At 43.7% G+C, this 250685-nt stretch overlaps 6 protein-coding genes and 2 pseudogenes across 10 annotated transcripts; 3 read left to right on the forward strand and 5 right to left on the reverse strand.

Annotated features, from left to right (window-relative positions):
* Positions 1 to 14005: 14005 nt before the first annotated feature.
* Positions 14006 to 34070, reverse strand: Tie1 (tyrosine kinase with immunoglobulin like and EGF like domains 1). Of its 2 annotated transcripts, XM_047522619.1 has the most exons (24): positions 33916 to 34070; positions 30504 to 30821; positions 30320 to 30430; positions 28890 to 29045; positions 28599 to 28730; positions 28315 to 28455; positions 27992 to 28120; positions 27036 to 27181; positions 26648 to 26792; positions 24177 to 24335; positions 23874 to 24011; positions 23588 to 23682; positions 23386 to 23509; positions 22522 to 22812; positions 22001 to 22191; positions 19182 to 19392; positions 18913 to 19023; positions 18363 to 18553; positions 17371 to 17484; positions 17185 to 17255; positions 15971 to 16011; positions 15795 to 15891; positions 15615 to 15714; positions 14006 to 14464 (listed from the first exon to the last, which is right to left on the reverse strand). In XM_047522619.1, the coding sequence occupies exons 1-24, from the start codon at positions 33971 to 33973 to the stop codon at positions 14393 to 14395; spliced, it is 3342 nt and encodes a 1113-aa protein (XP_047378575.1). In that variant the 5' UTR covers positions 33974 to 34070; the 3' UTR covers positions 14006 to 14392. The 2 variants fall into 2 exon arrangements, with proteins under 2 accessions (XP_047378575.1, XP_047378565.1); XM_047522609.1 differs by having other exon boundaries at positions 23386 to 23682.
* A 19765-nt stretch (positions 34071 to 53835) lies between these two features.
* On the forward strand, positions 53836 to 57196 carry C1H1orf210 (chromosome 1 C1orf210 homolog). Its single transcript, XM_047564137.1, has 3 exons — positions 53836 to 54013; positions 56034 to 56115; positions 56232 to 57196. The coding sequence occupies exons 1-3, from the start codon at positions 53906 to 53908 to the stop codon at positions 56552 to 56554; spliced, it is 513 nt and encodes a 170-aa protein (XP_047420093.1). The 5' UTR covers positions 53836 to 53905; the 3' UTR covers positions 56555 to 57196.
* Positions 57197 to 66064: 8868 nt separating this feature from the next.
* On the reverse strand, positions 66065 to 69558 carry Tmem125 (transmembrane protein 125). Of its 3 annotated transcripts, none has more exons than XM_047562804.1 (3): positions 69204 to 69558; positions 67710 to 67763; positions 66065 to 67475 (listed from the first exon to the last, which is right to left on the reverse strand). In XM_047562804.1, the coding sequence occupies exon 3, from the start codon at positions 67329 to 67331 to the stop codon at positions 66675 to 66677; it is 657 nt and encodes a 218-aa protein (XP_047418760.1). In that variant the 5' UTR covers positions 67332 to 67475; positions 67710 to 67763; positions 69204 to 69558; the 3' UTR covers positions 66065 to 66674. The 3 variants fall into 3 exon arrangements, with proteins under 3 accessions (XP_047418760.1, XP_047418752.1, XP_047418755.1); XM_047562796.1 differs by having other exon boundaries at positions 67710 to 67855; XM_047562799.1 differs by lacking the exon at positions 69204 to 69558 and adding an exon at positions 68145 to 69160 and having other exon boundaries at positions 67710 to 67855.
* A 6602-nt stretch (positions 69559 to 76160) lies between these two features.
* On the reverse strand, positions 76161 to 137400 carry Cfap57 (cilia and flagella associated protein 57). 2 transcript variants are annotated; one of them, XM_047552581.1, is made up of 23 exons: positions 137299 to 137400; positions 136901 to 137077; positions 131464 to 131780; positions 129419 to 129705; positions 127085 to 127292; positions 124178 to 124330; positions 122762 to 122901; positions 121825 to 121990; positions 121138 to 121251; positions 115770 to 115982; positions 113907 to 114080; positions 110852 to 111013; positions 106794 to 106949; positions 105458 to 105551; positions 104682 to 104872; positions 104002 to 104175; positions 102848 to 103006; positions 100550 to 100693; positions 95437 to 95553; positions 93975 to 94109; positions 93748 to 93891; positions 86340 to 86472; positions 76161 to 76998 (listed from the first exon to the last, which is right to left on the reverse strand). In XM_047552581.1, exons 2-23 carry the CDS (start codon positions 137055 to 137057, stop codon positions 76790 to 76792), a joined length of 3747 nt encoding a protein of 1248 aa, XP_047408537.1. In that variant the 5' UTR covers positions 137058 to 137077; positions 137299 to 137400; the 3' UTR covers positions 76161 to 76789. The 2 variants fall into 2 exon arrangements, with proteins under 2 accessions (XP_047408537.1, XP_047408546.1); XM_047552590.1 differs by having other exon boundaries at positions 136901 to 137074; positions 137299 to 137360.
* A 40-nt stretch (positions 137401 to 137440) lies between these two features.
* On the forward strand, positions 137441 to 144049 carry Ebna1bp2 (EBNA1 binding protein 2). Its single transcript, XM_047552602.1, has 9 exons — positions 137441 to 137699; positions 137784 to 137867; positions 138095 to 138264; positions 138852 to 138975; positions 139745 to 139834; positions 141413 to 141488; positions 141733 to 141826; positions 143569 to 143731; positions 143870 to 144049. The coding sequence occupies exons 1-9, from the start codon at positions 137634 to 137636 to the stop codon at positions 143918 to 143920; spliced, it is 918 nt and encodes a 305-aa protein (XP_047408558.1). The 5' UTR covers positions 137441 to 137633; the 3' UTR covers positions 143921 to 144049.
* A 70672-nt stretch (positions 144050 to 214721) lies between these two features.
* Positions 214722 to 215140, reverse strand: LOC124963743 (ATP synthase F(0) complex subunit C3, mitochondrial-like; annotated as a pseudogene).
* Positions 215141 to 236920: 21780 nt separating this feature from the next.
* LOC124961075 (olfactory receptor 2A12-like) lies at positions 236921 to 237868 on the forward strand. Its single transcript, XM_047519824.1, has one exon. It carries the CDS (start codon positions 236921 to 236923, stop codon positions 237866 to 237868), a length of 948 nt encoding a protein of 315 aa, XP_047375780.1.
* A 4619-nt stretch (positions 237869 to 242487) lies between these two features.
* LOC124958739 (serine/threonine-protein kinase Sgk1-like) lies at positions 242488 to 243800 on the reverse strand (annotated as a pseudogene).
* Positions 243801 to 250685: the final 6885 nt, after the last annotated feature.

Consider the following 250685-nt stretch of genomic DNA (forward strand, 5'->3'; position numbering starts at 1 on the left):
GTGTGTGTCTACTAAGTTAATTATTATAGAAGGGCATATAGTCATCAAGAATGGCAACATTTACTAAGCGCCTAACTAAAATCTATCAACTCAGTTCATCTTCACAATAGTCTTATTATTTCCATTATAAAGACGAGGAAACTGAGGGGCAGAGATGATTTACCTATGATCACATAACTCCTCAGAGATAAGTACACAAGGTCAACCTTCAGAACACAAGTGCTTAACAGCCATGGTATGCTCCTGGAAGGTGTAATTTGTCAAGAAATTACTGTCTGCTTCACAACCATGACAGATGATGGGTATTTACACTTTAATAGGTTTTGGGACTTTATGCATAAATAAACACATTCCCCTGGATCTAGGCATTCCCCCTCCATTGTAGGTGACCTCCACAGAAGCCTCTGGTCACTCTGCTCAAAGTGGTCTGTAGACAGTAGCAACGGCAGGACGGGGAGCTTTTTAAAAATGCAAAATTCTAGGCCCTGCCCCACACCTGCTAACACAGAAACTTCATTCACCAAAATTCCCAGATGATTTGAGTATACATTAAAGTTTGAGAAGAGATGATCTTCAATATTTCCATCTGGCTTGCTCAGAATCAGAGATGTTTGGTCTCCACCCTGGCTTGCGCTGGTCTTCATGTTAGTAGCAGAGTAGTGGGTCTGATCTCTTCATGGAGGCCAAGGCCTCCTGGGCACAGTGGTGGTTCCTATTCTGCTTCTGGGGCAGGGAAGGGTGGGTTGAGGGGGAGGAGTATGCATAGCCATGTTAATTCCTACGTTTAACCCCTTAACCTCAACTGGGGCTTCCATTGCTGGCTCCTGCAGACCAGGTGTCCTCACATCTTTCTGTCTTCCTCCTTCTGAAAGAATTTTACTAGCAAAGAATTTAAGTAGGGGAGGGATGAGGAGAGGGAAGTGCTTCATCCTCCTGTGAAGACTTAGTTTCTCTGGCACCATTTTTTCTGCAAGTTGTCCCTGAGCCAGGATTGTCATAAGCCCTGTTAGCCTTCAGGTTACAAAGACAAATGGTAATGGCTTTGGATGCCTCCCTTTGCCCCAGTCTCCAATCAAGGACTACCTAACCTCTGTAAGATCAAGTAAGAAAGGAAACACAACTTTAATGTTCATGCAGTCCCATGGCTTTGGATGCTAAGTGAATACTGGTGACTTTTCCCCTGGGCTCCAGATTTTGGTGGCCAGCTGCTTACTTGGCTCCTCCACTTGTGTGTCTAATAAATGTCTTAGACGTAAGATAGTCAACCCAGGTGTGGTAATATATGCCTGTAGTCCCAGTTACTCAGGAGGCTGAGGGAGGAATCCGTGAGCCCACAGGTTTAAGACCAGCTTGGGCAACAGAGTAAGACCCCATCTCAAAAAAAAAAAAAAAAAAAAAACAACCACAACGGAAAACTCTTGATTCTGGTTCTCAACCCTGAACCTTTGTTTTCCTAGTCTTACCCGCCCTCTATAAATGACACCTCCATCTACTGAGTTGATCAAACCCCAAAGCTCATTACTCCTCAATACCTATCTTTCTCTTACCTTACATCCAATTAATTAGTGGCTCCTGCCCTTCCTTCCAATGTGCACTGAATCTGAATATTTTTTACCCCTTCCGCTCCCATCTTGGTCCACGTCTGGGTTACCGAAGTAGCTTTCTAACTGGTGTCCCTGCCTCCGCTCTTACATCTTCCATCCATCCTCCGTACAACAGACTGATGTTGAACACACACATCCAGTGTCTTCACTCCCCTCTTAAAAGACTCCAAAGACTTCCCATTGCACTTAGAATAGAATTCGCCCGCCTACTAATGGCATACAAGGCCCTACCTGACCTGGCCCCTGCCTCCTTGAACCTCATCTTTTATCACTTTCTGCTTCTCTGTCCACCAGCCACAATAAACATTGTGTCTCTCATCTTAATCTTCATTGAACTCAAACTTTCTGCAACACTGGGTATTCTTCCCCTTGGGTTCTATAATGTCACGTTCTCTTGGCTGCCTCCTACCTTCTATAACATTCCCTTTCAGTTTATTTCTGTGGTTTCTCTCTCCTAAGTCTTACCATTCCCCAGGTGTTCTTGCTTGGTCCTTTATAGTGTCTGAGTGATCACATGACTTCAGTTTGCTCTGTACACCAGAAACTCCCAAGACCAAATCACTCTCTTGAACTTCGATTCTCAAATTACTTGTTGGACATTTCTCTTTGTTGTTCCACGGGCATTTCAAACTCACTAAGTCCCAAACAGAACTAACTTTCACATCCCTTTTGGATCTTTTTTCCTATGTTCTACGTCTTATATAGGCTACCCAGCCATCTAAGTCTGAAACCTGAGAGTGAGTCTCAAATACTCTTTCTCTCTCCACTCCTGCATCCAAGTCCTTACCAAGTCCTATGACTTACACAGGGAAGCAGCATAATAGTGGTTAAGGGTACAGAGGTCATATGGGGCTTGTCTGTGACTGTCAGAGAGTTGACATTAGGTCTGTTCCTCCTCCATGAAAGGAGACCCAGCTACCTGTCCCTGTCATTTTCTCATTTCCTCCTTCTTCCACACAGCTAGAAAAAAGCTGCCTTTCCCAGTCCTGTTCTTCTTTAGAAAATCAAGCAGGAATTGGGATAAGCCTAAGAAAAAGGAGGCAACATAGGTCTTCCCTTTGGCTAAAGAGTTGAAGGCTCTTTAAGGTTCAGCCCAGCTCATTGGGCCTAGCCTTTTCTTTTGGAATATAAGGCCAAGGTCCTGGCTTTTGAAAGCTGCATTTGATCTCTGGTAGCCATTGTTCGGAGAACTCAAGGGGTTGCTGGATGAGGACTGGCTTAGGCAGTAGAGTGCTATTAAACTGGCTCTCAGAGAGGAGGGTGTCCTGTTTTGTAGGCTTTGCTGCTTTTTGTGGTGTAAATACTTCATAGCCAGTTTCAAGCTGCCAATGTGATGTCACTGACTGGTGAGTTGGGAAGAGAACTGGCTCTTGAGAGCACATACCTACGTCCTTGCCTTTCATCTTTCTGTCATTCCAGGTTTCCCAACACCTGACATTTATCCAATCAGAAAGCCTGAATTCAGGTGGCTCTAGGCACCAGGATTCTCTATCTCTCCATCTCTTTCCCAACATTGCCAAACCTCTCTCTGAGATGATGGTTCTATTTATACCCCAGCAGTGTGTAAGGCACTGTACGTTCCCTCCCTTTGCCATTCTGATAGTCTACAATGGTATCTCCTTACACAATATTTTCTGAGGCTTAAATTTGCTTTTGTTTTTTTTTTTCCCTACTTGAAACTCCTTTCATGGCTCCACATGATCCTTTGGACCAAGACTCCTCCCCAAATGCTGGAACACAGGCCCTTCCCACCTAATCACTTTCTTGAAATTTGAATTCTGGATTACTTGTTGGACATCTTTATTGTTCCATAGGCACTTCAAACTCACCGCGCCCCCAGCAGAACTATTACTTTCATGTATCCTTTTGGAGACTAACTTTCATATACCCTTTCCCTTTCCACCTTTGTGCCTTCCCATTCTTTCTCTTTCATGATGTGCCATTCACTATCACCCCAGGGTCTCATTTTCCCCAGGTACAAAACCTTTCTAACTTAACAGCCTGTTAGACCTTTCTTTGTGATTTCAGACCTGTCTCCAAGTCACTAGTTCGTAGGAGTCATTTCTTACCTTCCTACTATATGTAATGAGAGGGAAAATCTAATTTAAAAAGAAAAATGCAATTTACATACTTTCAGAAGTCCATAGCTTTTTTATGATCAGAAACAACTTGATGGACTTTTTTTTTTTTTTTTTTTTTTTTTTTAATGAGAACTTTGGGCATGATCTTGATAGGAAGCAGAAAGCTAAATTTGCTGAATATAGAATAACTCCAGAGAAAAAGGAGACGGGCCAGTTAGGGAAAGATGGCAACCTAAAGAGGCTAGCTGGAGAGAAAGACTTCTTGAGGAAAATTTCAGAACAGTGATGCTCAATACTCATTTTAAGTTTGTTCCTATCCTGTGAATGTTTTGCTTTCTTCCATCTTGCTCATCCAGTGAAAGATTCCTGTACATAAAGCTTGTATTCATGGTGCTTTAGGAACAAAAGAAAGAGGCAATTACACCTGTGGAGTCCAGAGATGGATGGTGGTCATGGAAAGTGAGCAGCCCAGTAATCAAGAATTAGTAAGAACAAGGATTCAGATTAAGGGATGATGATGAGGCTTAAACCTGGAGGAATCCTAGTAGAAGAGAGGAGGGCAGGTTTTTCCCAGAGGATAAAGAATAGGGATGGAGCCACCCTAATCAGATGTGGAAAAGGCGACCAGAAAGACCTGCAAGCTTCGAGGACGTCTGGGTTGCACACACATTAATCTTTCCTTCTTCTGAGTCCCCACAAAATCTTGCGCCTCTGTTGGGGCATTTTTGTATGACAACAGTCATACAAAACAAACAAACAGTCCCCCACACTAGCTAGATGAGCTCTGAACCCCCAAGAAGGGACTTCAGCTCCTCTGGGGTGAGAACTGGGTGGGAGTGGGCTCCTCCTCTCAACTCCCTCTCTTACTACTATCCTGCCAGCTACCAAAATGTATGGTGCTATCCGCCAGCGCTATGCTTTTGCATTGTCTCCTCTCACCCCACAGTAAGTATTCAGTGCGCATGTCCTCACTTTTCAGAAGAGGAGACTAAGGCTTAGAAGGAGTAAATGAGTTGTCCAAAGTCACTATTCAGTTCTGTTTGACTCTGAAACCTGGTTTCCCCCCCCCCCCCCCAAATATCAAGGCCTATATTATCTAGACTGGTCTTAAATTCCTGGGCTCATGCAATTCTCCTGCCTCAGCCTCCCAAGTAGCTGGGATTGCAGGTGGGTTCCACTGTGCCCAGCTAAAGCTGGTGTTTTTAACCCCTCCCTGCGCACCTCTGACTACGGCTACCTTAGAGCCGTTTCCACTCTTTTGTTCACTTACTTAACATGTACCTGACCCTGGGCCTGATGTGAGTCTTTCTCACAGTGTGAGGTTGAGTCCAAAACAGGCATCTGGGGGGGTGTAATGCTAATCAATGGGAAAAGGACTAGTAAAATAGTTGCAGGGGTTCAATCTGGCTAGTCTTCTGCCTGCCCTGCATGTGATATCCTGACTCCTGAGCTGCCCTTATTTTGGCTGCTGGCCTCTCTCTGATCCCTGAATTCCAAGGCCTGCTGAGGAAAGATGAAAGCCAGTACCACCATTGCCAGCTTCTGCTTTGCCCCAGGAGAGGGCCTGGGGTGAGATAAGAGGATACACAGCCCGTGGGAGGAGCCTGAGCTGCCCAGAGGGCCCTGCAGGAAACCACCCCTTCCTTGGGAGTGAGAAGGGAATGAATGACTCAGGGCTGACTGGTGGGAGTTCCGTTTCTGTGGTCAGGATGGGCAGCCAGGAGGCCCCTCAGACAAAGTGCCCAGCAGGTTTGCCTTTCCTGGATGCCTGTCTAATGAGGCTTTTCCTTTGGTCCTTCCATCGTTTCTCTGGAAACAAGTCTGTGTTGCTGGGCTAGTCTCTTGCTCCAACCCCTGCCCAACCCAGGCCATCTCCCATGGGAACAGGGCAGTAGAGTGAGCAGTGAGAAATGAAGCTAGAACTGGGTGGGGCAGGCGAGCTGGAGAATTTACGACCATGCTGTGTGTCTGCAGTTCCCAGTGGGGCCTTGGGTCCTTATGGTGCCATAGCAGGTATTTGGGACTCTTCTGTTTGGGGATAGTGCCTTTGGGGCTACTGACTTAGCATGCACTATGTGATCAGTGTATTTGTGTTGAACTTGGAAGTGCTGTACCCAAATCTGGCCCTTTCTCATGGTGCCAGAGAAACAGTGCAGTGTTCTGGCTAAGAAAGCAACTCTGGAGCCAGAGGTTTGAAAACCAGCCCTGCCACCCACTAGCTGTCAGACTTTAGCCAAGTTACTTAACCTCTCTGAGCCTTTCCCTTCTATAAAATGTGGGTAATAATAATGGTATCTACCTAATAGGGCTGTTGCAGATTGAATGAATTAATACCTGCAAAGTGCTTGGCATTTAAACACCATGCAAGTGTTAGTTGTTTTTATCCTTTTAGTGGCTGAGAATCCAGTTGTATCAACTGGATTGGCAGGAATCCTAGACTATTTCCTCTGCTTCCATTCCCATGTCCAACCCCTGCCCATTCTTTCTGCCAGGTATCTCTTCAGCTCACCAGCACCACACTGTCATATCACCTGCACTCTTGGAGTAGTCTTGCACTGATTTTCTTGACTTCATTTTTTTCTTCTTTTTAAACCGTTTCATTGAGATGTAATCACATACCATTTAATTCACCCATGTAAGATGCACAGTTCAGTGGTTTTTACTGTATTCACAGATAACGTATAATAACCACAGTTCATTTTGGGATCATTTCTATTACTTCAAAAAGATATCCCGTACCTTTTAGCTCTGACCTTTATCCCCCCAACTTCTTCCCAACCCTAAACAACAACTATTCTAGGACTTTCATATAAATAAAACTCAAATGTGTGTTTGTGTGTGTGTGTTTTTTTCTTAACTATCTTTTGCTCATCCTGGTATTTTTACATGTTCATCCATGGTACAGTGTGTATTAGTACCTCATCACCCCACTCTTTTTTCTTTTTTTTCTGGTACTGAGGACTAAACCCAGGGGTGCTTAACCATGGGGCCATATCACAACCCTTGTTAGTTTTTATTTTGAGACAGGGTCTCACTAAGTTGATAAGAGCCTTACCACATTGCTGAGGCTATCCATTGAACTTGCAGTCCTCCTGCCTAGAAGGCTCCTGAGCATCACTGTGTCCGCCTGTATTTCCTTTTAATGGTTGGATCATATTTCACTGTATAGATATGCCATATTTAATTTATCCATTCATCAATTGAAGGATATTGGGCTGGTTGGTTATTATGAATTATGTTGCTATAAACATCCGTGTACAAGTTTTTGTGTTCATGTTTTCATTTCTCTTGCGTATATACATAGGAGTGTAATTTCTGTTTCTTATGGGAACTCTATGTTTAATTGTTTAAGGAACTGCCAGACTGTTTTCCAATGATGCTGCACAATTTTATATTCCCACCAGTAGTATATGAGAGCTCTGATTTTTCCGTGCCAACACTATGATTTTTTAAAATTATAATTGTTTTTCTTGGTGGGTATGAAGTAGTATTTCACTATGGTTTTGATTTTCACTTCCCGATGACCAAATCTTGTTGAAGTTTTTGTGTTTTTTTTTTTTTTTTTTTTGTCTGTGGTATATCTTATTTGAAACTGTCCATTCAGATCCTTTGCCCTTTTTTAAAAATGGGGTTATCTGCCTCTGTTATTGAGTTGTAAGACTTTCTTATATATTGTTAGTTAGCTTTTTCATTGCTGTGACCAAAATACCTAATGAAAATAACTTTGAGGAGGAAAGATTTATTTTGGCACATGAACATCAGAGCATCACAGTGGATGGCTCAACAGTGGATGGCTCAGCTCATGGCAGCCAGGAAACCTGGGGCGGGTGGGGATGCAGAGGGAGGGGGAGAGAGAGAGAGAGATAGAGAGAGAGAGAGAGAGAGAGAGAGAGAGAGAGAGAGAGAGAGAGAGAGAGAGAGAGAGGGAGAGAGAGAGGAGAGAGAGGAGCGGGTGAGAGAGAGGGAGAGAGAGAAAGACATGAGAAATGAAGGGGCAGGAGACAAGATGAAGTCTTCTAGGGCACAACCCCAGTGACCCACATCCTCCTACCAGGTCCCACCTCCCTATAGTCCATTCATTGACCAATGGATTAATCCACTGCTGAGGTCAGAGCTCTCATGGTCATTACCAAAAGGGTCCATCTCTGAATCTTGCAGTATTGGACACTGTTCTTTCAACACAAGACTTTAGGGGACATTTCAGATCCAAATCCTAATATATATTTTAGATGCAAGTCTCTTATAAGAGAGATAATTTACAAATATTTTCTCCCATTTTGTGGTTATCTTTTCATCTTCTCGATAGTGTCCTTTGATACACAAACATTTCAGTTTTGATGAAGTCTAATTTATTTATTTTTAATTTTATTGCTTGTCTATTTACTGTCCTACCTAAGAATCCATTGCCAAATCTATAGTCATCTGATGTAACCTATGCTTTTTTTCTAAGGATTTTGTAATTTTCTGTTTAATACTTAGATCTTTGATCCACTTTGAGTTAATTTTTATATATTGTCCAACTTTACTCTTTTGCATGTGGACATTCATTTGTCCCAGCATCAATTTGTTGAAGAGACTATTCTTTGTCTATTGAGTGGCCTTGTCAGACACATGAGTTTAGTTCTGGATGCTTAATTCTCTTCCATTTCTAGTACCATCCTGTCTTGATTTTTGTTGTTTTGTTATATGTTTTGAAATCTGGAAGAGTGAGCCTCCCGACTTTTGTTGTTGTTGTTTTTCAGCATTGGGGATTGACCTAGGGGGAACTCTACAAGCGAACTACATCCCCAGTTCTTTTTTATTTTAAGATTTTTGCTAGGTTTTCCAGGTTGGCCTCAAACTTGTGATCCTCCTGCCTCAACTTCCTGAGTTGCTGGGATTACAGGTGTGCACCCTTGTGTTCAGCCCTTGCAACTTTTTCAAGATTGTTTTGATTATTCTGAATCCCTTGCAATTTCATATGGATTTTGGAATCAGTTAGTCACTTTCTATAAAGAAGCCAGCTGATTGTGATAGAGATTGTGTTGGAACTGTAGATCAATTTGGGAAGTGTTGTCATGTACCAATGTTAAGTCTTCCAATTTGTGAACATGAAATACTTTGCTGTGTCTTTAGATTGTCTTTTCCTGTGCTGGAAATTGATCTCAGGGCCTGTGTCACACATGCTAGGGAGGTGCTCTAGCATTGAGCTACAGCCCCAGCACAGAGCCTCTGTGAATAATTTCTTGATTATTAATTCAATTTTTTTCTTTCTTTCTGTTTTAGTCAGCTTTTCACTACTGTGACTAAAAGATCCAACCACAACAATTGTTCAGGAGGAAAAGTTTATTTGGGGCTCACAGTTTCAGAGATCTCAGTCCATAGACAGCCTGCTCTGTTCCTCAGGGCTGGAGCTGAGGCAGAATACTGTAGTGGAAGAGTATAGTAGAGGGAAGCAGGTCACATGATGATCAAGCAGTAGAGAGAGAGACTGTACTCATCAGATACAAAATATATACCCCTTTATCTCATATTAGACAAAGGTGCCAAAAACATACAATGGAGAAAAGACAGTCTCTTCAACAAATGGTGCTGGGACAACTGGAAATCCATATGTAGCAAAATGAATTTAAACCCCTATCTCTGACCCTGCAGAAACTCAACTCAAAATGGATCAAGGACCTAGGAATTAGACCAGAGACCCTGCACCAAATAGAAGAAAACATAGGCCCAAATCTTCATCATGTCAGCTTAGGACCAGACTTCCTTAACAAGACTCCCAAAGTGCAAGGAAAAAAAAAAAAAAAAAGACAAGAATCAATAAATGGGATGAATTCAAACTGAAAAGCTTCTTCTCAGCAAAGGAAACAATGAATAATGTGAAGAGAGAACCTATAGAGTGGGAGAAAATCTTTACCACACACACTTTAGACAGAGCACTAATCTTTGGAATTTATAAAGAACTTAAAAAACTTAACACCAAAAATACAAATAATCCAATCAAATAGGCTAAGGAACTGAGCAGTCACTTCACAGAAGATATACAATTAACAAATAAATATATGAAAAAATGTCCAACATCTAGTAATTAGAGGTGCAAATCAAAACTACCCTAAGATTTCATCCCACTCCAATCAGAATGGTTATTATCAAGAATACGAACAACTATAGGTGTTGGCAAGGATGTGGGGGAAAAGGTGCACTCCTACATTGCTGGTGGGATTGCAAATTGGTGCAGCCACTCTGGAGAGCAGTATGGAGATTCCTTAGAAAACTTGGAATGGAACCACCATTTGATCCAGCTATCCCACTCCTCGGCCTATACCCAAAGGACTTAAAATCAGCATACTACAGTGACACAGTCACATCAATGTTTATAGCAGCTCAATTCACAATATTTAGATTGTGGAACCAACCTAGATGCCCTTCGATAGATGAATGGATAAAGAAACTGTGGTGTGTATATATACACTGGAATATTACTCTGCCATAAAGAAGAATAAAATTATGGCATTTGCAGGTAAATGGATGGAGTTGGAGAATATCATGCTAAGTGAGATAAGTCAATCCCTCCAAAACAAAGGCCAAATGTTTTCTCTGATGAGTGGATGCTGATACGTAACAGGGTGAGGGGGTGGGTGGGGTAAGGGAAGAATGGAAGAACTTTGGATTGTATAGAGGGAAATGAGGGGAGGGAAGCCGGCAGGGGGAAGGAAAGATAGTGGAATGAGACAAACATCATTACCCTATGTACACGTATGATTACAAGAATGGTGTGACTCTACATCGTTTACAATCAGAGAAATGAAAAGCTGTACTCCATTTACGCACAATGAACCAAAATGCATCCTGTTGTCATGTATAACTAAATAGAACAATTATATATATATACACACACACACCACCCCCAAAGGCACGTCCCCGGGGACCCACCTTCTCCAACCACACCCTGCCCGCCTTCAGTTTCCACCCAGTTAATCCCATCAGGGGATTGATTCCACGAGTGTTAAGGTTCTCATAATCCAATCATTTCTCCTCTAAACCTTCTTGCATTATCTCACACATGACACGTGAGCTTTTGGGGGACACCTCACATTCAAACCATTTTGGCATTATGGTGGATTGAACCTAGGGGCACTCTACCACTCTACCAGCACTTTTTAAAATTGTTTGAGAGTCTCACTAAATTGCTGGGACTGGACTTGAACTTGCAATCCTCCTGCCTCAGCATCCTGAATCGAATTCAATTTCTTTAGTTGCTATAAGTCTATTTAGGTTGTCTGTGCTTCTTGAGTCAGATTTGGTAGTTCTTGTCTTCCTAGGAATTCACTCATTTCATCTAAGGTATCTAGTTTATAGACGTGTTCCTCACCTATTCCTCTTTTCGCCATGTAATCCATTCTCCATGGAGTAGCTGGAGATGTTTTTAAAAAACGTAAATCTGATCATGGTACATGCCTGCTTATGGCTCTTCCATGGTTGCTCTTCACTTCTAGGATAAAGACTTATACCCTTTTTTAGAGAATGATTGTTTAAAAATTTTATCGGAACCTTATAATTGTACATAATAGTGGGGTTCATTATGCCATATTTGTACATGTACATAACAAAATCAGTCTCCTTCCCCAGTACCTTCCCTTTCCTGCCCTTCGTCCCTCCCCCATCTGCTTGATTTACTCTTCTGATCTCCCTTCTATTATCATAGTATTATTTTAATTAGTACATTATAATTATAATATACTAATATTATATACATATGGGATTCATTGTGGTGCATTCATAGTGGATATGGCATAACTTGATAGATTTCATTCCCCCATACTTCCTGTGTCCTTCCCTCCTCCATCCCTCTCAATCCCCTGTCTCTACTGAGTATTACAGTGCAATGAAAATACTATTCAGCTATGCTTAAAATTTCCCTTCTTTAAAAACTAATTAATTTTGGGGGTGTCATTACTGAGGATTGAACCACATTCTACCACCGAGTTACATCAGTTATATCCCCTGCCCTTTTTAAAACAAGCTCTTGCTAAATTGCCCAAGCTGGCCTCTAACTTATGATCCTCCTGCCTCGGCCTCCTAAGCAGCTGGGATTACAGGGGTGTGCCACTGAGCCTGGTTTTCCTCAGTTATGGAAAACAGTTGCAAATGCCAGGCTACTTTCTGCTCTGAACCAAAACCTTGGCCCTGCATGTGCATTATGAGGGGACCTGTGGAGAGGCAGGTTTGCTTCTGCACATCCTTGCCAACACCTGCTGTTAGCAGACTTACAATTATTGTTTAAATAATGGATTTGAAATAACTCCAAATGGTCTTAATTTGTATGTCTCTGATTATTCATAAGGTCTTTTATATGTTTATTCATGAGCAGATCTTTTCATAGGTTTTTCTTTTTTATATTAAAAATTTTTATTTTTGATTTCTTTGATTGCTAAGATTCTCAAATAGTTTTCACATTTTTTTTTTTTTTTTTTGCCAAATGTTATTACCACTCTAAGAATCATCTATTATGTCTGGGAATCATCTATTCCCACTCTAAGAATTATCTATTATCACTGTTTTTATAGGTGATTAAATTTTTTGTTTTACTTATTTATTTATTGGTTCTTTTTAGTTTTATGTGACAACAGAATCCATTTTGACATATTGTAAAAGCATGGGATCTGATTGTTCTAATTCAGTCCCCAGTCCCTCCCCTTCTTCTCCCTTCCCCCACTCCTTGTTCCCTTCCCTCTGCGCTACTGGTCTTTCGCCCATTTAAGACCCTCCGGGTCCAGCGTGGCCTGGCCTCTGTCACCTCTCTGGGTGCATGACCCTCAGAGTTGTGTTCTCCCTTTGTTCCAGTCACGTGCAACCATTTGCTGCTCTTGAACACAGCATATGTCATAGGTGCTGTTTCCTATGCCAGAATCTCTTCCTCTGGGAATACCTACTGCCTCTGTGAAGCCCAGATTAAAGTGCCACTTTCTCTGGAAAAGTTTTCCTGACTCCAACTCCTGTTCGAGTGTTGCCCAGGTCCCCTTCCTCTCTTTACAGCACGTGCCACTGTGTTTTATTGCTTTTTTACACATGCGCCACCCACAGGGGCATCCTGGTTTTCCACATCGGTTCCCATCTGGGACAACTTTCAGTGCCCATCCCCTGGGCCACATCCCTGCAGCGAATGCAGATCTGAAGTGGAGTTCCATCGTAGCGAATCCCTTCTCCCCCATCCTATAGAACTTCCCATAAACTCCAATCAGTTTCTGTCCAAATTCATCCCCACGTTCCAGCCATTCAAGTCTGTTTGACTGCAGATTTGACACCCCTAACTGACGTTTACTGAGCTCTTACTAGATACCTGACCCAGCGTTGTGCAATCTGTGAGATCTCAGTTGACACTAACAACCACAAGGTGCTATAATTAACCCCATTGTTTCACTGGAGAAAACAGAAACTCAGAGAGGTGAAATGACTTGACCAAGGCCACACAGATAGTAAGTGGTATAGAAGGGACTGAACACAAGTCTGTGTGATTCTGGGATCTGTGCTCAGCAGGTGCTTTACTGAGCTATATTCCCAGTCCTAGGATCTGTGTTCTTAACCACAGTGCCCCACTGTGCTATGCCTTCCTTGATTTCATGTGATTCACTGAAAAAAAAAAGAAGTGTGAAGTATGACCAGTCTTATTTCTTAAGGACGAATGGGACAGAAATCTGAGGTTGGCCTTCAAAGCATAAGCAAGCCCACAGTATGGGGTGCGGGACTAACTTTTAGAACTGGGAGCAAGAGCCCAGGCAAGGAGCACCTCCCAGAATGCTGAGACCCAGAGGAAGGTGAAGGAGTCCGACCCTGGCTGGCTCAAGTTGGGCGTGGCCTCTGCCTTCCCCCTTCTACACCCACCAGCTGGCCATAAGGTGACTACCAAGCCGGGGAAGGCCGGAGGGATAAGGAAAAGGATAGGAGCACGAGGAACTTGAGATAGGCCAGAATCTGCCTGGTGCTGTCAGTTGGAGCTGAAGCTGGGCTCCAGCCAATCCTGACATGGACTGTGTGTGGGCAGAGTGAGGAATCCCAGGCGGGCAGCTACCCAGAGATACAGGGAGACATGTCAGTGTGGAGGCTGCAGGAGGGAGGAGACCAGGGGAAAACAGACTTGTGTTCAGGACAGAGGTAGGGACCAAAGGGGTTACGTGTCAAATGGGTCCTCCAGAATGGCTCCCAGCACGGAGGGGCAATCTCCACAGGGGCTTGGGCCTCAGGCAGGGCATGTAGAATGGTGCCCCTTTTCCTGGAAAGTCCACTTTCCCTCTCCCCAGCCCCCGCCCTGGGATGGACTGAACAGTAAAAGGTAGACATTGGTGGCGTTTCTCAGAGCATTTATTTCTTCCGAGTAAAAAGGCAGCGGGTAGGGGAGTAGCTGACCAGGGCGTGCGAGTGGAGTGGGTGCTGGCTTGGTGGAGGAGCTGGAGGCGGGGCTTGAGCGGGGGAGCAGCAGAGCATATATGTGAAGCAGCTGAAGAAAAGGAAGGATGTGAAGGGTAGCCATCAGAGCTGCGAAGGATGGGGCCCCATCCCCCTAGGCCCACCACCTCCATTCCCTCTTTCCCCTCTTAAGTTAAAAAAAAAAAAAAAAAAAAAAAAATTCCTTGGGGTGGCTCAGGTGAGAGGCTAGAAGGGTCAGGAGTCGCAGGTTGGGAAGCAGAGTTTGCTCCGGCCAGCAGAGCCAAGTTCTGGTGTGTCCGCGGCTCAGGCCTCCTCAGCTGTGGCGTCAATGCCCGCATAAGTGAAATTCTCAAACAGCGACATGTTCACGTAGGCCTGGGTGCAAAACAAGCTTTAGCGGAGGCCAGAGATGGTGGCGCATCTGACCTCAAGCTCCCTGACTCCTGTGCACTTGGGACCTTTGAACAGACACTGATTTGTGCGGAGGCTCCATTAGGCCCCTTGACCAAGGTTGGGTCCTCACCAGCCCAGAGAAGTGGGGGCAGAAGAGCACTGCTGGGGGTCTTAGGTGAGAGGCAGATACAGTGACTAGAGGGGGCTTTTTCTTCTTCCTTTTTGTTTTGTTTTTCCTTGTTTTTATTGGTGCATTATAATTATACATAATGGCAGGATTCATCGTTACATCTTCATTCATGCACATGATATAACAATATCATTTGGCCAATATGGTTGCCCACTATTTCCCCTTTCTCTCTCCACCTCCCTCCTCCCCATTCCCTTTCCTCTACTTCACTGGTCTTTCCTTGATTTTCTTAAGATCTTAGAGGAGCTCTTTTTCACCTAGTCATTCGATGAATTGCTGATTCATTTATTAATTCATTTGCTCATTCATCTATTCTTAAGGCTATTATTGATTCATTCATTTATATGGTTATTTTATCATTCATTCCTTCTTAAGATAATTATGTAATCATTAATACATATAAACAACTATTTTAAAATTTACTTAGTTTGATATATTTCTTCATTTATATTTATTTGATAATTCATTTATTCATAGTTACTAGAGTCAGGTGATTATTGTATCATCCGCCCACTAATTCCTCTGATTTAGGCCTTTCCTGTGTCATTCATTAACCCATCCATCTTGGGTTAGTGGACCATTCATGCATTCTGCCCTGGCTCTGCCAGGTGAGGAGAGGTGGCTCAGAATCTGGGCTGATGGCCTCCGCAGAGGAGGACAGGCAAGAAGTCTGGGACCAGGGACAGTAGGGAGGACTTTGCTGTTGGGGCTGAACAACAGCAGTCCTGGAAGAGTGCAGAATGGCCTGCGTCTAGCCCAACAAGGGCCTCAAAGGGAGTCTGCATGCAGGGGCCTGGCGATGATGACAGCGCCGGCTGAGGAGTCTGGGTGGCCAGGGGTGGTGGGACAGGGGACACTGGCTGTGCTGGGCTCCCTAGCATCTATGAGAGGGCAGTCCTGTGAGCCTGGTGAGCCCCAGCTCCATCACCCCAGTCTCCTCACCTTCCTGGCTTCCAGCATGCGGCCCAGCTGCAGAGCTATCTGGGCAAAGGGCGGGCGCTCATGGGGACGGTCCCGCCAGCACTGGCGCATCAGCTCGTACCTGCGGGTGGGGCATTTTGAGGAGAGGGTTAGGGCCAGCAGGGTGATGGGGTCACAGAGCTCAAGGGTCAGGTGACTCACACTTCATCATCACAGTTTCGAGGCTGCTCCATTCGGTAGCCCTGAGGCAGCTTCTCGTAGAGCTCGGCGCAGGTCATGCCGCAGTAGGGTGTGCCTCCTGTAGGAGACAGGGCTCCCTCAGTCCAGGGCCCCCCTCATAAGCAGGGATGCTCTGGGGAACAGGGGTGGGGACTCACCGAGGCTCACTATCTCCCAGAGGAGGACTCCAAAGGACCAACTGAAATGAGAAGGAGGTACTTAGTTGCCTTCTAGGCCCTGGGACCCATAGTCTTTACCACTTTAGGATGCATGCCCTGCATGTATCTGCCCTACGATTGCCTGGTCGTGGCCAGTTGCTGTCTCTGCTCACTGAAGCTCCCTCATACCTCCAACCCCTGGCTCAACATAATTATAGCTGACATTTTTATTGAATACTGACTACGATCTAGGCACTGATTTATATATTTAACTCTCACACCAACCCCATGATGCATGCCTATTATTATCATCCCCCGTTTCACAGAAGAGGACACTGAGGCACTGAGCACTTGCCAAGTTCACACAGCTAATAAATGGCAAAGCAGAGATTCAAACCCAGGCAGTCTGGCTCCAAAGTCCTTGTTCTTAACTGCCTCTCACACTACGACAACCTCCATGTAGGTACCATCTGGGAGAGGGAATCCAGGCAGTCTTAAGGTAGAGCAGGAAGTAAGCATATGATGGTCAGAAGGGAGGTTGGTGGGGGCTGGGGAGATAGCTCAGTTGGTAGAGTGCTTGCTTTGTAAGCACAAGACCCTGGGTTCAATCCCCAGCACCCTCCCCCCGCCAAAAAAAAAAAAAAAAAGAAGGGAGGTCAGTGAACAAGCAGGCCAGGCCAAAGGGCTCAGGGCCAAAGCAGAACAACTCAGAAGACAGGATCTGAAATGGCAGGTCAGGTTCAGACTGAGATGGACATCCCTGGAGAGGTAGAGAGGAGTGCCAAGAAGGCCATCTGGGGTTGGGGAGCACTGAGAAGGAGTTGTGAGGGTTGTACTGGTTAGCTCCTCAGGTGACATGCCCCTGCCCTCCTGTGACAGGAAGGTCACACGTCGTGACGCACGTCTTGAGCGTCTACCCCAGGGATTATCCACAGCAGCCCCCAATCTCTCCAAGGCATTGCCCCGTCTGTTACACAAATAGAATCCTCAGCCACCCGTACCCAAGTCCTACGCCTGAAGCACCTCCCAAGACAAAAATTCCTTCCAGCTGGCCTCCTACCTTCCCATCACCATGGTGGCACCCCCGGATGTACGCAAACCCAGCAATGCCCAAGTCATGCCTGACTGTCAGATGTTTCCGAGATGTGACCAGATTATGCCTGCCTGACCTCTGGGCACCAAGCCCTCCTGCCCCTTCTCACCCTCACACTCACACGTCACTCTTGGTGGTATAGACGCTGTAGTTCAGAGACTCGATGGCCATCCAGCGCACGGGGAGACGCCCCTGGGAGAGAATGGGTTTGAGGGGCTGGGTGTGGAGGAAGGGCCTGTCTGGAGGCTTCGGGGGGCCAGGCCATGTCAGGCACAGGCCCTGAGGGGGAGGGTTGACTGAGACTCACCATCGTCTTCTTCACATACACTTCCTCCCCCCGAGAAAGGCCAAAGTCTGCGATTTTGGAGGCCAGGTTCTCTCCAACCAGCACATTTCGGGCGGCCAGGTCCCTGTGGATGAACTGCAGGCAAGGTCAGAAGTCAGCGGGGAGGAGGAGGAGGGTGCCTGGGATAGCAGGGCCAGGGAGGGGCTCCTGAAGGCTCCTCTTCTCCCTGCCCACATATCCCTCCACCTTGTGTCCATTGATGTCCATCTGAGAGAAACGAGCGCAGGTTCTCCTCCCCTCCTCCCTGTGACCCGGGCTTGGCCAAGTTCTGGCGGTATCCCTCTTCCTGAGACAGTGGTGGCCACATTGCATCTTCCCCTCTTTCCACTCTCGTTACCCTCTTTCTCCCACCCTCTCCTCACTGGTGAAGGACTCTGAGTGACCCTCTCCCCTGTGTTCCAGTTTCTCCCCTCGGTCCACCACCTTCCTCAGAGACCTCTCTTCATCAACCCCTCCCCTTACACTGGCCCCTGCCCCTCTGCTTTCAAAGATGCTCAAACTTCACTACCTGTAAAATGCCTTCCCTCAGTCTCACGTCCCCCTCCAGTGACTTTCCCCTCCCCCCGTCCATTCAGGCAGGGTGTTCTCACACTTGGGTCCAGATTCCCCTCTTCACACCTTATGGTGGCTCTCACTCCCTCACCACTAGTCACCATCTTGGGGTGCCAGCTCTCCCCGAGTGCTGGACTGGCATTTACAAGTGCCCACCCCACACTTCCCTGAGGATGTCCCTCAGATGCTCTGAACACAGCACCTTCTCCAGACCCTCTTCTCCCTCGGCTCCCTCCTCACTGTACTTACATTCATCCTCCCTTGGGTCAGGAACGCGGGGTCAGGTCCTTCCTTCTCCCTATTCCTCAGTCCCCACACCCAATTAGCGCCTGCTGATTTTATCTCCGGAGGTTGGCCCGCGGCCTCTCCTCTCCCCTGTCACTCATTGTGCTCACGCGCACCTGCTTCTCGCTCAGGTACTGCATCCCATTGGCAGCATCGCTGGCAAAACGCAGCAGCTGCCGGGAGCTGAGGGTGGAGGCTGTTCCATGTTCTCGGGCAAAAGCTGGGTCAGTCTCTAGAACGCGGCTCTTCCGCAGGAAATCTAGTAGGTTCCCATAGGGGGCATATTCAATGGCGATATACAAGTAACCTGGGAGTTGGGGAGATACAGGGGGGTGATTTAGATGCGGACTACCTAGAGTGGCAGCAGGTGCCCCAGGGTAAGAGCCTACAGCATGCAGGAGAATCAAGAGTGATGTACAGGCTGGGGACATAGCTCAGTTGGTAGAGCGCTTGCCCTGCTTGCACAAGGTCCTGGGTTCAATCCCCAGTCACACACACACACACACACACACACACACACACACACCAAAAAAAAAAAAAAAAAAAAAAAAAAAAAAATTGAAAGAGTAAAGTACAGGTGACCTGCAGCTCCTAGCAAGCACTGATATGGTAGGAACAGTGGCTGATGATGGGGGTAGGAGGATAGGTGATGAGGTGGGGGCTTACCTCGGTTCTCACAGGCCCCCAGGAGGTTGATGATGTTAGGGTGATGCCCCAGTTTGCACAGGACTTCCAGTTCTCCAGCAAAGTCACGATGGTCATTTTCGGAAGCATACTCTGTAAAGAATCCAGTGTCACCCTTGCCAGAAATAACTGGAGAAAGGGCACGGACTGGTGAGGGCTGGGGTCCATTGCTGGAGGGGTCTAGGTGAGGCCTGGGGTCTACAAAACAAGGGAGAGGGCCAGGGTTGAGGTCTAGGGTTACTCTCAGGGACCTTTTAGCATCTTGATGGCTGCATTCATCTTGAGCCCATCCTTCTTGATCATGGCCCGGATGACTTGGCCAAAGTTCCCCTCTCCAATGAGGTCCTCAAAGGTGATGTCCTCCCACTCCAGCACGGGATAATTCAGGGGCTCGGGCTGTGGTTTTGGCCGCCGGGTTAACGTCAAGGTCCCAGAGCTGAACTGCAGGATGGTTTCTTCACCCTTCACAGGGTGGAACAAATGAGCAGCCAGTTCAGGCAAGAGGCATGGGGGCAGAAGGAGGCACAAACAGCATACAAAGAGAAGGTCCAGAGGTTAGAAGAATGGACAGACAGAGGGCACCCTAGTGGTCAGCCAGGGACACATACAAAGGATATACACTAAATCATAGGTGATAGAGCCACAGGTGGGTCATTGGGTGGACAGGTGTCCGAAAAGAGAAATGCAGGGGCTATAGCATGCTGGTCTAGTAGGGCTGGTGTGGGACTCTGGAAGGCAGAAAAGAATTGGAATGAACTGTGGTGGGAAGCAAGGGGCTTCCTGTTATTGTGCTGCTAATCCCACAACTAGGCTTTTTTTTTTTTTTTTTTTTTTTTTTTTTAATTGCCAGAGTGGTCTGGAGAGGATTCCAGCCTTAGGTACATTTACTGAGCACCCACTACATGCAAGGCCCTGATCTACTGAGAGTCAGTGGAGGGGTTTTGTTCTCCATAGTAGCAGGAGAAGAGATTACTCCTGTTCACCCACTTGGTGTCTAGCCATAGCTCTAGAACCAGGTCAGCTCCTGAAGACACTAAGACCCTAACAAAGAGGAATGTTCAGTTCCCTCTGTTGAGTAGGAGGTCTACCTGGGAAGGGTTGATGGCAGGAAAAAGGAGTAGTTAGCTGAAGAGGACCAAGGGAATTGCCAATATGAGACCTGGAAGCAGGATTAAGATAGACCTTGTGGCCAGGTGTGGTGGCGCACACCTGTAGTCCCAAGGGCTCAGGAGGCTGAGGCAGGAGGATCATGAGTTCAAGGCCAAACTCAGCAATTTAGTGAGGCCCTAAGCAACTCAGTGAGACCCTAAATAAAATACAAAATAGGGCTGGGGATGTGGCTCAGTGGTCAAGTGCCTCTAAGTTCAATCCCTGGTACCCCATCCCCACAAAAAAGATAGACCTTGTGGCTGGGTGTTGTAGTGCACACCTGTAATCCTAGTGGTTCAGGAGGCTGAGGCAGGAGGATCACAAGTTCAAAGCCAGCCTCGGCAATTTAGTGAGGCCCTAAGAAACTTGGTGAGATCCTGTCTCTAAATAAAATATTTAAAGGGCTGGGGATGTGGCTCAGTGGTTAAGTGCCTCAGGGCTCAATCCCTGATACCAAAAAAGAGAGAGAGAAAAAAAGATAGACCTTGTGATGGGGGTCCCTAAGTGAGATGAAGCCTAGCTTGATGGGCAGGGACTGAGGACATGGGTCACATGGATTTACATGAAGCATGAATCGTTGCAGGCATATACCAGAATGCAGAGGTACAAAGGTTCACGAGGGCCTGGAGCAGGCCCAGGGCACAGGCACAGGGACAGGCATGCATCAGGAACATGTGCATACATGGGGAGACCGACAAGGGATGCTGACATGTACTTGGACACAGCACATGCATTCGTATCTGTGGGCAGACTTCTTGATATGTATTATGATAATGTGGACATTAAAGGCTGCTTTCTTGCCACCTACTCTCAGCATTTGTGCCCAACACCCTCCCCCACTAGGCAATGATGACTGGCTGTGTGCCCTGACCTCAGAGGGACAGCCCAGACAAAGACACCAATTGAATCCCTGAATGGAATTTTTTAAAGGCATAGTAGACACTAGCCTTGGACACTGGACTTTCTATCACAAGGGTCAGCCCTTGAGAGATAAAAGAGTTTGTTTGCTTTTTTTCGTTGTTGTCTTTTTTTTTTTTTTTGAGATGCCATAACTTGGCTCTAGATATCAAGTGCTCATGCCTGGAGTGCCAAGGGCAGAGTTCAGATATGAAGTGACAACAGTGGGGAGTTTTAGAAGAAACGTGACTGGTGGAATGGGCAGATGTGACAAGATGAGGTGACGCCAGGTCCCAGAAGAGGAGCCAGCACCCCTCCCCCACCCCATCTAAGTGTCAGCTCTGGGGCCAGCAGGATGTAGAATACAGGAGGACCGAAAACCCAGGCAGGTTTTCGGGGAAGCCTGGAAAAGTGGAGGTGACTGCTCCTCTTCTCAAGGGGTGCTGGTGAGGCTGCAGGCCAGACTGAATTCTAGAGGAGTTGAGCCACAGAACATGCTGCCCTCTGCAGGGTACAGGCAAACCAGGAATTTGCAAGGATAAGGCCGGGATGAGGAGCTCACAGCCTGAGAGGCCTGTTGGCAGGAAGCCACAGTAGTGCTGAGGACATCAGTCACAGATGTGTGTAGATGGAGGCTGGCTCCCAAGTTGGGAGGGCCTGCAAGGACAGAGGCTACCAGCATGGACTCCAGGGGTTGAGAGCCACTCCAGGAAGAAGGCAAAGATTGGGCAAGAGAATCTCAAATTGACCACATCCCAGCCTGGAATTGGCCCTGGTGAAATGGACAAAACTGAATTCTTTTGGATATTACTAGGAATATTAAATATTTCCCTCTAAAACAAATGGGCTCATGAGCTGAGTTCAGGTCTAGATAAATAAAAAAGGATTATGTATTGTACCCTTGAGGGTGGCTGAGTGTAGTCTGATGACATAAGCACACGCGCAGACACACGTGTACAGGTAGACAAGAGAGGCATGCACACTGGGGGCAGCACTTGTGCACCTGGGGGTGCGGGTCACTGACCGAGCCTGACTGGTAGGTGAAGGTGCGCCTCCGACGCACGCAGCTCCTGCGGATGCACACCAAGGCTAAGAGGGCAGCCAGGGTGGTGAGGCAGGTGGCAGAGATGGAGCCCACCACAGCCAGGACCAGCTGCTGATCCAGGCCCTCTTCAGCTGCCCGGCTCTCTTGGACTGGGCCTTCACCCTGTAGCCCTGGACACAATGAGGGGCAAATGATGGGGACTCCTGGGTCAAGGAACCCAGAGGTCACCAGAGGGAACCATGGAGGGAGAGTCTGAAGATGCCAGTAACAGGATATGGGGAGGCATTCTGGGGCCAGGGGTGTCACAGAGAGCAAGGGGTGTCACAGAGAGCAATGTGATTACCCAAGTACTAGGACCACAAAATGGGCAAGGCGAGGTTTTGTGTCACTTGTTGGGAGGACGCCAGGAGGCCCCACTCCAAGGTAGCTAATGAGGTGGATGGAGTATGTGCTCAGACCAGTCCCAGGGCCCAGGTGTCCTGTGGGTTCTGCCCTCTCACCGTTGCCAAGAGTAGCTTCTTCTACCATGTTGCTCCAGTCACCAAGACCTTGAACGCTGGCCCGCACACGAAAGAGGTAGCGCGTGCTGGCATTGAGGCCACGGACGATGGTATTTGTCTCCTCAGGCCTGTCCACGTCCATCCACAGTGGGTCTCCTGAGCCTCCAGCCACCTGCACCTCCACGATGTACTTGGATATAGGCCCAGACGGAGCCTCTGGACGCTGCCACGTTAGCCGGATCTCAGAGTCTGAGAGGGCCTGGGCATGGAGATGTCGGGGGGCTGGAGGCCCTGGGAAGAGGGGAGTGGGAAGGCAGGGCTCAGAAAAGACCAGACCATGTGGCTGTGAGGTCAGTGGCATTATTTTTAGCTGTGTGCCCTGCTCTGTGGACTTCATATGGGAGTCACCCTGCCACCTGCCCCCTCTCCCAGCTGGACTCCTCGACATCCCCAGGCCATGTTCACCCACAAGCTTCTGCTTCCCCCTTTTCTCCATTTAGTCCAAGTCTTTCCTGTGTCCCCCACATGCTGTGTTCTCCAAGCCCATGTTCCCCAAAGACCCTAGTTTTCCACGCGAACCACAAACACCAGACCTCCACAAAAGACACCCCACTCTATGGAGGTCCCACCAAAGGGTCTGGAACCAGGAGGAGGATCTCAGCTAAGATCACTTGAGGGTGTTACCACATACTCCTGGTGACCCTGTTCTGGTATCCTGTCCCTTCCCCCTGTCCCTTGTTCTCCCTGGTTCCCGAGATGTGTCCTGAGCTACCTCTGTGTCCACCTCCTGTGTCTTTCCTGTCTCATGTGTCCCTGCATGCCCTAACTCTTCATCCCCCACTTGCCACTCCATTCCAGGCATACCACTGAGAGGCAGAAGCACGTATGCAGGGGGCGATGCAGGGCCAAGGAGGGTGCAGTGATAGAGCCGCACATCCAGCTGGTAGTGGGTGCCAGGCGTGAGTCCAGTCAGGAGGGCAGTGCGGGCCTGGGGGGATGAGACGTTCTCCCGCCGCTCCTGTCCCCGTGCCCCATCCCACAGTCGTAGCAGGAAACCATCACCCACCAGTGGCCCAGGCACCGAGGGTAAGGACCAGCTCACTCGAAGCCGGTCAGGGCCTTCCACATGCCAGTCCTCTAGCCATGGCTGCAACAAGGGCTCTGGGGCCAAAGGTCAGGGGTCAGAACTGTCCAATGGGTCTTCAGGGCTGGGCGGGACAATCCCTAGTGAACAGGTAAGAACCTCCAATGGGAAAGTCAGGGGCCCCTGGATGAACAAAACATGACGGCCCTGAATGAAAGGGTAGTAATCCCAGGAGCAGGGCAGGAAGGGATGACTCTTGGCCTCTCACCGGGACAGTCTGTGGTCATGAGGGTGGTAGGTCCCCAGGTCCCCTCTCCACCTTCCCCTGGACGGCTCAGCTGAACACGGACACTGTATCTTGTCTTTGGCTTCAGATTCATTAATGTCACATTCTCGCTGGGGTCCACTGGGGGTAGGTGTGCCACAGTATTGTTTAGTGCCAACCACTTCCTGAATCCACCTGCTCCCTTCAACCCCAACGTCCACAATCTTCCTTCCCTTTCCATTCTCACCTCGTCCCCTCACTATTACCCAACACCCCTGTCCTTCCCCCAGCTCTCTCCCCACTCACCCACAATGGTGGACCAGTGCATGGTGCTGTCCTGGGGCCGGTAGTACAGGCGGACAGAGGAGATGGGTCCATCCCCAGAGTACGAGACCAGTGGGGAGATCACAAGCTTGCGGCTCTGCTTGGCCAGGAGCCGAGGTGCAGTCAGGGGCACTGGGGGCACTGCCAAGAGACTAGGGGTAAGGCAGTGCCCATGGGGCCTGTCCTGTCCTCAGAAAAAGGGAAACACTGGGCTTTGGGCATCTTTGTTTGGATCTTGGGACCCTCTGGACTTGGGGGGGCAAGTTCAATAGAAGATCAGAGTGGCCAGGGCCCAAGGAGGATAGAATTGAGGTCCCTGGGCAGCTTGAAATACAAGGATTCAGTGACAAGGACATTGGTTTTCAAAAGATGTAAAGCAAGGGAGTGACATGGTCAGCCGGGTTGGGGGAGAGCACCCTGTCCATGAAGTATAGTGCAGACAGAAGGGGCTGGAACACAAGGCGGGGAGACAGCCTGGTGTCACCTGTTCTCTGCCCCTCCCCCCATTATCCACTATTCTTTTTTCACCACTCTCTTAATTAAAACAAGGTACAAGTGATGAAGTCCCTGCTCCACCCTTGATGCTTCATATGCATGACCTTTAATTCTCACAACTACCTTTCTGATGGGGCTCATTACCCCTGAGTCATGAATGAAGAAACTGGGGCTCAGAGACATTGAATAACTTGCCGAAGGACTCACAGCTAGGAGGAGATACAGCCAGGGTTTGAACAAGGTGTGTCTGACCAGGCCACCTCAAATCAATGGATTCCACCCTGAAATAACTTTTATGTTCTTGCTGGGTTTCCTTACTCTGTGGTCACTGCCCTTACTCTGGTCTCAGCTTTCCTCTCCAGATTATTGCATTATATGCCTTAACAGGTTCCCTTGCTTCTTCCAAATATTTATCAGACTGACTTGGGAGGGAGGAAAGAAGGGAGGGAAGGAGGGCTGAAGGGAAGGAAGGAAGACTGGTCAGGGAAGATGTAGGGTTGTGAGCTGAAGGAGCATCAGATGGACGAGCCTGTCAGCAAGAGATGCAGATCTGGGGGAGAAGAGGTCCAGACTGGATACAGACGAGCCCCTGGTGCCTGCACCTCATGCAGAGGATCAGATGTCCAGGAGGTGGCTGGATATAAAATGGGCCCTTGAATTGCACACCGGTTAACTTTCACACCAATTTTAGAACCAGACCTCCACAGAAGATGCCCCACTTCATGGAAGGTCTCACCAAAGGGTCTGGAACCAGAAGGAGGATTGCAGCTACAGAGCACTTGAGGGTATTACCAGAGAAGGGTTGACATCGTGGGACCAGATGTCATTTTAAATAATATCAATTGTTAACATATATTGAGCACACACCCTGTGCAAACTGCTTAAAGCATCATCTGGTTTAATCTTCGTAACAACCCTATCTAGTGTGTGCTAATGTCCCCATTGCACAGGCAGAGAAACTAAGAGAGGTTAAGAAACTTGCTTAAAGTAATGGGAAAAGGAATTTTTAAAATTATTTATTTTATTTGGTACTGGGGATGAATCCAGGAGCACTCTACCACTAAGCTACGTCCTCAGTCCTTTTTACCTTTTTTAATTTCGAGACAGGGTCTCACTAAGTTGCCCAGGCTGTCCTTGAACTTGTGATCCTCTTGCTTCACCTTCTCTAGAAGCTGTGATTACAGGTGTGTGCCACTATACCCAGCAGAACTAGGGACTTACAGAGAGGGGATCTGAACCCAGGGTTCTGGGTCCGAAGCCTTGACTGGAGCAGGTGGTGGGAGGGGATGGTGAGGAAGCCGGAAGCAGAGTGTGGCAGTGAGAAAGAGGAAGGTGAGAGAGAGTGCTCGTGTGGAGGAGGAGTCAGAAGCACAGGAGAGTGGAGTCTGGGGTGGCAGGGGGCAGGGGTGTGGACTGCCCATGCTATGGTGCTGAGAAGGTGCAGGAATACCTAATATGGGGAGGGGCCCTCTTCCCTGAGCAATCCTGGTGGCTGGAAGTTATCCCTTTGTTCACCTGGCAGACTTCTATGCAGGTATCCCCTCGGGGAGCCATGCAGGTCACCCTCGAGCTCCACAGATCCTGTGCTCCCCTGTCCCAGCACCGAGTGCCTATGTAGGGGGACTCGGACACAGGGAGCAGTATCCTAGAGGCAGAGTCAAAGGCACACTGTGTGTGTGATGAGGCGGGGGGCGGGGAGCATGGCTAAGCAGGAGGTAGGACGAGGTTGGAGGGCCTCCCCCATTGCTGGGGTGTGGAACATCTTTTCCAGATGGGACCAGGCTGTGCTCCAGCCTTGACACTGCCCAGCCCTTTGGCTGACCACGAACCCTCTTTGCCTGGTGCTGGCCTCTCAGGTTGGATGCCCTTGCCCTTTCTGCTGGGATCCGCAGTCTGAGAATTAGGTAGTGTCTACTCTGCCCACTATCCATCCTCCATGGCCCTAAGACATTACTGACCTTTGACATTGACCTTAAAACGCCGGCTGTCTTGGCCACCAGATGTGGACACACGACATTCCCAGAACCCGCTGTCCCCAAGGGCCAAGTGGGGTACCTCGAACTCAGCTGTGGTCCTGTCTGGTTCTACAATGGCTTTGGTGGACTAAGAGAGACAAAAAGAGGGGACAAAGAACGTGCACCTATGAGGCATATATGCAAATATGTTTGGACTGTTGATGGGACAGGGGCCCAGTGGCAGCCCCTCACCAATCAGCCTGACCCTGTTAGAGCCATGCCCAGGCTAGTAGGTAGAGGCTGCAGAAAGTTCTGAGGGGATGGGGTTCTGAGGAACCAACTGTGAAGTTGGAGGAACAGGGGACAAAAGGTTGGGGTCACTGGGACTGACCAGGAGTACAGTGCCATCTGGCTTGCGAAGCTCCATGCTACCCCTTACTGGGAAGGGGTTCCCTGCCGCTGCACAGTTGATCCGGGGCATCGTCTCCAAGTTGAATTCCAGTTCTGAGGCCATATTGAGGATCTGGGGGATCCGGTCTGGGGAGAGAGAGGACTCATGTGGCACTCCCATGGGGCAAGCACATGGCCATGACCACCAAAGTGCCCCTTGTCCCTTGCTGTGCATCTCAGTAGAGGCACCACCATCTGCCTACTCACTCAGATTTGAAAGCCAGCAAAGTCCTATATGACCCCTGCAGTGTCCTTGTGCCCCATATTAATCAGCCACAGCAACACCCTTCCTCACATCCTCCAATATCTGCAGGCAGGCCCCTCACTGTCCTCACAGTCAACACACTGTCTGGGCCTCACTGGTGTTTGGTCCCCAACCATGGACTCCTCAGAGTCCACTCTGCCCAGCAGTGAGAGGTCCTTTCTCAAACAAGTGTGACCGCCTTGGGCCCCTTCAACAAGTCTCCCTTGTCCCTATCATACAAAGCGCAAACCTTTGACCTGGTATTCAAAGGCCCCATGATTGGACCCCCTTGGGACAGTCTCCCTGCCCCCGACTTCACTGTCCTGATAGCCAAGCCCGAGTCTCAACCCTCAATCTTTCTCTACCCTCTTTCCTTGTCATCTCTCTTCCGTCCTCCCTGTCCAATCTCAGATCTCACCTCCTCCAGAAGCCTTCCCAGACTCTATCTCATGCTGGTCAGGGGCCTCCTCTGGGCTCCAGTATACTCTGGGCTGTCACCCTTCAAGTTATGGATGGCTGAACCAGACCATGTGGTCTCTTGGGCCATTAACAGGGAAAGGAGGGACAATAGGGCAATTGTCTCCTCTGTGCAGATAATAGGTCAGTGGAGGCTGACTTGTCTTGAGGGGTCTCCAAGAGCTAAAGGCTCATACCTGATTTCTCACAGTGGACTCCATGCCACCCAGAGGGGCAGACACAGCCACTGAACCGGTCACATGTGCCACCATTCTGACACTGGCACTGGAGGCGGCAGTCAGCCCCAAAATGACCAGGGGCACAGGCTGGGAATAGAGGCAGTTTGGTCAGGAGGGATGGGTCAGGGGGTCATGAGGGCACAGATGGGGCATGCATTGTACAATAGGCTGAACGTAGAGGGGACACAGGTCAGGTGACTGCAGGGCTTGGTGTGTAAGCCAGGGTCAGAGTGAAGGGTCCAGGCCAAGCTTGTGGCTATGGAGGGTGGGTTAGTTCATACCTTCCTGGCACTGGTTTCCTTTCCAACCAGATCCACAAGAGCAGCCATAGGGGTCTGGGAGGCAGAAAGTGAGGCCCCGACAGCCTGATGTGCCTGGGCACTGTTCCTGGCAGCTCTGCCCAAAACGGCCCTCTCTGCAAGCTGGAAAGAAGATGTGCAGGCATATGGGCCTCTGTTGGGGGCCAGAGTCCAGGACTGAAGTCGCACCCTCACCCTCCAGGTTCTGGGTCTTATTCTAGTCAGGTATCCTCTCTTGTCTGGGTCCCAGCTCCCTTCCTCCTTACCCTGCTCACAGCGAGTACCCGTGAATCCAGGGGGACACACACATTCGCCGTCATGGTCATGGCAGACACCTCCATGTAGGCAGCCCGGGCATTCCTTGGCACAGCCTGGCCCCCAGTGCCCAGCCTCACAGCCTGGAGGAAAGTATCTTCAGCAACTAACCTTCACCCGCCTACCCATGGCTGCTGAGGACTGGGGTAGCTTTACAGACTTTGGGGATCTCTAGGGCCTATAGGAAGTATAGAGCTTTCAGGCTCCCACAACACCCATGACCTCTGCCCTTTGCTCCTGACCCCGCACGATGAGTCGAAAGAAGGCGCTTCCCAGGGGGCTGGCTTCGAGGTAGGTGGCACTGTAAATGCCGCTTGATGGTGGCTGCACGTTTGGGAGCTGCATCAGGAACTGTCCATCCCGGGCCTCATGCCGGTCCAAGGTATGGAAGTAGGATCCTGGGGGGCATGAATGGGTCAGGGGTCTCAGCACCACCATGCATGGGCTAGTGTCATCTCCCTTTGCCCAGGTCACATCATTGTGCCCCAGCACCAACCACCCAATAAATCCTTAAGTCCTGTTCAGTCCACCTCCTTATCTACCGAGCAGCCCACCTCCGCCTGCACCCACGGCCTCGTCCTGGCCCCGGCCTCCAGTAGTTTCCTATGCAGCTTCTCTGCCTCCAGCCTGGCCCTTCCCACCATCCTGCACTCCACTCAGCAGCCAGCGAGATTCTTCTAGGACAGATTCCTCACCAGTTTGTTTTCGCCAGTTTGGCTCCTGCTGAGCCCTCTAACTCTAAACCTCTCCACACCCTGCCTGCCCTGCCGGACTCTAAACATTCCTGAATTGTTTGTTTCCCTTCTGGAAACATCTGGCATTTCAGACGGTCCAGCCTTTGCTCTTGTCAGTCCTTCCTCCTGGAATGACCTCCCTTCCTTCTTCTCTGGTTCCTGTGTCTTCCCACTTCTTCTGAGTACATTTTAGTAGCTATCTTCTTTGGATTCACACTCTTGCATCTGCTAACAACTGCATAGAGACGCCAGAGATGCAGATCTCCCTGCCTCCTTCCACGTCTCCTGTCAGTTCAGTTGGCCTGCAGCTCAGGGTGCAGACCCCCAGGTCCAGGAAGGATCCTCTTCCCTCAGAAGCCCAGAGATGCCAAGAGTCAGCCAAAGGGTTGTTTGTCTGAGCGCTGAGGCAGGACTCTTTGGAGCCACACAGAAAAACCGTGTCTTTCCATGGGGTAGCCAAAAGACAGAAAGGATCAGGATGGAGGGCAGACCTGGGACTGAGATTCACAGTTGTGCCTGGGCTTTGGCACATCTCTTGTGGACATTAAGGATTTAGGCTGGGCAGGCCTCTGAGAAAGACTAAAGTTTCCTGGTCCTGAGTTGGGCACATTGTTCCCAGTTCTCTTCTTCCCTGTGGGGACTGCTGCTCTCTCCAGGTGGGCTAAGTGACACACCTGCCAGCTCCCAAGGAAGAATCAAGGATGAGTACTTAACACAGTGCTTTAAGAGGTAGCTGGCCACTGGCTCCTGGTCCTCTTAGAAGATGGCTCAGAGCTAGAGTTGAGATGAATTCAAGCGTGTTCAGGGGCCTTGGAGGTTGGCCAGGGGGCAACAGTTCTATCAGGGTGATGGGGAGCAAACTGAGGATTCTGAGGGTGATGGAGGTGCTGGTGCATCGGAACTATGGGTCCATCTGCCCAACCAAATGCCCCTCTCACCATTGCTCTTCCAGATCACATCGGTCTGCTTCTCCTTGTGCACACGTGCAGAAAGCACAGCTGTGTCGCCCTTGTTTACTGTGTGCGTGACCTTGTCTGGGAGCAGGTGGGCTGTGGAGTGGAGGGAGAGTGGGGTCAGCGGTCCAGGGCCGCTCCCGCCCCCACCCCTCAAGGCCAGACTCACCCCCGGGGCTGTTGTGCACATAGATGACACGAGTGCGCCGCGCCCCAGCACCGCCCACGCAGGAGAAGACGCCCACGAGGTCCGAAGGTTTGGAGAAGCCGCGCAGCGTGACCTGGTGTGAGCCATTGCGCGCCAGGTGCAGAGGCTGTCCGGGTGGGAGGGTGCGCACGATGCGGTCGTCCTTCTCCAGCAGCAGGGGCGGGCCCCAGGCATCCGAGCCCCTCCCTGCCCCCGCCTCCCCCGACACACAGGTCAGGAAGAAACGCTGAGGGTCCGTGAGCCGCAGGTTGGCCAGCAGCGTCAAGTCCACAACTGCGCCTGGGCCAGGACAGCAGTGACTCTGTCATAGCCCCAGTGAACCCTTCCTTGCGCCCCCAGAGCCCCCAGCCCCAGTCCCCTGATCTTACTGTTCTACCGCACCCTCTGAAGAGGGTCCCCTCTTTCCACCCGCTCTCTTTCCCTGTCGGGCCCCTCAGACCCTACAGGCACTTCACTTTATCAGGTACTTCCATCCCCCACCTCTCCCCTTCCATGTGCACTGGTCCTTTGCCCTCAAGTCTCTTCATCCTAAAAGAACAAAAACAAAAACACAAGCCCTTCTCTGGCTGGACATCCCCTGTCTTCTCCCTGACGGCTTTCCTTTTCAGCCAGCCTTCAGAAGAAACCATCTCCACTCCCTGTCTCCTTTCCTCACTTTATTCTCTGTTGGGCCCCTTTCCCAACTCCTTTTGAAAACTGGTTCTTCAAGGTTTCCTCAAGTCACTTCTCCCTGCCCCCATCCAGGCCAGGAACATCTTGTAGGGCCCCCTCCTTGTCACCACAGAAATCGAGAAATATTCAAAGTGCCCGGATTTAATTTGGGTGTGAAACAGAAATGAAGTTGGCTTCCTCTGGCTCAGAGACAGAGGGCAGGTTCAGCGCAGGCCTAGGGCCCAGATGGACACAGAAGGGGCTTGGTGTTTGCTTTCCAAAGAGCTCACTGTCTGGTTGGAGGGGCAGGCATGGACATAGCTGTGTGGTGCAGGGTGCCATAACAGGGAGCAGAGAGAGGGGCACCTAACCCAGCCTGGGGGAGGCAGGAGGGTCGGGAGGTTCTTCCTGGGAGATACAGCTTGAGAACTTTCAAAGCTCAGCCCGGGCACAGTGAGTGAGGAGAATGGGGAGGGAGAGAGGTCAGGATGGGGAATGGGCCTTCTAGACAGGGGGATCAGCTAGGGAAAGGCCTGAAAGGAAAAATGTTATGGTGTGGGGATGGGGCTGTCCAAGTTTGATGTGACGAGAACTTAAAACTTGTGGTCACGTGTGGGCAGAGACCTGATAGAGCCAGAGTCCAGGCCAATCCAGGAGAGCCCAGCTCACCTGCCTTAGCTCTGGGACCCGCCCCCACACCCATCTAGGGCCCTTTCTTCTATGTTCTATCTGTTAACTGTCAATTAATTAATTAACTTAAATGCCACTTAGCTTATCATTTAATGTTCTTGGAAAGCCTGACATGAGTAAAATAAATTGGCATTTACTGATCATGTACCAGTTACCAAGCATGCTGAAAAGCTTGCTGGAAAATTCATCCTCCACCGGAAGCCTCCAGTGAAGTTGACATTCTTTCCACTCACAATGGAGGTAATAATAATTTTTATAGAGGCCACTTTGAGCAAGCTCATCCATTGCCTTTAACTGTCACCTCTGAGTCAATAACTCTGGGATGGCCTTTCAGCTCAGAGCTGCATGTCCAAGAGCCTTCCCAAACCTGCTCCTCTCTCCTGCTCCCTGACTCAGCAGACAGCACCTGCCAGCTGAGACAGTAACTATGGCGTCATCTCATACTCCCACTGCCATAACAATTAATGTTTATTGGTTGTCAATTATATACCAGGCACTCTACCGATGTTCTCTCATTTTATCATCCTGTCCTGGGAGGTGGGTGTTATTACCTTTGTTTTATAGCCAGGGAAAAGGCTCTGAGAAGTTAAGAAACTTGCCCAAGGTCACACAATTAGTAACAAGAAGAACCAGGTTGTTTGATTTTAAAATCCACACTATTAAGCTTTGTGCCACATACCCCAGCCAATCACAAAATTCTGCAAATTGCTTCCTAAAAGCTTCTTGACTTTATCCCAATTTCCCAAACCCACCTTTGTTCAGCCCTCATCCCTCAGCCCTCTCCTGGAACATCCCAAGAAATCACACCCCCTCTCTCTCTGCTCAGAAACTCCCCTCTCCATGCTGGGGAGCAAAACCAGAGCCTCATGAGTGCTAAGCAGGTGCTCTACCACTGAGGTGTCACTGCCAGCCCCTTGTAACTGTCTTGCCTATAACTTTCATGGCTCCCCATTTCCTTTAGGACAGTGTGCATACTCCTGAGCCCCTTGCTACTCACATTCTGCCTCTCCAGCTGCTTTCCCTATAGGACCCTTTTCTCCTGTGCAATTCCCTGCCTCTGAGACTTGCATTTGTTCGTCTGACTGCCAGCTTCCTTAGTGAAGCCTTTCCTGACTGTTGTTGTCCAGTACCTAAGGCAGCGTAAGCAGACTCCTCCTTCTCAATGCTGCCCTAGAGCTCCTCATGTCTACCTCTGTTTGGCCCTAATCCCATGTCCTGTGTTCCCCACTATACCATGAATCACTCAAAGGCAGCCTCTGTGTTCTAATCCTCTGACCAGCAGACTGAAGGATCCAGCTGCCACTTATTTAGAAACTCTTACCAAGTGCCAGGCTCTGTGCCAAGCAGGCTGGTCCATCATCTCATTTAAACCCCATAACAACCATAGGAGGTCAGCATTGTAGAATCTCATTGTATAGGTCTGGAGGTTGCCAGCCCCTCAACTAATGGACTATTGTTAGTGTTCAGTAAAAATTTGTCCAGTGATTACTGGAATGAACCCGCACACTGACTCTATGAGCATCCACTGAAGACATCACTGAATCCATAGGCCCTTTTACTCCCACAGGTCCTGAGATCCAACAGTCAATGAATGTTCTCTTTCCCTCCCCAGTCCCAGGATGCACTGATTTTTAGTGCCTGCCTCAGTTTTCCTGACCCTGATCTGGCTTTCTGGTGGATCAAAGTCATGGCAGTGATGAGAGAGTTTCTATTTTCCACCCAATTTTTTTTAATGTGGCAAAATACATGTAACCTAGAACTTACCATTTTAACCATTTGTAAGTATACACTTCAGTGTTATTAAACACATTCATAATATTGTACAAACTTTACCACCAACCGTTTCCATAACTTTTCATATTGTAAGTCAGAAACTCTACCCATTAAACAATAACTCCCATTCCCCTTCCCCAGCCCATGCCAGCCATCATTTTACTGGCTGTTTCTACGACATAATAGAATTTCTTTGGGGAAAATCAGGGCCTTGGGGCCTAGAAATGGGGTAGGGGTGGGGGACTCGTGAAAAACTTACCAACATGAGAAGCCAGGAAGAGAATGGGGAGCAGGAAAGGGGGCTCCAGCCAGACCATACTCCAGAGGCTGACCCAGGCCAGCCAGGACCAGCTGGCCCTGGGGTCAGTTATGGGTCTGAGTGCTCCGCCTATGCCGGTCAGTAGGCCCCAGCATTGAGGAGGAAGAGGAAATGAGGTGGCTCTGGTGGGAGGGGTGGCAGGGGAGAGAGGATGGGAGGACTTATTCTGCTTCCCAGCCTCTAGGCCACCCAGTCTGGTCACCACAAAGCTGGGGATGGGTGTGGCCTAGAAGGCCCTGGAAGGGGGCTCTTGAGATGGCGGTGGGGGAGGGTTATGGTAGAGACAGACCTGGGAATGTTTGGACTGATTTTCCATCCCTTCTCTGCCTTTAATCCTCAGTTTTGCTGGCATACAGGAGGCAGGAAATGGAGGAAGTCAGTGGCTTCCGCCTATTGAGCAGCTTTGGAGGGATGACATTGTTTGGGGGGTCTCCCCTCCTCCCAGCACACACACACACACACACACACGCACGCAGCCCACATGATGCCTCACACATACTCCAGGATGAACACTTACATGGAATCCTAGAGAGGAGTTCTCATGTAGCACAAGGATTTTTGGGATCTGAGAATGAACACACTCAAAATAACACAGGATTCAGGGCCACAAAGAGCCTGTGAGTCTAATCTTGTATATTTCTCTTGTTTTACAGATGGGTAAACTGAGGTCTGCGGTACTTGAGGGCATGCTGAGTTTGGGGCAAGGTTAGAACTGGAACTTCTGACTTGATCCTTGGTTTCTCGGTTCTGGTCACTCCGCAAGGGCACATGTTAAGCAGACCCAGGGGAACACATGGGCAGTGGTTGTGGCATGGCTGCTCTCAGCTGAAGCTGCTGACAGAGGATTCAGCTCATTGTTTGCTTGCTGTCGTTCATTTTGCAGCAAACCCATGTCTATCACTGTGCAGCCAGGGAGATGCATCTACTCTGGAAGGCTGACCACACCTGGGAGCAGTCTCAGTCCCTTGACCAAGGCTTCAGAGCCCTGTGGATCTTGCATCTGCTATACCCTCAGCACACTGGCATCCATGTGCACCTCTAGCCACCACTGACAGTTCCCAGACAGAACATGACCTGCGGGTACACAATGCCCATGGGAAGGTCCTTCCAGGAAACAAAGGGAGGAACCATCAGGTGGCCAGGGCTCACTGGCTAAATCTGTGGCCCCCCCACCTCCCCTGCCTGCCTTGGATGGAAATGGTAGGGGTGGGCTGAGACCTGGTGCCAGCTTAGGTGACATGGAAACCCAAACCCTCCCTCTGGGGCTGGGACATCTTTCCATCCTTTGCTCTGGGTGAAGACTGGATTCTGCTCCATCCCCCATGCTCAAATTCACTTTCCTATGGAAACTGGGTCCCTGCAGATGGAGGAGGGATTTTGACTCCTGGAGTAGCATGAAAAAGGACCAGAGAAAAACCTGCCCACCTCACAGATACTCCCCTTCCTAGGTCTGAGACTGAGATGAGATTTTTCTGCACAGGTACTAGGTAGGAGTAGGAGTCAGAGTGATTGACGCCTTAGACTTTAGCTCATCTTAGTGCCAAAATCTTTGAACTTGGGATGAAAAAGGAGATGGAAAATGCTGGGGGCATTTGTGTGGCAGTACTGTGGGCAGAGTACACTTGTGTAGAACTTTCACTGGTTCTGAGAAAACCCGGTGGGGTTGATGTCATTTTGCAGTTGTAAAAAGAGCACTGGGGAAGCATTTGTTCTAGAAAATGACACAGATATCGGCAGAGGTGTTTTCTGTGAATGGGGGAGTCTGAGACACTGTGACTGGCACGTGCAAAAGCTCTGGGCCCATCTGTCTTCCCCACTTTCAAGCGGGAAACAAAACCTAGTTAATGATCTGTAGATAAATGAAAGGCAAATGTTACAGAGTTTGCATACAAGAATTCATATTATAAAACAATGTCCTATAAGTGTGAAGCTATTTTTTACATGTATTGAGTTTATGTTGCAAGTAATTTAAATAGCTTTAGTTTACACACAGCATGAGCCAAATGAAATATCACAGCACAAACAAATGTTGAGTGGGTTGCATATACATCTGCAGTTACAATAGGAATATTTAAGCTACCATGAATATCTTGAAGTCTCAGTCACTGGAAAATTATAGGCCAAAAATACTTTTTAATGCCGTTCTAAACATTGTTAGATTAACCCACAGCCCAAACAAACTAATTGATAATGTTAGAGCTAAAGTAAAGGTAATTTGTTAAAAAATAACAACAACAACAACAACAACAACAAATCGAGACTTGCGGTGTGACCAGCTCCTCATAAGGCTGATAATTCACTGTTAATAAAGCTACTCTCTTGAAAGTAGTGGGCATTCCAACTATGAGTACCTGGGCAACATGCAGGGTTTTTCCAGGTTGCCAGGGGTCCTGGGTAGCCAGGCTTCCTGGTAGAACCCTGAAGTAGAGCTTTCAGTAAGCTCTATATGCCAGTTTTAGTTCCAAATGCTAAATTTTAATGACTTTCATTTAGAATTAGTTAAGTAGTTGCAGTTGAACCTAAAAAGAAAAGCTAATAAAATTAGTTATCATTTGCCTTTATCAACTGAAAAGAGGGCTTGTGTTTTTGAACCCATCCAAGCCCCGTTAGGTGCTCACGCTCTGCAAGGGGCTGTGGAACTAAGTAGGTCTGTTTGCTTGATGGCAGCAACCGTTCTGAGTGATGGCGAAACTGCTGCATGGTTTTCACAGGCATCCTGTGGGTTTGGGACCGCTGCATTTGGAGTAGTCCTTCTCTAGGACCCTGTTAATGAAAACAAGGTGAGGACAGGGATACAGCTCAAAGAAACCCATTTACTGCATGTGTTTACTGAGCCCCTCCATGTGCCAGAGCCTATGAAGGATGCGTGCCATACCTTGAAATATGACCTAAAAAGGAGGAGAGATCATTTCATGGCCGAAACTTGAAGACTTGAAGTCCAAAGAACAAAGACCAACATACTGTTTTTTGGCAAAGGTATTATTTTACTGGTGTTCTCCTTAGAGATTGAACATATGCCTGCTTGCCTGCCTTTCTTTCTTTCCTCCCTCCCTCCCTCCTTTCTTTCTTCCTCCCTCCCTCCCTCCCTTCTCTTTCTCTCTCTCTCTCTCTCTCTCTCTCTCTCTCTCCCTCCCTCCCCCCTGCCCCCATCTCCTTCCTTCCTTCCTTCCATCCTTCCTGGTCCCAGGGATTGAACCCAGGGTTATTCCACTACCAAAGTGCGCCTCCAGCTCTTTTTTGAGACAGGGTCTCACTCAGATGCCCTGGCTGGCCTCAAACTTGGTGATTCTCCCAGCCTCCCAAGGCTTGGGATTGTAAGTAGATACCATCATGCCCAGCTATTTTGTTTGTTTTGGTGCTGGGGCCCTTGCACATGGTAGGCAAGCTCTCTACCACTGAGCCACATCCTTATCCTTGAGTATATGATTTATCCAAAAACTTGATAATGTCTGGTGCATATTGAGCTTCCTTAGGAGTGGTGTTTCTTTGAGGGGTGTAAATTCCAGAATGACAGCTTCAGAAGCATAGGGAAGTGCCAGAAGGATCTGACGAGGCCATAAGAAGACAAAACTCTGTACTATTTTCATTTCTGAATGTGTTAATGATGTGTTGAAGCCTTTGTCCCTGGCTAATGGCGCTATTGGGAGGTGGTGAGATTTTAGGAGGTGGGGCCTAGTAAGTAGGTTTTTGGGGGTGTGTCCTTAAGGCATACAAAGGGACCCCAATCCCCCCTTGTGCTTTCTGGCTGCCATGAGGTGAGCAGTTTCGCTCCATCTACACTCCCTTTCATGATGTTCTGCTTCACTACTGGCTCAGAAATACTGGAACCAAGTGATCGTGGACTAAAACCTCTGAACTGTTAGCCAAAATAAATCTTCCCTCCTGATAAGTTGCTTATCTCAGGTATTTTGTCATAGCAACAGAAAGTTGACTAACACATCCAGTCTAAGAAAAATGTTAGAATTACAGAAGTTGTCCTTCTGCTTTCCATTTTGAAGGGAAACACCATCTTCCCTACTGACCACTCCATTATAAGACCCCCACCTCCGTTCACCTCCCCACAATGCCCAGCTAAAATATGTGTGTACATCTTCAGTGAGGTTTACATTCTTTCATGGCTTCCTGTATCTCTGCCTTTTGTACATGAATAATCTTCAACTTCCTTGTATTTCCTTTTGGACTGATAACTCCATGTGGGCAGGGAACACAACTGCAAATGATTGACATCACTGCCAACAATTGACTCTCAGTAAATATTTGGTAAAACAAAACAAAACAAAACTGTGTTTGTTGTGTTGTATTATAACAGTGACATGCATGGATCTTCCTTGAGGGGATTTTGTTTCCATGATCCCAGAAAAAGGACCCTTTCCCACTCTGAAGAATCCAGCACTGATTGATAGCCTGAATTTGAAGGGAATTCGTTCCAGATTGAAATTAATGGTGTGAATATTCATGGAGTTGCTCTCTGGTGATTTAGGTTGGGAAGGACATGAAACCAGAGGGGAGGAGTAAAAACCTGGACTTGGAAGTATTTCTCTTGGAAAAGGGTTTCTTCTGCAGGTTTGGGAAGAGTAAGAAACACCTGCTTCAAGGTTGAAACTTGGAGAGGTAGAAGAACCATTTAATGAATGTTCTCAATTTACATTGACCAACATGTGGTCCTGCTATACATTCCTAGCAAGCAACACCTGTCACATACTGCCTTCTTGTGTAAATTCTTCAACACCTGAGCTGGTCTATACAATTCTGCTAATCATGCACTTGGATGTTGCAACAAGTTCAGATTGCTGTAAAAGTTTCTGAATGCTTATTCTCAACTTTCGCCCATGTCTCATTGTAACACTTCTCAGACTAGCACAGGGCCGCATTTTGAGTAGCTCTAGTTTAATGGATAACAGGGAGGGTTGTGGGGGTAGATGACTGAAGTCACAGTTGAGGTCTGAATTTGTTTGGGGAGAATCCTAGCATTTCTGGATTATGAAAGAGTCCCTGGTGGAGCAAGGTAAGTGGCAAGGAAGTGAAGATCACAGGAGATGAAGAAGTCCAATGGGTGTTTGGTAGCCTCCTCTGTAGAGTTATGCTCCTTTTCCCCTTTCCCATTCAGAACACACTGTATCTTTACACAGATGCAGGCATATAAGACTTATGGTGAAGGGGGCTCTGCACTAGGCATTACCTTCCTGACTTGTGTACCATCTGCATGTTGTCTGTGACAACACACCAAGACTCTTAAATTCTCTCAAGATGGACGTCTATCTTTCCTAGAGAGTGATTTGAGGCTTTCTTGAGGGGTGATGGGAAAGACAGTCCTCCTCTAAAATCACAGTAGTGTTAGGGTGGTGGTACTGGCCTTTTTGCCTGGTATGACCAGTGTAAGTCCCACTTGATTCCAGCACTTGGAAGGTCCCAAACCCATAGGAGAGCTCCTGTGTGCATGCTTATTTGGGGATAGAACTGCTTTTCTCCATGTTGGACCATTCCCCACCTACCATCTGATCTCTGTCACTCTCCTGGAGGTGACTGGAGGTTGGGGAGAGAGTAGGGGAAACGGAATAGCAGACCTTGCTGGGGAATGGGTAGAGGCTAGTGGGAGCTTACTATGGAGGGACAAGGGTTGACTGGTTAAGGCCCACCGAGTGTGTACTTCTAATAGTGATCCTGGGAGAAATATCCCTTTCCCTCATGCCAGGTTTAAACAAGGAATTACCGGGCTGGGGAGATAGCTCAGTTGGTAGAGTGCTTGCTTTGCATGCACAAGGCCCTGGGTTCAATCCCCAGCACCGCAAAAAAAAAAAACAAAAACAAAAACAAGGAATTACCTAAACTTTCACCCTGACTCTGGATATGGCTGAGGGTGCCTGGCTGAGCTCCCTCGGTCTTGGACAGCAGAACACTGGGAGAAGAGGCAATGGCTGGCACGGCCCATGCCACAGCCATAGACCCCTGTGCATCTTGTTCTCTTGAACTGGAGGTGCTTTTAAAAAAATTAAATGGACTTTATTTTCAGAACAATTTTAAATTTACAGAAAAATTGAGAAGATAGTGTAGAGAGTTCCAAGGTATCCCGCACCCAGGTACCCATTATTAACATCTTACATTGTAGTGTGGGAAATTCGCCACAATTAATGAACTGATATTATTATTAACTAATAATTATTATTAATAACTGAAGTCAATTGTTCACAAGTTTTCATCAGTTTTCCTGTCTCTTTTCTGTTCCAACGCCCCACTCATAGATATCATGTTACATTTAGTTGTCATGTCTCCTTAGGTTCCTCTTAGCTGTGAATTTCTCAGGATTCCCTAGGAGCACTAGTCAAATGTTTTGTAGGATGACTCTCTACTTGGGATGTTTTCCTCATGATTAGACTTTTGGGAGGAAGATCATAGAGTCAAAGTGCCATTTTTATCCCTTCATATGAAACCCAGTGTTGATGTTGGCCTTGGTCACCTGGCTGAGGTAGTAGTGGTCAGGTTTCTCCACTGTAGAATTACTGTTTTCCCCCCCTCCTTTTCCATACTGTACTTTTGGAAGAAAGTCACTATTATATTCAACCCATACTTAAGGTCTGGGATTTATGCTCCCCTCCCTTGAAGGTAAGGTAACTCCATAAGTTATTTATTTCTTCTGAAAGACAGATTTATCTCTTTTCACCCACTTGTTTATTTAGTTTATTATTTATTTGTATCACAGCAGACTCATAGATATTTATTTCATATTTTGGGTATAATCCAATAGTAGTTTATTTTGTTGCTCAAATTGTTCTAGTTCTGGTAATTAGGAGGACTTCAGTTGGCTCCTTCGTCCCTCTGACACCCCTTCCCCATAAATGTAGTTTGTTGTTCTTGTTTATTCTTTAGCACTTCCTTACTTCTTGGCACTAATAAGATACTCCAGACTCATCTTGCATATTTCCTATCCAAGTCCTAGAATCATCCATCTCTCCCAGGAGCCCTGGTTTCCTTCCTTTGAGAATAGTACTAGAAACTAAAATCTGGGTTTCAGGTGTACTCACTGATACTGGGATGCCATTGCTTCTAGGCTCTCTCAGCTGACAAGTCAATATCTATAAATATTTCTATGTGTGATTATTTGTGTTTATATAAGGATGTCTCCAACTTCAATCCTTTGCCACATGGATCAGGGACAGTGCTTTTTATCTGAGAACCTACCTTCTCCACTCACCGAATACATACAATATTCATGCCTATTGTTTGATTTAACACACACACACACACACACACACACACACACACACTTTCAGAAATAAATCACATACAGGGCCTGGAGGGTATGGCTCAGTGGTGGAGCCAGGGATTAGCGTGAATGGGCCCCTAGGTTTAATCCCCAGTACAAAAAAAAGGAGAAGAAAGTAAGAAGAACTAAGTAAGAACTTATCCATACTTAGAACTAAATTTACCTTATGAAAATGATAAAACATTAGCACACGATTATAAGTGAACTCACCTTGAGTATGAGGTTTCTAAAAGGGCTACTTGAAAGTAGTGTGCTTTCTTCTGGCAAAAATAGCCAGGAAAACTCTGAAAGAGATCGATATATGGGTGCATGTTTTTCCAATATGGTCACATGTCACCATGTTTGGTCACAACAGTATCTCCCTTTCCACATGTTCTTTTCACAATGTAAGCTCAACATTGGTCGTGTGTGTGTGTGTGTGTGCGCGCGCGCGCGCGCGCGTGCGCATGTGTGTGTTGGGAGTGGGTGGGGGCGTATCTCTTGGATTTGGATTTGATTATAACTCACTTGTAATCAAAAGGATGCAGGTAGCATGGTGCTGCATGTCTTCCAAGCTAGGTCAGTGAAGGAGGGGGACCGTCTACTTTGTTCCTGGAGCACTTCGCTGTAACCTGGAGCAGCCAGGTAAATCGTCTGACTTCTCTGAAGCTGCCATGTTGTGAGGAAGCTCAGGATAGCTTATGCAGTGAGACCACATAAAAAAGTCTTGAGGCATGAAGAGAAAGGGAACTTGGTCAACTCCAGCTGCTTCAGCTCCTCTCTTGTCCCCTCCAACACTGTTCCACTTCTATTTACTCTCTGACAATAATGGTTAGATAATACTGGTTCTGGATGAACCAAAACCACCCAGATGAGACTTTCCCAATTCCTGACTCACAGAGACTATGCTTTAAAGGACTAGGTTATGAAACAATTTATTTTACCACAATATTGGCAGAAACAGCAAACATATCTAAAATCTCAATGATTAAAACAATGCAGTGCTGGCACACAAATAGACCAATAGAGCAGAAGAGAAAATCCAGAAATGGAACTAAATACACGCAGGAATTTAGTAAAAAGTAATATCTCAAACCAGTGGGAAAAGTTGGGTTTTTAACAAATGGTGTTGCAATAACTGGGTAACTATGTGTAAAATAAATAATGTTTATATCGCTTATGAAGATTAACTCCTCATGTGTTGAAGATTTAAACATAACAAAATCCACAAAAGAACCAGAAAGAAAACAGGAACAAATTGCTTTATAACTAGGTTAGGTGGACCTTCCTAAAACTGAAAATGAACAGATCTGAAAATAAACTGTTAATCAAAATTACTTCAAATAAAAAAAAATCTAAAAGGTAAAAACTAAGAGGTAATCACAAAAAAATTTGTGATTGACATTGCAGATTAAAAATCAACTAATTAGAAATCAAAACCACCTAAAATCCATACATAAATGGGCAAAGATTTTGAAAAAGATAAATGGTTGTGATTCTAAAGTTTATAGAACAGGGGGCTGGGGATATAGCTCAGTTGGTAGAGTGCTTGCCTCACATAAGGCCCTGGGTTCAATCCCCAGCACTGCAAAATGAAAAAAAAAAAAAAAAATTTATAGAACAGTAAATACAGATGACCTTTTAACATATGAAAATATGCTCAACATCTCCTATGGGAAGTGTAATACAAGATACAACTTCCTAACCTCCATTTTTATTTATCAATTGCAAAAACACTGTCTTGGCAAGGCATGTTGGTATAACTTCCATGGAGAGCATTTTGAGAATATCAGTCAAATGTCGAGCATGTGTTCCCTTTGATTCATGGTTTCATTTTTGGGAATTTTTCCTACAAATATACTTGCACTGCATAAAATGTTATGTTTACTCACTGTAGCATTGTATGTAGTTGGAAACAACCATGTGTCAATCATGGAGACTGGTTAAATAAACTGTGATGTAGCTATAAAATGAAATATTCTGTGGTTGTAAAATTGTTGAAGAAACTCTCCAAGTCTATGCACTGATTTTTAAAGTTCTCCAAGACATGCTAATTAGTAAGTGAAAACAACAACAGGCAGAACAGTGTATGTAGGATGTAAGGTTTTGTCCAAGAAAGAAAAAAAATAAGCATATATATTCATACTATTTGTATTTGCATAAAGAAAATTGAGAAAGATACACCAGAAGTGAATAAAAGTACTTCCGGGGTAAGAGGAATAAGGCAGATGGGAGCAGGGGACTGGGAGTGAGAATTATCACGGTGTATCTTTTATATTTTTTCTGTTCTCTGATCTGTATTACCTATTTGAAAATAAGATAAAATTAACTGAAAGACAATTCAACTTTTCACATTTATTTCCTCCATTTGAAAAAAGGCAAGAAATGCTCCACTTTACATGAGAAAATTCAGGGGCATGGTTATCAGTTGTAGTATTAAGTTCCACTTTGGAAGGAGGAGTGCTCAGCTGGAAACCAAAGCATTACTTTCTTCAATTGTCTTTCATTTTAGAAAGTAAAATCCTATGGATTGGGCCCACTGTTCTCCAAGTGACCCTAAGGTTCCAGAGGGACAGAAAAACCTGATAGTCCAAATTCCACTGGTCTCCCTGAATAGGTGACTCAGACTGCAAACTGATATATTCCTCTTACAACATTCATTTTGGTCTTTTGTGCAGCGTCTTAAACTGCTCTTAGGGTTTTAGAACACACGTGAACATTTGTGGGGACATTCAGGGGACTCTTGCAAATGTCTATGAATTTGACTTAATCGTCTAGGAAGAGGAGGTCCTTAGCCTTCTTGCAGAAATCGGGGTGCAGTTGAGGTCCATTTGGGTGAAATTGCCATACAAATTATGCACACACACACAAAAAACTGGTGAAATTTCTGGTTGGATCAAGAAGCTGTCTGGGGAAGAGACTGAATCTCTTCCCTTTTCAAAACTGGCATCAAGGGCTGGGGATATAGCTCTGGGTTCAATTCCCAGTGCCACCAAAAGAAAACAAAACTGTCATCAAGACCATCTGAATCAGTGTCAGATTGGTCCTCTTCTAAGTAACAGAGACTCCTCCCAAGAAAACCTGCCAGACTGGGGTGGATCACCTGAGTGTCCATGCAATTATTTTTCTAATTAAACAACGTGAGAGTCCCATCTTTGCTTCTTGGATTTAAGCAAAACTATTGTTTATAAACTATGTAGTCAGTAAAGTGAAGTTGAATGCTGCTTTGTTCTGTTCAGTGATTTTAAAAGGAAATGGGTAGTTGCAATATGACTTCCCCCCTCCCAAATTACATTCCTGTCTTCTCCTAAAGCGTGCCCTTGTGTCTTGCCTCCTAGAATATTTTGAAAAGCATTTGAGCTATTCCTTTGTTATGTGCAACCCCCAATGCTGGTGTCTCTGTATATTCTGTCAGTGACTTCACTCTCCTTGCTGTTTGCCGCGATTGCTTTTTGAAGGACCAAGTAAATATTGCCCAGACAACATTATGAAGTTGACTCTCGGTTAAAATAAACAACTTGTTGATCAGATAGTCCTGAGTTCTACCTGTGACTGAAATCAACTTTACCAATAAATAACTTCCTGTGTTGATCAGCAAGAAAGGAAAAAATATATATATATATCTTTTTTTGGGGGAGGGAGGGTTGGTTAGAAAAAAGGAATTTTTAAAGTTTTGTTTAGGTTACTGATTGGTAGCTATGGTACTTTCATTTAACTTCAGCAGTAACTAAAGCCGTATTGTCAATTTAAGAACAACTTTTGCTGCTTTTCCAGGAAATAACCTGAAGTGAGAGGAAGTTTGTCAGCAAATGCTTTTGGAACATTAGGCTGAGGCTGTGCCCTAAAGTTAGCAAGTGAGTGAGTGTGTGTCTGTCTTCATTCTGGTCTGAAAAGATGTGCCAGGTGTTTGTGACAAGCTGTGATGAGGACTGTAGATTACTTGGAATCCATTGTGTTCTTTTCCTTGTTAGAAAAAGAAAGCTTCTAAAAACAAGCCTTTATTTAAAGGAAGCCCAGTTAATTCAACAAGGCTTTGAATGAAGTCCCTTTATACAAACTGCTTGACAAAGGCCATTTGGTTCCGAGGAGTGTTGTGGGGCCAGGAGTTGAAATCAACACCCCACACAGGGTTCAGGCAGTTTGAAGCTTGGGACTTACTTAAAGCATAACAAACTTCTATTGACCTTGGTCAGGATGAAAGTTACCCAGTAACGTAAACAATCTTATGCTAGAGCACCAACAAACCTCAATCCCAATGGCGAAGAGTGACTGAACATTAGCACGTGTGAGGAAAAGGTGAAGGCTGCACCTCCTGACTCTCGGGCTCCTGAGACAGTTTTCATTATTATCCCCATTTCTCAGATGAGGAAACTGATGCACCCTCAGATTTGTTACCTGGTGGAGCTCAGTTTTGACTCCAGACAGTTCCAGCCACAGCCAGAGAGCTCGACTGTGTTCCAGCCCCTTAGACTGTACTGCCTAGGTAAGAAACTCCCTGAAAGTTACTCCCACCGGAAGACTGCTACCTTCTGCAATGCCGCCTCCAAAAAGCGATCTAAGAAAACCCATCTTTATGCACTCCGACAGCATTAGAGAGTTTATTCTAGAAAAAAAAAAAAAAAAAAATGAGCTTAGTGCTGTGCTGTTCTGATGGAATGGGACCCTGTAAAAGGTCAGGGCAGACCAGGAGAGATGGGTTGGCATGGATTTTAAGTTACACCAGGTCACTCTGAAATCCTAGAACCAATAGCACACCCAGTGACAGGGACACAAGTGGCTGATTGTCTTTCTGCCTCAAACAACGGCAAGCCTGCTTAGCGTACAAAGCACATTTTATGAGGGAAAACTGCCGCCATGGCCACGGTCACACCATTCTTTCAGGACCTGCACATGCGGATTGCTCTTTGGTCGTCTGAGGGCAAGAGGTAGTCCACCAGCACTCCCCATGGGGGCACAGGGGCGAGAGAGAGAGGTTGAAGGTAGCGCCCCAACTCCACCCTTTTCTGACCCCCTTTTTCCTGACAGCATAGCGATGCTCTACCTGTCCAGCCCTTGCCCCCACCCTGAGGAGGGGCTACTTTCTGAGCTATTGCAACCACATGCAGGTGAGGGCCTCTCACCCCCAACGGGGAGACGGTCTCCTTTCAGGCTTAAGTGGTGCCTGCCACCAGGTGACTTCTGCCTGGGAGCCACTGCAACACCCCTGGGGTCTCTGGTGGACTTCCAATGCCCAGTCCTTTCCCCTTCCTAACAGGGCAGCTGTAAGAGAGCAGCAACGTGGCAGAGATGACTATTACTACTGCAAAGGGCCCAGGAGGCAGGGCTGGGAGGGGACAATCAGGTGGGCCACTCTGCCCAGCTGGCCTACCGCTTCTGGCCACCTGCATGGACCTGGTGTCCCCAAGGAAAGGAGGTTCCAGGCCTGCTCAGCTGTTCCCTTCGGCCTGGCTACCCCAGAGATATGTCCTTCCCTACATTGCTGTATCGCTACCCTGTGCACGTGTGCTGTCTAGTTATTGTTATATGTCAGCTATGGTAAGGGAAAGCTGGTGACCTGGGGAAGGGTTGTCCGTGAACCTGGATGTTGGGTCAGATGTGGCAACTGTATGAGGTAATTTTACTGGAGTTTCAGGGTGGTGTGCTTGGGGATGTAAGAGGCTTGGTGTAAGCTCATCTTCAGGGCTTCATGGGGCCTGGGGCCCTGGATAGGCTCATCTGTCTTCAGGAAGTGAGAAAGCCCTAGAAGCTGAGGTCTTGGAACAGTGCCCTGGTCTCAGGTCTCCTGGGAGGTTCCGCTGAGGACATATCCTTTGAGCTTATCTCACAAACTAACTTCTTAGTGATAACTGGGTTGGGGGCTTGTTGCCATCAAACATCAAGGCACGTTGGAAGGGGTGAATGAATACTGGGATATGTCCAGGAAGCAGATCGGGAGTGAAAAAAGGTCAGCCTCCTGGGAGGGCGGAAGTCGAAAGGAACTGAGCATGGTGGTGCACCCCTGTAGTGCCAGCAACTCGGGAGGCTGAGGCAGGAGGATCGCAAGTTCAAAACCCACCTCAGCAACTTAGCAAGACCCTGTCTCTAAATAAAATACAAAAACAGACTGGGGATGTGGCTCAGTGGTTAGGTGCCCCTGGGTTCAATTCCCTAGTACCAAAGAAAGAAAGTTGGAAGGAGGAGAAAATGGGGGTTGGGGGATAAGAAAAAAATGGAAGAACTTTGGATTGTGTAGAGGGAAATGAGAGGGGAGAGGGGGCGGGGGACGGAAAGATAGTGGACTGAGACAGACATCGTTACCCTATGTACATGTATGATTACACACACGGTGTGAATCCACATAGTGCACAACCATAGAAATGAAAAGTTGTACCCCATCTGTGTACAATGAATCAAAATGCAGTCTGTAAAAATAAAAAATTAAAAAAAGGAAAGGAGGAGGAAAAGTTCTCTGTCCTCATAAACATGCTTCTAAGTCCCAGGGAGGGGCTTGGAAGAGATTGGAAGCATGGGAAATGGGTGGCTTCCCTCCAGGGACTCATAAAGAAAGTAGCATGGAACATAAGTACCTTAGAACAGAGGACCTTGCACAGAGTGGAAAGGGTTGATCCCAGTTCTGAACCTGAAGCAAGCAAGTGAATTCTAACCATGTATTTATGCAACGAGTTTGACTGAGCATCTATTAGTGCCAGGCCTGTACACATATTCCTGACTGTGTGCACACATACATTTCTTGCTCTCATGGCTTCTCGAAGGGGCTCTGCAACTACCCCAAACCTAAGACCCCTGGGTAAGAAGTTCTGTCTTCTTAAGGGGGGGGTTGGGTCTGATGGAGAAGGTGCCTGGTGGGGATGGGGGTGGGGAATTTAGGGCTCCTCAGACTTTTGCTTGCTCAGCATCTGTTCCCTATTCAGGTGGCAGAACCCCAAGTTTTCTTTGGAGAAATAAAATCACATCTTTGAAGGGAAGAGATTATTATCTGTCTCTCCACATGACTGAGGAACTGAACACCTTGACGGGAGATTTTACTCATCAGAGTGGAGACACAGCTGCTGGAAAGTGACTCTAAGACACTTAGAGTCAGAAGACTGGGTTTGAACGCTAGCTTTGTTATTTATTAATAGACTTTTTAGAATGTTATCCTTAGACCCCTGACCCAGAAGGTTAACCACACGCTTCAGATAAGAGTAGCCCAACATTAGTCTGCCAGCCCCACCGCAGGACCACGCCATGGCTCATTTCCTAGGACTTGTCTTTTCAAGAATTGCATCCCCGGCTGGGTGGTGGCGCACGCCCGTAATCTCAGCAACTCAGGAGGCTGAGGCAGGAGGATAGCAAGTTCCAGACCAGCCTTGGCAATTTAGTGAGACCCTGTCTCAAAAGAAAAAATAAAAAGGGCTGGAGGTGTAGCTCAGTAGTAAAGTGCCCCTAGGTTCAATCCCCAGTACCATGGGAAATAAAAATCAGAACTGCATCTCCTGTGTACCTTCAGTTTCCGTCCGCCACCTCCTATCTTTCCACTTTTGCTCTCCGGGACACCAGCAGTCTCCCTAAAATTCATGGATCCTGCCACCTTTTCTGTGCGCCCCTCTTCATCCCCACCTCCCTCTTTATCCTGACCAGATCCCCTGGTTACAACAACTCCCTGGACTCCAGCAGGCTCCCTTTGTGTGAGTGGGTGTGTGCCCCTCTCTCTCTTTGGCATATTTTCACGACAAATCTCAAATCCTGGCTAAATCTTTCTCTCCATCTTCTCCCCACCCACACTCAAGGTGGCTGGAAAATAAAAACTGCTCAGCCATCCCGGCTGACCGCGCCCCTTGGCCCTGCGGAGGCCCCTGATGCTTCCCCAAGCCAGTTACGTGGCTGGGTCCCTCTCTTCCTCGTCTGGGATGATGAATTCACACCTTCTCTTCTCTGGGCCAATCTCAGTGCCTCCTCCCTGCTTTTCAGATCTCAGCTGAGGCCATCACGTTTTCTTACTCTGGAGAAACAGAAGCCACCAAACTTCCTCAGGTTCCTGCCACGGACCTGCCATATTTCACCTGCACAGGCCGCCTTCCCCTTGTGACTCAGAGGACTCTGCTGCTCCCGTCCAAGGCCAACTCCGGGCACCTGACCCCACCCTCTCGATTTCTCAAGGACTCAGCCTTGCATTGTCCTTTCCGTCTTCCCTCTGCATCCTCAAGTTTCTGTCTTTCCTGGATTCTGGACCAGCCGTATTTGCATGGTCTAATGGTTCTTAGCCTTAAAAAAAGGAAAACAAACAAATAAACAAAACCAAACTCCCCCTTTGATCCCCACCCCTCTCCAGTGTCTGCCCCATTTCTGGCTCCTTTTATAGCAGGATTCCTTGGAGGAGTGGTCTCTTCCTCCACGTCCTCTGCTTGTGTTCTCAAGCTCTCCTCCAACCTGATTTGTCCTCCAAACACCAGTGAGGCTGCTCTTGTCAAGGTCACCAGTGACGTCCACTTTGCCAATGTAAAGGTTGCTTCTCAGCCCGCATGTTAGTTGACACAGCTCCCCAAACCCTGGCTCTTGAAATGCTTTCTTCTCTGGGCAGGATGCCTCCTGCAGCACTGGACGCTTCCCTGCTTCTCCTCCCCACCTGGACCTCTCTTCCTGGCCTCTTCCCCAGCACGCCTCTCTCATCTCCCCCTTGGGGATCTCACCCAGATGCCTGACTTAAAAAATCATCTGCATTTTGCTGGTTCTCATATTCGAGAGTGTGTTCTATCCAGGCTCAGTTATGCTACTCCTCCTTAGTAGCCACTGGGATGTCTCAGGTCCCACTTTCCCTCCAGAGCCCGTCCCTCCCGGAGTCTTCCTCCTTTAGTAAATGACGGTTCCGTCTTCCAGTTGTTCAGACCCAAATTCTTGATTTCTTTCTTTTTTTGCTCCAGCCCCACAGTCAGCAAGTCTTGTCAGCATCACCTTTAAAATGTATCTGCAGCCCGAGGATTTCTCCCCACTGCCATGTCACCTGTCTTCCCCCAGGCGGGCCACATCTGGTTGATGGCAGCAGCCTCCTAGCTTGCCTCTCTGCTTCTGTCCTGGCCTGCTGTGGCCAAACCAGCAGTGGATGAAGCCCACAGGGGCAGGGGACCAACTGTCCCTCCACCCTCCCTCCTGCATGCCACCCCAGCCTCCTTGTTGTTGCATGAACAAGCCAGTCACACTCCCGCTTCTTAGTGTCTTCCTGTCTGTTCCCTCTGCCAGGAATGCTCTTCCCCCAGACTCTGGCATAGTTGCTGCTATCTTACTCTGATCTATCTAGATCCCAGCTCAAATGTTCCCTCTTAAGTGGGTTCCCTCTTTTTCTGACCATCTAAAGTAGCAGCATCTTCTCATGTTCACATGAAGCTATTTGACTTTCTTCATAGCATTCACCATCATCCGCTATAGTCTTATTTGTTTCTTTGTGTCATGTCCACCTTCCCCATCAGAACGAAAGCTTTACAGTGACACCAACTCTGTTCCCAGCAGCTTGCTCAGAGCAGACCATGTGGTTGTCAGGGCTGTCATGGAAGGTTGTAAAGGTTGTTCACTACATCAGAGCTCCTGGTTGAAGAGCCAGTGGATGTTGATATCCAGCCTTCTCTCTGTTCTCCATGTTGTGTGGGCATCTAGCAGGTTGCCTTCTGCTGTTTTACAATGTGTGCTGGACGGGTTGGCTATGAATCTGTCATGGGCATTCAAGAAATATTCTTTCCATAAAGGACTGACAGATGGATGTGTGGACCTTTTGCTTGTTTTCTTCTCCAGGATTTCATGCCAATTGCCTTCTCAGCCTCATTTTCTTCGTCTGTTAAGGGGATAATTAACATCTATCTCTTAGCCTGATTATAAGGATCAAATGAAATAGTCTATTAAGAGGCTGACACAATGTGATGACATTGATGTGATATATCCAGAACAGGCAGATCCATAGAGACGGACAGCAGATTAGTAGTTGCTAGAGGCTGAAGGAAGGGGACAGGGCACAACTACTTACTGGGCAAGGGTATGCTTTTGGCGTGAGGAGAGTGCTTAAGAGCTAGGGCTATGGTTGCCCAGTGCTACGGACATGCTGCTATGAGTGACAGACCTGAAGAAGGGTGAACTTTATATCATGTGAATTCGGTTATGTTATATGAATATCTCCTTTTAAAAAAATGTAGTGCCTGGGACATGACAGGTGTTCTACGGAGATCTGTTGAATCCTATGATTTCTTTTCTTCTTTCTTTTTGCAGGACTGGACCTCCTTTACCACTGAGCTACATCCCCAGTCCTTTTTAATTTTTCTTTTGAGACAGGGTCTTGCTACTTGCCCAGGCTGGTCTTGAACCTGAGACCCTCCTGCCTCAGCCTGAGTTGTAAGGATTACAGGCGTGTGCCAGCAGGTCCTGCTGAATCCTGTGATCTCTTTATTTCAAAAATAAAGTAAAGCCACCTTTCCTGGTGCCTCTTGCCCCATCCGGGATAATATTGACTTTCCTCTCATTCATTTCATAAGTATTTATTTTGCCATTTTGGAGTTGGTGATCTGATGAGAATTAAGACAGACCCAGACCCCATGCCCAGAGTTTACAGGCTTGTGGGAGAAACTAAAAAGAAAATCACAGCACTGGGTGGTCGAGTGGTCAGGGCTGTGAGGAGAAGGACTGTGGGCACAGGGCAGGAGGACTGGAGGAGGGCATGTCACCCAGACTAGGGAGTTTCAAGGAAGGCTTTTAGACAGAGAGGCCGGGCAGCTGGGATCAGCCAGGTGAGGAGGCCTGGTCAGAATAATTCACCAGGTAGAAGATGCAGGTGTGGGGGGAGGGGTTGGAGGTGCAGTAGAGGGAAGAAGGGCCCCAGGAAAAGAACCAGGCACACAAAGCCTGCAGGGGAAGCCGGGGTTGGGGAAGGCGGCGTTGCTGGTGTGGGCTCCAGACCAGGCAGGAGAAGTGGGAAGGGGCAACTGGCAGTGAGCTGGACCTCCATCCCAAGACCCCCAAGCCTGTGCTTTCCAGCACAGTTCCACCTCGTTCCTGTTAAACACGACTCGCAAGATTGTGAGATCTTGGCAAGGAAAGGTGAGCCATTACAGACGCTAGCCAGAAAGGACTTGTCCTGGGACAAGCTGCGCAGCCCCCACCAGGAAGGCCCAGTGCCAGCTGGGAAAATGCCAGCGTACTTTGTTATGAAAATCTAAGGAAGGCAGCCTGATTGTTCACATTGGCCCCACACTGGCCATAGGCAAGACGAGCCGGATCAGGCCCTGTGGGCGGGCAAGGCTTCAGGACAGGGGGACAGTCAGTGTGGAGAAGCCACAGGTGCCTCTGGATTAGTTGGGCCTGCAAGTGGGATGCAGTGGCACTCAAGGTTTTAACAGAACTCAAGAAGGTAAAAATACACTTCTGTTCTCATGGGCCTGTTACTGATTAAACTTCCCTGTCCCTCCTCCCTTTCCGTCCCTGCCCCTTTGTAATTAAATCGAGCAATGTCCTCAATTAACACCCCCTTTGCAACCACCCTCCGCAGCCCCTGCCCCAGCTGCGCCCTGTCTGTCCCCGTGGATTCTGGCACATTCATGCCTAAACCCAGGTAATCCTCCTCCTCCTCTGCCCCCTCCAAAGCCCAACTCGCCTGAGGCACCGTGCTGGTTGTTGGAAACCCAGGACTCCCCAGAGCCTGTCTCCCACCCTGGAGAGCTCCTGCGCTAATCGGGATGCAGCCCAAGGAGAAGTACGTCCAAGCTGGTGGGAGAAATGCTGTGACACAGAGTGTGCTCTGGGCGCCACGGGCAGGCTTACCGGACGCAAGGACTCAGGGAAGGTGACCCCTGAACTGGATCTTGAAGGACAAGGAGGCATCAGGGATGAGGTGCAAGGCAAGAGGGAGTGTGGTGGCAAAATCAGATCTGGTTGTGAAATGAAATTATAAAAACATTATGGTAAGGGTTCAATGCCTGGGGAAGAGGTCAGTTCCCCTCCCCTAACTGCACTAAGAGTCTGACTACTTCCTCCTGAAAAGTAATAGATGCCTGTTTCTTCTTATCTGTTCTGTGAGCATGCTTTATGTTAGAGACCCTGCACAAGGCCTTCAGCTGCACAGATTAGAAATTTTTTTAAAAAAAGAGGAAAAAGCCCCAATGATAGGATGGGTCTAAGATGACGTCAAATAACCTAAATATATTGTGAGAAACTGTGGATCAGGGCTCAGAATTTTGGAGTGCTAATCTCCTCTGGGCCTGCTGGCGTTAAATAAAGTTTGGTTTCTCCTACTTTCTAAGTGCCGTCTTGTGGTTTCCACAACAGGAACAGCCCTGGAGAGGTCCAGAGTCTGGTTGGCAGGGTCACAGGAACCTTGAGATCCAGATGAAGGCCCAAGTCAGGTAAAAACACACACACACACACACACACACACACACACACACACACACACACACAGTCTTGCAGGAAATTTTAGAGTGTCTGGTCCCTCTGGCTTTTCCTGGGAAGGACACCCTCCCCCTTCCTCTGCAGTTCGGGGCCCACCTCCTTCACTGGCCTGCAAAGCTCCCTTCAGCTCTGGACTTTGTACCCGTCACCGGAAATCTACTTGTTTATCAGGGCCACCAGTCTGAGTAGCTGCCTGCTGAGGTCTGCTTCTACGAGGGCCTTCTGGACCTTCCTCTGGGTTAGGGGTGGGGGTGAGCCTGTCCCCATGAAAACTTGGGAAGATGTAGAATGAGCCCACCCTGTGGGAGGTGCTGCTCGCTGCCCAGTGCTGCCCAGCCCTCCTTTACCCTCCCCTTCCCTCCCCTGCTGCTTCCGCCCCGCCCGCCGCCTCCCCAGGTGAGTCAAGTGGCAACTCTGTCCCGCCCACCTGTCCAGGTTCTGCCGGCCCAGCCGGAAGCCACCTCCACGGACTGTGCACAGTTCCTGAAGGTGGGAGCAGAGGGGGAAGACACTGGGGGGCATGGGCGAGGGCACCCAGGCTCTGTCGATTTGCCGGATGCTCCTGGGAGCAGCAAGGAACCTACAGATCAGGGCAGGGGTGTGTCTGTGCAGATCAGAGGGGTGTGTGGTTGTCTGACCTGAGGTGGGAGGGTGACTGTGTGTGTGTGTGTGTGTGTGTCTCCTTGGGAAAAATTCACAGAAACAAGGTGGGGAGGAAAGGAATAGGAGTAAAATCTGAGAAAAGTCTAATTGAATTCAAATCATTTCACTGTAACAAACTCTTATTTGGGGGGACTTGGGGTCTGGGGACGGATACACAGCAGGCAACCAAGAAATGCTTGCAAATGAATGAATGACTATGTGCCTTTCCTGTCTAATGTGTCCTTCCCTCCCTGCCCCAGGCCCCCATTCCCATTCATCTCATGAGCTCTCTGAGCCGCTGAAGCCCAGCTCTGCCCGCACACACCCTGATGCAGGTCAGCCAGCCTCGTCCTTGTTCCCAGAGAGCTGCTTGGCTGGAAATAGCTGGTTCTAACTTGTGACTGCCTGAGCAGGACAGGGCAGGGGCCCCTGGGGGGATCCTTGGAAAACCTCACAGGCACGGTGGTCTTATTTGGCCTTGAGGGATGGAGACTCAAAAAACTGAGGAGAGGGTGGGTGGGTGAGTGAGTGTGTGTGTGAGTGTCTGAGTGTGGACAGGGACCTGTGGCAAAGAGGAAGAAGAGTTTGCCCTGGGGGCCCCGCCCTGCATTGATTGCAAGACCCGGAAAGATGTGCTGGCCATCAGCCCGCAGCCCTGCGCGGCAAGGAGAGCTTTTGAAGGGCTTTTAAGTAGGTGATAGAGTCCATGTGGGCTCTGTGGAGTGGACTGGAAGTGGGGAAAGATCATTTAAGAGGTGACGGCTAAAAGATTATGGCAAGAGGTGCAAGAAGAAGGTGGCTTGGACATAGCAGTGGCCCTTGCGGGAGGGGAGGAGTAGGTCATTCAAGATATTTAAAGGAAGAACTGATGGGGCTTGATGGCAGATTGGACATGAGGGGCGAGGGTGCCACTCGGTTATCCGTATTAAAGAACATGACTGAAAACACACCTACACTAAGGGCTTCCTTCTAGGTACTTCCCTAGCCTGGCTACTCTGTCCAGGGACTCCTCTGATTCAGGTGCTCCACCTGCAGATGCTGCCCAGCCCTAGCTGTCCCTCCCCGGGTACTTCCCGATTTTGGTGTTCTTCCTCAAGCTCTGCTGCAGGTCCAGGTGTGGCTCCCCACACACCTTTGATTCAGGTGTTCCTCCTGCAGGTTCCCTGCCCAGGTGGCTCTCATCTGCAGCCTTTCCTGACTCAGGAGGTCCTTGTTGCGATAGTTAGTCTCAGGCGTGATCTTCCCTCTGGGGACAGTGTGGGCCTCCTGTGGGTAGAGATGAGTGGACAGAGTTTGCTGGAAAGCTGGGGTGTGGTAGCAGGGGTGCAGGGCTACCTGGCTGCATCTGGGGTCCCTCACCTGGGGTGACACTTGCATCCTTCTCATGTGGTTTGCCCTGTGTCTAGGTAGCTCCAAAGAACTGCTCTTGTCCAATCTTTGGAAACCAGGATCAGCCTCTGCCCCCATGTTCGATCTTTAGCCAAATAGCATAGTGGACTGGGCTGTGGTGTCAGAGACCTGGGTTCAAATCCTAGGGCTTTGGTTGAGTTCGTGTCTGGACCTCAGCCTCCTCTTCTACAAGGTGGAGGTAATGTTTACGCCCTTAGGAACGTACAGCCAGTTTCTGCGTACTCAGCTTCTTTGGTTCTATGGACAAGTGATGTGGTGAGTCGTCCAGGCCCCAGCATTTGTGCCATCCCCTAACACAGCTGTGTGAGCTGGAATATGCACCCCCTGCCTGTCCCTGACTCCCACACCTCTTTGTATTTTCCAGGACAGAGGCCCAGGCTGTCCTTCTGGCAGAGGTCGAGGCTCACTGACGTCATCAGGCCCTTCCATGAGCGAGGCAAACCAGAGTGAGTGACAGGGTGCTGGTGAGGAGAGGGTGGGTTCTCTGAGCTGCTGAGATTGGGGGAAGGACCCTGCCCACACTCCTTTCCGTTTTCCCACCTGTCTTGTCCTTTCTCTGCAGCCGGGGTGTGGCTCTCAGAGCTCCCGACAGTGTCAGCCGAAGCCCCTGGACCGGGCACTGGGGGCCGGGCATGGCCTGTGCTGGTAGGGGTTGTGCTGGGGGCTGTGGTTCTCTCTCTGCTCCTTGCACTCGCCGCCAAATTCCACCTCTGCCGCCGCTACCATGCCAGCTACCAACACCGCCCACTGCCCAGAGCAGGACATGGGAGCCGCCTGGAGGCGGGTGAAGATGAGGATGATGATGGTTTCATTGAGGACAATTACATTCAGCCTGCGGCTGGTGAGCTGGAGACCGAGGGGAGCAGGGACCACTTCTCCCTCTGAGCCCCGATCTATGGTTACTCCTTCTTCCCTCCATGCCTGGCAGTTTTAAGGACAACAGATGCTAAATGGGAGCCTCAAACCTCAGGGACAGAGGATTCAACCAACCACGGGTTGAAACTATGTGTGGAAAGATCCAAAAAGTAAGGGGACAAGGACTTAAAGGTTGAGCAGGAGTAACGCAATCCTCCCCTTCCTGACACTGCCCATCAAGTGACAATGATTTTCTCTTGCTCAATATCTTGAAATGACTCCTTGCTGTACCTGGGAAAAGCCTAACAACCATAGGAGTATGGAGAAAAAGGTCCTCTGTGACTGGCCTCCGTGGTCTCTTGGTTTCTTCTGCCTTCCCCAACTTTACTCCCTCCTTAATTAGATGAAGTTTTTGCTCAGGTTGTTCCTAGGCCTGGGTTGCCCTATCCTTCTCTAAGTCCCCTCTGACAGTGATGAAAATCCTAGCCCACAGGCCCCCTGGGCCTGCCTGTCCACCTACTAACATTGCAGATGTGCCCGGATGGTGCATCTGAGCAGGTGAAATCAGTGCCAAGTTTCCTAGTGAATATCTTTCTTATCAATAAAGTGGGTGATCTGGTTGTAATATATTATGTTTTTCACAACAATTAATAAATCTATTTTCATTTTGAATAAGCATAAAAAGTCATCATTCATTTATATTTTTCCTGAAAGGAGCATATCATTCACAGCTGGAAGACACTGCTTAGAGGTTCCCTGCTCTAGGGTACTTTTGGTGAGCATCTTTCTCAATCACACCCTGTGAATTTCTCCATGTTGCCCTGGCCATGTTTTATTTTAGTCTTCAGGACAACTTGTAGCACCCCTCACCATTCTTTCCCCACAGCTAGACGGTGAGTTCTCTCAGTCCCCAGGTTTTATGTCTTATTCTCTAGTCTTGTTACTGGAGTCTTAGGCCATGTCCTGCTACTCATCCCAAAAACCAAATGGAAATATAAGGTGAAAAGCAGGAAAGGAACCTTAGTTAATATGAACATATTGGGAAGGTAAAGTGAGAACAAGCATCTCAGCCCTGTCTTTGAGCGTCTGACAATGAGGTTTTACAGAAAGAGAAAAGAGGGCAAGGATTGGGCATTTGCATGACTGGTGGGTTTGCACAGCTGGCAAAGCAGGCCATCCTGGTCAGGTGTGGTCTGTTCCATCATTATCTCAGGATCCGTCAGTCAGGGCTTGCCTGTAAGAAAGTTGTTGCTGCCTGCGGAGGGGAATAGTTTCCATTCATCACAAGATGTTTATCAATCTGATCTGTTGTTCCTGAAATCCAAAATGCCAAGTTTTTAATCCTGCTTTTAGTTAACTATTGGACATTTGCAGGCAAAAGTGAAGACTCTCAAGTCCTTGTTACAGTTTCAGATTCTCTGATGACATGGATGCTAAATAGATGCAGTCAGATCTTCATATCCACAGGTTCTGCATCTTTGGAGTCAACCAACCATGGGTTGAAACTATTTGTGGAAAGATCCAAAAAGTAAAATTTGCATTTGCCATGTAAGAAGTATTGTGATGAATCCATGGGGAGGAAATAATGGGGCAGGCATTCGGTTAGGTCCTATGGATAGTCTGGGGGTGATTTAAAGTATAAAGGGGGATATGCACAGGTTATATGCGAACGTGATGCTGTTTTATTTAAAGGACTCGAGCACCTGTGGATTTTGGTATTTGCTGAAACCAACCCCCTGTAATACTAGATTCCTAGGGAGAGTTGTATTTTGAATTACTGTGGGTTGAGGAGTGAATGGATGAAAGGTGAAGAAGTAGACTAATGTGGAAGATTTTACCAAGAATCTTGGCAAAGAGGAGGAAAAGGTTAGGGTCATGATTTTGGAGGGGGATTTAAGAGCAAGGAGGGCAGTTTTAAGATGGGATAGACCTGAGTTAAGCTTATCTAATTGCAGACAATAGAAAGGAGTTTGGAGGAGAATCCTGGCTGTTGTGTAGAATCAAAGGATCAACTGATAGGAAAAAGGAAAAGAAAGGTGGGGTAGATCTCATGAAAATCAAAGGGGGATCAGTAGAGGAAAGGGAGGGGTAAATGTTGGGGAGTGATATTGACCAAATTATATTGTGTGCATGTAAGAATGTGTAACAAAAAATACAAAGTGTGGGAAAATAAATAAATGGAGAGACAAACAATGTTCATGGATGATGGTAAGAAAATAAAAAGGGTCAGCTGACTGGGTCCTAGTGACTGGAGCTTAGGCATTGCATTTTGTGCTCTGTCACTTAGGGGCATTGATGAGACTCTCTATGCCTAGGAATCTCAAACCCTTGAATCCAAATTTCAAGTGCTCAGGCAAGAGAATCTGGCCAACTTGGGTCAAGTACTTACCATTGGGCCAATTAGCTATGACTAGGAGGCAGGGTCCTAGAGCACACACATGATATGGGGGGGTCCATCTCTTTTTATCCAAATCATTCCCAGACAAGGGGCAGTTCTCACAAGCCAGGTGGCCACCTTTTCCTGTATCCACTGGTCTTTGAGGGAAGAACCAGCGGAGAAGGAAAGTGTTGGTGTGGTTTACATGGGAGGGGCTTGAGACAGGTAGGAGGTTAAGGAGGACTTGAGTCTAGTGTCTGGGGTGCCCATGGCAACAGTGAAGCCTAAGAGGATTCATTAGGGCTTTGGAAGCTGAGACGCAGAGCTCACAGCCCAGCCTGAGAGCAACCGAGGCTCCTCTGTGGACTTTTGGGTGTGTGTGTTGGTGGGGGAGTAATGTATTCATGATAGAAAGTATCTTGTTGCTGTGCAGAGAGGGAATGAAGGGAGAGACTGAGAAATTAAAAGACCTGGTAATGTGTGGCACGGGGAACAAAGACTCCAGAGATGAGGGGGCATAAGCTGACAGAACTTGTTGATTTGGGAAATGGGGAACAGAAGGTAGCAATACAGTTGCCCTGTTTTCTGGCTCAGCAACTGGGTGCAATGAGGAAAAGTAGGTTGGGGAATTGGTGGTTCAATGTTGGATGCAGGATTTCCAGGGGGAGATACCAGGGACAGCTGGGTTCACAGGGAGAAAAGTTCAGTCTCTGGATGTGGGTTTGCTGAGAGTCAGCACTGTGGTCACTGAGACAGGAGTAGATGAGATGGCCAGGGAGAGGCAGAGTGAAAGGAGGTGTTGTAGACAGAGTGCGGACCATATCTCAGGGATTGTCAGCAGAGGAAGGCCTGACAGGGAGACTGGAAGGAAGCAATTGCTCCTGAGTCCAGAGATGGTTTGATCCTCAAAGGCTTGGGAGAAGCTGAGGCTGCCCTAACCTGAGCCTCACAAGGAAGACCCTGAGCAGTTGGCCTTGGACTGTGGGCATGTCCTTGCCTCTGAGGCAGGTGTTGCTGCAAGTGCAGTTGGGCCTGTCCCATGCACTTGGTTCCTTGATTCCCACCACAGAGGATCTGCCCTGTTTGCAGTTCTGTAGCAGAATAACTCAGCTGTTCCTATTTTCACATACTCTTTGACACCTGAGTCAGTACCCCTAAGGGGTTAAGGAGAAAGTAAGGGTTCTACTGTAGATTAGCAAATGCTTTTCCTGAACCCAACACCCACAAGTGTCTACTAGCCAGGGTCTCTCTTAGAACCTGCTATTGGGTGCCCAGACGGACTGAGCAGGATTCTGGAATCACAGTAATCTTGGACCCTGTTTATCCAGGTCTCACTGGATTCCTTGGGAGAATCTGTTCCCATTGCTTTTCACATGCCTGGCTCCAGGCACAAAGGGGGAGCTTGAACTACATCTGCAGGCTCAGAGGGCCAAAGCTGCTAGAACTGTTGGGAGGCCTGGCACTCACCAATCCAGCTTCCTGGCTGCTTCCAAAAGCAAGACCACACATCCCTTATCTTGTGTGGAAGTCAAAGTCGGTGGGGAGTGGGGGGAAAAAGCCACAGACAAGAAGTGTAAGGACCTCCAGCAGAATTCTAGCACAGTAGCAAAGCGATCTGAGAGCACAGGTTACCTGGATTCAAAATCCCAGCTCTTCCATTTGCATGCTGTGTGATCTTGGCAAGTGACTCAAACCCCGAGTTTCCTAACTTCTCAGTAAAGTGGGGATCATAAACCCTGCTTCACATGTCTGTTAGGAGGACTAAAAGAATTCCATATGTAAAAGAGGACAAGTGCTCTGCCCCAACTCTAGCTATATCCTGACCGGCACCCGCAGGGCAATAACTCCTCACAACTGATAGCCAGGCTTAATCCCAAGGATGGAGCTTGCCAAATCACCTCCCTCCTCACACACTTCCTGCTGGAGACTTGAATTTTTCTGTTTCCTAGAACTCAGATAGGAACAACAAAGGGCAGAACAACAAAGGATTTGGATTGAAACCTCTCACATTATAAAAATAATATTAACATGAGCAACAACAACATTGATGTTGTACCTGTCCTTATAACAGCTCGGCTGGGGAGGTAGCCTTGCTTTCTAAATTAAGATGCTGAGGCTCAAACAAGTTAACTGTGACTTGCCTGTTCACCCAGCAATAACACCATTGTCTCACCTTTTAGTAAGGATAAGACAGACTCTCAGAAGGAATGTCTGAGGTGTTGACTCACCCCCACCTTGCCTGGCTGACTCCCCCACCACTCCCATCCCAGCAAATGGGAGCCAGGAAGTTCCAGGTTGCAGAGAGCAGACTGTGAAGGTAGAACTGGTTTGCCTCATCCCAGCCAAGTCTTTGGCATTTGTGGTCCTCCGGGTTCCTGGGGTGACTTCCAAGGCTATGCCCAGAGGAGTCCCACATCCTGGAGAACAGTCAAGAAGGCATCCCCTGTTCTTATGAAGGATGCTGAGCACCAGGGGGCATGTGCAGGTCCCATGGGCCCTGGAGGAAGTTCCTGTAGGGAAAACTGAGTGTTCTCAGAGGGCCTGAGGCCTCATATGGAATGTGATTGGATACCTGAACTGGACCAGATTTGGCAGTTTCTTGAACATATTCTTCCAGTATCCAGATATTCAGGCAACCTGACTGAGTTTTCCAGTTAAGCCAAAGAAGAATGTTATGATTTGGGTCTAGAATGTCCCGCAAAATCTCATGTTTGAAGACTTGGTCCCTAATGCAGTAATACTCCAAGGTGGGCTTTTTAGGGGATGCTTGGATCATGAAGGCTCTAACCTCATTAATGGATTAATTCATTTGATGGATTAATAACTTGAATGGCCTGCAGAGGGTGGGGTATAGTCAGAGGAAGTAGGTCACTGGGGGTGTGCCCTGGGGGACTCTATCTTGTCCCCCCACCCATGCCCGTCTACCATGATGTTTTTGCCGTGAAGCCAGCTGACCATGAACTGAATCCTATGAAACTGTGCACTCAAACAAATCTTTTTTCCTCTTAGTTGTTTTTCTCAGGTATTTGTCACAGCAGTGGGAAGCTGAATAATACAAGGAACACATGTCAAGTTTCTCTGTCTCTCAGCGCCTCACCTGTCACCTGATGGGAGCTTCTAAGTCCAGACCACCCTTCTCTGCTTGTCCATCAGCATCTTCGTCTTTGAATCCAGGGGTTCTCTATTGCTGAGCTATATTCCCAGTTCTTTTTATTTTATTTCTTATATTGAGACAGGGTCTTGTTAATTGGCCCAGATTGGTCTTGAACTTGTAATTCTGCAGCCTCCTGAGTTATTAGAATTACAGACCTTCTACCATACCCAGCTCATGAGCACCTTCTTGTCTTTTCACCCAGTGCCAGCTTAAATTTCGAGGTTCATTATGCCACTGTCTCTTGCCTGTCCCTCGACTTACTTGCCCATTGTCTTGGCATCGCATCCTCCTGTGAAACTCTCACCTGAGGCCAGCTGCTCCCTGTGCCTGTAACTTGGCCTCAGGTGATGCCCGGTCTCTAGCCTCATGAAGGCTCTCCAAGCTTCCAGGAGTCTTGTTGCTTTCTCGGTCAGATCCTTCCCCCTTCTCCATAGCAGTTCTTTAACACTGCCTTTACTTTGCAGAGAATAACTGTTGGTCAAGGCCTCTCTCGATTTTCTTCTTTCAACCCTATACACTTACCTGCATCCACATTCTTTCTTCTCTCCTATTAAAATGGAGCTGCAAATCCAATCCTCCCCCTGCTCAGGGACTTTGTTCTTATTCTAAGACTGACTTCCCTATCATGTATCTTCACCCCTTCTTTTTACCAACATTTAACCCATCATATCTCTCTTATCTCAAAAAAGTTTTGCTAGCTAGTCACAAAGACTTGTCAGTTCCACCTTCTGAACATTGAATCTGTTCTCTTTGAACTTATCCCAGCAGCTACTCCCCACGCTAAGCCCCAGTATCTCAGAGCAGGACTATGTATTAATTCCCTAACTTTTTCTCACCTTCATTTTTGCCCCTTCCAATGAATTTTCTACACTGCAGGCAGAGTGATCATCTGAAAACACAATTCTGTCCAGGCTGTTCTTCTAGTGGTTTCTTCCTGTTCCTAAGAAACTAGCCCACCTGCTAAAGGAAGCCCTGGCACTGGCCCTTGGCACTCTCTGGCCCTGCCTCTTGCCTCTTCTAGCCTGATCAACCCTCCCTGGCACCTCTAAAGAGTCAAGGTTCTCTGATCTCTGGTTATTCTTTCTAGGATTCTCTCCTGAACCTCTGTTGCTTGGTCAGCTGCGTCTCCTCCCTCAGGGGCAATGGAGACAGTACTTCCTCTGGGCTCTTTGGTCATTTCTTCTTTTCTTCCCAAGACCAAGCAAGGCCCAGTGCCACACAGCAGCCAGCACAGCCTAAATCCTATTCTGGCCACATTACTCCCTTGATTACAGTCACTTCATGCTTTTCAGTGTCCTGAGGACAAAGTTCAAATTCCTCAGTTGGCCTGACAAAGCCATTCCTCTGACAAACAGAAGAGAAGGCTCCCATCACATACTCTCATATCCTGGTGAATTGGGAGGTGGAGTCATCTGCCAAGACCTTTGGGGTTGGGAAGTGAGCTCCAGTTTGTTTAAGAACTGCTCACCACAGGGGCTGGGAAGATAGGTGAGGCAAAGGCTGTGGGGGACAAAGGGCAGGGGCTGAGGAGTGGAGGGGTCTACAGAAGAATGGGTGAGATGGCCACAGAATCTTAACTAAACGACAAGGGAGGTGCAGACAGCAAGGTGCAGGGGTGGGGGGGCTGTTGTCCATGCCAAAAGGAGGGAGCAGCTTGAGGGAGAAAGATGGAGCCAGCAGAGAGGCTAGGAGACGGCTGGTGGCAATGTGGACTGGGTGGGGGTTTAGCTAAGTGATTGGAGCCCAGCTGCTGAAGGCGGGAGTGGTGGCAGGTCTGCATTAGTGATCAAGGGACCTTGGCACAGTTCTCACCATCGCCTGTCTGGCATTAGGCTTGGATGGATAGATGGCCAACTTCCACCACCCCACGTAGGCCCTCTGGGGGCGCAAGCCCTATAGTCTCCATCTGGCATCCTTTCCAGGGGAGCCTGACCTTGGCCTTGTCTGACCTGATGTTCAGTCAGATATTTATGTGGTGTGGCCTGTCCCCACCCCATTTTCTAAGACTCTTTGTTTCTGCTTTCCTTTAGTTTCTTAAAAGAAATATTGGGAGGGTCTAACCTGTCTCAGCTGAAAGGAAAAGAAGGTACTTCTCCCTGTATCATGGGACAGGGGCATGCTGTGGTCCTCCCACCGTCCAGGAGTTGGTATAAGGTAGGTCCCTCTTGAGAAGTAAGGACGAGTGAGGAAGGATTCAGGACCGAGTGCCCGGGGGCCTAACTTCCCTGTCCTTCCCAGCTAAAGGCGGGTCTCCCTGTCCTGGCACACACACTGTCACCTTCCCAAGCCACAGTCCTTCATCCATCCCACAAAGCCACTACCATGTGTCAGGCCCATGCTGGGAACTAGGGATACCGAGGTGAGTAAGACCCAGGAGGAGCTCATCACCTAATTGAGGTGACAGGCACACAAAGAAAGAACTATTGTCTGCAGTCCAGGGCTCTTGGGCGTAGAAAAGGACAAGTGCTAGTTTGCAAAAGAATCAGAGGAGACTCTCCAGAGAACGTGATGCCTGGAGAACCAGGGTCTTGAAGGACAAGAGGGCAAAGAAAACAGAACATACAAAGGCCTGGACAAGTGGGAGAGAACACGATTCAGTTTGTGGAAATAGTTTGATGTGGCTGGTTGGTGGGGGTCTTTGAGGGGAGAGTGAGACCACACGATGTTAGGAAGGGTGTCAGAGATGGGAGCCACAGGAAGATTTTAAGGTTAGATTTCCATCTTAGTTTCAGGATGATCGCTCTGACTTACACGTATGCCAGGGCACGTGGCAGGAGGAGGTGGATTTAAGAAGTGGAAAGAGAAGAGGTAGGGAGCTTAGTAAGGAGGTGGCTGTACAATTCAGGCAAAGACAAAGAGAGTCCCTGCCAGACAGAGTATAGATGTGGATTATCTGGCATGTATCTACGAGGGGAGATCGGAGCAGTTGGTGATTTGTTGTTGGAACTGGGGGAAGAGACAGCGAAGGTACTACCACTGTCTGGGACGCCTCTGAGAGCTCTGACCTGAATGCTGGGTGACCGGTGGTACCTCCAGACGGGATGGAGGAGCTCCTGCAAGAGAGCCGGAAAATCCATTTTGCAATGTGTGGAGCAGGAGGGCTCATGGAACACCCAGTGGAGACCTCTCCGTTCTGCTGGGTGTTCTTCGATGTGCCTGGCTTTCCCTCCTGGGCTGCCCACGTGGCCCGCTCCCCGAGTTGGCAGCCCTCCTGTCCTCGACCATCAGCCCTGTGTTTTTTCCAGGAGGCAGGCTTGCCCCCGCCTGCTGAAAGCAATTTTCTCTCTTGAGAGCCTCTCGTGTAATGTTTCTTAGGAGACAATTCTCCTTCCCTGACGCTCTGGCATCTTCCATCTCACCTGGCACAGCAGGATGTGCAGCAGCAGTAACCAGCACTCCTGCGGGCTGCTTCCAGAGGAGCTGTCTTGCTACCACCTAGGAAACGTCAGCACACCACAGAAGGGCAGGTCCCTTCTAGGGCTGATTCCAAGCAGGAAGTGACTCTTAGCACCCCAGAATTTCAAACACCTCTCCCATGCCCAGGAGCCCAGAAGCAGGCCAACTGTTCATGACTAAATGGATGCAGGCTGTTCTGGTTTCCAAGGTGGGGTAAGGAGATTCAGCCTCCCAGTCACCCTCAGGGAGTCAGTGGAAGGGAGACAGCGTAAAGGAGGTGCAGTCTCCAGAGAAGCCAGCTGAGAACACCCCAATGCTTACGGCCTCCCCTTGAATCAGCAAGTGAACAAACCGAAGGACTCAGGCTCCCCACCCTTTCCCTGGAACCACAAACCCATTATCTTCCCAAACCCAAACATTCATTCCACACTCTTCCTCTCCTTCCCCTTGTTTCCTGAGAGGTGAAGTCACGGACCTGGCCCAGGACACCTCCAAGGTTCCCTTTATGAACTGCGATGGGAGTGAAGAGCTAGCCTTGGGAGGGGTTGGCGCGTGCGCTAGTGGAAGGAGGGTCTCCCAGGTGAGATGGTGAGGTGAAGACAATAATGACAACAGCAGCCACCATTTTATTGCACATCTGTCATGAGCCCAGTCCTTCCATTCATGGCAACACTTAATCCTCATAAACAGTGGCAACGGGAACCTCTAGAAACAGGCCAGAGAGGCTAAGTCGCTTGCTGAATCTCTTAGCTGCTAGGTGCCTGAGGCAGGGGTTGGTGTGTGTGGGGGGTCCTAGTCCGGGCTCATCTCATTCTGGTTCCTTCTGCTTTGCCACCAGTCACTCTTCTTGATGAGCAGTCACTTGTGCAGTCTCTGGGGTGGGCAACAGCCACCCTATGGAAACCCCGATGGGTGTTGCAGGGGTGTTGGAAGCAGGGGTTAAGAATCTTCTGGGATCCCAGACATTTCTCTCCCTAGAGAACTCGGACCCAGATAGGCAGAGTGACAGTCTGTGGACACAGACATGCAGGTCCAAGGAGGCACAGGCTCACCTTCCTGCGTTGTGGAATGTGAGCACACACGGGCTCCTAATCACGTATCACGCACCCAGAGAAGGGCTGATGTGGCCCTGGGACACACGTACACACAGTCACACACATGCATGTCCTGGCACAGTTCTGGAGACACTGAGACAGGTCCTGGGAAGGAGGGTTCTGGCTCCATCAGATGAGGCTGGCGATGCTGGAGGTGGTCTCATGACGCTGGCCAGAAGACAACTGTCCTGAGATGCTGAAGATGCTGCTGTTGCCACTGTGGCCACTATGGGTTGAGGGGGCAGCTGCACGGGTAGCAGGGCAGTGTCCACTCACGCCCACCTGATACAACAGCAAACCCAGCAGCAAGAGCGAGCCCAAGGCAGCCAGTGCAATGCCCACAGACAGCATGGCGGCCAGTGGCCGAGCAGGAGCAGGGGCGGCAGCCAGTCCAGCCAGGGTTAGGCCAGTGACCAGCAGCACAAGGCCACTAAGCAGCACCACTAGGGCATCGGCCCCTCCACCACTGCGCAGCAGGGCCACGTGGTGGGCCTGGCGTATACAGTTCATGTCCTGCACAGCTGAGCTCATCAGCTGCTTCACCAGAACCAGCAGGGCCAGTAGGCAGAGCACAGTGCCCGTTGCTAGGCGCCACTCACCAGAGCGGCTGCTGGTGGAGGACAGCAGGGCCACACCACCTGCCCCACAGCCTGCCACAAGGCCCACAGCTACGCTGAAGCAGAGCAAGGAGCGTCTCGGCTGCTGGGACCACCACAGTTCCACCTGCTCTGCCAGCATGTCAGGGGGCAGCCCCCGGCCCAAAGGGGCTTGAGCTTGTTCAGACATGGCTTAGTCAGGCAGGGTCAGGGCAGAAGGTCAGTGTCAGGGATCAGGGGGTACAGATCATGACCTGGTGCCCCCACCACCTGCTTGGCAGTCGCAGGCCCAAAGTCCTGTTCCTCTCTCAGCCCAGGCTATGGTCACCATCACCTGCAGGGGCAGGATCACAAAGTCACTGCCCATTCACCCGGGTCTCATGGTCTTACCCTCCAGCCTTGGGGAAGACACCTGAGAATCCCCCCCAGTGTCCTCTGGAATCCCCTTTGGGAAATCCCCCTCCCCAGCACTGCCCCTTGGGGAAGCTTCTCTGGAGACCCCAGGAGAGTTCCCTCCCCCCAGGATGCCCCCACACCCCTCCAGGAATCCCCTTGCCCAGCCCCTGACCTCTCTGGCTCTGGCTCTCTCAGTCGCCTGTCCCATCCTGGCTGGCCGAGGGAGCTGGTGCCACAGTGGATGATGGGAGGAACAGACAGAGATAAAGCCTCATTCAGGATCCAGACTCACATGGCCTCAGCTGTCACCGCTGGCTCCTGGGATGGGGGGAGTTGTGGGGAGGGGGGGCTGATGACTTAACTCTTCTCAAACCAGTAGCATGACCCTGGAATTTCTCTCTTAGTGCTGTGTCTCCTCCTTCTCTGTGGGTCCGAATCTGGCCGCTAACACCCTCCTTCCAGTCCCATCCCATCTCACAGCCTGACTGGCAGGAAAAGACTTTGGTCCCCAAATTTCCATCTCCAACCAGGATCTTCCTCCCAAGTCAACTGTCATCTTGATGTCATCTCTGATGCAACAGGTCCCAACCCAAGCTGGTCGTCTTACCCCAAACCTGCTTCTCTTCTGTGTTCCCCACTTCAGGATTGCATCACAGCCTCTCAGCCACCGGAGGCTCATCTCCCTCTGTCACACCCAATCCACGGGTGGGGCTGTCTCTCCATTCAGTTCCTGCAGTAGCCCCACTGGACCTGCCTCTTCAGCCCTGACCCCCCGTGAGCTTTCTGCTGCCCCACTCGTCTCCACTGTGACCCACACCCCACCTGTGTCATCCTCCTCCATGGTTTCCCTCAAGTGCAGAGGAAAAAGGAGGGCTCTGGACTTGAACCCCAGCCCAGGCCTCCCGGCCATGGAAACATGGGGAGGGACCTAACAGTGGTTACTCATTTAACCTGTCCCCTAGGGCACAGCCAGCATGACTCACATAGGCAAAAATAAAGCAGGAAGGGCCCAGTTTGTGATAGAAGACGGAAATAAGCAGGTCCTGTTTCCACGCTGGGTGATGGGTGTGCTTGGTCAGGCAAGGACCTCCGCACCCAGGAGAGGAGATGGGGAGAGTCAGGGGGCCCCATGAGCTCAGCTCTTAGAGCCTGTCTCCTGATCCAAAACGTAAGGATGATGACATTTATCTTAAGGGGTGGTGGGGGAGTCATTTGACCTCTCTCTTACTTTCAGAATTCCAATGGGGCCTAGAGTCTACACAGAGGCTGAAGCCTGCTTTTTGGATAAGTGAACCTGATGTTACCTCTCCGCCTGACAGGACACAGGGCATAGGTCCTGGACCATTCCAGTTAAGATAACGAGGCCCTGCAGGGGCTACACCCTGAGCAAGTAGCCATCCTCCCCAACTCTCTGCTGGGGCTACCCGGCACGTGCAGAGGGCGGGGCAGGTACCAATGCCCCCAAGGGAGATGGGGGAGGGGCCGTGGGCGGGGCGTGGAGTCTGTCCCAGCATTCCCCTGGGGTGTGACTTGCTGGTCTGAAAGAACTGGCACAGGTGTACTGGGTCCGCGGGCGCCAGGCTGGGGGTGGGGTGGAGGTTCTCAGGGCAGGAGCCAGTGGGAGAAGGTGGGGGCGGAGCGGGTGGGGAGACTGTGGGGCACTCACGAGAAGCCTGGACGTGCTGGATCCGATTTGAGCAGGCAGGGTCGGGCAGGTGGGGCGCTCTAGCTCCGTTTCCGGGGAGGCACTTCACCTGCCTAACCTGCACTCAGGTGAGCCTGGAGGGAGGGGGATTAACAGGTGCTGTTTCCAGGGCAGGGCCTAAGCCGATTGGCTGACGTGGCAGTGCTCCTTCTGCTGGGCAGAGGCATTCCTGGGAAGGGAGGGGCTTTTGTCAGCTGCTGGTAGGGCTCGGACACAATTCGCAGCGGGAGGAATGTTGTCCATCTGCCCCAGAGCCTGGGCCCCAACCCAACCCCCACTTTGGAGTTAGCTTAAAGCCTACCCCCAACTCCAACTGCACTTCCAAACCCTACCTAGAACCCCAGCCCCACCCCTGCCGCAGCTCCTTTTCCAAACCCAACCTGTCATCTGGCTTGAAATGTCAGCCCCAACTCCTAACTTCAACCCAGATTCTGGACTTAGATCCTAGACCCCAACCCCACCCTCAGCCCCAACCTTGCCTCCTGAGTCTAGCTCCCCAAAACCCAACTCCAACTGCAAGCCCTGCTGCAGCTTCAAATCCCAGCACCAGCTGATCCCCTAAGCCAGCCCAGGACCTCCATCCTTGACCCTCCCAGGCTGAACTCCCACAAGCCTTTGCTTGTTCTCTTCCAGTCTCAAATGCCTGGCAGAAGTAGGCCTGCTCCACCCAGCCTTTCCTGCTGGGGAGGCCCTGCTGGGGAGGCCTGGAGGAGGAGTAAAAGCCTTTCAAGTGAGAAAGGGAGATCCCAGAATAAACACTTGAGAATAAATGCCATGCCGCCTTTCAGTCAGAATGAGTGTCAGTCAGTTCTGCAGGCTCTGCCCTCCACCCTGCCCTTCTGCGTTTTGAACTCAGAGTTCCCTCCACCTGGAATATTTACCACTCCCCAGACTCAGTCTGGCCAACTCATATTCTTCAGCTGAGCTGTCGCCTCCTCCAGGAAGCCCTCCCCAACCTGCAGGCTGGTGTAGTGCACTCCTGGCCTCCTGCTTCCCCCACAACTGCTCTTAGTACAATGCGCCTAATGCCTTTGTTTACTTTCCTCTTACCCCCCACTAGGTAAGCGGCCCCTAGGGAGTTCAGGGATGGTGCCTGTCTTGCTAACCATTATGACCTAGTAGCCAGCACTCTAGCCTACACATGAGTAGTAATCAATATTTGTTGAATGACTGACTGAATAAATAAAGTGGAGAACTGATAGGTGTAGAGGTTTTGAGCAGGAAGCATGTGAGATGAAACTGGAAGGACAAGTTTGACTCAGGCTTGGTTTGGTACCAGGCCTTTAATGCTACAGGGAGGCATTTGAATTAGGCAGGTTGCCCATGGAGGGTCTGAATGGTGACAGGGATGTGGTTGAGATTCTTTTTCTTGGATTTCTTCTTCTTGGATTAAATATAGGGGTACTCTACCACTGAACTACATGCCCAGCCCTTTTTTATTTTTTGAGACAGAATCTTGCTAAGTTGGTAAGGCTGGCCTCGAACTTGTGATCCTCCAGCCTCAGCCTCCCAAATCACTAGGATAACAAGCATGTGCCACCACACCTGGCAGGGCTCTGCTTCTAGTCAGCTACTTTGGCACCACACACATGGTGCTCTGGAATGTCAAATGGGTGACTGGTTGGAGGGGATGCAGGCTGTCACTCCTCTTCTGAACTAAACCCTTTAAGGCCTCTTCTCTTTCCTTCTGATGTAAATGGAATAGAAAGAAAAACAAAGTCAAAATTACCTTTTCATTATCAGTTTGCACAATAATTGTGCCTTCTCTTTTTTGTGTCCCTCTTTGCCTTGCTCTGTGGAGATGGTTGGGGGCTGTCATAACTCCAGGACAATAATGCATTTGTAGATGCACATCGTGAGTACATATGTAATTAAAACTTTCCTAATAGCATGTGTTGAGAACAAGGTGACATCTGTGCAGCCATGTTGTATGAACAAGCCATTTTGGGAACTGGCCCGTAAAATCCCCCCCAGGAAAGGGTGCGCAGGTGCTACCCTCAAGAGCCAATACAGGACAAACAGGACGTACTGGGCCCGTGGGGTTTATCAAGGCTGTTAAGAGATACCTGTCCGAGAAATGGGCAGCTGCACAGGAACCTTATCTATCAAGGACGGGGTAGGGGGCCTAGCCCCGACTCATCTCCTGCATAGTTCACCCCTTCCCTCTTCCCTTCTTCCTCCAGGACCATTCAGTTCTGGTGGGACCCAATGAGAATCAAATAGATTGGTAGGACCCAACCAAAGAGGACAAATGTTTAGCTGTTCAAATGTTAATCAATAATATACAGGTCTTTGTGTGTGAATGCTTGAAAATCTCTTAAATAGAGTGCTTTCTCACCCCTCGGGGCCGCTCCCCACTCAGCCATTGTAGTGGTCTGAGAGACTGGTTTCGGTCTAAGCTCGAGCTTGCAATAAAACCTTGTTGTGTGTCTTGCATTATCGTGTGTGCACTTTGACTCTCTGGGGATCGGTAGATATTGAACCCCAATACATGTTTCAAAAGAAACAGGTGTAATTAACACATTAAAATGAATGTATTTTAATTCCAAAATATATTTTAATATACAAGTTACAAATGAGCTATTTGACAATCTTCTATTTTGTACAGTCTTAAACATTTAACACACACAGTGCATCTCAGTTCAGACTGGCCACATTTCAAATGCCCAATTGCCACATTTGGCTTGTGGCTATGTCCTCAACGGGTCTAGATATTCTTTTTTCTGAAGAAAAACTCAGGGCAGGCTGACCACTGTGGGCAGGCTGGATGTGGGGGACAATGATGTTTTAGGTGTTCATTTTGCCATTTTGCAAAACATTATAAAGGTGTCCCTTTTAGAATAAAGGGGCTCATGGGAGCAGGGGGCCTGCCGGATTTGCCAGCTGTGGATTCCTCTTACACATATCAGGTGTTTGTTTACCATCCGGGTCCCAAGGAGCGTAGAGTCCAGGCAGACCCACTGTCTAGCAGCTCCAGGCAGAGCTGGGGTAGTAGACCCATGAGATTTAACCTCCTTTTCTTCTCTTGGGAGTTTGAAGCTGGGGAAACATAGTCTAAAAGCTTTCTCAGTTTAAACATTGACCAGGCAAATCTTTGTGCTAGTCCCAGGTCTTGTCAAGTGACTGGGAGTTAAAGTGGACAGACAGGCTCTGCACAAGGATGTTGAACTCTGTCCTCAAAGTAGAGGTTGTGGGGTAGCTCAAATGGGCAGTCACGAAGGTCAGGAGGAGGTGGCAGTGGCAGTGGGTGTGCAATCCACCTGCCCTCAGGTGCCCCAGAAGATGATGGGTGGGGGCACTGGGAGGAGAAGGGAGAACTGGGAGCCATCTCCTGCTTCTGCCGTGTTCCCTCCTCACACTCTGCTCATCCTGGGAGCCAGTGATCCTGTTGAAAGGTAGAGCAGGTAATGTCCCTGCACTGCATGAGTCCCTCTGGTGGCCCACTCAGTCCTTCCATGATCTCTAAGGCCCTCTCTGACCTGTTGCCTCAGAGCCTCTGCACTGGCTGTTCCCTCTGCCTGGAATGCTTTTCTCCCATGTGGCTCCCTCCCTCCCTTCAGGAATGTACTCAAATGTCACCTTCTCTGTACGACTTTCTTGGCCACCCTGAAATTCCAGTCTCCCCCCCGTGTTTCCTACACCCCTACCTTGATTTCTTTGTTTCCCCCTTAGCACTCTTTTGTACACTAGGTATTTTTCTTGTCTATCTGGACTATTGTCTACCTCCCCTTCGGCCAATGGAATGTAAATTTTATGTAAAAATGATCTTTCTTCATTGACTGTTGTATTCTCAGGGCCTGGAGTAGGCCTGGCATATAGTAAGTGTGCAATAACTGTTCATCCAATGAGTCCACGTGCTCATATCTAGTCACTCGGGTGACCAGTGGGGCCTGCTTGGCTGCTGCAGGAGAAGGTGCCTGGCAGACCCACTCCATCAATGGGGGGCTGAAGAGAAGGTGGCCCCAGTGGGGGGAATGCTTCCAGCCTCCCCATGAAGTCAGGAGAGACCAAGTGGAGGGAGATCTGGGATATAACATCCAGAAAACCAGGGCCAGCAAGTCGGCATAGGAACACTGAAGACAGAAAGTAGAAAGCCAAACAAAAGTGCACCTCTGGCTCCAGATTCACTAGCAAGACACTGTGTTCACCAGCGTGCAGTAAAGAACACCCTGCTGACCTGCTGGCCAGGGTGCCAGGTTCTGCTGGGGTGGGACTCTCCCTTGCCCAGAACTTCCTCCTCCTCTTCCCCCTCTCCAGCTGGATAGCAGCCAGGTTTAGGTTAGGCTCAGGTTAGCTCAGCTTGGTTTTCAACTCCTTTTCCTTCTGGCTTAACTCTCTGGGAGTCACATCCAATAACCTTCACCACCTCGTCTGTGGTCTATTGCTCGGGTGCTTCTCCAGAGCAGTGTGGAAGAACATGGGGCCTTGGAGTCCTCAGGGCCGATGGGACTACAGTCCTGGCTCTGCCTCGTGATCACATGCAGTCAATTTACTCTTCCTTGGTTTTGATTTCTTCATTTGTAAACTGAGGTCCATCTTGTAATATACTCAGGGTGTCACTGAGTTGCGTAGCGCCTAAGTTGCCGAGGCTGGCTTTACTCACAGTGCTCCTGCCTCAGCCTTCTGGGCTGCTGGGATTACAGGCACGTGCCCCTGCCCCAGGCTCTGAGGTCCATCTTGTGAGTGAAAGGTGAATGTCCTGACTCTAAGATATTTTTCAGTTGAAACAGCCATCATTTGAATGCCAATACATCCTAGTCACAGTGGGTTTCCTTCTAGTCTACAGTGAATTTCCTCTGCATTTTTCTTCTTTCCAGGTCGGGCTTCCTCCCCCTTAGCTTGGCAAACTGCCCCTATTCCTTAAGTTAGAAGAGCTCTCGCTTCTCTCTCCCCTCTGCCATCATCTTGGTCCAAGCCACTGGACACCCATAACTTCCTTCTAACTGGCCCCGGCCTCCACCATTGGGTCCTCTCAACCCTTACCCCACACAGACACCCAAGTGAATTTTGAATGCAGGTTTAACTCTTGTCCTCGTGGAACTTTCCTTGCAGGAGAGTTTAAAATAACTAAATGTAGTGCAGCCACTCTGGAAAGCAGTGTGGAGACTCCTTAGAAAACTTGGAATGGAACCACCATTTGACCCAGCTATCCCACTCCTTGGCCTATACCCAAAGGACTTAAAATCAGCATATTACAGAGATACAGCCACATCAATGTTCATAGCTGCTCAGTTCACAATAGCCAGATTGTGGAACCAACCTAGATGTCCTTCAATTGATGAATGGATGAAGAAACTGTGGTATATATATACAACGGAATATTACTCAGCCATAAAGAATGATAAAATTATGGCATTTGCAGGCAAATGGATGAAATTGGAGAATATCATGCTAAGTGAGATAAGCCAATCTCAAAAAAACCAAAGGAAGAATGATATCGCTAATAAGTGGATGACACATAATGGGGGGTGGGAGGGGTTAGTGTTAGGGTTAGAGTTAGGGTTAGGGAGGGGGGCAAGAATGGAGGAAGGAAGGACTGTATAGAGGGAAAAGAGGGGTGGGAGGGGTGCGGGGGAAGGGAAAAAATAACAGAATGAATCAACCAACATTACCCTATGTAAATTTATGGTATGCCTTTACGCCATGTACAAACAGAGAAACAACATGTATCCCATTTGTTTACAATAAAAAAAAAACATTAAAAAAATAACTAAATGGACATGGTATTGTGAGGGTTAAGAAGGAAAACAATATGAAGGGTGTAATTTATATGGGAGGGGTCAGGGACTAATTTTCTTTTTTGGTACCAGGGATTTAACCCAGAGCACCTAACCACTGGGCCACATCCCCAGCCCTTTTTATTTTTTAGAACAGGATCTCACCATGATGCTTAGGGCCTCACTAAGTTGCTGAGGCTGACCTCAAACATGTGATCCTCCTGCCTCAACCTCCTGAATCATTAGGATTACAGGCATGTGCCACCATATCTGGCAGGGACTGATTTTCTGAGGAAGTGACATTTAAGCCAAGATCTGGGTAGGTATGGGGGCAAGAGCATTTCAGGTAGAGAAACAGTATGTGCAAAGACCCAGAGGCAAGAAGACCTTGGCCAGTTACAGGAACTGAGAGGAGGCCAGTGTAGCAAAACCCTGGAAAGCCAGCAGTTGAGCAGCAGCTGAGCACTGGCCTCTGGCCTCTCGTTCGTATCTTTCATGTGCTTTTGAGGCCCTGAAAGGCCTGGCTGTCCTCATCCACTTCATATCTCATTTCAAGAGTTTTCTTCTGCTAATATAAAGCCACGATGCAACGTTGGCATAGAGAAGTCTGAGTCCCGGGAGAGCCTGGTTACCTGGTATGACAATATAATGGGCTGTCATCTTTGTTGTTCAACTTTTCCCAGGTATGTCTGAACTTTTTCCTGCTCTTGGATCTGTTCTCCCAGTGGGTGGAGGACGTGCTGGAGGGTGTACTGGTATGGAGGAGATTAGCTGGCTGCTGTGATAGGCGGCAGGGGGAGGGTGGAGGGGTGCCAGACCACTTTGCTTCATGGCCTCGGCCATGTCCCTTCTGTCTGCTGCCCCCACCTTCAGGAGAGCCTTGCCAAACAGGACAGCTAAGTCTCGGCTCTAGCCACGGAAACCAACCCAAGAGCAGCACCGGGGTCAGTAAAGCAGATTGAGAAGGGGTGAAGCCTTGGAGACGACAGGCAGCAGGGGTCAGGAGGGACTGTGGGCTTAGGTAGTTAAATGGGCAGCAGAGGGGCATCTGGCCTCTGTGGGAAGAAGTAGGGGCTCTTGGGTTCTGTTCCTTTACTCTTTAGGGCAGAAAGCAGTATCTTTCCTGGTACCTGTGTGGCTGGGTCTCCCAGGATGGGGCCCAGAGGCACTGCTAGAAGAAACACGCCTCAGAAACGGAGGCACTGGGAAGGGCACTGGGGAAGGATAAGGAGGGCAGGCTCTGCAGCTCCCGCGAGACTGGGGATCCCTGTAACTTCGACATGTTCGTTAGTTGACTCTCATCTTTTCCTTCACCTTTACACATAAAAAAATCCTCGGAAAGCCTCCTTACATTTCACAACGGAGAAGAAAAGGTAGGAGGTTTAATCTGGTCCTGATTTGACTGGCAGTTGAAAGCCAGGAGGGAAGCAACAAGCAGAGCCCCCGAAGATAGGACTAGGCAGCCCTGTCCTCAGACCCAGAGAGGAAGGCAGGTGGCGGGGGGCCAGTCCCAAGCCCACTGCCATGTCCACAGTGCCAGGCAGCCCTGTGTCTGCAGAGACAAGCAGCAGTGGCTTTAGGTGGGCTGCAGCCCCCCAGTCCTGGGGCTCCTCTCTTTCCCTCCCACACCCTGGTCCCTTAACTGAGCAGAAGTTGGCCATGGTTGTAAGAAAACACCTTTATTCTAACTATCCCCAGTTCCCAGGAAAGAGGAAGGGGTTGGTGGGGTCAGTGTTGCAGGGACTTCCCCGACCGACCCCAGCGTGAATCTGGCCTGGGGACAGACATGTGGTACTTCTGGCTCTGACTGGAGATGGCTCACACGAGGGATCACTGGTTTGTCAACTCAGAATCTGAATCAGGGATGGAAGGAAGCCGAATTCCAGCGACGGTGTGGAACCCTGGGACCTGCTCTTGCTCTTGAATCTGGTCTCTGAGACGCCGGATTTCTAGGCGTTGCATTTCGATGATTCTCTCAGTTTCTTCTTGTTCCTTCAGCCTCATGGTGGGACGGATGCTGGGCAAGTCCTTGCTGGGGACTGTAAAGGACAGGGAAGGGCAAATATGGCCTGTTCATTGGACTCCTGGGGCCTCTCCCTTCCCCTCATCCCTCCTCAGATGTTCACTGGGCCCCTGCTGTGGGGATGACACTCAATCCCAGGCGCATGGAGATAAATAAGCCCCTTCACTGTCCAGAGAGACACACTTCCAAATGGTAAGGTGAACACCCAGTGTGACCCCAGCCCCGTCCCTCCCCTGGGCCCCGCTTCCCCCTGTGCTGAGGTCCCAGCAGCGAGGCTGCTCTTTCCCACGCCCCATGCGGCAGGCAGGCTGGCACTCCTCTGGGGACGACGCCAGCTTCCATGCCACCAGGCCTTCTCCTCACACAAGCCCTGGAGCAGACGCCTCTCCACCCCTCCTGTGGGGTCATGCACCCCTGCTCCCTGAGGGCTTCCCGCACCCCCACTCCCAGTCTTCCTCCCTGTTTCAGGTTCTGCCATTGTCTTAGGCAACCTCAGTGTCCCAGGAGTCCATGACTCATCCATTCCCATGTCAGCACCTCTTCTGTGGCTTCCCCTCTCTGCTCACCACCCACGATACTGAATTGTGTGCCTCTTTCACCCGGGCATGCCTCTCTCTGAGCACAGCCTCTCTTCCTGCTGCTCAGGACTCACGCTCTTGGATTCCATTTCTCACGCACCACATGCCTCCTTTTCTACGAGCCCCACTTCCCTGGCTAGTTAGACCCACTGAGTTTCTTCATCTCTTTCCTCCACAGCAGTCTCAGTTTTCTAGTCGATGTCCTTCTGCTTCATGTGACCTGCCCAGTCCAGACCTGAGGTCACCAACCTTTCAGTGTTTCCATGTCTACACCTGGCCTGCTGGGTGTCACTGGGAAAAGCAGCATGTAAGATTGAAATGCTTGGTCTCCAAACATTGAGGGGCTCATGTTCGTAGTCGGCAAACTCTCCCATTCCCCACAGCAGCATGTCTGATTTTTGACCCCCACTTCTTCTCCCTCACTCTTAACAAATGACATGGACACCTGTCTCCAATTTCCTGAATCTGACCATGGTCAAATATCTCTCAGTGGAAAAGGGTTCTCCTTTCCACTGCTCACCCTTCTCCATACATCTGGAGGAAAACTAGAAAAGAACAGATGTTGGAGGCCAAGGAAGAGGGCATTTCAAAGAGGAAGTGATCTGCAGTGGCTAGGGGCCAGCCTTGCCTTGGGCCTCTAATTGGTCTAATGGGGACATCATTCAAAGACACCTGGCTAATCCCATCCTTCCTCCAGAAATCTGGGCCATTCTCTCTCTGCCTTTGTTCCTTGACTACTCTTCTTTTCTGCAACCTTTTGGCCCTCCTCTGTCCCATAATTTTATAATGCATTATATTATACATAATGGTGGGATGTGTAACATATTTGTTTATGTACATGATGTCACAGTGTAATTTGGCTCATATCATTCCCCAGTACTTCCCCTTTCCCTCCCCTCCTTCCTCCCTCTGGTCCCTTTCCTCTACTCTACTGATCTCCCTAGGATTTTCATGAGATCCCTCACCCCAACAACCTTTCTTTTCCTTTTTCCTCTCTACTTTACACATGTGAGAGAAAACATATAACTCTTGACCCGAGTTTGGATTATTTTGCCTAACATAATGTTTTCAAGTTCCATCCATTTTCCCGAGATGACATAATTTCATTCTTCTCTATGGCAGAATAAAACCCCATTGTGTATATATACCATATTTTCTTTATCTTTTCATCCTTTTTTGGGGGAGGGTATCAGGGATTGAACCCAGGGGTACTTAACTACACAAGCCACATTCCCAGTTCCTTTTTAATATTTTATTACAGACAGGGTCTTGCTGAGTTGCTTAGGCCCTCTCTAAGTTTCTGAGGCTGGCTTTGAACTCACCATCCTTCTGCCTCAGCCTCCTGAGCCACTGGGATTACAGGGTGCACCACCGCACCCAGCCTTTCATCCATTTATGAACACCAATCTCTAGGTTCTTGATCTTTTAGTATTTCTTTTTTTCCTTAGGTTTTGCCTGTACATTCTCCCTCTGCTACTGGTTGCTCCTGGAACCATTCTCTCAGTCAAGTGATACCCTGGAGAGCAGGGCTCCTGGGGGAGGTATAGTCCACCCAGGCCTGTGATAAGCCTGCATTCCCCAACTGTGCCTTTTTCTGCTGACCTCTCCCCTGCTCCTTCAGCTACTGGCATAGTCTGCATTCTCCCTCCCTTTAGCTTACACATACAGCTACTTACCCAGTCGCCATCTGGTTTCCTAGTGGGACCTGACCTGTTTATGCAGTCAGTCCTAGAGGTACTCAGTGGAATGAGTTTGGAGATGTCCCAGCACTTGGAATTCTTCTCTCTGCTGGACCAGCATCTCTTTGCCCACACATGCTTCCCCAGGTGTTCAGAGGCCGGGCAGTGGTGTGCACTGTAGGCAGGCTCTTCCCACACATCCAGGGTAGGGGATCAGATGCTGCCGAATAGCAGGATAGCTCAAGGCTGCATGGAGCTGCAGGTTGGTGGCTGACCTCCAGGAGCTGTCATTCTGGAACATGCCCGGCCTGGGTGACATTGCCCCACAAATGTTCCCACAGGTGTAGCTCGGCTCCTGGGGGACCAGCTCACGTGGAAGATGGCCCAGTGGACCCAGCGTGGTGCTTCTGCCTTGCTTCCTGGTCTGTTTCCCTCTGGTCTGTGAGTGTCTCGAGGGCTGTGCTTTTCCTGTTCTTTCCTTCACTCCCACCGTCCTCTTCCCTTTGATAGTGACCCACCTGCTCACATACTGTGGTTCAGTTTTACAGGGGGCCCTCTGATGGCCCTTCTTCCATGAGCTGTGCTGCATGAGCCTCCTGTCCCCCATGGCTGTGTGAAGCCAGTTCTCTCCATGTGACCCACCCCCACGTCTCTCCTCAGATCCCCAAGTCTCCTCCCTTGCTCAGCCCAGAAACTGTCCTCTTCCAGACCTGGTCGGTCTTCCTCTCTGCATCCTGCCCACAAGCTTCCTTGGATAGATTCACATTGGATTTTAATTAATTAATTAAAACATTTTTTGGGGGGTGCTGGGGATCAAACCCAGGACTTTGTATACATGCTAGTCAAACACTCTACTACTGAGCTACATTGGTAGCCCAGATTCTGATTTTAAGTGTTGGAAAATAAGAATGTGGTTGCTAATATGCTAATACACTTGGGTTCAGTTTTACCTTTTTTTTTTTAAAATCCTAGTTACTCTAAAAAGTTTAACATTCATTTTTTAACATAAGAGTCCAAAGTAACTCAGTATCCTTAACCTCTTCTAAAATAACACAAGACTTAGAATGATTTAGCTCTGAGCCCTACTGGCTTTTGTGCTAATGCCCAGTGTTTTAGTTCTACATAATATATATTTTAAATTTTTAGCTATAGATGGACACAATGTCTTTATTTTATTTATTTTTTATGTGGTGCTGAGAATTGGACCCAGTGCCTCACACATGCTAGGCGACTGCTTTACCACTGAGCCACAACCCCAGCCCCTTAGTTCTATATTAATATTTTAATTCACAATTTTGACATTGCTTTTAGTACTTTGTAAAGTTAAATTTTTTTGAGTCTACATAGTCGCCTTCTTTACTCATTGTTTCTTGCAGTGAATACTTTTTCTTCCTAATATATATATTCCTTAGCAATTCCATTAAAGAGGTTTCGTTGGTGACAAATTCTATTTTCGCTTGACAGAAAAATCTTTTCTTTTGGCCCCCTTTTTTTATTTTGCAGTGCTGTGGGTTTGAACCCAGGACTCACAAATGTTGGGTTAAGTCATCTACCATGGAGCTACCTCCCTACCCCTTCTTTTGGCACCATTTTTAAGAAGACAATTTCACTGGTTATATACTCGAGGGGACAGTTGGTACCTGGCTGCACTTTGGAGATACTGTAATACTATTTCTGGCTTTTACTGTTGCTATTGGGATATTTTTTTGTATCCAGTCTATCTCTTCTCTCTGGCTGCTTTTAACATCTTGTTTCTGGTGTTCTGCAGTTTAGATGTAGTTTTCTTTTTAATTATTCTGCTTGGGATCCTTGGGGATTCCTGGATCTGATGATTGGCATCTTTCATCAATTCTGAAAGACTCTCAGCTCTTCCTTATGGTAATGTTGCCTTTCCTTTTTTTTTTTTTTTTCTTTTTTCTTTTTCAAACTTTAATTAGACATAAATTGAATTATTCTGTTCTACTTCTTTGTCTTCTACTATATATTTGTCTCTCTGGGCTGCAATCTGGCAACTCTTTTAGTTCACAAATTCTCTCTTCAGATGTATCTAATCTGTTATTCAATCTGTTCACTGACTTTCTAGTTATAACTATTATAGTTTTCATTTCTGAGAGTATTATTTGCATTTTTAAAAATATGCCTGTACATATTTGGGAGACTCTTGCTTTCTTACCTTTTCAAATTTCTATTTTATTTCTTTATGCATATTAAACATTACCATTTTAATAATTCTACCATCCATGGTCTTTGTTGGCTTTATTCTATTATTTGACACGAAAATTTTTTTAGTTGTAGACACAATTATCTTTTTTAAAAAATTTGTTTTTATGTGGTGCTGAGGATTGAACTCACTACCTCACATGTGCTAAGCAAGTACTCTACCACTGAGCTACAATCCCAGTCCCTATAGTTTGAGATTTTTGTTGCTTTTCATGTATTTAGTGATTTGGAATTGTGAGCTCATGTTCCTTGAAACATTATCTATGGGAAATCATCATCTGGGTTTCAACTGTACTCTTCCAGATAGAATTTGTATTGGCTTTTGCTTGGGACTTGGGGACCTACCAGCATAGAGTTTTTTAAATGAAAATTTCAGCTACAGTTGCTTTGAACCAGAAATTGAGTGTTATGTTCTGAATTTAAAGCTGAGTGTATGGGTTTTTGGTTAGGGATTCTCAAGGAAAGATTTTTTTTCTCAAACTTTTTTCTTTTATTCACCCAAAGCCAAGGCTGTCAGATACTTATTTTACACATCTCCCCATGCAAGGCAGCTCTAGTTGAGTTTCCTAATTCATTCTATATTGTTTAGACTCTCTTTCCTTCTCTTTCTCTCTCTTACCAAGTTGTCCAGGCTAACCTCTAACTTAGGACCTTTCCACCTCAGCCTCCCAAGTAGCTGGTATTACAGGTGTGGAGCCACCACATCTTGCTCTCTTTTTAAAAAAGATATGCCTTCAGAGGGCTGAGAGTGTGGCTCGGTGGTAGAGTGCTTGCTTAGTATGTGTGAGGCCCTGGGTTCAATCCCTGATACTGGGGGCAGAGAGGAGAGAGAGATGTGCCTGTAGTAGAAAACTGGAAGGCAAACATGCTTTTCCTAGTGACATGTTTTCTGAATTTGATAAGTTATTATTTCCACAATATATGGGCATCATTTGGAGTTTATTAGCCCTTCATTGGTTATTACAAATAACAGCACTATCTCCCATAACATGTACTCCATTCCTTAAACTTCAGAGGCAACAATTTCAATTGTGTTAGCTGATTCTTTTGATTTCTACTTCTACATTCTGCTTTGATATGCTTATATAGGCTTATATAGGGCTGAACCCTACCACATGTACATACCACATTTTGTTTATCCATTTATCCATCAATGGACACTTGGGTTGCTTCCATTTGTTGGCAGTTGTCAACTGGTATCTTTGAGTTCCTGATTCTCAATTCTTTTGGGACATATCTAGAGGTGGAACTGCTAGATCATATGGTGATTCTATTTTTAATATTTTGTTGAGTGACTGTCATACTGTTTTCCATAGTGGCTGCACAATTTTATATCCCTACCAGTAGTGTGCAAGGGTCCAATTTCTCCACATCATTACTATACTACTATTTTCTGTTTTTTTTTTTTTTTTTAATATGCTTTTATTCAGTATTGGGGATTGAACCCAGGACCTTATACATGCTAGGCAAGTGCTCTATCACTGAGGTACATCCCTACCCCCACTTTTAAAAAATAATAACCATTCTAGTGAGTGAGAAGTAGCATCTCATTGTGGTTTTCATTTACATTTTTCTCCTGATTAGAGACATAGAGTATCTTTTCATGCTTTTATTTATTTATTTTTTTTTAATTTTTATTGGTTATCTGTATATTTTCTTTGGATAAATATCTATTCAAGTTCTTGGTCCATTTTGTTGCTTTTGAGTTGTAGGAGTTCTTCATATATTCTGGATATTAATCCTTTTTCAGGTGTATGATTTGCAAATATTTTCTCCCATTCTGTAAGTTGCCTTTTCACTCTGTTGACAGTGTTCTTTACTGCATGTGAGCTTTATAATTTTCATGTAGTTCAATTTATCTGTTTTTTGTTTTATTGCCTGTTGCTTTTAGTGACATGTACCAGAGAAATAATTGCCAAATTCAATGTCATGAAGCTTTCCCTCTATGCTTCCATATCAGAGTTGTTTAGATGTAGCTCTTATTTATTTTTACATGAGATCTTGCTATGTTTCCCAGGCTGACCTCAAACTTCTGGGCTAACGTGAGCCTCTCACCTTACTCTCCTGAGTAGCTGGGACTACAGGAGCATGCTACTGTACCTATTGGCTTGTATGTTTAGATCTTGGATCCACTTGGAGTTAATTTTTGTATATGTATATGTTAAGGGTTCACCTCTGTTCTTTGGGATGCAGATATTAGTTTTCTGACACTACTTGTTAAAAAAAACTATCGTTTCCCCATGGAATGGTTTTGTCACTGTTGTTGACAATCATTTGATCATATATATGAGGATTTTTCTTTTTCTTTTTCCCTGAACTCCCATTCTATTCCACTGGTCTGCCTTTATGCGAGTACCACACAGTTTTGATTACTAAAGCTTTGTAGTAAGTTTTAAAATCAGGAAGTGTGAGATCTTCAACTTTGTTCTTCTTTTTAAAGATCGTTTTGGGGCTGGGGATGTAATTCAGCAGTAGGGTACTTGCCTAGCATGCACAAGACCCTGGGTTTGATCCCTGGCACCACAAAATCAAACAAAAAGAGATTGTTTTGGCTATTCAGGGTACCTTAAGATTCCATATGAATTTTAGGATGGATTTTTCTGTTTCTGCAAATGTCATTGAAATTTTGATAGGGATTGCCTTGAGTCTATAGATCACTTTGGGTAGTATTAACATCTTTAACAATATTAAGTCTTCCAGTCCATGAACATGGAAAATCTTTTCATTTATTGGTCTTTTTAAAATTCTTTCAGCAATATTTTGTAGTTTTAAGTCATTCGTCTCCTTAATTAAGTTTATTCCTTAGAGGTTTGTTTTGTTGTTGTTGTTTTTTGCTTTGTTTTGATACCAGGAATTTAACCCAGAGGTGTTTAACCACTGAGCCATATCATCAGTCCTTTTTATATTTTAATTTTGAGACAGTATCTCAGCTAAGTTGCTTAGGATCTTGCTAAGTTGCTGAGGCTGGTCTCGAACTTGCTATCCTCTTGCCTCAGCCTCCCAACTTGCTGGAATTACAGGTATGTGTCACAACACCCAGCAATGGATTTCTTAATTTCCTTTTCAGATTGTTCACTATTAGTATATAAAGAACACAATTGCTTTTTTGTGCATTGATTTTGTATCCTGTAATGGGGATTTCTAATTCTCTACATGTAACCTCTCTCCACCCTGCTTGGAAATTTGGAGGACTTTTTCTTTGTATTCTTGTGTTTTGAGATTTCATGATCATAGACTTGAAGTGAGTCTACTTGTAGCCATTGTACTGGCGTCTAGGAAGGTCTAATGGTTTTTTAGATTTTTCCTCCTGTTTTCAGCCCCACCTTCATCTGTACTTCCAGAGATACCCACTACTGATAATTCCTGAGACTTTTGAGGGCTTTGTAGTTTACAATAGCCCCCTCCCTACCAGGTTTTCCATTTCTGGCTTAGGATTTAGGTTTCTTGGGTCTATGAAATCAGTTACCAGCTTTCAAAATTTTGTGTGTCTTATTTCCTTTTGTGTTCTCTTTTTTCTTATGGTTTTAAAGTACCATTTTAGTTGATTTTAAAGTAGCCATCTTTAGTCAGCAATTCTCATGATTTGGTTCATGATTTGGTTTAGTAACTGAAAAGCAGGTGTGAGGTGTGTCTTTTAGATGTTAGTTGATTGTCATGTGTATGAAAATTTAATATAAATGTTTAAACGAAAGTAATGTTTTGGGGATAAAAACCTCTCTTATTCCAGATAAAACATTCCTATATACCAACTGAACTGGCCAATTTTTTATATAACTTGAGAATGTATACTTTGAGCTGACTTGTCTTGGTGGGCCATGTTTAAAATCAGAGGTTAGACTTAGGCATTCCATGATCATGGAGGACACCTGAGACAAACGAATGCTCCTTGAGTAAAACCTTTCTGCTACCTTCCCCCAGTGGTAATACTGTAAATACCCACCATACCTGAGTCAGCTGACATTTGCAAGACCTAATCTGTGGCCATGGGATGTTTCAGTTCATCCAGGTCTCCTATATATAAACTGTCACAAAACAAAATACTTGAACTATGCTGGATTACTTGTAATAGCTACGCCTCATACTCTTGGATGTGTTGATTGTCCAGATAAGAAGCAGATACCTAAAGAATGTTTCTTTATTGCCTGAAATGCCTATAGTTAGTTCATCCACTATTATGCAGCATTCCTTTCAAAAAGACGCATGTGATAAGTTTCTCATAGAATTTAGTATCAGGCAAAGACTTGTTTCTCTAGGAAAACCTTCCTTTTGCCATACAAGTAGAACTACATAAACAATAGCATTTCCTTATTTTCCCCTTTTATCCTGGCCGTTAGTAATTCAGAGGCACTTGGGGTTATAACTCATTGAGTACTTCTTATGAAATCCTTTCCTCTCTCCCTTTAAATAGCTTCTCACCTTTTTGTCTTCCATTTTAATTATATAGGTCCACAATCCCTTGACCACAATTCTAAAATGCAGAAAGACTTAAAAATGGAATGCTTTTTTAAATTCATGAAGCTTAGGGTGAATATTCATATGTCACTACAGAATACTAATGTATTTGATTTTAGGGCACTATTCCAGAACCCCTTTAGGGACATTACATAACATGTAGCATGCTCTCTCTAAAGCCTGAAAGATTCTCAATTCCAAATTGTAGCTAACTCGGGATTTCAGACAGGGGGCTGTGGACATGTGAGTGTTTGAATGTGGGACAATCCTCACATATCCTTTGAAGAGCAAGCATGTGGCATGGAGAGGTTCCCAGAGGGCCACAGTGAATGTGACCTGATGCAGGAGGAAGCCAAAGAGAGACCTGCTTGTGGTGCCATTGGTCCCTTTATCCCAATGCCCATCTCCCTAGTCACTGATGACATTACCTGTCTCTTTAACTTCTTGTGGTCGGATTTTCTGGGACAGTTTCAGAGCACATTCAAGGTCATAAACTTGAGACCGGGTGAACTTCAGTTCCCTACGGAGCTCATTAATTTCCTTGATTAAGGAAACGTTTTCCTTTAGAAAAGAAGGGACAAGAGTGAATATGGATGAATGAATGACTGATAGACACAAGGCATGCCTCCTGGGATCGAGGGTGGGGAATGGACAGTGTTGGTCTGGACCCAGGTGGACTCTCTGGATCTTCATTGGGGCATGAGTATATTTAGCTTGCTCATTGTTCAGCCTCTCAAGGTAATACCTAACTTACTTTCAGGTGAGCTCAGCACTATTCCCATCCATCTGTGCTCTTTTGAACATCAGCAATGCTTTCCTAAGCACTTTTTATACAACTTTAATGTATCTAAGCATCATAATAACATTATGGCTAGATTCTATTACAATCATACTTTTTTGGGTGGGTATAGGGATTGAATCCAGGGTCTCACACACACTGAGCACACACTACTACTGAACCACATGTCCAGTCTCTATGATCACAATTTTATAGAAGAGAAACCTGAGGCACAGACGTGTGTAACTGGCCTAAATCACACAGTTAGCAAGTGGCAGAGTCAGGAGTCTAAACCCAACAGTCTGCTTGGGCTCTTAAGTACTGAGCTATCCTTTATTCATTTTTTTCCCATTCATTTGTTGAACCTATATTTATGGGGCATCTACTAAGTACCTTGGAATGAAGAAAGAAATAAGACATGGTCCCTGTCCTCAACATCATTCTATTTAGTAACACAGAAAAATAACCAGATAATTAACATCAGTTATATCCATTGGAAGTATCACTGATCTTGTTTATGCCTGACAAATGTCCATCCATCTCTCCACTCACCCACCCATCCATCCATCCATCCATCCATCCATCCATCCAATACATAGTACTGAATACCCATTATGCACTAGTCACCGTGCTGATCCTGGGGTATTTTCAAAGTGACACCTGGCCTCTGCTCTTGAAGAGTTTACAGTTTGGGGGGCAGATATGGGCCCACTTTAGCATGCGGCCACCTTGCTAAGATGGAGGGTGGGGTCACAGAGGAAAGGCACTTAGCCATGCCTGAATGACCAACGGATTGCTAGGAATTGACCCCTGAGCTGAGGCTTAAGGGAATGTCTAAGGAGAGGGTAAAGGGTGTCCCAGAGAACTGGAATAATAGAAGTCAGGACACAGAGGTACACAGGACACAGTTGACGTGGGAGGAACTGTGGCAGTTTTGTGTCACTGTGAAGTGGGACGGGAGTAGAAGGGAGCAGGAACGAAGCTGCTGGAGGCCAGCTACTGGGGTGCTGCATGCAGGTCCAAACAGTCTCTTCTCCTCTCCCCACACCTCAGGCTTCTACCTTCCACTTCACATTTAGCACAGGGTCCCCCAGGTGGCACCAGGAGGAGGCCCAGCCCCATGGGCTTTGCTCTTAGAGCCGCTGGCCTCACTGTTTGGTTTGCTTACCGTACAGCCTCGCTAGGACTGTGAGCAAATCATCCGAGCACCTTATTAAAATGAAGCTGCTGATTCAGTGGGTCTTGAGGATTGGGGGGGCTGAAAGTCTACATTTCTAACCAGCTTCCAAGGGATGTTGCTGCTTGTCTGCAAGCCACACTCTGAGCAGCAAAGCCCTGCAGGCCAAATCTACATGAAATGGGCCTGCTCCAGGAATGAACTTGGGGCACAGTCTCAGGAGTGGGGAGTATGGAGTTAGGGCAGGGCAAGTCTCAAACACCTTCTCACCGAGCTGGGCTAGATAAGCCCTTCTCTGCTACGGGTATGTGTCCACCAAGCCAGGAGGGTGCTGGGACTGCTGAAGACATCCCAAAGATTCCTTCCCTTCAGAGACTCTTCATTTAAAGACAGATCCAGACCTTTAGAGCTTCAGTATATCACTTAATTTCAGTTTCTCTCATTAAAAAAAGACTCCCTCAAAATGCAGTCTGTAAAAATAAAATTAAGGAAAAAAAATAGATTCCCTCCCTCTTGGATGAAGTGCCCAGTCCTCAGTGAACAATCCCCTGTTCTCTGGACCAGGCTTTGTGTCTGTTTTTCTGAGTCGGCAAATTTTCTCCATCTAATGCTTACCCTTTTAACCAATCCAGGCCTTGGTGATGAATTGCCTACATTTCCTTTCCAGAAAAACTCTCTGCTAGTCTCCTCCCCTGGAACTTCCCCATGCCAACTTTATATCATGACATGATTGATTCAGTAGGTATTTATTGGGTGCTAAAACCCTGGATCCTGCCTTGCATGTAAGAGGTGCTCAAAGATGTTTCTGGGATGGATAAGCAAATCAATATCAATGTGGTGCACACCAGGTTGAAATAAGAGAAGCTATTTACTAATAAAGAAATTACAAACCAAGGGTAAGGGTCAGTATAGGAGACTAGAACACAAGGGAGGGTCTTAAAAGAACGATAGGAAAGGACTGGGGAGATAGCTCAGTTGGTAGAGTGCTTGCCTCACATGAACAAGGTCCTGGGGTTTAATCCCTAGCTCCACAAAAAAAAAAAAAAAAAAAAAACGAGCCTTAAGAAAGTCACAGGCAAACTTGCTGACTTGGGGGCTCTCTCTACTCTTCTTAGTTGGTTTTGCTTAGCTTCACTTCTGCTTCATTCAGTAAAGTAATATTGATAATCAGAATGAAGACTAGAAACTTAAAGTACCATTTTTTAATCCTCTCAGGTTACATATTTGGTTATTTCCTTTTCTTGGTCATTTCCTTCTATTTTGTCACTGACTCCTACTGAAGTGGGTCTGAGCTGCACCTTGCACTCACCCAGCTGTGACTGTAACTGGCTCTTGGTCCCTCTCCCCTCTACAACTGTTATGGTCCCAGGGACCCCTTGTCCTAGTTTCTCCCCTCCCCCTGTACCAGCTACAACCCCGCGACTGGGATTTCTGGCTCATGGTATATTTTGGTATGATTCTTTCTGATCTCATGGCCAGCCTTTGACACTTCCATGATCCCTCCTTGTCTAAATAGGCCTTTCTAGGGCATGATTCTGTCCTTATTAGAGTGTGATTGAGGCCCATGACTCAATGAAAACGGAAGCTCTTATTTTGTTTGTCCCTTTCTTCCTTCATTCAAAAACCAAATCATCTACTACCCAGTTCTTGAAAGTTTGATGTGTACTGGTCATTGTGCTGGAAAAGGGAGGTCCCTCTAGGTTCTAATGCAGAGAGATGGTATCTGAGTTAGAAGCAGGGGCCCAACCCAGTGTGAAGAAGGTTCTCAGGGGAAACAGAGGTTGGAGAAAAGAATTCCAGGCCTGGAGCCAAGAGGGAGCAAGCAGAACACAAACACTAAAAGCTTGCTATTAAGAATGAAAACAAGAGTAGTCATAATTGCAAGGGTTGATTGGATCCTCACAACATAGTAAACATTTTACATAATCACCTCATTTCATCCTTACAACAACCTTATAAAGTAGGCATTATCAGACATGTTTTGGATGAGGAAATAAGGTAGAGGATAAAGGGCAGCACTGGGTTTGAAGCTGCCTCTTTGCCTCCAAAGTGCCCTGTTCCTCCATGACTGCTGCTCTTACCTCCCATTTACCTCCATTCCAATATCTTGCGTAGTGTAATGGCCAAGGACATCCCCAATAAGTACAGCTTGGGTTCTTTAAAAAATGTTTCCAAGGGTGGCATATGTTCTGAGGAGTCCAGAGATCACACTGAGGTCAACTGTATGTACATTTGGTAGCTTTGTGAATTAAAAATTACTATACAAGGCTTTTGAGTCCTCTGTTTTGATAGCTCCCTGGTCAGGATGGCTTTCACGAACTCTTCCAAATCTCCAGACCCCCATCTAACTACTCAGCTGCAGGAAAAATCTGACCTGAGACTCATTGAATGCATAGTCTGGGAAATGTGAAAGACTGACTTGGCTAGGGGAAGCTAAGGTCCATATAAATGGAAATTTCTAAACAAAGGGCTATGCTGAGCTGACCAGGACTGCCTTAGGCCTTTGGAACAGCCTGATGACCCTGGCAGATCTTTCAGACAACCTTGATGGGCAGGGCAGGGCAGGGCAGGGCAAGGCAGGAAAGGGAATGTCTATAGCACCCCCTGCTGGCCATCTCAGAGTCAGATACCTTTTGAAAAAGGCAAGCAGCAGATGTATTGCTCCAGTAACTTGGAAGCCTGGCATCCAAGGTGTCTTTCTGAAACCCACAGTTGGTGGGAACACCATCTGTCTCATTGTGCAAAATGAGCCATCTCAGACTCCTTTTCGGCTCTTATTTTCACCTATATCCTGTGTGTAAGACATTTCTATTGGTCATTTCTACTCTAAAATACTTTCTTACATCACAGCTTGCTCCTTTCTAAGCCCTCTCATTTACCCTTAACAACAGTAATCTAATGCATTTCCTTGCCACCTGACTGTCTGCCTGCCTGTGGAGTACCTCCAGTCTGTCCACCCTGCCAATGGAGTCCATCTTTATCAAACAAAGACAACACCCCTGCCTCCTTAAGAAGCCTTGCAGGTCATGAATGTGCTCAGGATGAACCTCATGATCTTGGCACGGTGTGGAAGGCCCTCTTCAGCCTCACCCTAGGCTACCTACCAGGCTACCTACCATTCCAGTGGGCTCTTTCTCTCTGCCCCTAACAAACTGAGGTCTGTGGACTCATGGGTCTAAAATCACCCCTGCCCCTTTCCTTTTTTTTTCCTCAGGCAATTCTCTCTGCCTGCAGAGTTCTTTTCCCTAGTTGATCCCTGACCACCCTCTGTCTGTCCTGAGCTCATCTCAAATGCCCCTTCCCTCAGAAATCTTCCATGGCATAATTGTGCTCTGCTTTTCCCCACGAACCCACTGTACTGGGATATGCCATATGGAGCCGAGATTACTTGAATCTGGTCCAAGTTCCCCATGAGGAGCTTCTTGAGGGTAGGGAATCTTGGAATCTTCCATGGCTCACACAAATCTTGCTGTGTAAGAGGCTCTTGAATGTGACATGAATGAATGTGTGTCCTAGATGTTTGTATTTTGTAGCAACTCTTATTTCCATATCTGCGAGTATACTGAGGAATGCAGTGGGGAGGCCCCAAGCTCCTATCTGAATATACAAATGAGAAAGTGGCCTCATTTTTTGTTATTTTCTAATGAGTAGCTCTCAGATGCCATGTCCATCCCAGCTTTCCTCAGGTGCCAGGGCCTGGCAACTGCAGACACAGTTCCAGCAAACTCCTGACAAACACATGCCAAGGCAGCAGGAGTCCCTAGCCACCAGGCTGGGGGTCTGGAGTCAGTTGTGCTGTCCCCTCACCCACCCCCAGGAGCAGGCACCTGGCCCTTGTTGTGAGGGGTTTCTAGGCTCTCCCACTTGGTTTCTACCTTGCTCCTATATACATTCTTTGCTAGGAAGAAGAGAAGGGAAATGGAATTTTTTTGTGCACTGATTCTGTGCACAGTGCCTAGTGCTTTAATCTCATTCAATCCTCATAGTAACTACCAAGGTGGGTGTTTTCCTCTCCATGTTGTAGATAAGGAGGGCGGCTCCTGGAGAAGTCAAGGAATTTACCCATGACCTCCTGGCCAAAGAGTGTCAGAAGCAGCATAACTCAGATCCACACAGTGACAGCGCCCGTTTGCCTTCCACACCCTGGCTGGGAACATATTCCAAGTTGAGATTTGCTTGCTTAAACCCTGCCATCTGGCCTGGCCCTGGCTCAGTCCTTCTCTAACTTTAAGATCAAATAAGGAAACAAATTTTAGCATCCAGAACAGCAGTTCAAAAGTTTTCCTTTTAAAAAATCTTCCTAACTTTTTGTAAACAGACTCTTACACAGAGCCCCACTGTGATCAGCAAGGGGCCTCTGGTTGAGGGGCTGTGAACTCTGAGCCCTGCCCACAGGACCTCTTTCTTGCTCCCTGTAGTTGTCTGAGTCACTTCTCTGGATTCAGAGGACTGCAAAGCACCTAGGTTTACAATGCTGCTTGGGAAGATGCTCTTCTGGGGACTGACCTTGCAGGAGAGGCTGGGCTGGATTGGGCGGGAGCCCTGCTGTGTCTCCTCTTCTCCCCATCCCCACCCTGGCTCAGGGGAACAAGGGGGAAAGGGGATGAAAAGAGGGCACATGCCTGTCCTGGCAGCCTCATGTGGACTCCTGCACCCTACAGTCAGCCTATGGTCTTCAGTTCCTTTCTCTCTCCTCCTAGGACTGACATTTGCTTTGGGCATCTGCTTGGCATAGATTAAAGGACCCAATCTTCAGAGGACCTCTCAGGCCTGTGTGCCAGTGCAGGCAGAGCACAGATGAGAGTTCAGCGATGACACCAGCCGACAAATGTTCCTCTGTCACTCTGGTCCCACTGCCTACTTTGCTGCATTCCAGCTCTTTGCTGCTCCATGCTCTGGGCACTTGAGGCCCCTTGCAATGACTCTGTGTGGGGCTGCTGGTGCAAGGGCCCTGCCAACTTTCTGGGCCTCTGACTGCTTTTGTGGCCCAGAGTAGGGCAATGGTTTGACAGAGGAGGTGGGGCTGGCTGTAAAATGACCTGAGATCCGTCATGCCTGGCTCTAGTTTCAATCCACCTGCAACTTGTTCCCATTCCAGCATTTTAATTAGGGCATTAAAGAAATGTAAGTATAAAAAGGTATGTGTTTTATAAATGTGATTCCGATGTTCTCTTTTGATATTAATTCACATTACTTGCCTCATATGATACTGATACCCAAACAGAAATCTGGCAGGTGCCTCCTGACGGGCAGTCCTGACAACATGCTTGAGTGAGGGTGGCAGTAATGGGGCCAGGCTCTCTGAGCAGCCCTGTGAAGGATCATGGGGGGGTGGATGTGAAGAACTTAAGTCAGAGTGGGGCCAGCTCAGGTGGGTGCGGTTAGCTCTGAACTAAGAGATAAGGGTAGGGACCTGAGGCACCAGAAAAGTGAGAAGAGGCAGGTGAGACAGGCGTGTCCTAGCAGGAGGGAACAGCAAAATAAAAAGCAGCAAAACAAAATAAGATGAAACAAGAGTTAGAAACAGAGGAGGGAAGAAGGGAGAGAGTGACTTAGGAGAGCTAAAGTAATGTGGACGAAGGTCCCAAGGGACGGGATGCCTGAGAGGAGTGAGGCAGGACACAGGTGTGCTTTGGATAGGGTTGGAACAGGAAAAGGCAAAGGGATGCCTAGGAAGGCTCCTTGGTGGGCTCTTGGCCACGGTCACAGCCAGGACAAGTTCTGAGACAACAGAGGACAGGAGCCAAAAGAGAGCTGTAGGGAAAGCTAGTGGGTTCCCTGGATGCCTGGGAGCCCTGAGGATGGGTGGTCCCGGAGGGACCCTCCACCGCCATCTCCCACAGCTTGGCCTCCCGGGGAGCTGGGGGGTGCGTGCTGGTACCTGCATGATGCGGACGTAGTCGGTGCGGTGCAGCTCGCTCTCCTTGAGCACCTTCTTCTTGATCGTGGCCAGGTTCCTCTCCAGATGCTCCCGCTGGCGGGCGTACTCCTGCTGCAGGTCTGTGTTCAGCCCTGCGATCTCTACCTGATGGGGCCGAGGGGGTTCTCAGCGAGTGGGGAGGCCCCAGAGTGCAGGGCAGGGCAGGGTTGCACGGGGAGGCTGCTCACCTTGTCTGCCCGCTGCACGTACTTCTCAAACAGACCTCGGACCTTCTCCTTCAGCAGCGGGGGCTCCTGGATATACGCCACACAGTTATGAAGGTCTGTCTTAAACCATTTGACCACCGCTTCCAAGTCCCGCTCCTGCAATCAGAGACATTTACTTCTGGCACTGTGGGGCGCTCTCCAGGTAGAGGGGCAGAGACTGCAGATGGAGGCAACAGCACAGAAAGGGGCAAGAGACACCTCTTCTGGGACTTACAGCTGCCTGCCAGGGGACACAGTAGGCATGGAGACCTACACAGGCCTAGTGGCAGCCTATGGCAGCACTGAAACTTTCATGCTGCCTGGCTGGGCATCTGGTCTGAAGAACCTACAATGCCTGGCTCTGGATCCTTGAGAGACCACACACACGGCTTCCTTTATTGGCTCTGGAAGCCCTTCAGAAGCACAGGCCTTAAAAGATGAAAGGAAGCTCACATGTCTCCTCATATTCCTCTAGAGCCAAAATAGATGGTATCATCACTCTCTGGCAAATCCCCAGCCAGGGCTTCCAGAGCTCCCCTTACTAGCTCATCTGGTGCTTACCCCTCCTGACAGGAGCTATGGAAGGGTGTGGAGAAAACCCCACAGGACTGGGCAGGTTGTTCACCTGCATATTTGAACTAGTGCCCCCTCTTCAATCAGGTTTTCTCTGATATCTGAAAACTCTGACCCTGACCTAGAAAGGGTCTCTCCTTTCTTTTCACTCTTCTAACTCTTTGTCAACATTCTATAATATTCTGCCTTGCATTACAATATGCACATGCCACAAATAACCCATCAGCTTCTCCAGCTTGTGAAGGACAGTATTTTAACCAGCTCATATTTGTAGCCCAGCAGCTTCTGGTATTATCTCAGACAAAGTAAATGATTGACGTGGAGGATGGAAATTCAATGTGATTCAGCAAATGTTACCAGGTGGCCTGTGCTGGGGATGAAGGTATAACTACGTCCTGGCCCAGGACCAGAAGACCTTTCTCAGACTGGCTCAGGATGCACTAACAGCTGTGGGTGCAGGATGAATTTCTTAACCTCCTAATTCTTTGGACTGACTGTCCTTGTTTATAACATAAAGAGACTGGTTTGGATGACCTCCGAGATTCTCCTGGCCTCAGCAATCTTTTGGTCATGAAAACCTTTAAACACTGACCACAAATGACCTCACTGAGCATGTTCTTCTCTAGGCCAAACAAGGCAAAAGCTAAGAATGTTCCTCCAGTACTGTCTTCCTACCCCTGATCACTGTTTCCAAGTCGTTTTGTAGTCTCAGCTGAATTCTGAGATCAGGCAGCGCTGTGGGCAAATAAAGAGCATAAAATGGGAAGAGTGTTTTAGCGATAGGTTGGTTGTCTCTGAGAAGCCAGCTGCCCACTGCAGGCAGGTGCCAGATTTCAAGTCCAATCATGCCAGACTCTGAAAATCCTCACACCTTCTGTCTCTCTTTGCGCATCTCCTGATCCGTGGCTTTTAATTTCTGCCACAGCTCTGTGATGTTCAGCTCTAGTTGTGTGTTCTGTTTATGGAAACGCTCCAGCTCAGCTTCCATCTATAGAGAACAAGGGAAAAAAACATCAAGAACAAGAAGGTGAGAATATGAACATTATATTTGAGAACTGAAGTCTTCTGGTGGGTACGTTCCCCAGTACTAGGGCATTATTTTTCAATGTCTTCTGGAACAAAGCTTTTCTTCTTACTCCCTGCCATCCTAAAAGCCCCTACCTCCTTGACCGATGTGGTGACCCAGGGTCATGCATTTCTATGGCATGCTGGGAAGTCTCCCACTTGGCTACCTTCCCTTTCCTTAACTGCTGATCCCTTTCTCTTCTTGAATTCCTTCTAACTTGTTAACTCTCAAGTACTGAAATCTCAACTATAACATGAGGCAGGTTTTCCAGGGAAGCCCCCTCTTCACCTGCTTGGTGAGGTTGTAGTGAATCTCACCCTCAGGGGTCGCAGTCATTTTAAAGCAGAAAGCTTAGACTAAAGCAGAGAGTTTGAGGGACTGGCATGGCACAGAGGTGTCCCCAACTTAAGGCATAAAACAGTAAAGAGGAGGTTAAGACAAGACCTCAGTCTCATATCATTCTCATGAAAAGGTCTTAAAAAATATAACTGAAGGGTATCCCATCTTCAAAGGAAGATCGGGAAGCTACCAGGGACCATCTGAAAGATTTTCTGTTCATGGCTTCATGTTGTTAACTAAAGATGTGTAAATGGTAACTGAAACTTCCCATTAGGACGAGAGGGGCTGTCTGTGAGCTTGCAATGAACTGGTCCCTGCCAGAGCAAAAGGCGATGCTTGATTTGCACCCGAAATTTGGTGGACACCAGGATCTTGTTACTAGGGAGGCTCAGTGATGGGGGGATGTGCTAGTTCATTGGATTTTTTTCATGGTTGGGTGGAGTACCCCCAAATCTATCCCAGGCCCTTTGCTCAGGTCCAAGGCTCTTGACTTTGTGGGTTACCAGAGGCCCTAATGAGCCACATCCATTCTGGACAGGAAAAGGGAACATTTTGTTATTGGGAACATTTTATTACGACAGAATAGCCCTTTTACACAATACCTGGCATAAAGATGGCACTATACATATCTGAGGGAATGAATGGCAGCGTGAAGGGCAAAGGGAAGCCATGTGAACAGTGAGGAGGGGCTGAAGCCACTTGCCTCTGGAAAAGGAGTAATAAGATAAACAGGGAGTGTTAGCGAAGCTATGTAGAGCCACCTTGGACAGGACACACAGCAAGGGTTGTCTCTGCACAGCCAGAGAAAGAATGTGCCCAATAGAAAGGTCTGCCCAGCTGTCATGAGCTTAGGAATATAGAACTTATTAGAGGTGGTTTTTGTCTTCAAGAAGCCTCAGGACCAGAGGGATAGGAGAAGTGAGTCAGAAACGAAGGTGGAATGGGATAAACACATCGGTGGTCAAGGCGGAAAGTGTCCTGTGCATGCACAGAGGAGGTGAGCAGGTGACCCCCAGAAAAGGGATGCTTCAGCTGGCTTTTGTAGGAATAGTAAGTATTAGAGTACAAAAGAGGAGAGAGAATTGCAGGCAGAGAGAAGACCACACACAGAGGACCAGGGGTGTGGGCAGCCTGGTGCATCTTTACCAGTGGTTCCAGGTGGCTGCAGGAGGGAGCAGTGGGGGAAGGACAGGAGGAAGGAGCTGGGAAGGCCACCTGAGCTGGGTCATCCAGGACCAAAGGTAGAGGATCAAATGATGAGAAATTTGGTCTTTATCTTGAAAGATCTGGGACTGCCAAGGTTTTGCCAAGAGTGGCCTGAGCTGCCTGACGCAGAGGTTCCACTGGAAAGAGCAAAACTGGAGCCAGGCAGACCAATCAGGAAGCTGCTGCTGGGGCCCAGGTGAGAGATGATAGTATCCTGGACCAGGCAAATGACAGCTGTAAGAGAGAAAGGGATTTCTCCTGCAGGGCTCCCAAAAGTCATGCCTGAGTGCCTACAGTCATCTGTGGCTCTCTCTCCAATTTTAAGTCAGCAGTGACAAATTGAGTTAGAATGAAAGAGAGATACAGGATGGCATTTTAAAAATCTCTGCTTTTTTCCCCCCCTAAGGCAAAGCCTCAAATTACTGTTTTATAGAAAAAGTATGAAACATGTAAAATTTGAGTATTTGACTGGACTGCCAGAAGGCTAGCTTAGTATTTGGAACAAGCACCCCTTTCCAGGCATGGGAACTCAATCTACTTTTCCATACGTTGTTCATCACACTCAGTAATACTCAAAGTAGTGGGGCAGGGCGAGAGACCGTCTCCTCCTGGCCCCCACAGGACATTTGGCAATGTCTGGAGACATTTTGGGTTGTAACACCCTGGGAAGGGGATGCTACTACACCCAGTGGGGAGAGACCAGGATACTGCCAAATACCCCACAATGCACAGAACAGTCCTACCACAGAGAATCAATAGTGTTGATGTTGAGAAACCGTTACTAGATGAATAAACAAATAATTAGAAACCAAAACAACAAGGTTCCAGAAATCTCTTCCCTAGGAAGAAGATAGGGACCCTGGAGTTGACAGTGAAAAGTTGGAAAAGTGTATGTGAGGGGAGGTACCTGAGCCAAGGAAGGTTATGTGTTCAGTCAGAGATCTCAGCTCTACACATGAGCCAAGGGCTTGAGGCCTCCTTCCTGTGGAAGAGGAACTTCACTGGAGATCTACCGTGGGTGGGCTGAGTAAGTCTGATTCCCTGAGGAAAGTTCCAAGGTCAGAGGCCCCTGGAAGGAACCAGGCCCAGATGTCAGCCCTGGCGACATCTGGCATGGGGTGGGGTTAGGAGGGGCCTTGTTCGAATCATTCCCAAGACACAAGCATATACTCTGCTGAGTATCGATGCCCTGCTTGGCCCCTATTACTGTCTGGGAAAATATGTTGGGGTGGAAAGTAAGCTGAGTTTTAGCAAACTATGGATCTGATCTTAAAGCCAGTGGACAAATATGTCAAATGAGGAGTGAGAAATGGGATTTTCAGGGGTCTGCAGCATACTGACCACCCAGGAGAATGGGGGCTCCAATCTTTCTCTCATCTTCTTGGGTTGCTGCCATAGTCTGAATATTTGTATCCTTCCAAAATTTATATGTTGAAACCTAATCCCAGGGTAATGGTATTAAGTGATGGGGACTTTGGCAGGTGATTAGGTCACAAGAGTTCTTCATTCCCTTGATTGAATCAGTGTCCTTATAGAAGAGACCTGAGGGAGCTTGTCAGCCTCCTTTGCCCCTCTGCACATAGCAGTTGCCCTCCCAGATATCAAATCTGCTGGCCTCTTGATCTTGGACTTCTTAGCCTTTACAACTGTGAGGAATAAATTTGTGTTGTTTTTAAGTTACCTGGTCTAAAGTATTTTGTTAATGAAAGGACTAAGACATCTGCCATTTTTGGCATTCCAGAATGGTAGGAGGCCCTGAGGAGGCAGCTCTGTGGTCAGGTGAGGTCAGAGAGAACAGCCGGCAGCTACTAGGAAGAAAGTCACTGCCACAGTCTCTAGATTCCCCCCACACTCCCTTCCCTGGACTAATCCCCATCTAGTTTCTTTATTGGCCCTTCTAGAGAAAAGGGGTCTCTTCAGTGGACTGACCAGCACCAGCATCATAGCTCCTGGGCCCCCGATTCTAGTGGGATTATCAGTGCTGACCTACAGCATAGTGCCTGTTGTCCTTATTTAGCACAAACACCTAGAGAGCAGGATGCTATTTTGTCTAGACTGGTCAGGGAAGGTTCCCTTGAAGAAGTGACATATCAGCTGAAACCTAAAAGATTCAAAGAAGTCAGTCATGTGACAATCTGGGGGAGGAGCCTTCCAGGCAGAGGGAGCAATCCTTCAGAGGTCTTGAGATGGAAAAAGCTTGACCTGTTACAAGGGATCTGTCAGAAAACTGGTGGATGGAACAGAAAACAGGGACTTGAGATGAGACCAGAGAGCCAGGGCGAGGTCAGGTGGTGCAGGGCTTGTGGGACTTTGGATTTTATTCTGGGTAGGATGGGACACCATTCATTAGGGCATTTGCTCTGACCTCTCCCTGGAGACCAGGCCGAAGCCTGGAGTTGAGACCAGATAAGAAGTGGTGGCGGCTTGGAGGAGGGTGACAGCAGCAGGGGGGGAAGGAACAATGGATTTGAAATGTCTTTTGAAAATTGATTGGATAAACGTTAGTGATGATTTGGATATAGGCTTAAGAGAAGGGACTGAATCAAGAAAGACTTCTGAATTTCTACTTTAAGTAACTGGGTGCATCATAGTACCACTTTCTGAGAAAAAAAAAAATTGGAGAAAGGGTGAGGTTTTAAAAATGAAGAATTAAGAAGAAAAATAAAGATTTCAATTTTAGATCAACCACAGACCCCACCATTAGCTATTTTCTGCCCACTGAGAGGAGCCTGACAGGTAAACAAACATCACACAGGAATGCAATGTGTAGGGATCCAGGGGACAAGGGGGAACACTTAACCTCACTGGATTCTCAGAAACCCTTTCCAACTGATCTTGCTTTTAATCTCTTCCCTCTCTACTTCATCCTGTTTGTTTCCCAGAACATTTTCTTAATTGTGCCCTTCTTGGCTCAAGAGCCTTTGAGGACTTCTCATTTCTTATCAGATTAAGTCCAAACACCATGCCCTGGCCTGGGCCCCACCATTTCCAGTCGAGAAACAACGTTGAACTGGGCGGTTGTGCTTGGTGGTGAGAGGCCACTGGCTGAGCATACACTGCCCTCTGGTGGTTGAAGGCCCAGCACTGGGTCTCTGGGTGAAGGCCTAGGGCTGGCACACCACAGGTGGAGGCAGGCCCCCAAACTAGCCCACACCCTACCCCAGGCCTAATTCTGGAGCATTTGACTTCTACATTACTGGGCCCTCCTCCACTGTGCCAGGGCTTTCCCTGTGGCATTGTCCGTGGAGTGGAGGCTGCACACACCTAGGGAGCAGAGAGGGACTAAGAAGAGTACTTTGATTCCCCTGAGGCTAATGTGGAGTAACAAGGAAGAGCAGGCCTGAAAGGTGAGAGGGTTGCACAGGGCTCTCACCTCCTGAATCTGTTCCTTCATCACCTTGATCTCATTCTCTCGAGGTTCTATTTGCTTCTTCAGCTCTTTTATTTTGTAATCAAGCACAAATTTGAATTTCTCTAGTTCTTGATTCTTCTTTTTTAGATCATAAATTCGTTTCTCCTGGGGGTGAGATGAGTGAGAAGTGAGATATCACAAGGCTCTGGCACATGGAATCCTTTTAGGGCAAAGAATGTAAGTCCTGTGATTCTCCTGATTGAGCAGGCCCAGTCTTCTCTGTTCACTGGGGATACAAAGGTCAACTCTCTCCCCGCAGGCCATAGCACTGACTCCTTAGCCTCTGTGCTTGCCTACTGGGTTAAAGAATTCAGAATCTGCCTTTAGGCCAGGAACCTCACTCAATCACTCATTCACTCTCACTCACTCATATGTAGGTTGTGGGCAGCTACATCTCCCATCCCACACTGTAGTTCTTCTACAATGTGATCTTGATGCTTCTATACCAGCAGATAGAATTAAAGTTCCTCCACTTGCATCTGGCTGCACTTAAGACTTACTTATTTGTCATTCAGCAAATATACGAAGGGATGCTGTGTGGCTTTCAGGACGAGGTCAGAAAGGCTACATGGCTTCTACCTGGCTCTCTTGGGATACTTACCGTGGGCGAGGTCGTCTTCTGTCAGAGCTCCCACCATACTGAGCCCTCCAGGCTGGACGGCACACTTGGGGCTCTGGTAGAAGGACCCAGCTGAGCCCAGCCTCACTGCCATCCCTGCCAAGGTGCAGGGCACGTGGAACATTTGATCTTCTCGCCTCCAGCTGTTTGTATCGCCCCCAGTCTTCCCAGCTGGGTCCCAGACATCAGGGACAGAGACAAGCCATCCCATTACACCCTGTCCAGATTGCAGACCCACAGAATCTGTGAGCATAAGAATGCAGTTGTTGCTCTTAATCACTAAGTTTTCAGGTAATTTGTTGCATCGTAATGGCAATTGGAACATGGGTCTATCCATTCATCAAAAATTTACTGAATGGATATCTTTTGCCAAATATGAGTGTGGCACAATCTGTCCCTCAGGAGAAGACATTAGCTAGGAAGGCAGATGTGTTAACAAACAATTTAAGCTGTGATTGGTGTTGTCAAAGAGGGAGGCACTGAAGGCATCGTATGTACTGAGGGTGTTCAACAAACCCTGCTGGGGCATCAGGTGGTGGTTCACAGGGGAAGTGAGAGGTGGGGCTGGGGGGCTGGGGAGGAAGGCAGGGTCTTGCATAATGGGTTAAAGAGTTCAGATTTTACCTTGTAGTCCAGGACTGGCAAACAGCCTGGGCCAAATTTGGCCTGTTGCCAATTTTGTCAGGTCTTATGGAACACTGCCAAGGTCATTCGTTTGTTTTTTGTTTATGGGTGTTTTCACACATGACCCTGGCCTCTTTCTTGTCATCCCTCCCCCTTGAGAATCTGAAGAGAGCTTTGAGTCTCTCACCCAAAAGTCCACATTCAAAAACAAACATTCATACACAGAAATGGCTTGTAGGTACTATCCCAGTTAATCCTCACAAGACTCCTTGATACAGGTGAGAAATGCAGGCTTAGAGAAGATGCCCAGGATGCAATGCTGGGTAAATGGAAGGGCCTGTGCTGAAACCTACTTACCTAACACTGAAGCCCATGTTCGCCCACAGGACAATTCTGCCTAGCTAAGACAACAGATGCAGAGTGTGTGGAGAGGAGAGTACGGAGTCTGGATTTGCTCAGAAGGATGATATTAAATTTTGCATACTGCGAAATTCTACCCATAGAATGTGTGTCTGTGTTCTGAGCACTTTGTGAGAAAGGCATCTTCAAAAGTGATTCTAGTGCCCTAAGGTACCCAGTAGTCACAGGTAAACCCCAGGGGAGTCCCTCTCTAACCAGGGGGACTAATGTGGGCAATACTGTGGGTGAGCTGCCCCCAATATGCAGATGGATACCTGGAGCTGTGAGGGCAGGGGCCTTGGAGTCCTGTCCCAAGTTCATCCTGTATACACCGTGTGACCTTGGGCAGGATACTCAATCTCTTGGAACTCAGCTTCCCGAGCCATGAACCCTAGGTAGTCATACCCTGCGGTTGTTGGCAGAACTGAGTGTGTCATGTTAACAGTAATTAGCACAGTGCCAAGTACACCACGGGCACCTCGCTGACTGCTTATCCCCAGAGATCAAGTTAAATACATGTGTTTCAAGAAGCAGGGACCTTCTCTGTCCCAAGCCTTGCCCTCATGACTTGGATCCCTCTGGACCATGGCTTGGAAGGACAGAAGATAAGCCTTCACCTTATCTTGAATGGTCTCATCTCTCTCCTGGATCTCTCGTTTGAGGCTTTGGATGTCTTTCTCCAGGGACTTGATAACTCCCTGCAGCTTCACCTGCTCTCCCTTCAGGGTCTCAATGTCGTTGGTTCGCTCTTCGATTTCCTTCTGCAGGCTGCTGAACTGCAGATACAAACAGCAACAGCAAAGACCCCTGAAGTCTTGGAGCTCATCTCCATTCCTCCCAAATGTCTTGATGCAAAGAACTTCTCATCACTGACCAACTGTGAGTTGGACCACCTCTCCTCTGTCAACTGAAAACACGGAGCACACAGCATTTCTGAACTTTGGGGAGTAAGTTTTTGTAGAATTTGAGGGGGCTCAGAAATTTCCCAGGTCAAAAAGATGATGGAATATTCTATCCAATAAAATCCAGGTCCATCCCCTGTATATGAGGATGGCCTGTCTCTGCACAAGAGGCTCCTGATGCCTGCGTGGACTCTGGGTCTTCCATCATCACACTGACCTTAAAAGGTTGGGATTGGTGGCCCACCAAGGTCACAGAGACTGACCCTACCTGATGAGCCATCTTAGCATGTCCAAGACGGGAAGGCAAGACTGTCCCCCAGACTTCCTAGCAGAATGATTTCTAATATGAAGGAACACAAGTTCGCTTTGAACTTGGCTTCTCTGAGGCTAAAGGTTTGGTGAAACTACGACAATTCTACAAGGACCTATAAACTGAATCATTCGTCACTCAACCATAAGTGAACTAAAAATACCTGTTCCCTTTGTAAACAAAGCTCTTCCATCCCATCTCCCTCTCCCACCTGAGCCAAGGACACTTCCAGGCTTAGAAGACCTTATTTCCTTTTCTGATCAATCTTACTTGGAAGTGAAAGCCCAAAGAGAGCCTATCAGTGCACGGGGGAGCTCAACATCCCCGTGAAAAGGAGCGAGGCAGCAAAGCCAGGTGGCTGCCTTTTCAGAGGATGTGGCAGGGTCTGTCTGCCTAAAGATGCACCTGCCAGAGCCCCTTTCCTAACCTGCTCACTGGAGGTGAGGACACTCAGGTGAGAACTCTGCACAGTACCCAGGGCTTTCTGTTCACCTGTCCCAGCTTTCTCTGCAATCCTGCCCTTGCCCATTCCCAGGTCTTTCAGGGAACAGCTCGATACCTTCTTCCTCATAATGCCTGTTTCCCCCTTGAGCCGCAGGTTGGATTCCTTTTCATCCCGAAGTTTTTTCTCGTATTTGGTTTTGATATCTTGGATTTCTCGGTCTTCATCTTCTTCAATCTGCTTCTTGGTCTCTTCAAATTCCCTCAGCTGTTGCCTGACATCCTCCTGGGCCTGGCTCAGAGAGAGGGAGAGAATGCAGTCATGGGAGAAGGGGCTTGTGATGCTGAAGAGCCCGGTCATGGTGAATGGGAAATGAGTGTTATTACAAAAATGGAAACAGAAGCCATGGGTTCCCTGACCTGTCCACTCTCTTCCTGTCTCCCTTCTTTCCATCCAGGTCTCCATCCAGGAGACCTCAGGCTCCATCAATCCATCACTTCAACCATACACTTAGCAACATCCCCACATCCTATTTTGCCTCTGGTCTTGACACTGTCACCCAGGCTTCCTATGTTTCCTTTACGGAACTTGTGACAGCTGTAATTTTATATTTATTCATTAAATTACTTTCTCTTCCATTAGATGTAAGTTCCTTGAGGGTAGAAACCTTGTCTCTCATGCCCACCCCTGCTACATATGGGCGCACAGTAGCTACTCAACAAATAGTTGTGTAAATACAACTGCTTTCCTTAAGCTAACCCATCCTGCCCTTTCTCTATGAAAGGGATGCATAGTACCTCTTCCAAAAGGGTGGTTTTCTCTTGCAGCTTGGCCTCATAAAATTCAGTCAGCTCCTCCAGGGCCTGGCTCTTGGTCTCATCATTATCCCGGAGCTGTTTTTCATACTCTTCCTGCATCCTTTGGGACTTGAGTTGCAGCTCCTGGTATTTCTCATATTCTAGAAGCAACTTTTGGTTGTTGCAACTTTCTGGAGAGAAGCAACAGGGAAGGTATTTAAGGTGGGTGAGCAGAACCAGCCTCAGGGGCATGCAGCAACATAGCGTGCTTTCGCACCCCTTCCATGCAGCCAGAGCAGCTGCCTCTGGCACCAAGATTCTGAGCCTGCAGCCAACTCCATTCCCTCCTGCTCTGGGCAGAAATGTTACTAGGAAGGTGCAGAGGGATGTCTGAAGGTTCAGGGCCACGAAGACTGTCCTAAGTATGCAAAATAGGTATTAGTGCCCTGGTTTTACAGAACAGTAAGCTGAGGCTCAGTCAGGTTAGGTGACTCCCTAGAGCACCCAGCAAATGAGCAGTGAGTCTGGGACCCAGGTCAGTCTACATCTCCTACTGGCGTGCAGGAGGTGTTTAACATGGGGTCACAGAAGAGGTAAACACACAGGAGTGAAAACCAAGGTGAGTGCTGGGTGATGAATGTAACCTGATCATAGTGAGGGACATATTCCCTGGGACTTCTGCTGTGCCTGGGGGACTCCTGGTGTTTGCCCAACCTGCCTCCTTCCACTGCCAAGCAGCCACCCTTGGCCCACCTTTATTCTGCTTATGGGCTCACCCAGGTCTTGCAGTTCCCGGTTCTGTCTGTCTATCAGGTCTTCTATGCGCTCACGGTGACTTATATCCTGCTTTTCTTTTTCTGTTCGTAAAACCTAAACCACAAAGTCACATTTTCTCATTTTTGCAGAACTCTGAAGGCACAAGGAGGATGAGAACTACAAGTGACAGTTTGTTCATTCACAAACAAAAACATTTCTCAAGCCCTTATTTTGTACCGTCGTTCTATGGAAAGACACATGCACTAACACTTCTTCCTTATTTATGTTATATGCTGCTCTGAAAGTTCTGTACTTTCCCTGTTTACATCCTTACTACTAAATGGGTTTGTGAATGATGAGTTTAGTTTCAGACATGTATCAAGTGGATTTTGGGGTGAAAAAGTAAGGATTCATTCAAATCCCCTATTGCCTGCACCTTACTCTCAATGAACTCCTCAGGGTTCATTGTGAGCCTCTAACAAGTGACTTCTCTACTGGAGCAGGCCAGATCCTTGCAGCCTGAGGCACTGCCATCCCAGGACTTAACTTTGGCCTTGGTTTATGTGGGGCAACAAAGAAATGTTTGTTGACTAAATGAATGGAATTATAAATGAATGGATGAGTAAAATCAATAGTCATAATTTTTCAAATTCTCTGACCCACAGAGATAACATAATAGAACCAACATTCTTGAGCAAAAGATTGGGGTTTCAGATAAGGCAGTCAGACAAATTTGTGTAGAACAAAAACAAGACTCAGAGAGTTCTGGCCCAAATCTAATTGCAGATGACTTAGACTAACTTTATTTAACTTTCTGACAGTCTAGAAATCAATATTCGGCTAGTTCTTCCACTATATATATTTTCTTTTTCTTGCTATCTTTTCATTTTGTTTTAAAATAAGTGTTTCCAAGTAATGAATTCTCATTGTAGAGAATTTGAGGACTACAGAAAGGTATAAAGAACAAAATTGAAAGTATCTGTAACCCCAACTTCCAGAGATAGTTACACTAACTTGTTATAGTTGTGTATATTTATTTTACCTAATACCATTCACTATAGAAAGTTTTATAGTCTGCTTTATTCCACTTAGCACCTTGTTATACTCTGATGACTTTTGACATCAGCAATGCTTTAAACCTGAACATTATCCTATATCTTTTTTTTTTTTTTTTTGCAGTACTGGGGATCAAACTCAGGGCCTTGTGATTGCGAGGCAAGCACTCTACCAGCTGAGCTATCTCCCCTGCCCTATCCTATATCTTGTTTTTCGAGTGTAACTTGGGCAATACATGCCAGCCCCATGTTGAGCTAAGTAGAGATTTCTCTGGCTGTTGGTTCAGTCTCTCAAACAGACCTGGTTTTTGGTTTTCAAGGACTCCATTTCCTGGATGAACTTGTCTGTTAGCTCCTTAATCTTCTCATTGTAGTTCATATCCTTTAGTCGAAGTTGATACTCATTCTCCATTTTCAGTTCTTCCACACGAGTCTTCAGCTCCAACATAATCTGAGCCTTTGGGAGGACAGAGAATCAAGAGCTTTCACAGTGGGTAAGTCAGAATATTTAAACCTGTGGACTTGACCTAGGACCTGCAACTCTGCCCGGCTTCAAACTCAACATGTCTTAACTAGAGCTTGTCATCCTTCCCCACAAGATTCACAGGCTAAGAACTAGGAGACATCTGAGCTTCTTCCTTTATTAGTCAGGTTAGGTGACTCCCTAGAACACCCAGCAAATGAGTAGTGAGTCTGGGACCCAGGCCAGTCTATATCTCCTACTGGCATGCAGGAGGTGTTTAACATAAGTTACAGAAGATGTAAATACACAGGAGTAAAAACCATGCTGAGTTCTGGGGGCTGAATGTAACCTGATCATAGATAGGGACATATGTACTCGTGGGCTCCACTGCGTGCTAACAACTCTCACATCTCCTTCAAATTGGCTCCCATGTCACCTGCTTGATAAGGCCCATTTGAACCCTACTATTTAATCCTGCCGCCCTCTTCCCAGTCCCAACACTGCACTCATGACCTCCCCCCTGCCCCCTTATTCTGCTGTACTTTTTGTTACTTCCTCAGATCTTGGCACTTTGTTACGTACTATATAATTTGCTTATTATTTTGTCTTCTCCCCCATGAAAACTTAAGCTCCAAGAAGGCTGGGATCTTTGCTGGTTTTATTTGTTGATGTATCCAAAGTGCCCAGAACAATGCCTAACATAGTATGTACTCAAAAGGTATTTAATTATGATTCCTGTCCCAAGAAACTTATAGTCTAAATAAAAATATAATTACAAATGTGATAAGTGCCCACAGCTGGGTGGTTCTCAGTTCTGTCAGTTGTCCCCTCTGATGCATCCTGAACCCATGCTGGCCTCACTGCTGTTACTTTAACGTAGCTCCTAACTCTTCTGTCTGGCTGACTCCTGTGCCCAGTGTCTTTCCTCCTCCATTGTACTCCCCAATGCCACAGTTTTCTAAACCTACTGTAATATGTACACCTCTCACTTCCTAAGGAGTCCACGTTGATTACGGAGTGGGTGAGGACACAGGTATTTTATTCTTGTTCACCTTGATGACACCCATGTATCCCTATTGTCTTTGCTAGTCTTTCCCCTACTGCCTGAGTGTGACTGGACCACGAGGAGAGTGTTATGTCAGGTTCTGCATGTGGCCAGCATGCTAGTGTGGACCTGGCACATAGGAAATCCTGAGATGAGGGATAAACACAAACTACATGACAAAGTCAGGGAGGTAGGAGCGAGGATGTCTGGTCAGGGCCCTCCTATGACTTGGTGACAGTGGGAGGCAGTGGGAGAGGAGGCTGAGATTGGGCAGGGCCATCAAGGTTCCTGTAGGCCATGTAGGAAATTTGGATTTTATACTAGAGGGCTTCCAAAGGCTCTCAGCTAGCCGGATTAAGCTGTCTTTAATGTTATAAAGGCCTCTTCAAAGACAGTGTGCAGCATGGACCACACTAGAGATGGAATGAAGGCGAGGTAATTAAGTAGGGGATAGTGGCATAGTCCAGGTGAGAGATGGTTAAGGGCTTACACTCTTGTGGGGGAGGGGAGCAGAGAGGAATGGGAAGACTGGCAAGGGATATTTTGGGGAAAGTGGTGCTGACAAGGTGTGGGTGAAGGTGAGAGGATGGTGCATGGTCTTTCCCCAGGAGCTGAGGGTTGGGCTTGGCCTGTCTTATTTCACTGTTTCATTCCCAGAGCTTAGCATAGGACCTGCAATACTGTCAGCACTGACGAATATTCATCAGATGAACAATGACCCCATGGTCTGTCTTGGACTAATGGAATACATTCATAGGTGGGAATGATCCAGTTTTGATATGTGATGTTTGAGGTAATTGCTTATTCCACATTGCTGTAATCTCTCCAAAGCGCAAACCTTGTGAAGACGCTCCCTACCTTACCAGTAGTGGTCCTTATGAAGTTTCCAAAGTCTAAAACGTGCTTAAAAGGCCCTTACGATCTCTCTGATTTTCTCCCCGCCCTCTCTGGCACCCCTCTGTTCTCCAACCATGCCCACCAGCAGCATCTCTCCCCAGAGCACCATCCTCTGCACATAATCATTCCTCTGCGTGGAAGGCCCTTTCCTATTTGTTCTGGAAGGCTTGTGCAGGGCTCACTTCTTCTGGCATCATCTAGCCTGGGTCAGGGTCTTTCCCCTGTGTTTCCACAGCACCGTTCTTCATAACACCCATTCACACTGACATCCCAGCCCTCCTCCCAGGATATAAACTGCAGGACCCATTGTGTCTTTTATCTCTGTGTCAGGACCCCTCTGTTAATATCAGATGGAGAATAAATAAATGAAAAATGTCATGAGGGGATGAATCCTGGGCTGAGAGATCGTTACAAAGAATGTCACAGAATACAAAGGAAAAAAATAGAGCTAGTAATTCTGGGGAAAGAGACTTTTAAGAGCCAGGTGGAGGAAGGGCCAGTAAGGGAGCCAGGGAGGAGCAATCAGAGAGGCTGATGGGCATAAGCAGAGTGGGGTCATGTGGATGCTGAGAGAGAAGGGAGTCAGGAGGAGCAGGACAAACGCCAGGCCTTTTCAGCTGGGAAGAGTGCTGTCAGGCCTAGCTGGGGGCTGTGGGCCTAGCCATCAGCACAGACACCTTCAGGCCTTGGGTTCAGCCTGGTGTCTCCTATTTGGCCTCTTTTTCTACCCTGTGGGTAGAAAACAGAGAAGACAACAGAGAAGGAAGAGAAAGAGACACATTTGCTTGTATAGGGAGGTGGGGCTCTCCCTCTCCCTCTCTTCCCCTTTTGCCTTTCCTGCAGAAAGTTAGAGGGAACTCGAGAAGGCATCTCCAGGAAACACCAGAGGCCTACCATCCGGCGCTGTGGCTGCCTTTGCATTGCTGTTCTGACAGTTCTCGTCTCCATCCCCTATCTGACTGTGAGCTTCCTGACCACAGGGCCCAAGCCTGCCTTTTTCACATGTGCACCCCCAGTGCTTAGCTATTCAATAATACTCTCAGATTCTTGATAAGCAGCAATGAATATATAACGCTTAGATTCTCCATGAAACATCCAGTCAACTTCTCTCAGGGAGTGCAGCACAGAGCTATCAATCACATCTCCAAAACCACACCTTCATGGAATGCTTACTGCATTCACAGGAGGGAACAGTGGCACTGTGATGAGGAAAGTGGGGTCTGGATGAAGACTGGATTAGGATTCTGGTCCTACTGTGTGCCAGCACAGTGACTTTGGACAGAGTACTCAACTTCTCCAAAACTGTTTTGTGAGATTTAAACGAGAAATACTTATGAAATAGTCAGCACAGTGCCTACTTCTTGGCAAATGCTGGTTATTTTTATTCCAATGGTGTTATTGTTTAGAGGTATAGGTAAGAGCTTTAGGAATGTTTCCTACATCCCTCATTTCTTTTATCTTTTAAAAGGAGGCTCTGAGGGCTGGGGAGATAGCTCAGCTGGTAGAGTGCTTGCCTTTCCTGAGTTCTATCCCCAGTACCGCAAAAAAAAAAAAAAAAAAAAAAAAAAAAAGGAGGCTCTGAGTACTAGCAGTGACTATGTTTCACAGAAACAACTGGTATATTTGGTTTGTTGGTTTGGTTTTGTGAATATTTATTGATTGTCTTCTGCTTGCCTAGCATGCACTAGAAACAACTGGTCACACAGGAGAATTGTATGCCATAGTGCCTGCTCTCAAATGGTAGCAAAAGGAAAGCAGGAGCAGAAGAGCAAGGTCAAGATGACCATGCGGTGGAAAGACAGGCAGTGTGGGGGTGGAAACAGGATCAAGTGCTGGTGAGGACAGTCACAGGGTATGGCCAGGCTATGGAAGACCTCCGATGCTGCTCTAAAGAATTGGAATGCAGTCTGGTAAGGATTTTTCCATGTCCCTCTTCATTAGACACAATCCTTACCTTCTCTTCCATGTCTGTTTTAGTCACGAGCACCTCTTCAGCAAAGCCCACCTCCCTTTCTCGCTTGATTCCCCGGCCATCCTTATCGAAAACCTTCCAGGTGAACAGGCAGCCATCCTCAGCAGCAGTCAGTAGGTACTGATCATCAAAGGTGAGTGACATCTGCAGGGAGACAGATCACAGGAAGCTTTCTGGGGCCATAGATGACTAGGGTGACAGTACAAGGCCTCCATCCATGCAACCCAGGAAGAGCCTCACAGCAAGGCAGACCTGGGAAAGAACGAGGCAGGAGCTCTCACAGACTATATTCCCTGTGGATTTGGACTTTTGAGAGAAATATGACCTAGAAGGTATAAAGAACTCTCAAAACGCAACAGTAAAACAACCTGGCAATCCAAAGTGGGCAAAAGATTTGAGGTTATCTCACGGAAGAGGATATACAGATGGCCATGTGTGCACATGAGATGTTCAACATTATTAGTCATCAGAGAAATGCATATTAAGACCATGATGAGAGAGCACCCCACACCTATTAGAACAGCTAGAATAAAATATTGTGGCAATACCATGTACTGACAATGATGTAGAAAAACTGAAATATTGCTGATGGAATGTAAAATGGTACAGCAACTCTGGATAATAGCTTGGCAGTTTCTTAAAAAAATTAAATACCCACTTACCATCAGATTCAGCAATCATACTACTGGGCATTTTTTCCCAGAAAAATGAAAATGAAAGTCCACACAAAAATCTGCACAAGCTTTATTTGTAATAGCCAAACTGGAAAAAAAATCAGAATATCCTACAATGGATGCATGGTTTAACAAATTGTGCTCACTCTGGAATATAACTCAGCAATGAAAAGAATCAACTATTAGTACACAAAACACCTCGTTAGATCGGAAGAGCACTATGCTGAGTAAAGAAGTCACCCTCGGAAGGTCACATAATGTATGATCCATTTATATAAAACTCTCAAAATGACAAAATTATGGAAACAGAAAGAAATGAATGGTTGGTAGGGATTAGGGATGGTGGGGAGGGATTGGCATGACTACAAAAGGATGGCAAGAAGTGGGTCTTAGTGGCGATGGAGCGTTCTGCATCTTGATTGTGGTGGGGTTATATAAATGACCAGGCCCACACCCAGGCGGTGTCCCAGTGCCAGTTTTCTGTTTTTTGTACTAGAATTATGTAAGGTGATCACTGGGGGAAACTGGGTGAAGGCTACACAGGACCTCTGTGCTATCTTCAAAATTTCCTGTGACCCTGTAATTAATTCATAATAAAAAGTTAAGACAAAGGAGTTAACTATGAAAAATGATTTTTCAAAATCAGCAATGTGTCAGAATTTAAAAAAAAAAAGTAATATTCTTTTACTCAGGAGTTCCATCTCTGTCCAGGAATTTAGCCTTGGGAAATCATCAGAGAGGCATATATAAATTTGCAGACTAGGATATTCATTATAGTTCATAATTTAAATGCCCAGCTGAGAGAGAAGAGTTAGTAAGTTATGGATATATATATATATATATATATATATATATATATATATATATGGTGGATGGACTTTTATTTCTAAAAAAAGACATGCATTGCTTATAATAGAAATGATCTTATTCATAAAACTGTATATCTTGAAGAAGGGGAATTATTACAGTAATTTACTTTGGATCTAAGGCCCAGGCTTAGCACAGGAATGTTTCATTTTATAATAAAAATACTTAATAAGAACAATGCCTACAGGGTAAGCTGATATAGAATTTGGGACATATTAAAAACCTCAGGTATTCATGTCATACAGTCTGAAATGAGGGAGATGGGAGGGAAGATGAGACACATTTTCCCAGGGCCTATTTTCAGTCAGGGATTCTGTGTAAATTACTTTTTTTTTTTTTTTTAACTATGACTAACCTTTAATTTGCTAATTTGGGTATGATTTTCTTGGGAATCATTTTTCATGCCAGAGAATTCTTTTTTATCCACTTTTTCATTGTGGCAAAATACATATAACATAAAATTTACCATCTTAACCATGTTTAGGTGTTCAGTTGAGTGTCAATACAAACATTTGTAATACTGTGCATTATCACCACCACCCAAGTCTAACTCTTGTCTTGTAAAACAAAACTCTCTACCCATTCATCCCCACTCTTCCCTCCCCCAGTCCATGGCATTCTAACATCTCTTTATGATTCTGACTGCTCTAAGTATCTTACAAAGTCCGGAATCACACCATATTTGCCCTTTTGTGATTAACTTACCTCATTTAGCACAATGTTCTCAAGTTTTGTACATTTGTAGCATACTACAGAGTTCCCCTCCTTTTTAAGACTGAATATGATTCCATTGTATGTCTGTACCACATTTGGCTTATCCACTCATTGGCTGATGGACACTGGGTTGTTTTCACATTTTAGCTACCTGAACACAGACACTACTTTATGAGAAGGAATGGAAGGACACTTTACAAATGTGTGCTCATATTGTTGTCCCCTGCAGTGGCCTTTTACATTCTTTTTTAATAATACCTTTATATTGTTTATTTATTTTTATGTGTTGCTGAGGATCGAACCCAGGACCTCACGTGTGCTAAAAGCACTTTACACTGAGCCACAACCCCAGCCCTTGGTCTTTTGCATTCTTCAGAGTGGCATTAACTAGTCTCCTGGTCTATGACTCCTTTTAGTCCAGGGCAATCTCTGGAAAGGGAGTAGCTGAGTATCCTCAGCAGTCAATGCTCACAGCACCTGGGAGATGTGATGTGACTGGTGGAACACCTACAGCGGCCATCAAATGACCATTATTATGCATAAGATCATGGTGAACAATGTTGTGCATAAATCTTTAGGTGTAGCTCTGATTATTTCCTAGGATAAATTCCTAGAAGTAGTTTAAACAAGTAGTCAATAGATGCTTACTGAATAGTTGGTGGATGAATAAACAAGAAGAAAGAAGGAATAAGGAGATAGAAAAGACAATGGGAAGTTGCAGAAAGGAAGAAGGTACGTCAGGTAGGATCTGGGGCTGAACCCCTGAGGAGGGTCCCTCTCACCTTGGTGATAGGACCAGCATGAGCCTGATACTCATTGAATTCTTTCTGCAGAGGCAGAGGGTACTTCATGGCACGGATGGTTCCCACTGAGGTGCCCACAAACATCATGCGCCCGGAATGTGAAATGACAATTGCCGTGTAGATGACATCAAATGCTGACATCTCTCGCAGGACCTGGAACACAGACGGCTCTGTTCAACTGAGAGGTTGAGCTGTGTCTCCTGTGTCCTGATATCACTCTCTTCCTTCCCTCTAATAGCACCCTTGGGGTCTGTATTAAAATATTTTTTTTTCCTATTCCTTATCACATCTTGCATGGTGCCCAGCACATAAAAGGCACAAACTAAGTATTTCCCAGTTACTTGACTGATGAGTAACTGGTCGAAGGAGTTAGGAAAAAATACCAATGACCGGAAATCTTTGCATGGCACTTCCTGTGTGCCAAGCACAATTCTGCACCCTTTCCATGTTGTAATTCATTCAGCCTTCACCAGAACCCTGGGGGAGCCACCATTAGTCCTATTTTAAAGATGATGAAATGGATGAGTCAAGAGGTGAAAAACAACTTGCCTCAACTCATAAACCTAGTAAGTACAGTCTCACTGTTCTCTTTCCTTCCTTCCTTCCTTCCTTCCATCCTTCTTTCTTTCTTTCTCTTCTCCTCCTCCTCCTTCTTCCTCCTCCTCCTTCTTCCTCCTCCTCTTCCTCCCCCTCCCCCTCCTCTTCCTCCTCCTCTTCCTTCTTCTTTTTTGGTACTCGGATGGAACCTAAGGAGCTAGACCCCCAGCCCTTTTAATTTTTTTTATTTTGAGATGGGGTCTTGCTAAGTTGTTTAGGTCCTCGCTAGGTTGCAGAGTCCAGTTTCAAACTTGCCATCTTCCTGTCTCAGCCTCCTGAGTTGCTGGGATTACAGGTGTATGCACTATGCAGTCCCTGCTCTTGATGGCTATGCTTTCATGCACCTCAGAGTGAGAACAGGAGATTTATCATAAGTTTATTCAGAAAATATTTATTAATTCCTATTATATGAACACAACTCCATCTTTAGGGAACTCATTCATTTCCTCACTCATTAAAGCACTCATTCCCCCACCCATTTACTGAATGTCTGTTGCAGGCCAGGCAGTGCACCAGCTAGTAGGCATATCAAGGGGAGTGGAATTCCTACCCTGAAGGAGCTTTGTTTTAGTGCAGTGCTGTAGAAGCTGCCACAGAACTGGGACTGTGTTATTAGGTGTACAAAGGAGTCACCATGCACTGAGCTACGTTCTAACCATGGGGAACCTGCCTTAGGTTGGTTTGTTGCTGCAGTAGCTATGTGCCCCCCACCCCCCAGCACCAGTCCTGAGAAGAGCTGAGGAAAAACCAGAGAAGCCAGTGATGATCAACTGCTTCTGGGCTCCTGGAGGAGGACACAGCCACACTTGTGTGAAGTCTCCTTCTGGAGCCCTTCTCTGCCCTTAGTTGTGTGAAGCCAAATGTGGTAATTCTAACATCTGAGAAACTGGGGCTTTCAAAGCTAGAGGCAAGTCCAGGTGACAGCAGCTAACTATAGTTGTGTTTTTACCCCAGCTAACTGCCAACCAAGAACCGGAGTGCGGTGTAGAGACCCTGCTAACCTCCATGCCTGGAGGGCAGAAGAGATGTTACAGACAGCAAGCAAAATGGAAACGGAAAGGGGCCCTACAGTTTAACCTAGTCAGGAAAGGCAGTGGGCAAGAAGTTCAGGAAGTGACAGTAACTGCGCTGACCGACCCCACGAAGCAGCGGCCCTCTTTCTCAGCACACTTTCTGTTTAAACATGGGCTGTTGTCTTTTGCAGATCAGTGCAACAGCCCAGAGGAGGGGCAGGGGCAGACTCACTGAAGAATCTGCAATCTCCTTGAGGGTCTGGTCCGATCCCACAGCAAAAATAATTCTGGAATCAGGGGAGATAGTAACACAGTTGTAGCTGCAGGACTTGAGCACACACTCTGTCTCTCTCTTTCCTGAAGACAGATTCCATTCATATACAGCACCGTCTGTGCCACCAGAAATCAGTTTGCTGTCGTCTGGGTTCCAGACAATTGAGCGAATCTGCAGGTGATGAAGACACACCCAGGTAAGAGTGTTTGCACACACACCACAACATGGCCAAGTGATGAGCTCCTCAGGTGCTCCACTAGACTGAGGCAGGACGGCTCTTCCTGGTAGAGGAAATCACAAAACTTAGCTTCCTGGAAATGTTAACATTCCGTTTTCTATGATGCTTACAAAATACGGAAGATGAAACACATTTCTTTTATACTTTATGAATGCAAAGAATGACTCATCATGGTTTCTTAATGCTATGACCAATTAATTATTGGTATGTTTTAAAAACTTGTAAATTTTGAAATAATTATGTGTGTGTGTGTGTGTGTGTGTGTATTTTCACAAGAAGTTCCAAAAATAGCACAGTGAGAGTGGACTTCCAGAATGGCAGAGTGAGGATCTCAGTTGATCTCCCCAGTGAAATGAGTTAACTGGTAAAAATGATTGAAACAATGAAATAATCTTTTAAAGTCTCTGGAAATGCTCCTGAGGGTAGGTAGCAATGGAGGAACACTCATTCAAGAAAATCTACCCAATCTTGGTAAGAACAGTGTGTGGCATTTGAGTCACGACTGGCTCAGTTTCAGAGATGCCACTGTTGTGCACTCTGGGCAGGAGCTGCCAAGAAGCCAGGACTCCCTTCCCTTCCAGCTCCTATCTTGGGCTACGGTTTCATCCTGGGAAGGGCAGACTGCTGGCATTTCTTATCTCCACCCTAGCCCCATGATAACAAAAGCTCTGTCTCAGGCAGGCATGGCCAAGAAGACCTGGTTTCCCTGCCACCTGCCAGTCCCTACTCCTTGGCAGAAGTTCTACTCCAAGTGCAGCAAAGCAAGAATACCGGTGTCTGACTGCTCATGCCTGTTTGCTCACGGTGTAGGCTCTTCACTAAGAGAGGCAAGCTGAAAAGATCAGGCGCTTCCATTCACCCCACTCCCACTCCACAAGTTCTACTCACAGAGTGGGGGTGTCACTCCTGGAAAAGCAGGTCACTGACATAGCTGTGGTGTGGCGGAATAAGGATTTTGCTAGGGAAAAGTCCGGTGTTCAAAGAGCTCTCCAGTGTTTAAGGAGACTGACTTTGGGACAGACTGCAGCGAAGACTGTATCTATGGGCATGTCTAAAACAATGGAGACCTTGGTGGAGAGTGATTAAGAGGAAGCTAGTAATCACGATATAAGAAAAACAGCAGCAACTGAGTTTCGAAAGAATGAGGGAAAGAGTAGAGGAAAGCTCTTCTGGGATCATAGACAGACAGCTCTGCAGGCTGGAAGGCTCTGTGTGTGTGCTAGGCTGCACACCCTTGGCAGCCACTGGAGCAGAGATAGGAAAACATGAGCATGCTTCTGTGCTCTGGAAGACCCCCCAGCCCCTGGAGGAGCCCCAACAAGCAATGGACAATAAACTCTGACTGTGGGGCATCTCCTAGGAAGCAAGGCTTAAAAATAAACTCACATGCATCCCTGGTAGCCCGGAAGACTGCATACCTGACCATGCCACACCTTTTCAGGGACAGAGTAGACACATCACACCACCAATCTCTGCTGAACATGGAGCAAAACCCATTAACTCCCTGAAACTCCGACAGTAGCTCCCAAGCCTCACACAAATCCAATAGTAAAAGGTAAAAATCTGATTGGTTAAGGAGGTTTATACACAATCCGTGACTTATAAGCAGCTTATGCCACCTGGAGGCAAATCCTAGGCAGTCAGGTTAAAAACCATAAAAAGAAAAAAAAATCTAAGCAGGGATATCAAAGGTTTACACTGCAGGGGAGAAAGACTTCACAGAATTGGTTTAGCCAAGTCACTAAAAAAATAACCAACTGCCACCAACAACTTCCTATGAGGAATAAGAATCTATATCTAATTATTATATATATATATAATATATATAATATCTAATAATTTAGATACCATAGTATCTAAAATAAAGTCAATAAAAACTATGAAACATACAAACAAAAATCCCCAACAGATAGTCTGACCAAAAAGAAAAACAAAAGAAAAATCACGTAGGCAAAAGAAACTGCCTTTGAAGGGGGCCCAGAGGGTGGACTTAAGACAGTCAGGGACCACCGTAGGCACAAAGGACAAATGCACTCCTGGGTCTTAACTCATAGCTTGCTAGCTGTTGAAAGCATGCTGTGTGCTTCCTGCTCTCCCATCTTCACTCATGGCTTGTTAGCTGCTAAGACCATGATCTGTACCTTCCTGCCCCCTCACTAACCCTCAGTCTTATCAACCCCTAAAGACCAGGTATATCATTAAAGCCAGGATAACCTTGCTATGACTCTATGAGCACAAACACCATACAGGATAAAACTGTTGAGGAGTCTCTGAAACAGCATATCCCCAGGGCCCTTACTTGTTACCTGCCATGATTTGTGTCCTCTCCACTCCCACCCATGTGTTCTCCTAACAGTCACAGTAGCTCATCCTGGTTACAGACAGCGAGGTTCATACAGGATGCCACATGGGTTTGCAAGATGTGATTCTGGTGCCAGGATGATGGGCTAAGGACCCCTCCCTCAAGGTTAAGTGTTTTTCCAGGAAAAGAAAAACACCTTTACATATGTACCAGAAGCCAATTAATATTCCTAAACTCTAACCCATCCTCACCACCCTTTGCATGAATGAACTAGCTCTCTCTCTCCCTCTGTCCTGGGAGCTAGCTGGTCACTTTCTTGGTCAGTGCTGTGTCTCCCTTCTGCTTGAGCAAGAAGTCCCAATAAAGAGTCCTGTCCCCGTTAAGTTCTTTATCTGATCTTTCAGATGGACAGCACAAGACCCCACCAAGCTAGTCACAGACCTAGCAGACAAAGACTTCAAAGCAGCTAATACAAATATGTTCAGCAAACTGAAGGAAACCATGCGTAAGTAATTAAAGGAAGGTATGATGACAAGTCTCATCCATTAGGGAATATTAATAAAAAGCCAGAAATTATTTTACAAATTAAATAAATTCTGGAGTTCAAAAGTATAATAATGAAAAGAAAAATTCACCCAAGGGACTTGAGAATAAATTGATTTTTGTTTTAGTTTCAAGGTTCTCACTAAGTTGCCCAAGCTGGCCTTGAACTCTCCATTCTCCTGCCTCAGCCTCCCAAATAGTTGAGATCATAGGTGTGCACCACCATGCCTGGCTTCAAAAGTAGATCTGATGGGCTGGGGATATAGCTCAGTTTGTAGAGTGCTTGCCTTGTAAGCACACAGTCCTGGGTTCAATCCCCAGCACCAGAAAAAAAAAAAAAAAAAGTAGATCTGAGCTGGTAAACCTGAAGATAGATCAATAGAGATTACACAATCTGAAGAACAGATGGAAAAAAAAAAAAAAAAAACTAAAAGAGCCTCAGGGAAATGTGGGTGCCAATTAAATGTACTAACATGTAAAACAGTAGTACCAGGAAGAGAGAGAAAAAGAGGCAGAAAAGACATATGAATAAATATTTAAGGCTGACAACATCCCACATGTGTTGAAAAACATTAACCTACACATCCAAGAAGCGCAATAACTCCAGGTAAAATAAATGCAAAGAAATCTACATTCAGACACATATAGATAGTTAAACTACCAAAAGTCAAAGATAAGAAAATCTTAGAAGATAGAAGAGAAAAAAAATTCATCACAAACAAGTGAACCCCAATAAGATTAACATCTGACTTCTCATCTGAAACAAAGGAGGCCAGAAGGCAGTGGGAGACATTTTCAAAGTACCGAAAGTGAAAAACAAACAAACAAACAAACAAACAAAACCTCCTTACATCTACCAAAAATATATTTCTATATTTTAAACATGAAGGGTAAATAAAGATATTCCCAGATTAAATAAACTGATAAAATTAATTGCTCATAGATCTTTTAAGACATACTAAAGTAAGTTCTTTAGACTGAAAGCAGGCAACCTAACATAGCAATCTAAATTCATACCAAACAAAACAAAACAGGCAATTTCAAAAATAATCAAGACATTGTGTAATTATATGTTACATTTTCTTTATTCTCTAAGCTCACTGAAAGAGCAACTGCAATGAGAAGGTTCATGAAAACATTTACAAATTTATACTTGCTCTCATTTTTCTCTCAGCTTCTTTAAAAGACAAAATCAGGTAATATAAAGCAATAATTAAACACTGTACTGTTGAATTTGTAACAGAGATGAATGTGTATAACAATGATAGAACAATGAGGGCAGTGAATGAACCTTTGTCAGAGCGAAGCTTCCATTTTTACTGGAAATAAGTCAGATAATGTTTGAAGTATTTTTTGAAGCTGGTTTCTCATCTTTAGCCTGTTAAGGTGGTGGATTACATTGACTGATTTTCATATACTGGACTTGCATTCCTAGGATAAACCCCACTTGGTTTTCCAAATTCATTTTCTTATCCTCTTGATCTTTGGCCTCTTCCTCTTTGGGTCTCACATTTAATCTCCTCAAGGACCTATTGATTTTATTTTCTAAATAGCTTTTGGATCTACCCATTTCTTCCTAACATAGCTATCATCACCATGGTCCAAGACACATCATGGAACCATCTAGAACAGCCTCCTCATTGTTTCCATCTGTATCTCCTTGGGTGTATTGTTCATTCTATAGCCCAGGTAAACTTTTAAAATGCAAATTTGGCCCTATCATTCCCTGTCTTAAAAGTCTTCAATGATTTTAAGGAACAAGGAGGTTAAATAAAAAAATCCTTATAAGAACTACATGATTTCACATATCTGGGCTCCTGTAAACCTCTCTAGTCTCAGCTTACCCCATGATACTTAACATTCCGTCCCCATAGACTCCAGTTCCTCTGGCACCCCCTGCAATCTCCTGTCTCTGGGTCTTTGGATCCTTAACTAAAGTGATGATTCCCATCAGTTCTGTTTGATTAATTTCTACTTATTCCTCCATGACTGAGCCTTTGCAAGCCCCTCAACCTACATTATACCCACCCCTTCATTATTTCCTCCCATAACAACCCCATGTTTTACTTTCATTGAATTAGTTGCAATTTGTCTTTGTATTTGTTTTATCATGTCTTTCCTCAAGTAGACACTGAACACCACAAGGAAAGGAATCACTCCTCCTTTGTTCACCTGTTTCCCACTGATTAGCACACTGCTGGCTCTGTGCCCCTTGTCCCCCCAGACACTGTGTGCTCACTTACCTTCCCGGTGTGTCCTTTCAGGTTTGTGATGTTCTCTAGGCTCGTGGTGGTAAAAACGTGAATCACATTTCCATTGACTGCAGCAAACAGGTGGCCTCCATTGCTGAAGGAACACTGCAGGGAAACAGCAAAAGAGAAGCAAGCAAGAGGTGAGCAGTTGAACCGGACGCTGCAGTCAAGAGCTGCTTTCCTGGAAGAGTTCAGGTGGGAACTATGAGTGTGGGTGGTGGTGGGTAAGGTGCAGTAGGCCTAAGATTTGGCTGATATCTTCAGATGCTGTCACTGTTCCGTAGCTGGCACCAGCCCAGATTCACCACTGTCTTGTTTCAAGTCGTCCTGGGGGATGCTGATGGGCTGTGTACTGCTTCTCACTGTAGATGCTGACTCTCATTCTGAGATTACTTTTCTTTCTCAATATTTGTTAAGGTTCCATGATCACAAAGCAGACTTATCACAGGCGGGATCTCACAATGTTTTAGGTTCAATGAGATTTTTTTGGTGGGTTTAAGAAAATAGGGATAGACCCATATGCTCACTTTTATGAGTTTGGTGGGAGAAGTATTGGATTTTTTTAAGCCACTAAAGTTCTGCAGACAGGCTTTGGTCCCACCTCCCCAGGCTGTCAGTTCTTGTTATCTCAACCCTGGATTTCCAAGAAACTGGACCTTTATCTCTAGCAGTTTTTACCTCTCTGCATCCTCTGACGGAATACTCTTTGAAAGAACGTATATCATCAATGAGTAGATTCATAAGGCGCAGTTTGTCAGCAAACCCCACTACAATGTAGTGTCCAGATGGGTGAAGGCTGACTGTATATGCCTCTTCTTGGTATTCCTTAAATAGTTCCAGAGTGCTGTGAAAAACATCCATTATTGAATTATAAGCCAAATTCCTAAGTCCCTCAAGTCCTCCATTGCATATGGCATATACTGTTCTCACAGTATTTAAGATATTTTATTGTTTGCAATTATTGGTTCCTCTGTTTTCTAGACTCTGGTTACTTACAGATAATACCCAGAAGTGAGTATGGCCATTGGGGGAACTGGTCAAGGTGTTGCCCTGTGATGTCAAAAACACACCTCTGTTGGGATTCCAAGAGCCATGATTACTGTGCAACTATTTTTTCTTTGTTTGTTTCCAGCAGTCCCAGCAGCTGTACACCAGAGCAATGAAAACACTACATGTCTAGTCCAGGGCTGGAGGTTCTCAGGGAAGTTGCATCAGAAAGACACAATTACTAGGGAGTTGGGGGTGGCTGGGGAAGTCATGAGGAGAGAGGAGTAAAGGGTGTGGAGATCTAGGTAAAGAGAACAGCAGATCCAGGGAGAACTGGAGGGACAGTGGAGTTTATGTTAGAAGGTGAGACACTGGCATGTTACCTTTATGTCCCAGTGTACAGCACTGTGTCTAGCATGATAAGCATTTAATAAACCACAAGTAATTTTCTAGACCATCCAAGAGTGCAAAACAGGTAGGCTGACTGACTTGATTTTTTAAAAAGACTTTTCCAACTGAAAGCTTCTAAGTAATTAAATTGTAAGACTCTATAATTAAAAATTTCACATATGCAATTTGAATAATAGAAATTCTGCAAACTACAGCAGCAAAACCTTTCATTCCTTACTTTGATTCATAATTCCAGATGCGAACAGATCGATCCAGTGAACAGGTAGCAATGAGGGGTTTGCGGATGCAGGTAGATAGACCAGTGATGGATGCTGAGTGTAATGGGTACATTAGGTACTCGAAGTGAGCCGGCTCCCCCTGGAGAAACCACACAGAATGAGATCCAGCTGGGTGAGCAAAAAATTTGGTTATGTAGTTCAGTTCTAATTAGTACAGAGGAACATTAATTAGCCTGTATGCAAAGAAATCAGGCCAAGGCAAATTATTTTAATGTTATGCATATTTTCCTATGCTGCTATTATTTGAAAATAATATTTTTTAATGGAAATAAACATTTTAGTCTATGAGTACCCCAGAATTTAATTTAACCATTCCTTTATTGTGGTAACATTTAAGTGGTTTCCAATGTTTGTTAATTAGGAAAAATGCTAGACTCAATATCCTTACTTGGAGGCTGGGGTTGCGGCTCAGTGGTAGAGGGCTTGCCTACCATGTGTGAGGCACTGGGTTTGATTGTCAGCACCACATAACAAAATAAATAAAGATATTGTGTTTGCTACACTTAAAATATTTTAAAAATATATATCCTTACTTGGAAGTCTTGACTACCTCTCTGCTTGTTTCCTTAGGATACGTTTATAGAAGTGCGGTATGATTGACTTTAAGTATCTTAATAAGTAACATCAAGTTTCTCTCCAAAGAAATGGTACTAACTACTCTACTACCAGCAGCAAATGAGAGTCAATGAGTGAGTGATTTCAAACTGAAATGCATCCTGCTGCATTGGTCATGTAGGTGTTTCCATGTCTGTCATCAGAGGCATTATCCCAGGGAATTTTGAATGAGGAGTGAAGGTTGGGAAAGTTAATGAGGTGCACACATTTTAAATCTGTCCACAAGTCAAGACAAAGGCTGAAAAGGAAATTCCCTCAAATTTTGGCCCTCCTTATATGCATTCACTCCTTCCTTCTCTACTATCTCAGGGAAACAGGTGCTATGCTGGGTTGTGGGGGTGGCCTTGAGTACTTCTAACCATCTCCATCTGTTGGCCCCTTTTCTCCCCAATATCTTCAAGAGCCCTGTCTCCATCAGCGCATTCCCATTAGCTTTTAAAGGTACTCAAATTTTTCTTGCCTTAAAAATGAAAGCAACTATTTCCAGGTAGGACTTACAGGTGACAATGCCAATGTGAATGTGTCCTCTGAAGAGGCTATAGGAACAATCACAATCCCCTCAGTGTATCAGATGCATCTCTGCTGACATTTTAAGATTATAGTTTCTTTTACTCAGATGTGAAGAAGGGGTGGGGTGAATGACCCAGACTCAACTTATTAAGAATTTGCCCACACTGTGGCCAGTCCCTCCACCAAGCCTGCAGGACCATCTGGAGGGAGGCACTGCGGGGAAGACTCACTTTGCTGATCTCAGTCAGGGACATGGTGATGCTGTAGATTTGGTTCTTACTGGTGCTGGCAACAAGGGTTTCCTCTGAAGGGCTGAAGCACATACACAGAATGTCCTGTTTGTCAGACTGACTTGGGTCATTGCTCTGTGGGTCCACAGGAATCTGCCCAAGACACAAAATGGCTAGTAGAAATGGCCCCACATGTCAGCATGGCTTCAGGCCTGGAGAGTTCTCAGATCCGTTTAGCTTACAGACCCCCCAGAGCAGCATGCTTCCCAGGTTCCTCCGCAGGTGTGGAGAAGGTGGGGCCTGAGCACTTCTGCTTCTGTGGGGTTTCAACCTTGCCATCCATTCACCTTTAAGTGATAAGTGACTGAATAATAAAAAGCGTCATGGAAATTGTCAATCCATGCATCTCAACTTGAGATTCCCCTTACAACACACATTTATTTAAACCCCATTCCTGCCCGCCTTTTGGAAGCTCATGGCATGTGCTACCTGGCACCAGGCATACCAGTGTGCACTTGAGGGCAGCAGGGGGCTGGGGCAGCCCTTCCACCATGTGGGGGTGGTGACAGGGCAGAGAAAAGAGAAGAGTCACACAGTTTCTGCCAATAGTCTCTGACAGGGTTTACAGTTCTCAAGTAGACAATAAAATTAAATTTTCTTTTCCTGACTGTTTATCTTCTTCTATTAGCAATCAAACTTATTGAAAGGCTGGCTTGCACACCTATTTTTTATTTTTATTTATTCTTTTTCATTATGTATGACAAACATGTTGGCTTAAAAACCAACTTCCTTAACAATACTCCTAAAACAAAAGAAGTAATAAAAAAAATCAATAAATGGGATGGTAGCAAATGAAAAAGCTTCCCCACAGCTATTTCTGCTTTCTTACCACACACTCAGTTCCTAATTCCTTACCATTTGGTTTCCACTGCACCATTCTATCCTCAGCAAGATCAGAAATCTCCTTATCACCAAAGTCAGAGGCCCTGCTCTGTCCTCATAACCTTGGCTTTTCCAGACCTGTGGAGCTGAGGGCAGCACCCACCTCCCTAGGGGGCAGGACACTGGGCCCTCATCCTTGGGCCCCTATGCTGGGAGTGCTATCTTCCTGTATAGTCAACCCCTCTTCATGCAGCCAATACCCTTGCTGTGCCAGGATAGAGCTGGCTCTAGGAAACCTTCCCCGGCCTGCTTTGGCTGGGTGGGCATTGATATTCCCTAAGGTACCCATAGTCCCCGGGAGTTCCCTTTTGTCACATTTATCACACTGTGAAAAGAACAATGGGTGCCCTCATACGGGGGACCTTGTCCCACTGCTGCATCCCAGGGTTCATGGCAATGCCTGGTGTGAGTAGGAGTTCAACAAGCGAATGGCAGCAGCTTTGTTGTTCTCCAGAGATAGCGAGTTCTGTCCCTGTGGTTTCCTGACCTCTTCCTGGCTTATTTTCTTCTCTGAGTTGATCCCATCTGACACTGTTTGCATGTGTCCACTGAGTTCTAAGCAGCATGCTCCCCGTGTTGGCTTCCCCACTGGTTTCCCAGCCCCTGCCAAAGAGCCTGGCACATGGTAAATAGTAAGTATTCACTCAATAAACCAAGAAACAAGAAACAAGAAATAAGAGCGGATTGCTTTATGGGCAAAGTAAACCCAGATTGCTCCTGTCTTCTCCCCGTCAGTCCACGCCCTCCTCGCTCTGACCCCCGATTTTCCTCTCTGGCACCTTTCCCCAGGCATCCAGCTTCAAAGCCTGGTATCACCTCTGAGGGCTCCTTGCCTCTGACCTCCTACCTCCATTCGGACTTAACCTTCACAAAGATGCTCCCTTTCCCCTTCCCTGGAACCCACTACCATCTTCTTAGCCCTCACTACTTTTTGGCTGTCAGTAGCAAATACCTCTTAAGTGATTTCTAATCACAGTTGAATACTACCATTCTTGGAGCACTGAGCACCAAGCACTGCACGCACTGATTTTCAGAGACTGTCATTTCATCCTTTTGACAACCATCCCTCCTGGTAGTTAGTATGTTATTTCTCTCAATAATGAAATATGGATTTTGGTAGATTCAGCAACTCATCTTGAGTCACTCAGTCAATAAGTGGCAGATCTAAGTCTGAATCCATTCTGTGTATTTTTAGTAGCTTTAAATCCAATGCCTCTAGGATCACCCCCACTATGTATCACAGGCAGATTGCCTTTTTAATAAGCATAACCTCTTCCACTAGAAAGCCTTAGAGGGTGCCCAGTGAGTTAGGCAATCTACCCCGCCCCAGGCTGGCCTTTGAGATCTTCACCAGCCTCAGTTCCTCTCCTACCCTTTCCAGTGCCTTCAATCCCTCTTGGCTGGGGAACAGGGTCTCCTCCCCACACCTCTGCTGGTCCCAGGATGCCTCTGCTGAAGCCATTCTTTCCATCTGGAGTACCTAGTTTGCTTCTTCCTGTCAAATACTATCCATCTTCTAAGACTCCTCCTTAAAGATTACCATTAGGCACCAAGAAGCCTTCTAGATTCTCCCCCAACTCAATATATAATATTGCTCTTTACAACACCTTGTATCATTTACTCCACAAACACTGCTGGCTGCTTACTATGTGCAAGTAATATGCTTGGTGTTAAACATTAAAATTGATCTAATAGTTACTATGGGAACATTAAGTTTCCAAGAGGAAATGTAATTTACTATACAGTTCTTTCCCAGGATTCAAAATCTGACTTTCCTACTCTTAAACCCCAATTTTTTCTCCTTCTTCCTAAAACCTCCCCCAGGACAGATAACATCTCAAGTCACCATTTCTGTTCAGCACTCTAATCCCATCCCTCTCATCAAGCGCCCTGGCAGAGCTCTGCTGTTGGACAACAAATGCCAACAGGACCCTGGTTTTGCTTCTTCCTTCCTCCCTTCCTTACCCGGATTTCCCTGCTCTCTCGGTAAGAGTCCCTCTCTTCTATCTTTTCAAATAGCAGAACTCTTCCAGGTCCAGCAGAGCAGGCAAACCCCTTTGAATAGGCAGCAATGGCGAACACCCGGGGCATGACCAGTTCGTTTTGGTTACTGGCCGTCACGATCTGTTCATAGGAAGGGACTGGGGAACTGGCAGGTGGAAATTCAATCAGGCTGGAAAAGGAAAACAGCACACAAAGGTTTCAGACAATCCCATCGAGATGAATTCTGCTCAGTAGATGAAAGAGGGCTGTCCTTGAATGTGGGAGAAGCCACCCACTGATCTCCTTTCCTATTGCCAAACTGCTGTCCTTGTCCTAGGAAGCCACACAAACTCTGAAGACAGAAGACTGGAAAGCTACTCATTTATTTGGTAGTTTCACAACCCTGCATGGTCATGATAACGATGATGATGATTCCCTTGTTGTTTGGATAAAAGTGGCTTAGAGGGGTTGAGTTTTCTAAGGTCACACAACTGGTAAGTGGAGGAGCTGAGACTGGATCCAGGTTTCCATTTTTATTCACTTATTAATCCATTTGTATAATATATATTTATATGTGCTTATAAATATTTATCTGAAGTTATGTTAACAGCTTTGTGAAATGATGGCAAAAAAGATTGGCACAGTCCTTGCCCTCAGAAGCTTACAGTCTAGGGGCATGTATACCAAGAACTGTTGGTAGCACACGAGTATGATGATAGAGGAGCTGGTCACCAGGTAACAAGGGCTTTCTGAGGACAGGCGCCAGGAGATGCACCTATCTGAGGGGAGTGGAGGTGGAGAGCTCCCATCGGAGACCTGCGGCACAAACAGGAGCATGTCAGGTGTGTCTGGGGGCATTGAATGGAGTTGCGGATATGGAGGGAACTGCATATGGCCCAGTCCACAAGCAAGGGTGTGCAAGGGGCATGTGAAGTAGATCCACGCAAGAACTGATGCTCCATGTCAGAAAGGTAAGAATGGGCCAGGTGTGGTGTCACAGGCCTGTAATCCTGGTGGCTCAGGAGGCTGAGGCAGGAGAATTGCAAGTTCAAAGCCAGCCTCAGCAAAACTGAGGTGCTAATCAACTCAGTGAGACCCTGTCTCTAAATAAAATACAAATAGGGCTGGGGATGTGGCTCAGTGGTTAAGTGCCCCTGAGTTCAAGTCCTAGTACCCATTCCTCCCTTCCCCCCAAAAAAAGAAAGGGTAAGAATGGCAGGAACTTGTGGGTCAAGCTATGTAGTCAGGGCTTTGTGCTGGGAGTCCTGGACCCACTAAAGGATTGTGCACATAGCACACTGGAGAGAGCACAGGAACTTATTAGGAGACTTCTACATAATCATAAAAAAAAACTGAGACATCACTGTCGTGGGAGGATGGTGAAAAAGGGTGGACTGAAAGTCACTGAGGAAGAAGAATCCCCAGGATGCCCTGTGGTTGAGGGCTTGGGCTTTGGGGTTGGACAGATCTCAGTCTAAATCCTGATCCTGCCACTTACAGTGTGGTGATCTTGGGTGAGTCATTTAACAACTTTAAACCTGTTTCCCGGTCTGTAAAATGCACATGATAATAATATAGGTAATAATAATAGACAAGTAGGTAATAATAATACCCAGGTAGGACTCAAATGGGAATATAGAGAAAGTGCTTAAAGCAGTGTCTGACACATTCAGGGATACTACCTAGCATGTGTGAGATATGATTATTCCTCATTATAAGAGAGGTGCTCCTTCCCAAGTCCCTCTTTGCCACAGATTTAGTGATAACATTTCCTGGCACCTGTTATCTCTCACCTGCTAGAGGAGCTGTGTCCCCAGTACCAGCAAGATGCCTTGCACACTGCAAGGGCCAGGTGGGCATGTGGCCAGGCAGCCAGTCACTAGAATAATTTTTAAAAAACTATAATTTTGAAGGTTAGTCATGCTAAAATGTGTATAGAATTATAGAGAGCCCAGAGGCTCTCTACCACTGAGCCATACCCCCAGCCCTTTAAAAAATTTTTTTCTTTTGAGACAGGGTCTCGCTAAGTTGCTGAGGTTGGCCTCAAACTCGGAATCCTTCTGTCTCAGCCTCCTAAGTCACTTACAGGTTTGTGCCATTGCACCCACCTTAAAGTGTGTATAAAATGAATTTACGTATCAAGATTAAAAAAATTATATCTAGGAATGGTTATAATTGTGCTTGAATATAGGAAGAAGGAAAAATGAACATAGTTTTTAAGGTAGAAGGGTTATGAGTGGATCTTGAAGAATGCTCTCTTTGATTAATGTCCTCAGTACACTGAGTATGTGGGTGTGAGCCCAGGGGCACCGTTACCTCTCTGACTCCTGGATAACCTCCAGGCTCCGTGAGTTATCGGTGGGCTCCTTGACCATTATGTTCGTTTCCCAGCGTTGGTCTCCAGATTCGAAGAGAAAAAGCCTGCCTGTATCAGTGCCAACAATAATCCTGTCATCAGCCACCCAGGCATGGGCTAGATAGTTTTGGGTTTCTCCTCTCTGAAAATTGGTTTGCTTTAGGGTTCCCTCAGCAAAACGCAGTAGCTTAAACATCCCATTTCCAGTGACACAAACCTGAGTGTTGTCCTGGGGATTGATGCTCACCTGCAAAAAGTGAGAGGATAAAAGCAAAAGATTTACAAAAACTAACTTCGATGGTATTATTTCCCACTTTCCAAATTCATACCCATTTCAGGTAGTTCAGGAACTCCCTTACACATCACTAAATCGAGGAACTTTATACCACATTTGATGAAGGCACACGTCTATAGCCATTGTACACGCAGGGCCCATGAGTTCTACAAAGGAAATCTACAAAGGTGAAAAGCAGAATGAGCAGGTTTTGACAATAATCAAACTCTGTGCCAGCAAAATAGAATGAAGCCCAGCTAGAAACAGAGAAATGAGGGCTGGTCAGGTGCATGCAGCCCTGCCCATGGAGGAAAGAAACCACCTACCAGGAGAATCTGCATGGTCTCCCATTAGCTAAGTTTCCTACACTGGAGCCTTGTTCCAACACACTCTAATGGGTGGGCAACCTGCTATCCTCACTAGGTATGGAGCAATTTGCAGGGCTGTGGCTTCTTCATCTCTGTAATCCAAGTGCTGGGTTCACAGTGGGCATCCAATAAATTTTCAGTGGATCTACTTAGAGAGGGTGCTCTTTGCACTGAGCAGGGAAGCTCCTCAGGCCTCACTATGGCCTGGAAGAAATCACCTTCTGGTTCCACCTGCCTTTGGTTTGATTTTAAGACCACCAAGCAAACTTATGATTACTAATTTCACTTCTAACCTTTTCTGTATTAGGAATGGAATACACTGGAAAAATGATGTGAGGGTTGTGATGTCAATCTCCTGTAAAATGAATAATTGAGTCTGTGTTTGAGATGCTAATTGATTAGCTAGTATCTCTCAACTTGAACAGAACTGAGATCTTGAATTAGTAAAACTGAGTATAAGATCCTAGACTAAAGACTGGGGCTGTAGCTCAGTGACAGAGAGCTTGCCTAGCATGTGTGAGGCACTGGGTTTGATCCTTAGAACCACAAACAAAAATAAATGGATAAAATAAAGGCATGCTATTCATCTCAACTACGAAAAAAAAAGATCCTAGACTGAACCAAGATAAAACCTTTGAACTCCTTGCCTAAGCAGGCAAAGAGCTTCCTAATCAGTCTTCTTTATTCTGCTCTCAAAGCACAATAAAACATTCTGTTACCCATATAACTACAATTTCACTGACAGTTTCCTAAAGATGTACCACTTTATATTACATTCTTGAAATCTTCCTACTGCCCAGAAATACTGCTGGAAAGAGACCATGACCAAGGAGAGGGAGAGAAGAGAGAGGGGGAGGGGGGCGGGGGGGGGGAGAGAGAGAGAGAGAGAGAGAGAGAGAGAGAGAGAGAGAGAGAGAGAGAGAAAGAGAGAGAGAGAGCGAGCGCTAGAGCACCAGCTTGTTTACAAATCCATCTCTAGGCTTAACCTGTAACCAGAAAGCAGTTCTAGGTAGAGGAAAGAAGGCAGGAGTTGGAGTCAGGAAACTCCTGGCTCTGCCACTCACCACCTGTGTGATTTTGGATGCATTATTTAACCTCTTGCAGCCTCAGCACCCTTATCAGCAAAATGGGAATAATAATCTTGCATTTCTTATATGGAATTATATATTTCTTCCTTGTGAGACCAAAAATTTAAAATGCACATAAGAAATGTACACTGTGGTTCAAGACAGCATTCAATAAAAGACTGCCCTCACCCCTGGGTTCGATCCCCAGCACCGCAAAAAAAAAAAAAAAAAAAAAAAAAAAAAGACTGCCCTCACTATTCTACGAGCTGCACGAAACCTGTCACACTAGGAGGTACCTGGTAGATAGGGTTGTTCTGAGTGTCGGCTCTAATAATGGCCATTACTTTCTGCTTTTCCCACAGCCAATAGACAAGATTTGATTCTGGAGGTGATGTCTGAGTCAATAGATATTTGGAGTCTGGAGAAAAGGCCATGCTGATAAATTTCTGAACTGCAAAGTCAAAAGTATTAAGGACTTTGCGCTTCCGGCACGGGATGGACGACAGCTCATAAATGGTGATGACAGGTTTCTCCTGCACAGTCTCCGAGATAGCGAGGTACCGCCGATTGGGACTGATGGACAAGGCCAACATGCCCTGACTCTTGTCTGAGCCTGAAAACAGAGGGAAAAGCGGACAGTGAGGGTGGACTGTGCTTTCATCAAGATTCAAGCAGGCATAGAAAGTGACCCTGCTGACAGAGGAGAAAGGTGAACGAACACGTGGCTATCAGTCCCTGGATGTCCCTCCATACAACTGCATCTGGGTGTTATGAAAATGACTAGGATAGGAACCTCACTGAGGTTGAGGTGGGAGAAGTCAAGGAACCCTCGTGCAGGAGGAGGAGGTGGGATGGGGGATGGACACGTTGTGGCAGAAGTTTGAGCAAAGGTGTGGAGGTGATCAAGGGTAGAGTGCTGTGGGAGAGTCACTAGCAGTGGGACTGCTGGAGCATTGTATGTGAGTTGGGGTGACCAAAGATGGATCTAGGAGCTTTGGCGCCCCAAGTGGCCAGCACTCAACACTTTTAGAGGCTAGGATGTTAACTCAGCCTCTCCTATACTTAGGTGAGGAGACTGTGCAACATTCTGGCCATGAGATGGATGCAGAAGTCTGCTGGGGTGGTTTTATGATAAAGCTTTGCGATTTCTTGAAGATCAAGGATAGATGCATTCTATCCCCCTTTTCCTGGAATACAGAGGTGATATCTCAAAATATAGCAGTTATCTGCATTCATCAGGAAATGAGCATGAAAATGAAAGCTGTGGTCCTCTAGAAAGCAGAGCCCGAGGCAAAGATTAAAATGTAAATACTTTTTTCAGGAAATTCAATGAGGGTCACATTGTAATTTTCATGGGCCATAGATGAGAGTTTGCTTACATGAGTCCCTTCCTCCATAAAAATGGTATAAATATGTTTATTTTTCTACACTATTTTAAAATTATATGCAATCATATATTTGATGAGTACATTAATATAAAGTGGAATATGATTCAGGTTGCATTCACTCTTATATAGTCATTATAGTTATATTCATTTTTTCTGATTTTAAAACAAATTTAAGCCGGGTGCGCTATTGTACACCTATAATCCCAGTGGCTTGGGAGGCTGAGGCAGGAGTATCGTGAGTCCAAAGCTAGCTTCAGTAATTCAGTGAGACCCTGTCTCTAAATAAAATACAAAAAAGGGATGGCTCAGTGGTTAAGTACCCCTGGTGTTTCAATCCTTAGTAAAAAAAAAAAATTAAAAAATTTCATGGGTCCCTAAAAGTATTGTGAGTCCTAGGCACTGTGCTTAGTGGAAAAGTTTACTGTGGGTGGGGCTCTGAGCACGAATGATGTGTGAGGCAGGGGAAGGAAGTGATGTGCTAGGTCCCCCTCTGATGGACTCCATGGTGCTGATTCACAACAAGCAGGGAGGGACATGGCAGGTTACCCAGTACATGGAACTTTTCTGGAAGAGCTGCAGACAATAAGCTGAGCTCAGGGAAGAAGCAGGTTTGGGGTCATTGAGAACCTTGCAGAAGATTTTGAATTTCACTTGGGAAATAATGGAAGCCACACCGAGAACTTTCAGGAAAGGTTAGATGTGTGTCACATGTGTGTACAGGAAGAGTCTCTGGAAGCTAAGAGGTAGGACCAGTAGGACTTAGTGATTGCCTGAGGGAGAGAAATGAGAATGAATTTAGGTGACAGGGAGGAGTGGGACCCGGGATAGAATGTAGGCTGAGGAAGTTAGGGGTGACAGTGCAGATTATGTTCATTGACTTGCTTACACAGCCCATTCAAATACTTGATATTTATTTAGGTGTATTTGCTCCTAGTTTCTTTAAAGTTTAAACCTTTAATTCATCTTGGGCCCATGATGATAAAAAATATGAAATGAGGATATAAATTGGTTCCCATTTCTCAAATACCTAACCAGTTGTCCCAGCACTAATTATTAACTAATATATTGAAATTATATATTTATACACATAGCATTGGGTATTTGGAATATTAATGCTAGGACAACATAATTTTTGTGGTCATATCTTTATCATGAGTTTTAATATCTGGTAGGTAGGATCTTAAGGAAAGAGCAGGAGAAAAAAAGAAATGAGAATTGAATTTTGGATATGGTGTGTGAAGTATATTGTGGGGCATTTGGGTAAAGAAGCCTAGCAGTTAGATATGAGTCTAAAGTTCAGGGCAGAGGGTGGGACTAAAAACTCAGATATGAGGTAAAAGTCCTGGTGAGAAGCTAAAGCTGGGAATGTAAGATCACCTGGAGAAGATGAAGGAAAACTCACTCCTCTTGGGTTCCCTGTTTTAGATGGTCCTCTTCTGGCTGTAGCCCTTCCCAGGGGATGGAATCCAGGGACTACCTGGCATTTACATTGCATCTTCTATATCACATTCCAGGTACCCAGCACTCTGGCATTCCCTGCCTAAGTGGCTCTGAGTCGGCTGACAAGACCAGCATTGGCTCTTCCCCACATCAGTCCCTACCACTAGTGTAGGCCTGAAGTCTTTCAAAGGGTGACTGCTTACAGGATATATGGGCAGCATTTAAATGTATGGCTGAGAGGACCCACACACATGTGTATGAGGTCCTGCTGAATATAAAATGGAATTCAGAGCAGAAGAGAAGTGGTACAGGTAGGAAGTGTGAGAATATGAGCATAGCAACTGAAATTACAATCTCAATGGATATACTGAACAGTAGGTTAGATTTGGCTGAAAAGATATTCAATGAAGTCAAAAGATAAATATAAAGAAATAAGAGTTTAAAAACATGGAGGGTGGAGTTGAGATGGTCTGAAGTTCTTGGAGATAACAGAATGAAAAGGATACTATATCCCAAAGTGACAATTGTTAAAAACTCTAGAATCACTGTGAGATGCCTATTCTTAGATTCAAGAATTCCTAGGAAGATTAGAAAGGGAAAATAAAACCTATACATTTAATAAAAACAGAGACTGAAAAGTCCTTAAATGCACCCAGAAGAACAGATTATCATCTACAGAAAGAAGAGCCAATGGCTCATTGCTTAACCACAACAAGAAAATAGAAGTAAAAAACAATGGAGTTAAGAACTGCAATGTGCTGACAAAAATTCTATATCTGGTCAAACTCTCTTTTAAAATGACGAAGAAATAAAGATAGTTTTAGACAGACAAAAACTGGGAGCATCTACCACTAACACATCATCACTAACTGCAGAAGGAAAATGATTGAAATTGGAATATCTGATTCCTAAAGAGTCATGGTGGGCAGAGTTTAGTAAACATGAGAGCAAATATAAACAAATGTTCTCTGTATAAAACAATGGCTGATTTAATATTAGAAATCCATATAATCTTATGGAAATAAAGAAAGTGCATGCAATAAAATTCAGTAATTGTTCATTTAGGGGAAATGCACAGCAATCTAGAAAAAGAAAGGATTTTTCTCAACCTGATAAAGGACATCGACAACTGCCTACAGTAAACATCCTTCATTGTAAGAAATGTTGAAATAATTTCTTTTAAGAGCAGAAGCATGACAAGGATGTCCTCTTTTATTGTCCCTATTCAACTATGTGTGCAGGAGCTGTTTACATTCTTTGTGTAATATGCAGGAGCATATTACATTCTTTGTAATATGATAGTCTATTAGAAAACCCCAAAGAATCTACAGATTAGTTATTAGAATTAACAATAGTTTAGCAAATACGCTAGACATAACAATAGTCAACTGTATTTAGTATAGTTTATTCTAACAATATTACCTGATGTTTGGTAAATCTGATTTCATTGAAACTAAGAATTTCTGTCCATCAAAAGATAACACGAGGGAGAATATTCAACCCATAGACTGGAATGATTAGTACACAGACAAGACACAAAGTGTTACTTTAAGTCAATAAGGAAGTGACTATAAAACCCCCAAGTTCCATGAAGAACAATAGAAAAATGGATTAAAAAGCTTGAATGAGGCATGTAAGTCAAGACTAAGTAGGAATAGCCTGTAAATATATGAAAAAATACACATTTGCATTAGTAATAGAGAAATGCAACCTAAAATCACAGTAAGATACCTCTTCTCAAGCATTAGATTAGCAAAAACTGAGAAATTGAACAAGACAAAGGGTTGGTAAAGTTGTGGAGGAATGAGGACCCTTACGCACCAGCAATGCATAGGGGTCTTCGCTAACTTCAGTTCTGGATGTGAACCTTGGAGAATCTTTGCAAGACTGAAGGAACATGTTTGAATGCAAGAATATTTATAGTGCTAACGTTTCTCAAAGCAAATAGCTGTTATTTCCCGAATACCCCTCAAGCCTAGGGTGGGTATATAAACATATATTTGAGACATTATATTCAGAGATTGGAATACTATGCTACAGTAAAATGAACTCAGTTATGTGTATCAAGATGCATGAAATCTCAAAAGCATAATGTTGAACAAAAGAAGCAAATCACAGGATACATACACTATGATTCCATTTAAATAAAATCAGAAAATAGCAAAAATAAAAATATATTTTGCATAAAGTCACACATATGTGATAAAGTTATATGGAAAATAACCACAGAATTCAAGATGGGGTGTGTGGGGATGGGGTTCGAGAAGCACTGGAACTGGCAATGTTTTAGTTCCTATCTTGGATGGTTGGGTTCATAGATTTCATTTTACAGTAATTATTTAACTGTTACACATATGGAGTATACAATTTTATATGGATATGTCACAATAAAGTGTTCAACACAATAAAGAGGGGGAAAAAGTGAATAGATTGAATTGTCATGAATATCACTGACAGGACAAATGAGAACAAAAAAAAAATGTAATGTCATGCAAATATTTGTGTGTGCGTGTGACTAAGGGTAAAATTTCCAGTGTCTTCATCATACCATTCAAAAGGTGAACTGAAGGTGGTGTGTTTTGGAAAACTGTGTTTACAACTCCAAAAGGGGCTCTGGTGAGGAGAAAGCCAATGATACTGAAGGTGCATGAAAAGAAATTCTAAAAAATATTTTTTCCCTGAAATTAGTGTAAATGTATTTTAAAATTAGTATTAATTTTAAGTGATTTTAACTGTCTTTGACTACTCTGTAGTAAATAACGCAAGTTGACATTTATTTCTTCTAACTTCATAAAACTATATACTCCGGGTGTCAAAAAATTGTCTTTCCCAAGGTGTGTGGAGATTATGCGGTTCTACTTGGCAAGTGCCCTTATAGTATGCGTCAGGACGTAAAGGATTTTACCTGGAATGAATTTTTGCCATTTCTGATCCACATTGTACTTCACACAATGGTTTCCTGAAGGATATATAATAATCTGTTCATCGAAGAAAAAGATATTGTTGGCCACATGGGCTCGAAGGCCAAAAACATGCAGCGACTGAGCTACGACGGCCGACATGGTCCCTTGCCAGAGTTCTGCTAAAGACCGAGCAGCTGGTCAGAGCGGAGAAGTGCATCGCCCCGCCCCGCCCCGCCCCGCCCAGGACACGCCCCCGGCCCCGCCCCCGCCCCGCCTCCTCACCCCGCCGCGCCCCCACCCCTCGCCCCCTGTCTGCCCAGTCCCTTGGGGGCTCCTTCTCCCCTTTCCTTTTCTCTCACGCGTTTCCAGCCCTCCCGACGATTCCAGGGACCCCTCCCACCTTCCGCTACTTCACTCTGGCTCCGCAGACCACGCACGTATTGAGATGCTACCCCTAGGGATTCCAAGCAACCCCGGCAGCTTCAAACAGCGCAGGGGTTCCTATGGCAACCACAAACCGGAAGTGCAGCTCTGCAGCCGGAAGCGGAAGTCCCGCTAGCTGCGCTGAGCCGGGTAGGTGAGTTGTTGGTGTTGGTGTGGCTCGGGCGCACGTGGAGCTGCGGAGTGCGAGTGGGTGCTGAGCGCAGTATCCGCGGCGAGGTTCCCCTCTGCCAGTTCCGCAGGCCTCGGGCTATCTTGCGCTTCCGGTTAGGTCCTGGTCGGGCGTGCTGCGGGATGGACACTCCTCCGCTCTCAGGCTCAGACTCGGATTCTGATGATTCTCTTGTCACGGACAGAGAGGTAGGTGTCTGCACAGCTCGCCCGGCTGGGCCCGGGAAGAGGGGCTCTTACTCTTCTGGTACTGAACGCCCCAGTGTCTTGCAGTTGCAGGATGCATTTTCCCGCGGACTCCTGAAGCCAGGCCTCAATGTCGTGCTAGAGGGGCCAAAGAAGACTGTGAATGACGTGGTAAGCGGGGGCGCCGGGCAGTGGGTACTGGGAAGTGGATGCGCACAAAGCAGTGATGTGCTTGGAGACTGATTCTTGTCTCAGGAAAGACTCAACCTGTGCTTGCCAAGATGGTCGATTACCTGCCTGGGTATTTGGGTGTACCACTTTTCTTATTAGGTTTGTGCTGGTATTTGAGAGAGATAAACTGATTCTTTTTTTATGAGCTCAGTGTCTGAATTTCCTAGAATGGCTTGAAACAGTGTTTGGCTGAATTCAAGCGGGACCTGGAATGGGTTGAAAGACTCGATGTGACCCTGGGTCCGGTGCCAGAAATCAGTGACCCTCAGCCTACACCTCAGAACAAAGAGCAGAAAGCTGTTAATCCAGAAGACGATTTCCAGCGGGAAATGAGTTTGTATGTTTATTTTCCAATGTGGGAGAAGTTGGGGGTCCTTGTGCTAGGTACTGGAAGAGAGGGAAGTAATGAGACTGTACCCTCTGGAGCTCCAGAGAAGAGCTGAGATTCTCCCTAGTTGAGAAAAAAACTCCCTGGTTCACTAGTCTTGATTTAAAGTTCAGTTTATGAACTATTTTGAAATATTCAAAATAGTTGTAAAGTTTGTGTGTGTGTGCATGCAGTCAGTTATTAGAGCAAATTTTGCTTATGGGAAGTTCCTGACTGTACTTTCTTTAGTAATTATATAAAAATTAACACTTGGCATTAATTTTTGTGTTAATTGCCATCTTTAGAGTGGTTGTTGCTTTAAACTACTAACTTACTTTTAGCAAAATTTCTCTCCTTTAAAATAATGGTGTATAGTGAAATTTTTTTTAGATACCAAATTAACAAGGTTTTATTACAACTTTTGTTTGTTGATTCATCTGTTAGGGAAGGTCAGATGTTGATGGTTCTTGTCATCTTGGACAACTCGTGAGATGTAGTAAGAAGGAATGAAAGCCTTTCTCCCTTACCTCATTTCACATTTTTTCCTACAATCTTAGCTACCGCCAGGCCCAGGCTGCTGTGCTTGCAGTGTTACCCCGCCTCCATCAGCTCAAAGTCCCTACCAAGCGACCAACCGATTATTTTGCCGAAATGGCTAAGTCCGATCAACAGATGCAAAAGGTAAGAAAAGTTTTTCTCTGGAAAGCCAAGACTTTGTACTGAAGTATATTCAGCTGGCCTGTCTCCTATAGGATTTTAGAAAGAGCTATAAACCCAATAATGGGGAGCTGGTTGTCAGAGTCATTTATTATCTCTTTCAGAGATTCCCTACTGTAGAGTTATGGTCATCACCTCCCATTAGATAAATATAAGAATGGCATTTTCCTAATTAAATAACTAAGGAGAGAGGAAGTAGTGTCAAAATGTTCCCTAAAGTACAGGTAGCTTTTGTGCTTCCTAGCTGCCATGGGCATGGCATGGTGTATAGAGAAGGTAGCACAGTTGTTCTGGTGCTGCCATTGCCAGAAGGCAATGCTATCACTTGTAGACACATTTTCTTCTTACCTTCTCACTTTTCTATAAAATGAGGGATTAATATACAACTCCGATGTAGTATAATTTAGAGTTAGGTGGCACTTGGTCCTCATTTAACTTTGAAGGGGAGAGAATTGCCAACACTGAAACCAGGTTATATTTAAATTGTTCTTTCATCGACTACAATTTTGTGTAATAGAGCAAACAGCACACTGGGAGTGGGAAGGTCACTTTTAAGCTCTGGCTCCACCACTGACACTTTTATGATCTTGGGTAAAGTGCTCAGCCTTTGGGCCTCATTGTCTTCATGTGTGAAACATAGGGGTTCAGAATAGATGATTTATAGGTTCCCTGGTGTGTACTGTTCTCTGTTCTAATGCACCCTAAGTAAATCTGACAACTTTTTGCATTTTAGATTCGACAGAAGCTGCAGACCAAACAGGCTGCGATGGAGAAGTCTGAAAAAGCTAAACAACTGCGAGCACTTAGGAAGTATGGAAAGAAGGTGAGAAAGAAAATGTGCAAGGAATAGGACTGTATATCTGTTAAATCAGATCACCATGGTCTGATTTGGTTCCAGGCTCTGAGGGTGTTTGATCATGTGTTTGTTATCTCACAGTGGATTGTGTGCAGTGCCAGGGCTAGGGTGGTAAGGGCAGGCGAGCTGATAACCTCTCTGGGCTTTAGTTTTCACATCTGTACAGTAAAGAGTTGAGTCCAGATCAGTGGTTTCCATACCTGATCTCTCAGCAGAATCACCAGGGGAAATTTTTTGAAACATTTCCAGGCTTTAGAATTTCTGGGAATCTGCATGCTTTTCCCCTTGCCCAAAAAGCTGCTCAGGTACTTCTGATATGCATCCTAGATAGAACTCCCTGACCTTGATTTTTCAGGTCACTGAAGGAATTATTCTATTGATTTATCACACTATGATTATCTGATTTCTAATGTAAACCAGATTAGGCTTTCTGTGAAACTATTTTTGACTTCCTTTTTGGTGTATAGTCACCTAAGAGAGATAACAGGTATTATAATTAGGATTGTGGGAAGGAATGGGTGTGAGGAGGATCCACGCGGGGGTTAAGGCTTTGTCACAGTGTTTTGGACATAACCCTTGTGATCTGGGGCATGGAACTGGTGTCCACAGTTGGGGTAATTTTCTGATAAATTCTTAGCAGAGGAAGAGGAGACTAGTATCCTGTCCTCCGCTAAAGGTCAACTGTGGATTTAGTGTTTCTTTGATCTGAGGTGGATGGTTAACATCGTCTCAAACATACTGGCAATTGCTTTATTCAAAGCAAAGCTCAGCTCAGCTCACTATTTCTAATTTGAGGATACTAGTAAGCAGTGGTTCCCAGTGTGCAGTGATTTTGCCTCCAGGGAACATTTGTCACTGTATAAAGACATCTTTTGGTTGTCATATCTTAGAGTGGAGGGTACTGCTGGCATCCAGTGGGTAGAGGGCAGGGATGTTGTCAAACACCCTAAAATTCACAGGACAGGACTTGTGCCCCAACAAAGAATTACCCTGTCTAGAATGTCGGTAGTGTTGAGATACAGAAACGCTGCCTAAAGTATATTGTCTCCTTTTGTCTTTAAAGCTTTTTTTTTTTTTTTTTTTTTTTTTTTTTTCTGGAGAGTTCCCTCTCCCCTCTTCCTTTTGGTACTTTCATGCCTAGTAACAGGGGATTGGATGTTTAATCTTGCCAAGTATAACCAACGAGGAAAATTGAATGTAGACCTAAACTTAATTTATAGGATTGTGTGATGGGGTAAGAGAACAGACAGTGGAGTCAGGCTATTGGGTGTGCATCTCTGCTCTAAACATTCTTGCTATGTAACTTGAACAAGCATACCTTTCTGTGTTTTGGTTTAATAGATAAGAATTTGAACTTCACCTTCTTATTATGAAGGTGAACTGAGAATATATTTTGAGCCCCTAGCACATACATGTAAATGTTACATGATAGTGATGTTAATCACAGCATGTGGTTTGGTTTTTAATCACAGCATTATTGAGAGAATGTGGACACTTGAAGTAATGATTTGGAATGGGTGTAACTGTCCTTGTGTCTGTTCACAGGTGCAAACAGAAGTTCTTCAGAAGAGACAGCGAGAGAAAACGCATATGATGAATGCCATTAAGAAATATCAGAAAGGTTAGTTGAATATCTCTCTGCTAAGGATGCAGGAGAACAGGGATAGAGCATACCTTAGAGGTAATTTGAACACATAGTGCTTTGAAATCTTCTTGATTGATGGGTAACATTTGGACCTAAGTTCTGTGACTGGGATGGAGAGCAAGATCTTCTTAAAATCAGTTTGGAAATAGGACCCTTATTTTGAGTTTCAAACCTTTCTTAAAATATAATGGTACTGATCAAAGTGCTTCTTTACTCACAGGCTTCTCTGATAAACTGGATTTCCTTGAGGGGGATCAGAAATCCGTCCCACAGGGCACAAAGGCAGGAGCTAAAAGCCAGCAGATGAAGAAAGGGTAAGAGGTTTTGGTTTGGTTCTGTGATGTATAATGGACTGGGGGACCTTCACAGGAGTGGCCTCTGAATTGAGAGAGTGCAGCTGCAGACTAGACCAAGAATTACAGCACCATGTGATGGGACTTTTTAGCTATATCAGCCTTTGAAGATGAAAGTAAGGTTCTTGACCCATTTTTAGTGATTGCTGAAGCACTGTGTGATTCCCCATCACTCAGTTTGTTAGTTAAGAGCACATTCCTAGGGTTCAGGTCTGGATTCTGCTGCCCAGTAGGAGGGTAGCTTTGAGCAAATCACTTATTTGCACCATTTGCTGTAATGAGGAAATGGTTTGAGCCTCATAGTACTATAAATATTAAAAGGGAGGATGTCTGCCATTACTCTTTTTAGTCTAGCTTTCTGCATACCTGCACACCAGGCCTAGGGGGACTGATAATTTCCATATTATACAGCAAAAACTTTGATAAAGACATTTAGGGAATAGTTTGGGAGCACATTTTAGAAGTTCCTTACATAGCCTGGTCATGGCTGCCTGGAAGAGGGTCCCATCTGAGCCTGGTGTGATGGCTAAGAATTGACCATCAGTGTGGAAAAGAGTAGGGGAAGGAGGAAGAACCTGAGCGAGCAGAGACACAGAGTCGTGAAACAGCAGGTTGTGGATGAGGAACAGCCAGCGTCTGGCCCCAGTGGGAATGCAGTGGGAGGTGAGGAGTGGTGAGGGGGACTGGGATGGGTTGGGCTGTTGCTCACTGTGGAGGAGCTTGAGCTTCATCCAGGAGGCAGTAGGGAGACACTCACAGGCTTTACTGAGAATGATGAGCAGGTCATACTCATGTTTGAAAAGATTACAGTGGCACTTGGGTCAGTGATAGACTTGAGGGAAGGGGAGACTTGATTAGGTGACTGTTTCAAAAGTCCAAATGTGCAGTTAATAATGCTTTACAAATGCAGAGGGGTAGTGAAGAGAAAACACAAGTGCAGAGGTACTTGAGAAGTCAACTTAGCAGGACTCAGTAATTGAAATAGGTGTTAAGAATGAGTGTAGAGCCAGACTTGGTGGTACACATCTGTAATCCCAGTAGCTCAGGAGGCTGAGGCAGGAGGGTCATGTGTTCAAAGCCAGCCTCAGCAAAAGCGAGGTTCTAAGCAACTCAGTGAGACCTTGTCTCTAAGGAGGGATGGGGATGTGGCTCTGTGGTTGAATGCCCCTGAGTTCAATCCCTGATATTGCCCTCCCTCCCCACAAAAAAAAAAAAAAAAAAAAAAAGTGAGTTTAGGCCACCTGGGTGCCTGGGCAGATGGTAGAAGCACTGACCCCAAGGTGGAGCATTTATACAGAAAGGGAACCAGTGTAGGAAGGGAGATGCCATGTAATTTTGGTTAGGCTGAATCTGATGAGTTTAAAATTTATTACATTTGAATGCTGACTGCATGTTATATCCTTGAGAGGAGTAACAACTACTGAGGGTGGTTTAGCAAGACTGATTTAAAATTAAAAAGCTTTCCAAAGACACGACATGCGCAGATTTTATCTTATGATTTTTTTTTTGTCTTCCTGCTATGGGGGTTAAGACCATAAATAGATGAAGTAATTTATAAAAAAAAAACGCAGGGCCAAGGATGGAATTCCAGTGACAGCAGTGCCTGCAGAGCTGTACAGAAAGGAACCAGAGGGTATCATTGGGCCGTAAGGTTCCTCAGAAGTTACAGTGCTGCAGTGACTTGTAGGGCTCCTTTTCTCCAGGCCCAGTGCTAAACGACGATACAAAAACCAGAAGTTTGGTTTTGGTGGAAAGAAGAAAGGCTCCAAGTGGAACACTCGTGAGAGCCATGACGATGTGTCCAGTTTCCGGGCCAAGACAGCTCATGGCAAGGGTCCCAAGAGGCCTGGAAAGAAAGGATCAAATGTAAGTGGTGGGGTTGCACAAACTGGGTTAGGCGCCACCTCCTCTCACCCCAAACCCACTTTCTTCATCTGCCTTCTCTCTCTGGGGCAGAAGATCAAGTGCTGTGTGACCCGATGTGATTATTTTTTTTGTGTGTAGAAGAGACCTGGAAAACGAACAAGAGAGAAGATGAAGAGCAGGACCCGCTGAGCAGCATCTTTTTATACAAAGAAGAAAAAGGGATGAAGCCTTGGAATTTCAAAGTACATTGGTTTCTTTTTGTTAAAAAAAAAAAAGAAAAAGAAAAATTATCAATTAAATGTATACCCTTGGTTAAAACTCAGACTGAAAGATTTGGAAGTGACTTTGTATATTAAATAATATTCCTATTTATTAATAATAATTTAGACTTTAAGTTCAGATTACCTTTTTATTTTGATAGGTGAAGAGTTAATCTCTGCCTCCCTTACTTCCTCTTTCCAGTCCTTCCAAATAATAATATCACAATCACTGGTTGTAAAGGGAGAAGCATTGTGATCAGATTTCCTCTGTTGGTTGTTCCTTGGCTTAATCATCACCTCTACATTTTTCTCTTTCCTAATTTTCCTTCTGTGTCCTTAGTTTTGTCCAGATTCTTTGCTGTTTTATCCACCCTCTAATCTTCCTGCTGCAGTTCTGTCATTGAACTGTCACCTGTGTCTTCTAGACCTAAGTTGACTCCATTACTTCCCAGATCCCAGAGTTTCTTAGCTTACTCCCCTTTTCATTGTGTATCATTTTCTAGTATTGTCCTAAGAAAAGGAATATGACAGGTGAACTTTTTATCTTCCCACATTTCTGAATTGCTTCTCATTTGGCTGGTAAAACTTTTCCCTTAAAATGCTGAAGACTCCTCCTGCGTTGCTGCTGAGGACTCGGGTGTCTCTTGTTCTCAGTCTTCTCTCTGGAAGGTTTTCTTCCTGAAGATCTGAAACTTCATGATAATGTCTTGGTGTGGGTATATTTTTGTTCTTGGAAAGATTCAGGTTTTTCCATTCTGCAAAATCCTACTAGATAACTTCTCTTATCAAGTAGATGGCCATTTTTCTTTGTTCTGAACTTTGGAATTTGTTAGTCAAATGTTGAACCTCTTCTACTGATCACTTGTGGGTTTGCATTTTGGGTCTGATTTGAAGGAAACATTTCCTTTTATCTAATCATTTTATTGAATGTTTATTTTAGCTTTCATTTTATCCCCCAATAGTTATTCTCCAGTTGATCTTTTTCATATCATTTTATAGTTCTATGGTTGGAGTATCATACTGGGTCATGAATTATAGTTCAAGTTTTTTATGAGTTTTCTTTTGTTCCCTTTATTCTGTTTCCTGAGCCCCCACTTGTACATTTTGCTCTTTTTCTTTTTTAAAAGATTCAGTTGTGTATGTTTATGAGTGCAGTGGTATTTCAGTACATGCATACATTTTATACTGATGAAATCAGAGTAATCCATGTTTTATTTCATTATTACATTGTGTTGGAGACTTCAAATCCCCTCCTAGTTATTCATAAGATAGGTAATATGTTATTGTGAACTATAGTCACTGCATGGTGCTATAGAACACTAGAACTTTACTGTTTCTATCTGCTGTGTTTGGTACCATTTTCTAATTTCCCTCTACCCTTTGCAGCATCTAGTAATCACTATTCTATGCTTATTTTGATTTAAAACTTTTAGAATCTACAAAGGAGAGAACATGCCATATCTGTCTTCTCTCTTTTGCATGTTGAGCAGCAGTATATTGTAGAAATTAAAAACTTGGACTTTGGGGCTTTGTTGCTCACTTGCTATTTGACTGTTGTCATATTTTCTGTTTTGTTATCTGAGAAAATGTAGACAATATAGTAGCTACCTTTTTGGGTTTCTGTCAGTGTTAACGTGTGTAAAATGCCATATAATTAAATAATAATCTTGATAATACAGTCATTCCATATCCAATAATTCTGTCATTTCCCTTGTTTAGGATTATTTTCTTGGGGTGGTTTATTAGTTCATTTTTGTTACTATAGCAAAATAACTGAGGCTGAAGGTCCAAGATTGGTTGATGGCCTCATCTGTACAACCTGTGTAAAGGGCCCCAGCTGGTAGAATCATGATGGTGAGAACATGTGGAAGAGGTCACAGCATGACACAAAGCCCCAGAGATTCAGGGACCAGGCTTGCTCTTGATAACAACTTAGTTCTGGGAACTCCTTAAGACCAGCATAAATCCCATCTGAGGTGAATACTCTGAACAAATCGCCTTGTACTGGGTCCCACTTCAAAGGGACCACCACCTTTTTATACCACCACAATGGGGCCAATCCTTTAGCACATAAACACTTGCGGGACAGACCACATCCAAATCAGAGCAGGTGGCTTTCCTGTCTGGTGAGCCTTGGTTGTCCATATTTGGGAGGTGGTCCAATGCTGACTGAAAGCTATGAAGAGACTGTATGTAGGTGGGCAGTCCAGTTTAGGTGCTGGCCTTACTCTGGGTAGTAAACCCCTTTTCCTGTCTTCCCTCTCTCCATACCTGTTCAGAAGCCATACTTTAAGGAAACTAGAAATATCTGAGAAGTATATTCTTGAGCAGAATTTTGTTTTTCATATTTTGTAATACCATTACTGGTATAAAGAATAGTTCTGATTTCATACAATACCGAGTTTCTGGAACAAAATGAATTTATATTTTGTAAGTTAATTTCAGCTAACAAAATTCTGATCATGCAGACAATGTTTTCAGAAGACAAAAGGGATGATGTGTAGTATTTCAAGTAAGAAGTCTCAGGGAAGGGAAAAAATAACAGAATGAACCAAACAACATTACCCTATGTAAATTTATGATTACACAAATTGTATGCCTTTACTCCATGTACAAACAGAAAAACAACGTGTATCCCATTTGTTTACAATAAAGAAAAAAAAAAAAAAAAGAAAGGACACAGTTTGCACTGGTAGACTAAAAGTAAGTTACTAATGCTAAGTACTTTTAAAGAACTTGAAAACTATTTCCCTGGCTTTCACCCTTCCTTTTTTCCTTCTTACCATTTTTATTTTAGGTTTTTAGTTTACAAACCGAATGAATCCCTTGCATTAGTCTCAGAGCTGTCCTCTAGAACTCATATGCATCACTTCCTTATCATGCCTGCCCTCAGAATAAAGCATGGTCAGGATGCAGGCAATATTATCCCTTTGTATTTTTTGCTTTAAAATACAGTCCCATGCATTGAAAGATAGCAGTCCCTAATAGAGTACAGGCAGTTTTTTGCATGATTCAAAATGCATGAATTTCAATTATCGATGTGCAGTTTGATAACAGCTGTTACTCCGTAAGACCTCTTTTCAGTTACCAAAGTGTATTAACTGAATAGTTGGCCTAAGGTAGAGACAATCTGCTGACTCTTCAGTCTACAAATCACTACATAAATAACAGATGCATAATGATCAGTGATGAGTCATCATTTCTTTCAAAGTCCATCTGTGATCGGTCACTGCATCTGTTACTCATTTCACAGACACATGGAGAACAATGTGTATAATCGTGTTTTCTCCTTGTCTCAGCAATGAACCCACAAACATTTTTAAAAAGCTGATGATGGAAAGAGAATTGATTAGCAAAGATGAATGTGCAGTCAAGAAAAATGATCAGGCTTGAAGTGAAATTTGAAAAGAATACAACTGGAGTTATAGAAGCGGTAAAGCCTTATCCTTAAGTTCACAGTGATGACAAGGTGTTCAGGCCCCTCACAAGAAGGACAAAATCAGTCTAATCTGTAAGGCCCAGAAGAGGCTGAGCAGGGTGGTCCTGGCTGGGCCAGCCTCACTTGACCTTCTGAAGCATACTGAATTGCTAGGCGGTGTCCTTGGAGGTCAGTGAAGCACTATTTCCCCGTGCACTTTGCACCCACAGGAGCCAGGCCTCTACTCTTTAAAGAAAGGGAGAATGTTCCGTTAAGTAACATGTGCTAATTTTTTTTCAAGTTGCCCTGTTTAACCTGGCGATTCCTCTGTTCCCACAACCTTTCTTTTTCACATGCCTCCTTCCTTTGCAAAGATTCTGTAGTTTACCAACCTCTAATTGGCCTGTCCTGAGCTCCTTTCAGCCAGGCCTGACTGTTGGTCTTCTGTGTTCATCTCTGCATCATCCAATTTTAGCAAAAATCCTGCTAAGTCATTTTAGCTAGAACTCTCCACCCTTGGGATATCTGATCACCCTTGGCATTTAGTTCTTATTCTCCACCATCGCACAGATGATGTCTGATCTCCCTGGCTGCCTTCAACAAGATTCCTGTTAGGTTAGTTTAGCCATATTCCCTCTGTACCCCTGATAGATCCTCCTAGTAATTTTCAGTCTATTGACACCCACACGTCTTGATTTTTGGCCTCAAATACCCACTTATCCATCCTGTATTCAGAGTTGAACCCAATCTCCCTCATAGCAAAATCCCATTCTGGTGCTTATTCCTATGTCAATAGTATCCTCCCTTGAAGAAAGTCTTCCTTGTTGGTCTTTAACAGTCACTGAACAATCGATTCATTATGCCTGTTCAAGAAATGTCATTGAATTATTTCTTCTTTACCTGGGTCTCTTACTCAGTAAAAGAGCTTCTACCCTTCTTTCTCCCTTTGATGAATCCTCATTTCTCCAACTCTCTAGCTATGTGTTTCCCTTCTATACTCAGCCTGAATACTGCTGTTTCCTGTCTCCAAGGTGATGCCCATATCTGAAGAGGAGCTGATGCACATGAACAGCTCCCCTGCCCAGTGGTACGACCTGGAATCATTGAGCCTTCTATTCAAATCTCCATGAAGCAGCCTGTTGCAGGGTCACATGCTGAGGCTAGAGGTGTGTAAGGGAAGACGAGGCCAGACCCTGGAGTAGGAGCAGGAGAACTGCAGGGTGCAGAGAGCTCTTGGGAAGGAGCACACCCAAAATCACTGTGGATAAAGATACCTGGAATGAAGCCAAGGAACCAGGAGCAGCATCCTATTGTTCTGAGGTTGGCCTCTTATTCTCCTTTCTGTTCTTCCTGGTCTGCATCACAGTAGACTGACCCTGTGTATTGGGCACGGATGGACCAGGCATAGTTCTGGGCCCAACAAAACCACCACCTCCCTTACTACTTATAAAACCCCGTAAGAGAGGTACAGTAATGTTTCCATTTCTTGACGGGAGAACTGAGTTTAAGAGTGACTTAGTAACATACTCAAGCTCACACCCCTGTTAAGCAGAGCCCAGGCAGCCTGGCTCCCCACTCTGCCCTCTTAGGCACCACCTCTGTTGCCACGGTGCTTCCTGGTGTTTATCAAGTGCAGGAGCCACACTCATCAAGACCTTTGCATCCTACCCACTTCTTGACTTTCGCCCCGTCTCCTGGGTGTTTGTCCCTTTGTCCTGGAGCAGCGTGAAGAATGAGATTGAGAGACCTGGCAGCCTGAATCAGGCAGGAGTCACGTCGGTAGCAGCCCTAGTGCCTGTGCTTGAAGCACCTGTTTCCTGCTGCTCCACAGCAAGCCCATTCCCTGTCCCCATGCCAGTGTCCTCACAGGTCTACTTGTTGGACTCTCATTATGCTGGGAGGTCCCCATACCAGCCCCATCATGGTGAATACCATGTGGTAGTAATAATAATAGTAATAACAACAACAACAACAACTACCATTTAATGAGCACCAGGTACCAGATACTGCCTTAAACTCTTGCATTATTTTGTTTAATCCTCATAGCCACCCTAAGAAAACTTCAGATAGGGTTAAAAACCCTGCCCAAACTCACAGTTAATGAGTGGCAGAACCAGGATGTGCACTCAGTATGACTCCAGATAGTTGGCTTGTACCATCTAAATGTCTGATGAATGAAGGAATGCAATGTTAAGGTCAAAAGGGACATTTTTGTTGCTGGACAGTTAAGAAAATGGCATTATGGTTGAAAGTGTGTCTTGTCATCTTGGTTAGTATGAGTTTCCATCCTCAAAGTAGAGGAGTGGGAGGCTTGGACCAAGTTGACAGTACCCTAAGAGGTCTCTCTAGCCATATCCTCTGTGTGCTCTATGTCATGATATTCTCAAGCCCTAGGACTTACCATCTATGGATTCTTCCATGTTATATAGTGCCAAGACATGGACTTTTTGTTACCTTTGGGAACCAGAGACAAACAGCATCACAGTTCTCATTAGAATGTAACTCTGCTTCCTGCAGGGCTGATGAGAAAAAAGGGATCTTCCACCTTCTTGCCCATTTTTCATGGGTAGAAAGTGCCTGATGTAAAGTCCTAGGAGAGGAAAAATGGAGTCTCAAGAGGAGCCATATTAAACAACTATGGAATTATCCATGGATGTAAAATCTTTAGAAAAAACCAAACACAACAGAACAAGCCTTGAGTCCCTGAGTACCTGTGCAGGGGTGCATGCCCTGCCTGAGAGCCCTCAGCATGTCTTTCTTACCCTCAGTTTACAAAAGGACACATTGAGGCTTCTAGATCCCCCTTCTATGCTCGTCACTGGTCCTGCAGTTTGCTCTGTGGTTATAGCCCTAGTCCCACAGAGAAGCCAGGCACAAATGCAGAGCCTCCTGCAGGGGACTGAGCAGACAGGGGAGGAGAGGAACTGACTCTCTGGGTAAAGGAATTGTTAAAGGTCTCTCTGGCATCCAAAGAGTGTCACCATGGTAGCATGAAAGGAAGGAGGGACAGCAGTAAGATAACCAGGTCTGGACACAGGAAACGTCTTGTAACTCACCAGAGATGCTCCGGGCTGGAGCCTGGCTTGCCCTCGCCCTGCATCCCTTGCGTTCGCTGGGTCAGGCTGCTGGGAATCCAGATCCTGGCCACTCTGAACTGCACGGGGAGTGGGGACACCATCCCCAGAATGAGAGTCATCAACGGCTCAGTCCGGTTCTGGATGACTGGACTGTCAGCAGGGACTAGAGAACAGGGAGCTAGAAGGCAGGGCTGGGAGGAGGAGTGGGGGCCAGGATGGAGGAGTAGTAGGAAAGGGGAGGCAGACGAACAGGGTGGCGAGGGGTGGGTCCAGAAGGAACAGAGGAGGAGCTGGGCATGGAGAGCTTTAAGGTGGGGAAGTAGGAGCGGGCACTGCTAGTGAGAGGAGGGAACCAGGTAGAGCAGAAGACAGAGAGGGGAGCGTTGCCCTGGAGAGTGGACTTAGGGCTGAAAGATGGAGTGGACAGGGGAGGAAGGCGGGCTGGAGGACGAGAGGGTGAGTGGATGGAAGGACCAGGAGGCTGGGGTCCAGATGGAGAAATGTGGGATAGCTTCCTTGTCATCCCCTCAGACTCTCCTAGCCCCTCAGCTCGCCCCAGTCAGTCCAGGTGATCAACTGAGCTTGTGCTGAGCCTCCCAGCAGTTATGTCACACAGGAGGGTCCTTATAACCCAGGACTGCACGCCATTGTGATGCTGACCACCCCACCCTGTGTCCAGTGAGCAGTCTCACCAGAGGCCATGGTCCCTGTGCCTAGGTTTAAGCGTGATTGTGGGATATAGGGCTATCTCTGGTGAGATGACTGTCCACTCCTCATTTCCCAATGACTAGGTTTGAAATCTCTCATTCCCAAAGATGCCTAATTTGGTATGGATGTTTAACAAGCCTATTTATACTCCCCCTCTTTTTTCTTTATGTCTGAAAGAACTTTCTCATCTTAACCTTCCTGATTTCTTTGATCATCATGGAAATCCTAAGCCCTCTTGGTCCCTCTTCTCTCTTGGACTCTTTTTTTTTTTTCTGGCTTGTATTATTTTATTATTTCACTAATAATATTAATTCCAAAAGAGTTGCTTTTTTTTAGATTTATTTTTATTGTAAACAAATAGGATACATGTTTCTGCTTGTACATGGAGTAACAGCATACCATTTGCGTAATCACACATTTACATAGGGTAATGATGTTTGATTCATTCTGTTATTTTTTCCTCCCCCCCACCCCTCCCACCCCTCTTTTCCCTCTATACAGTCCCTCCTTCCTCCATTCTTGCCCCCCTCCCACCTCCCATTATGTGTCATAATCCGCTTATCAGCGAAATCATTCGTCCTTTGGTTTTTTGAGATTGGCTTATCTCACTTAGCATGATATTCTCCAATTTCATCCATTTACCTGCAAATGCCATAATTTTATTATTCTTTATAGCTGAGTAATATTCCATTGTATATATATACCACAGTTTCTTTATCCATTCATCAACTGAAGGGCATCTAGGTTGGTTCCACAATCTGGCTATTGTGAATTGAGCAGCTATGAACATTGATGTGGCTGTATCTCTGTAGTATGCTGCTTTTAAGTCCTTTGGGTATAGGCCGAGGAGTGAGATAGCTGGGTCAAATGGTGGCTCCATTCCAAGTTTTCTAAGGAATCTCCACACTGCTTTCCAGGGTGGCTGCACTAATTTGCATCCCCACCAGCAATGTATGAGTGTACCTTATCCCCCACATCCTCTCCAACACCTATTTTTGCTTGTATTCTTGATAATCACCATTCTAATTGGGGTGAGATGGAATCTTAGTGTAGTTTTGATTGCATTTCTCTTATTACTAAAGATGGTGAACATTTTTTCATGTTTGTTGATTGCTTGTAGATATTCTTCTTTGAAGTGTCTGTTCATTTCCTTAGCCCATTTGTTGATTGGGTTATTTGTATTCTTGGTGTAGAGTTTTTTGAGTTCTTTATATATTCTGGAAATTAGTGCTGTATCTGAAGTATGAGTGGCAAAGATATTCTCCCACTCTGTAGGCTCTTTCTTCGCATTGCTGATAGTTTCATTTGCTGAGAGAAAGCTATTTAGTTTAAATCTATCCCAGTTATTGATTCTTGTTTTTATTTCTTGTGCTATGGGAGTCCCGTTAAGGAAGTCTGATCCTAAGCCAACAAGGTGAAGATTTGGACCTACTTTTTCTTCTATAAGATGCAGGGTCTCTGGTCTGATTTCAAGGTCCTTGATCCACTGTGAATTGATTTTTGTGCAGGGTGAGAGATAGGGGCTTAGTTTCATTCTGTTGCATATGGATTTCCAGTTTTCCCAGCACCATTTGTTGAAGAGGCTATCTTTTCTCCATTGCATATTTTTGGCACCTTTGTCTAGTATGAGAAAACTATTTATTTGGGTTTGTGTCCGTGTCCTCTATTCCGTACCATTGATCTACCTGTCTATTTTGGTGCCAATACCATGCTGTTCTGGTGCCAATACCATGCCAGTACCAATGTTACTGTTGCTTTGTAGTATAGTTGAAGTTCTGGTATTGTGATACCCCCTGTTTCATTCTTCCTGCTAAGGATTGCTTTAGCTATTCTGGGTTTCTTATTCTTCCAGATGAGTTTCATGATTGCTTGCTCTATTTCTGTAAGGTACATCATTGGGATTTTAATTGGAATTGCATTGAATCTGTATAGCACTTTTGGTAGTATGGCCATTTTGACAATATTAATTCTGCCTATCCAAGAACATGGGAGATCTTTCCATCTTCTAAGGTCTTCCTCAATTTCTTTCTTCAATGTTTTGTAGTTTTCATTGTAGAGATCTTTTACCTCTTTGGTTAGATTGATTCCCAAGTATTTTATTTTTTTTGAGGCTATTGCAAATGGAGTTGTTTTCCTCATTTCCCTTTCAGATGTTTTATTGCTTGTGTATAAAAATGCTTTAGATTTATGTGTGTTGATTTTATAGCTTGCTATTTTGCTGAATTCATTGATGAGGTCTAGAAGTTTTCTGGAGGAGTTTTTTGGATCCTCTAAATATAGAATCATGTCATCAGCAAAATAGTGACAGCTTAAGTTCCTCTTTTCCTATTCGTATCCCTTTAATTTCTTTAGTCTGCCTAATTGCTCTGGCAAGAGTTTCAAGGACAATGTTGAATAGAAGTGGTGAAAGAGGACATCCCTGTCTTGTTCCCGTTTTTAAAGGGAATGGTTTCAGTTTTCTCCATTAAGAATGATGTTGGCCATGGGCTTAGCATAAATAGCCTTTACAATGTTCAGGTATGTTCCTACTATCCCTATTTTTTCTAGTGTTTTCAGCATAAAGGGGTGTTGTATTTTGTCAAACGCTTTTTCTGTGTCAATTGAAATAACCATATGATTCTTATCCTTAAGTCTATTGACATGATGGATTACGTTTATTGATTTATGGATGTTAAACCATCCTTGCATTGCAGGGATGAACCCCACTTGATCGTGGTGCACGATTTTCTTAATATGTTTTTGGATACGGTTCGCCAATATTTTGTTAAGGATCTTTGCATCTATATTCATCAAGGATATTGGTCTAAAATTTTCTTTCCTTGATGTGTCTTTGCCTGGTTTGGGTATGAGGGTGATATTAGCTTCATAGAATGAGTTTGGTAGGGTGCCCTCCTTTTCTATTTCCTGGAATACTTTGAGAAGTATTGGAACGAGTTCTTCTTTGAAGGTCTTGTAGAACTCGGCTGAGAATCCGTCTGGTCCTGGGCTTTTCTTGGATGGTAGGTTTTTAATGGCTTCTTCTATTTCTTTGCTTGATATTGATCTGTTTAAATTGTGTATGTCCTCCTGGTTCAGTTTTGGAGGAGCATATGTCTCTAGAAATTTGTCAATGTCTTCGGTAGTTTCTATTTTGTTGGAATACAGATTTTTGAAGTAGCTTCTCGTTATGTTCTGTATCTCAGTGGTGTCTGTCTGTGATATTTCCTTTTTCTCTCTCTTTCTCTTTGTTAGTGTGGCTAAGGGTTTGTCTATTTTGTTTACTTTCTCAAAGAACCAACTTTTTGTTTTGTCAATTTTTTAAATTGTTTCTTTTGTTTCAATTTCATTTATTTCAGCTCTGATTTTAATTATTTCCTGTCTTCTACTACTTTTGCTGTTATTCTGTTCTTCTTTTTCTAGGGCTTTGAGCTGTAATGTTAGGTCATTTAGTTGTTGACTTTTCATTCTTTTCTGGAATATGCTCCATGCAATGAATTTTCCTCTTAGTACCACTTTCATAGTGTCCCAGAGATTTTGTTCTCATTGTTGTTCTCATTGACCTCTAAGAATATTTTTATCTCCTCCCTGATGTTTCCTGTTATCCATGTTTCATTCAATAGCATATTATTTAGTCTCCAGGTGTTGGAGTAATTTCTGTTTTTTATTTTGTCATTGATTTCTACTCTCAGTCCATTATGATCTGATAGAACACAAGGCAGTATCTCAATTTTTTTGCATTTCTTAAGGGCTGCTTCGTGGCATAACATATGGTCTATTTTTGAGAAGCTTCTATGTGCTGCTGAGAAGAAAGTGAATCCGCTCGTTGATGGATGGAATATTCTATATATGTCTATTAAGTCTAGGCTATTGATTGTGTTATTGAGTTCTATGGTTTCTTTGGTTGGTTTTTGTTTGGAAGATCTATCTAGTGGTGACAGTGGTGCGTTAAAGTCACCCAGAATTATTGTGTTGTGGTCTGTGTGATTCCTGAAATTGAGAAGGATTTATTTGATGTACAGGGATGCACCATTGTTTGGGGCATAAATATTTATGATCATTATGTCTTCCTGATTTATGGTTCCCTTAAGCAGTATGAAATGTCCTTCTTTATCCCTTCTGACTAACTTTGGCTTGAAGTCCACTTTATCTGATATAAGAATGGAGACCCCCGCTTTTTTACTGAGTCCATGTGTATGGTAGGTTTTTTTCCATCTTTTCACCTTTAGTCTGTGGATATCTTTTTCTATGAGATGAGTCTCTTGCAGGCAGCATATTGTTGGGTCTTTCTTTTTAATCCAATCTGCCAGTCTATGTCTTTTGATTGATGAGTTAAGGCCATTAATGTTCAGGGTTATTACTGAGAAATGATTCATATTCCCAGTCATTTGGGCTTATTTTTGGTTTTTAAGTTGGCTTGGCTTCTCCTTTGAGTGGTTTTTCTCTAAGGTAGTTCCTCCCTTTGCTGACCTACATTGTTGTTTCTCATTTCCTCCTCATGGAATATTTTGTTGAGAACATTCTGTAGTGCAGGCTTTCTATTTGTAAATTCTTTTAACTTTTGTCTATCATGGAAGAATTTTATTTCATCTTCAAATCTGAAGGTTAGTTTTGCTGGGTATAGGATTCTTGGTTGGCAACCATGTTCTTTCAGAGCTTGAAATACGTTGTTCCAGGCCCTTCTAGCTTTTAGAGTCTGGGTTGAGAAGTTGGCTGCTATCCGTATTGGTCTCCCCCTATATGTAATCTGATGCTTTTCTCTTGCAGCCTTCAAAATTCTATCTTTATTTTGAATGCTAGGCATTTTCATTATAATGTGCCTTGGTGTGAATCTGTTGTGATTTTGTGCATCTGGTGTTCTGTAATCCCCTTGTATTTGATTTTCCATTTCATTCTTCAGGCTTGGGAAATTTTCAGATATTATTTCATTGAATAGATTGTTCATTCCTTTGGTTTGTATCTCTGTGCCTTCCTCAATCCCAATAATTCTTAAATTTGGTCTTTTCATGATGTCCCATAGTTCTTGGAGATTCTGTTCATGATTTCTTTCTATCTTCTCTGTTTGGGCAACTTTATCTTCAAGATTAAATATTTTGTCTTCATTGTCTGAGGTTCTGTCTTTCAAGTGATCTAGTCTTTTGGTGATGCTTTCCATTGAGTTTTTTATTTGGTTTATTGTTTCCTTCATTTCAAGGATTTCCGTTTGGGTTTTTTTGAGAATCTCTATGTCTTTGTTGAAATGATATTTTGCTTCCTGCACTTGTTCTTTCAGCTTATTGGTATTATCATTCATTGCATGCATTTGCTCTCTTATTTCATCCTTTGCTTTGCGAATCATCTTAATCATGTATAATCTGAAGTCCTTTTCTGACATTTCTTCTAACATATTGTCATTGGATTCTATTAATATAGAATGTAGATTTGTTTGGATCATTTTCTTCCCTTGTTTTTTCATGTTGTTCATGTATCTTCCCCTCTAGCAGTGCAGATCTGGGGTATTGCAGATTTCCCCCTATAGGTTTATAGTGGCCCTATAGGTTTCCAAAACCTTTTCTTTAAGGGGAGATCAATATTAGCAGTGCCCAATTCAGATAGTATGCAACCCTAAACCAAATAGCCCCTATGAGGGCAATAACAAAATTGTCATAGTAAACAGAATGAGTTCAAATATTATCTTCAGTAAAACAGATTTGCAATAAGGTCTGCAGTTTCAAGTGGAGGACAAAGAGGATGCAGAGGGATGTAGAATGTGGCTGTTAATGGGATAAGAAAAGAATATACAGAAGTTCTAGATAGTAGAAAGAGTGAGAGTGTAATCAAAAGAAATTGGATGTTAGCATGCAAAAAGGGAGAAAGAGACTCTGAGGGAAAAGGTAAACAAAAGGAAAAAAGAGCAAGAAAAGTAAAGAAATAAAAACTTAAAATTTTTCAATAAGGAGAAAAAAGAAAATCTACAGTTTAACAGTCATATAGTAATGAAACCTCCTGGTGTTCAGTAGCCTGATGCATGAGAGGTACCTGACAATGAGCTTCAAGTCCCAGCAGGCGTCTCAGGATGGGATTTGCCCTACCTAAAGATCGGAGCTGTGGCTTCCAGGATTATCCAAGATGACCACTCTGGCTTCCAGGGTGTGGACGTGGTCAGCTGGAGGTCCTGGAGGCGGGGTGTGGTTGGTCAGGCAGGGGTCCTGGAGGTCGGGTGTGTTTGGTGTGGTTGCGGGATCCTGGAGGCAGGGTGCAATCAGTCGGTCTGGGGTCCCGGTGATAGGGTACAGTCAGTTGGTCTGGGGGTCCTGGCGGCAGGGAGCAGGCAGTCGATGTGAGGGTCCCAGAGGCAGGGAGTGATTGGTCCAGCTGAGGGCTCCTGGAGATGGGGCTCAGTCAGTCTGGCCAGGGGTCTTATGGTGCCTGGCTGTTGTCTCAAAATGACGGCAGCCATGTGTAATCAATCCTGCAGGTACTGTCACAGTGAACTTCCAGGTTACAGCAGGCAGCTGGTGCTCCACTGGCGGTCGGCGATCAGTTTGCTGACTGTTGTCAGACGATTGGGAGGTGAACCTCGTGCGTTGGGTGATGGATAGGTGTAAGGCAGGCGATGGACAGGTGAGAGGCAGGCAAATGGCGGATGATAGGTGCCTGACAGCAATCTGCACTCAAAAAAACGCGTCGATATGCTGGCAGACTGCAGGTGGTCACAGCAGACAAATGGGGTAAACAGCAGGGGATCGATAAGCAGCAAAAACTGCCTCACCAAGAAACAGATATCCCCTGCTTGAAACCGGAGTTACGGAGTGACAAGGAACGCAGCCTCCCTCTAGTCTGCCATCTTGGATCTCCCTCTCTTGGACTCTTGTCACTATAATATTCTCATTTTTCTCTCTCAATTCAACACTATTTTTTTCCTGTACGTTGCAAAAATTTCCATTATACTCTTTGCAAATCTAGCTATATGACTATCTTCTGTGTTGCCTTTGTTTCTTCAGTGACTGTTCCTTGCAAATCCTGGTTTTAACTTTAACCTCTGATTTCACACTTGGAGTACATGCTTCCCTCTATCTCAAGTTGAGACTTACTTCTTCTCTTAAACTCTAAAGGGTGGCCCTTCAGGGTAGAGATGTGGTGTAGAGATTCTCCTTGCTCCTTCCATTTCCTTCAAACAGCTATTCCTCTCTTCCTATTAGAAACCTCATGCTCCTTAGAAGTTTCTGCTACCTACCACCATTTCCGTGCCTCACTCATATATTTATGGCCCATCTCTTTTTCTCTGAGAACTTTAATACGTCTTGAAGTCTTATTCTTGAATCCATCATCCTGAGTTTAATGACAGTGTAGATGACCTGATTTGAGGTTCTGATTTCTCTTTTTCTTGATTTCTTTATCTCAAAAGTCCATCACCTACATTACACTTCAGCCTCCTATGACCCTATCTGGTACTTTTCATGACCTAGAAATTACCTCATTTTTGAAGTCCCATTCTCTAACCACTACCTCCTGTCCTTAACTGTATATTGATTCAATTGTTCCCACCTAACTGGGACCCTTGGATTTTGGTGGCTATCTAGATGAAGCTAAAAGACTACCCAGTGCTAAGTGTGTACATTTGTGGTTGAGCTCACCTAGCATGTGTGAAGCTCTGCATAACCAAAACTCTATCCATTATCACAGAGAAATGATAAAGTATCTGATTAGAATATGGGTCTAAAAATAGTTTCACTTGAAAAATTGAAAACCCTGGACCTATCTCCTGTCTAATTTTGAGTTAAAAATTTAAACTACAAAGGGCTGGGGAGATAGCTCAGCTGGTAGAGTGCTTGCCTCGCAAGCACAACACCCTGAGTTCGATCCCCAGTACCGCAAAAAAAAAAAAAAAAAAAAAAATTTAAACTACAGAATGGTGAAACCCAGAGTTAACAAAGTTGGTTTCAGGTTACTGCTACCTCTGATGTGTGAGGAAAATGTAAGATTGATCATTTTGTATAAACACTGTCGTAACCCTCAGGACTTACCTCCAGACTTGCCACAGGAAATCCCCACTGAAGATGAGCTGACAAACCAAAATTAAAAAGCATATGAGTGAACAACCACATGAGGGATTGTCAACAGATACAGGAAAAGCAGACTTACGTACACCTCATCAAGAATGCATTATAATTAAAGGCACAACATAAGAACTTGGAAACCTAGAATCAAAACAAAAGAACAGGAAAAATAGTTCTAGAATGCAAAATATGGTCATTGAATTAGTCTCACTGGAGAAGACAGACTTCAGATTAGACACACTTTCTATCAGAAAGAAAAATATGGTCATTGACATAATACCTGTGTCAATAGGATAAATTTGACAGTAGAAACTTTGAAGAGAGAAAAATGGTTGGATGTGGTAGTGTACACCTGTAGTCACAGCAAATGCGGAGGCTGAGGCAGGAGCATGGCAAGTTTTGAGGCCAGCCTCAGCAACTTAGTGAGAACTTAGTGAGACCCTGTTTCAAAAATAAAATTTAAAAAAGTCTGTGAATGTAGCTCATGGTAGAGCCCTGGTTTCAATCCCCAGTACTGAGAGAGAGAATGGGAGGGAGGGGGAAGGGGGAGAGAGAGAGACAGAGACAGAGAGAGAGAGACAGAGAAGGGGAGGGGAGGAAAGAAGGATCCAGCCTATGGAGTTATAGAGAGAGCACATAGAGATTAAAAAGAAGAAAATTTTGAAAAGTATGTACAATAGAATTTTAAGATCCAACATATGTCTTACTGAACAAGCCTGTTTTGCATGCTGTGTAGTTTACAAATCATTGAAATGACAAAATTTTGCAAAAGAGGCAGCCAAGTGTGCAGAAATGGGAAAGTCTCAAATCTGACTACCTCAGGTTAAGAATTCAGGAGTATTCATGGGATAAAGAAACAGAGTGGTCTAAGGCCTGGGGTAAAGTGATTGGAGAGAAGGAGGAGCAAAGCAATAGGTGGTCTGTGCATGTACAATCCTACTTCATGAGTCTTTATGGGAAAGATGTTCAGAAAGTGGCAGTGTTGGCATCATCTGTTGGTGGGTTTTAGCTGATGTCAACAGGTCATCGACCAGACACTTGACAGTTCAGACTAAAGGGGTCAATGGCTTCAACCAGTTTCTGCTAGATAAAGCTTCCTCTAAATTCCTGAAAAGCAACTTAAGCTGTCATCACTGTGATCATATCTGAGGTGTTATTCACAGCAAAGCTACTGGTGAGTCTACTACTATATTGTTTAGCTAAGTGACTTCTAAAAGTAGTCATGAAAGCAAGTAACTAGAAGCAAGTGAAGCCAGATGGGTGTCCAGGTTTCCCCTTTATTTCAGTTCCCCTTGCTTAGCGTATTCCACATTCTCGAGGATTTCAGGGTAGCAACTGATCTGAATACTTCCTGCTGATCCTTAGTGTAGATCTGATTAGAGGAACAAAAGTGTATAGCACTCCTTTGAAAATATTTGTGGGTTCCCTGCCCAGGGATGAACTAATATTAGAAGACAAGGGATACCCGGAAGGGGACAAGTTGGATTTTAAACAATGATTGAAGCATGTAAAAATCACCTGAAGAAGGAACCAGATGCTGAAACCTAAAATTTAAAAGGATCATTACAAACTAAGGCAGAGTGCAAATGGAACCTAGGGCAGAAGGTAGCCAACTAAAAATGTCTGAAAATGGGAAATGAGACCATCTCAATGGGCCAGGGGATAGGATCTGTTTAAGAGGTTTAGCCAGCCTTAATGTTTTAGATGTGTCTTAACTGCACTTGACTGGCAGTGTTCATCCAATCGCAACGCGAGGTACTTACTATGGCCCTTACTATATACCCTGTAGCCAGGAGATAATCCATGGCAATTAGATTGTCCAGCATGATTTAGGCTAGGAATTCTGCTCTGTTGAGCCCTAATGACCTTAGAGAAGTGGTGATCCTATTAACTATACAGGAGGTTTCTGATCATATGCTCATCCTACCCAGAGCTGATTGATAACCAGGATCCTAATATTCTTCATCGTCTGCCCCCACCACTGGGATCAGCTCCTCCTGGTGAATCACATCTTTGAGGAGGTTCACATTATCTTTATAGCCTGGGGAGTTGCCATTAAGATAGGCATTTGTTTCAGTCAGTTATTTAACTGCTGGACTAAATGACCTGACCAGCACAATTATAGAGGAGGAAAGGTTTATTTGAGGGCTGACAGTTTCAGAGGCCTTAGTCCATAGAAGGCAGGCTCCATTCCTTGGGGCTCAAGGTGAGGCAGAACATCATGGCAGAAAAGCATGGCAGAGGGAAGCAGCTAGCATTATCAGGAGAGAGAGAGAGAGAGAGAGAGAGAGACTCCACTCTCTAGATACAAATGTATACCCCAAAGCCATGCCTGAATTCCAATTTCTTCCAGCCACACCCTACCACTTCAATTAATCCCTTCAGGTATTAATTCACTGATTGGGTTAAGACTTACAATCCAATCATTTTTCCTCTGAACCTTCCTGCATTGTCTCACATGTGAGCTTTTGGGGGATAGCTCACATCCAAACCATAACAGCATTCATGATAGTGTGTTTTAAAAAGAGACTGTGATGTTGAAGAGAGCCTGTGTCATCTGTTGGAAGATAGTAAAGGTGTAGTTAAGTATCCAAAAAGTCCCAAGAAATTCAGGGATCAGCCTTGCTCTTTTAAAACAACTTGCTTTTGTGACAGTTAGCTCAGTGAAACCAGCATTAATACCTTCCCAGGTAAATGTTCCTGTGACCTCATGACCTTGCACTAGGTACCACTTCTTAAAGGCATCACCACCTCTTTATACCACCACATTGGGAACCAAGCTTCTAGCACATGAACCCTTGGGGGACAAACCACATCCAGATCATGAATTTCCTTACCATCTGATGAGCCTTGGTTGTTCATGCTTGAGAGGCCACAAAATGTCAATCAGAAGCTATACAGAGGCTGTAAGTGGGGAGGGGTCAGGCTACTTCAGATGTTGGACCTTTCTCTGTTGGGAAGGTGGTAAGCCCTTTGCCTGTCTTCTCTCTTACCATACCGGTTCAGAAATTTTTAAGGAAGTTAGAAATATCTGAGAGGTATATTCTTGAGTAGAAAAAATAATTTATTTCCATCTTTTCTGATACCATCAGTGGTACAAAGAATAGTTCTGATTTCATACAAAACTGAGTTTCAGGTTTTTTTTTTTTTCTTTTTGTCCCAGGGATTGAACTCAGTGGCACTTAACCACCAAGCCACATCCCAACTCTTTTTTGTATTTTTTATTTAGAAACAGGGTCTCACTGAGTTGCTTAGTGCCTCAGTAAGTTGCTGAGGTGGCTCTGAGCTTGCAATCCTCCTGCTTTAGCCTCCCAAGCAACTGGGATTACACTCATGCACCACCACACCTGGTATGAATTTAGTTTTCATAAGCTAATTTCAGCTAACAAAATTTCAATCACACAGGCCATGTTTTCAGACACCAACTTATTTTACCCTGACCTCTTTTGGGAGCTATCTACAATATTAGTGAATGGGGATAATGTATAGTAATTTAAGTAAGTAGCCTCAGGTGTAGGTAGAGACTTTGAATTATGGGTGGAATGTATTGAGAATTTTAAGAAAGCACACAGTTTGCACAGGTAAGGTCAAAAGCAAGTTATTAATGATAAGAAGTTTTAAAGGACTTGAACACTATTATCCTTTCTCCTGCTCTTTCTTCCTCCCTTTCTTTTTTTATTTTTAGATTTTTGGTTCTCAAATGGAATCCCTTTCACTAGTCTCAGAACTGTATTCCAGAACTCATTTGCATCACTTCTACCATTCCTGCCCCAGAAGAAAGCATGTTTAGGACACAGGCAGTATTAGCCCTCTTTATTGCTTTAAAGTCAATTCCAAGCATTGAAAGGTAAAAACAGAGTAGTTCTGGATACAAAATACAGACAGTTCCTGATGTTGCACAATTCCAACATTCATGGATTTCAATTATCAAGGTGCAGTTTAAGAATGGCGGCTTCTCATTTACCAAAGTGTTATTGTGTTAGCCAGCTTTATGTTGCTGTGACCAAACTACCTGACAAGAACAATTTATAGAGGGAAGAGTTTAATTTGGGCTCATGGTTTCAGAGATTCCATCCATGGTGGGCTGACTCCATCACTCCTAATCACCCTAACCTTCCTGGTTCCAGGCTTCTATTCCTGTCTTTCACTTCTGCAGCAAGGGGACTGTGGACAGTGTGCATGCCCCCAGCAAGTTTTGCAGCCACTCAGGTGGGAGGCTTCCTATTTACCAATGTTAGCTCTTGGTTCCCTGCTCTACAGCCTTGCTGCTTGTGTGTCCTTCCTCCTGGGATCAAGTTTCTCCTTCTCATCCTTGGTTTATTGCTTTAATGATGGCTTACCAGTCGTGAATTCTCTATCTTTGTTTAACATTAGTCTTTAAAAATGATGAGCATGTCTTTAAGAATTTTATAATTTATAATTTTATTTTTAAAATTGTTTTACTTTTAATTGACAGAAAAATTGTCACATTTCTGGGGTACAGTGTGATAATTCAATACATACATAAAACGTGTTATAATCAAACCAGTGTAAATAGCATTTATATCTCCATAAACACTTATCATTACTTTGTGATGGGAAACTTCAAAATTCTCTCTGCTAGTTCTTTATAAATTGTGTAATAAATTGTTATAAATCATGGACAACTTACAGTGCTGAACTTACACCAGAACTTAACTGTATACATTCAATATTGAATGATAATTTGACTGGCTATGAAATTCTAGAATAATAGTTATTTTCTCTCTGTTTGCAAGACATCATTATAATTAGTCAGGAAAATGAGAATCAAAATTACACTGAGATTCTATCTCACTCCAGTCAGAATGGCAATCATCAAGAATACAAAGAATGCAAATAATAATAAATCATCAAGAATACAAATAATAAGGATGTGGGGAAAGGGAACACTTATACCCTGTTGGTGGGATTGTAAATTAATACAACCATTATGGAAATTAGTAAGGAGTTTCCTCAAAAGACTAGGAATGGAATCACCATATGATCTAGCTATATCACTCCTTGGTATTTTTCTAAAAGGATTAAAGTTAGTATACTCTACTCAAGTTTATCGCAATACAAATTCATAATAGTTGAGTTATGGGACCAGCCTAGGTATCCATCAACAGATAAATGGATACAGAAAAAATATTGTATGTATACACAGTGGAGTTTTACTTAGATATAAAGAAGAATAAAATTATATTATTTGCAGGAAAACGAATGGAACTAGGGAATATCAAGTGAAATAAGCCAGACTCAGAAAGTCAAGTGTTGTTTTCTCTCATATGTGGAAGATAGAAAAAAGGGGGAAAAAAGGATCTTATGAAAACAGAAGGGAGACCAGTATAGTAGTGGAAAGTAATCAGGGGAGGGAGATTGAGAGGAAAAGGGAAAGTAGTACTGGGGAAGGAAACTGATCAAATTATGTTATGTGCCTGTATGAATATATCACAATGAATCCTACTATTATATGTAATTATAATGTGCCAATAAAAATTTAAAAAATAAGTTAAAAATGCTAAAGAAATTTTAGATTTATTAGAAGCTGTCCTGGAGCCAAAAGAACTGGATGTTATTTATTGTCCACAGTATCAGAAATCAGATTGCCTGACTGCTTAATAAATAATCAAACAGATCAGGCTGGGAAACAAGAGGTCAAGACAGAAACACACAGACCAAAAACCAATGACACTGAATCCTGAAGCGATTTGACAAAATATCAACTTAGGTACTTCCCCGATGACATAAAAAGGGTCAATGAATGGGAATTTGAGTATGGTTCTGGTCACTCCAAGAATGTCAATTACAGATATACCAAGGATTGATGGATTTATTATAGACAAGGTAAAAATCTTTGTCCCTGAACATTTAATGGAAGCTCTAACAAGTCATATACGCCAGGGTACCCATTTTGGGAGGGTATCCACCCTCCAATGGATAAAAGAAATTCAATATATGAACTTGCATGCAAAGGACTGATCTAAAGGTGACTCAAAGATGCATAGTGAATGCCAAAAATGGCTCCCAAATAGGCTCCCCACCCATAATCAAAGAACTTTAGTCCAGAAGCACTGGAGTCGAGGATTATTGGGAAGTACCTTTGACTGGAGGCTACTCTGGACAGATTAGATTGATTCAATCTGGAACTGAGCCAATGCTGATCTGTGCTGCACATCTGGGTCATGGGAATCTCACCAAGAATCATACTAGGAGAGTGGGGCAACCAACTGTACTGAGTGGAGGGGCACAATAGGTCTCATTCACTCTACCATCCACAATGATGGCCTTCCAAGGCCCTGTATGCAATCACACAAATCTGGTCAAATACCTGACCCCAACCAGCTCATTGTCCACGTCACCAATCAAAAGAAATGTGAGCTGCACTCCCTCCTGTATCTTTGATCTGAATCTCACTGCATATGATTTTCTCTGTGCCTGCTTCAGTAGCATTCCACCAGGGCCACCTTAGGCCAAAAAATAGATGAAGCTGGGACAGAGTGGCAATATTTGCTGCACTCTAGGGTTCCTAAAGCCGCAAGCTCAGGTGTGACCTCGACAAGATGGCTCCTTGCCACAGCTCTTCGTTTATGAGAAATATGGAACATTTCTCAAGTACCAGACTCCTGTGCTCCTCCAGGATCAGTCAAGATCAGACTACCTTTCTGTCCTATAGTTATTCTGTGCTAAATCTGTTTGTTAGGACAAACAGACTGGACAGGATGCAAACCTCATGAGTCTCTCAGCTGTTTATTCAGGAACAGTTTCACAAGGGAATGAAATGGCCCCTGTGGACCCACTTTCTTGGTGAGCCAAAGAACAAAGAAAGGGACTGGGTTTATATAGGTTATTTTGAGGGGTGGTCTAGTGTACATATCAGTTTCCTTGGGCACTCAGGAGTTTGAACTTTTTTGGGTCAGAGGTCTGTAGTCAGTGTCTGGAGAGGGTTTACTTTGGAAGAGATTAACGCCTCCTAGAGACTATTTCTTGTAAGGGTAACAAAACACCTCCTCCCTGTCTGCAGCTGGCACCTGGAAAACATTTGTCTTGGGAGATGAAGGTTGTCAGTGCATGGCCTTCTTTTCACTCTCAGGCCTCATTATCTTGGGAGTTTCTCATTCTTCATACCTATTATTGTTCACTACCTTTCTCTCTCTCTTTGTGTTACCCCTTCCCTCTGTTATGTTTACTGCAGCTGCCCCAGGTTCTGCACTGATGCACTTTCTCACTCTCTGTTCCAGCCCAGAATCTCTGGGTCTGTTCAAGTCTCTGACTGGCCAGTATTGAACCTCAATGAATTCCCTCAGTCACCCACCTTGCTGAGATGAGTTCCATCTGTCACCCAACTTGCTAAGGAGCTGCTTTCCAGCTACTTCAATCCTAAGCTGCAAAGAAGCTAGATGGTGCTGCTTGCCTCTACTCCACCATCTTGTAAGCTCAACTTGTTTTATTTTTTATTTTATTTTTTTACTTGTTAAAATTTCCATTTATTATTTTCAGACCATGGTTGACCACAAATAACTAAAAACATGGAAAGGACAGTGGGGTGAACATAGCCAGTGACTGAAATAACACTGTCCTGGTTTACATTTACAAGTAGCACTCTAGGAGCATCTTTTATAAATGGCTCCATAATGTATTGTATGTGCCACAGTTGCATGAAAACATTCATTCACTGAAATACTACTACCTGGATGCAATGAAAATCTAGTGGTTTTAAAACATCTTTTGTACATAACTTTTCAGAGTATATTACCTGCAGCACAGTGTGCTGAACACATTCATTCCCTGAAATTACACTGTGATGTTGCATTGAATAATGAACTCAACCTGTTTTATTGATCTTGGTTTCAAAAACTTACCAATTCACTGCCAACCAATGAGCCTTTAAGCTTCAATAATATATCTGGCTAATCATGTTCCTCTGGATAACTGCAGAGATAACTAAAGAGATAACAGAATAAAAAGATGACCCTGGGCTTAGAAATGCCTGGGCTCATGGCATAAGGGAGGACAATGCCCTTTAGGATACCTGACTTCAACCTTCACTGTTTCCAGCTCATTACCCCATGTTCTCTTCAACATCATAATCTCTAAAAAATCTTTTTCTATCCTGAATGATTACCCTAACAACCACCCCCAGACTATGAAGATGATAGCTGTGGGCCCTCCTGCAGATGCAGTTTACCAGTAGCTGATGCCAGTGGCTGGTTGGATCAAACAGTTGTTGGATATAGGCCTCTAGGATAGAAAGTGGGGTTAAACTGCTGAAAGGTGCCCTTGGGTTTCATCTTTAGTAAGACCTATGTATTGGTGGGTCCATGATCTTTATTCTCAAAAGTAATCATGAAAACAAAGATCAAGATCCAAAGACAAAATATACCTAATTCTATTTAAATAATGAGCAATGTTTTCTTCTGGTTACTCCTCTTCACTTTGGGGTAAGAGAGATTCAACAGCCTGTCTTTATCCTGCTATGTCAAAGGAAAAGTCACATAGATGAGTATGTTTCAAAATCTAGAAATTAACTTTCCATACTTTCTGGTTTAAAAAGATGCTAAAGTGCTCATTTTCTAGTTTAAATTTACCATACCCACTAAGTAGGAAAACATCTGGAAATTCTAATAGTGTATCATTCTAAAATGTTTCTAATGCATGAAGTCAGAGCAGTAGAGACAATCATCAAAGTTTCCTAGATTATTTTTTCCAATGAGGACAGTTACTTTGTTTTAACTATTGTGATATTTAATAGCTGACAGGGACATTTACTTTTCCTTGGGGAAGGAGACTGGTTTTCAAAATGGTATTATGCTTGACTTCCATATTTAGCCCACAATTTGTTGGTGAGATTAAAAGCCTTTGGGTACATCTGAGAATTTTTCATGTTCACTGGAGTCTGAGCACATCCTGAAAGTTCACCATGACTTCTAGGTCCTGCACTGCTGTAGGAACCCAGTTCTTTAGAATTTCACCGAGCTGAGGCATTTCTGCCAATCCAGCCATTCCAACCCACTCCTTGTTTCCTGCAATCCTCCAGGAAGACCAGCCAGGGCATCACCAAACTGAGCTGCTGCTCCCCATCTCCCAGCTGCCTCCCCCTTCCCTGGGGTCCTCTCTCTGGTGACTCCCAGGGACTTGTCACTCTGGCCTTTCCTTAACCTGCCCTTCCTCCCTTTGTGCTCTTCCTTCTGCAGCGATGTGCCATCCTCTCAGCCTGTGGTTAAGCTTCTCTCTTCATCTCACTGGTATCCTCCTTGGGCTTCAGTTGCCGACTTGCTGCATGGTGTCTGCTGTGTAAGGCTGAGCTGGACCACGGGCTGAGCTGGACCTTGGATGGCAGCATGGGCTGCTGCAGATGTACAAAGACAACAGTCTTGGTGCACACAGTGACCAACTAAGTCTAGCTGGAGAGCAGCTGGGAAAAAGTCATTAGCTTTCTGGATCTCATGCCCATCATGTGGTGCTTCAGTGGCACCAAGCTTACTTCATTTGCCTATTCTGTTCTCTTCAGCTACCTCTGCAGTTCCCTTTCTCCTCTGAGCCCAGGTGCCTGGCTCATGACGTCTTCATGATTCATTCGCAGACCTCTGGCTCCTGTGTCTGTAAGGACCCCTGGGACTCCTCCCCTAGTTGGCTTCCCCCACCCCGCCACTGGCATTTCCATCTGAGTGCTCGAGGGGCAGGTGGGATGGCATCCCTTATGCCTCTCAGCCTCTCCTCAGGGACATGCAGCACCTTGGGGTGCTGGTGGCCAGATTCTGGCTCACACAGCCCGACCTCTGCTCACCCTGCAGAGGTCTGTGGCATGGTGGCAGTGCAGGGGGTGGTGCTGGCTGCAAAGGCTGCTCACTGAGCTGGCAGCAGCCTCAGCCAGGGGCGGCTCAGCAGGACCAGGTTCAGGAGCAATGCTTGGTGGTGTGATGGGGAAATGACTTATCCACTCTTCCCTTAGAGGACCTCAAATGGTCCTATGTGGGAGTCTTTTCCTGACAGTGGTTTTATTTTTGCAAGGACCAGCTTCAAACGCTGGGTAAAAAGGCAGTGTGTGTGTGGGCATGTGGGTGAGAGGTTCACACTTCACTTTGCAGATTTTCATGGATCACTTTCAGCCCACACCTGACTCCTAACCTTTTTGTGTCCGAGTTCTGTGATTCTCCCATTTTCCCATGAACACCCCTCCAGTGAGGGAGAGAGGTTATAAACCTGCTGCACTAGTGTGTGTAGCTGATGATCGCAGACCCCGTGGTCAGTGCCCACCTGCAGCTCTCTGCCAACACCCTGCTGAGCCTGAGCTTCTCTCCTGATCTGGAGGCCTGGCTGTCCTCGGGCTCCCACGCAGACTGCATGTGTGGTTGTCTCCTCCTCCACCATTTTCCAGCCTCCTAATAGGTCTTTGGTTTCCTTGACTGCTAATGTTCCCGCATTCTCTGTGCTGGGTCTTCAGCCTCAGCGTGGGATCCAGGTATCATTCTTCGTTGGTGTCTGGGAAGGCGGAGGAGCTCATTACCTGCACTCAGTCTGCAGTGTGTACCTGGAATTCACACACTGGCTTATATGATGAAGGTTTGAACCAGAGGACTTGGGCAGAAATGAGAAAAGTGTGATTCAGGATGGAAAAACCAGACTTGGGATTAAAAGTGTTAAATTTGGTCTAAATAAATTTGGTGTAAAGTTTTCTCCACATGCAGGGAGCTGGACTTAGCCTGATGTGTGAGCACTGTTACCTTGTTTGTAGAAAGTAGCTGAGAATCAATCAGAAGAGGCCAACTGTTCAAACCACATTCAACTGAGTGCTAAGAAATTGAACTTTCTCTGTCCTTCAGTTCTGTTTTCTATATTACTTCCTCTTCCCTAGCTATAAATACACCCAGGTGATGGAGTAGAGCATTCTGAACTGGTTTTAGTCTGAATAGGTGCCCTGTTCTAGAAGTGTCCACACAGTAACTATGACTTATAAAATAAATTTTACTGAAATTTTACTCTTTAACAAAAGCAATATTTATTTTCTGGACAGTATACATTTGGGTAATCAATATAGCACCTGGCTTCACCCCTAGAATCCTGCTGTGATCATCTCCCTGGCTCCACATCGTAGCCTTGGAGAGAGTGAGGTCACTGTAGATCCTGAAGTGGTTCAGCCAAAACTGTGGTCATGGCGTTCTGGGTGGACCTAGAGGGGAGGCTGCTGGATCTGAAAGACCCCTGTGTGGAGGCAAGAGGTCCTGGGATTGAGGCAGGTGCACCTGGGCCGAAATCAGGCCCTTCTTTCCTCCTGTGTGGCCGCAGGTGCTTTTCCTTGCTCAACCTGCTTGTGGAATGGAGAAACCAACACTAACATCCATTCATGATGCTGAGAACAATCTATGCAAAACTGGAGACTCATCTGTGCCCCCGCCCACTAGAAAGCCACCCCAGTGATGGAGCGTGCATATCTGTCTTAGGGTAGCCCACCTCCTAAGTCCATATCCAGCACAGGCTGGGTATGTGTACACATCTGCTGAATGAAAGAAGGAGTTTGTAGAAGGAGTCACACAAAGAACTGAGTAAAAGTGAGCCCTCTGACACACAAATCTTACAGAAGCCACATGTGCAATTAACTTAATGGACACAATTTCAGCTAATATTCCCAGGAGACATAAAATTAAGAGGTGCTCATCATCTGTGGCTTTCCTAGGGTCCCACTATGGAGTTTGGGGTAATGTGCTAGACAGGTTGTGGTCCTACCAGGGGCCAGGGAGCCCATGTTGGGGCCAATAAAGTCTGTCCTTCCCCCAAACACATCACTCTAAACCTCATCTGAATTACCTTTGTGGTTCCACAACACCAGATCTAACATTGTTTGTGGCACATTTTCTTCCTCTGCCACTTACACTGTCACCACCAATGTCCCCAGCTTTATAATGATGAGCAGTATTTGGAGACTCCGTGCAACACAGATAAAAGCAGTCTTATCTGCAAGGCCCAGGAGTCTGAGCAGGCTGCTCTGGCTGGTCAGCCTCACTTGTCCTTCATCTCACCCATGCTGAGCTTGCCACGAAGTATCCTGGAAGGTCAGCAGTGAGACATTTCCACGTGTACTTTGCACCACAGGAGCCAGACCTTTATCTGAGACAAAGGAGAGATGTTAGGTAACATGTACTCTGGAATTTTTTTAAGTGGCCCAATTATCCCATCTGGTGATTTCTATTTTCCCCCAACCTCCTCTCACTTGACAAGGATTCTCTCACTGGCCAAAGTATGCTCAGCTTGTCCTGAGCTCTTTGCAACTAGGCCTGAATATTAGACTTCCATGTTCATCTCCACATTGTCCAATTTTACAAAAACACTACTAAGTCACTTTAACTGGAAAGTCCCACCCTCAATACCTGATCCCCCTTGGCATTTGGTTCCTTGTTCTCCACCACCCCACAGATGGTGTCTGCTCTCCCTGGCTACCTTCACAGGTCCTGTTAGGTAGTTCAGTCACATTCCCCATGCCCCTGATGCTTCCTCTAGTGATATCTCATCTATGGACCCCACACCTTAGCCACAAACTCCCACTCATCCATGCTGTACTCAGATTTGAACCCCAAGTTTCTGCTCCTATGAAAAACCCATCTGGTGCCCATACCTATGGCAGTGGTCCCAGCCCTTGAATGGTTCTCCTTCCTTGGGTTCTTGAACAGTCATGGAGTAATTGATTCATCATGCATATTCAATGAATGTCTGAAATAGCCTATTCTTCTCTCCCCCCCCCTATTTCTCCTTCTTCTCTTCCTCTGTCTTTTCATACTGGGGACTGTACCCTAGGAGTGATTTACCACTGAGGTACATTCCCAGTGCTTCTCCCTTTTTATTTTGTTGGGACAGGGTCTTGTGAAGTTGCTGAGCTTGAGCTTGGAATCCTATTGCCTTCGCTTCCACTCTCTGGGATTACCAGCATGGGACACTCTGCCCAGCCCAGAATGATTCCTTCTTCAATTCCCCCGATTCACTAAAAGTTAGACCACCCAAACTTTTCCTTCTCCTTTGACTGTTCATCTCTTCTTTAGCCCTCCAGTCACACCTCCCCCTCCCTTTTACACTCACCCCTCTTTGGTGCAAGTGGGCGAGACTCCTGCAGGAAGCTTCTGCCTGAATCCTGCAGTTTCCTGTCTCCAAGGTGATGCCCATGTCTGAAGAGGAGCCGATGCACATGAGCACCTCCCCTGCCGAGTGACCTGGAATCACTGAGCCTTCTATTCAAATCTCCATGAAGCAGCCTGTTGCAGGGTCACATGCTGAGGCTAGAGGTGTGTAAGGGAAGACAAGGCCAGACCCTGGAGTAGGAGCAGGAGAACTGCAGGGTGCAGAGAGTTCTTGGGAAGGAGCACACCCAAAATCACTGTGGATAAAGATACCTGGGATGAAGCCAAGGAACCAGGAGCAGCATCCTATTGTTCTGAGGTTGGCCTCTTACTCTCCTTTCTGTTCTTCCTGGTCTGCATCACGGTAACCCGCCCATGTGTATTGGGCACAGATGGATCAGGCGTGGTTCTGGGCCCAAAAAAACCACCACCTCCCTTATTACTTATAAAACCCCGTAAGAGAGGTACAGTAATGTTTCCATTTCTTGACGGGAGAACTGAGTTTAAGAGTGACTTAGTAACATACTCAAGCTCACACCCCTGTTAAGCAGAGCCCAGGCAGCCTGGCTCCCCACTCTGCCCTCTTAGGCACCACCTCTGTTGCCACGGTGCTTCCTGGTGTTTATCAAGTGCAGGAGCCACGCTCATCAAGACCTCTGCATCCCACCCACTTCTTGACTTTCGCCCCGTCTCCTGGGTGTTTGTCCCTTTGTCCTGGAGCAGCGTGAAGAATGAGATTGAGAGACCTGGCAGGGAGACGCAGCCTGAGTCAGGCAGGAGTCACGTCGGGAGCAGCCTTGGTGCCTGTGCTTGAAGCACCTGTTTCCTGCTGCTCCACAGCAAGCCCATTCCCTGTCCCCATGCCAGTGTCCTCACAGGTCTACTTGTTGGACTCTCATTATGCTGGGAGGTCCCCATACCAGCCCCATCATGGTGACAACCGCATGGCAATAATGCCAACAATAGTGACAACCAGCATTTCATGAGCCCGTGTACCAGATCCTATCCTGAGCACCTGCATTATTTTACTTAATCCTCATAGCAACCCTCGGGAGCAGGCCCAGAGAGGGCGAGATCCCTGAGCAGAGCCATGCAATGAATGAGTGCAGAACCAGGCTGTGCACTCAGTAGACTCCAGACACTCTGCTTGCACCATCTGAATGTCTGAAGAATGAATGAATGCCACGCCAGGGCCACTGGGGACATTTTGTTGACTTGACAATTAAGACAATGGCATTTGGTTGAGCTCAGTCTCTGAGCCTGGGGAGGAGGAGCCCAGTTTCTAGCCTCAAAGTAGAGGACAGGGAGGCTTGGCCCAAATGGACTGTACCCTGAGAGGGCTCTCTGGCCATATGCTCTCTGTGCTGAGTGTCATGACATTCTCAAGAACTTACCCTCTGTAGGTTCCTCTGTGTTATGGTGCCAGGACTTGGGCTTTCTGGTGCCTGGGTGACCTGGAGACAAAGAGCGTCACAGCTCCCGTCAGGATGTAATTCCCTCCCGCTCAAGACTCACTGCAGAGCAGACAAGTGTCTGGCACAGGCCAGGAGCAGTGCTGGGTACTGGGGAGCAAAACTGAATGCCACCCTCAAGGACTTCACAGACCACAATGACACTGTCAGGTGCAGTGTCCGCTAGCCCCATATGGCAACTGAATTAAAATAAATAACTAGATCTTTTCTCTCTTGCTTTTCTCTCCTACACACTTGCTTAGTTTCTCCTCCTCGCTTTTCACACTCTTTCTTGCCTGCGCCCTTTCTCTTTCCCTTTCTTTTCCTCTCATTTTCTCTCTTACCATGCAGGGAGACACTCTGTTTGCTTAATAAACTCCCTTATGTGAAAATAAATAAATAAATAAAATTGAACTCCCATCTCCACATTCTTATTTTCCCTTCTTCTTCTTTTTCTTTTCTTTTTTTTTTTTTTGTTACTGGGAATCGAACCTAGGGGCACTTAATCACTGAGCAACATCCCCAGTCCCTCTTTTTTTGTAATTTATTAGAGACAAGGTCTCACAGAGTTGCTTAGGACCTTGCTAAGTTACTGAGGCTTGCTTTGAAATTGAATCCTCCTGCCTCAACCATCATGCTTGGCCCCTTTATTCTTGTATGCTCTGGACTTAACTTCAGCCTAGCTCATGCCAGCCCAGTGATACTCTGGGGCTGGCTTCTGCCTCCTGGGTCCATCCAGAACATCAGGAGTGCCCTTAATACCTATTATTACTTAAGGAAGGAAGAATTCACTCATGCGTAGAGGCTATCTATTGAGAAACAGTGGGGAGTCGGCTAGCCTCTACCTTCTTACCTAGAGCCCATAGGGGATGTATTTCCCTTGAAATCTCTGGGATCCTTCTCAATTGGAATCAGATGCAGAGGGAAAGGAACTTGTAGATCTAGAATACAAAAGAAGATGCCATTTACCTTAGCAACAAGCTATATTACCTGAGAATTAGCCTCAGAAAGAAAGTGCACGTCCATATCTGTGCGAGTCTGTTTCTGGATCATTTCTAAGCCAGCTGTCTGTTTACTACTGCAGTCATCATAGTAATTAGGTTGAAAAGCGTGTATCATGTCCTGATATCTGGCAGGGAGGATTCTTCTATAGAGAGTCTTGGGTTCTTAGTCCTCTGCATTTCTCTTTGAATTATAGTGTTTGTCAGTTTTCCCCAAAACACCGCCTGGGATTTTGATTAAAATCGTGTTGGTCTGTGTGAGATGAGGAGCTGGACTCATTCCATACAGGGCATCATGTGGGCAGCATCAGGACACGGACTTGCCTTCTAGAATCTCCCACCCCTAACAATGGTGGGATGAGGTCACTGACTGAGAGGCTTAATATGTAGGTTGTGATGAGAACACAAGGGAGCCCCCTTCCCCCTCACCATTTCCAAGGGAAAAAGTCCCTGGCGTGTCATGTTGTGGAGTCACAGCAGGAGGAAAATGGAGTCTGGGAGGAACCATTCACAATCAGAACACAAGAAGGCCATGCCCTGCCTGACAGCCCTCAGCATGTCTGTCCTGCCCTCACTTTACAATGGGGCAATCACAGGAGGAGGACCCTGCTCACTCCCTTCTATGCTCCGTCACTGGTCCTGCAGTTTGCTCTGTGGTTATAGCCCTAGTCCCACAGAGAAGCCAGGCACAAATGCAGAGCCTCCTGCAGGGGGCTGAGCAGACAGGGGAGGAGAGGAACTGACTCTCTGGGTAAAGGAATTATTAAAGGTCTCTCTGGCATCCAAAGAGTGTCACCATGGTAGCATGAAAGGAAGAAGGGACAGCAGTAAGATAACCAGGTCTGGACACAGGAAAGCGTCTTGTAACTCACCAGAGATGCTCCGGGCTGGAGCCTGGCTTAACCTCGCCCTGCATCCCTTGTGTTCGCTGGGTCAGGTTGCTGGGAATCCAGATCCTGGCCACTCTGAACTGCACGGGGAGTGGGGACACCATCCCCAGAATGAGAGTCATCAGTGGCTCAGTCCGGTTCTGGATGACTGGACTGTCAGCAGGGACTAGAGAACAGGGAGCTAGAAGGCAGGGCTGGGAGGAGGAGTGGGGGCCAGGATGGAGGAGTAGTAGGAAAGGGGAGGCAGACGAACAGGGTGGCGAGGGGTGGGTCCAGAAGGAACAGAGGAGGAGCTGGGCATGGAGAGCTTTAAGGTGGGGAAGTAGGAGCGGGCACTGCTAGTGAGAGGAGGGAACCAGGTAGAGCAGAAGACAGAGAGGGGAGCGTTGCCCTGGAGAGTGGACTTAGGGCCGAAAGACGGAGTGGACAGGGGAGGAAGGCGGGCTGGAGGACGAGAGGGTGAGTGGACGGAAGGACCAGGAGGCTGGGGTCCAGATGGGGAAATGTGGGATAGCTTCCTTGTCATCCCCTCAGACTCTCCTAGCCCCTCAGCTCGCCCCAGTCAGTCCAGGTGAGCCACTGAGCTTGTGCTGAGCCTCCCAGCAGTTATGTCACACAGGAGGGCCCGCAGCACCAAGGACTGCACGCCATTGTGATGCTGCCCACCCCACCCTGGTTCCAGTGAGCTGTCTCACCAGAGGCCATGGTCCCTGTGCCTGGGTCTAAGAGTGAGCAAGGGAAACAGTGAAGGGAAGAAATGGGCTGTGACATTAGACCCCATTCTTGTGATAATGTGCAGTTTTGTGCCTTAATGTGCAAATATCAGTGAAAGTGTGGGACAGAGCTAAGAGCTTGGGGCTGGCAGACAGCCCTGAAGCAGGACCTGGGAAAGTGGAAGAAGTCAGTGGCCCATAACTTGCCACATTTCCTAAGTTCTTCACATCATTTTATATCACCACATGAACAAGAGGTTATCAGAGAAGAGCCATTATCTTAACTTTACCAATGAGGAGGACACTGAATACCTAGAAACTATCATGTGCAGGCATTAGGTGACAAAGAAGGGGGGACTAGAATTTGTACCCAAAGGAGGGTCATGCAGGAGGGAGCATACAATGGCACAGAACACGGAGGCAGCATGATCCCCTGTGTTTCTGGAACTGAAACAGGTGTTTCAGAACAGAAACTTATTTTTTGTAGCTTGTCTCTTGGTCCCTTGTTACCTTGCCCTACTCTTAACAGGAATCATTAACATAGAATCAAAGTTAGTGGGATGACTGTCGACTCCTGTACCTAATGCCAGGTCCCTGAGATTCCCAACTCCATTTACATAGACTAAGGAGACTCTACACACTTCCATCTCTTGTCTGACTTAAAAACTCTTTTTAAAAAATTTATTTTGTTGTGCTGGGTGTTGAACCCAGGGCCTTGTGCATGTGAGGCAAGCACTCTACCAACTGAGGTATATCCCCAGCCCTAAAATTTTTAAAATTTGTTCTAATTAGTTATATGTGACAGTAGAATGCATTTATGCATTTTGATAAATCATACATAAAGGGAATATAATTTCTCATTTTTCTAATTGTACATGTTGTATGATCACATCAGTCATGCAGTCACATATGCACATGAGGTAATAATGTCTCTTTCACTCTACTATCCTCCTACCCTCATACTCCTTCCCCTCCCTTCACTCCCCTCTTCCTAATCTAAAGTACTCTATTCTCCCTAGCACCACCCTGCCTTATTGTGAATTAGCATCCACATATCAGAGAAAGCATTTAGCCTTTGCTTTCAGGGGACTGACTTGTTCCGCTTAGCATGATATTCTCCAACTCCATCCATGTCCCTGCAAATGCCATAATTTCATTCTTCTTTAGGGCTGAGTACTATTGCATTGTGTATATATAGCACAATTTCTTTATCCATTCATTTGTTGAAGGATACCTAGGTTGGTTCCATAGTTTAGCTATTGTGAGTTGAGCTGCTATAAACATTGATGTGACTGTGTCACCGTGTATACTGATTTTAAGTACTTTAGGTATAGACTGAGGAGTGGGATCACTGGATCAAATGGTGGTTCCATTCCAAGTTTTCTGAGGACTCTCCATACTGCTTTCCAGAGTGGTTGCAGCAATTTGCAGTCCCACTAGCAATGTATGAGTGTACCTTTTTCCCCACATCGACAACAGCACTTATTATGGCTTGTATTCTTGATAACTGCCATTCTGACTGGAGTGAGATGAAATCTTAGAGTAGTTTTGATTTGCATTTGTCTAATTGCTGGAGATGATGAATATTTTTCACATTTTTGTTAATTGTATTTCTTCTTTGAAGAGTCTGTTCAGTTCCCTAGTCTATTTATTGATTGGGTTATTTGTGATTCTTTTGGTGTTTTTTTGAGTTCTTTATATGTCCTAGAGATTAATGATTTATCTGAGGTGCATGTGGTAAAAGATTCTGTCCCATTCTGTAGGTTCTCTCTTCACATTATTGATTGTTTCTTTTACTGAGAAGAAGATTTTTAGTTTGAATCCATCCCATTTATTGATTCTTGATTTTACTTGTTGCAATTAGGGGTCTTGTTAAGGAAGTCAGATACATTTCTTAACACTTGTGGTTTCTTTGATCATCATAACCCCCTTTTGCCCTGTGGTTACTTTTGAAATCTTATCACAATAATATTCTGCTTTTTTCTCCCTTGTCCAAACACCATTTTCCTCCCACTCTACAAAACTTTCAGTTTTGAAAATTTCCCTATTTCATATTCAGAATATGAAACATATATGTTTGTGTGTATGTGTGTGTATGTGTGTGTGTGTGTGTGTGTGTGTGTGCGTGTGTGTGTGTGTCTGGAGAGAGAGAGAGAGAGAGAGAGAGAGAGAGAGAGAGAGAGAGAGAGAGAATTAAGTAAGTTTTGCAATCTAGGACTTGGGAAGAATAAGTTATCATATTTCCTAATTTTTAGGTGATTGGATTTTGGTGCCCATTTGGATGCAAATAAAAAACTATCTGGGACTAAGGGTGTAGCTCAGTGATAGAGTGTGCCTAGCTTTATGAGACTATGGGCTCAATCCCAAGCACTGTAAAAGAAAACAAAACCCTTATCCATTATCAGGAGAAAGAAAAAGATGTATCATTAAGATGTATTTTTAAAAGAGGAGTCACTTGAGAAATTCAAACTCTGAGCATTTCTTCTGAGTAGTTTTGAGTTCTAATTTATACTATATGGTGTAGAAACCCACATCCAACAATTAAAGTTGGTTCCAGGTTAATTTACCTCCAAGGTATTAGGAAAAATTAGAGCTTATCATTCTGTAGAAACACTATCATAACCCAGGTCCCTAGGACTTCCCTCAGGAAAAAAAAATCAAACAATTCACATAATGAATTGTTAGTAGATACAAGAAAGAGCAGATTTGCAGGCACCTTACCAAGACTTGAATACAGTTAAAGGCATGAAATAACTTGAAATTCTAAACAAATAACAAGAAAAAGTATTCCAGAATGCAAACTATGAATATAGAAAAAAGAAACTCAGTGGAAAATATAAACTACAGATTAGTTTTTATTACCAGAATGAAAATATGGTCTTTGAAGTAATAATAATAATAATAATAATTCACTGAACAGAATAAACTTGATATTAGATGCCACTGAAGAGAGAAAAATGGATCCATCTGAGGGAGTTGCACAGAGATAATGCAAAGAGATAAAAAATATACTATGAAAGAAAGATTGAGAGGTGTGTAGAATAGAATTTTAAAGTCCAAAAATGAGTTACTAAACTAGGTCCATTTTGCATACTATACAGTATGCCAATTGCCAAAATAACAAGTCTGTAAAAGAGAAAGAGTTTACTCATGAGGCAGTCAAGCACATGGAGATGGGAGAGCAAGTCTCAAATCTGACTACCTGAGGTTAAGAGTTTGGGAGTATCCATGGGATAAAGAAGCAGGGTGGTCTAAGGCCTGGCTAAAGGCATCTGGAAGTAAGGAGGAGTGAAGTAATTAGTGGCTTAGGCATGTGTAATCCAACTTCATGGGTCTTCCTAGGACAGATGTTCAGGAAATGGCGGTGTTAACATCATATGTTGGTGGAGATTTTAGCTGTGTGACATCAAAATGTCACCCACTGGACACTTGTGCAGGTCCAAGGGGCTGGTGGCTTCAACCAATTTGAACTAGAAAAGGCTACACCCCAATTCCTGAAAAATAACTTACTATGGTGACCACACTTGAGAGATATTATTCCAAGCAAAGTTAGTGGGGGTCTGATAACTTTTTATTTTGCTATGTGACTGCTAAAGCTCTTGATGAAAGTAAGTAACTAGAAACAACTGAAGCTGGAGGATTTAACCAGGCTTTTCTGGACTTCAGTTCCTGTCACTGATCTGGAGGCTTCCTTCTAGACCATGGTGTAGATTTGTATTAGAGGAATGGAAGGGTACAGCACTCATTGGAAATGTTCCCCAGTTCTCTGTAGAGTAGTGAACTAATATCAGAAGACAAGGGGTTCCCAGTAAGCGACAATTTGGATTTTAAACAATGATTGACATATAAGTATCATCTGAAAAAGGAGCCAGATGCTGAAGCTTAAAATTAAAAGGATCATTATAAACTATCCTTATTTAGTAGAATTAGACTAGGTTGAACCATGTGACGCAGTGGCCTGGCTTCTAGGAACTGCCAGGAGGCACGTGGCGCTGCATGGGAGTGGGTTCCCTGACTCCTTCTGGAATTTCCCGGCTAAGAGAATGGCTTCCCTAACTCCATCCTATCCTGTCCATCACAGAAGAGGCTCCTCCCAGTCCTTGCCCCCTTTGCCTATATATTATAAATAAAGGAGAGTTGGGCAACTCCATGTTGTTGTAAGAGGCCAGAGCTGGTATAGCTGGACCCCTCACGGCCCTTCTCATGAAAAGAGTATTGGTTCTTGTGTGTTCACTGAGTAGATGAAATTTTTGGGTAATAGAAAAACTACCAACATCCTCCTCTGGCAATTGACCCTTTTCTCCTCCACATGGGACATGGCAGAGAGGACCTCCATAGTCAAACAAAAATATCTGAAAATGGGAAATGAGGCCATTTCAATGGGTCAGGGGACTGGGACCCTTTCAAGAGGTTTAGCCAACCTTGACATTTTAGATATCTGATATTTTAACTCCACCTGACTGGCAGTGTTTATTCAATCACATGAGGTATTTACAATAACATGAGGTATTTACTATGGTACTTACTCCCTCCTGTAGGTAGGAGATAATCCATGGCAATTAGATTGTCCAGCATGATTTAGGCTAGGGATTCTGCTCTGTTGAGCCCTAATGGCCCTAGAGAAGTGGTGATCCTACTAACCATATGAGAGATTCCTGATCATATGTTCATTCCAGGCAGAGCCACTTCCAGCCAGTATCCTTATATACTTCCAAGTCTGCCTAGCCATTGTGATTAACTTCTTCTGTAAATCACATCCTGAGGAGGTTCAAAACTACCATTTTCATAGTCTGGGGAGTTGTTGCAGGATAATCATTGATGAGAGAAAGAGACTTTTAAAGAGATTATGATATTGAAGAAAACCTTGTGTCATGAGTTAGAAGACAGTAAAAGCAAGAATTAGGTATCCTAAAAGCATTGTCCTCCCATATGCCCTGACTCTAGGCATTCATAAGCCCACGGATAATTTTGAACACACACACACACACACACACACACACACACACACAGGATCAGAGAGAACACATAACTTGTTAGTTCTGTTGTTGAAGTTTAAAGACTCATTGGTTGGCAACAATTTGGTAATGTTCTGAAAGCAGGATCAGTGTTTGGGTTAGATCATGAGGTACTGTTAGTTTCAGAGAATAGGAATATGAACTGCATAGTCAATAATCAAAACAGAGGTTTGGGATATTGGGAATCTGTCTAGTTATAATAGATTTTTTTATAAATTATTTGTGGACTTAGGAAGTGAATTAAAGGTGGCATTACCAAAGCAAAATATTCTAGTCTGCCAGTCTTTCTGTGAAATGTCCATTTGTTCATGAGGAACTGCATCTTGAGTCTGAATAAAAGATAGGAGTTCACTGAGGACTGGGGGTCTAGCTAGAAGCATGGTATGTTTTTAGATAAGAGAATGAAGTGGACTTGATAGGCAATATCTAGAGGTATTTCTTTATAGGTTGTAGATTATAGTAAAGGAAAGAACCAGGGGATTATTAACAGGTATATCAAGCAGATCTTTATCTCATGAGAAGGAATTCATAAATAAAAGATGGCAAATCCAACAGTCAGTAAGGTTACCAGTAGAGACTGGGAGAGCTGAACAATAGTGTACCCTTTCCATCTTTTAAAGGCAAAGCCCTAAAATGAAAAGTATGGAGAAAAAGGCCAAGGAGAGGAAGAAAAATCTGATTATAGAACCTACTATTTATAATTACAAAGTGTTAAGCCCTTCAGGTAACACACAGTAAACCATAGGAAATAGAAGACTGAGACAGAATAGGAAAATGGTCCAAAAGTAAAATCAGAACCAGGGAGCCATGCATTACTTATGTGTAGGAGATGGTCTTCAAAATGGCAATTTGAGATGGTCAGGGGTTCACTTGCCCTGTGGGAGATTTAGTGTCTGGGAAATTGGGCCAGTCAAGGATTGGGTGACTTTGGCCACTGCGTTCTTTCTTACACAGCATATTTTATGTTCCCCATGGTGTTCCTGTAGACAGGACACAGAGGACCTGATGACCTTTGCAGAACAAATTTAACACAGGAGTGATGGATCCATGGCATGACTGTGCCACTTGACTGTAGCACTGTAGCACCTCATAAGGTCCAGTCCAGAGAAGATGGAAGTCATCTTCTTGCTTGTCTTCAGGCAAGATTTCAGTAAGACCTGGTCTCCAGGACACAGTGATGCAGAGAATGTCTATAGGAAACATCAGTTGGTGAGAAGCAAATTTATGTGTGACAGGTGAGTAACTCCCAACCATTGTAAATATGTGACAGTGTCTCATTTTAATTGAGTTCCCTACAGGTCTCCATGTTCATCTCTAGAACACAGGAAGAGCCTCCCATGGAATATTTCATAGGGGCTCAATTGGAGTTTGCTTCTTAGCCTGAAGCAGTTCGATAGGCTGAATTACTTTCCTGGCAAATTTTAGCAAAAGTCTTTTTAAGTGTATGTTTCATCTTTTGTTTTGCCAATAGATGGGAGTGGCCATAAAGAATGTAGTTTCCATTGAATGTCTAAGGCCCCAGACAATTCCTGAAATTATTTGTCACAAAGGATCCTCTGTTATCACTCTGAATGGAGTGGCATGAACCTAGGAATTATTTCTTTTGTGGTGGCTTAAGAACCTCAGAGATCTTGTCAGAACAGCAATGAAAAGGTTAGTAAAATTGTCCTCAAATACTAATGAAATTAGTATTGAAATTTCTAGTGATTCTCAGCATCACAGTAAAGTCACTTTGTTAATTACCCCTGGCTCTGGGACCTCTGGATGAAACTTCTTTCTTATGGGTAGCAGACCTGATCTAGGGTTATTTGTGGGCACTCATCATGCATATTTTAATTACCTTTGGAACCAAGCTTGGCATGTGATTTTCTATAATGAATTTGTGTATTCATTGGAGGCATACCACCTCAAATGGATACTCTGGTGCATATATGACTTATTACATCCTCCATAGGATGCTCAGGAATGAAGACTTTACCTTGTATGTTATAAATCCAACCATCCTGGGTATATGTATAATTGACGTCCTGGGAGTGGTAGGCACATTCAAATTCATATATGTAAGCACTCGGTGCACAAATGTCAGAGGCAGGAGATGGGAAGCAAACCTCCATCAGCAAGCTTTCCTTTGTTCTGCAGCAGAGTCAATCAATCTGGCACAGGAGGGCTCATTTTCTGGGTATGGAAGTGGCCCCCAGGTTATAGAAGGAGTCTGAGTTTTATAGTTTACAATGAGAGTGAATTAATCATTGGAGACTGTGAATGTGCTGTTTGGACAGTCAGGGACCTAATTATGCAGGTTAAAATTTTAACTCAGGAAGGCAGTTTTAAAAGTTGAAACTCATTGTCACGGGAAAAACTCAGAATTTGGTGTTCACTGCTAATCTTCCTCTGGGACCCATTGTTACCTAGAACTTCACTACAGGACTCATCTACAATGGGAAAGGGTAAAAAAGTCCAGGGCCCAGCATTTCAGCATTTGCCTCCTTCCTTCAGGACCCATCATGGTTGGGAAGGTGTAAATGTTTGCTTTTGGTGGAGATGCTAGAGATTAACCTGGGAAGGGATGAAAGTTTGCTTTTCCCCTCAGGGCCCATTGTTACTGGGAAAGGATATACTGGGATATACTGTTTAATGTTTGGCTAATTCCCCTTCCTCCTCCTGAGTCACACTGTCCCTCCATTCTTCCCTGGGGGGTATTTGGTAGGAATATTATTTTCCATACCCAACACTATACATTGATCCTAAGTCCTCAGGAGAATGCTGAAGGTGTCCCCCACAACCAAATCAGGACTCAGTTCATTAAAAGGGATCTAGGAATATTTGTCTTGGAGTCCACCTTTGCAGCTTGATCTGCTCAAATACTTCCTTGAACAGTCAATCTGATTTCTGATGCCGTGGAAAATAGATGATGACCAGTTCTTTTGACTCCAGGACAGCTTCTGATAAGTGCAAAACTTCTTTAGCACGTTCATGTTCTTTCTTTCCATGCAGTTAGTAGTTCCCTCTCTTTCCAAATAGATCCATGGGCATGGGCCACCAAAAAAGCATATTTGGTGTCAGTGAAAATAGTTACTCTCTTGTCCTTACCTAAATGAAGGATGTTTCTCTGAGTTATAATCTTGCCAAGGGTTTCTGCTTCCAGTGTTTTGTGACAGGTTACCAATGCATGCATACCTGGCTTGGTGTTGTCCTTGGTCTGTATAACTCATCCCATGTGTGAACATTTCAAGGTATGGATTCTCCAATGCAGGTATGTTAGATCAGAATGGCTGCAATAAACCCTTTCAATTATCTGTGTATGATCATGAACCAATTTTTCAGTATTAGTGGGAAACAGAGTGGCTGGGTTTAAAATCATTACTATGTTCTGGGTAACATTAGGATTGTCTAGGAGTATAATTTGATATTTGTCTAGTATCCCAGACAAGAGCCAATAAATCCCCCCTTTCATTTTAATTGTCACAGAGTGACAATTCTCTCCAGAGGTGGGCTTATCCACTGGCCACACTTGTAGGAAGTGGCCAGTGGTATTGACACCCTCAGACAAAAAAAAAAAAAAAAAACCCATTAGTCATTAGTCCACTTGTTTGCAAAATATGCAACAGGTCTTCTCATACTATCTAGATTTTTGGGTTAAGATCCCAGAGCTGACTCCTTGTCTTTCATGTACAAAGAGATCAAAGGACTTTTTAATGCTTAGGAGACCTATATCACCAGCAGTCACTAGTTTTTCCTTAATGACTTTGAAGGCCTTATAGAATTTATTAGTTCAGTTGAGAGGTTGATTATCTCCTCCTTTTAGAGCATCCATGAGGGCTTTGGTTATTCATCTAAAGTTGGGCCTCCAGGTGTGATAGATCCCTGCCATATCCAAGAATTGATGTGATTGTTTTCTGGTAGTGGGCTCTGCTACACTTCCTAGTGCCTCTCTCCTGTCAAGGAATAGGCTTCTTTGCCCCCAAGACAGCTCAAAACTCAGATATTTAACAAACGTTTTAGAGATTTGGGCCCTTTTCATGGAGACCTGGTATCCTTACTCTGCTAAGAAATTTAGTCAGAAGTGTGTTCTGACTTTGTCTCTGCTCTTACTAGCAATCAGCATGTCACCTACATATTGAAGAAAAGCTTCCTCTATCACTTGGAGAAGATCTATGGCTAAATTTTTGCCAACAAGGATGGGAGTATTTTTAAAGCCCTGATGAAGGATAGTATGATAATATTATTGAGATCCCGAGTGTGGGACAAGACTGGCTTCACAGACCTGTCTGGGAGACCTGCCTCCAGGACCCTCCCAGAGCTGCTCTTTTGAGGATCCCTCAGCCTGACCCATCACTTCCTGCTTCCGGGGCTCTCACATCAACTGACTGCTCCCCACCACCAGGACTCCCAGACCGACTGACTGCACCCTAACACCAGGACCTCCAGACCAACTGATTGCACCCTGCTTCCAGGATCCCACAACCAGACCGACCACACCCCACCTCCAGGACCCCTGCCTGACCAACTACACCTGCCTCCAGGACCTCCAGCTGATCACACCCACACCCTAAGCTTCAGCTCTCCATTGCCAACACATTTGGAAGGCACAGCGGCCATCTTGGATAATCCTGGAAGCTATATCTTCCATCTTTAGGTGGGCCAAATCCCATGTTCTTTCTTTGGGGTCAGTAAACAGTATGCTGGGGCATTTGTAGCCCTGGGGCTGAATAATTGGCATAGTTGTCAGAATTCCGAAAAGAAATATGCTGAGTTGACCCTGGAATTGGAAAAGGACATGGAGCCCACAGGGGAAATCCTGGGTTGGCCCCAAGCCTCTATATGGTTTGAGGTGGTGTTATAGTTTAGATATGAGGCGTCCCCCAAAAGCTCATGTGTGAAACAATGCAAGAATTTTCAGAGCGAAAATGATTAGGTTTTGAGAGGTGAACTTAATCACTGGGTCAATCCACTAATATGGATTAATTTGGTGGTTACCATAAGCAGGTAGGGTGTGGCTGGAGGAAGCAGGTCAGTTGGGATTTATATTCTGTTCTTGGTGAGTGAAGTGCACGCTCTTTCTCTCCGTGTCCTGGTTGCCATGTCCTGAACTGCTTTCCTTGGCCATGCCCTTTCACCATGATATTCTATCTCTCATCAGGCCCAGGATTATGGAGTCAGCCAACCATAAACTGAACCTGTGAAACTGTGAGCTGAAACAAACTTTTCCTCCTCTATGTTGCTCTTGTTAGGACTTTGGGTCACAGCAATGCAATAACTGACTAAAATAGGTGGCTTCCCTGTTGGAGAGATGCAGACCACCAGGTGAGTATGGGGAGGCCCTGAAAACACCATAGGAACTGCTGAGAGTATTGGAAACAGTGTCCAAAGTAGGCATGGGAAGGAAAAAGGAAATGAAGAATGCCACGGCAGCAGTGACATGGCCCTTGTTGTATGCATTAAAGTTAGTCACAGACAGGGAATCGCTCAGGCTCAGCTCCGCTGAGTATAGGAAGTTAAAACTAGAGAGAGATGCCTATTTAGCAGAGGTAAGACAGTGAGGATGTGCTGTCCGGGAGCTTAGAATGTACAGATAATGTCTGCAGGTCGTGGCAAGCTGTTATACTAAACTGAGGGGAGGGACATCATGGCCCAGAGCCCATATTAGGGCATTGGTGGCTTGTGAAATCTGGGACCCTCAGACACAAGGTCCATTCAAGAAGTCCACTGTTACCAGTGGCTCAGAAGTTGAGATGGAAGATGAAGATATAATAGATGCTAGATGGTAATGGTCCCAAAGTTAAAGACCCAGCAGGAGTGGCCTGAGGGGGTAGATATAGATGTGATCCCCATTCCAGAGAGATATTTACATGTTACCATGAGACTCTATACTCATGCAGAGTTGGTGGAACTGGGGTCCAAGTTCAGGCAGAAAACAAAAGAAAGTGCACCTGCATGGCTACTTTGTTTGTGGGACACCGGAGTAGATAGGATTGTGTTGAATGGCATAAAATTGTCTAAAATGACTTTGGTAGCTCCTCACCCTGCTTCACATCAGCAGCTTTACACCAGTGCCACTGATGAAATGTGGTGTCATTGTTAGCTTGGCTGCTTCTTGCAACTCACCATATGAGGCCAATTTCAGGAGATATTCCTATGCCTGGAGGTACCTGGCCCTCAGTGGAAGAATGACAGAACTATTTGTGTAAACTGGGAATCAAACAGGCTATTCATGTGCAGACTTTCTCAGGACCAGACAGTATGATTTTTATTGCCAGGATGAGGGATGCAGTACTACATGCATCTGTCCATTTATGGTGCCCTGGTGTTGTAGTCAGCTTTTTCATCACTGTGACCAAAAGACCTGACAAGAACAATTTTAGGGGAGGAAAAGTTTATTTGGTGTTCATGGTTTGAAAGATCCATAGATGGCTGACCCCACTGCTCTGGGCCTGAGGAGAGGCAGACCATCACGGTGGAAAGCTGCAGAGGAGGAGTGCAGCTCAGAACATGGCAATCAGGAAGGGGAGGGAGGGAGGGAGAGAGAGAGAGAGAGAGAGAGAGAGAGAGAGAGAGAGAGAGAGAGAATGTTCTGTCTTTTCTCAGGCTCAGAGTTATGGAGTCAGTCAACCATAAACTGAAACTCTGAAACTGTGAGCCAAAACTTTTTCTTCTCTATGTTGTTCTCGTCCGGTCTTTCGGTTACAGCAACACAAAAACTGACTAAAATAGGTGTGTGTGTGGTGGTGGTGGGGATGGAGAGAGAGAGAGAGAGAGAGTGCAAGAGAGCACTCCACTTACCAGGACCCAAAGGCATGCCCTGGGTGATCTGCTTCCTTCAGCTATACACTACCTGCCTATAGTTACTGCCATGTTAATCCAGTCAAATGGATTAGTATGTTGATTAGGTTAAGGCTCTCATAATCCAATTATCTCACCTCTAAATGGTAAGACAGCCCATCCAACAAGCAGCACAACTGAAAGCAGACAGACAGATTATGGCAGAGAACAAGGTCTATAAAACCAGTCCAAACTGGAAGGACCTCTCTGGGTCTCCTATAGACAGATGAAGGTGAACTTGTACAGCAGGAGTAGATGAAAGGAAAATAGATAAACAACCAATTTCCACCCTGGTACAGTATATGGAAGCAACTGCCAAAAGACAAGAGGTTTTAGCCTTTACCTTTCAATATGGAAAAGAAATGGGGGCAATCAGAAAGGTAGAATGAACTCTGACTCCAGAAACAGACCTAGACAATCTCCTATTAGGAGATGTAATAAAAACAGAGCCCACAGTTCCCTGTGAGGAGTCTGAGCCCTTGGGTGTGGGACGAGTAGGGGAGAGGTCTGGGGTCTGAGCCATGTCTCTGGACCAGAGGCCAGTGGAAATGGTAGTATTCCATTGTGTATGTATACCACATTTTCTGTATCCATGCACCTTGGCTGGTTCCATAGTTTAGCTATGAATTGAGCTGCTATAAACACTGATGTGACTGTGTCACTGTAGTATATGTATAATGTGTCAAAATACATTCTACTATCAGGTATAACTAATAAGAAAAAAAAAGGAAGAAAAGGTACTACATTGATCTTCAAAAATTATCCAGAAAGTAACAGCATTAGTGGATACAGGAGATGAGTGTACTGCCCACTGGGTAAAGCTCGGCCCGGGAGGCAGGCCCAGATAGAGGTGGCTTATTGGAGCCGGGCAGGGCAGCTAGAGTCTTCCACAGGCAGTCCTGCGCACTCCAGTGGTGGGCCCCACCCACACAGCCAGCTTCTCCAGGTTCCCGGAGTTAGTGAGAGCCTTTCTGACCAGAACAAGCTCCAAGTCCTGGAGCCAGCACAGCACAGCGTACTCTGGCACACAAGCAGCTTCAGGGACCAGGACAGGGCAGCCAGAGACTTCCCCAAGTAGCCTGGACCCCTGCGGTGGGAGGTGCCTTTCAAGGCTAGCTTCTCAGACCAGACCGCCGAGTGAGAGGTTTTCTACATAGAACCAGTCACAAGCCCCCAAACCAACGGAGAGCTTCGATCCGCAAACAGCCTCTGGGATCAGGGCAGGGCAGCCAGAGACCTCTTCAGGCGGCTCTGCCCACTCCGGCCGCAGGCTCTCTTCACGGGGCGATCCAAGATGGCGGCCTAGAGGGTGACTGCACCCCCAGTCACTCCAGAACCCAGGAGTTAAGAAGGGGAGGCATTGAGAGACTCGGACTGAAATAGAGCCACAGGTGAGTCTGCCCACTGGGTAAAGCTCGGCCCGGGTGGCAGGCCCAGATAGAGGTGGCTTATCGGAGCCGGGCAGGGCAGCTAGAGTCTTCCCAAGGTAGCCTTCCACACTCCGGCAGTGGGCTCCTCCCACACGGCCAGCTGCACGGTGCAGGCCCACAGTGAGAGCCTTTCCGCACAGAGCCAGTTCCAAACCGTGGAAACTAGTAGGGGCTAGGGGCAGTTTTCTTCGGATGCGCTGCTTTATCAGATTCCTCCAAGACATCAGGCTACTGAAGGCTGGGAGGTGATACACTGGAAATCTACCGGGACACTATAAGCCAATAGCGGAAAACTGCAATATCTCAGGGTCCCACTGACAGCTGACCAATATGAGAAAACAAGGGAAGAAAATGTCCCAAACAAACCTACATACTACATCAATAAAACCCAATGACAGCACAGCAGAAGAAATGTCAGAAAGGGAGTTCAGAATGTACGTAATTAAAACGATCAGGGAAGCCAATGAGGAGATGAAAGAGCAAATGCAGGCATTAAATGATTGCACCAATCAACAGTGAAAAGACCAAATACGGGAAGCAAGAGATCATTTCAATAAAGAGTTAGAGATATTGAAAAAAAACCAAACAGAAATCCTTGAAATGAAGGAAACAATAAACCAAGTTAAGAACTCCATAGAAAGCATAACCAATAGGATAGAACAGCTGGAAGACAGAACCTCAGATATTGAAGACAAAATATTTAACCTTGAAAACAAAGTTGAACAAACAGAGAAGATGGTGAGAAATTATGAACAGAATCTCCAAGAACTATGGGATATCATGAAAAGGCCAAATTTGAGAATTATTGGGATTGAAGAAGGCTTAGAGAAACAAACCAAAGGAATGAACAATCTATTGAATGAAATAATATCAGAAAATTTCCCAAATCTGAAGAATGAAATGGAAGATCAAGTCCAAGAGGCTTATAGGACTCCAAACATACAAAATTACAACAGACCCACACCAAGGCACATTATAATGAAAATACCTAACATACAAAATAAAGACAGAATTTTAAAGGCTGTGAGAGAAAAGAACCAAATTACATTCAGGGGGAAGCCAATAAGAATATCAGCAGATTTTTCAATCCAGACCCTAAAAGCTAGAAGGGTCTGGAACAACATATACCAAGCCCTGAAAGAAAACGGATGCCAACCAAGAATCTTATACCCAGCAAAACTTACCTTCAAATTTGATGATGAAATAAGATCCTTCCATGATAAACAAAAGCTAAAGGAATTTACAAAAAGAAAGCCAGCATTACAGAACATTCTCAGCAAAATATTCCATGAGGAAGAGATGAAAAACAACGATGCAAATCAGCAACAGGAGGCGCTAGCCTAAAGGAATAGCCAAATAAAGGAGAAACCAAATCATGTCAAAAACAAATGAGTCGCATACAAATATATATTAAAAAGATAGTGCACAATCAAGTGGGTTTTATCCCAGGGATGCAAGGTTGGTTCAACATTCGGAAATCAATAAATGTCATTCACCATATCAACAGACTTAAAGTTAAGAATCACATGATTATTTCAATAGATGCAGAAAAAGCATTCGATAAAATACAGCATCCCTTCATGCTCAAAACACTAGAAAAAATTGGGGTAGTGGGAACATTCCTTAACATTATAAAGGCAATCTATGCTAAGCCCATGGCTAATATCATTCTAAATGGTGAAAAACTGAAAGCGTTCCCCCTAAAAACTAGAACAAGGCAGGGATGCCCTCTTTCACCGCTTCTATTCAACATCATCCTTGAGACTCTAGCCAGAGCAATCAGACAAACCAAAGAAATTAAAGGGATACGAATAGGAAAAGAAGAACTCAAACTATCTCTGTTCGCTGATGACATGATTATATATTTAGAGGAACCTGGAAATTCCACCAGAAAACTTTTAGAACTCATAAGTGAATTCAGTAAAGTAGCAGGTTACAAGATCAATGCTCATAAATCCAATGCATTTTTATACATAAGTGATGAATCTTCAGAAAGAGAAATTAGGAAAACTACCCCATTCACAATAGCATCGAAAAAAATAAAATACTTGGGAATCAATCTCACAAAAGAGGTGAAAGACCTCTACAATGAGAACTACAGAACACTAAAGAAAGAAATTCAAGAAAACCTTAGAAAATGGAAAGATCTCCCATGTTCCTGGATAGGCAGAATTAATATTGTCAAAATGGCTATACTACCTAAAGTGCTATACAGATTCAATGCAATTCCAATTAAAATCCCAATGATGTACCTTGCAGAAATAGAGCAAGCAATTATGAAATTCATCTGGAAGAATAAAAAACCTAGAATAGCTAAAGCAATCCTCAGTAGCAAGAGCGAAGCAGGGGGTATTGCAATACCAGCTCTTCAACTAATACAAAGCAATAGTAACAAAAACGGCATGGTATTGGTACCAAAATAGACAGGTAGATCAATGGTACAGAATAGAGGACATGGACACAAACCCAAATAAATACAATTTTCTCATACTAGACAAAGGTTCCAAAAATATGCAATGGAGGAAAGATAGCCTCTTCAACAAATGGTGCTGAGAAAACTGGAAAACCATATGCAATAGAATGAAATTAAACCCCTATCTCTCACCCTACACAAAACTCAACTCAAAATGGATCAAGGACCTCGGAATCAGACCAGAGACCCTGCATCTTATAGAAGAAAAAGTAGGTCCAAATCTTCAACTTGTTGGCTTAGGATCAGACTTCCTTAACAGGACTCCCATAGCACAAGAAATAAAAGCAAGAATCAACAACTGGGATAGATTCAAACTTAAAAGCTTTCTCTCAACAAAGGAAACTATCAGCAATGTGAAGAGAGAGCCTACGGAGTGGGAGAATATCTTTGCCAACCATACCTCAGATAGAGCGCTAATTTCCAGAATCTATAAAGAACTCAAAAAACTCTACACGAAGAATACAAATAATCCAATCAACAAATGGTCTAAGGAAATGAACAGACACTTCACAGAAGAAGATGTACAAGTAATCAACAGATATATGAAGAAATGTTCAACATCCCTAGTAATAAGGGAAATGCAAATCAAAACTACCCTAAGATTTCATCTCACCCCAATTAGAATGGCGATTATCAAGAATACAAGCAACAATAGGTGTTGGCGAGGATGTGGTGAAAAAGGAACACTCATACATTGCTGGTGGGGTTGCAAATTAGTGCAGCCACTCTGGAAAGCAGTGTGGAGATTCCTCAGAAAGTTTGGAATGGAAACACCATTTGACCCAGCTATCCCACTCCTTGGCCTATACCCAAAGGACTTAAAATCAGCATACTACAGAGATACAGCCACATCAATGTTCATTGCTGCTCAATTCACCATAGCCAGATTGTGGAACCAACCTAGATGCCCTTCAGTTGATGAATGGATAAAGAAACTGTGGCATATTTATACAATGGAATATTACTCCGCAATGAAGAATGATAAAATTATGGCATTTGTAGGCAAATGGACGAAAATTGGAGAATATCATGCTAAGTGAGATAAGCCAATCTCAAAAAACTAAAGGACGAATGATCTCGCTGATAAGCGGATGAGGACATATAATGGGGGGTGGGAGGGGTTAGCATTAGGTTTAGGGTTAGGTTTAGGGTTAGGGATAAGGAGAGCGGTAAGAATGAAGGAAAGAAGGACTGTATAGAGGGAAAAGAGGGGTGGGAGGGGTGGGGGGGAAGGGAAAAAAAAATAAACATCATTGCCCTATGTAAACGTATGATTACACTAATGGTATGCCTTGACTCTATGTACAAATAGAGAAACAACATGTATCCCATTTGTATACAATAAAAAAAAAGAACACATATTAATACACAACCCCCTGTTGTTTTGCCTGCACCTTGCAGAATGTTGACACTAAATAATTTTGGCCATCAAGAGATAACAGAGTCCATATGTGAATTGACCAAAGTAAACAATTCACCCAACCTGTTGTCCTTTGAATTCTCCTGTGTAACCAGTAAGAAAGTTCAAAGGAACTTGGTTCCTGACAGTGAACTACAGGGAATTAAATAAGGTGGTCCCTCTACTTCATACAGCTGTTCCCAAAATAGCCCCCATTCTAGAAGAGCTCAGTCCTCCACTGAGAATGTACCATTGTGTTCTAGATCTTTCTAATGCCTTCTTTAGCATTGATATAGCCCCTGAAATTCAAGACCTATTTGCCTTCACATGGGAAGGCCAACATGGACATTTATGATTGCTGCCTCCAGGCTATCTCCATAGCCCCACAAACTGTCATGGTAGGATAGCACAAGACCTAGAGACCTGGTCCTGACCTCCATAGATAAAAATGTTTCATTATGTTGACAGCATTCTTCTCACTTCTGAACCTTTCTCAGCACTCACTGAGGCTCCCCTCAGGCTTTGGACTAATTTTCAAGGGAGAAAATGGGCTGTAAAGCTGACAAAGTGCAGGCCCTGGCTTATCAGAGAAATTCCTTGATGTTCTCTGCTCTGGTAAGACATAAGTTATATCTCAGGCTCTAAGAGATAAAATTCAACTGTTTCCACTTTCCAACATGGTAAAGCAAATACAAGAATTTGTGGGGCTACTGGGTTATTGGAGGGCTTCCATCCCTCATCTGGCTCAGATCTTACAAGCCCTATATCATTTGTGTAGGAGGGGTACAGTATAGGACTGGACTGACTGGCATACTGAGGCATTTGATCAAGCCACATGAACAGTCAAACAGGCACAAGCCCTTGAGACACTAGACTTATGGAAACCTGCTGAACTTACTGTCCACATCATTCTGGGTGGCTTTGGATGGGTCTAGGCAGTGGATTAAGGGACATAAGACCTCCTTTGGATTTTGATCACAGAAAAGGAAAAGGGCAGAGGAACATCATAGCTTGTTGGAAAAACAATTATGTGATACTTAAGCTGCTCTTCTTGCCACAGATACCACCCCCAGGGAAGCCCCACTCAAGGTTGTGACCACCTACCCCATGGGTGGATGGTGCAGCAAATGACCAAGGCCCCATGGTTAGGGACAGCTCATATGGCAATCATTATAAGCCATTAGCCATGCACTGATGACAGTGAGGAATGGACAGCACTTCACCTCTCAGCTCAGAACTTCACCAGTTCCTGGGATGGGTCACATATGTAGCAGAAAGTTTAAATACCAGAAGTCACACCTTCACTCCCTTTACCCATAGAAGAAGCCGACCTCCGACATCAGAGTCAGCCGGGTACACTGATGGATCAGCAAAAGGAAACCCCCAAGTGTGGAGAGCTGTGGCCCGTCGTCCAATGATTGAGGCCCTGCAGACTGAAGAAGGAAAGGACATAGCAGCCAATGGACTGAACTGCAAGTGGTATGAGTGGCTACTGCTCGCAAAGTGAGCCATCCCTATCTGCACAGACAGCTGGACTGTGCTCAGAGGACTTCCAGTGCAGCTGCCTCAGTGGCACAGAAACAGTGGATAATGAATGACAGGCCTCTGTGGGTGGGGGAACAGCTATGGGAAAATTTTTGGCATTGTGTCATAACTGAAGTTTTCACAATGTCCCATGTGACTGCCCATTGCCCTCTCCAGTTTTACAGAAAATGATGAGGCTGATCAGCTGGCAAAGATGAGATGGCTGGAGAGAGCTCCAGCAGAAGAAATTGCTACTTGGTCACATGGTATATTAAAGCATGTAGAACAAAAGACTATATGTGGGCAGCCGTGACTCCCTGGGGGCTGCCCATAAAGATGTCTGATGTTGCTGCTGCGAGCCAGAACTCTCCTGCCTGCTCTCAGTGGTACTCATGATGACTGGATGCCACCAAGGGGCACATCACACACTGCCTCTTTGTGATGGCAGATAGACATCATTGGCCTTCTCCCATGATCAGAAGGGACCAAATGTACATTGACTTGTTAGACACAGTTATAGGCTTGATGCAAGCCTACCCCAGCCAAAGAGCCAATCAAAAAGCAACTATGAAGGGACTGATCTGGCTGAGTGGCATACATGGCACACCACAGGCAGTTGAGAGTGACCAAGGGACCCATTTCACAGGCCATGCAACAGTGGGCTCAAGGCCAGGACGTATTATGGATTTCCCACCCGCTATACAATCCAAGAGAAGTTGGATTGACTGAAAGCAAGAATGGCCTGCCAAAACAAGCCTTAAGGGCTGAGAGTAAATCCATGAAGGGGTGGGTCACTCATCTGTCTGGGGTGCTGATGACACTAAAAGAAACCCAGACATCAGTGGCCTGTTATCTTGCCCATGGCCACCAGCATTAAGGTTACAGAGAGAGAAGAACATTTTATTTTCTTTCTATTAATGTCCTCATTTTTTATGAGTAGGTCATAGTCATACATATTGATGGATTTGTCATCACATATTCATGCATGCACACAATATAACAATAAAATATGGCCACTATCACTCCCCAGTATTCATCCTCCCACCCCTTGGTCCCTTTCCTCTACTGATCTTCCTTTAATTTTTAGGAGATCCACCCCCACCTTCGTTTTCCTTTTTCCACTCTAGTTTCTGCATATGAGAGAAAACATTAATATCATGTTCGTTATCAGCTACACACACAGTCACACATAACTGTCCCCAAGACTGCATATACTCTACCTTGGGTGCTGCAAGCTTATCTAGTGCCATCCTATTTTGCAAAACCACCTTTCTTTTCTTAGTAGTTTCCTCAGTTAACAAAGTTATGGCATGTTTAGTCTGCAACAGTAAGTTGTTACTTACTTGCATTCTGGGGAATATTTCAATTTTTTATGAGAGATTCATTTTCCATGTACTGTTTCTAGTGTCTAATCTTATTTTATTATATTTAATGCATTCTTCTTATTTCAGTCAATGACCTTTTTTATCATGGTGTGTTTTGTCCTCTTGCACTTGATTGAATTACACAACAGATATTTTAAAATATTTTTCTTGTCTGTTTTAAAAATAAAGACTTTCCCTCTGACTCCTCAGGACGTTGGTCTCTTCTCATGAGCTGCTGACATATATTGTAGTGGTGGTCAAGGGCCCATGGAGTGGTGAAGCTGAGTGACGGTGTTCGTATGGGGGTGATGATAATATTGATGATGCTGGTGAGATGGTGAGTTGGGAATGACAATGCAATAGGGAAAGGATGATGTTGGATCAAAGTGATGTGAATACTAATGAGATAAGTTATGATGATGTAACGTATGATGAAGAGAACGGGGTATTGGCGATGGTGAAAGAGAAGGGGCCTGGGGTCTGTGCTTGGTAGCTAGTATGCACATTTGGGATCCATGCAGGGAAAAGTTAAAACAAGTTTCCTCAGGTGCCTCTGAGGACATTGAGTCACTTCCACTGTAGCTGCTGTTGTTGGCCCAGCTGCCTAATAAGCTAAGCTCTTAATGATGTTCCTTTCATTTTCTTAAGCACTGAACTTAACAAGCCTCCCAGGAATTCTCACTTCAGAGAAACTCAACTGTGGCTTAATTGGGCCACAGCTAGGAAGGGCTCCAGAGGCAGAGGGACCCAGAGTGGCCTCCAGTAACTGGGGAATAAACATGGAGACTCAAAGCAGGAGGGGGAAAGAGGAGGGGAGTGGAGAGTTTTAAGACATTACATTTAGCTCAGTTGGGATTAGAAGAGTACAGCTCTCTGTGTGATTGGGAGCTCTTCTGTTCTTTCAGGAATTATCAGGCTAGTGCAGAACTTGTGGAGATTCTCAGCAGCTCCAAATTTGGGGCCTGCTATTGCACTTTGAAGTCACACCTGGGATCCCAAGACAGGTCCCTGAATTCAGGAGTCATGTGCTGCTGCCTGGGGAGGTTTTGAACCCTTTGAGCTAGCCTTGACTTGCAAGGCAGACATTGAAGATCAGAGCTATCGGGAGCCTTAAAGGTTGACTTTGCTAGTTCTTAAGTGACAATTCAAGGACCAGTGATAATCTGGCTGTATCAGAAAATCCTGAAGTTTTTATTGCTATTCTTTGCAACTTCTTTTAATTCTTCTCTAACTATACAACTAAATATTAGTATCCTCTTTATAAACGCCCATACAATACTGATAAGTAAAAGTTAAATTTTATCCTCTCTTCAATTCTAACCCTGACATCTGAGTCTACTTCCAGACTTTTTAGAAATATGCTTTAACCTTGCGTTTATGTGAACATACAGAAATATGATTTTCTTCCATTTTTTTTCCTAAGGCGGAGGCATATAATGACATCATAACAACATAAAAACAATATATATGATACATTATTTTTACTATTCAAAGTTCTATTTACTTTCGAAAGATTCTTCCAAAAAAGCAGTATTCCATTTAAAGTCCAATAAAATGTAAATGATCTGAACCTTATACCTGAGTTGAAAACAATTTTTTATAGGCCTTGTTAAGATGAAGCTAACATACATGTGGGACTCCTTGGAGGTGATGAGAATTTGATGATTACACAATTGAAAGTGATCATGACAAATGACCATCGGGCCATCTTGATTATCTCCTTACTATATAACATTAGCTTTGGAAAAGAAAAGTGTTAAAAAAGGGAAACTATACTTAATGAGGAGTTCCTATGTCCTAAGAAAAAAAATCTATGAAAGTATTTATTTACTTATATCACTGTCAGAATTGGAAAACAATCACTTTTTCATTTTTGGCTAATCGGATGGGTAAATTAACATCTTCTTTAATAGAAAAATTTCCCCTACATTTTTTATTGTGGTATTATAAATATACATAATGTTGGGATTTATTGTTACATATTTGTTCATGCACATGATATAACATTATTATTTGGCCTGTGTCATTCCCCATTATTTTCACTTTTCCTCCCCTCTTATCTGTCTCTGGTCCCTTTCCTCTACTCTAATGATCTCCCTTTGATAATTAAGAGATTCCCTTTCTTTTCCTTTTTCCTCTCTAACTTCCATATATGAGAGAAAACATATAACCCTTGACATTCTGAGTTTGGATTATTTCACTTAACATAATGGTCTCCAGTTCTACACATTTTCCTACAAAAGACATAATTTCAGTTTTCTTTATGACTAAATAAAATTCTATTGTGTATATACACCATATTTCTTTATCTTTTCATCTATTGATGGACACCTAGGCTGGTTCCATGGTTTGTCTATTATAAATTGTGCTGCTATAAACATGGATATTCATGTTTCCCTATAGTATGTGGACTTTAATTCTTTAAGATAAATATTGAGGAGTGGTATATCTGGGTCATCTGGTGATTCCATGCCTAGTCTTTTGAGAAATTTCCATACTGATTTCCATAGTGGTTGTACTAATTTACAATCCCACCAACAGTATACAAATGTTCCTTTTTCTCCACATCCTCTCTAGCATTTATTATTTGTATTTTTGATGACTGCCATTCTGACTGATTTGAGATAAAAATCTCAGTGTAGTTTAATTTGAGTGCCCTGATTGCTAATGATGTTGAACATTTTTTCATATATTTGGCCATTAGTATTTTGTCTTTTGAGAAGTATCTGTTTAATTCATTTACCCACTTACTAATTGGCTTATTTGATTTTTGGCATGAATTTTTTTGAGTTCCTTATATATTCTAGATATTAATACTGTCAGAAGAGTAACTAGCAAAGATTTTCTCCCATTCTATAGGTTCCCTCTCCACATTTCTAATTGTTTCCTTTGCTGTGCAGAAGACTTTTAATTCAATGCCATCCCATTTATTAACTCTTGGCATTATTTCCTGAGCTTTACGGGTCCTATTGAGGAAGTTGTTTTTTGTACCTATATACTGGAGTGTTGATGCTACATTTTCTTCTCAGAATTGCATAATTTCTGTTCTAATTTCCAGGTATTTGATCCATTTTGAGTATTTTTGTGCAGGATAAGAGATAAGGGTCTAGTTTCATTTTTCTACATATGGATAAGCAGTTTTTCCAGCACGATTTGTTTAAAAGGCTGTCTTTTCTCCAACATGTTTTTATCACCTTTGTCTAGTATAAGATAACTGGATTTATGTGGGTTTATCTCAATGTCTTCTATTCTATTCCATTGGTTTTTATGACTCTTTTTTGGTGCTAGTACTATGCTGGTTTTGTTAGTGTAGCTGTATAGTATAATTTATTTTTTATTTTTTATTTTTACAGAATGCATTTTATTTCATTGTACACAAATGGGGTACAACTTTTCATTTCTGTGGTTGTACACACTGTAGATTCACACCATTTGTGTACTCATACATGAACATAGGGTAATGATATTTGTCTCATTCCACTGTTTTTCCTTCCCCCACTCCTCCCCTCACTTTATTTACCTCTACACAATCCAATGCTTCTATATTATAATTTGAGGTCTAGTATTGTGATGCTTACTACTTCACATGTCTTGCGAAGGACTGCTTTGGCTATTCTGGGCCTCTTATTTTTCCAAATGAATTTCAGAACTGCTTTTTTCTAGTTTTTTTTTTTTTTTGAAGAACATCATAAGAATTTTGATGGGAATTGCATTGAATCTGTATAATGCTTTTGGTAGTATGGTCATTTAAACAATATTAATTCTGCCTATCCATGAACATGGAAGGTTTTTCCAATTTCTTGTGACTTCTTCAATTTCTTTCTTTAGCGTTCTATAGTTTTCATTGCAGAGGTCTTTCACTTCCTTGGTTAGATTTGTTCCTAGGCATTTTAATTTTTTTGTGTCTATTGTGAATAGGATTTTAAAAAATTTCTTTCTCAGTAGAATTTTTGTTGGTATAGAGGAAAGCTGTAGATTTTGATATTGATTTTGTAACCTGCTACTTTGCTGAATTTGTTTATTAGCCCTAACAGTCTTTTGGTGGAGCTATTTGGATCTTTTAAGTATAGGATCATATCATCTGCAAATGGTGATAATTTGATGTCTTCCTTTCCTATTTGTATCCATTTTATTTCCTTCTCTTGTCTAATTGCTCTGGCTAGAATTTCTAGTACTATATTAAATAAGAGTGATGAAAGTGGACATAATTTTCTTGCTCCAGATTTTAAAGTAAATGATTTCAATTTCCCCATTTACTATGATGTTGGCTTTGGGTTTTTCATATATATCCTTTATGATGTTGAGGTAGATTCCTTTTATCCCTAGTTTCTTTAGCATTTTTATCATGAATGGGTGCTGAATTTCATCAGAGGCTTTTCTCTGCATCTACTGAGATAAGTGGTTTTTGTCTTTAATTCATGTGGTGAATTACATTTATCAGTTGCATGTGTTAAATCATCCTTGCATCTCTGGGAAAAAACCAACTTGGTCATGATGTACAATCTTCTCAATATGTCATTGGATATGATTTTTAATATTTTAGTAAGGATTTTTGCATTTAAATTCATCAGTGATATTGGTCTATAGTTTTCTTTCCTTGCTATGTCCTTATTAATTTTGGCATGAGTGTGATACAGGTTTTATAGAATGAATTTGGAAGTGTTCCATCCCTTTCTATTTCATGGAATAATTTGAGGAACATTGGGATTAGTTATTCTTTAAAGGTCTGGTAGAATTCAGCTAAGAATTCATCTAGTCCTGGGCATTTTTTCATTGGAAGACTTTTTATTACTGCTTCTATCCCATTTTTAGTTATTGGTCTGTTTAGTTTTTTTTTTAATGTCCTCTTCATTCAATTTTGGCAGGTTACATATGTCTGTGAATATATACATTTCTTCTAGGTTTCCTAGTTTTTTGAGTATATGTTTTCAAAATAGTCTCTAATGATCCTCTGGATTTCTATGATGTTTGTGGATATTTCTCATTTTTCATCTCTAATTTTATTAATTTGGGTCTCTCTCTCAATGAGTAGGCTTATCAATCTTGTTTATCTTTTCAAAGAACCAATTCTTTGCTTTGTTGATTCTTTGTACTTTTTAAAATTTGATTTTATTAATTTCAGCTCTGATCTTAATCATTTCCTTCATTCTACTGGTTTTGGAATTGGTTTGTTATTTTTCAAGGGCCTTGAGATGCATCAATATATCAGTGTTTTTGTTTTGACTAAGAGTTGCTTTGTGGCCTAAAATATGATCTATTTTAGAACAGGTTCCATGAGCTACTGAGAAGAAAGTATATTTAGCTGTTTTTGGATAAAATATTCTATAGATGTCTATTAAGTCCAATTTATTTATTTATTTATTTATTTATTTATTTATTTATTTATTTATATTTATTTCAGATCCAGAGTCTTTACTGAGTTTATGTCTAGATGATGTATCTATTGATGATAGAGGTATGTTTAAATCATCTGGTGTTACTATACGGGGTCTATCTGAGGCTTTAATTTGAGTAGTGTCTCTTTTATGTAATTAGTTACACCCATGTTTGAAGCATAAATATTTACTATCATTTTGTCTTCTTGTTGTATTATCCCTTTACCAGTATGAAGTGACTTTCTTTGTCTCTTCTGATTAATTTTGGTCTGAAGTCTGCTTTGTCAGATATGACAGTAGCTAGTCCTGCTTGTTTTCAGGCTCCATTCACATGGTTTATCAGTTTCCATTCTTTCACTTGCAGCCTTTGGCTGTCTTTGCCTGTAAGAAGAGTCTCTTGCAAACAACATATAGCTGTGTCTTGTTTTTAAATCAGTTCTGTCAGGCTATGTCTTTTAATTGAAGAGTTGAAACCATTTATATTAGATGTTATAGAGAAATGTTTATTAATTCCTGCCATTTTGACTTATTTATAATGTTTAATTTGGTCCTATTTCTCATTTGTTTATCTATTCTTCAAGTGAGATTTGTTCATTTGTGAGCTTTGGGGTTTGTTTTTGATTTCTTCTGTGTGGAGTATTTCTTTAAGTAAGTTTTGTAGTCCTGAGTAAGTAGTCATGAATTCTTTTACTTTCTGCTTATTTTGGAAGGTTTTTATTTCCCTTTTGATTTTGAAGTATAGCTTTACTGAATATAGCAATCTTGGTTGACAGTTATTTTCTTTCAGGACTTGGAACAAATTATTCCAAACCCTCCTGACTTATAGAGTTTGTACTTTGAAATTGGAAGTAATTTTAATTGACTTATTTGTAAATGTGACCTTATATTTTTCTCTTGAGATTTTAAAAATTCTATTTTTGTTCTGCATTTTAGGCATTTTAATAATACTGTGACATGGAGAGGTCCTTTTTTGATCTTGTCTATTTGAATTCCAAATGCCTTTATATCTGGATGTTCATCTCATTCTCAAGGTTTGGAAAATTTTCTGTTATTTTTTTCCCTGAAGACATTATCCATTCTAAAAAATAAAAAGAAAAAAATAGGGACTGGGGACATAGCTCAGTTGGTAGAATGCTTGCCTCACATGCACAAGGCCCTGGGTTCAATCCTTAGCACTGCCAAAAAAAAAAAAAAAAAAAAAAAACAAAGATTATCCATTCTATTATCCTGCATCTCACAGTCTTCCTTGAGCCCAGTGATTCTTAAATATTATGTCTTAATGTTTTCTCATGGTTTTTGTATATTATTATCATGGTTATTTACTTCTCTTTAATAATGTCTGAATATTCAAGGCTGGTCACTTTGTCTTTCAGCTCTGATTTTGTCTTCAGCATGGTCTACTCTTTACAGAAACTTTCAACTGATCACTTTATTTGATTTATTGTGTCTTTCATTTCCAAGATTTCCATTTGGTTCTTTTCCAATATTTCTATCTCCTTATTGAATTCCTCATTCATATCCTGTACTGACTTCCTTAACTCACTCAGTTGTTTTTCTGTGTTCTCTTTGAATTCATTGATAATTTTACAATCATTCTTTTGAATTCTTTATCTGATATTTCATCCACTTCAATATCTTTGAGGTCAGTTGCTGGTGAATTATGAACGTTATGGGTTATGTTACCTTGTTTTTTGATGTTTCTTGTATTCTTGTGTTGGGTTTTATGCATTAGTTGGGATGAATTTATCTTCCACTTTTATGTATAGGCCTTTTGAGGGCACATTTCTATTGTCAAAATGTCTTTAGAGAGATCTCGATTGAGACTCCCTCATAGGTGTGTTATCTACAGGCTTTGTATTAATTCCTTCTGTTTTTGATGTAGCAAAAGGTGTCAATGAATGAGACCTGAGGGCCCACCCCTAGTCATTTCTACTTGGTGCCTGGTTGTGAGTTTGGATTTTTGTTTCTTTTTTTTTGTATGAAATTATAGCTGAAGTTTAAGTGTTGTTAATTTGTGTGTTAGGCAAGATGCTTTGTCTTTTCATGGAGTGTAGTTCAGAAGCATAATCTCTACCTTGTGGAACTTGCAGTGTTCCTGAAGGTTTCTAGCACCTCACAGAAAATGGGGAAACAATAGCTACAACTGATGCAAGTAATGTAATACAGAGAATTAACATAATTACCCAGTAGCTACTATGACATCTACAACACTAATTTTCACCATAAAACAGGAATGGTGGGGTCAGCAATTACCAGTGGCAAAACCAATAAGTAACCATGAACTAGATCTGGTGTTGAAGCAAACATCAGGTGTCAACTATGTCATCCACAGCAGTAATAATTGCAAAAATGTGAATGATAGGGTCAGGAATTACCTAAAACAATGTGTTCTAAAAGATGTTCATTAAGAGAAAAGAAAATGTGATTGGAAGGTAGAGAGTTTACAATGTTCAAAAAGTGCATAGACACCCCAGTGAATCAAAATGCATCCTGTATAACTAAATAGAACAAGCAATAAAAAAAAATACACAGAGAGAATGCAGAAGAGATGTAACTTATGATGGTTACAAGGAAGTAGGAGAAAAATAGGGAGAACAAAGTAAGAGAGAAAGGAATAAAAGAGAATTTGTCTGTTAGTGGGAGAAGAAAGGAGAAAAAGAGAAACAAGAAACAAAAATTGAACCTGACTAAAATAAACAAACCCCAAACTCTAACCCTCAAAAGCCAAGGCAAGGAAAAATAACTGCATTAAAAATGCTAAAAATGAGAAAAAAAGAAACAAAACAAAACAAAACAACAACAACATATATATATATATATGTGTGTGTGTGTGTGTGTGTGTGTGTGTGTGTGTCCATAATCTAGTTAGCAGAACACCAACAAAGAAACAAACAACAGGAAAAAGATTCTGAATAAAAAATGAATGAATTATCTCCACTGAGGTGGTTAAAATGGAAAAATGTATGAAAGTATAGCTGAAGTTCCAGTGTGCCAACTGCCCTTTCCATTTTTTTTTAACTATGTGGAGAGAGAGAGAGAGAGAGAGAGAGAGAGAGACATGCCCAAGGGCTAGAGTTTATTAACCCCTTCCTCTTTTTGTGTTGTTCACTGAACTGCCAGTTGGAGTGGCCAGACTAAAATAAGTTGAAATAGTTCTCAGCTTTCCTCCTTACCAGTATAAGATAGGAAGAAGTGGGAAGTACTATTGGTTGACTGGAGTTTTATCCAGGTCAGATCAAGGCATTTCCAGAGTGGGGCTGTTTCAGAGGTCTATGGACCAGGGAGTTCCCCGGGACTTAGGTTTAATCAGGACTTAGCAGCTTTGTTGGGTGGTATCTGTTAGGGAGAAGTTAAATCAATATACGCTTAGGGCCAGACAGATGCTGATCTCTGCTGGGAGTCTAGACCTTAGGAGCCTCCCAAGAATTTTACCTGTGGGTCAGGAAAGCCAGTCCTGCACCTACTCCACTGCTCATGGACACAACCTTCCCAGGCTTAGCACCTGAGTATATTCACACCATCCTGTTCAGATACCCAACCCTCTTCTACTGGTCATGTAAGCTGCCAGACTCAAAGGGAAAGGGAGCTGGGCTCCCCTTCCTTTTTCTTACCTGAATTTCCCTGGATACAATCTTCTGTCTGTTTCAATCATGTACTGCTAGATACCCATGAAGCTGCATGACAGGCACTTGCCAGGGAAGTATGACAATGTTCGCTATGGTCTCCTGGGTTCCTGCAGCAGCAGCTACAGTGTGGCCTCCTCAAGATGGCTTCACCTCAGCTCTCCAATTGCCAGTTTGAGAAATACAGAGCACTTTTAAAACACCAGTTGTGGTGCAACCTCTGGATCAAGTAAGTTCAGGCTGCTTTTCTAATTTATAGAATTTTCCATACCAAATCTATCCATTGTGTTTCTCTTTGTGTTATCCCTCCTCTCCATAGTGGACCAACACTGCTGCCACAGCTGGCTTGGCTCCAATGTACCCTTTTTTTCTTTGCTCAGTGCACCTAAATTTCAGAGTCTCTAAGACACTCTCCAATATTGAATTTTAGTTAAATCCCTTTTTCACCCACCTTACTAAGAAGCAGTACTCCCTCTTTTTGACGCTGGAGCCACAGAGAAACTGGAAATGCAGCCTTCCTCTAATCTGCCATCTTGAAATCTCTTTAATTTGAATTTCTCTAATTAGTAATGAGGTTGGACAACTTTTTAAATGTTTATTTGCCATATTAATTTTTATTTTTGTGAGTTTGTTATTCTTATCATTGATACTTTTTTCTATCTGAGTGTGTTTTACAGTGTTATTTGTATGTTCTGAATGTATATTCTTTCTGTATTGTGCAGTATATGAATGTATATTTCTCCCTTCTTTATGTATTGTACATGTTGCAAATATTTTCTCCTCATTTGTCATTTTTCTCTTGAAAATTTTGTTGTCAAATCAATCAGTCTTTTCCCTTGTGTTTTTTGTATGTGGTCTTAGAAATGCAATGTATATCCTAAATTTATCATTTATATTTCTCTGTAGTTTTCACATATACATTTTGTGCCTTAATTTGTCAGGGATTTATTTTTGTTGTGATGTGAGATAGGGACCTGTTTTTTTCCAAATAACCAATTGTCCCAATACCATTTATTGAATTGTACATTCTTTACCCAACTGATTTAAAATTCCATCATTACCATATACTAAACTTTTAGGCAATGAGTACATGCACTTTCTTCTTCTTTTTGTTCATTAGTGTGTTTTACTATGTAATAGGGCAAGTTTTCTTTTATCTTTTTTTCTTTGGCTATTATTTTATGCATTTTCTTCTACCAACCACCTTTAGAGTCAGCTTATCAAGTTCTATAAATAAAATCTTGGGATTTAGATTGGGTTTAGGGTTAATAAATTTGAAGAAGTGACATCTTTATAATAGTGAGGTTTCCCATTCAGATACATGTTGTCATTATTTTTTTACTAAAATTTTATATTATTCACATAAATCTTAAATGTTTATCCTGTTTATTTCCATAAAATGTATATTGTTGAAGCTATTACAAATGATAGTCTTTTCTCTCATTGTACTGATGATGATTGGAAGTACTTTTTCTTTGTTCATTTTATGTATGGCTTTATCCCTTAAATTTGGAATAATTTTTGCATTCAGTGAATAAAATCTACTTGGTTATATTGCGTTATTATTTTAACAGATGGCTACATTTTGGTTAATGTTTTATTAAGGGTATGCATATCTATTACTCGTAAGAAAAGGGATTTTACCTTTCAAGTTTTGTGCTATCTTTGTCCAATTGTAGCATCAACCTTATAACTGGGGAATGTCTGTATTTCCTGTACTCTGGAACAGTTTGTGTAACGTGGAAAGACTTATCCTCATTTGAGCCTCAAGACTTTTTAAAAGTAGAAGTACTTGAGTAACATATTAACTCCTTTTCTTGGTTTACTCAGAGCTTCTACTTCTTTAGCCAATTTGGCCAATTAAATTGTTCTAAAAACCATTGTATCTGAATTTGCAAATTTACTGATTATATTTTACATAGTATTTTCTCAAAATTAAGAAACACCCTTATTATTTGTCATTTGTAATTTTTCCTTCCCTGTAGTTTATTATTTGTCTATTGCTTATATACATTGGTCTGTTAAAAATCAGTTTTAAATTTTACTAATAAATTCTTTTATTCTGTTTCATTAATTTATGCATTTACTTTTATTATATTCTTCATTTGTTTAGTATTTATGTAATTGCCTTAAGTTGAAGTTTGTAGCATTTATGTATTTTTAAAAAATATGTTTCCATAGTAAATATTGAAGTCTGTAAATTTTCCCCTTTCTTTGCCTGTATTCTGCCTGTTTTAATATATAATAATATTTTTATTATTCATTGATGCAATTTGAGATTTCCATTTTGTTTTCTCTTATATCTAAGAGTAATTTAGAATATTGCTTTTAAATTTCTAACTACATATTTTGTTTAATTAAGTATTAGTTTTTGATGTTTAATTTTATTGCATTGTACTCAATGAATGTGGCCTGTGTGGTATCTTTTGGGAGGGGGAATCAAAAAATATTTTTGTTATGGCTTAATACAGGAGTCAATTTTTGGTTAATGACCTCCTCTTGCATCCAATTTTGATTTCCTGTAGTTTGTCTTTTAGTACTTTTTTCCCTAGAGGATTTATATGGCTAGTGAACTTTCCATGTTCCCATAACATCTTGAAATATTTTCATCTTATTCTCAAATATACAACAACTTGCACATTATTCAATGGACATTCATTAAGAGTCCTTCATACTGAGGAAGTCAGTTCCTAAGCTGACATGTTGGAGTGTTAAGCTTAGATTTTCTTCTAGTAGGTGCAGGGTTTGTAGTCTAATACCTAGGTCTTTGATCCACTTTGAGTTGAGTTTTGTGTAGGTTGAGAGATAAGGGTTAAATTTCCTTCTACTACATATGAGTTTCCAGTTTTCCAAGCACCATTTGTTGAAGAGGCTATCTTTTCTCCAATAAATGGTTTTGGTGCTTTTGTCTTGTATGAGATAAATATATTTATGTGGGTTTATCTTTTTGTCTTCTATTCTATTCCATTGGTCTTCATGTCCGTTTTGGTGCTATTACCATGCTGGTTTTGTTACTATAGCTCTGTAGTATAATTTGAGGTCTGGTATTGTGATGCCTCCTGCTTCACTTTTCTCATTAAGGATTGCTTTGACTATTCTGGGTCTCCTATTTTTCCAAATGAATTTCGTGAATGCTTTTTCTATTTCTATGAAGAACATCATTGGAATTTTATAGGAATTGCATTAAATCTGTATAGTGCTTTTAGTAGTGTGGTTATTTTGACAATATTAATTCTGCCTATCCAAGAACATGGGTGATCTTTCCATCTTCTAAGGTCTTCTTCAATTTCTTTCATTCATGTTCTATAGTTTCCATTGTAGAGGTCTTTCACCCCTTTTGTTAGATGATTCCCAAGTATTTTTTTTTGAGGTTATTGTGAATGGGATAGTTTTCCTAATTTCTTTTTCATCAGATTCATCTTTGGTGTACAGGAACATTATTGTTTTATGGGTGTTAATTTTATATCCTGCTACTTTGCTGAGTTCATTTATGAGTTCTTCACATTTTCTGGTGGAGTGTTTTTGGTTTTCTAAATATGAGATCATGTTATTGGCAAAGAGAGATAGTTTGAGCTCTTCCAAATGGGATGGTATCAAACTAAAAAGTTTCTTCACAGCAAAGGAAACAGTCAAGAAGGTGAAGAGAGAGCCTACAGAATGGAAGAAAATCTTTGCCACCTGCACCTCAGATAAGGCATTAATCTCCAGAATATACAAAGAACTAAAAAAGCTTAACACCAAGAAAAACAAATAACACAATCAATAAATGGGCAAAGAAACTAAACAGACACTTCTCAAAAGAAGAAATATGAAGTCAACATATATATGAAAAAAATGTTCAACATTTCTAGCAATTAGGGAAATGAAAATTAGAACTACAATGAAATTTCACCTCACTCCAGTCAGAATGGCAATTATCAAGAATACAAGTAACAATAAGTTTGTGAGGATGTGGGGAGAAGAGTACACTCATACTTTGTTGGTGGGACTGCATATTGGTGCAACCACTATTGAAAGCAGTATGGAGAGTCCTCAGAAAACTTGGAATGGAACCACCATTTGAGCCAGCTATCCCACTCCTTGATATATATCCAAAGGAGTTAAAATCAGCATACTACAGTGATGCAGCCTCAGTAATACTTAGAGCAGCTCAATTCATAATAGCTAGGCTATGGAACCAGGTGCCCTTCAACAGATGAATGGATAAAGAAAATGTGGCATAAGTATGTACAATGGAATATTACTCAGCCATAATAAAGAATGCTTTTATGACATTTACTATTAAATATGAGGATCTAGAGACTGTCATGCTAAGTGAAAAAAGTCAATCCCCCCAAAATCAAAGGTCAAATGGTCTCTTATATGTGAATGCTAATACCTAACATGGGAGGGGGATAGGAAGAATGGAAGTTCATTGGATTAGACAAAGGGGAATGAAGGGAAGGAGTTGGGATTGGGAATAGGAAAGACGGTGGAATGAATACAACATATATGAATACCCCACAGTGAATCTCAACATTGTGTACATCCACAAAACTAGGAACCTAATTAGAACAAGATATACTCCTTGTTTGTATAAGTATGTCAAAGTAGACTCTACTGTCATGTATAACTAAAATGAAAACAAATAAATGTTAAAAAAGAAAAAGAAAATATTGACTTAAAAAAAGAAACCTCATTTTACTCACACAATTCAGAATCTCCTAACTTGATTTATTTAAAGATAATTCAATATGCTATCAAAATTGTCTGGGGCTGTTTTTTTTTCCCCCAAATTCAAAACATAAAGTTAATACTAAGTAGATGTTTTTGTCTTGAAGGAATCATTGTTTGCCAGAAACTACAATAGATGGGTCAGAGTACAATATTCATAAATGGGATTTTTGAACATGGGATAAAAATGCTTGTCACAATTGTTTTGTAATAATTAAATTAACTTTAAAAAAGCATAGCACTGGAGACTGAATACTAAAATGAAAAACACCCATCTCTTATCCTTTAAGGGTTTGCAGCTTCATGGGTAAGAAAGATGATATATAAGGTAGTGGGACAGTAGTTAAGAGAGGAAAGTGACAGTGCATCCAGACCTCTTCAGTGGGAAGGTGACCTCTTGGCTGAGTGATCTCTAAGCTGGATTTTGAAACTGGATTTTACAAGGCTAGGAGGAGGAGTTCCTGGAACACATGCAGAAAAAATGTTCTAAGACATGAAAATATGAAAGAAAAAAAAATACATCCTGAAATGGTCATGTTGTCCAAAGAAGTTGGAGCAAAAGTATGTAGGCTGAAGTATGAAAAGAAACAGGGTAGGTACATTACTATTGGATAACGGAAAACTATCCATGTCAAGGAGTCTGGATTTTATCCTGCAAGGGACAGAAGCCCAGTTTGGGAGCCAAGAATTTTGTTCAGATTCTCTAACCCAAATCACAGGTTTCATTACTCTATTTCATGTGATATGTGTCCTTGGTTAGCAAGACCCAGAATGTGACTAGAAGCCTTCCCCAGACATGTCTCTCTCTTCCCTTGCAAGCCACTTTTCAAATATATTGGATTCACATTCTGTTTTCTTTCATGTCACAGTATGCCCAAGGCTAGCTTGGCTGGTGATTGCTAAAGCATCTAGCGTGGAGTTTCTTGACCTCAGCAACATAGGTACCAGGGCCTTGATGGGCAAACCAACTTGTACATAACAAGAAACATCGCAGAGCCAGCACCAAGCACACACATTGACCCCCGAGGGCTAAACACAGGTGGAAACCACACAGGCAAGACCTGGAAGCTGGAAGAGAATGGGATCCCAGCAAGAGCAGGTGGGGAACAAGTTGAGGGGTGGAGACAGCAGCCATAAATATCACACGACACTTGCATTTCGAGACTGGTGGGTAAGTGGCGTGTGGTAAGGTCAGGCACCAGGGCATACTCTTCACTTCTGCAGGTGCTGCTCCTGCTGGATAAAATACTTTTTCTTCATTTCTTCAGGAAGAAAACTACACATCCTTGCTCCCTGGAAGCCCTTCTAAGACACAGTTCCTCCCTCTGGCTTCCTGTAGCACCTTGCACCAGACTCCATGAATGAATTATTTTGTTTTATTTTTGCTTATTTGGCCATCTTCCTTTAGGCAGAGCTTTCCAGGACAGAGTCTTGTCATTTATTTCTTGATTCTCAGTATCTAGAGAGGACCTGCACATAGCAAGTAGGCAGGATTTCTGAGAGACAACAAAGTTCCAAAGCTGATTTTCATCACGGGGTGTCTGTCAAATCCAGGAGACCTTGAAATGCTGCTTCTATAACCGCATGGAGTGCATCTCAGCGAGCAGGAGATAAAATCAGAGGCTGTCAAAGAAGGAGAACGCAGGCTCCCTCGCAGGGAAGGCTGAGGGGATGGGTGGGGACAAGGCCTGTACACTAGCTGGCCTGTCTGTGTGTCTAGACAGCTAGACCAAAACAAGCAAAACAAAACACAACACAACAGAACAGATGGAGAATCCAAAGGAAGATCCTGATGCAAAACTTCAGCCTCAAACAATTCGGCACTGCATTTAAAGAGCACTCCAGGGACTGGGGTGTAGCCCAGTGGTAGATCACTTATCCAGCATTCATGAGGTCCTGGGTTCAATTCCCCCAACCCCAAAAAAGGATGAACAAGAAACAAACCTTACTACACAGGCAGCAACACTAAAACTTGCACATTTGTAACATGACATTAGAAGAGAAAAATATCTCCCCCAAGATTTTGTTTTTTATTATCATAGGCTTAGCCTTAGGAGGGTTTGCAGTCCAAACTTTTACTATCTGCATATTTTGAAATAATAACAAAATAATTTAACTTAAAGTCATAACAGGTTGGTGTAACCTACCTCCCTAGGCAACAGGCTGAAACAAAGGCAAAACCCTTCTGGAGGTATTCTTCCTTCAATCCTGGGCTTGAAGGATTTCCATGGTTCAAGGTCAAATAAAAATGAGCAGCTTAGAGTAAAACAGTGTAAAGTGTACAGGAAACAACACTCTACATGTGAAGTAAACCCAGAAACATGAGATAATAGAACCACAACACAGACTTCAGATACTAGAAATATTACATGGAAAAGGATATTGAAGCTTTAAAATACTCATTAGAATGGGACATGATGATAAACGACAAAGAAGACTTGTAAAAGAAATAAGCAGAATTTATGAAAATAAAAATGATCAAAATAAACTCGATGGATAGATTGGCAACAATTAGATGTAGCTGAAGAAAGAACTGGTAAACCTGAAGATATATTTAATGAACTTCAAATTATATAGAGGAACAAAGAAGTAGAAAAGAGAAAAAAGTCAAAAGCTAACACACAGCCAATAGGAGTCCAGAAGATAAGGATACAAAGAATGGAAAAGAGATGATATTTAAAGACTTGGGACTGAGAATATTCTAGTAATATTGAAGATATTATTCTTCAGGTACAAGAATTTCTATGGATCCCCAAACAGGATAAAATAAAACCAACACTTACAAGCAATCCAAACTCTCATAAGCAACCAGAGAGAAAGGGCATATTGCCTATAAAGGAGTGGTCAGTAAAACTAACTGCTGTATTCTCAGCACTAATAGCAGAATCCAGCAGAGAATAAAGAAATACCTTTGACGTGCTGAAAAAATTATTTCAGTCTGTTTTTAATTTTTTGCACTAAGGTTTGAATCCTGACCTCATGCATGCTAAACACGAACGTACTTTTTAGCCATGAAGCTACACATCCAGCCTTCAACTTACACTTTTATATTCTCATAATCCCTCTTTCAGGAATGAGCGGTTTTGTATTTTATTATTTTTCTCACCATTTATTGAATTATCTTATGTGTGTAAGAGCTTTCCTTTGTTCTTCTAGGATCTACTGATTGTAGTAGATATTTTGGTTGACTCCCCAACCCTCAAACCCTTCCCCATTGAGTGGTGGAAATGAAGACTGAGAAGTTGATCTCAGTTCAAGAAGTGAACCTTAATAGTCTAATTTCATTCTCTTTGTTTTGTGATTTAAACTGAGAAATATTTTATTAAAATGTGATTTTGTCTAATTACTTTGGTAAAACTGATTTTTGAGTGCAACACAATTTTAACTGATATATAAATACATAAAAATTATGCATAACAATGGGATACCATGTGATGTTTTGATGTATGGATACATTGTATGACATTTAAATCACATCAAACGTATCTGTCTCCTCAATTGTATATCAGTTCTTCATGGAGACAACTTTAAATATTCTTTCTTCTAGCTTTTTGAGATATGCAGTACAAAATTGTCTATAGTGACCCTACTGTGTGATACCATCCCAGAGCTTCTTACTCCCAACTGAAGTTTAGCACCCATTCATCAACTTTCCCCATCCCTTCCTCTCTCCTCCACTCTCCCTGGTTCTGATAACCACCCTTCCATTTTCAACTTCTACGAGGTCGAGTTTTTAGATTCTAGCTGACTGAGATCATGTCATGCTTGTCTTTCTGTGCCTAGTCTAGTGGACTTAACATAATAATCTCTAGTTACATCCATGTTGTCACAGATGACAGGATTTCATCCTTATTTTTGGCTGAACAGAATTCTATTTTATACACAGTGCATTTTCTTGCTCTATTCATTACTTAATGGACAGTTAGGTTGCTTCCAGTCAGCTGTTTGAGCTTTTTAGTGGTTTTCTATACTTTTTTGGATTTTTTTTTCTAGTTCTGTGAATAAAGTCATTGGTATTTTGACAGAGATTGCACTGTTATCTGTAGGTCACTTTGGGAATTGTAGACATTTAAACAATATTGATTCTTCCAATTTGTGAACATGGATGAATTTCCATTTCTTTGTGTTCTCTTCAATTTCTTTCATCAATGTTTTTTCCACTGTAGAAATCTCTCACCTCTTTGCTTTAATTTATTCCTTTGTATTTTATTTTGGGGGTAGCTCTTGGAAATTGGGTTGCTTTCTTGTTTTCCTTTTCAAATAATTCACTATTGGTGTCCAATAGCAATACAACTGATTTTTATGTGTTGATTTTGTATACTGCAAATTTGCTGAATTTATTTATTGGTCCTAATAATTTACTGGTGAAGTCTTGGGGTTTTCTATATATAAGATGGTGTCACCTACCATGACAGTTTGACTTCCTCCTTTTCAATTTGAATGAAAAAGCTCAAGAATTTCTGCTTTTTAAAAATGTTTTCATCTTTACGGAAATGATTTTGGAAATAATGTATGTTTCCAAGACACCAACACTACAGTTTTCAGAATCATGGTAAGATACACAGAATTACATTCATAATAACTATGAATGCCAGCATTTCAAGCAGTAATTTCTGTTACGTGGCAAACACGATCAAGAAAATGACTCTCTAACTAAAGAGACTCAAAACTTCAGATAGGGCAAATCCCAGGATAACATACAAGAACAGCTGCTGCTTCAGCAAAGGGTTTCTGGCAATGATAAGGCTACCAAAGACTGTTCCAGTACTAGCACCAGAACAGGCCACTCTACTGTTGCAGCACCTGCTCTGATAAATTTGGCAGCAGTATCAGTGTTTCTGCTGATTGCACAGGTCAGAAACTCCTATCAGATTAACTGACACACACCATTCTGGGCCCCATTAAAACCTGTGGAGTCCTCTCCAGGCCTAATCTCTGGTCGAGATAATACTGATGCAGAAATTGGTCTGTATGCACCTCTGGATCCAGTTCAAATCAGAGCTGGGGTACAAGCGAGCTTGGCACAGGCAAACATCTTAGACATTTGAGGCAGTGGGACTGGAGGATTTGGGTGACAAGCCACATGGGCTCCTCATCCACGTCCTTTTTTCCTAGAGGAGGCTGTGGCAGCCGTTGAAGGAGTGGGCAGAATTTCTGCTTTTTAAAAAACAACTTCCATCTCTCTCTTAAGTTTTTCTTTCAGAGTATTAAATTGTTTCTCTGTGTTTTCTTGAAGCTTATTGAGTTTCCTTAAAATAGTTATTTTGAATTTTCCACTCAAGATTTTGCAGATATAAGTTGATATATGGTTGGTTTCTGGTGTCTTATTTTGTTTGTTAGATGAGGTTATGGTTATGAGGTTATGATTCCCAGGAAGTTGTTGTTGCCCTCCTCCTCCTCCTCCTCTTCCTCCACCACCCCTTCCTCCACATCTTCCTCCTCTTCCTCCTCTGTAGCTATGTAGATAGGGAATCAGAAATATAGAAAGCTTAGGCGATGTGTCCAACATCTAATGATCCCCTAAATCATGCATACTGACTCCTAATCTAATGATGGTAGAAATATATAACACACGGCTCACTAATATTCAACATAATAGTATTAAGATGTTCCCAGAAAGTGCTTGATGCTTATTGGTGTACAATGTCCTGTGCACTTTGAAGTTTTAGGTAATTACTGCAGTCTTCATAATCTGGCTTTGTTTGTGCCTATCCTTCAGAAATTCTAAGCCACTGCTTTTTTTCTTTAAACCTGAGGACACTTTGATTACTTCAGCACTAGATGGCACTGTAATTCCAGGTTTGCCTCTTCAGCTGTGGTTGTGTTGCTATTGTGCCAGCACTAGTGGGTGCTCCAAGATGAAGTTTGTCCCATATCTGCAGTTGGCATATTGTCCAGCATGAAGTGAAGGAATTTCTAAAGTGTGTAGTTTGTCCCTAATCTGGGGCCAGGATAGTTCCAGATACCTTATCCACAGTCACTGGCCTGTGGTCAGGCACAGTAGGATTTTGCCTGGCTCTGGGCCTTATCATGGAGGAACCAGTCCCAGGCTCCTATCCAGTGACTTGGTGCTCACCTCCCTTTTCTTTACCCAAGAGGACAATTATTCTCTCCATGTTGGCCTGCTTAGGGTTGGGGGTGGGCTGGGGGCAGTCTTCTGGCCACCAATGCCACAATACTAGATCATACTCAGATCTCACAACCTAATGAGACCAGTGCAGCCTGGGAGTAGGACCAAGACCTTTGTGCTATGGTGGATTTGCATCCTGAAACCAATGGAACCTGGTCCAGGTGATGCTGGCTGGAATTTTTTTTTCTTTTTTTCTTTTTTAATTTATTTTTATTGTAAACAAATGGGATACATGTTGTTTCTGTTTGTACATGGAGTAACAGCATACCATTTGCATATTCATACATTTACATAGAGTAATGATGTTTGATTCATTCCGTTATTTTTTTCCTTCCCCCCATCCCTCCCACCCCTCTTTTCCCTCTATACAGTCCGTCCTTCCTCCATTCTTGCCCCCCTCCCACCCCCCATTACGTGTCATCATCCGCTTATCAGTGAGATCATTCGTCTTTTGGATTTTTGAGATTGGCTTATCTCACTTAACATGATATTCTCCAATTTCATCCATTTTGCTGGCTGGAATATTATCCTGATCGACCAGAGCAGCAGGTCTCTACTTGTCACTGGGGCCAGTTCAGAGGCTCTCTGGGTAGGCAATGACCTTGGGACAGGAACACTTAGGATCTACCCAGTGTTAGGGTTTATCAGATCAGTACTGAGTTTCAAAGAAAAGTCCTGTGCTCATTTTCCTTCTCTATTCTCCTGTGGCTGGAGTCTTCCTCCTCTCAGTCTGCATGAGGTTGAGAGTGGGTGGTAGAAGCAACACTTGGGTTGTCTGGGGTGATACTAAACTGGCTCATACCTGTGTCTCACAGCCACAAGGATCTGAACAGTCATGTGGGTGGTGATAAAACACAAGTATGTCCCACTGGGGTGCCTGATCCCAGGGTAGGTCTATGAACACTGGCTTAGGGACAGAGGTTGGTTCTGAGTCACTGCAGTGTGTTAGCATTGAGCTACAAGGTGAAGTTCTGTGCTCATTTTCTTGCCCTGCTCACCAGCAACTGGAGTCTTGCTTGCTGTCTCTTGAGGTTAGGGAAGGGTTGGTAGAGGCAGTCCCTTGGCTGCCTGGTCAAGGAAGGTCCAAGGAGACTTAGGGTGTGGATGCCAGTCTGGAGACAGGGGACATAGGTCCCTGTCTAGCACTGAGATTCACAGTGGTAGGTCTGGTAATGGGTTTCAAGTCTAAGGTCTAGACTTAATTCCCTCTTCCTTCTCCAAGTAAGAGGCATCCCTTTCCATGTTATGCAGCTAATACCAGGGGAGGGATGATGTGAGCAACTCTTTCCTTCTTCAATCTGTCTTTCCTTATTATTATACTAGAACCAGGCACTTTGGTCTGTCACTTGACTCCCTTAGTTCTTATAAGGTAGATTGATATGTGAATAGTTATTCAAATTGATGTCTCTGTGGGGAGACCAACACTGGGATGTCTTATTTAACTGCCATCTTGCTCTGAATCCCCTGAATCTTAACAATATTATGCCTTCTGATACACGAACATAACGTCTCTCCATTTGTTTAGCTCTTTAATTTCTTTCAATGATGTTTTATAGTTTTCAATATGTAAATCTTACACTACTTCTGTTAATTTTTTCTAAGATACTGTTCTTTTTGATGCTATAATAAATGGCACTGTTTTATTAATTTCATTTTCAAACTATTCATTGCTGATGTTTAGAAATATAATTGATTTTGGTAGGTTGGTCTTATACCTTGCAACCTTGATGAACTCATTTGTTGGTTTTAAAAGCTCTCTCTGTGTGTATGAATATTACTTAGAATTTTGTACACCCAATGTATTCTCAACTGCAAGTAGATTTGGTTTTACTTCTTCCTTTGTGATCTGATGCTGTTCATTAATTTTTCTTGCTTAATTGTCAAGGTTAGAATCTCTAATACAATGTCAAATAGAGGTGGCTAGAGTGGACATCTTTGTCTTGTTCCTTATCTTAGGCAGAAGGCATCTAGTCTTTTATCATCAAGTATGTTAGTGAGGTTGTTTTGATAGATGCCCTTTATCAAGTTGAAGAAATTTTCTTCTCTACAAAAATTATTGGTTGAAAGTCTTTTTCTTTCAATCAATGAAAAAGTAATATGGCCACCTTATGGTTTCTGATGAGACATCAGCCATTAACATTATTGAAGAACCCTTGTGTATAATGAGTCGTTTTTCTCTTGCTGCTATAAAGATTATGTTTTTGGTTTTGAACATTTGACTGTGATGTTTGTAGAAGTGTATCTCTTGAGTTTATCCTATGTGGAGTCTGCTGTTTTTCTCAGATTTATAGATTGTTTTAAATCAAATTTGAGAAGTTTTGGCCATCATTTCTTCAAGAATTCTTTTTGTCTTTTTCTCTCCTTTGCTTCTAGGACTACCATTATTTCCTTGATGATAAACTTGATGGTGTTCCACAAGTTCACAAGACTCTCTATATTTTTCATCATTCTTTTTCCTTTTGTTTTCATACTATCTTCAAGTTTTATTTCTCTGTACAAATCTCCTGGTAAACTCCTCTTGTAAGTTTTTCATTTTAGTTATTGTATGTTCAACTTCAGAATTTCTATTTGGTTCTTTTTAAAATAATTTCTTTTTCTTGGTATTTTATTTGATGTGACATCATTCTTTTGCTTTTCTTTTGTTATTTTGATATGGTTTCCATTAGTGCCTTTTAAAAACTTTTTATTTGTTCTTTTTAATTGTATGACAGTAGAATGTATTTTGACATATAACACATACATGGAGTATGACTTCCCATTCTGTGATTGTACGTAATGTGGAGTTACACTGGTCGTGTATTCATATATGAACATAGGAAAGTTATGACTTACTCATTCTTCTGTCCTTCCTTTCCCATCATCCCTCACCTATCAGGTGAACTTCTATTCCTCTCCTCCCCTCCCCAACCTATTGTGAATCAGCATCTGCATAGCAGAGAGATTTTTAAAATGAAAATTTCTAATAAATTGCTGATAGTAGATTGACTTCTTGATGAATTGATTTTTTTTAGTTTGTTTACATGAAATTTATTTTTTATTTGTTCTAATTAATTATACATGACAATAGAATGCACTTTGACTCATACATAAATGGAGTACAACTTCTCAGTCTTCTGGTTGTACACAATATAGAATCACACCGGTTGTGTAATCATATATGCACATAGGGTAATAATGTCAGATTCATTCTACTATCCCTCTTACCCCCATATCCCCTCCCCTCTCTTCACTCCCCTCTGTCTTACCTCAAGTATATCTATTCTTCCCTAGCCATCCCCTTTATTGTGAATTAGCATCGGCATATCAGAGAAAACATTGTCTTTGGTTTTTTGAGATTGGCTTGTTTCTCTTAGCATGATATTCTCCAACCCATCCATTTACTGGCAAATGCCATAATTTCATTCTTCTTTATGACTGAGTAATATTCAATTGTGTATACATACCACATTTTCTTTATCCTTTTTTCTGTTGAAGGGCACCTAGTTTGGTTCCATGACTTGGTTATTGTGAGGTGAGCGGCTATAAACATTGATGTGGCTGTGTCACTGTAGTATGCTGATTTTAAGTCTTTAGGTATAAACCAAGGAGTGGGGTAGCTGGCTCAAATGGTGGTTCCATTCCAAGTTTTCTGAGGACTCTCCATACTGCTTTCAATAGTGACTGCACCAATTTGCAGTCCCTCCAGCAGTGTATGAGTACTTTTTCCCCACATCTTCACCAACGTTTATTGTTACTTGTATTCTTGATAATTGCCATTCTGACTGGAGTGAAATGAAATCTTAAGAGTAGTTTTGATTTGCATTTCTCTAATTGCTAGAGATTTTGAACATTTTTCATATATTTATTGATCAATTGCATTTCTTATTCTTTTTTTAACTGTTTAATGTATTCTTTTTTTTTAAAATTTATTTTTATTGTAAACAAATGGGATACATGTTGTTTCTCTGTTTGTACATGGAGTAAAGGCATACCATTTGTGTAATCATACATTTACATAGGGTAATGTTATTTGATTTATTCTGTTATTTTTTCCCTTCCTCCCCACCCCCCACCCCTCTTTTCCCTCTATACAGTCCCTCCTTCCTCCATTCTTGTCCCCTCCCCGCCATTATGTGTCATCATCTGCTTATCAGCGAGATCATTCTTCCTTTTGTTTTTTGAGATTGGCTTATCTCACTTAGCATGATATTCTCCAATTTCATCCATTTGCCTGCAAATGCCATAATTTTATTATTCTTTGTGGCTGAGTAATATTCCATTGTATAAATATACCACAGTTTCTTTATCCATTCATCAACTGAAGGGCATCTAGGTTGGTTCCACAATCTGGCTATTGTGAATTGAGCAGCTATGAACATTGATGTGACTGCATCTTTGTAGTTTGCTGATTTTAAGTCCTTTGGGTATAGGCCAAGGAGTGGGATAGCTGGGTCAAATGGTGAAAAACTGAAAGCATTCCCCCTAAAAACTGGAACAAGACAGGGATGTCCTCTTTCACCACTTCTATTCAACATTGTCCTTGAAACTCTAGCCAGAGCAATTAGACAGACCAAAGAAATTAAAGGGATACGAATAGGAAAAGAAGAACTCAAACTATCCCTATTTGCTGATGACATGATTATATATTTAGAGGAACCGGGAAATTCCACCAGAAAACTTTTAGAACTCATAAGTGAATTCAGTAAAGTAGCAGGATATAAGATCAATGCTCATAAATCCAATGCATTTCTTATTCTGTGAAGTGTCTATTCAGTCCTTTGCCAATTTATTGATTGGGTTATTTGCGTTATTTTGTGTGTTAAGTTTTTTGAGTTTTTATGTATCCTGGAGATTAATGCTCTATCTGAGGTGTATGTGCTAAAGTTTTTCTTCAACCCTGTAGACTCTCTCTTCACATTGTTGTTTCTTTTGCTAAGAAAAAGCTTTATAGTTTGAATTCATCCCACTTATTGATTCTTGATTTTACTTCTTGAGCTTTAGGAGTGTTAATTAAAGAAGTCAGATCCCAGGTGGACATGGTGAAGATTTGGGCCTACTTTTTCTTTTATTAGGTGCAGAGTTTCTCTTCTAGTGCCTAAGTCTTTGATCCATTTTGAGTTGAGCTTCGTGCAGGGCGATAGAGGCTTATTTTGTTACATCTGGCTTTCCCAGCACCATTTGTTGAAGAGGTTTTCTTTTCTCTAATGTATATTTATGACTCCTTAGTCTAGTATGAGATAACTATATTTATGTGGGTTTGTCTCTGTGTCTTCTAGTCTGTTCCATTGGTCTTTATGCCTCTTTTGGTGCTAGTACCATGCTCTTTTTGTTACTATAGCTCTATAGTATAATTTAAAGTCTGGTATTGTAATGCCTTCTGCTTCACTTTTCTTGTTGAGGATTGTTTTGGCTATTCTGGGTCTCTTATTTTTCCAAATAATTTTCATGACTGCTCTTTTTTCTATGAAGAACACCATTGGGACTTTAATAGGATTAATTAAATCTGTATTAAATCTGCATTAAATTTGTATTGTGCTTTTGGTAATGTGGCCATTTTGAGAACATTAATTGGGCCTATCCAAGAACATGGAAGATATTTCCATTTTCTAAGTTCTTCCTCAGTTTCTTTCTTTAGTGTTCTGTAGTTTTCATTGCAGAGGTCTTTCACCTCTTTCATTTGATTGATTCCCAAATATTTTATATTTTCGAGGCTATTGTGAATGGGATAGTTTTCCTAATTTCCCTTTCAGTTGATTCATCACTGATGTATAGGAATGAAATTGATTTATGGGGCTAATTTTATATCCTCTTACTTTGCTGAATTCATTTTTGAGTTTTAGAAGTTTTCTGGTACAGTTTTTGGGTCTTCTAAATATAGAATCATGTTGTCAGTAAATAAGAATAGAGTTCTTCTTTTCCTATTTGTATTTCTTTAAGTTCTTTCTTCTGTCTAATTGCTCTGGCTAGAGTTTCAAGGATGATGTTGAATAGAAGTGGTGAAAGAGGGCATTCTTTCTTGTTCCAGTTTCTAGAGGGAATGCTTTCAATTTTTCTCCATTTAAAATGATGTTGGCCTTGGGTTTGACATATATATAATTTTTTAAATGTTGAGGTATATTCCTACTATCCTTAGTTTTTCTAGTGTTTTGAACATGAATGGATGCTGTATTTTCTCAAATGCTTCTTCTGTATCTATTGAGATAATCATGTGATTCTTGACCTTAAGTCTATTGATGTGATGAATTATTCTTATTTATTTCCATATGTTTAACCAACCTTGCATCCCTGGGATGAAACCCACTTGATCATGGTGCACTATCTTTTAAATATGTTTTTGTATGCAATTTGCCAGTATTTTATTAAGAATTTTTGCATCTATGTTCATCAAGGATATTGGTCTGAAGTTTTCTTTCCTTAATGTGTCTTTGTCTGGTTTTGGTATCAGGGTGATACTAGCCTCATTGACTGAGTTTGGAAGGGTTCCCTCTTTTCATGGAATAACATGAGCAGGATTGGTGTTCGTCTTTGAAGTTCTGATAGAATTCAGCTGAGAATCCATCTGATCCTGGTTTTTTCTTTGTTGGTAGTCTTTTGATGGTGTCTTGGATTTCATTGCTTGAATTTTCTGTGTCCTTCTGATTCAATTTGGGTAGGTTATATGTCTTTAGAAATCTGTCAATGTTTTCAAGATTTCTATTTTATTAGAGTATAAATTTTCAAAATAGTTTCTGATTATTGTCATATTTTAGTAGTGTCCATGATGATATTTCCTTTTTTATCATGAATTTTAGTAATTTGAGTTTTCTCTCTCTTTCTCTTCTGTAGCTTGGCTAAGGGTTTATCAGTTTATGTATTTTTGAAAGAACCAAATTTTTGTTTTGTTGATTTTTTTGGATTTTTTTGTTTCAATTTCATCTCTGATTTTAATTATTTTCCATCTTCCACTGTTTTTGGTGTTTATTTGTTCTTCTTTTTCTAGGGCTTTGAGATGTAATGTTGGGTTATTTACTTGGTGACTTTCTATGCTTTTAATGGATAAGCTTAATGCAATGAACTTTCCTCTTAGAAATGCCTTCATAGTGTCCCAGAGATTTTGATATGTTGTATTGCTATTCTCTTTTATCTCTTAGTATTATTTTCTTTAATCCTGATTTCTTCTGCTATTCACTGGTCATTCAATAGCATATTATTTAGTCTCCAGGTGTTAGAGTAGCTTCTATTTTTTATTTTATCATTGATTTCTAATTTTATTCCATTATGATCTAATAGAATGCAAGGTATTATCTCTATTTTTTAAAATTTGCTAAGAGGTACTTTGTGGACTAAGATATGGTCTTTTTCAGAGAAGGATCCATGTGCTACTGAGAAGAGAGTGTATTTAGTCATTGATGGATAAAATTGAAATGGAAAAGAACCAAAGTAACACCATCTTGTTCTGACCTGACTCCATTGTATGCCTGCTTATAATGTTTTCTTTTCAGCCTCCTGACAGCTGTGTCTATGTGGACAGTATAGTAGGACCTTCCTGTGTCCCTGATTATGGCCCCGATGTAAAACAAAATGTCTCTAAAATGTATAATCAAAATAATTATTTCATGTAATCAAAATATCTGTCTCAACAGGGTCTTGCTGACGTACATGTGCCTCAATTGTTCTTGTGGTTTTTGTCTTTATAAACCCTGTACTTCCAAAATTCAGGTGCTGGGAGTTCTTTGAGGTGCTGGCCTGCTCCCAGTCACTTGCCTGGCATGGTCATTAAAGGATCCTATTTTCCCTTTCAATTTGGCTCAATATGCAAGGTGGTTTGTAATTTTCACATGCTCCAAAACAAAAGATTCTGTACATGTCTGTTTAGTCTAAATTATTAATTGTATTTTATAGTTCTAAATCTTCTGTATTTAGTATTTGTTTGGAGGACTATTCAATGGTGACAGAGGTGTGTTAAAGTCACCCAGTATTATTATGTTGTGGTCTATTTGAGTTTTGAAATTGATAAGGGTTTGTTTGATGTACATAGATGCTCCATTGTTTGGGGCATAAATATTTACAATTGTTATGTCTTGTTGATATATAATTCTCTCAAGCAGTATGAAATATCCTTCTTTGTCTCTTCTAATTAACTTTGGCTCGAAGTGGTCCATGTGAATGATATTGTTTTTCCCCATTTTGTTACCTGCATTCTGTGAATGTCTTTGCCTATGAGGTGAGTCTCTTGGAGATGGCATATTGTTGGGTCTTTTTTTTAATCCAATCTGCCTGTCTATACCTTTTGATCAATGAGTTTAGGCCATTTACATTCAATGTTATTATTGAGAAATGATTTTTATTTCCTGTCATTTTGATTTATTTCTGGTTTTTAATTTGAATTAGTTTTTCATTTGATTGGTATTCTTATAGTATAGTTCCTTTCTTTCTGGTTTTCACTTCTTCATGAAATATTTTATCGAATATGTTTTGTAGAGCAGGATTTTTAGTTGTGAATTCTTTTAACTTGTTTATAATGGAAGGTTTTTATTTCATTGTCAATTCTGAAGCTTAATTTTGCTGGGTATTGTTGACTGGCATCCATTTTCTTTCGAGCTTGATATATATTATTCTAAGATCTCCTAGCTTTGAAGGTCTGGGTTGAAAAATCAGCTGCGATCCAGATTGGTGTCCCTCTGAACATGACCTTTCATCTTTCTCTGGCAATCTTTAAAATTCTATCCTTATTTTGTATGTTAGGCATTCATAATAATGTGCCTTGGTGTGGGTCTGTCATAATTTTGTATATTTGGGGTTCTGTAAGCCTCCTGTATCTGACTTCCCATTTAATTCTTTAGTTTTGGGAAATTTTCTGATATTAATTCATTGAAAAGATTGTGTTTTTCTTTGGTTTGTATTTCTGAGCCTTCATTTATCACAATAAATCTTAAATTTGATCATTTCAAGTTATCCCACAAAATTCTTGCAAGTTCTGTTCATGGTCTCCAAACATCTTTTCTCCATGGTCAACTTTATTTTGAAGAGTATATATTTTGTCTTTATTTTGAAGAATATATATTTTGTCTTCATTGCCTGACACTGTGTCTTCACAGTGATCTAGTCTGTTGGTGTTGCTTTCCATTGAATTTTTACTTTGGTTTATTGATTCCTTCATTTTGAGGATTTCTGCTTAATTTTTTAAAAAAGAATCTCTATTGAAGTGTTCTTTCATTTCTTGTATTTTCTCTCTAATTTCACTCCTTACATCATCCTTTACCTTGCAAATTAGTTTAACTATATACATTCTAAACTCCTTCTCTGATATTTCTTCCACTGTGGTGTTGATAGATTCTATTATTTATGCATCTTAGTGTGTGTGGGGTGATTTTTTTCCCCTTGTTTTTTCATGTTGTTGGTGTGTCTACCTATCTAACAGTATAGATCTGAGGCAGTAGAGTTTCTACCCTGTAGACTTATAGTGTCCCTGAAGATTTCTAGTACCTCACTGTTTAGGGGGAGAAAAATAATAACCACAACCAATGTAAACAATATACAGCATTTAACCAAATAGTTCCTGCTATGACATAAACAATGTTAATTGTCATAATAAACAGAAATGATGTGAACAGTTATTGCCTACAATAAAAACAGTAAGTTTGAAGTTTATAATTCAAAGGAAGAATGAAAGAAAGAACAATAGAGAAAGGCTGTCAACAGAAGAAAAGAGAAAAAGAGAATCAAGGGAAACAGATAAATGAGAGAAAAAATATATATAAAATAAAAAATTTAAAAATTAAAAATCAAAAAATAAAATTAAAGGATATAAAACAAAATTGAAATTTATTAATCAAACGTCCTAGTCCTCAAAATGCTCATCCATGAAAAATAACTTGCTTCAAAATTATAAAAATGAGAAAGAACCCAAATATGAATATGTGTAAATGCCCATGAGCCATTAAGGTAACAATTAAACAGAAAAGAAAAGAAAATAAAAAAAGATTTCTATAACTTGATGAAAAGTTGAAGAATTGTTTCCATTGGAATTCAAAGGGTTCTCAGTTTTCCTTCTCAGCAGTGTTAGGTGGGGTCATCTGGAGTATGATGCTTGCTCCACCCTCAGGGTGGGCTTGCTAGAGTGACAGAATTAATCCTATCATGGAACTTCTGGAGGCGGGATTTAGGCTTAAGAAGGCTCCAGGCATTTTGATGAATGCCAATTGGTCTGGAGATTTTAAATCGGCACAACTCTGGGGCCCAGCAATTGCCAGTCCATGCTGGAAGACTGTACCCCAGGGATCTCCCTTGGTTGATGGTATGGTGGAGCAGCCAATTCTTAGTCCACTATGTCACCTGTGGACTCCATGTTTCCTGGTCTCAGGTTCAGTCTCCCAACTCAATCTCTCCTGCCACCCCCTCTTTGAATTTCCATCCAGGCACATATTTCACAGCCGGTCCTGCAAGCAGCTGAATTGTAGGGGGATAGGCAGGAAGAGCTGGGTGGTTTCCATGGCTGGTATTCCCCTGTGTAAACCTGTCTCCACATTTAATTTTCTCCTGGTCACTTAGGGACACTCAGTGCTGTGCAGTGTGTGTTTGCCGGGCCTTGTTTTTGGCCAGACTTGGGTTTGCCAGGAATCAGTTCCCTCAGCTGCTGGCCCCATGCCCTGGTTGCAAAATTGTTCCTTCCTCTCTCCTCCACATGCAGCCAGGAGAGATGGGTCTTCTTTCCCGTACAAGGATATTGTGCAGTTCGCCTTTGTTTAGTCAAGCAGTGTCTTTGATCTCTAAACTCTCCATATGGAGACATGCCTCAGACCTCCTAAAAATGCAGATTCCTTTAATTCCCTTATCCTTCCACTTTTCTTATGGAGTGACCACTCTGGCTCGTGCCTCTGGCTATGGCAATGGAGGTAGCACTGGTGATTTCTTCCTTGTTTTATTATATCTAACCTCCTCAGTCCCCGATCTCCTTTGTCCAGTATTAAATTCCAGTAAAGCCCTGCATTTTTTTTTTTTTTTGCTCACCCTCCTTGCTGAGAAGCTGCCTATCTGCTTTCTTGATTTCACACCATGGACCAGCCAGGAAAGTGACCTTCTCTATTCTGCCATCTTGAAAAGTCTGCCATTAGTTCTTTAAATATATTTAAGCAGTTGATTTAAAATCTGTCTAGTAAATCCAAAATCTAGGATTTCTCAGGGATTGTTTCTATTGATTGCCTTCCCTGCCTGTAAGGGCCACACTTTCTTGTATCTCTTTATGTATCATAATACATATGTATGATTGTACATAAATGTACATAAATATGTATCATTGTTGAAAATGGAAACTTTTAAATAATATCATGAAGCAACTCTGGGAATAAGATTATTCTTCCTCCTAAGGGTTCATTGCTGTTGTTTGTTACTTTTCTGAGCTAATTTTGTAGAGCCTGTCCTCTTTGTTATGTGCCATGGGCCACTGACATCTGAGATATCTGACATCTTAGATATCTGACATCTCTGACATCTTAATGGTCAGAGGATGATTGGACAGAATTGATTTAAACTCTTGAAATCGGTAAATTTCCCAATCTTTGCTGAGGGACTCTGCTTTTGGAGCACACCTTCTAGCATTCATTAGACTCTTGACTATGCTGCCTTATTTTCTATTTTCTGATTGTACAAGGCCTCAACCTCAGCCCAAGCTGAGAATTTGGGAACTCCTTGGGTCTTTTCTGAGCATGCATATAGGTATTGGTAGGTACATGGCCCTATGCATATGTATGACTTTCTAGAGTTCAAGGAATGTGTCAGAATGTTTCAAAACTCTATCTGTAGACATCTCACTCTCCATATTTTTATTTTAAAATTTGTTATAATTAGTTATTCATGACAGCAGAATACATTTTGACTCATTGTACACAAATGGAGCACAACTTTTTATTTCTCTGGTTGTACACGATGTAGAGTCACGGCATTCATTCAATCGTACATGCACATAGGATAATAATGTTCATCTCATTCCACTATCTTTCTCACCCCCGTGCACCCTCCCCTCCCCTCACTCCCCTCTGCACAATCCTAAGTTCCTCCATTCTTTCCTTACCCATCCCCCATTATGGATCAGCATTCACATATCAGAGAGAACATTTGGCTTTTGGTTTTGGAGATTGGCTTATTTTGCTTATCCTGATATTCTCCAACTCCATCCATTTACCTGCAAATGCCATAATTTTATTCTTTAAGGCTGAGTAATATTCCATTGTGTATATGTACCACAGTTTCATTATCCATTAATCTGTTGTAGGACATCTAGTTTGGTTCTATAGTTCAGCTATTGTGAATTGAGCTGCTATAAACATCAGTGTGGCTGTGTTACTGTAGTATTCTGATTTTAAGACCTTTGGGTATAAACCAAGGAGTGGGATAGCTGGGTCAAATGGTGGTTCTAGTTCAAGTTTTCTAAGGAATCTCCACACTGCTTTCTGGAGTGGTTGCACCAATTTGCAGTCCCACCAGCAATGTATGAGTGTACTTTTCCCCCACATCCTTGCCAACACCTATTGTTGCTTATATTCTTGATAATTGCCATTCTGACTGGAGTAAGATGAAATCTTAGCATAGTTTTGATTTGCATTTCTCCAATTGCTAGAGATGCCAAACATTTTTCCACATATTTCTTGATGGATTGTATTTCTTCTTCTGTGAAGTGTCTGTTCAGTTCCTTAGCCCACTTATTGATTGGCCTATATATATATATATATTTTTTTGGTGTTAAGTTTTTGAGTTCTTTATATATCCTGGATGTTAGTGCTCCATCTGATTGTGCATGTGGTAAAGATTTTTCTCCCAATCTGTAGGCTCTCTCTTCACATTACTGATTGTTTCTTTTGCTGGGAAAAAACTTTTTAGTTTGAATCTATCCCATTTATTGATTATTGATTTTATTTCTTACACTTTAGGAGTCTTATTAAGGAAGTCAGGTCCTAAGCTGACACGATGAAGGTTTGGGTCTGCTTTTTCTTCTACTAGGCACAGGATGTCTGGTCTTATTCCTAAGTCCTTGATTCACTTTGAGTTGAGTTTTGTGCAGTGTGAGAGATAGAGGTTAAATTTTCTTTTGCTGCATATGGGTTTCCAGTTTTCCCAGTACCATTTGTTGAAGAGGTTATCTTTTCTCTAATGTGTTTTTGGCACCTGTGTCTAGTATGAAATAATTGTATTTATGTGGGTTTGTTTCTATGTCTTCTATTCTGCACCATTGGCCAACCTGTGAATTTTGGTGTCAATACCATGTCATTTTTGTTACTATAGCTCTGTAGTATAGTTTAAGGTCTGGTCTTGTGATACAGCACTCTTTTAAGGATTGCTTTGGCTATTCTAGTTCTCTTATTTTTCCAAATGAATTTCATGATTGCTTTTTCTATTCAACCAAGAAAAGCCCAGGACCAGATGGGTTCTCAGCCGAGTTCTACAAGACCTTCAAAGAAGAACTAATATAAATACTTCTCAAAGTATTCCATAAAAGGGAAAAGGAGGGAACCCTTCCAAACACATTCTATGAGGCTAGTATCACCCCGATACCCAAATCAGACAAAGACACATCAAGGAAAGAAAACTTCAGACCAACATCCCTGATAACATAGATACAAAAATTCTTAATAAAATTCTGGCAAATCACATACAACAACACATTAAAAAGATAGTGCACCATGATCAAATGGGGTTCATCCCAGGGATGCAAGGTTGTTTCAACATATGGAAGTCAATAAATGTAATTCATCACATCAATAGATTTAAAGATAAGAATCCATATTTTTAGTTTCAGTTCTGTAACCAGTCTAATATTTGTTCCAGTTATTATCCAACACGCTAGGTATCCATGGAGTTTATCACTTTATTTTAATACTTTTCCAACAAATGTCCCTGGAGAATAAGTCTTTGGCCCTGGGCGAGATTCATGTCAAATCAAAGACAGCTGTGCAAGGGGTGTTACAGGAAACTCATTTGGTCAAATGAGGATAATTATCTCTATAATATTTTAATGTTAGTACTGCAGACTATATATATAGACTTAGTTAAAATGATTTGGTGCATACAATGATAGTTTTACGTTAATTATTCAACAAAGGATCATAAAACTGTATTTTCTAAGTTCTTTCATTTTCTTACCAACGTGGAGAAAAGTGTTTGACTTGATATAATATGTTTAGGTCACATTTCTTTTTTCCCACTGAACACCTTGGGTAAAAATTGTTCCACTGTTCCATGTTTTCTACCATTGAATGCTATGAAAAACTCTGAGGTCAACCTAATTTATTTCTTTATATTTATCTTTTCTTTGGGTTCTCCAAAAATTTTGAAGCAAACTATACCTATTATGATAGCCTCTTTGGTGAGTCTCCTTGCTATGTTGGGTCCTGGAATTTGAACCTAGGGGTGCTCTACCACTGAGATACACCCTAAGTTCATTTTACTTTCTATTTTGAGATAAGAGTCTCGCCAAATTGCTAAGGCTAGTCTCAAACTTCTGATTTTCCTGCCTCAGCCTCCCAAGCTGCTGGGATTGCAGGTGTGTACCATTGCATCTGACTCTGGTGATTTTATGTATCAGTTTTTACTAGAACAGTGTGTTGTATCACCTTTGAATTTGGCCAAGACTTAATTTTCTTTTTAAATGTTCTATTAAAATTTGAATATTAATTTCTCTAACATTTTCTCAGTTTAGTCTTTAAACATATAAATCAATTGCATATGTCAGTCTTTGTGTCTCATCTCTACAATTCTTTGTAATTCTTTCAAATTCTTTATTCATTTCCCTTTCAATTATTTAATTTTCATTCTAATTTCCCTCTATTGTTTTATTTTGCAACATCTGACCTACTTTTCTTTTTTCTTTTACTTTTTGTACCAGGGATTAAACCTAGGAGCACTAAACCACTGAACCAAAACCCCAGCCCATTTTTATTTTTCATTTTGAGACAGGGTCTTGCTAAGTTGCTGAGGCTGACTTTGAACTTGTGATCCTCCTGCCTCAGTCTCCCAAGCCATTGGAATTACAGGTGTGCAGCACCATGCCTGGCCAAGCACTTTGAATTTTTTGACCATGAAGTGCTATCTTTAAACTCTAGTGACTAAGCATGCTGTGTGACACATGTGAATCCATTGAGAGTAGAACTGTATATCATTATTTCAATCTTCAGAGACAAGACGCTCTGGAAAGGCTAATGAGAGTTACCTCTCCAAGTCAATATTTATTTATTTACAAATAAAAACACTGTTGCAGACAGGTGACCCTGTCCTAGGTTTCATCTGATGGAATCAGGAGTACAGCCCAGACCTCTGGCCTCTCAGGCATGCCTCTTACCTCCTAAGGACAGCCCAGTCTATCAGAACTCACATTCTTCTAGTCCTGGATTTCTCAACCTTAGCATTAGTGACAGTGTTAGCTGGGTAATTCACAGTTGTAAAGGGCTGTCCTGTGCCCTTTACTCTCTGGTCTCTGCCCACTAGAGGCCAGTAGTGGTACTCCTCCCTCCATCTCACCTCCACCAGTTATGATCTGTCCTCAGTTTTAGATTTTCTCTTTCCTGGTATCATTATCTCTGGGATCACCCTTCTAGTTTTACCCACACACCAGTCTCCAAATGGTTTCTGAAATTCAGGCTATTTCATTTCATTTTCACATATTAAATTCTCTAAGAATTTCACACTGCCCAGGGCAGAGTCCAGATTCCTATCATGGTTTAAGGGAGCTTTATAACCTCCCCCTGCTCTGTCTCCAACAGCTCCTCTAATTCTTACTCGGATCGATCCACTGAATCATCCACTGTTCCTCCAACACACCATGAACTTTCACATCATCTTATTTTGCTTTCCTGTGTCTAAGATTGTCATTCCTTCTCATACAGAATATTCCACTCCATGCTAAAGTACCAATTTGAATGTCATTCTCCTAGGAAAACTTTATTGCTGCCTCTTCAGAGCCCCTGCATTTAACACAGTTTTCATTAAATGTTCTAAAAATTTGTGTTTATTTATAAGGAAAACTTCCCCTTGACTTTACATTCCATCTTTGCAGTCCAAGACCCTACCCAGAGAAGAGGTGAAATGCCAATACTGGAAGAAACCAAGAGGAAGAGTCAAAGACAGATGATGCATGCTCTCTTGGGTGACAGAAGTCACGCTGGCTTGTCAGTCCTGGGTCTGTGGCTGGGACCACAGGCTGGGCTCCTCAGAGCCTCAGGCCACCAGACATTCTCATGGGAAGTGAGGTTACAGGAGAACCACAGACAAAGAAGGTGGTCCTGAAATTTAGGGGAGAATCAAAAACATAAGATGGGGAATCCAGTAAGGGCAAAATGGGGGAACATAATACACTTGCTACAAGATAGGCACAGACCTTAAGATGTTACACTTAACCCATTTTATATTTATAACATTTTCTCTTTACAACCCAGTGAAGCAGGTTCTGTTTTACTGATAAAAGGTCTGGAGGCCCAGACAGGTTTTTGAAACTTGTCCCAAGTTATACCAGGATAACATATAAATCAGGAACCCAACCCATGCATTATGGTGCTGACCCAGAGAAAAGATGGAACCTGGGAGGACATGGACAGGCAGAAGTATAGCCTGAGAAGGTCAAGGAGGGTCCCTGGGGAGTGGTCAGGGTTTGGGCTGTACACAACCTTGGGTTGTAGGTGTTGGAGTTCAGACTTGTTGTTCAGATCTTGGGGAATTCAAAGGCACAGGAAGCTCATTAGGAAGTTGCCAGAATTGTCCTCCTGGGAATCAGTTTCCCTAGAGTCGAGTTTCAAAGGAGAACCTCTTCATCTCCTGATACCTTCCTCACACAGAGCCCAGCAACAGGTAAACAGTAAGGAGGGTTGGGGAAATGGACCCCAGGCACTGGAGTGTCCTCTTCTTGGCATCCCTTCTTATGCCTGTCCTGGTCTCTCAGATTCATGATTTGCATGTCCCTGTCCCCTTATGTCCTGCCTCTTCCTCTGTCCTGTTGCTCCTCTGTTCACTTCTTCCCTGACTCTCTAACCTGCTTTGCTGTTGTTCTCTGTTCAATTCCCTCTTCTCCCTCTCTTTTTGACAGACTTAGAGCGTGCCTTTCTGTCAAGGCATCTTCTTGTCTGTCAGGTCAGACAAGGAAAAGGAAGAGGGGCTTTTGTCAGGAAGGCTGAAGAAATTGACTGTCCCATGTCCCCATCTTAACCAGGTTTGGTCCTGACAAGAGGGTGGCAAATGGGAGATGGGGAAGGATTGGTGAGACAGCACTAGGCTATAAGAAAGAGGGAGTCCACAAGGAGCCCAGGAGGTAGGGATGTGGGGGATAACCTTGGAAATGAGAGTTTCTCTAAGAATCTCTTAGTGAACAGGGGACAGGGGCCTCTCACTCATATACTTGCCATTCAGTGATGTTCCCTGTTATAATCACCAGGACAGCAGGGCTTAATGTGTTTTGGAACCTGTTCACCTAGTCCTCCTCCCCATTCTCTCTGCCTCTTCCCCTATAAGCACCCCATTCTCTTCCCTACATTCTGAACCATATTATCTATACCTAACAGGCACAGATCACATGAAAAATTTCTTTTATCAAGACTGCTCTTAGCAAATGCTGTTGAATTGAGTAAGCAGGTGGGCCTAGGAGATGGGAGTCACAAGTGAGGGGTTACTACAATTCTCCGGGCATCAGGACCAGGGGAAGTTAGAAAATAAGAGAACAAAGAAGATGGGAGGGTTCCTAACTCTTCCAGTTGGACTGGCCCTCAGCAGACCTCCTATTCCATCTCTCTTTAAGGCCAATGCCTCCCTCAGGTGTTGTCCTACAGTTTGGCCTGCCATAGCAAAAATAGCGTAGATGGGGTGACTTAAACAACTGAGATTTATTTCTCACAATTCTGGAGACTGGGAAGTCTGAGATCAGGGTACAAGCATGATTAGGTTCTGGTCAATGCCCTCTTCCTGGTTATGTCCTTTTGTGTCCTGTGTCTCCTCCTTCTTTATAAGGGCATTGATTCCATCCTTATTCTAATAAAGGCCCCATCTGCATGATCTAGTCTAAACCCAGTTACCTCCCCAAGAGCCCATCTGTGAACACTATCCTTTTGGGGATTAGGGTTCATATGAACTTAGGGAGAGGTATACAAACATGCAGTCCATAACACCTACGGTTAGCTAGATTCAGCATGAACTTCAACAGAAACAGAACTCTTTGCCTTTGGGCATGGTCCTTTATGTTTAGGAACAGCCCTGAATGTCAGAAAATCTTTAGCTTGTCATGCTGATAAATTTCTAATTCTATTCTTGGAGGCTTTGCATAACAAGTCTTATACATGTTCCTTAACAAAACTCTTCAGATACTTCTGAAGATGGACCTCAGCATCCTCCTTAACTTAAATTTCTGCAGAGTAAAACATCCCCACTTGTTTAAATTTAACTGTCATCGTCACGCCAAAACTTGTGCACACATTCCTCTAAGGCACGGGTCACAAGCATAGTAGATTCTACCATCCAAATGTGTTTGTCCCATGGGCAGGACAGATGTCAATCATCCCTCCTCTTCTTGCCCACATAGTTTCTAGGATGGAGTCCAAGACTTCTATGCCTGCTTTTATAATTTAGTAAACAATTACTGAGTTCCCACCATGTGCTGTGTATAATGATATAGTAGTGAACAAAACAAAACTTTTGCCTTAATCATCTAGTTGGGGGCAACAGATAATTACATAAGTAGATAAGTTCTTTTATTTTAAGAAGTGAGAAGTATAATGAAAAATGAAGCAAGCTAAAGAAACAGTGAAGGATAGCTTTATTTCAGAAAGAATGGTGAGAAAAGTTTTCTGATGACAATTGGGCCGAAGATTAGAAGTAAGGGGAAGAGCTCACCCTGAAGATTCCTGGCCAAAGATGCAGAACTTATTTATAAGTTCAAGGAGTAAACTCTAAAATAATGATGAAAAAGTATAGTGTAGTAAATACATAACCCAGTAACATAGTCATTTATGATCATTACCAAGCATTATGTGCTGTATGTAATTGTACATGCTATACTTTTATGCACCTGGAGTGAAGTAGGTTTGTCCACACCAGCGTCACCACAAATAATTGAGTAATGTATTAATGTACATCAGCTATGACAACATTAAGCAATAGAACTCTTTAGCTTCATGGTAATCTTAGGGGACACTGTCATATGTGTTGTCCATTCTTGACCAAATGTTGTTATATGGTTCATGTCTGTAAGAATGCAACAGTAACTGTATATAGCTTGCAAAACTGGAAATATTATCTGGACCTCTACAGAAGAAGTGTACTAACACCTCAGCCAGAGACTAAACCAAGCATCCTATTAACAGGTTCATTTAAATTAGTCTTTACCACTTCCTAAACAATGCAGAAATCTTAGAATAGTTTAGTTTCACTTATCCATTTCCCTTCCTACACATTGGGCTATTTTGTTATATAGTTTACATATAGACATACACACACATGCACACACACACACACACACAGACACACATTCCAAGCTCCACATGATATTGTTATTTTTGTTGCTTTACACAGTTGGCATTCTACCATATTTACCCATGTTTCCTATGATTTCCTATCTTATTCATTCATTCTTTCAGTTCTATGCATCCATCAAGGATCAGCTTCCTTCAGACTAAAGAAGTCCTTTAAAATCCCTTTTCTGTGGGTCTTTTGAAAATCACTTATTTGTTTTTGTTTGAGAGCAGTTTTAATTTCTAAAGGATATATTCGTGGACCATGGAGGTTTGAGTTGTTGGTTTTCTTCCTCCCTCCCTCTTTTCTCCTCTCAGCTCCTCTTCCCTTCCTCCCCTTCCTGCTCCACCTCTCCTTTTCCCTCTCTCCCCTTTCAGCACATTAAAAGTATCATTCAGTTGTCTTCTGTTTTCTGTAGTTTCTGTTGGAAGACCTGAAACTGTCTCATCACTGTTCATTTAAAGGTAATAAATGGTTTTTCTTTTCCCCTTACACCAATTTGAAGATGGCATTTCTGGTTTTTCAGCAATTTTTCTTTGTATTTATCTTCCTTGGAGCTCAGTGGAGAGCAGCTCCATTGCATAGGTTGATACCTTTTCTCCATTTGTGAAAATTGTTGGACATTACCTTTTAGTTATTTTATTGCCCCCACCCCCTGCTACCATTCACCTCTGATTCATGAAAACACAGAATTTGACTCTTCATGGAATATAATTTATTTCCAAATAATAGTTATTTTCCTGCTATTCCAAGCTTGAGTTGGATATCTATATACAACTGTGTCTCTAAATTTCTTGTGTCCCATCAAGCTCTTTGAGTGCGAGGAGTTCCCAAGTGGAGGCAGATTTTCCCATTGGGTGTGAAATGCATAACAACTGCTGTGTTCTTAACCTTCCAATTCTTTCCTTGCTCTCCTTGAAATTTTTCATAAGCTACGTGAACTATGAAGTGCAAGACATTAATTTTGAACCCTTTTTTTTTTTTTTGCAAATTCTACATTTCTAAGTGTAGAATTTGTTGCTTGGGATCTCAGAATAAACTGGGATTATTTAGGAAAACATTAACATGTCATTTTTGATCAAATGGAAATTCTTTTTAAAAATTTGGTCCCTGGCTTTGTGAGGGTCCTACCATGTATTTATTTTGCTACTTGGGTTTGGCACTCGTATTATATAAAGAGCAGCAGGGTTAGGGTCTGGAGATTCCACCTTCATGACAATAGCTCTGTGTTTTCTCTATGGCAGAAGGATGCAGGATTTCCTCTGGAGAAACCACAGCTCTCTTACTGAGTTCATTCTTCTAGGATTCTCTAGTGATACAAATATAAATGCTATTCTATTTGGTGTCTTTCTCTTCTTCTACCTCATCACCCTCCTGGGCAATGGGCTCATCATCACTTTGATACACATAGATTCCCGCCTCCACACACCCATGTACTTTTTCCTCAGTGTGTTATCTATTTTGGACATGGGCTATGTCACCACCACAGTGCCCCAGATGCTGGTGCATCTGGTTTGTGAGAAGAAGACCATCTCTTACATTGGATGTGTGGCCCAGATGTACATCTTCCTGATGCTGGGAATCGCTGAGTCTTGGCTTTTTGCCATCATGGCTTATGACAGGTATGTGGCCATTTGTCACCCTCTCAGGTATAAAGTCATCATGAGCCCTTCAGTGTGTGGGACATTGGTGGCCTTCTGTGGATTCTGGGGTATCAGTTGTGCCCTGATATACACCGTCTCTGCTATGATTCTTCCCTATTGTGGCCCCAATGAGATCAACCACTTCTTCTGTGAAGTACCTGCTGTTTTGAAGTTGGCCTGTGCAGACACCTCTCTCAATGACAAGGTGGACTTCATCCTGGGCTTCATCCTTCTTTTGGTCCCACTCTCCCTCATCATCATTGTCTACATCAATATCTTTGCTGCCATCCTGAGGATCCGCTCAACCCAAGGGCGGCTCAAGGCCATCTCCACCTGTGCTTCTCACATCACTGTGGTTACCATGTTCTCTATCCCATGTATGGTTATGTATATGAGACCTGGATCTGAGTCCTCCCCAGAAGAGGATAAGAAGCTGGCTCTATTCTACAATGTCATTTCTGCCTTCCTGAACCCCATCATCTACAGCCTCCGGAACAAAGATGTGAAGAGGGCTTTCCTCAAAGTATTAGGCCATGACCAAGGGTCAGAATGAAGTCTCAGAAGCATGAACACCAAGAACCAAGCCAAAGATAACAGCCTACATATCTTCTTCATCCAAATTCCTTCTGACATCCCGTGGGCACACATCATATTTTAATGGGAAAGATTAAGTGAAATTACGTTTGTGAAGGTTATAGCAGTGGGTGCCTCTCAAACATGAGGACACCAGAGCGTAGACTCCATAAAGGCAGGTCCCATAGTGATTCATAAGCTTACACTATCAGGCAAAGAATTAGCATCAACATGTGAGTGCTCTAATTCATGAAATAAGTTCAAACTGAAGGGCATAAGGTGCTTCCCAGATGCCCAGATCAGTAACCTGACTATAGATCAGAAGTATGACAAGTTCTGAAGAAAGAACAACTTAAGGTAAATCAATTGCTATCATAGGAAATGGAGTTCAGGGACATCATACAGGTCATTTGCATCTAGTACTATTAGGAAAGTATGAACTTAAGGTGCATAAACCCTCGTGTCATTAAAGAGAGGAGCTCTTTTTGTGGGAAGTGATATTTGTAGAGAGGAGATAATCTCCTAGTAAATGGGTGAACATATCCTCTTCCCCAGACTTCATAATGCACTTTCAACTTCATTTAAGTACATTGACAATAATGAACTATAGAATTTACAATTTACGAGTACCCAATTATATATTCTGATGAGTCCTAATGCATGCAGACACCTGTGAAACCATCACCACAATCAAGATCAAGGTTCTTGACTCTTTGCAGTTCCTCTATGTCAATAACCTGATGTCATGTAATTAATTGCCCCAAAATTTAGTGGATAAAATTGCAAACATTTATTCTTTTGCAGTCTCCAGAGGTCGAGAATCTCAGTGAAATTGAGCTAGGTTTTCTGGATTAGGAAGTCTGACAAGACTGCCATCAAGGTAGCAGCCAGGGCTGTAGATTTTCCAAAGCTCATCTGGAGAAGGATCTGCTTCCAAGGTCACAAGATGGTTGTTGCTAGGATTCAGTTCCTGGAAGGCCGTTGGATTGAGGCTTATTGCATTACTCATTGTGCAGAGGATCCAGCAGTTCTTTGCCATGCAGACCTCTCCATAGAGTAGCTCACCAACTGGCAGCTGGTTTCATCAGAATGAACAAGCAAGAGGAGCAAGAGAGAGGTTGTGAGCAGTGTGGAAGCCTGCCCAGTTGGAGCCTAGTCTTGAAAGAGACTTCCATCACTCATGGGCTATTTTTTTCATCTCAAGACTGATAGCTCCATGCCTAGCACAGAACCTCCTCAAGCAGGGTGTCACCATAGCAACTGGTCAATCTTGACCTGCATCTTTACACAGGAAGTTCCCAGTGCAAGTGCAACCTCCTGCTGCAAGGAGACCCTGGTGTTTGGATCAGAGACCCTGATCCAAGTCACTACTCTCCACAGGAGGGGATGACACAAGAGTGTGAATACTAAAATGCAGAATAAATACTAAAATGCCAGCAATGCTTCTCTATATGATTTAGACCTCTGCTATTCAAGGAGAAGTCTTGGGTTAGCATCACCAGCATCATCTAGGAGTTAAGAAATGCAGAATTTTGCTTCTCCTACACTGTGGAGTCAGAATTTGCATTTACAGAAACTAATTACTATGTACTTTTAAGTCTCACTATGATTTAGACAACATTCCTGGAAAAATACACAACACATGTGGCAGTGAACCTAATGCTCCAAACTATTCTTTTTAAACTTTGTAGTGAATAAAACTTTTAGGAAAATAAAAAGGAGAAAATGAAACCTCATGACATAGGTGTGACTCCAAGATGACATCATGCCCTTTTCTCTGTGACCTTATTGGTTGACTGACTTCTACCACATAAAAAGCATCTCCTGTCTGACACTGAGCATTGTGGGGAAAATCTAAGCTGGGCTTTTGGCACCCTTATTTGCAATATCCCACTTTATTTCTATTGAGGTGAAAGAACAGAGGGCAATGCAGTTAGGTGGAGTTGGCAGAAAAGAAAAGGGAAGAAAGTACTAACATGATATGAAAGAAAAATACCCTACTGTTGTCCCCATTTTCCTGGTGAACTAGCACCCATTTGTGCTCCCTTAGGAGAAAATCTAGAGTCGTCCATACTTCTGTCTCCTATTCCTGACCTGAGATTCTCCCTTGAACACCAGTCAGGCATCCCATCGTGCCACCAACACCTCCTTCACCACTACCTCATGTAAAAGTAGCCAATGTCCTCTCCGTTGCTAACTGTGGTGGCCACTTCTCAATCCTTGCCCATATCTGGTCATCAGCAGTGCTTTGCATGTCTGCCCTTTCTTTGCTACTTGAAGCACTTGTTCACTTTCTGCCAAGGCTCCACACTGTACTCTGCGGCCCGTTCTTCTCAGTCTCTTGTTTAGTTTTCTTTTCTCCATGACCTCTTAATTTTTAGGTGGCCAGGTTTAGTCCTTGTCCCTCTTTTTCTCTTTGTTCATTTATTCCCTTGTTGTTTTTACGTAGGTCCATAGCTATAAAAAACATCTGTATGCTTTTGGCTTATAGTGTCCCTGAAGATTTCCAGTATATCACCTCCTAGCCTTCAGTAGCCTGAAGTCTTGGAGGAACTTGATAATGCAGTGCTTCCGAAGAAAGCTGCCCCTGGCCTGCTGCTGGGTGCAGGGTTGGGAACTGGGTGTGCTCGGAAAGCCTCTCACTGAGCAGGTCTGCTCGGAGAAGATGGCTGCGGACAGGGCCTGCTGCTGGATGGAGCAGGGTTGCTCGGGAAAGCCTCTCACTGCTCTGCCCTGCTCCAAGAATCTGCCCACTGTCCCGGCCTGCCGCCTGAGCTGATCTTCGTCCATTGGGAGCGACTCACCAAGCGTCTCTGAGTTGGTCAGAGTCTCTCTATACCTTCCCTTCTTGAATCCTGAGTTCTGGAGCGACAGGAGATGCAGTCACCCTCCAGTCTGCCATCTTGAAATACATCTGTATGCTTTTGACTATCCAACTTCATCTTTAGCCTAGATATCTCTCCTGGAGCAATATCTACCTACAAATGGGTGTGGGTATATACAGATGTAGACATATCTAATTGAATGCCCAACATCTTTACCAGAATGTTTAACAGAAAGCTCAGATTTGTAATGGTCAGAACGCTTACAGAAAACAACACTTAATTTGGATAATATGAGTTATATTTAATAAAGAGAAATTTTATACAAAAGTATGGACTGGATTTAAGAAAAGAACCAAGAAACAGTATGATACCTAAAGGCTTGTACCTGAAGAGGATCATACCTACTCCTGGACCTGAGGGAATAAGAGAAAGAGGTGGTTATTGGGAGGAGAAGGAGAAAGAGAGAGGTGAGTGGAGAAAGTGCTTTCACGGAGTTACCTGGAAAGAACTGTGGCCTTCAGTAGAGGAGACCTGCAGGGTAAGAAGCCAACATCACTTTCCTCATGCTTTTCAAGTCTCTGATTGCCTCTCATTGGCTCAATTCGATTGTAAGTGAGAGGGCAAGAGCGTTCATTGCTGTATTCTGTGTAGGTTCCAAGTGCACAGAGCAGGATAGGGAAGGATGAGACCAGATGAAAGAGTATAGTGTAGCTCTCTCCTTTAGTCCTTACACATCCACTCTTTTTTTTTTTTTTTTGTAAATATTTTTCAAGGTTTTATTGCAAACCAAAATTGGTTCATTGCACACAAAAAAGGTTGTGTGGTAGGAAGGAGGGATTATACATATTATAATCATGTTAATTACAGCTCATTAAAATCATGGTTTACATTACAAATAAGCCTGTAAGTTTAAATATACTAGTGTTATAACCCAATGTCTACATCTTCTTTATGCAATACATAAAATTATCAGGAGCACCCCCCTCAAAAAAAACCCACATAATAATGCCCATTTTACAGGTGACATTTTAAGCAATGAAAACACCAATGGCTTCAACAACTGGGGAATTGATCCATAAAAGTCATTTCAAGAAATATTTGCAGCAGCAATGATTTCTTTTAAGCATCGGCTACAAGTCATTGTAAGACTGTTTTGATAAATTTTAGTTATGAACAACATCTTATAAAAAAACAGCCTACACATAAATTTATCTTCTAAATATGGAAGAAACAAACAATGCCCCACACTGTAGTGTCCTGCTTGTAGTGTCCCACTGATGCTTATAACAAAGTCAATCTGTGATCAGGCACACTACACTCATACCATTGTTCACATAGTATACCCACAAGGAAAAATAAAGAACTGAAACACTCTGAGATAGGAAAAGCTTTGGAGCTAACACGATCTCAGCAGAAAAGTCGCATTTCAGAATATTCATTAACACAGCCCAGACAGACCCACAGCAGATCCTTCTTAGATCAGCATCTTCCTCCTAACATGATCCTTGCATCTGTCTAGGGTGGCACTAAAATGCTCATTTCAGAATAGCACCACGTTGGAAGGAAGTATAAAAATGAAAACCTCACCAGCTCGCTGAGAGGAGGGTGTGCTCTTTGAAAAGCTTCCAGCAAGCAGTGTGCAGCAGAATCACCAAGCTTCCAGAGATGTGCAAATTCTCTCTTTTAAGATGTCCTGTCAGCTGGCAGCCCGGCCAAAAGGCTGACTAAAACACTTAAAACACATGAAATCCTTCAAAACCATGCCTAAGGCTGTTCAGAGGAAAGAGTCCACGGGAGGTGCACATGAGAAGCCCAGGAAAGCCTCCACAGCTTCCTTGACACTGGCTGTGGTGAGGATGCTGTCAGGGGACCTGCCAATGGAGTTGGGGACAGGCTCTTCAGTAAATTCGGGTTCGAAATGCCACAGGTGGCTGGGCCCACTCATATCTGGGTTAAAAGGGGGCATGATCTCTTATTAATGAGACCATCCCAGTTAATCAAGGAGAAGACATGATTCTTAATCTCCAAAAAAATTATCCTTGGCATCAAGCCTCTTAGCCCTGTCCTTCTGCAGGAGGTCCTCCAGGAGGTGTCTTGCAGAATTGGTAATATTTGGTTTTAGCTGGACAGGCTTATTCAGAATGTTATCATACATCTTGACTGTGCTTTGGCTATAAAAAGGAGGCAGGCCATACAGCATCTCATATAAAACAGCTCCCAGGCACCATCAATCCACTGTCCTGTTCTTTATACAATACATAATTATATGTATTGTCATAAGGCTGCTTATGAAGTACTTCAGGTACAAGATACTCAGGTGAGCCACAGAAGGTGGATGTCGTGCCATTGTGTTCAATGTTTTCCTTGCAGATCCAAAGTCAGTAAGGACAATGTGTCCCCATGAATCTAGCAAAATGTTCTCTGGTTTTAAGTTTCTATAAACGATGTTCAGAGAGTGCAAATAACCTAAGACTTTGGCTATTTCAGCAGCAAAGAAGCGAGCCTGTGGTTCTAGGAAGCAGGGCTCCCTCTGGAGATGGTAGAACAGCTCTCCTCCATTAACGTGGTCTAGGCCAAGGTACAGTTTGTTGGCAGTCTGGAAAGAGAAGTGAAGGCCCACCAGGGAAGGGTGTTTCACATTCTTCAGTAGAACATTCCACTCCAACATAATATGCTTCTCCTTCTTTTTCAGGATTGCTTTCTTCTGCAAGACTTTGCATAAAATGCTTCTTCTGCCTTGTGATTTGCTAGAAGAACCTTTCCAAAACTGCCTTTCCCAATTACTTTCAAGAAGTGAAAATCAGATGGCTTATCATGAAAATTGGATGATGGACCAAGGACTTGCTGAGAAGGACTTGGTGGAGGAGAAGGGTTGGTATTCCTAAGCTCAGGCTCCTGAGGCTGGGAGATTTTCAGAATGGACTGAAGTTCAGGGTGTTTGCCTACCTAGGAGTTATTGGCAATCTTCTGAATAAAGTCATTCAGGCCCATCCTCCTCTGTTTCATGAAAGTGATGAGAATCACTTCCATTTCCCTCAGTCTGGAGTATGTGAGGGTGCCTCCAGCAGCCTTGGTTTTCACCGTCATCGCCACCGAGAGAGCACAGAGAAAATTTGCTGACAGGAGACCAGCTTGGCCTACACTCTGCACATCTACTCTTACCCTTTGTGTGGATGAAGAGTTCCTCTCACCAACACAAGAGAAACATGCTTTCCCTCGGCTACTATACCATATTGGGATAATGCCAATATGGTCCCATTCTAACCAACAACCTAAAATGTGAGCCACTAACAATGTTCTTCACATAAGGTAACAGGGGACAGGAAAGGATGAGGGGTACATAATATAACAAAGCATAGCTTCTTTCATCTGTACTTCTGTAGCTCAACTTAAGACCTAAATTGGTAATCAAGGCTTTCATTTTTCTAACATCCATCCGATGTTCATATGATCCTTGACCAACTCCACAGCTGGTTTGGGCTCTTTACTTGGTGAGGTCTCCCAGGCCTACATTCTTGTTGGATCTGAGTACTTGGAGTCCCTCTCTTTATTTGGTGACTACACTTTCATTGAGAATTTCTGTTGATCAAAGGAGTACAAGGAACATAGTCCCTCTTGCCCCCCTTGCAAACCAATTTCCCCCTGGTAATAGAAACCAATCCCTCCAGTCAGTACAGTCACCTTTCCTCCACCTGTGGGTTTATTAGCAATGGCCAGGAAGCAGTCTCAACTTCTAAGTTATCAGAACTATAGACATCTTTCCTAGAAAAGACTCCTCTGTTGATCACTAGGCCCTAAACACAGCAAGCTCAAAGTTGCAGGGATAAGAAGTGAACTTTCTCTGGAGTCTGATAGTTCATCAAAACATTAAACAGAGTTAGATATGATCCATCAATTTCACTTCTAGATATATATCTAAGAGAAGCGAAACCATCTTTTACACAAAGATCTACACACCTATCATCATAGCAACATTGTCATAATAGCTCAGGTGCCCATCAACCAAATGGATAAATAAAATTTGTATATGCATACAATTGAATATTGTCTTGCAATAAAAAATGAAGTACTGATGTATGCTGCCGTGCGAATGATCCCTGAAATCAGTGAAAGAACTTCATTCACAAAAGTCTACATATTATGTGATTTCACTTATATAAAATATCCAAAGTAGGCTAATCTGTAGAGACAGAAAGCAGATTAGTAATAGTTGCTTAGTTTGGGCCATAATTTGGGGGAAATGAGGAATGATTGCTAGTGGTTATGGTAGTTTTGTTGGGAGGTGATGAAAATATTCTAAAATTAGATTGTGGTGATAATTATGCAACTCTGAATAGAGTAAAAACTGCTGAATTAATTGTACACATCAGGTGGGTGGATTTTATGGTATGTGAATTAATTGTAAATAAAGGTGTTTAAAAAAGAATACCAAACCCTTTTCCAGAGAGACTGTATAATTTTACATTATCTTCAGTAATGCATGAATTCAGGTGCCTAACACTACGTGTGGTCGGTTTTTTGAAAAAAAAAAAAATTTAGCGAGTCTCACAGGCTAAATGGTGTTATCATGCAGCAATACTTTGTCATGGCTTGAATGTCATTTGGTTAGAAGCTTGTGATGTTGATTGAACATTTTTTCATGTGTTTATTTTCTATCCTTATATTCCCTTTTTTGTTTGTTCAAAAATTTGCTTAGTTATACGTTGGGTTATTATTTTTTATAGTAATTGAGTTTAAAGAGTGACATATTATGGATACAAGTTCTTTATTGAATATGTGATTTGCAAATGTTTTTTCTGCCTCTGAACTGTCTTTTTATCCTCTTCAGAGGGTCTTTCGCAGATTAAAATCTTAATTTTGGTGAAGTCCAGTCCGTTTATCAACTTTGGATTTTGTGAATTATGTTTTGGTGTAAATGTCTAAGATATCTGTCTAAACCTAGGTAGTGTGGAGAGTTCCTACTACTTTAAAAGTTTTTTAATTTCACATTTAAGTTTATTATCTAAGTTTTTTTTTTTTGTATAAAGTATGAGGATTAGATTGGGGTTCTTTTAACCATGGATATCCAGTTGTTTCAACAGTGTCTTGAAAGACTGTCCTTCCTCCACTGAGTTGCTTTTGAGCTTTCATAAATTACTAGTGGCCAAAGGGGAATGAAGGGAAGTTAGCTGGGATGGGAATAGGAAAGACAGTAGAATGAATCTGATGTAACTTTCCCATGTTCATGTATGAATACACGACCAGTGTAACTCCACACCGTATACAACTACAAGAGTGGGAAGTTACACTCCATGTATGTATAATAAGTCAAAATACACTCTACTGACATGAATATCTAAAAAGAACACAAAAACAAGAAATAGCAATGGCTTTACTTGTGTGGGTCTAATTCTGAACTCTGTTCAGTTCCCTTGATCTTTGTATCTGTCATCTACAATCACATTTTCTTGATTTTTGTAGCTGTATAATCAGTCTTAAAATTGAGCAGTGTGATTCTTTCATCTTTATTATTTTTTAAAAATTTATTTCAGTCATTTTAGTTCCCTTTCTATATAAATTTTATAATCAGCTTGTCTGCATCAATAAAAAGTCCTGCTGCAGTTTTGGTGGGAATTGCATGAAAAAGATCAGTTTAGGAAGAATTGAAAGCTGGCTTTCATCTGAATCTTCTAATTCACCAATATGGTATGTCCCTTCATTTACTTAGGTTTATTTAATTTTTTTCATGATGTCTCATTAAGTTTTACCTAAGTAGTTAAATGAGATAGTATTTAATTTTGTTTTCTAATTGTTATTGCTGTTAGGTAGACATAAGACTGATCTTTAGGTATTAGCTTTGTATCCTGTAACATTGGTAAACCCATCAATTAATTCTCAGAGTTTTTTTTTTGTTTAGAACCCTTAGGTGTTTCTATCATATCATTTGCAAATAAAGGCAGTTTTAATTCTTCTTTTCAATCTTTTATTTTCTTGCCTTATTGCACTGACTGACTGATTTCTAGTACTGTTTTAAAGAGAAGTGGTGAGAGCAAGCACCCTTGACTTTTCCTTGATAGTAGGGGGAAAGTACTTAATCTTTTATCATTATGTATAATATAATATTAACTGGATGTTTTTTGTAGATGTTCTTTACCAAGATGAGGAAGTACCCCTCTATTCTCAGTTTGCTGAATTTTGTTTGGTTTAAATTGTGAATGGGCATCAAATTTTGTTAAATGCTTTTTCTGATTCAATTGATATGATCGTAACAGTAGAGGAAGATTTTCTTCCTTAGACTATTATGTGATGAATGATATTGATTTTCAAATGTTGGAGCAGTCTTGCATTCTAGAATAAAACACACTTGGCTATGGTATTTACCTTTTATATACTAGTGGATTTGATTTGTGTCTTAGCTGAGGCCACCATACGATGATAAAATACCACAGACTGGATTAAACAATAAGAATTATTTCTCACAGTTCTGGAAGCTGGGAAGTCCAAGACTGAGGTACTGATAGATTTGTTTCTTGGTTAGAGCTTTTTCTAACTTGCAGATGGCTGCCCTTTTGTCATGTCCTCACATGGTCTTTCCTTAGGAATGAATTCTGTTGAGAGGGCCCTGTCCTTTTGATTTTGTCTGTACCTAATTAATCTCCAAAACCCCGTCCCTAAATACACTGGGAATTATCAGGGCTTCAACATAGGAATGGGGAGTCAGGGAATACAATTTTGTCCATTGGTTAAAGAACTTTTCAGATTATCTATTTCATCTTTGGTGGGTACTTTGTGTTTCTTAAGTAATTTATTTAATTCTTTAATATCATTTAAATGTCTGTGGGGTTTGTAGTGATTTCCCCTTTTTTTCCTGATATTAGTAATTTTCATCAGTTTGGTTAAAGTGTCACCAACTTTATGGTGCTTTTTAAAGATCTGGTGTTTAGTTTATTGATTTTCTTTATTGCTTTTTTCTATTTTTAGTTTAACTTTCTTTTTGTCTTTATTATTTTATTTCTTATGTTTATTTTTGGGTGTATTTGGATTTTTAATTTTTTTAGTTTTTTTGTTTGTTTGTTTGTTTTTTGTTTTGGTACTGGGGATTGAACTCAGGGGCACTCAACTACTGAGCTGAATCCCGAGCTTTTTTTATGTTTTATTTTGAGACAGGGTCTCACCAATTTGCTTAGGGCCTTGCTTAGTTGCTGAGGCTGGCTTTGAACTTACAATCTTCTTGCCTCAGCCTGCCAAGTTGCTGGGCTTACAGGCATGTGCCACTGAGCCTGGCTCTTTTTTAGTTTTTTGATGGGAGCTTATATAATTTGAGGAATTTTCTTTTTTTCTAATAGGTGTCATTAGTACTATTAACCTCCTTTTCCAAATAAGTGGTTAATTCTTTCTTTAGCCATGAATCACAGATCTTTATATGTTATACTTTCATTTTCTTTCTGTGAAATATATTTTTCATTTATCTTAAGATTTCATCTCTGATCCAAGGGTTATTTAAAAGTGTGGCATTTAATGTCTAATACTTTGGAGAATTTCCTTTCTGTTATTCAATTTTAGTTTGGTTCTCTGTGGCCAGAGAACTTACTATGTATGATTTTAATTATTTTAGAATTTGCATTATTACCCAGGATATGGTGTATCTTAGCAAATGCTACACTTATTGTAGGAAGGAGCTATATTTTTTCCTGTTTTTTTCTCTCTTTTTCTTCTCTGGCTCTAATTACATGCATATAAGACTGTTTGACATTGCCCTACATCTCTTGAATGTTATGTTCATTTTCCACCTCTTTTTCCTTTTAGTGTTTCACTGGATGATTTCTGTAGGCCTATCTTGGAGTTTGTTGGTTCTTTTCTCTGCCATATTCTTTTGCTGATATGTTAGTAGAATAAACCATTCATTCTGATATCATGCTTTTTATGTCTAGTATTTTTATTTGACCTTTTAAAAAATTATTATTTTTAGAGCAGCTTTATGTTGACAGAAAAATGCACAGAAAGTGAAATTCTCATATATCCCTTCCCACCATCCCCAACACAGTTTTCTGTATTATTAACATCTCATATTAGCATGTGTTTGTTATAATTGAAGAAGCAATATTGATACATTATTATCAACTAAGGTCATAATTAGAGTTGTGTGTGTGTGTGTGTGTGTGTGTGTGTGTGTGTGAGCATCGACCTAGTGACCCTCTCCCACTATTATAGGTCTTGATGTCTTATTGCATGATGAAAACCCATTTACAACTATTAGTGGTGTGATCACAAGCTGTTTCCTGCTTTTTGACTTGCTTAACATCGTGTTATTAGCATTTGCATTACACTTATAAAATAATATTTTCAATGGCCACAGAGTACACCATTATGTGGCTATACCATATTTTAATGACACAATCTTATAAGTGTTTTCTATTAACTCCACTCTTTTGCTATCGTAAGTCACACAATGAAAATTTATGTGTTGCATTTTTTTGTGCTTCTGATATCTATTTCATAAAATATCTAAAAAGTGGAATTATTGGGCTGAAGGACATGCACATGTTTAATATTCTTCATACATAAAGATAATCACTGTCAAAAAGATTAACCTATATTTCCACTAGCAATCTATGAAAGTCCATGTTTTCATTGCATTTTAGCTACCTGACTTATCTAACGACTGGAAATTTCAAAGTAATATCTCATTGGTATTTTAATTTGCATTTTTTGATGCTTATTGTGGTGGGATTTTCCTATGTTTATGTTTATTGATAATTTGGATTTCTGTTGTTAATTTTCTGAGGTGTTTGTATTTTTGTTACTAATTTATAATTATAATTATGGTCCTTGTTTTGTCACCTACCTTTAATTTTGCTGTATTACTTATGAAACACTCTGGCTCCTGGGTGGGTGGGTGGGTAAGGTAACACCTTTGAGACCATTGGGAGCCTGCAGCCTTGGCATGAACCCTGGCTCTCACAGTGGGCACAGGGGCTCATCTTAAAAGTTTTAGGTCATCCCAGCTGGTTATTTTTTTGCAAGGGGTTCCAAGGGCAGTATGTATCAGTGAGGGGCTGGGAAGAACTGAAGGGAGGAGCTGCATATTAACTTGTGGGACACATCTCTAGGGCCTTCTAGGGGTTGCTGTGTTGGGTACTGGAGTTTCTGGAGTGTCTGGTGGAGGTGGAAGACAGGACAGGCTAATGATGCCTAGTAGTGTGACCCTACAGAATGGTGAAGCCTGGAAAGAAAACAATTCATGTTTGTAAAGATGGTTTGAGAAATATGCAGGGTTTGATTGGGGGAGTTCCCTCCAATCAAGAATAACTCCCTGTTCAGTCTGACCCCTCTGCATACTGTCTAGATTTTGCATCTGAGGGCAAAGATATACCCACTCTCCCCTTCTAATTTCCCTCATTTCTTTCCTCTTTTCTGTGAACAGAGTCCCTTTTCCTTCATATTAACCCAAGACAGGCTGTAATTTTCCAAAATGAATTTTATTAAAACAAGGGGAGAAGGAAATATCAAGAGGTAAAATATTTTAAAAAGCACACACACACACACACACACACACACACACACACACAAAGTGCTTATGAACCAGCACTTTCCCCAAGATCATTTCAATCAACCTCATGTGCACTAAGTGGCACAGTGTGTAGATGAGTAGATACAGGGTTGCTTCTTGCTTTGCAAGTCTGTTTGCAAGAGTCTCCATGTTGCAGTTTTGGAGTTTCTAGTTCTACTTTTCTCTCTTCCTCTACCCTCTAGGCTTCTAGTCCCTTCCATAGCCCAGGAAGATCATGACTGATTACTGGTTAATGGTTCATTCCTCAGTAATAAATTTAGTAAATAAATAAATTTTAAAAAACTAACTTTGTTGAAAGGTTACTATATGCCAAGCCCTGTACTAAACACTTTTGATGTATTATCTCATTTCATCATTGCAACTTCCACGTGAGGAAGAATTACAAACCTCAAAGAAATTAAATGACTGGCAAAAATTCATGA

The sequence above is a fragment of the Sciurus carolinensis genome, chromosome 1 (assembly GCF_902686445.1).
Source record: "Sciurus carolinensis chromosome 1, mSciCar1.2, whole genome shotgun sequence".
Classification (NCBI taxonomy): Eukaryota; Metazoa; Chordata; class Mammalia; order Rodentia; family Sciuridae; genus Sciurus; species Sciurus carolinensis.

Coding starts and splice junctions, on each gene's coding strand:
- Ebna1bp2 (XM_047552602.1), top strand. CDS start 137,634: ATGGACACTCCTCCGCTCTCAGGCTCAGACTCGGATTCTGATGATTCT. Junction 139,835..141,412: donor TTAGGAAGTATGGAAAGAAG/GTGAGAAAGAAA, acceptor GTCTGTTCACAG/GTGCAAACAGAAGTTCTTCA. Junction 141,489..141,732: donor CATTAAGAAATATCAGAAAG/GTTAGTTGAATA, acceptor CTTTACTCACAG/GCTTCTCTGATAAACTGGAT.
- Cfap57 (XM_047552581.1), bottom strand. CDS start 137,057: ATGTCGGCCGTCGTAGCTCAGTCGCTGCATGTTTTTGGCCTTCGAGCC. Junction 105,552..106,793: donor CCTTGAAAACCAAAAACCAG/GTCTGTTTGAGA, acceptor TTTGTGGTTTAG/GTTTTACGAACAGAAAAAGA. Junction 93,892..93,974: donor ACGTGCAGCGGGCAGACAAG/GTGAGCAGCCTC, acceptor CGGCCCCATCAG/GTAGAGATCGCAGGGCTGAA.
- Tie1 (XM_047522609.1), bottom strand. CDS start 33,973: ATGGTCTGGCTGGAGCCCCCTTTCCTGCTCCCCATTCTCTTCCTGGCT. Junction 18,554..18,912: donor GGGGGCCTGTGAGAACCGAG/GTAAGCCCCCAC, acceptor CCCAACTCCCAG/GTTACTTGTATATCGCCATT. Junction 15,892..15,970: donor CTGGGAGATAGTGAGCCTCG/GTGAGTCCCCAC, acceptor TGTCTCCTACAG/GAGGCACACCCTACTGCGGC.
- LOC124961075 (XM_047519824.1), top strand. CDS start 236,921: ATGCAGGATTTCCTCTGGAGAAACCACAGCTCTCTTACTGAGTTCATT.
- Tmem125 (XM_047562804.1), bottom strand. CDS start 67,331: ATGTCTGAACAAGCTCAAGCCCCTTTGGGCCGGGGGCTGCCCCCTGAC.
- C1H1orf210 (XM_047564137.1), top strand. CDS start 53,906: ATGAGCCCACCCTGTGGGAGGTGCTGCTCGCTGCCCAGTGCTGCCCAG. Junction 54,014..56,033: donor CCCGCCCGCCGCCTCCCCAG/GTGAGTCAAGTG, acceptor TGTATTTTCCAG/GACAGAGGCCCAGGCTGTCC. Junction 56,116..56,231: donor CATGAGCGAGGCAAACCAGA/GTGAGTGACAGG, acceptor CTTTCTCTGCAG/CCGGGGTGTGGCTCTCAGAG.